The 226,694-nt window shown below is 47.8% G+C and overlaps 2 protein-coding genes and 1 long non-coding RNA gene across 5 annotated transcripts; all 3 read right to left on the bottom strand.

Annotated features, from left to right (window-relative positions):
• Nucleotides 1–12,935: 12,935 nt before the first annotated feature.
• On the bottom strand, nt 12,936–147,055 carry LOC122456776. The gene is made up of 13 exons (XR_006275832.1): nt 139,740–147,055; nt 137,615–137,711; nt 136,777–136,916; nt 119,919–120,135; nt 105,233–105,336; nt 89,702–89,790; nt 88,095–88,146; nt 87,532–87,774; nt 48,146–48,231; nt 25,356–25,416; nt 23,912–24,047; nt 21,041–21,164; nt 12,936–20,685 (listed from the first exon to the last, which is right to left on the bottom strand). It is a non-coding gene; the product is annotated as an uncharacterized LOC122456776 (long non-coding RNA).
• Nucleotides 147,056–149,316: 2,261 nt separating this feature from the next.
• GP1BB (glycoprotein Ib platelet subunit beta) lies at nt 149,317–153,105 on the bottom strand. Its single transcript, XM_038373321.2, has 2 exons — nt 151,882–153,105; nt 149,317–150,936 (listed from the first exon to the last, which is right to left on the bottom strand). Exons 1-2 carry the CDS (start codon nt 152,282–152,284, stop codon nt 150,314–150,316), a joined length of 1,026 nt encoding a protein of 341 aa, XP_038229249.1. The 5' UTR covers nt 152,285–153,105; the 3' UTR covers nt 149,317–150,313.
• Nucleotides 153,106–154,643: 1,538 nt separating this feature from the next.
• On the bottom strand, nt 154,644–225,297 carry SEPTIN5 (septin 5). Of its 3 annotated transcripts, XM_038373240.2 has the most exons (12): nt 225,095–225,297; nt 224,923–224,933; nt 174,411–174,507; nt 173,359–173,445; nt 171,800–171,923; nt 171,277–171,411; nt 170,103–170,220; nt 168,977–169,078; nt 168,122–168,218; nt 165,910–166,045; nt 160,059–160,161; nt 154,644–159,087 (listed from the first exon to the last, which is right to left on the bottom strand). In XM_038373240.2, the coding sequence occupies exons 1-12, from the start codon at nt 225,135–225,137 to the stop codon at nt 159,031–159,033; spliced, it is 1,110 nt and encodes a 369-aa protein (XP_038229168.1). In that variant the 5' UTR covers nt 225,138–225,297; the 3' UTR covers nt 154,644–159,030. The 3 variants fall into 3 exon arrangements, with proteins under 3 accessions (XP_038229168.1, XP_043354014.1, XP_038229167.1); XM_043498079.1 differs by lacking the exons at nt 224,923–224,933; nt 225,095–225,297 and adding an exon at nt 197,113–197,507; XM_038373239.2 differs by lacking the exons at nt 224,923–224,933; nt 225,095–225,297 and adding an exon at nt 182,014–182,326.
• Between the last annotated feature and the right edge of the window lie 1,397 nt (nt 225,298–226,694).

Raw genomic sequence — 226,694 nt, 5'->3', positions numbered from 1 at the left:
AAGATGAATTCAGATTGGAATAGGTGCAGAGAAGGGCCACTAGCATGATCAGAGGAATGGAGAACCTACCTTACAAGAGGAGACTTAAGGAGCCTGGCTTGTTTAGTTTAACCAAATGAAGGCTGAGGGGAGGTATGATTATTCTCTATAAATACATCAGAGGCATCAACACCAGCCAGGGAGAGGAGTTATTTAAGTTAAGGGGCAATGCTAGCACAAAGACAAATAGATATAAGCTGGTCATCAATAAGTTTAGGCTAGAGGAGTGAAGCTCTGGAACAGCCTTTCAAGGGGAGTTGGGTGGGGAGTGTAAAAAACCTAACTTGTTTCAAGACTGAGCTTGATAAATTTATGGAGGGGATGGTATGATGAGATTGCCTTCAATGGCATATGGCTCATCTGCGACTTCTATTAGCAAATATTTCCAATGGCCAGAGATGGGACACTAGATGTGGAAGGTTCTGGCTTACTACAGAGAATTCTTTCCCAGGTATTTGCATCTCACCCACATGCTCAAGGTCTAACCAATCACCATCTCTGATATGGAGAAGGAATTTTCCCCCATATCAGATTGGCAGAGACCCTGAGGGGTTTTCACCTTCCTCTGCAGCATGGGGCAGGGGTCACTTGATGGTTTGAACTAGAGTAAATGGTGGATTCTCTGTAACTTGAAGTCTTTTAATCAAGGTTCAAGGACTTCAGTAACTCAGCCAGAAGTTATGGGCCTATTACAGAAGTGGGTGAGTGAGATTCTGTGATTGCAATGTGCATGAGGTCAGACTAGATGATCATGATGGTCCCTTCTGACCTTAAAATCTATTAGATGTTATAGGCATGTTATATATCCGAGTAGCAGATGCTAGAACTAATTATAAGCTCATCAGTAGAAAGTGTAATAGATGGTTTTAAGTGACCTTATTGGATTCTATAACAATGTTACAATTGATTAACCATTTATTAAAACATCTATTAATAATTATTTTTTGTAAGCTATTTATAAACAGAGCCTTAATAAAAAGTGTGACTACAATTGCCTTTCAATAATAACTAAATTGAGGTCATTCTCCATTCTATTTTTCTAGAATCTCTTCAAAAAAACAACAGAGAATGTAAGTAAGAATAAGAAAGACTCTTTCCTGCTCACAACTCAAACCACAACCATGAAACAAATTAACTCCAATTTGCATGGAAACCTTAAAGCAAGAAGACCAGCAATGGGCATGTGACCCTCCAGCAAAGATATTCCTCAGCAATGGAATTCTTACTGGGGTGAGAATTCGAAAGCTCCTGAACTCATAGCCTTCCTCAGATGCCATATGCCCAGTTCAAATAAGGATGAGAGATCAATCTTAGGTGTACTATCAGCCACTGCTAACCTTCACCCAAACGCAAAATGAACTGGGATCTTTAGTTCAAATATGGTTCAGCAATCTTTAAAAAAAAAGAAAAAGAAAAAAGAATTGGCTCATTTATGCACTTCCTGGTTTCATGAGGCTCATCTAAAGAGAGATGCATAGTCAGAGCATAGTACTCACAGCCAAGAATGTCCAGGTTCTAATCTGGGCTCCAGCACCATCGTCTTCTGTGGCCTTGGGCTTAGCTTCACTGTGGTTTAATTTCTCCAGCAGTAAATGAGGGTAGCAATATTTATTTACCCTACTCACTGTGGTGCATTGTGAGGATTAATTAGTTCTAAACATGGCCCCTGGAGCACCAGGAATCCTTTCCTGTTGGACAGCCGAAACACTTTGAGAAAGAGGCAAGGGGTACCACATGTTGGAAAAGGAAGTGGCTACATAGAAAGATTGCAGGAGAATGGAACCATGAGAGATCCACCAAATCAGCCCATCTCAGTAAAGTGAAGATGAAACATGTTGTAAACATGCTAAGTATTATCGTTGTGTGGAAATACTTAGATACCATGGGCAAGGCTCTTCTTTTGGACCCAGGTAAACCCAGGAATCACTTTGAATCAGTTGCAGATTTATTTAGAAGCTTGAGGTGAGCTGTACAACATAACACACCATGGAGTTATTAAATGAACGGAAGGGCGATCTAGACAATTTTTAAATTTGGATTAAATTTAGCCACATTCCCTACCCAGACTACAGCCCTGGACATTTCCCAACTCTGCTCCGAAATGGAATACGGGGCCTGATTCTTCTCTTGCGCCAGTGCAAATGAAGTAAATGCAGTTATACCAGTTTAAATCTGGGATAGTGAGAAGAGAATAAAGCCCAGTGTTGAAATGCGGCCAAGCTTGAAGTAACTGGGTCTCCCCGCCACAGTTGTCATTATAGTGTAGACAGACCCTAATTGCTCTGCTCTTTAAAAAGCTTTGAACTTTATGCAGGATCCCTTGGCCAGCGGGAGTCACAATGTTCTACTTACAGAATTAGCACAATGGTAAGTAATCCTGGCTGAGCTCTCGTATCTCCGCCCCAATTGAATTTTATTAACTAATGGGCCAGTGGTGATGGCTCCATGATGAATGACTTACAGGTGCAATAAGCTGATGTGAATGGATGGGGATGATACATAGATGCCAGAGCCTAATGTATTCTGCAGTGGGCAAAGGATAAAGCTTGTGAAACATTTATTTTAAGTCTTAAAATATCAAATTTCTCATAACTACGGGCTTCCTAAAACTAGGGCTGGTAATTACAAGTTTAGAGCCATGAATAATTTCATGCTAGGAGGTGAATTAAATTTAACTGCCCCCCTAGCCCCTAAAAAAGCACATTACCAGTGAAGATAAGTTTATGATCTGATCCAGGACAAATGGTGCAATAATAATAAATGAAAACCGAGACAAAATTTCATTGTCCTATACATGGGGATCTTAGAAAAATTTCCTTTTATAGTCTGAGACCACGATGAGAACTCCAAAGGTGTAGGTGAGATTTATGGACCCTTTCCAGACACATGACTCTGACCCCTCTGGATCAGCAGGATTCCTGGCTCTAGGGAATGGGGAGGGCTTTCCGCATCTCCATCCATGGGATGGCTTATACTTGAAATCTTTAATCTTACCTTCACCAACAACCTCCGGAGACTAGGGGCCAGATGGATCCCTGATGTAACATGATTGGCTTCAAAAGAGTTGCACATTTGATCCCTGGAGTTTGCAGTCTTGGTGTAATTTATTTGGAGGGATTGGCAGAGATGGCAAGAATCCATTGTCACTGTCTGGCTTCCACACACATTTCTATTGTCTCAGAGTTCTGGCACCAGCTCCTGGGGCTCCACAGCTTGCATAGAAGTTGCATGCCAGTGCCATTCTGATCAGAGAAAATGACAGTCATCCCAAACTTCCATCAGGGGCATGGCAGCATCAATCATTCAGATTGTGTCCAGGACTGTATTACAAATGTCGTTTTCCAGTGACTCATATCACACAGCTATAAAAATACAACCCCGGCAAGCATCAAGCAACGTTCAATAATGTTAAGGCTGTGATACAAAAGGAAGGGCAGAATTTAGGACTGATTTTCCTTCCTCGGCTTTCCCTGATGTGCCCAGGGCTACAATCACTGAGCGATGTTATTGAATCATACTAAAGCGTGATAGGGAAGCAAAGAATAGAGAACTGACCTATCACAATGAACGTCTAAGTTTGTGTCCCACCTTAGTCGTCAGTGTGTTGTCAACTTCATTCTCAATAGCTTCTCTGTCCCTTTAAAACTACCAACCACCCGGGGCTAAATTCTGCCCGGATTTGTGCCACGTGCAACCACACTGATGTCAAGATTCAGAAATAATTGATGTCAACGGGCTGCACAAGGTAGAATTTAGCCCCAGCAGCTCATCTTTAGTCTTCTTGAGAAGTAAAATCTTCTGGGGCATTTCTGATTTCACTCTCATGGGCCTTTATACCTGTGTAACTCCATTAACGTCAGCTGGGAGAAAATGGGGGTTTCTTGTGATTTCCAGTGCTTGCTTCTGCCAGCCGTGCCAGCAGCACTGCAAGCACATCCCTTCCTGTGCTGTATTTTGCTTCCGATCCCAGCTTGGTTCTGCAGTTGCAGAGCCACTTGAAAATGAAAATAAAGGGGGGGAAGTCATTAATAATCATACATCTGCATCATGAAATTTGCTCCTGGAAATCAAAAACACAATGAAAATCTCCATTGGCTTCCCCTGTCACCTTTGGAAAGCTGTAGTAGCAGATGCTTTCAATTCTCTCTTGGATGAAGCAGGGAAGGTTGGGTTACTGAAAAAACAAGGCAGACTTCAGTCTGAGGAGGAGGCATTAGTAGCTGCTTAGGATTTCAGAACAGCAACACCTTGAACCCATCACCAGCCAGGACCATGATGGATGGGCGAGGATAAAGGGCAGCCTTGTTGACCCAGGATGCCTTCCAGTGCCCTCCAAAAGCCACGAAGAAAAGAGATTCTTATCGCCCCGTGAACGAACAGAGGGGAGAATTATCATTAAAATGCCACCCAAATAAAATGAACAAACACAGGCTTTTCCCCCTCCCCCCATGCTGTACAAGTATTGAGACAGGTCTGATGGCAAGTTCCACACACACAAAAGATGACCGTGACTCAAAGAATTTTTATTTTTGAATTAAATTTCCTGAGTCGCAGTAACATCCCTCCGGTTTGACTTTGGATTTCTTAGACATTCTTCTTTGAAGACTAAGTGGGATAAGTAATCAGCTAGTCTGGACATAAATTGTAGATTCATTAAAATGCATGGACTAAAACTTCTGTATCCACATTCTCTGCTTATCAAATGAGGCTTTGAAGCTGACAATGAGGCACTTACCAAACAGGTAAACTCAATCAGTCCAGGTCAAGAAACACCTCTGGAATAGTTAGAGCTAATTTAATATCCTATAGAAATCTATTGTGCAGTGGGGGCAGTGTGGCCTAGTGGACAGAGCACTGGACCTGGCTTCTAGTCCTGGATCTGCCACTGGTCTAATGGATAACCTTGGGCAAATCACTTCATTTCCTTGTGCCTCTCTTTCCTCACCTGTAAAATGGGAATAATGATTCTGACCTCCTTTGTAAAGCCCTTTGAGAAATACTGATGATGAAGAGCACTGTGTAAGAGCTATGTAAGAATACATCTTGGATGCAGTTGAATTTTGTTAATCAGGTGCCAGAGGTCTCAGTCTAGCTTAGCTGACAGCAATCTTATGTCCGAGTCTGAAGGCTGTGGACTCAAGTTCGGCCCATGTCTTGGTTTTATTCCTAAGGCTGTGTCGATGTCGAAGGGGTTCTGCTGGGAGTTAAAGTAAGGTCCCTCCAGCCTATGTTTTGCACCAGGGGATCTTGAAACTCCCATGTGCACTTTTTAAAAAGAGAAGGGTTACCCTTGCGGTCTGGACAGAAGTTCTGGGTCAAATTCAGCCCTGCACTAAGCAGGCTCAGCTCCTGCTCAAGTTCACAAGGGCTATGCTGGCTTACTTTGCTGCCCAAAATGGCCCTACCTCCCTACGTTAAACAGATTCCAGTCTCCAGGATTCTTTGTGAGGTATCGCTGAGCACCTAATGGTTGGCATGTTCACAGCCAACACTGCCAGCCACTAACCCATTACCGATAACGTACCTTGAGCTGCTGCGATGGATCTGTGGCAGCATAGGAATAAACAGACCTCATGATCACTAAACAGCAGCACAGAGAAGAGAACTCTGGATCTACCGCTCCCCACACACAGCTGTCTCATTTATTTGACCCTGGGATGAAGGCAAGTAGACATGTCCCTTTCACTCAGTTTACATCTTATGCTATGCAAATTGGAATCTATGATTATTATTGTCTTGCCTACAGGTCCACAGTGGGGCCCAGACCCTGTTGCCCTAGGTGCTGCACAGAAATAGAGACAGGTTATGGTCCCTTCCACAAAGAGTTTACAATCTAAGAGTCAAGTAACACACATGGGTTTCCCACAGCAACTCCCCCTGGGCTGCTCTGAGCCCCGAGGCTCATGGTCCAGCTTAATGTGTGCACATTTCTTAAAATATGTCTTCCTCTCTCTCTATCACTGCGTCTCCTTATGTTCCCAGCCCTTGTCTGCCTTTATCACTTCTCACTGTGTTCCCAGGGCCCCTCTCTCCCACTTGTGGTTCCCAGGGGTTAGTTTCTCTTTCTCTGTTCCCAGAACCCATCTTTCTTAATCTCTTTCTTTCTGCTCCCAGGGCATCATACCTCTCAATTTCCATGGAGAGGCTTTGAAATAAGTACAAATTAGTTGGAAAGCCAACAAGCAGGGATTTCTATTGACGTGTGCATGCGTGCGTGCGTTACAATCCGGTATCTGTGGTTGGGGAACATCTGGTACCATGTAATCCAATGTCTCATGAAGCCATCTGACTCAAATTCCACCTGTGCACCAGGTTGTTTATTAGCCAGACACCCTGACCCATTTGGAAAACAATAATAGTTCAAGGCACAAACCCCAGAGGGAGGGACTTTGCATCCAGCTGTGCTGGTATTTTGGCTGGGTATTAAACACTCCAAAACCAAGAGAGACTTTGGCTCTTTGAGACCAACCCCACTCCCCAGGTGTTGTTTTTAAAATGCTTGCATCATGCTGATCCCCAAGGACCTTTGGAATTTGCTCTGCAAGTCAACGATGACTTCAAAGGCTTCCAGGAGGCAGGGATAGGACTGGATATATTAATTCATAACAAAGGAAGTTCCCTCACTGATCTTTCTTCCAACGTGGCTGTCCTCCTACTTTCACCACATATCAAAGAGCCCCTTCCCTGTCCATGCCCACAGTCAAACTGATACAGGAATCGCCCCAGTCCTTCCCCTCCGGATTTACTCAAGCCAAGAGTATCCCAAACAGTGATACTGCCAAGCAGCCTCAGCAGCTAGACAATGGAGCCGAGGGTCACCGAATCAAACAGGTGGGGATGCTGGAACAAGTCACCGAGCGCTACAAGACAGAAGGCACAAATATTTCTTTGCTAAACACATTCAAGTCTAGTAACAGGTGTGAACCCTTCTCTATTTCATGCCGTCTCAAAACAGCCTGGGAGCTGACATGAAATTCTTTGGGTCCAGCAAATTCTGACCTGTATTTTTTTAAATCTCTCTCTTTCTCACACACAGACACAGACACAAACACAAACATGCGCACACACTCTATTCACTCCCTCCTGCCCAGATCTAACCCCCACACACATCCCACTCTCTTCTGCCCAGATCTACACCCCCACACACATCCCACTCTCTTCTGCCCAGATCTACACCCCCACACACATCCCACTAGTGCTCTTCTGCCCAGATCTACACCCCCACCCACACCCCACTCCCTCCTGCCCAGATCTAACCCCCCACATACATCCCACTCCCCCCTGCCCAGATTTAACCCCTCACCCCACACATCCCACTCTCTTCTGCCCAGATCTACACCCACATCCACACCCCCACTCCCTCCTGCCCAGATCTAACCCCCCCACACGCATCCCACTCCCTCCTGCCCAGATCTAACCCCCCACCCCACAAATCCCACTCTCTTCTGCCCAGATCTACACCCCCCACCCAGACACCGCCCCCCCCCACTCTCTTCTGCCCAGATCTAACCAAATGACCAATCTAGCCATCAGGGAACAACCTCACAATTCACCTACAAACAGTGGTACCACAAGAAGGACTGCTAGTCAAACACTATGCTGTTCTCCCGATGACACAGACATATTTTTGTCCCCTCCCAGACATGCATTATAATAGATTTACAAATACCATGCAAGTCCTTTAGGGGTAGATCCCCAACTGCATGGCTGCTTTCCTATCACCGCTGGGGGGATTGTGCCACAAATGTGGCTTCACATCACCTTTATGGTGTTTTGGCCAAAGGTGTAATTCAGAGCTGCTACAGTTTTCCTGGAAGTGGTGCCCAGCCACAATTGTTCCCAAAGAGCTGTTCTGACAGCTGGGGATCACATAAGTACAGTGGCACTCTAGCCATGTCCTGCTGACCACCCCCTCCAGCTTGCCCGCTGGCATGCCATATGTCGGGCTGTAATGGGGGAGTAGCCTAGGGCTGACTGTGCTAGTGGTCTGCCACCTGGTGTTTGCCCTAACACTCGATGAATCCCCAGGTGGCCAGTTACTCTGACTTCCAGCTGCTTTGTGCCACTCCAGTGCACTTTATGCAAATTGATCATCTCTCACTCACTATCGCAAAGTCAACTCCCACTTCCGATCTGCCCAGGAGGTCAGTCTCCATTGCCCACCTGTAACCTTTTCAAATATAGTTCCTCTGTGCTTTGTCCCATGCTGCTCCTCACCCCGGGGTGGTGCCCCCAGTAAGCACCCGCAAAACCAACTCGTTAGCCTCTGACAAGTCCTTCCTTACCACTCTCCTCTGCCATGACGCCTACACAAAACCTGAGAATAGTTCAGATCCGAACTCATCATGAGTTCTACTGCTCATCATGCTGACCAACACTGCCACGTCGTTTCCTTGTGTTCCCCTGTCTGTATCCATCTGTTGTCTCTTGTCTTATACTTACAACCACTGGCTCTTTGGGGCAGGGACTGTCTTTTTGTTCTGCCTTTGTACGGCACCTAGCCCAATGGGGTCCTGGGCCATGATTAGGGCTCCTGGATACGATGGTGATACAAATAAATATTATTTGTAAGTTCAAAGCAGCCAGGAATTGTGTCAAGTATCTGGCTCTATGCAAGTTCCCACTCGGACACATTGACTTGGTCTCAGGGCTACCTGCTCTCTTTGCTGATGCAGCTTCCCCACCTTGATAGACCCATACTCACGGACAGCTGCATTCCCACCGATGGAATCTCTGTCTCGGAGAGATTGCATGCTCACCTGCTGATTGGATTCATCATCCAAACTAGCAGCCATGTTAGTCTGTATTCGCAAAAACAAAAGGAGTACTTGTGGCACTTAGAGACTAACAAATTTATTTGAGCATAAGCTTTCGTGAGCTACAGCTCACTTCCGATGAGCTGTAGCTCACGAAAGCTTATGCTCAAATAAATTTGTTAGTCTCTAAGGTGCCACAAGTACTCCTTTTGTTTTTATCATCCAAACTGGCGCTAGAGGCATTCTTGCTACTGCCGCTTTGGGCTGGTGCTGGGTACTAGCCACCTCAACCGAATGCCTGTCAGAGAAAAATTATTGGAAAAAATTAGCCCACACTAGTGGGGTCATCTAAGGCCTGTCCCTATACCTGCCCACTCCATCTTTGGACTGGTACCCAACACACCCAAGAGATGCCCATTGAAGATCAGTAATCGCAGAGTTATGACTACGATCTGTGCTCAGGGACACAAACAGGCATGTGAAAACTATTTCTATTTCCATGGGCAGCCATAGGCTTGCCTAGAACTCTGCACTTTCAAACCCTACTATGCCTGCACACCTGAACTACCTCCTCAGAGGCACACAAATCACACCCCAGGCCAAATCTGGCTCACCTTACTCAGGAGTTATCCACTCGTGGTACTACTTGATTAAGCAAGCTGAGCAGGTATTGATCCCTGATTTGAGGCGCAATCCAATTGAACTGTCGGAATCAGCCCTGATAGAAAGTAGGTCTTGTGTCTATTCCCTTCTTTACCAGGCTTTCTGTACTGCTCTCTGATAAGGCTATTGCATCAGACCTCCAGTTACCCTTCACTCATATTATCCCCCCAGGGGTGACTCCTTTCCCTCCTGTGATTTGAAATACATTCTCTCTGTGCTGATGATTTACATAGCTCTCTCCTCCCCTCTGTTTAGTCTTACATCTTTGCCTCGCTAAAATCCTATTGTGGATGCATTAAAACACATCTCCCAAATGTTTCTTTCATAAACAGATATTGCCAACAAAGATTCATTTAATTCATTAAAGAATTACCAGTGATAAAAATCTCCTGCTTTATCCCTGTGGTGCATCTGGCTCTGCAGTCCAGTCATTTAGATTCCTGTTAATAGCTTCCACTGCTTGCAGCGATCGCAATCAGCAAATCATCTTTTACAATTAAACTGTTATATGCCAACACCAACCTGCCTACCCTTCAGCAGGCAGCTGTAGGATAAACTGCCCACCTGGAAAGTTTCTCCCCACCCCCCCCATTCACTAGAAGTTGGCTAGTCATATACTGTCCAATCCTTTTATGAAACCTGTTAGCCTCACTGTTACCTTGAAGCAATGAATTCCTCGCAGGTCAGAGCAGATGTACCGTATGCTGCCAGGGCAGTGTAAGAATCATAGAATCATAGAATATCAGGGTTGGAAGGGACCTCAGGAGGTCATCTAGTCCAACCCCCTGCTTAAAGCAGGACCAATCCCCAGTTTTTGCCCCAGATCCCTAAATGGCCCCCTCAAGGATTGAACTCACAACCCTGGGTTTAGTAGGCCAATGCTCAAACCACTGAGCAAGTCTGCACTGCTGCTCTCCATGCTGTATTTCTGCTGGGGACTGAGATTTTCTAAAGCAGCTTGTGATTTGGGAGGGCCTAAGGCCTGGTCTACACTGAAGTTTTGTCAGCACAGTTATGTCTGATAGGAGTGTGAAAAAATGAAGCATAGCTGTGCTGGCAAAAGTCCTAGTGTAGACACAGTTTTACCAGCCACCTTTTCTGCCCATGTAGCTTATTTCCAATGTAAGTTACACCAGCAAAAAACCTCACTTGCTGCTATCAGTGGCCCTAGGAGGGTTTCCTGGGAGAACTGTAACTGGCAGCCCCATGACACAGGTGTTCTTTGAGATACCTTTAAGGGGCTCGATTTTCAGAACACCTGCCCCCTCAGGAGACCAGGCCCTGTTAAGATGTTTCATGTTGGGCACCCACAAATTTAAACACCCAAAGTCACTTGAAAGTCTTGGCCCTTATTGCTCTGAGGCTGTCAATCTCTCTTCTTTCATGGGCACTGGACAAACGCGTGTGTGTGTGGGGGGGGGTGTTAAGCTCTTGACTAAGGGGTTTGTTCGAATCCAGTTAGTCCTTGTCCCATAATTTCACAGCTTGGAACCCCTCTCCCCCCTGCCCCCCCAAACCCATTCCAGCCAATCCTTCCCTTTGAGCCATACTAGGCACTGGACTTCCTTGGCAAACACAAGCACCATATTCCCAAACTGCTTCCCCAGTTGCCTGTCACCCACTCCTCAGGAACAGGCTCACTCCAGGGACCTATTTGCTCAAGGATGGGATGTTTTCATATCTTGGCAATTCTCCCACTTGCTTTCATCACACAGTTCCAATGCTGGAGAGCCATGGTTGGCTGAAAAACTCTTCTGTTGTTGGCGAATTACTGGGCACCTCACTTTGATGAACAGAGGCTTTGAAAACCTAGTCATCCCTTCCCCAGGCTGGAGCAGTAATGCATGATGGTCACGGGGTCATTTGGAGCACATTTTATATCAACTGTAGTAAAATACAGGACACCATCCTGCAAAAGTGCCATAAACTCCTATTAAATTCGGTGGAAGTGAAGGGGCTCAGCATCACCCAGGATCAGGCCCTGTTTATTCTACATTTGATCCATCAGCACTGGTGATGGCTGAAAACCCATTAGGTTCAATAAACAAAGTCTCTGTTAAAGGAATTTAGAAGGGTCTGATCCTGCAAGGTGCTGAGTGCCTCCTGGGAGGTGCCGAGCACTTGGAACCCTACTGATGTCAAGGGAAATCAGAGCCACTCAGAACCTCTCTGGCTCAGGCCCGCAGCCAGTAAGTCACGGCTTTGCAACCCGGAGGCCCTATCTCAGGAACTGCCAGGCAGAGAAAAATGAACCTTCCGATTTCCTTCGTATGCTGTGCCTGAAGAAGGCCTCGTCTCATGCCTACATGTGCTGGGCTCCATTCACCAGTGCCCTGCAGGGTTGTGTTGCCGTGTCCACCGGTGCACAGTGGGTGTAAAATACGGCCAGTCTGCCACCATGCCAGCGTTTTCTACCCGTTCGTCCCTCCAGGCCTGCAGAGATCCCCCAGAGCTGTGCCATCTTTTCTATGGATATGGGTCTCTGGGGCCCACAGAGCTGGGAGACTGCTGGGAGCCAGAGCTGGTGTACAGGCCTTGGGCCTCTACCGAGATTGCCCTGGTCTCCGTGGAATCCCGGAGGATCTGTCCTCACAGCCTTTCCAACAGAAAGAGATGCAAGCGCCTTTCTCTCCTCCGCAGACAGAATGATATGGGCGGGGGGAGGTGGAAGAGATCTAGTGAACATTCCCTCCCTCAGTTTTGGGTTTCTCTGTGGGAGGGGATGAACTGGGCCAACGTGTGGGCAGCAATTGAAGAATACACCCCTTCGGGCCTGTCTACGGTGTATTTACCAGCTAGTGAAGTGTGGATGTGGGTACAAGTCCAACACATGCTGTCAGGATGGTTATTAAACATTGTGAGTCAAGGTGCTGCTTTGATTCAAATTTCTCCCCAATTGCTGTTGGTTTGTTTTCACATTTCCCTTCACTCGCTCACATCTCTGGGGCTACCAGGAGGCTGTCAGCACCTACAGCCATTTCTTTACGGATTCCAGTTTACTTAAGGAAGACACAACCCTGGCTTCCCATGGCTGAGAGGCAGGAGATTACCGCCCACACACACAATAAAAGGGCTCCTCAGAGAGTCATCCAGCTCTGACCAATGGACCAATGTTTCTCTCCCCAAGAAAAATAAAAGCAGTTGGCAAGTTGTTCCTTGTTTTTACTGGTGTGCTGAGTGAACCCAAGATCCGGCTGTGATAAGTGGATGCAGACGGATGTGATTAAAACAGGTAAGTTCATGACAAGGCTTGAAGTTTACTGTTCGTGGTCAGGGAATCCAGTGATTTATTCCAGGCTCATAGCCCTGGCTTTCCAGGCACTCGATGGAGATCTAACATGAAGCCTGTCCACTTTTAAATACTCATCTCCATGCTGCTAATTAGTGGCTACATCTGAAGAAAGAAATGACAATACCAATTAACAACACTACAGTAGCTCACATTTATAGACCATCTTTTATCTCAAATTTAGCATTCTGTGGCCCATACTATGTTCTCCTTGTTCCTCTGAGGAGCCCTAGAGAGAGGGGTTTGTGGAGCTGTAGCCCCAGAGCAGTAGTGCAGACATAGCACAATGCCGAAGGGACATACGGAGGCATGCACCAAACAGTGCTATTGGTACTTGTAACAGTGTAGTGTGTACTTCCCCCAGGTCTGTGCTAGGGCACTAGCAGGAATGCAAGGAGCTTGGCCAGGCTCTGGTCACACCTTATGCTAGCTGGCCATGTTCTCATGCAGCACTGCAGAGGTCCCAGATTGTGCCACTTGTGATGTACGGAATTACAGTCCTTCTTCAAAGAAGGCATTTATTAAACAAAACAACTACAGCTACAAACTAACAAAACAGACTTCCACACAGCTTGAATTCCAGCTTTGGCCCCCGTGTTTACCAGATATCACACCCTGTCCAGAACTCTACAGCACGCAGAGACATCTAGTGGCTGAATAACATATTGTAAGTAAACACATCATTCATTACAGATTCCGATTGACTTCTGTGGACTTTAGATCAGGCTTTCAGAGTGCTAGTGGCAGTATTCTGCCTGGTGTATTGGGGATTGCTTACGAGTGCTGGACTGCATTTGCTGGCCAGTTATTGTGAGATTGCTCCCAAGCGCTGGGATGAACTTGCTGGTTTGTTATTGTAGGGTTGCTGGTAGTGATTTTTTAAAATAGAAAAATGTACATTGTAAATCTTGTTTCAGGTCCTTTGTCATGTTGTACTGGTTCACACGCCACCTAATTTATTTCCGTCAGAACTTGAATGCAATTAAGTAGGAAAATAATGTAAAAAGCACAGAGCAATTGTAAGAGTATCTCTACTGCGGAATGATTTGGGCAGCCACAGACAGACGGTGCACCATATCCTTTTCCTGGTGCAAACCCCTTGACCCCAAGCGCTTGTGTCAAAGCATAACTGAGAGGAATACTGGATCCATTATCTTAAAGTTTAAAAACCTGAGCATTTCTAATCTCAGTGCAAATGAGAAAAGGTACATGTGGCTAGAACACGTTTCTTCTCAGGCATACAAATACGCCGCAGCCTGTCCTCCAGAGCAGCTCTCGTAGGAGAGCAAGCTGGGGGGAAGGCCAAGGGGCATGCTGGAGTGTGGCAGGTCTGCTAGAGAAAAGGAGATGCTGCAGCACGGCTCTTTGAGAAGCGGACGAGGTCGCAAGGGGCCATAGCGTGGGTAGCCCTTGCCCAGTCCCCTGCTCTGCTCAGCTTCTCAGGATGTGTTGTAAAAATTGTTCTCCTTTTCAGGGCTTGGGATGAGAGACACCAAGGGACGTTCCATTACCCCTGAGAGGGGTTCCTTTTTCTAGCCAGTGTGTTAAAGGCCCAACCAGGCAACTGACTTAACTCTCAGCCTTTGCTGGCATGCTCCTGTTTGTGAAAGGGCCTCCAGGTCCTGTGAACACTGAAAATGCCATTTCCTTTCAAGACAGTGTTGGCAAATAACAGAGCATATGGCTACTAATGGAAAATATGTGGTATGCACCATCAGAGGTATAACTTTTTAGCAAAGTAAGCACAGTCTAGTGGTTAAAACAGGGATCTAGGAGTCAGGACTTCTGCTGCTGACTTATCTGTGAGTAAATCCCTTAACTGCTGTGTGCCTCAGTTTCCCCAAATTGCAAATGAGATAGTGGTATTTACATGACTCACTGGGGCATCATGGGGCCCAATTACTGTTTGTCCAATTTTGAGATCTCTGGGTGAGAGGTGCCCTAGAAGCACAGTGTATTTTTAAAACCTCAGTTCTCTCTTTGTCAATTCTAGTCAACTCTAAGGAGAAGCTGCTGTTGCAGTGACAGCAGGGGATGAGCTGGTTTGGACAAGTCCGAGAATGCAGATTTTGATGGAAGATTTCAATGAAACATGAAGACAATGAGAATGTGGGGATAGGGGCACAGACAAGGGAGCCAGTACCCTCCACTCCTAAGGAAACAAATAGGACAAGCTGAACATTGCACTAAACCGTCAAGAAACTCATTCTGTTTTTCAGCAACAAAACAAACAATTCCAAGAAAGTACAGCAGAATACGCTTGTTTGAGTAGATGCCACGGATCCTGCTCTCCCCTGGAAGGTAAAACCTTGCTGGGATGCAGCTGCCTGAAGCTGCTACAGCGAGAATAATCTGCGCCTCCCAATTCCCCACAGACCCTGGAATATCTAGGGCCAGCGTCTCAGTGGGTGCCGACGATCGTCGCTCTAATGAAGTCAGTGGATTTACATGAGCTCAGAATCTGCCCCCTACCTTCCAATTCCATTTGCGCATTGAAAACCTGGCTGGTTTTGCTTTTAACTTTAAATGCCGGGTTTGGATTTTCAGACGTACCGGGCTCCCATTTCCCCAACAAGGTAAGAGCCAGATTTTCAGAAGTACATTCGCAGCCAGGTCCTGAATATTCACAACACCAGGAGAAGGCAGACTCATATTGCAAGCAAGTGATCATCAGGCCCTTACCACGCGGAGCTCTTTTGAAAAATCGGGCCTCTAATTTTGGTGCCTGAATGGGAGCTGAGCTCTTTTGAGAGTCTAGAATGAAATCCTGGCCTCACTGAAATCAATTTCAATTTCAAAACTCCCATTGACTTTAACAGGGCCTCAAATGCTGATAGCCTTGGGGATGGAGGCCTCTGGTTGGGTCAAAGACCATGTCCAGCACGGGCAGCAGCAGTAAAACCAGCCTCACACTGCCTCGCCAATGAGCCATCACCCTCTTCCTGAGAGACCATGCACACTAATTCTCCATGAAAGTGCCTTTTTACTGAGATAGCCAACAAGGGCTTCTGTTGTGATGGAGGTCTTGCCATCCGTATCAAGGGAAAGGAACCAGGTTGACAGGTTACTGGTCCTACATTACTGTCTGTCTTAGTGCATTTTGTGAGGTGATTTCAAAAGCACTGGTAGGGCTAGGTGCTCAGCTAACGAGTGCTGACATGTCCCTCTGCTTGTTCATTCACACATGGGGGGGAGAAGTTTCAAAGAAACGTGCTTCCTGATTTTATAGTATCAACTGACAATTGGGGCCACAAACTGGTGTGGTCCAGTTAAGGCAGAGCAGAAATGAGATTTTGTCAATGACAACTTTAATGAAAGCTTAATGCCTTAATTAAAGCGAGGAGGGCTTAGTTAAGGTTTGAGCAAAAATTTAATACTTTAATGGGACTAAATACTTTAATTCATTGTTGGACTGCAAAAAACTAGCGCTCTTTTGCTGTGTCTGACACAGAGAGAGTGCGAGAGCCAATTATAAAAGAATCTGAAAGTATCAGGTTCTAAAAGCAAACCATACCATGTGCAAGAGGGAATGTGAGCATGTCACCTGCCCAAAGCTCCAAGACAGACCACTGGTGTTAGTGTAGCTTGAGATCTTCAGATTAAAAAGAAAAACTTCCCTTCTACAATAATCTCTTTCTAAAAAATGTCCTCTGTGTTACTAACACCACCTCGTTTATTACAACGGAAATAACGTTACAAATAATTTCCCCAGTATTTAGGGCCAGGTTTTCAAAGGAGCTCTGGACCCAGCACCTCCCATTTTCATCAGGCAGGATGTTTTCTTAGTTTTTTTGCATTGCACTCAGCTAGCGACTACAGAAACAGGCTAGTCAATTTCCCTTTCTGCTTCTATCGCAGTAGCATGATCATGTAAAATTTGGGTCACAAATATATGAGAGAAACACATTCCCATCCGCAATTTTGCTAAATAAACAAATAACCCCAAATTCACTGGTCTTTCAGGGAATTAGTATCCTAGTTTGTTAAAAAGGCAAACAGTGTGGATTATATCAGCACTTAGTTGAATAAACTGATCCCAACTCTTTCAGGCAAGTGAAACTGTTAATCAATACAAGATCATTTAATTTACCATTTTACAATAAAGTATCATTGCTCTTTACATTTACATTATAAAGCACTTTCACCTGTAGGTGTCAAAGATCTCTACAAAGGTGGATAAGTATTATTTCAATTTTGCCATTGGGGAAACTGAGGCACAGTGAAGTTAAACAACATGCTAAAGGTCACACAGTGACCTTGCACAATTTTTGACCATCCTGCCCTAAAAGGCTGAGTCCAGCTGCTCTCCTGTGAAAGGGATTGGAACTTAAAAAGAGCCTTCGATTTAGAAAAGACTGTCATTCTCTTGGGTGTAACCTGATACAATATACAGCTTGGTGATTTGATTCGACTGTCATCTCTTCAAACAGAAATCAGCCCAACCTATGCGGAAAGGACGCATATGTCTCCTATAATGAGACTGTATGTCATTTTTAATGTGTGTGTGGACTGTATTATATGAAAAGACTTACTCCTTCCTACCCCGTACCTATTAGTTTATCTCTATATAGATTCCTACAAGCCTAATATGTAAAATACATTACAGTTATATAGGGCCAGAGGCTCATGTATTTTCAAGGAGATGATAACACAAGCTCAGAGGAATGCATGCAAGGGTGTTATAAAGCTCGACACTGTGTTCCTCCGAACCTGGGGCTGCTGTTGGCAAAGGCAACCTCTTTGCATTAATTAGAGCAACTTCAGCAATGCTCTAACCCAGAGTAATTGCTAATAGCTCCAAGAGGCTGAATCCACAGTCGGGGATTAGGAGGGCATAGAGGAGGACCAGCCACATCCTCTTTCTTCAGAGGATCTCCGACACTGGGGTGATCCTGGTGCGGCTGGATGCACTGTTTTCATGGCCAGAATACGCTGGTAGCATGGTGCAAAGACTCCATGTTTGTATACTACACAGAATTTTGATCTGTGGGGGGAGCTTTTACGTGATTCAGAAAGTCAAGGTTCCTTTTAGCTGACCCCACTCCTCAATGCATCACATAGCTGTGCCAGGGAAAACCCTCCCCACCTATTCGCCTGTCACACCTACATGGCTCTTGTAGCTGATTGCAGGCCCCAGCAGTGGTAGCCTGTGGGGGTGGGGGGTTGTATCAGACACTAGCGGTAATTATTCTACTTTGATTCTTGCTTGTCTCTGGCCCATAAAATCAAGGCCACACTTTGGGTGAGGGGAGGGGGAAATGGGAGGGAGAATGCTCCCATCTTCAGGGATGGGAGCTGGGCCCAGACTGCCTTAACTGGTTCCACAGAGCTGTTGCTTTCTGAAGCAAGCATGCCAGAACAATGTCATCTCAATACCGCAGGCTAATCTGGGGGAAACTGAGCATGACGGACTTCATGCATGACAGACAGGAAGCCAAGCATGGGAGGTCAGCATTGGTGTCGGCTGTAGCTTTCCAGCAGCCGGCTTAGAGAAAGAAGGCAGGCAGGCTGCGTGAGCTACCCCAGAAAACCCAATCATCTTTGCCATCCACCTCCACAGAACCTTTGCATCTGCTTTGTGAACGCAGAGGGGACCTGATCCCTAACCCTGCTGGCCTGACAGCCCTTGGCTGGAGTTCTAGGATCCCATCTCCTGACCGAGGTGAACGGCCGCTGTTTTTTCAAACTTGCTGTCATTAACAAATGAGGCACGAGGCTTGATTAATTCCACAGGTTTCTTCCATTAGGAGCCACTATATCATTGCTGCACGAGAGCCTTCCTCCCCTCAGAGCTGACCTTCCTCCCACTGCGTGGCCATTTCCCTTGGCTGTGGAAGTTATTACAGACTGGTTATTTGAAAGACCTGGAAACCAGGGCAGCCGCTACTTCCTTTCATCTCCGGCTCTGCTGCTCCTCACTCCTTGGCAGTTTGGAAAGATGGTGGAAGTAATTAATGGTTGGGGAAGGGTGGAGGAGGCGCTCCTGAGAGGAGAGTCAAAAATTCCTCTTGACAATGACCACATGTCTGAGGCTTGGCTACCAGTTCACCTGACAGCAATAAGGGCTAATAGCCATTAGTCACCACCGCAGACACACTGCATGCATTTTTGTGATTTCTTTTTCTTTCCTTCTCCCTGTGTCAGCCATCCTGGCGCTTTCAGACAGCTTCTTTTGTCATGTTGCCGGGAGGAGAGAGGGGAGCTCATAGCTCAGAGAGCTTGGCCAGCGTCCTTAGTAGAAGAGGATAAAAATGATCTTCAAGGGGGAAAAATATACTTGTGATACAAACCCCACCCCCTCACATTAACCAGGGACTTATATAGCTAGGGACCAAGCAAGAGAACAGCAACAGTGACTGCTAGGGGGAGCTGGCAGACTCGTATCAACTGAGCCCACGTGACACTGCCCAGCTAATCAAAAAGGAGGAGCCAGATGATGATTATACAGGGAAAAGATTCCACTGGAACAAAAGATGGGCCCGAACTGGAATGTTCCGCTCCAGCTGTGTCCAAGTGTGAGGCTATTTGGATCCAGGGTTTCAGTTCAGGCCCATCTGGAATCGACACATGTGCCATGGCTTGGGGAAAAAAATGTCACTAATTCATATCCTACAATATCCTACAATCCTACTATTCCTACAATATTTAATAAGCGCATGGGAGCCAGGATGGTCAAGAGGGAAGTCCCAGGTAAGTATCATTGTCCCCAGGTTACAGCTGGGAAAATGTAGGCACAGACAGGTTATGACCAAAAGACCCACTAATTTGGGGTCCACTAACTTCTGGGTGCACAACTAGACACTGCTCAGGCCTGTTTGGCATTATTAAGTGCTGAGCACCCATGTTTCCCATTGACCTGTAACAGTAAGACTCTGGCTATTGCAAGCTGAGGAATCCAAAAACGGAGGCTCCAAAAATAAGGAGGAATTTCTGACCCAAAGTTTCTAGCCCAAGCAGGTCATTGCTAGAGCCAGGCCAGCAATCCAAGTCTCCTGATTCCTGCCCCATTGTCCTATCCTTTGGAGACAGGCCGAAGCAACAAAATGGGCGTGTTGCTCAGGACGCTGTCCCCCCATTCCCCCCCCCCACACACACACTCATACACCTCTAGATCTGGGCTTTCCGTTCAGGCCCATCTGGAATTAACAGTAAATTAGCTGCTTTCTAAGGTTAAAGCTGCCAACAGAAAATGGTTATGTACCGAAACAAACCGCTATAAAGAACCAGGATCTCTTTCGCATGAGACCCTTGTCCTGAGCAGGAGAGCTGTGCCGAGAGGGGCGATTCTGTTTCATGGAGAACTTTGATATTTCAAAATTTGGCTCCATTCCCATTTGGAATAAAACCCACAAATTTAGAAATTCTGTGAGAAATGGAGCCCTGGTTCTGGGGCAAATGGCCCCAGAGCGAAGGCTTCCTGCTCCCCATCAGCCTAACCAGAAGGCAACCGTCAAAGTCTTCTCCAGGCTGCCCTGTGTCTGTCTGAGGTACTTAGACAACCCCCATTAGCACAATGTCTGAGCATCTCACAATCATTAATGCACTTCTCCTCCCAAACTCCCTGTGAGGTGGGCACTGCTATTATCCCTATTTTACAGATGCGGTTCTGAGGCACACAGAGACCAAGTAACTGCCCAAGGTCACAAAGGAAATCTGTGGTAGAGCAGAGACTTGAACCCATGGCTCTCTCAACTAGCAGCTTGATCACTGTACCATCCATCCCTCTGTAGATGGCTGTTTAAAACAGAAGTCTATCAGTTCCGTTTCAGAGAAGACCGTGTAAGACTTTGTAAGATTGCCAGGCCTTCCTGTCCGATCCGTGATGGCCCCTGTGTGCTTTAGAAGACATAAGGCAGAGATCTCCATGCTAAAGCCATGCTTTATCTTCTCACAGGAGCAGTGCCATCTTGCATCTCCCAGCCACAGTACGTGATTTGGCTAGAAAGAAAAGGTTTGCTTTATTTCTAGAGGCATTTTCCGATGTGTCTGACTTAGACATCAGTTACTGTAAGTAATTGTTGTGTTACTGACAGAAGAGCCAATCCTTCCCTGGGCTGAGTGGCCATCCTGTTTTTAAAGGGAACTGCACTCTCTGAGGGAAGCAGCGACAGGCTTGATTGGCATTCAGTTGCCATGCAGAAGTTAAACCAGATGAGCTGTGTCAGCCAGTGGAAGGCAAATGCATGGTAGCAACTCTGAAAGCCTATCTTCCCCTAAATTTGTCACTGACTGCATTGTTATCTGCAAGGGGGCAGAATGTAATCAGAAACACATTTCTGAGTGAAGGACTGACCTTTGCAGAATCACCAGGAATGTCTGAAGTCATACAGCTGTGCAAGTGCCCTGCTCGCTCAGCCAGGCGGAGCTGCGCCCAGTGCTCTGAACGTGCACATGGTGCTGAGCAGCATTTCTGTGCCCTGTATTTGGAAATAAAGTTTCTGGGATCAGTGGGAGCTGCTGGGTCCTGAGCTGTTTGAAAGTCTGGCCGCTTCATAGATTCAGAGAGTTTCATAAGGCCAAAAGGGAGCATTAGATCAACTAGTCTGACCTCCTGTATAGCACAGACCATTACATTTTGCCTAGTTACCCCTGTATCAAGCCCAATAACTTGTGTTTGGCTAAAGCAGATCTTCCAGAAAGGCATCCTGTCTGGATATAAAGACATCAAGAGATGGAAAATCCACAGCTTCCCTTGGTAGTTTGCTCCAGTGATTAATCACCCTCACTGTTAAAAATGTTTGCCCAGTTTCTAATTTGAATTTGTCTGGCTTCAGCAGCCAGCTATTGGTTCTTGTTATGCCTTTCTCTGCTAGATTAAAGAACTCCTTAGTACCTGGTATTTTCTCCCCAGAAAGGTTCTTATCCACTGTAATCAAGTCACCTCTCAATCTGCTTTCTGATAAGCTAAAACAGATTGAGAGCTTTAAGTCTCTATTTTTGCAGCCCTCAAATCATTTTTGTGGCTCTTTTCTGCACCCTCTCCAATTTTTCAATTTCTTTTTAAAGTCTTGACACCAGAACTGGACACAATATTCCAGAATTGGTCTCACCAATGCTATATGCAGAGGTAAAAATCACCTCCCTACTCTTATTCACTGCTCTCCTGTTTAAACAGCCAAGGATTGCTTTAGCCCTTTTTGTCACAGCATCGCACTGGGAAGTCACGTTCAGTTGCTGGTCCACTGTGACCACTAAATCCTTTTCAGAGTCGCTGATTTTCAGGATACAGTCCTCCACTATTTAGGGATGGCCTCCATGCCTTGTTCCTAAATGTATAACACTGCATTTAATTGTAAGTGTCCAAGTGGGAGTTGAACTCCTTGGGAGATCTGGACCCAATGGTGGATGATGAGCACTACTGGAAGTCTGTCCCACAGCCCATAGACATCACATGCTGATGGACAAGCAGGCAAGACAGGCTATAATGCCAGTACCAATGGAGCAATATTGACTTGCAATATGGAGGAAAGTGTTCAGGTATGGGGAAGAACATTAGCAAGTGAGAAGTCTTTGAAAAAAAAGACCATCAGGATGGCTAGCCAACAGCCTACTGATGTTGTAGGTTCTTCCAAGATATTGTATGAATATTCACGAGGCAAGATTCTCAAAAGCGCTCAGTACCCAGCGTGTACCCAACTCTTTGAAGATCTGATCCTGGAGGGTACGAAGAATGCTTTGTAAGCATTGAATGCTCAGTGGTAGAGATGGGTGAAATTTTTCTGGAGAAACTTTTTTTGGCAAAAAAAATGCAGATTTGGTGACGCTGCAACATTTTGTGAATTGGAGTCGGTTTCACCGAATTGTTTCAGTCAAAAACAAAACCAAAAAAACCCAGAAATGTCTGAAAAACATCGAAATGTTTCATTTTGACATTTTTGAAATGAAACCTTTTGATTTTTTTGGTTTGAAACAACTTTTTGTTTAAAAAATATTCAAGGAAATTTTGAAACAAATAGTTTAAAATTGGTCAAAATCTAAACAAAACATTTTGTTTGGACCTAAAATGATTTTTTTCTGACTTTTTTGATTCATTGAAAATTTCTAAAAATGTTGTTTTTGGTTTGACCTGAAATGAAATCACCCCCCACCTTCCATGCCAGTTTTTCGGAGCTGCCGGAGAACTGAAAAGTCTGTTATTCACACAGCTCTTCTTGGCACATTGCATGACCACTGGTCAGTCAGAGTAAAAGTCACCACTGGTGTGATAAGCATGGGAAGGACTGGGCATTGAGAGGGCAGCTGAGTCTAGAAACCATTTAGTGGGACTCTTCCTTCCTGCTGGACTAATGGAATTAAAAAAAAACCCTCCATGCAACACATCCCTGATGCAGTCACAGCTACCTAACTATGGGAAGAAAGCTTCCTGCAGCTTCTTTAGACAAACCACCTCCAGAAATTAAGTCTCGTCTGCATGATTCAGATTTTGCCAGCATAACCATGTCAGTAATAAAATTACTGGCCAAGCTGACATTGCTATTCCTGTATCACTTTAAGTGCAGATCACCCTTTCTATGCTCTTCCGACCCAATGATTCTGTTGGCTACATACCAAAGTTAGGTGATAAAACCTTTGCACCAAATAAACAAGCAAACAAAAAGCCACAGAAGTCATTTTAATCACTGTCTTTTGTTTTCTTATTTTAATTTTCTTCTTTTAAAACCCAATACGATCAATCAGAACTGAGGAAATTCCTGAAATTGATGAAAAAAGAAAAAAAGAAAAAAAAAGAACTGATAGATTGCAAACAAAATGATCATTTTTAAGCAAAGCCAGTTTCTATTCCTAATACCCAGCTACAGTGCGAGAGAATAGGTGAGCCTAATGCTTGGCTGATCTTCTGGCTCTTCAGATAAGAATACATCTCCCAGATCTCTTGTGTACATAAATCTTATAGCTGCCAGTGCATCTCATGCACAGGATCAGAATCATTTCAAGGCTAGACGCAGGAGCCAGAATGCCTTAATGGGAAAGCTACATCTCCAAAAGGTGTTGTGGCAATTTGCAGACAAGTGTCTGCTTGGACAGCTGGGATTTTACTCCAGTGAGGCACAAACTGAATATATATAAGAGCAAGAGCTTTAAGGGCCAGAGTTTCAAAAGACTTCAGCCCCCTTTTAGGCATCTAAATAAGGGCCAAATTGCCAAAGTCCTCAGAACCAGTCACACCCGTTGAAATACTTACATGGTCGTGTTGAGCCTTTTTTGAAAACTTTAGCCACTTGTGCCTAAATGTAGTGCTCTTGGGTCTCGCAATTTTTTCATGAGCATATGATATTTGCTCTTTTTCTTAAAGCCCCACCCTGGAATGAAGAGATTGCATGAGAATCTCAGCTTTCATTCAAAAAAAAAAAAAGTACATTTCTAGCACTCTTGGTTGCTGGGAAAAGTTTGAAAACGTGAAGTGAGTGTATCCTACAGACACAGAAACCAGAAGGCAAATAAAAAGAGTTCCAAATGTATTACTGTTTGAAGCCAATCAGTATTTTTTGGCCCAAATCATGAATTTTGAACACTCGGGGTGTGCAATACTGTAGAAGGAAGCTGAGCAATTTTGAAAATTTGGCTTTGTTTAAGAGCATAAACCAAATTGTGTAGTAAACTCACAGCATTTGTAGGACTGGCACTTCAGTCAAAGTGCTCTTTCAAACATAAAAAGTAATATAGTGCTGCAATAAACTGAATTCTTTTCATTCCTTCACATTCATTTCATTTGGCGCAAGACCAAATCTTCTATGTTCCCCACCCACCCATCAAAGTTATTCTGCTAAATAACTTGTCCTCTTGCAGTTTTGGTGAAAAATAAAATATGCGCAAAAGAGACAGAATTATGCCTGCAAGGGTCTCATAAAATTCCCTGCAAACGATAAATCAAAACAAAATAATAATTACCACCAGCCAAAGGAGCACATCTACCCTTCAGATTTTTCTCCTACTTCTTCCTAGCTTATCAAGTCTACACTAGGGTGGAAATTCCGGATTCTCCTAAAGATATTGATATGCTGGTAATCTCAAACTCTGAAACTCTTTGGGAAGCCCAAACCCATCGTGTCTGCTTGGGGCTTCAGCACAGTGCTTCCAGATCTCGCTTGGAGTTAGAAGTGGTGCAATTCTAGAAGCAAGATGCTCTTTTTTTTTTTAATGGATATATGTATATTGCAAGCTCTTTGGGCCATATTCTAGTTTCATTGCATAAATAATAAGCACTTACAAAGCATTTTTCTTCTTAGGATCTCAAAGCAGTTGACAAAGCTGTGTGAAGCCCCTATAATCCCCAAAGGTGGAGAAACTGTGGCATAGACAGGGTAAAAGTTTTGCCCAAGGTCACAGCCAATGAATTGTGGCAGAACCAGAGAAAGACTCCAAGCCTGCACATATCTGCTAACCATTAGGCCACGACACCTGTCAATAGCTCTTTGATGGATAAATAAATGTATCAAAGTGTCATTTGGATTTGGGGCTAGTTTGTCTAGGGGTTCAAGAGAAAAATGGAAAGGGGGAATATGGAAAAACATATGGGAGGATTCAAGTTATATGAAATGCTAAAGTCAAGGTTAGAACCTTTCACAATTTCCTCCTGCTTGGCTTTAATTCACATGTTCCGGACTCACCTCAACTACTCCTCAGTGGTCCATGGAGCACCACTGGCCACATGAGAATTTCTCTTCCTGCCTGTAAGTGGAAGAAGAGATATAAGAGAAGAAGAGAGTGAAAAGTTGGGATGATATGGGCTGTACTCTGCCCTGATTTCCATTGACTTTCACTGAGCATCATGAGGAATAAATCAGGTTAGACTAGGCCCCACAGGAAGATGGTCAGGGAAGGAAGAGAGCAGGCCAAATTCTTCTCTGACCTATAGCCACTGCAACTTAATTGAACTCAGTCAGGTGAAATAAGGTGCAAACCAGAACACAATTTGGCCCCACTCCTTCCTGTGCAACAGCTGGCAGCCCAAGGCTGGCACTGAGGAGCCCTCCAAAAAGAGGTCAAGGAACCAATCCTAAGTGTGCTGCCCATGCAGTGCCACAGAAGAGGCCTCAGCATTTTGCAGACAGAGCGTCTCTGGCAATGTCCAAGCAGGCCATGCTGTTTCACACACCCCTTAATGTGACTTTGTCTTCAAAAGCTCAGTAGAGCTAAGTATGCAGATGAGCCTGATTCATCCTTGCCCTCTGCCCCCCTTGTGCAGGCTACAGCTGGCAAAAAGGGACTGTAACGTAGGTGTTGGGCCCTCCAGTGAGTAGCACTGTTGGAGGGGGCCCTCTACATCAAGTCCAGGGCTGACCCCACTACCTCAATGCTCTCCCTGCAGAAACACCAAGCACAGAGAGCATTTCAGGTGAGAGGAGGAGAAGGCATGGCTGGGACTTCACGATTCCTTAGCTGTGTAAGGCCCATAGTACTTGGAACACAACTCAGGGCTGCCTTAGCCAGCACTCAGAAGCCCTGCAGAATCAAAGAGGTGTAAAGCCACCTCCCTTGGTCCCCGAGCTGGGTTCAGAGCTTGGGCAGAGACTGGCCCAAAAGGCACTGCGTTCAAATAGAATGAAATTAATTTATGGGACTCTACCAAGCCGTGACGTTATCTGATTAAAATATGACCATATAGAACATTGTTGCAACCACTGTTATGTCTATGCAACAAATCTTATACAAAAGGTTGTCAGGGGAGGTGTCTATGAAAAGGTTACGATTTGCTGGTTATGATTTTGCTATCTGTATGCATGTATCATTTTTGTATTTGAAGTTATGAGTATTGGCTCTCTACCTGGATTTCAAATGTTTGCCCCTAGGGTACCGCCCACAAGGTAGCTAGACAGCACATCTTGGAGGGACCATTCAAATTGAGTGGCCCATCAAAAGAATATTTAACTGACAATGAACCTATTACACTTAATGGAATTTCATGCTGTGACTAGGCAAAATGCATGGACATGTGACTTGTCCATCTGAGTCCAACCACCATCTTGTTACTGTACTTTTCCACAGTAAGAACAATGGGATGCCCTCCACATGGCAGAAGATATAAAAGGCCCTGGAAACTCCTCCATTTTGCCTCTTTCCTGGCCAAACTGCTGGACTATACTAATGGGAGCATTCTATCTGGACCAGGGGTCTCGAACACGCGGGCCATGGGTCGCACGTGGCCCATGGAGTTATTTTCTGCGGCCTGCCATAGGAGCCAACTCCGTGGGTGCTCCGGGACTGGAGCACACATGGGGAAAAATTAGTGGATGCTCTGCACCCACCGGCAGCCAACCTCTCCTCCTCCACCCACCCCACGTCCTCCTCCTCCCCCTGGAGCACGCCGCATCCCCACTCCTCTGCCTACCTCCCAGCTCTTCCCGCCCAGCCACCACCAAACATGTTTGCATGCTCTGGGAGCGGGGGGAGAGCGGGAACGTGGCACACGCAGGGGAGGAGGCGGGGAAGAGGTGGGGATGGGGCGGGGCCTCATGGAACGGTTGGAGGTTTCAGTGATGCAGCCCTTGGGCCAATGTACTAGTCCTCATGTGGCCCTCGTGGTGATTTGAGTTTGAGATCCCTGAACTGGACTGAGGTCCTTCCAACGATTTGGAAGCAGCCAGAGACTTGACTCAAGTCAGCAGTTTATTCCATTGCTGCTACAAGCCTGAACCAAGAATTTTGCATTTATTGTATGTATTTGATTCCTTTAACCAATTTTAACTCTCACCTTTCTTTCTTTCTTTTTACAAATAAATCTTTAGATTTTAGATACTAAAGGATTGGCATCAGTGTGATTTTTGGGTAAGATCTGAGTTATATATTGACCTGGGTGTGTGGCTGATCCTTTGGGATCAGAAGAACCTTTCATTTGATGAGACTGTCTGTAAAGAACCACTCACCTCTGAATCCAGTGTTTTTGGTGGTGACATAGGAGCTAGAATACCTAAGGAAACTTCTTGTATGACTTCTTGTTAGCCAGTGTGTTGAAACAGAAGTTTACTTTTGTTGCTGGTTTGGTATATCTTATGGAAGAATAACCACCAGGTTTGGGTTGTGTTTGCCCTATTTCTCAGCAGTTTGTCCTAAATTTGGCATCCTCAGTTGTGACCCAAGAAGGCTTGATTACACAAGCGAAACATGGACAGGCCTTTTCTTGAAAGGTTAGCATAACTTCTCAGAGCTTTCTGGGGCAGGTAGTAGCATCCAATATTATGACAGGAGCTGTGGCTTTTTGCATTCTCATGAGAGCAATTAGGTTCATTAGTGGGCAATTAATTCCTTTATTTACCTGCCAAGTTCAGTTGATCCTTAGGGTTCGTTTTAAGATAAATCCCCCATAGGAAAAATTCTCATGAACCTGACAATATTAAGTCTGATGAGTAACATAACAGGCACTTAACTGCATCATTTACTGCGTGAGAAAAATAATACTCAAAATTGCTATTAAAGCCATTGAAAAGAGGTGCTACATTAACCAATTCATGATGAATCCTTGCTGTTTTTAAATGACAATTTATTAGGAAAGTTTAACAATTTTTTGCTTTTATTTCTTTAGTTGAAGATTCCTAATGTCAAGAAATATAATCCACACCCTCATGCAGTTTGGATAAAGACGACTTCTTAATCTATGATTTATTGGGCTGAAATTCACTCACATGCACGTGGCCAGCAAGATGACTATACACCATGTAGCATGGGCAACAGACCCAGATTCTCAAAAGGTGACTAACTCCCATTGAAACCAATGGGATTCAGGCACCTAAATACCTTTGAGGATCTTGGCCTAGCTAGTGATGCACAGGCCTCATGCAGACTCTCTGCACAGGGCTGAATTTCACCCTCAGTGCAGTCCAAAGTAACTAACATAACAATACATTTAGCAAACAATAATGAAAGCCACGAAAGTTAGACAAGTACATTCCCTGGCCAGAATCCTAGAGTCCGTACATTCTTATTCAGGCAAAACTCCTTCTGAAGAGAAGTAAGGACTGTGGAGCAGAACAAGCTTCCTCAAAGCAGGCAATGGGGCATGGGGAAAGTGTGGGAAATCACACACAAATGGGGTACACTGGTGTAAAAGGAGGGGTTGAGCCAACAAGGCAACATGCTGTTTGACTACATGGAAGCCTGTTCACTGATTAAGGACTGCCCGATTTTAGAGGGGGCATGGTCGTGTGGGGAGGGAATGGAGGTGGACATGTCAGCATTAGATGGTATGGAGTCCCCATCTGTGATGCGCCCCCTCCTCCTCCAAAGGAGAGTTTCCAGGACACTCCTGTCTTGCCGCCTCTTCCTTAGTCAGACAGCTGCAGGAGCACAGGAGCCAGCAAACAGAGCTGTAAACAGGGGAGTTTGAGTGGGAGTTCTGTGGGAGGAGAAGGTACTTGTAGGTATTTGTATTGGTATTTATAGAGCCTGGTAGGGGCAGTGTGCTGGGCGAGAAGCTGAGCCCTTTCTTGAAAGGTTAGCATAACTTCTTTGTAAGGGGAGTTTGGGGGGAAGACTAGGAGAACCAGGCCAAGGAACAGACAGACTAGTGAAGGGAGTGTGTGGTGGTCTGGCAATGTTGTGGGACTGGTTGGGGGTTTGTTTTGCTGTGGGGGTGGTGTTTTAGTTTGGTTTGTGTTTCCCAGACAACAGAACTTAGGTGAGAAGGCGATGACAGACACAGAGGCAGCAGCAGTAGTGACCCAAGCAGTGGAAGACACAATGAAGATGACTAGATGTGGAAGCTGCGGCATCTACATGATCCTGGAGGGGGGACCTGAAAAGAGTTTTGTCTGCGTGAACTGCCACCTGATAGAGCTGATGGAAGAGAAGATCCGAGGATTGGAGATGCAGGTGGAAACTCTGGTTGAGTTTAGAAGGGGGTTCGAGCGGATGATGGAGCAAAGACATGAGGAGGCTGAAGAGAAAGCTCAGACTTGCAAATGGAAGCAGGACCAAAGAACTCTGAGGGGAGTCTGCTGGGTGAGGAAAGTGGACAGTGGAAGCATATGACTAAGAGAACCAGGCAGAGAAAAAAAAGGGGCAGTGAAGGAGAAATAGAGCTCAGGAACAGGTTTGCGGAGTTGGAAAATGAAGAAGGGGCACAGCAGGTGGTCACTGAAGGTGAGAGGGCAAGGAAGAAGAGAAGAGCAGCTAGTCCTGTAGGAAGAGGGCAAGAGTCAATGGAGATAACACTAAATATGAGCCCCAGGAGGATATGGGATGGGTTGCAGAGGACTGCTAGGGACCATAGGAATCGAGAGGACTTGCAGCCAGAGGGAACAGGGGATAGACTGGAGAATCGCACCATCACCAGGAAAAGGCAGGTCTACGTGATTGGTGACTCCTTACTGAGACGAATAGACAGGCCTGTAACCAGAGCTGATCCAGAGAACCGAAGGGTGTGCTGTCTGCTGGGTGCTAAGATATGGGATGTGGACCTGAAGCTGAAGAGGATCCTAACGGGAGCAGAAAAGAATCCACTGATTGTCCTTCATGTGGGAACAAATGATACCGCTAGATTCTCGCTGGAACATATCAAGGGAGACTATGCCAGGCTGGGGAAGACGCTTAAGGAGATCAAGGCTCAGGTGATCTTCAGTGGGATTTTGCCTGTTCCTAGAGAAGGGCAACAAAGATGTGACAAGATTATGATGCTCAACAGATGGCTCAGGCACTGTTGCTATAAGGAGGGCTTTGGGATGTATGGACATTGGACTGTTCTCTCGGGATGGACTTCACCTGAGTAAGGAGGGAAATAGACTTCTAGGATGGAGGATGGCACAACTGATCAAGAGAGCTTTAAACTAGGAATCTGGGGGAGATGGTTGGGAGATGTCCAGGTAATCTCCACGCCGGATTTTAACATTGAGAGGGAAGAAAACAAAGTAAGAAAGGATACAGCCGTGGGTAGGAGAATGGACATAAGGAAGAAGGGTAGTGTACATACCAGTCTCATAGGTGATACTGGCGGTAGAATGTCTGTGCCTAATCGGGGAAAGAATGTGAGCAAGGCCAAACAGCAAAAATTAAGATGTTTGTACACTAATGTGAGGAGCCTAGGTAACAAAATGGAAGAACTAGAGTTACTAGTGCAGGAAGTGAAACTAGATATTATAGGGATAACAGTAACATGGTGGAATAGTAGTCATGACTGGACTACAGGTATTGAAGGGTATGTACTGTTTAGGAAAGACAGAAATAAAGGCAAAGGTGGAGGAGTAACATTGTACATCAGTGGTGAGGTAGACTGTAAAGAAATAAGTAGTGATGAAATGGATAAGACAGAGTCTGTCTGGGCAAAAATAACATTGGGGAAGAAAGCTACTAGAGCCTCCCCTGGGATAGTGCTTGGGGTGTGCTATAGTCCACCGGGATCTGATTTGGATATGGATAAAGACCTCTAATATCTTTAAATGAAGTAAATACTAATGGAAATTGTGTGATCATGGGAGACTTTAACGTCCCAGATATAGACTGGAGGACAAGTGCTAGTAATAATAATAGGGCTCAGATTGTCCTGGATACAATAGCTGATGGATTCCTTCACCAAGTAGTTGTTGAACCAACAAGAGGGGATGCCATTTTAGATTTGGTTTTAGTGAGCAGTGAGGACCTCGTAGAAGTAATGATTGGAGGGGACAACCTTGGCTCTAGTGATCATGAGATAATTCAGTTCAAACTAAATGGAAGGTTAAACAAAAATAGATCTGTGACTAGGGTTTTTGATTTCAAAAGGGCTAACTTAAAAAAATGAAGGAGATTAGTTAGGGAAGTGGGGGTTGGACTAGATGACCTTCTGGGGTCCCTTCCAACCCTGATATTCTATGATAAGTGGATTGGACTAAAGAACTTGTGGATCTAAAGGCAGAGGAGGCCTAGAATTACTTCAAGTCAAAGTTGCAGAAACTATCAGAAGCCTGTATCCCAAGAAAGGGGAAAAAATTCATAGGCAGGAGTTGTAGACCAAGCTGGATGAGCAAGCATCTCAGAGAGGTGATTAAGAAAAAGCAGAAAGCCTAAAAGGAGTGGAAGATGGGAGGGATCAGCAAGGAAAGCTACCTTATTGAGGTCAGAACATGTAGCGATAAAGTGAGAAAGGCCAAAAGCCATGTAGAGTTGGACCTTGCAAAGGGAATTAAAACCAATAGTAAAAGGTTCTATAGCCATATAAATAAGAAGAAAACAAAGAAAGAAGAAATAGGACTGCTAAACACTGAGGATGGAGTGGAGGTTAAGGATAATCTAGGCATGCCCAATATCTAAACAAATACTTTGCCTCAGTCTTTAATGAGGTTAATGAGGATTTTAGGATTAATGGTAGGATGACAAATGGGAATAAGGATATGGAGGTAGATATCACCACATCCGAGGTAGAAGCCAAACTTGAACAGCTTAATGGGACTAAATCGTGGGGCCCAGATAATCTTCATCCAAGAATATTAAGGGAACTGGCATATGAAATTGCAAGCCCATTAGCAAAAAATTTTAATGAATCTGTAAACTCAGGGGTTGTAGCATATGACTGGAGAATTGCTAACATAGTCCCTATTTTTAAGAAAGGAAAAAACGTGATCTGGGTAACTACAGGCCTGTTAGTTTGACATCTGTAGAATGTAAGGTCTTGGAAAAAATTTTGAAGGAGAAAGTAGTTAAGGACATTGAGGTCAATGATAAGTGGGACAGAATACAACATGGTTTTACAAAAGATAGATTGTATCAAACCAACCTGATCTCCTTCTTTGAGAAGGTAACAGATTTCTTAGACAAAGGAAATGCAGTGGATCTAATTTACTTCGATTTCAGTAAGGCATTTGATATGGTTCCACATGGGGAATTATTAGCTAAATTAGAAAAGATGGGGATCAATATGAAAATTGAAAGGTGGATAAGGAACTGGCTAAAGGGGAGACTACAACAGGTCACACTGAAAGGTGAACTGTCAGCTGGAAGGAGGTTACTAGTGGAGTTCCTCAGGAATCGGTTTTGGGACCAATCTTATTTAATTTTATTACTGACCTTGGCCCAAAAAGCGGGAATGTGCTAATAAAGTTTATGGATGACACATAGCTGGGAGGTATTGCCAATACAGAGAAGGACTGGGATATCATACAGGAAGATCTGGATGACCTTGTAAACTGGAGTAATAGTAATAGGATGAAATTTAATAGTGAAAAGTGCAAGATCATGCATTTAGGGATTAACAACAAGAATTTTTGTTATAAACTGGGGATGTATTACTTGGAAGTAACAGAGGAGGAGAAGGACCTCAGAGTATTGGTTGATCACGGGATGACTATGAGCTGCCAATGTGATATGGCCGTGAAAAAAGCTAATGCGGTCTTGGGATGAGCAGGCGAGGTACTTCCAGTAGAGATAAAGAGGTGTTAAGTACCATTATTCAAGGCCTTGGTGAGACCTCATCTGGAATATTGTGTGCAGTTCTGGTCTCCCATGTTTAAGAAAGATGAATTCAAACTGGAACAGGTACAGAGAAGTCTGCTAGGATGATCCGAGGAATGGAAAACCTGTGTTATGAAAGGAGACTCAAAGAGCTTGGCTTGTTTAGCCTAACTAAAAGAAGGCTGAGAGGGGATATGATTGCTCTCTATAAATATGTCAGAGGGATAAATACCACGGAGGGAGAAGAATTATTTAAGCTCAGTACCAATGTGGACACAAGAACAAATGGATATAAACTAGCCATCAGGAAGTTTAGACTTGAAATTAGATGAAGTTTCCTAACCATCAGAGGAGAGAAGTTCTGGAACAGCCTTCCAAGGGAAGCAGTGGGGGCAAAAGACATATCTGGCTTCAAGACTAAGCTTGATAAGTTTATGGAAGGGATGATATGATGGGATAGACTAATTTTGGCAATTAACTAATCTTCGACTATTAGCGGTAAATATGCCCAGTGGCCTGTGATGGGATGTTAGATGGGGTGGGATCTGAATTACTACAGAGAATTCTTTCCTGGGCATCAGGGTGGTGAGTCTTGCCCACATGCTCAGGGTTTAGTGGATCGCCATATTTGGAGTCGGGAAGGAATTTTCCTCCAGGGCAGATTGGCAGAGGCCCTGGGGGGTTTTCGCCTTCCTCTGCAGCATGCAGCACGAGTCACTTTCTGGAGGCTTCTCTGCACTTTGAAGTCTTTAAACCACCATTTGAAGACTTCAATAGCTCAGACATAGGGTAGGGGTTGTTACAGGAATGGGTGGGTGAGATTCTGTGGCCTGCATTGTGCAGGAGGTCAGACTAGACAATCATAATGGTCCCTTCTGACCTTAAAGTCTATGAATCTATTCTCTAGCTATCTCCACAAAGGACTTCTGAGCCCTCATCTCCTGCCTCTCGCTCTCTGTAGATTGAATCTTGATCCATGTGCAGATGACTCAGAGGAAACTTCATGAATCCAAACTCTGGAAGTTTCCTGGCCCAACACAGGCCTCTTTTCCAAGATCTGGCCCAGAATAAGGGCTGGATGAGTTGGCCTTAAATATTCAGAGCAAGGGATATGTGATGGGAGAAGCTTTCCAGGTTTCTTGCCCATAGAGTTAGAAATAAAGAACTACATGCACTGTGAGGTCATAGATTTAAGTAGCCACTAGAGAACTCCCTAACCAGAAAAATTTCCTACGTTTATTAACCTCCCTGCTGCAACACATCCTGGTCCTCTCTGGTAACTCTGGAGGACTACAAACTCCACATTTCTCTAAAGGATTAAAACATAAATTAAAAACTCATGTACACACACACACACACACACACACACACACACACACACCAATTCAAAATAAACTTCAAATTCCTGAAAACTATTTACGCTGCTATATCCCCTTATCAATTGCATGTAAATAATCCTGAGCAGTATTCTAAAGATCAATTCTTTGAGGGGGTCTGTTTAGTCTTCCCAACCATGTTCACTTCTGTTGAGTTTCCACATAGAGTCCCTTGTGGAGGGGGCTCACTTCCTGACAGAGTACCTGAAGGTCCAAGATCCTCTTTTTGTTGCCTTGGGAAATATTGATCGATGAATCCGATTCCTCCAGAGAAATCCTTTATGAGTCTCCACGAGGTAGGAGCTAGTAATTTCTGCAAGTTACAAGCACTTCTAAATGTCTGGGAGTTTTTGAGTCAAACTTTGTTCCCTGATCTCAGTTCAGGGAGACTTTTGTTCTGTGCCAAACACTGTTGCTGCCAAATTTTTATTTCAGCATCCCGTTTTCAAAATTGCTTCAGGTCAGGCCACTTAAGTTTAAGCTGTATGGGTTCCACAGGGAAAGGCGTCCTTAGTCATCTTCCCATCAGAAGTTCTGCTGGAGGTAGACCAGATGCAAGAGGTGTTGATCGATATGCCTGGAGTGCTTTATATGGGTTCACTATTTTTGCTGAAGCCTTTTTAAAGTCTGCATGGCTCTCTTCACCTCCCCGTTGCTCTGGAGGTAATGTGGACCACTAGTAAAAAGCTCAAAATTAAAGTCTTGCACAAATGCTAAGAATGTTTCTGAGGTAAATTGAGACCCATTATGAGATATAAGAACTTCAGGAACTCCATGTCTTGCAGATATTGACTTTAGTTTCTGGATGACCTGTGCCGATGAAGTCTGTGTAAGTATAGCCAAGTCAGTATATCTGGAGAAGTAATTAACTACACTAATGTAAATGCGTCCTTTCCAGTAAAAGCAAATCTGTGGCTACCCACTGCCAAGGTCTGTCAGGTAGCTTTGTAGAGAGTAATGATTCTGACAATTGTTTTTTCCCCCCCCATCGTTACATATCTGGCGGCCCACAACGTTCTGAATTTGCCTACTCAGACCTGGCCAGCATATGGATTATTGTGATTGTGCACAACACTTGTTTATACCTTAATGTCGCTCATGGATTTTGAAAAGCATCTCTCTCTAAAGTACCTTCGGTATAGGAATGTGCCGTCCTTCGGCCATGTGAATGTCACATCAGTCCTGCCAATATGGCAATAGGCCGGTTGGAAGCTGACTCAACTCCACCCTCTTTGAGTCAGTTTCTGGCAAGTCTCATCCTTTAGTTGTTCATCTCTAATTTGCTGAAGTTGGCTGGCAGGTTCTGCAACTGCTGCCAGAACAAGGTCAATGTAGATTGACATATATCTCTAAATCCTTTTCTTCTTCTGTTGGTGGCTGCTCAACTGGGGCTTCAGATAGTACTCACAGCAACTACACTCTTTCTCCAGTATGTGTTCAATGTTGAAAGAAAATTGCATTAACCGTAGTCAAAATCTTTGAATCCTAGGTGGAAGGTCATCCAGTCATTTTGAACTCAATCATGTCTCTAAGAGTCTGTTTCTATGTTTCAGAGTAGCAGCCGTGTTAGTCTGTATTCGCAAAAAAGAAAACGAGTACTTGTGGCACCTTAGAGACTAACAAATTTATTTGAGCATAAGCTTTACGAAGCTTATGCTCAAATAAATTTGTTAGTCTCTAAGGTGCCACAAGTACTCCTTTTCTTTGTTTCTATATTAAAATTCAAGTCAAAGACATATGCACTGAGCTGGTCACAGTGCCAAGTGCCTGCTAGAGCTTCTTTTTCCACTTAAGCATACTGCAGCTTGGTTTTTGTGAGGCTTCTTGATATGAATGCAACAGGTCTCTAGTCTTCTGGTTGTTTTTGTGAGCACTCCCCTAAAAAATGATGATGATGCATCCACTGCTATTGCTGTTGGATAGTTACCAAATATTGTGCCAAAGCAGGAAGATATGTCAATAGTTTTTATTTTATTAAAGGTATTTTGTTGTGTGCTCCCCAGATCCACAAATTGTGACCATTAAGACGATCTCTTAAGCATTTTGTTGGTTGAGCAAATTAGTTAAGAATTTCCAATAATTTTGCCATGTCCAGAAATCTTCTTACAGCAGAAACATCTTTGGGTTCAAGTAACACAAGCAATGCTTTCAGTTTCTCTGAATCCAACTGAATTCCCTGTTTGCTACAAATTTTATCTGCTTCTTTCCAAACTTCTATTTCTCATCTGCAGTGAGGCTGGCTTGTTATAAGTGTCTCTAAACTGCATGTAGTCTCTCATTGTGTTCATTTCTATCTCTACCATATACCGACACAATCTGCATGGCAAAGGATGCCAGGCAAACCTGCCATGATCTGAGAGATTCTCTTTTAGAAGCATTCTGGTTCTGAATATATGCTAAATGGGAGACAATAGAAACAGTACCTTCCAAACGGGGTGATAAATGTAGTCAATAGTATAGATTCTTTACTGAGGGGGACTTGCCAGAAGCCTGCTGTAGCATCTAATTTTGAAAAGACTTTGGCTTCTGATAACTGAGCTAATGTTTGGTCAATGGCAGGAAGCATGTGTCTTTCTCTGCACATGCTTTTATTGAATTGTGTAAAGTCCACACAAATCTGAATTTTGCCACTGGGTTTTGGTACTACAACCATCCCCCCATACCAATCAGAAGGTTCTTCTATCTGGGAAATAACCTCATTACTTCTCTTTTTAATCCTTCTTTCACTTTCCTTAGCAAGGGTATGGGGACATGGCATGGTGATGTAAGAGCAAAGAAAGTCTCTGAGGACACCAGTTTTATTTTGCACTCCTCTGACAGCTTTCCTAGCCCTGTGAAGACGTGCAGCTATATCTCCTGTACAGTTTACATTTTGCCATTAATGCATTCCAGTTTACTCTTGTAGGTGTAGTCCTTGTATTGCTACCAAACCTAGTAGGGGAGTTGTCAGTCCTTGGATTACATATATTATGTGTTGAAGAACTTTCCATCCTTTCTCCAATCTCCCCAAGAACTGGCTGCAAACATCCAGTGTAGTGTTACTAGCCCCATGTGTGATCTTTTCTGGAACTACCGTATTGTTGCCCCAGTTTCAAATTTAAATTTAAGGTATTGACCCTTTAGATTCATACTTGGATACCAAGGTGTTAGCTGTTCTATTGAGGCTATAGTCCCTAGAAGTGTGGACTTCTTGTCATCTGCTAACATCCCCTCTTGGATTGTTTCCACTGGTTTTGGTGACCAGATGCTAGTGCAAAATGTCCCATTTTGTGGCATCTCCTACATTCTGCCTCCTTCGCTGGACATTGCTACCTGCTGCGGGTTGGTGTCTTACCTCATTTTACAAGCTTCCCTTCTTTCAAGGTTCTTTGGTCTCTCACTCTCTAATTGTGCACTCTTCTTACGTTATAAATTATATTGTCTGACTGCTTTCACATTTGTGTCTTTTCTCTTTATTGTGCCACTAATGTCTGATGCAGTCTCCCCTGTGGGGCTCGCATGTAAGTCATGTTGCTGATTTCTTGCATTCTAACTTCTGCTCTAGCTTTGGCTGGTATGAGATCTGGGTCTAATTGAAGCTGTGAGGATAAACTGGTGTCTCGGTTACCAGCAAACATCTTGTTGCTTATTAGCTCTTCTTTTAACATTCCATATTCCATCAAAAGCCTTTTTCACTTTGAAGTATTCTTTTTTCCTCATTATTAAAGGGTAGGGCACATAGGATATCAGCAATAGCAGCATCACCCATGGCAAATATCAGGCCTTTTACCTAGTATTCTTCTGCTTTCTCTGTTCAACCAGGAATCACGCAAATCTACGGATCCAGCAAGGCTAGCTGCCTGAGTTGCCAAAAATCAAATTCCTCTAACAGAGCCATTTGGGCTTTGGGCCCCATTGCTGCGCTGAGACAGGGCTCTTCCTCCTTCCTGCTGCAGCTTTCACAGGTCTCCTCCCTGATTTTCCATTTTTCCCATTCCCTTACCCTTACCACTCCAGCAGTCGGGGGTGGGGAGGAGGTCTATTTCCACCCTCCCCCACCCGTTACTCCTTCTTTAGAGAGAGGATTCCCTCACTGCTGACACCATGTAGTGTGAGGATATAGATGTAAAGAGCCATGCTTTAAGCAGCAAATAGAGAATTCCCTAACCATGAAGTTCCTATACTTATTAAGCTCCCTGCTGCAACACATCCTGGTACTCTCTGGTAACTGTGGAGAACCATGAACTCTATAACTACTCCACACTATAGATAAGCAAGTCTCTCTTCCATCCAAAATATCAATGAGTTAAATGCTCCTCAGAAGGGCTGCGGGAAGAAATTGCTACATAAACGTGTGTATCTGGCCATGAGCCAACTACATCAGGGAATAGAGCAAACATCACATTAGCACAGCCAGTGGCCAATCCCCAGCATATCCACTGTGTAGCATTATGGAGAGCCACCACAGAGGCCTTTTCTGGGGCATGAAGCATTCATTGCCTGGTCCACTTAAGCAGCAGAAATATGTTTTCACTTGCACTTAAGCCTTAAGCAGCCACAGACTACTGTGACGGGGCAAGGCCAGATAGCTGTGGGAGATAGATATATTAGCTCCAGGCTAAACAAATCCCTGGTACCAGGATAAGTGAAATGGCAGCTGCTCCAGGTCAATTAAGACACCTGGGGCCAATTAAGAACTTTCCAGAAGGAAGGGAGAAGGCTATGTTGATTGGGCCACCTGAAGCCAATCAGGGGTTGGCTGAAATTAGTTAAAAGCCTCCTAGTCAGTCAGATGGGTGTGCATGTCAGGAGCTGTGGGAAGAAGTTGCGCGGTTGGAGAGGCTGAGTAGTACACACCACATCAGGCACAAGGAAGGAGGCCCTGAGGTAAGGGTGAAGTGAAGTTTGAGGAAGTGAGGGCTGCTGTGGGGGAAGTAGCCCAGGGAATTGTACATGTCATGTTTCTAAAAGGTCAGCTACCATTGCTGATACCATTAGGGTCCCTGGGATGGAGCCCGGAGTAGAGGGTGGGCCCGGGCTCCCCCGCCACACCTTTGCCCCCTGTTTAATTACTGAGACTGGGAGACAACAGAGACTGTGCAAGGAAGGATAACTTCTCCTCACCTCCCTCGCTGGCTTATGATGAAAATGGCTCAGTAGACTGTGACCCTTGTCTCTAGAGAAAGAAGGGTTATGTGGAGGGTCACAGTGAGCCTCTGAGGCTAGCAAAATCCACCAAGAAACGCGGGACCCACGGAGGCAAGGATAGAGCTTTGTCACACTACCTTGAGATTTTGTCCACTGACTGCATAGACTGCTGTTTTATAGAGGCCCTTAAAGTTGCTCTTCCCTATTAAGGAATATGTAAGCAAAGGATCCTGGAAGATCACTCACAATTCAGAGCTACGTAGATTCATAGATTCCAAGGCCAGAAGGGACCATTGTGATCATCTAGTCAGACCTCCTATATCACACAGACCAGAGAAGTGCCCCCAAATAATTCCTTTTGAACTAGGGCAGTTCTTCTAACAAAAAAATCCAACCTTTATTTAAAATTGCCAGTGATAAAGAATCCACCAGTGACCCCTGGTGAATTGTTCCAATGGTTAGTTACCCTCACAGTCAGGGTGCTGAAAAAAAAGACCGTCAAGGCGTTTTGTTAAAAGAGCATCCAAATGAGCCATGCAACATAGGACAACATGAACAGCGGTAAAAATATTATAATCTATCAAAACAAATGCACTCCATGTTGTGGAACAGCCTATTCCAGGAGTGCCCAGAAGGGGTGCTGCAGGGAATTAGTGCCCAATCCATTCATCACCGAAGATAATTTGATGCAATATAGCAGCGTTGGGAGTTTCTCCAAGGCAGAGGCCTGGAACGAGCAGGGTGTGCGGCAGATCACAAGATTGAGGAACAGCCATAGATTCATGTGTGGTAAGGCCAGAAGGGACCTCTATGATCATTTAGTCTGAACCTCACCCCAGTAATTTCCCCATCAAGCCCTTGCATGGCGGAGCTGAACGGGAGAAACTCACATAGCACCTGCCTTCACTAAACCAGTGGTTTTCATTTTATTTGCATAACTACTAAATTCTTCCACGTTTAAAAACCAAACAAAAATACACACCAAATTCCTGGCGCCATGAGACACAATCTTGGAAGCTAATTAAACTGCAGCGTGTAGAGTTAAGCTTCTAAATGTTCTCCGCCCTTCCCTGAGAAATGCAAGGTCAGAAGCTGTTTAATAATCCCTTTGTATTGGTAATTTAGTTACTGTTTGTACAGCACTTTGAACATGCAAAGTGCTGTGGCGTAGAAGTGCTAAGTGCTATAGTATTTAGCGGCAAATCCTGTTATAATCCCTCATTGTGTAATAATAATAATAAATCATCGTCATCTCGTTCAGAAAGTGCCCCACCTCCCAACCCCCCCATCAGGCACTATAGGAGCTGCACAAACTCTTTCTAATGCAGCACGCTTTGACAAGAGCTTGGCCCAAATGGCAACGTTCAGATCTGAACCGTCCCCATGTTCAGGGCTGTTCTGGTTCACCCTAGCCCAGGCACAGTGGTTTCTAATCTTTACCCAGGACTGTAAACTCTTTGGGGCAGGCACTGTCTGTTTCCTACATGTTTGCACAGCGCATAGCACAATGGTGCCCTGATCCCCAATTGCAGCAGTTCCTGGAGGCCCCCAACCTAATTAACAACAAATAGAGCAAGGGGAAAAGTTCTCATCTTTTTGGGGGTATTGGGAGCCAGGGTTCAGCCCCATAGCTATTAAACACAATGAACAATTCACAATATTAGACGGGGATAAAATGTTGACAGCTGCTGCAAGCAGAAAAGAAACCTGAAGCAAAGAACTTGAGAAATTAGTGTACACAAACTGTAACAACTCCGAAACATTAAACGGAGCTGCGGGGCCAGTAATAAGTGCCTGGCGCATTTACTGTTCCAACCTTGAGTAGAAATTGACACTGGAGCCCTTTTGTGATTATTATTTAAAATCTAGGTGCCCAAACACATCGTTACCCATCCAATAAATACAATGAGGCCCCAGCAGCACGAAAGTAATCATTTCTACAGGAACTCAGCCAGCCAGACACCGACAATGACTCCTTTCCACCCCTTCATCATTATGGGAAGCATACTGTCAGCCCTCTCCAAAACCCCAGCCAAATGGAGGTCTACAACTATTTCCCACTCCATCAATTCTTCTGTCGTAACCAGACTGACATGGACTACAACTGCCTTCTACTCTGCCAGGGCTCCACCAGAACTTCCCAGAGCCTGGAAAGAAAGAAGAGCGAAAGACTTGCAGAAAGTCCACATGGGAACTTACTATCCCAATCTATCAACCCGAGAGGTATTCAGCAATACAGTGATGGGTGCCAGTACAAAATCCTGGATTAGATTAGACTGAGAGACAGAATCCTCAGGGCTCAAAGCCATATACTTTGTCCCCTTCAGGCGCCAACACCACATATTAGACAATTACAGCACAATATCCATCACCTGTGCAGATTTACTGCAGAAGTTGCTTCATCTGGGTGAAATGCACTGATGCTATTTATATTCTCAGTGCTACTCCACTCAAAGGAAAGTACCAGAATACTGTAGTTTATTCAAGGTAATATTTTCTCCTAATCATTTCCTAAGGCATCTGTCCCAGCCCACTTCTGCATTCTGACTCTTGCACACATTTTGGTTATGTCAAAGGCAAAGAACTTATTGGCAAATCACACAACAGTCATGTAGTGGCTGTGCAGTAGACTGGCACATAATGCTTGGATGGGGACTTTTTTAAATTGTAGATTTCTTTTTCATTTGACACAGCTTCAATTTGCCTCGCTTTTCTGGTGCAAATATTTTCTGCCCAAACTACAATCCAGTTTTCACCAGTTCATTGCACCCAGTTTTGGCAACTACATGGCAAATTTTTATTTGTACATAATAGTTAGCATCTTTTTAGTTTTAGTCACAACAACTAATTAGCTGTCCTGGGGTGCAATCAGTAAAGAATTAAAACACAGTAACATAATTAAAGCCAACCAGCATGGTGTCACCAAAAATAAGTCTTGCCAAATAAATGAGATATTGTTTTGAGATGAGAGGACAAGTTTTGTTGATAAAGGTAACTGTTGGTATAATATACATAGACTTCTGTCAGGCACTTGACTGAGTCCTGTGCTGACCCTTGTACTGTTCTGAAAAAAAAAAAAAAAAGCACGATACAAAGTCAATGCATCCCATATTAAATGGATTAAAAACTAGTTAACTGATAAAAATGTAAAAAGTAATTGTAAATCAGGAATCACCATCTAAATAGGGTATTTTGAGTGATGGCCTGCAGGGATTGTTCTCAATCCAATGCTTTTTAATATCTTTATCAGTGATCTGGAAGAAAATATTTTAATAGTTGCCATCCAAACAGGGTAGCTCTTTAATCTAGCAGGAAAAAAAGGCATCAAGAGATCCAGTGCTGGGAAGCTGAAGATAGATACTTTCAAACTAGAAATAACATGTACATTTTTAACAGTGAGTGTAATTAACCATTACAACAACTTACCTAGGGACATAGACTCAGACTCCGAGGTCAGAAGGGACCATCATGATCATCTAGTCTGATCTCCATATTGCAGGCCACAGAACCTCACCCACCTGCTCCTGTAATACGCCCATAACCTCTGGCTGAGTTACTGAATTCCTTGAATCACATGGTGGCTCCTCCACCATGTGCAGTCCTTAAATCAAGACTGGAGATTTTTTTAAATGATATGCTAAAGCTCAAACAGAAGTTACGGTCTTGATGCAGAAATTACTGGGCAAGGTTCTTTGGCCCATGCTATACAGGAGGTCAGACTAGATGATGATAATGGTCTCATCTGGCTTTAATCTATGAACCTATGAAATTAGACCAAGGCCCAAATTTTGCTCACATCTAGACTGGGTGTCAATCCAGAGTAACTTCACAAAAGCTAATGGACGCATTGTGGATTTAGATGGGTGTAAGTGAGGTAAGAATATGGCTGAGTCTTGTAATTTTGCCTTCCCATGAGAGAACAGGCCAGATGCGACAGGGGGCAGTTAATCCCATGTGACATAGAAAGAGTTTAGTCCAAAAGGCTGGGTTGGTTTGGAAGTCTATGAAGCATGAGTGAGAAATTCATGGCGTACACACAGAGAAGTTAGATTAAAAAACGTTTTAAAAATCTTGTTGGAAGATTGCAATGTAACAAGGCTCTGTTTTAGAATTCAGAGCCCTAACACGAGAACTCCCAGAGAGAGAGAGACAAAGCAGGCTGCTCCCTAAGGCAGAGAGGCACAACTCAATCCACCTTGCTGTAGGCTGGTTCTTGGAAGAGCTGACCTTGAATGCATGCTTCCCTACAGAGCCCTTTTGCCTGCAAGCAGGACCAGGAACTCCCTTCCCGCTTCTGCCCCCACTCCCTCAAAGTGATAGCTTGCAATTCCAGCACAGTCCTCAATATACCACAATGAGGTTATGAAGTCTTTAGAGTTAACCCAGCGATATATTTGCCCTATCAATTGGAACCCTGCCTTCTTTGTTTCCTCACCAGCAGGTTTCCATTTGAGCCAGGTCAATAGCCTACAGTGCTAGTAATAGGTATTTTGAACTTTCAGACAGGTTGACATTTATGAAGAGTTTGGGTAGACAAGTCTGACTTTGTTCCTCTGCACCATGATAACCTGTCAGAGATCATCTAACACAGAGGGAAGACTTTCTCTGCGGAGCTGCATGGGGCCAGAAGCAGATTCTTTTCTTTATGTAGCTACACAGAGGTCAGGTGAACATGACACAGAGGGAGAGTGGCAACGGATTGCTTGAGCACAGAGCACTTCTTCCGCCAGGATTTCCAGCGAGTCCCTTGATGGAAACAAGCGGTCTTCTCAGAAACATCCTCCCACTCTGTGTCCCAGTTGGAAAGAAAGGAGGCAGGTTCCTAAACAAAGGAGTTCAGATTTTCTCTTCTAACAGCCATAGTAAAGCTGTCATCTAATGGCTAGGGAACAGGTACGGTATTAAGGAAACCTGGGTTTTATCCCTTGTTCCGATCTCTTGTGTGACTGCAAGCAAGTCACTTTAATCGCTCTGTGCCTAAGTTTCCCCATATTTAAAAGGGAGATAAAGATACTTCACTTCATTTGTAAAGATCTAGGAATTAATAGAGCAAGGCTGTAGTAACCAAAGACCCAGCCAGAGTGTGTTGAAAATGTCTTCTCTCCAAAATCCCTTCCAGTCCAACCACAGAGATGGCAACCCAGTGGGACAAGACACAATGAAACTATATCAAGCAATAGCAGGAGCTACAGCAAAACACAGTCAGAGGCCTGATGCTGCCCTCATTCGCAATGGTGTGAAATATCAATAACGTTGCTGGAGTCCATGCTGCTGGATTTTTTTATTTCAAAAAGCTTGTGGCCTTGGCATGCAGGGGTTGCTTGCAAAGCTCAGGCTCTCATAGAGCATAATGAAAGAATAGCAGCAGCAGCAATATTTTGCACTAACGCTCTCCTGGCAGCCCAGCTCCAAATCTGCTCGTTGGCGATTCTGTCACGGCATTGGCATTTATCCTTTTAATCTACTTGAGAAAATAAAATAAAAATCTGGCTACGAAGTGATTCCCCATCAGCAACCAGGTGGATCTTAAGCTGAAGAAAGAAAGAAAAAAATCCTCTAATGCCAGGTTGCATAGAATTAAAGGTCAACGGGTGATGTTGCTCCTGCCCCAACTTCCTGATCCTTTTCGACTGGAAATGCAGTGCCTGGGAGTGGCTGGACAAGGATGTGCCCGATCACAGTGCTGTCCAGTTCCCTTCGGATGGCTACAGGGAAAGGGAAGCTGCTACTATTCCCACAGACTCTTGTTTGTTTTTAATTGTAAATGAAACCTCCATTGCTCTATCCCATGCGCTCTGAAGAGGAGAGAGATCAGCAAAGCAGGAGAAACAATGAGGAAATGGGCCTTAGTGTGCTGTGGCTGCTGCAGTTTTGCATAGGCTGTACCTACAGCAGTGATCCAGGATCATTACATAGCACTGGATCTTCCCCATTGTTCCACGGAAGAAATCAAACATGAGCTAAGCTTGCTGAAGAAACTGAGCAGAGCCCAAAGCAGAGCTCCTGGTATCCAATCCACAGTGTCTCCATGTGTTTATTGCCCAGTGGGTTGTGGGAGCGGGGTCATGATTGCCTGGAGGGAGGCGGAGTTGGGCAGCATCAGCTCTATAAGGCATGGTCGCCGAGTGTCCTAGCAAACTGCAGAAGGTCTGCATGTTTTCCCCTTCAAAAATTAATACTATGATGGGGAGGAAAAGTAGCCTTGGACAGGGAACTAATGGCAGCACAATACGGTAGCAACTCCAGAAGAGATATGAGAAGTCCTCTCTCCTATTTGTCCAGCTTCTAATTTTATAGAGAATGTAGATGCTAATGAAAGCGAGGAGTTAAAAGGGCTGGATAAAACCAGGCACAATGAATGCACGTTCTGTGCAACCTTTCCCTACTGCTCTGCTATTTCACCTCAGTTCTGACCTGCAGCTATTTCAGGCCCCTTTCAGATATGAGCAGTGGTGCCTCTTTATACCAAATGTTATGCACAAATAGGGATAAAGATGAAATCACCAATCTCACTGAGTAGGGTAACCATTCGTCCCATTTGGACCGGGACAGTCCCTTTTTTAAGCCCTGTCCCTGCTGTTCTGACCTTTTTTTTTTTTTTCTCTCCCCAAAAGGAGGCATTGGTCCCGTTTGCAATGCCAGCTCCCTGCAGGAGGGGAGGCAGGGCTGGGGGTGGGAGGCAGCGTTCCAGTATGGGGGCGTGGGGGGCAGGGCAGCAGAGTTCCAGCAAGGGGCAACAGCCTCCTGAGGGGGCCCCCTGCAGGGTTCCAGCAACAGGCAACAGCTTCACGCAAGGGGCGGGGTGGGCTGCAGGGTTCCAGCAACCGGCAACAGCATCGAGCTGGGGGATGGGTCCTGTTTTCTCTTTGGGAAATATGGCCACCCTGTCACTATGGAATATTTGCATCCAGTCTCCAGAGGTGAAAGGTTCTTACTAACCCTAGAGAGCAAAGTTACAGATCTCACATTTTTGGAACAGCATCCTTTGTTCCTTCAAGGAAAATACATGGGTAAATAGGGAAGATCATGTTAGAAAGACTAGGAATCAAAACACATGGCTAATCAAAACAGCCACTGCTGAGGGGAAATCAGCATGTCTAAAATCATTATGGCCAACTGCAAATACTTAGAAATAATTTATTTGAGATTTACAAATAAATAAATAAATGTTGCATTCTTTTTATTTGCCTTCTGGATTTTGAGCCTTTAAGGCAGGGATCTCAAACTCAAATCACCACGAGGGCCACATGAGGACTAGTACATTGGCCTGAGGGCCGCATAAATGACACCCCTCTGCCCACTGCCCCCGGCTCTGTCCCCACTCCACCCCTTCCATGAGACCTCGCTCCTGCCCCGCCTCTTCCCACCCCTTCCCTGCCCCCATTCCAACCCCTTCCCCAAAGTCCCCAACCCAACTCCGCCCCCTCCTCTGAGCGCACAGGTCCCCGCTCCTCCTCCCTCCCTCCTGGAAAGCACTAAGTGCTGCCAAACAGCTGTTTGGTGGCAGGAAGCGCCTGGAGGTAGGGGAAGGAGTGGGGATGCGGCGTGCTCGGGGGAGGGGAGGCGGTGGGGGAGGAGAGCTTGGCAGCCACAGGAAATAACTTGGGGGGGGCGCGGGGAGCTTGGCAGACCACAGCAAATAACTCCGCATGTTTGAGACTCCTGCTTTAAGGTATACTTGGATCACATTTTCATGATTTCCTCTGCAACCATGTGGGCTAGAAGCTTAAGAAAGCAAGCTAGCTGAGATTCTCACAGAACCATGGGTTTCCAGGAACTGGAACTTTAAATAAAACCTCAAATATCGCAGGACTTCCAATCAAATCATGAGAATTAGCAAAGGTGTTAGAATCAGATACATTTCACAGAACTGGGGGTTTTTTTGTTTTGTTTTTTTAAAAACAGGCCAGTATCAGAAGAAGCTGATGGCACCAACTCACTATGGGCGGCACACACATTTGCTAGGCTTCACTTTTTTAGTATCTGGATCTGGTTTTTTATTTGAGTCCAAGGGCTGAAAATGTGGTTTGGTGGACTGTGCCAAACCACAAAACAGCTCCTCAATGTGTGAGTCATCTCAGAGCTGAAGCAGAGTCAGAGAAGAAAGAAAGAAATGGCGTAATGCAATATATGGGTTTTTTTTCCCCTTCTCTGTGTTCTTGCTTTCTTTGGTAAGGATAGATGAAATGTGCTGCAAACAACCCCCCTCTCTCCAACCCTTTCAGCTCTCTCAAACCAGTCACACCCAGCCTCCTGTTCGGGATTCTGGGTAATGTGGTCCACCACACATATCCTGCATTATGAAGTATTGTAACTGAGCGACCAGGGGAGGACAATCAAAGTATCATGTGCACATATGACTACACTGAAGAAAGGCATTGTGGGCTGGCAATTAAGGGAGCATATGGGAAGTCAGGACTTATGGCCTCTATTCCTGGCTCTTTTACTGACTTGCTCAGTGATTTTGGGCAAGTTGTTTTACCTCTCTCTACCTTGGTTTCCCGGCCCTCCCCCTTTTTTAAGGAGATAATATCACCTACCTCTGGGGTGACATGAAGCTTATTTAATGAATATCTGAAAATCATTTGGAGATCTTTGGATGAAAGAAGTTCAAAGTATCATTGCTCTAGAAAGAAAAAAATAATTGAATGTCAAATAAGCCATAAAAAAAAGACCATGTCAAGTACGTCTAGACAGGGCTGGAAGAGAAGAAAGGGTTAATGAATCATAGAATCTCAGGGTTGGAAGGGACCTCAGGAGGTCATCTAGCCCAACCCCCTGCTCAAAGCAGGACCAAGCCCCAATTTTTTCCCCAGATCCCTAAATGGCCCCCTCAAGGATTCTCACAACCCTGGGTTTAGCAGACCAATGCTCAAACCACTGAGCTATCCCTCCCCCCCGAGGGGTACTACCAAAGGAGCATGACTATTTCTCAGAATCATGGCAGAGCTCACACTCCTTTATAGAAGGGGAAACTCTTTGGAAGGGAAGGCTGGTTCTAATAAAAAATAAGCCCGTTGTAAGGTTCCAATTCCCGGTAGCATCCCTGTTCAAAAAGGAGGCTTAAGGGTTTGTCTAAAAAGCTAAGAATGTGCTTAAGCGCTTTCCAGAACCCTAGGCTAAGCTTTCACTATGGTCACATTTTCACTGCAGTGCTGGAGAGAGACGAGTCTCTAATTTACAGGACTATGGGCTAGGAAAAGACATTTGCAAAGTGAACACAATGCTAAACAGTTACCGGAGGGCTCCATTCATTCAGTGAGAACATTCCCCTTAATCCTCAGTAACTGGTAGGTCTTTCACCTTTGTCCTCAAGAACCCGATCACTGACTGCGTGTGCATTCCGCCTACAGAAGGCAACACTGGCTTTGCTGCGAGGGGCAGGGCAGCTGAAATCCCGTATTTTCTGACACTGCTACATTTTTGGCTCTGCCACAATGGCGGCCAGGTCCCAAGTGCTGCTTTCAAATCAATGCCGCTCACCAGCCAGTCCGAGAGGTTTGCATCCTCGCCTTCACAGACCTGACAGCCTGCAGAGTTCCAGCCAGGGGAAGAAACACATTTCATATTACACTGCAGGGCTGAGCAGGGAACTGATGTCCAGTGGGATACAGAGAAAGGGAGAACAAGAACTCATATCAAAGCACCTTGGAATGGGTGAACTTCTCCTTTCCAATTCAAGCTTTGTCCTCAAGGGTGTATGGATGTGCAGCAGCAAACAACTAAACTATTAATTTTTTGTATTGTACTAGTGCCTAATGGCCTGAGACTCTGGCCTCACTGTGCTAGGCACTGTACAGATATACAGCAAGAGACAGTCCCTTCCCTAAGGGTCTGACAGTCTAATTTGGACAGAGCTCCATTAGAAACATTTTTCTGGAAGCAACTGGAACCGCAGAAGAGCAGCCCTCGCTTCCAGAGCAACGTTTGTACTGGAGTGCAAGGGAGATGCTCGGCACCAGATCAGACTTGCCTTTCTCCCTTTAATCACTGGCTTAATCCAGCGGATAATTCGCACTGGACAAGGCAGCCAGCCCCCTGTAAGGCCTAAAGTGATTAGCAGCTGCAGAAAGCCAGGCTGCCTATGACAGTTCCTTGGGAGGCTGTGGGTTAAAAAGGGCCATGATGCACCATTTGAGCAGCGCAGTTTTCACTAGCTCTACAAACAGGCACTATTCTTTGCCTTGTCAAATCCATTTCTCACACTGCATTTGCACTGACGTGGCTATCGATTATACTGCAAATAATTCAGGCTGTCGTTTGCCCGTTAACTGCTCATCTTCACATGACCTAGCTCTAAAGCAGGGGATGGTCAAATTTAATGACTCAAGCTGTGCTGGGGTAGGGGGCTGAACCTTTAAATTGTCATCTCCCCCACAGCAGGCACTAGTCGTCTCTGGCAGAAGTCCCTAGCCCCACCCCCCCAGGGCAGAAGCCCCGAGCCTCCCCCAGTCTGGTAGGTGGAGAATGGGGGGCGGGGGGGACTCCGGGAGCCATGCTTTAACTGCAAAAGAGCCACACGCGGCTTGTGAGCCATTGTTTGGCCACCCCTGCTCTATAGCATAGGTCTGTGTGAGGGAGACTGCTCCACTCACCCACCGCTCAGTGGTGCCTCCTGGTGGCTCACCTGAGGAATGACTCTGTCACCTGGTGGGATGCCGCTTCCTCTGGTCACTCAGTCCCTCATTCCATTCACTCACTCCATGGCCTCTCATGCCCCTGGAGCTGCAGCACTCTCCTCTTCATAGCTTAACGCTCCGACCAATTCACATGAAAGTTCTCCCCCATCCTGGGGTACCGCAAGTCCTTTGAGGCAAACTATCCCAGGAGGCTCCCACCCCACTCCTTGGTCTGTGCCACTCCCCTGATGGCTGGTAAGAGAATCTGGGCCTGCCCCCTACACCAGGTTCCAGTCCAGGGACCCTCAACCCAGAAGCTCTGAGCTCTGACTCTCCCAACCCTCACTGCTCCTTCCCTGGCTTGCTTCCTACTCTGTCTTTGTGGCTTCCTGCTCTTCCCCCTGCATCAGCAAGTGTGGGTTTCCCCCACCCTGCCAACTTCTTCTCTTTACAGATCCTGCCCAGATCCTCCCCACAGCTGGACTTCATCTGTAATTAGGCCCTAACATGCCCTAGGGTTCCTCCAGGTGCAGCCTAAGGTTAATTGGCCTAATTTACCCCTTCAGACCTTGTGTAGGTGGACACTCCATCACAGTCTATAACAAAACAATCAATTGTCTCCTCTGGCATCTGGCTTCTTCGAAAGAAAAATGCATGCATGGATCACAATATTCTTACAATTTTTGAATAGTTTTGCCGTGCAGTTTGCAGTTTCCCGCCTCATTCTCCCAGTGGAATGTATTGTAGATTTCCAGTGTCTCTGAGCCTGCCATAGGTATCAGTAAAAAGAAAAGGAGGACTTGTGGCACCTTAGCGACTAACAAATTTATCTGAGCATAAGCTTTCGTGAGCTACAGCTCACTTCATTGGATGCATCAGTGTGGAGGATTTCACCCTCTCTGGTTTCTCTGCAATGCCACCTGCTTTCCGAAAAGAATTAGGAATGCTACAACCAGCCCTCCTAGTTTTACATCAGGCTCCCTTCCAGGTGGCTTCATTTACTCCATGTTTGACAAAAATCCAGTTGTCTCCTGACACCATATAATAAAGGCTAGACACACACAGGAGTGCTGGCAACTTTATTTTCTGGCCCCGTCACATAACATGGGTCACTGTTACAAAAGGTTTTACCTGTGTTACATGGCAGGGGCCGCTAGCCAGCGATTCCAATGGCTACAATTACATGCTTGATCCTAACTCTATCTGGTTAATGTATTATTGGGATTTAAGCTGTCAAGCGAAGAGTCCTCTAGATATTTTCTTTGCTCTCCCTCAGTGTCTGCTTTGTATAATGATGGAGGATCACACCAGTCTATCTGCATGTCAGGCAACTATTCCACTAAGTACTAACTGTATTGTTCTAAATCTCTCACATTTCTTGAGTAAAATTCAATTTACTTTTTGTTACGAGAATCGCTTTCCTGATTGTTCAGGACTCAACACTCACTCTCTCTCTCACTCTTCCCATCTTTTCAAAAGGAAAAGCTCACAGATCCCCCAGCTTTAACCATCTAATGCAGAGGGAGCCTGTTGTATTTAGGTTGCATATTTGTGTAAGAGAATTTTGGCAAGGCAACGTATTACAAGAGGGGGGGAAAGTGAGAGCACTCAAAATTGAAGGGGGCAGAGAGACAGTCTCTCCAGTTTTGATTTTGCATGCACATCAGCAAAGTAAAGCTAAGCATAGGCACAGTATATGAGGAATGCATATAATATCTATCTATATCTAGAGATATTACACACACACACAGATGCGCCAATATACCACCAACCTTCAATTGTGACTCTCCTCTGAAAAGTAACTTTGTAACGCTGGCATCTTCTTACTCAATAGCTCTGCTGCCTTGGGCTCTCTCATTTAAATAGCCTGCATTCTGTCGTATGCAACTCTTTGGGATGCCTCTGACTGGCAATGCTCCAGCCTTCAACCCATGAGAAATTTAGATGCAAAGGTACTCAAAGCACAGCAGAGAGGCTGCTGGGACCCTATGGTACAGGATCTTCAAAGGGAGAGGAAAGGCAGCAGAGAGAGAGGGATTCAAGGGCCAGTCTCTCAGCCCCACTTTAGAAGTAGCAGAAGCATGTCGGGGTTTGCCTAGGGACTTGGATGCCTGATCCCCATTATTTTTAATAGGAATTGGGCATCCAAATTAATAGGAATTTTCAAAATCTTAGGTGGCTTTAAAAATCTCAGCCAGGGGGCTTAAGTGACTTGACCAAGGTCAGAGAGGAAGCCTGTGGCAGAGCCAGGACTAGAATCCACATCTTCCAGCTCCCCAGCCCAGGGTTTGGCCACAATACCATACTGGGCCTACATACACAAGCGCATCAGGGAGAGACTGCAGTAGTCATAACTCTGATTTTCCCACTGGGATGCAGTTATAAAATGTAATGTTTGTTTAAATCAGTTTCAGTACATGTCCTAGTGCTGATGGACAGGTGCAGAGCACAGGGTTGGGGGCACATGCTCAGGAAAGGACAGAAGAGAGTTAATTAGAGGTTTCTGTGCCTTTCAGATGAGATGTGAGATTTACTAATGGAAGGAGATGTGTGGTAATGAGATCCCTAGTGGACTGCAGCTAGATCGAAAGCATTTGATGAAGCTTGACAGGCTTCATGTTTCTCAGTGAGACGTACACGGACTGGGTGTTGAGCGGTTTGCATGTTCGGGAGGATCTGTGAACCTTAGAGCCAAACACAGTACAGCCATGAACAGAGTAAGCAGACCTACCACCCTTCCCCAGGTCACAGGATCCACGCCTGTGGGGAACGGGGAAGTCATTCAAAACCAAAGCAGGAATGGCTCATTCCTGGAGTAGTGTGAGGAGGTACCAAACTCCACTGCTGCTGTATGGGAATTAGTGAGAGAATCCAAACACCAGTAGGGCTGGGACGACAGCACCATGGCCATGACTAGGACTCCCGCCGCCCCACTGGGGCTGCTTCATCTGTATGTTTCCAGATCCTCTTGAAAGGGAAGATTTTCCATCCCACTGGCTTCTCCATCCCCAGTCCTGTAGTAGCTGCATGAAGCAGATAGCTCTTTCAGGATCAGGAGGGGAGGGCAGTGCTAAGACGGATAAGAGGTGTGTTCAGTTTGGGGCCTGTCACCCTTAGCAGTGTCTCTTGAAAGCCAAAATCCCCAGCCTTCATGTGAACACCCTCTGGTGGGAGCTCTTGCGAAGAAGTAAATGGATGCTCCCTACCTATCCCAGGCTGAGCTTGTGCACTGAGCATCTTTGGTGTAGCTAACTTCTCTCTTCCTTATGTAAACAAATACATTATCCGGCTTCTTGATCCAAGCAGGCCTGCCCTTGGCTAGGGACCTGTTTGGAAGCAGTGGTGGTTTGCTTTAAACCTGCCCTCGCCATCAGTTGTCTCTCAGACAAGCCAGCCGGGAGGCTCCGACAGTACCATTCCCATGGGGCCCAAGGGGTCACTAAGCAAGGTGATTGGCTGGAAGGGCACAGAAGTGAAAACCCCACAAAGAAATGTGATTGCCATTAACAGCAGACGATCAAGTTGTGCTCAGGCGTTACACTGCGGGCTTTAACTGGCCTAATGCCGAGTCTGCATGCTCTCTGCAGACTGGACTTTCCTGACACAAAGGATGGTAGCTGTTTGGCATCAAGGGTAAATTGTACCTGCTTTTCCAGAAGCTCCCTCAGAAGTAAAAAATGTAGTGGTCAAAGTTTCATTGAGGTAAGAGATAGAACCACGATTCCTTCTGAGTCTCTGGAAGGCTGCCTCCATCCTCAGAAGGTCAATGTGTCTCAACACCAACACCTCCTCCCTTGCCAGCTAGCCTCCAGATCCCCCCATTCCGGGCAGCTGTTTTTATTCTAAGACTGTAGCATGTAGAATGGTATCAGCTCCTGCCCGGCTGATGGTCAGCTTTATCCACTGCTGATGCTGCTCCTGTTGGAGTCAGTGGCAAAACTCCCATTGACTGCAATGGCCTAGGAAGGAACATTAGCACCTCCACAGCGGTGTCCTCTCCTCAGAACAAAACAAGGGCATTTCGGATACACCCGGGGGGGGGGGCTCTCCATTCCATGTTAAAGAAAAGATGAAGGAATTGTAACAAACTCTCCCTTTCTCACACTTAGAGGGACCCTGAATGGCACACATGCTGTTGTGACAAGTGTACTGCAAAGAGACAAGCAAGAAAGCTCGCTTCTGTGGAAACTGGAGGGGGGCGAGCAAGCCACACCTCTCAGAAATGCCAGTGCGGCTGATTGTAATTCCTGAATCTATCTTTTGTAGTGGGACCCATCGCTGTAGTATCTGAATGGATGCACCATGGAGCAAGCCAAGGGAATCATTGTTTAAAGAGTGAGGGCCTGATCTATCTTACACTGGTTTTATACTGGTGTAGCTGGCATAGCTTGCAATGGACTTACTCCTGATTTACACCAATGCAAAAAACAGCAAAGTCAGATTCCAAGGCTTCACTTGGAGCAATGTCCACTGCAAGAACAGGCCCGGCTGACACAAATTTTACAAAGTGGTCCAGGGTGGGGCTGAACCACAGAAGATAATGGGGGGGGGGACGGGAAAGTGCAGCCAGAAGCACTGGCATAATCTTGCATAACATTAAGACTTCTTGGGCCACGAGGATTACTGCACAATGACTTTTTAGCGTCTCTAGTCATAATCTCACACATCAAGCTCTCTGTTGCAGGGATGCCTCTTGCTGCCCTGCGTTTGTTACAAGAGACGCGTTCTTGTTCTTTGCTCAATGTTTAATGGCTGGCCCAAGGGTGGACCCAGTGCTTTCCAAACATTTGCAGAGACCTTCTGGAGAATGGGCCTGATCAGAAACCTTAGGACACCTATCCGAGAGATTGTAACAGATAAATAAGGAATGGTTGGCCATGGACTGGTACTCACCAGCACCTGCAAAGCCTTTGCTGGTGCATCAGGACAGCACTAGGGGGGCTTGTGGGGGCTATAGACACCCCAAAACTTGCCTTAACCCCCAGTAGCCAACCCTTCCGATGCAAAGGTCAAACGCTATGTAGAAGGAAGGGTGGCATGCTATGGCATTGACACCCTTACTTCTCCGCTGCTACTGGCAGCAATGCTGCCAGAAGCTGGGCAGTGGGAGAGCAGCCGCTGCTGGCTGGGTGCCCAGCTCTAAAGGCAGCATCTCCGCCAGAAGCAGTGCAGAAGTAAGCCCGGGCGTGGGGCAGGGAGCACAAAAGCAGGTCCTGGCCCATATCCCCACTCACCAGGGCATGCTGCCAAGGGCAGGTGAAGGGTCTGGGCCTTCCCATAGCAGTCCAGACTGACCCACTCTGGTTCAGGTTTCTGGGCCCCACACCTGCATTCGCTGATTCCTGAAGGCTTTGCCAGCCCCTGAGATGGGTCCCCACACCCGGGCAGCTCTTACCGGCTGTGAGCAGCCAAAGAATGCCAGGGAGCTGAGGAGCAGCTTCAGGGCCCTGGGCACCAGAACACGAGGAAGAGACACTGAAGTGCTGCAGTTGCTCGCACCATGGCACCAGCCTGCGCAGCCCCTATTCCACACTGCCCAGACATAGTGCAGCTCTGCCCCTCCCCCAATTTTCTGTCTAGCCCATCTCAGCCCCCCCAAAGAGACTGGGTCCACCCCTGTGGGCATAGACACATTTCCTTCACCGTTGGGGAGATGTGCAGTTTGTGGAGCTAGATTTAACATGAAGGACCAAATGACAAACAGGGCTGTGTCTATGTGTTTCATAGAATCACAGATTATCAGGGTTGGAAGGGACCTCAGGAGGTCATCTAGTCCAACCCCCTGCTCAAAGCAGGACCAATCCCCAATTTTTGCCCAATATCCCTAAATGGCCCCCTCAAGGATTGAACTCACAACCCTGGGTTTAGCAGGCCAAAGCTCAAACCATTGCGCTATCCCTGCTTCCCCCCCATTTTTGGTTTGTTTTCCATTTTGTTCCTAGAAGAGTACAGTCCTTGGTAGCATCTTTGGAGTAAATGCCGACACTGGGTTGGGGCAGGGAAGTGGAGTTTGGAGACCTGCCCCCAGCCAACACGTTTGTTACTGTTTGTTGAGTAAAATGAAGAACAAGGAGATGAGAGGAGTCCAAGATGGGACACCATTGGGTCTCTGCAGATGTTCTTTTGTGAGATGAGACCAATGAGGCCCAAAATGCATGATGCTGGGAGGAGGGAGGAAGAGAGAGAGAACAACCTCTTACCCAGAAGTCTCTCATTTCAGCTCCCATCCCAAATTTAAGTGCATGTATAACTTGAAGCACATGGGACCTGATCCAAAGCCCAGTGGAGTCACTGGAAATCTTTCCATGGACTTCAGTGGGCTTTCAATCAGGACCACGTGTAGTCCAACTACTCACTTGGTTAAATTTACACACACGCTTAAGCAGTTTTCTGGGTTAGGCCTTTATTAAATCTCCCATCCAGCACTCTCCTGTCCTCTAGGAACTTGGGGACTAAAAGCTTTATGGTTTGAACTTAATCCCACACTTGTTTAAAGAACTTCCCCTCAGGACCCTTTCAGGGGCCCATCAGTTATTCTGATTGTTATGTATTACACTGGCAATGCCCTAACAGTGCATGAATTCAATCTGCTCAAGCTCCTTACGCAGCCCCTGCCATGCTCAGTCACCTTAAAAATATCTTCTGTTTGCAAACTGGAACTTTTTCAGTATTTTCTCTCGTGTCCGTTCTTGATTCTTAGGAGTAAGAATGCAACTCAAAGCTTTTGTCTTTGTAGTGAGCACTCTCCTTGAGCCCAGCGCACAATCCAGCAGATGAACTCATCATCACTATAGTAGAGTGCTTATGACTTTGCAGCACTATTCTGTCACCTTGCTTGCCCTAACATGGCAGGACAATTTGCCAAGCAAGGCCCAAGTCAATGGGTACAGAAGTTGCTGAATCTAGCCCTGAATCAGTGCCACTGCCAAAGCAGTACAAGCAACCTGCATTTAGTGGGGAGGGGTTGCTTATAAATTCCACTAGGAATGGGCGATCCCAAACCTTTATGGAATTTATGGCATGAATAGGAAAAATACATTCTGAGTTCTAGATTAGTCACACACATATATTTACATACGTGCACACTGGACGTGCTATACATAAATGACACAGATGGGGAACGCGCTGTGTGTTTGTCTGTGCGTCTGTCTAGAGCAGTAAAAACAATTTTGTAATGCTCTGAATGAAGGTCTAGCGTTAGCTAAAGCCCAATCTGTTTTAATACATTGTAAACCAACTGGTAAAACCTTTTGTCTAAGGTGTGAACCACCGGATCATGTGACATCACATGTTGCAAAATAAATATAGATTTATTCCTTTACTGGGAGATGAGACTGGCTCCTTTTGGCCCGCTCCACTCAGAGTTAACTTCAGAAAGGAAAGGGTTACTCTTCTTGCACAAACGTGTATACCGTGAGCCCCAATGGCCAAAGTATTCCATGAATTAGAAAACCCAGAGGTAAGAGCTCTCAATGCACTGATCCTGCCCAGAATCTGAGAACTTCAGAGCAACTGTTTGTGCTGAGCACTTGGATTCGAATCCACAATCCAAGCCTGGATAAACTCAGGGGAAGGAGAAAACTAATGGAGCCAGCATGCAGAATAAAAGAGTTTGTCAAATAATTGTTCTCCTTGCCAGCCCCGTGACTGTTTAAATCCACCCATTCATCTCCTCGCCCGCCACTACCCGACACGTACAGCCAGCCAGTGTTTGGGGTTTTTTTTTTTAAGATGAATCATCACCTCTCTCAGAACCAATTTCTCGGAGGGCACATTCTAAACCTGTTGCTGATGCAATGCTTTGAACCACAACAAACAAAAAAGCCCTACATTGGGTTGCCAAGCAGCTACAGAAAACAAAATGACAGGGCCTGTGTCAAGTTCTGAGGCATGGTTCAGCTATGCCTGGAGCAGCCTGGGCTGGCATTTCACACTCGCTTTGTGCCTTTCAGTGCCCGGAGCCCTACGGCAGAAGGGCGTGAAGTCCCTTCTCTAACCACGGCAGGCAGGGGCGGTGTGATTTTGACTGAAGCTCTTCCTGTCTGCTGAGGTTTGGGGAGCAAATGCCCTGTGGGGGGAAGTATGTTCTGAAATACGTCTGCGCAGTCACCTGAAGGATGATTATGGTGTGGCACAAAGGGACCGAGTGGTGGGGGCAAGGGGCATGAGCAGGAGCAAGGTATAATTGGGTGCCCAGGGTGGAGACATGGGCCTAGGCAGGGGCCCCTTAAACAGCACTCGGATCCCCCAGGAAGAGGCTGTTCTGGTATAACCCAGGGTCCCCCAGGATGGAGTTGGGGGGGGAGGGGGAAGGGTCACATCTCTGTGGCGCCACCCAAGCGGCCCATAGCCAACCCCACAATTCAAACCAGGGGAGGGGCAACCCACAATGGCAATATTGTGGGGCTGCTATGTTTCAGCCCCCACATGTCATGTCCTCTAAAATGTGCACGTGGGGGGGGGGAAGACACACTAGAGAGGGACCAGGAGGGGCTGGAGTGGCCACAACAATGCCCAGGTAGAAGCCCCCTCCTCCCCTGCCAAATCTCAGTAATTCCTTTGCAAGTCGCTCCCCATGCAGATCACCTCCGCCACTCCATTAGAAGCAAGCATCTAACTCCACACCTTGGGGTCCAACCTACCCTGGGACAGGTTCCACCTGTTATTACAATCATTGTAATAATAATCCACTGCATTTATATGGGATTTCATAGCCTGTAGGATCTCAAAACACGTCACATACTGGAGAAGGATCACTTTCTCCACCAGCTAACTGAAGCCACTTCTGGGGTGAAATGCAACAAGCCATTCTATCCCTACATCTAAGTGCCAGCAGCCTTAGCAGCTAGACACTGATTCTAGCATTGGTTGTTCCATTTTCCATTCTGGAACAGGGGAGATGAAGGAAAACTTGAATTTAGGCAGACGTAGGACACAATGCTCCCTTCGGCAACACACGGGGAAGTGAATACACAATTAGCACACTGAAAAGGGGCCACGTGGGTATGGCAAGAGAACAGCTATGTGACACACTAACCCCCTCAGCACAGAGGCTCCAGCAGGCCCAGGTAGAAACGATCTGCCTTTGGAGCTGTGAGTGAATTCAGGGCACAGCCAGCTGGACAGAGCACTGCCACGCATAGCTGTGTACTCCACATGGAGAACACTATATGCAAAATACATTAACTTCTGCTCTGTGGCCTGCACTTCTGGCAATCAGTTAGTGGTGGCTTGGCTTGTGAGCCAGGCCGCCAATGCTGAAGCAGGACTGGGAGGTAGCCAGAGCAGTAGTCACTCCATATGCTAGGCCAAGATCCATGGGATGTGCCCCAGAGTTTCCTGTGTTTCTGAACATCCTAAGCACCGTCAGTACAGCGGCAGGCCCTTTCCTTGGGGGGGGGAAATGGTGGGGTATTTTCTATAGTTGCTTGTCGATGACTACCCCATTCACTCAGAAGGGGGCGAGATGGTGCCCAGTGGAGTCCTAGAGACAGCTTTTGTTCGCTACAGCCATAACATATTGTTCCTTACAAAACACCTGTTCTCTATCCCTTCTAAAGTAACAGAACAGACGCTTTATTTATGGCGTGCCTTATGAGTTGGAGTTGCAACAAACTTATATATGGTTTTCTGCAAATTACAGCATGAATATTAAACCTGAATTCTGAGTCATGCTTTAGCAATACAGCTCTATACTTATTGAAAGCACTAAAAATGAAATGCAGTAACCCTGTAAATTCAGGCTCCAAAACATGCTTCCAATTTAGATTTAATAACATATGTATTGCATATTAATCAAATACAAACTGATTGTTAAAAACATTTTCAGGTTTAGCAGGTAGGTCACAGATAACGTGCTGACGTATTACAGAGTCAGAAATTATGCCTTTAATCATCTAAATCTTATAATCTAAATCTGGTTTAGAGAATCTGCTGGAATGCATTTAATTTTTGCATTATTAAATCTAAACTAAAGGCATGTTTGGGCTTCTTAATTTAAAGAGTTGGTTAAAATTCCCAGGCTGAAGCAGAAATCCCTCTGCCCAGCGAAGGCGGTTGGAGTTGAGGGCTTCTCTGGGAGGAGGCAAATGCTGGGCAGTCAGAGAGGCAGAAAACAGCCGGCGACAAGACCATGTGTGGAAAAGCGTTTGCGTTATTGGCATGAAGCGGATCATGTAAGAAATAAGCGGCTGAGGTCAGCCGCTCAAATGCTGCAGTGGGGTGAGAGTAAAGTGAGCCCCCACGCACCCTGTAATGTGACTCTCTTTGATGCTCGTTTCACTTAAGATTTTTTTTCTTAATGGTAAAACACGTGCTGTTTTCTAAGTGATGTCTGACAGGCCTCCAGAATTGTGTTGATCACTTGACTTGTTTAATTTCAATCAGCAGTCCCATTCCCTCCTCCCACCCCTTCTTTCTTTGGCCAAGTACAATGTGACACTCAGATGCCCTTTCCAAAATATCGGAGAGCTATTTGCACACGTGAAGTGGACACCTCTGTCTCCCCTACAGAACAGGCAGGCTGATTTTTTCCATTGACATTTAGAGCTTATCCTTAAAATAATACTGGAATGAACTAGCCAGTTTGTCCATACCTTCTGCTAGATGGAATCACAACTGTGTGTGGAATCCACTGTATGTCCCAAACCCCATAATTCTAACAGACCCCACAGATTCTCCTTTAGCTCAAGTGGTTAGTCTTTTGCTTTAGTAGCAGGAGGGTGAGTATTTTATTGCCAGTATTACTGCAAAATTCCTAGTGCCTGGGCCATGTAGTAGAAAGTAGGCCACTGATTTTATATAACACCTTTTATCAGAGGATCTTGAAGAACTTTACAAAGAATTAAGCCTCATTGGACGAGTAGGCAGAACATTTTAGAGAGACAAAGTGAGAACAGAGAGGAGTAACACTGGGTGGGAAATGGTCTCCCAACTCATACAAATCTGAGCTTTCTAAAAGCGTGACAGAACAGAGACCTTCCAAAAGTTTTCACAAAAAATGAGAGGAAGACTCCTCCCCAAAATTGTCCAGTGGTTAGGGTACTCATCGGGGATGTCAGAGACCCAGTTTCCACATCCCTGATCTCCTACGGGGATACCTGACCACCAGGCTCTTCGCCATCCTCTCTCTCTAACAAGAATAAGAAACCTTCCCCATTAAACGTTCACTGAAACAGAGATGTTCCCACAGAAAGTTTCAGTTCTGACAAAAGAACAATTGGGCAAAAAATTCCCGACCAGCTCTCCCCAGGAATGCAAGCTCCCAGGCTCTTGCTCTCATCACTACAGCAGACCCTCACTGCCATGTATTTGAAAAACTTCTTCAGTACATAGAAACATTGCTCGAGAGAGAGAGATTCTCAAAGAAGAGCTCAAGCTAAGGGGGCGGGGTTCATACTCTAGGCCAGATTCTCCAGTCCATGCAGTGCAAAGCGACCTTAAAGCATCCAGAGGAAGTGGGCGGGAAATTCCCCCTGCACAGGAGAACTCTCTGCCATGGGAAGCTGATACATGCAGTTCAGCTATCTCCTGCACCCGCTGCCCTGCCCCCAGCTCCAGGAAAATTGCATATGCCAGATAAGAGCCCTGGGTAAGATCTCCTTGAAAAAGTGGCTCTGTATATTTTAGGAATTAAAAGTAAACAGATTATTATATTTGCCAGGAACATTTAAAGAGAGTTTTACAAGATCCTGTCTCACCATATTAAATATATTTTCTAAGTTATCAATGAAAGTCTTTCCACTGGATCAGTTACAGCAGGTATAAAATAATAACAATATCTTGTCATACAGCACTTTCCAGCCATAGATCTCAACACACTTAACAGTGGAGAATCAATATCCCCATTTTACAGATGGGGAAAATGCAAAAGATAATGACATGCTGGGTTGCACTTTGGAGATAAGAACATAAGAATGGCCATGCTGGGTTAGACCAATGGTACAACTAGCCCAATATCCTATCTCCCAACAGTAGCCAATAGTAGATGCTTCAAAGAGAATAAACAGAAGGCGGCAATTATCAAGTCAATCATCCCTTGTCATTCAGTGCCAGCTTCTGGCAGTCAGAGCCTTAGGGACACCCAGAGCATGGGGTGGCATCCCTGACCATGTTGGCTAATAGCCATTGATGGACCTATCCTCCGTGAATTTATCTAGTTCTTTTTTGAACCCTGTTGTAGTCTTGGCCTTCACAACATACACTGATAAATTGGGTTGACTATGGGTTGTGTGAAGAAATACTTCCTTTTGTTTGTTTTAAACCTGCTGCCTATTAATTTCATTTGGTGACCCCTAGTTCTTGTGTTATGAGAAGAAATAAATAACACTTGATTATTCACTTTCTCCACACCAGTTGTCATTTTATAGACCTCTATCATATCTCCCACCCCCATCATCTCTTTTCCAAGCTGAAAAGTCCCAATCTTATTAATCTCATATGGAAGCTGTTCCATACCCTTCATCATTTTTTGTTTCCCTTTTCTGTACCTTTTCCATTTCTAATAGAGCTTTTCTGAGACGGAGCAACCATAACTGCACGCAGTATTCAAGGTGTGGGCTTACCATGGATTTCTGTAGTGGCATTATGATATTTACAGCCTTATTATCTATCCCTTTCCTATTGGTTCCTAACATTCTGTTAGATTTTTTGACTGCTGCTGCACACTAAGCAGATATTTTCAGAAAACTAGCCACAATGACCACAAGATTTCTCTCGAGTAGTAACAACTAACTTAGACCCCATCATTTTGTATGGTAGTTGCGCATAAAGTTTTCCATTACTTTAAATGTATCAAGATTGAATTTCATCTGCCATTTTGTTGCCCAGTCACCCAGTTTTGTGAGATCCCTCTGTAACTCTTTGCTTTGGACTTAACTATCTTGAGTAATTTTGTATCATCTGCAAACTTTGCCACCTCACTGTTTACCCTTTTTTCCAGATCATTTATGAATATGTTGAGCAGCACCAGTCTCAGTACAGATCCCTGGGGGAGATTGCTATTTACCGCTCTCCATTCTGAAAACTAACCATTTATTTCTACCCTTTGTTTCCTGTCTTTTATCCAGTTACTGATCCATGAGAGGGCATTCCCACTTATCCCATGACTGCTTACTTTGCTTAAGAGCCTTTGGTGTGGGACCTTGTCAAAGGCTTTCTGAAAGTCCAGGTACACTATAACCACTGGATCAGTCTTGTCCACATATTTGTTGACCGCCTCAGAGAATTCTAATAGATTGGTGAAGCATGATTTCCCTTTACAAAGGCCACATTGACTCTTCCCCAACAAAACTTGTTCATCTGTATGTCTGATAATTCTGTTCTTCACTATAGTTTCAACCAACATGCCTGGTACTGAAGTTAGATTTACCAGCCTGTAATTCCTAGGATTGCCTCTGAAGCCCTTTTTTAAAAATTGGGCCTGAGTGCACCGTTTGGATCCAGATCTCAGTCAGAATGCTCCCAAAGTTCAGTGGGAGGGATTGCTGGATCTAAGGTTCTGATACAAGCCCCTCTGTTGTTTTAATCCACCACGTCAAGGTTCTCCCCTTCTCCAGGCCAGGATACTATTTTGGAGGGAAGATGCCCTTTCTCTGGAAGCATCTCTCTTTTTAGCATGCTCTGCTGGCATCTGGGCCACAGGTGCTGGCGCTCACAAAGGAGGGGTGTCAAATCATAGTCACCAAATGGCAGCGAAACTAAGCAAGTAACAATATGCACACAGAGCATCAGGTGGCGTCCTGCTCCCAACTGAAGACTCAGAGTTGTCATCTACAAGCAACCTTCCCTGGGGCTGGGTGGGGAGTGGGAAATATCCACAGCTCTGCACAACCGCCAGTGGAAATTTGCCAGCCTTCTGTCTCACTGTAACTGAGAGGGGGGAAAGTACCACATATAAAATCATACCATCAGTCACATGGGAGGGGAAAGAAAAAAAGTGCAGTCAGCTCCTTGATTTACGAGCCCTCCTGAGCTGCAGTGCAGAAATAATCAACCCCCCCCCCACACACACACATATATATGCAATGGAGGGAAATGTGATCCCATTTGCAGCTTTCTTCCTTTATCACGTTCACTGTCCATCGAGGAGCCAGCTGCCTGAGGGGAGCGCTAGGCACAGTGAAGACACAGTCTCTTGGCTAGCACTAATACTTACTTAGTACCTTTATTTTTTCTTTCTCAGCACCTTAGAAATCTTTCCAGGTCAGGTTCCAGTTAAACCAGCATCAATCCAGAGTCACCCCAACCCAGCCAATGGAGTTACTCTTTTACATGCTTTAAACAGAGATCAGAATGTGTCCCCCAAGTGACTAAGCTATACCACTGACCACCTGACACTCCCTCCTTCCCCAGCACCCTTTCCTCCTTAGACCACACTTCTTCTGGGAGGGCCATGGGCCAAGATGTTCAAAAGGACCTATAAATCAGGTGGCTTGAAGGTCTTCTCAAGTTGGACACCCACTAACTGAGGCACCCCGAATTACTGGCACTTTTTAAAACCTTGGATATGGCATTGAGTCCCTTCTGCCCCCAGAGCTGGGGAGATAGGTGAACAATACCTTTGAAACAATTTCAATCATTGAAGGGACATGACCAGTGATAATAAGCTCTTGTCAATCAAACCGCTTTTGATCACACTCCCACCTGCTTCCTTACATTAATCTGATGTTTACTGAGATTATAAAATATTAACACCTCCTCCTGCCTGTCTGTAAAACACCAGACACCATGCTGGTATTTGTATTTGGTAGCACATTTGACAATTAGGGAAGCCGGGGCAGAGAGATTAAATGACTTGCCCAAGATTACACAACAAGACACTGAAGAGTGAGGGATGAAGCGTAGGTCTCCTGACACCCAGTCCTGTGCTCTAACCACAAGACCACACTTCCTCTCCGGGTTGGGCAGAATAGATTGGCCCTTTTCTAGAACCAAATCCAAAAGGAAACTTTTGGCAAGCTTGAAATCTACCTAAGGACTGGTACAGTCTCCCTTCATTGTATCTGAGGCCTCACAAGCATTAGTTAACACAACACCCCTGTGAACTAGGGACACATTAACCCCATTGCATGAACAAGAAACTGAGACTTGCCCAACATCATAAAGTCTAGTGCAAAGCCAAAAACTGAACTCAGATCTCCTGACTCCCATCCCAGTGCCTTAACCACAAGACTATTCTTCCTTTCTCAAATGCTAGAATAACTTTGTCTTTCCAATTTTCCCTGTTTCTGTGCATCTCTCCCCCAACCCTTCTTTGCAGCATTCTGGCCAGGATGAAAACTGGAGGAGCTAAACTCCCACAAGAAAGAATGTCTCTGAGGTAAATTCCATTGGCTGGGAGCATGATTGCTCAGCAATCTCTCCAGAAAACCTGTTCTCATGCAGTCTCCAGGCAGATTTTGCAGACTCAGGGAGATTAATATAAAGTGGAGATAAGCATCTAAAAATCAAATCCAGCTCAAAGAAACCCCCAGAATTCCAAAGTCTCTTAAAAATTCTCCTAGCACTAGTTCCTCTTTCCATTATGCCACTCGTCTAATACATTTCCACTGTGTCTCATATGTAACCTCTTTCCCATTAATTTCCATGGTGGGGGGGAGGGAGGGGGTTGACCTGCAACTTCATCTATTTAAAAGTTTTTCACTTGTAATGATTCCTTCTTCTTTCGGGCACATCATGTGACCAAGCTCAGCAAACATCTTTTGAACAGCGCTCTCATTCTTGAAGGGTTATGTGTTTAAGGGGATTACTTGGGTTGGTTCCAGTACAGATGGTTTTTCTGCAGTCCCTCTGTGCCTTTCACATAACTGACTCTGTTACAGTCTAAGGTAATTAAGTGGCCTCAGACACAGACATTCAGTAGCATTCCTTTAGGGAGTGTCATCTAGTGGTTACAGCAAGGCCCGAGCTATTAGGACTCTGGAGTTCTATTTTGCAGCTCTGCCACTAACTCACAGTGCTACCTTAAGCAAGTTACTTAGGGCAAAATTTTCAAAGAATAAGTGACTTAGGAACCTAAGTCCCATTTTTAAAAGTGATTTAGGCATATAGCTCCCTAAATACCTTTGAGGATCTGGGCCTAACTTCCACTGAAACCAATGGGAGTTAGGTACCTATATACCTTAGAGCAGTGTTTCCCAACCTTTTTGATACCAGGGACTGGCTTGCTGCCTTCCCAAACTGTGTCAGGGAGTTCTCAGGGACTGGCGCCAGTCCACAGAGCAGTCGTTGAGAAACACTGCCTTAGAGGATCTGGGCCTTAGGATTCTAAGTCCCATTGACTTTCAATGAGGCTTAGGGCAGATCTATACAGGGGAAAGGCCTGGAGTAGCTAGTGCAGAATAGCTACAAGCACAGTAGCTACTCCACACTAGCTTCCCACGTAAAGAAGCCCGTAGGCTCCTAAAGGGCAGATTTTCAGAGGTGTTTAGCCACCTAAAGATGCACATAGGCACCAAGAGGGACCTTCAGAAGTGCCTAGTTGCCTCGTTCCCATTGAGTTCGAGGCCATTTGAAACCCATCAGAGCAGCCAAGCTCAACACCTCTGAAAATCAGGCACAATGTGTCTCATCTTGGGCACAGAAAAACTGAAGCTCCCATAAGCAGAGGTCATTGGGGGAAATTTCAGCCATAGCTTCTTGTTGCCTCTGTCTACCCATCTGTGAAGGGGGCTCGGTGTTCTTCCCCTCCCTCCCAGAGACACTAGGAGAACGATTCAGTGTTTGTGAGGCAGCTGCAAACTCTGCGAGGGCTGGGGGAGGGGAAAGAGAACTAGCCTCAGTATCAAATGGCTCCTTTGCACTTGGAGGAGGTGGCTGGAGTTTCCCCACAGAGATGCAATTCCTCTTTAGTGACTGACTGCCGGGAGGATACACCAGCAATTGATCTGATCCATTATTTTCTGTACAGCCAATTAATTCTACTTTACATTTACATTCCATCCCTTACAGGATAAAACGCATAGCCCATGTGGCGAAACTGGGCTGTGTCTCTGCACGGGCATGGCTAAGTAAAGAGGCAGGAGGTCCATGTTTGGACAGGGCCGAACACTTCTAGTTTTGCTTTCTCTAAGGAACGTCTCTACAATAGGAGGAGTGTGTGCGAGCTGTGCACCAGCCCATGGAGCGCTGTCGCTCACTCTGTAATAGATACCGTACCATACAATGTTTCTGCAGGGGGCATAAACTGGAGTATGGCAGAGGAACAATGAACCAGGCCAGTGGCTGCAAGATGATGTATTTGTGCCTTTCCGTGACACCTGTTGTTATGAAGCTCAAATGCGCTTTAGAAAAAGAGTCCAAAGCTCACTCCAATTAGATCTCATGCAATCAAAACCCCCCACTCTCTACCTTCCAGAGCTTTTGTACTGCACTTTCAGTGCAATTACATGCTAAATATCTGTCTGTCAATAGGCTGGATCCCCTCAATTTGTATGACACGCTTTAACGCAGGCCCAGCCAAGCCTAATGGAATGACAGCTATGCCCTAAAACCAGGGACTGAGTGCTGCTGGGAAAGTTTTCGCTGGTTTGCTTGGGGGGAATTTGGAAGGGGGGGGGAGAGAGGAAAGCAAAACAAATGCAACCAATTAGCAGCCAAGCTGGGAGCTCAGATCTCTCAAAGAGCAGTGGCAGGAGGGGGTATTGTTGTTTTTGTTACTGAATCTCAGCTCTTTAAAGAAATTAAATGTGAGACATTAAATCATCCGTGTAACTTTATTTTGCTCTTATCACGCGAGACCTTTTCAGACATCAGATATATAGACGATATTAAATATCAAGACCCAGGGCCATACTCTCAGCGGGTGTAAATCAGCACAGCTCCCACTGAAGTTAATGGAGTGATGCTGGTTTATACCCGCTGGGGATCTGCCGTTGCAGTGCTTCCATTGATTCCAAGTCAAAGGATGGCCAGTTGGTTCTATATTATGGGTGTTTTAGTCATGCACACTAATGAAGAGCCAATTGTATTTGTTTGTTTTAAAAGAAGTCCCCAGATTAACCTCCCACATTATCAATGACTTTGTCTCCGAGCTCATTTTGTCTTCATGTCCAAAACAGCTGGGAAGGTCCTTAGATGTGACCAAATCTATGATTCTCCCTTAGGAAATGAAGAAAAAAGGGTTAGAGAGAATTGCTTAACAACGAGAGAAAAAATTCTATTTCTTCCCCAAAAAGGGGCTGGGAGAGGGGGAAGGCAAAACATAACCCAACTTCACATTGTCAGAAAAAGAACAAAAACCAACCAGCCTGACAGAGCGTTCAGAATAATGATTTTTCAGCCAGCAGTCAGCCAGCCGTCTAATCCCACATGAATAGAGACATCAGTTGGACAGCACTCGTCTATGTGCTCACTGATGCCGATCACAGCTGGATGGGTATCATGCAGTCCAATAAACAGACTCAGACCACTGCTTCATTTTAACTTATTTCATGGTGCACTTTGCCTCCCATCCCCCTCCCTCAATTTCTCAGATGTAATCTGACATTGGTAATAATGATGCAGAAAAGGCAGACATGTTCAATAAACATTTCTGTTTGGTATTTGGAAAGAAGTAAGATGATGTACTCATCACAGGAGGAGAAGGAAGCATGTTCCAATTCATTAGTAACTGAGGAGGATGTTATACAACATCTAGTAGGGATAAACATTTTTAAATCATCAGGCCTGGGTAATTTGCAACTAAGAGCCCTAAAGGAGTTGGTTGAGGAAGATTCTGGACTGTTGAGCTTAATTTTTTTATAAATCTTGGAATACCAGTGAAGTTCCAGAAGACGTGTTGTGCCAATTTTCAAAAGCGGCCAGCAGGATGACCCAGTTAATGATGGGCTGGTTAACCTGACATCAATCCAGGCAGCATAATGGGAAAACTGATACAGATTTCAACAGATAAAGAATTAAAGGCTAGAAAATATAAATTAATGCCAGTCAACATGGTGCTATGAGAAAATAGGTCTGGTCAGACAAACCTGATTTCATTCTTTGTTGAGATAATGAGTTTGGTTGATAAAGATAACTGTGTAGATGTAATATACTTAGACTTTTATAAGGCACTTCACATAGTACCACACAGCATTCTGATTAAAAACTAAGCAGTATAAAATATCAGTGTAGCACACATTCAGTGGATTAAGAACTAGCTAACTGACAGATCTCAAAAAGTAGTTGTCAATGGGGAACCATCATCGAAGGGGGGTGTTTCTAAGGGGGTTCTGGTACCAGGCCTGACGTCATTCAACGTTTGCATGAATAAAACATCACAGCTGGTAAAATTTGTGGCTGAAACAAAGATTGCTGGAGTAGTAATTAATGACGAGCACAGGGCAGTCACATAGAGCGAAATGCACCACTTGGCAATCTGGGCCCACTCAAACAAAGGGCATTTTTATACAGCCAAATGCCCAGTTATACCTCAAGGATACTCAGGACTCGAGGAACAAGGAACACAGGCTATGTCTACTGAATGGAGGACTGTACCCTGGAAAGCAGGATTTAGGAATCAGTGGACAAGCAACTGAACACGAGCTCCCAGTGTGATGTGGTGGCAAAAGGGCTGATGCGCTCCTTGAATGTATAACAGGGGACTCATGAGTAGGGTAGGGAAGTGATTTTCCCCTCTGTATATGGCACTGGTGAGACTGAAACTAGAATATTGTGTCCAGTTCTGGTGTCCACATTTTTTAAAAGGATTTTTAAAAGGATGTTAAAAACTTGGAAAGGGTGCAGAAAAAAGCCACAGAAATGACTCAAGGGCTTTAGAAAATGCCTTAACAGTAGGAGACAAAGAGCTCGATCTGTTTAGTGTATCCACAAGAAGACTGAAAGGTGACTCTATTCACAGGGAGAGAATACCAATAATGAAGAGCTTTTTAATCTAGTGGAGAAAGGCACAACAAGAACCAGTGTCTGGACGCTGAAGCCAGACAAATTCAAATGAGAAATTAGGCACACATTTTTGACAGTGAGGATGATTAACAATTGGAACAAACAAGCAACAGAAGCGGTGGATTTTCCCTCTGTTTATGTCTTCAAATCAAGATGAGACACCTTTCTAGGAGATCTTACTTAAGTCAAACACCAGTTATTGGACTCAGCATAGGATTAATGGGTGAAATGTAATGCCCTGTGCTATTTAGCAAGCCAGATTAGATGATCCACTGGGTCCCTTCTGGCCTTAAACTATGAATCTATGAAAAGGCCTCAGAATATTTGGCTGGCCAACAAATGTTCTGATGTCCTCTTCCCAGAAGGACCTTCTCACCATGGGAACCCCCCTGAAGGAGGGCGGGGAAGATACGACTTTTTTACACCTTTTAACAATTCCTAGATTTGTATTTTTGAAAAACAATTGCTAATTAAAGTTGGTATGGACCCAATTCCAGCTAATGACACACGCAGGTGCACATCAGAAACCAGCAGTTGGAGCTCTGTTCCCCAGCGAAATGGGGGCGTCTCCCCATTTCTGAAGAGAAGGTTGCTCTATGGACCTTCTGTAACAAAAGCAGAAGGGAGACCATTACAGGGTGTGGCCTAGGACTCTCAGACATGCTCCAAATATTTATGTAATCTCCCAGTCTCTCCATACGGACTCCTTGCAGATCAATAGTCCCTCTCAGTAGGACAGAGCCAAGAGAGGGCTGGTTTTACAGGCCAAAGTACAGGTGGACAATCAGCACTGATTTTACAGAACATATATGTACCTCTTTGGATAGACATTCTGCCTCTTTGCAGGCATGCGGTGGAATCTGGCCCCCTCATCCATTATGTGCCATGTGGCCAAGTTACAACTGCTGTGAGAATCATAACTTTGAGTTTCTTGATGATCATGCATGGAAAATCTCAACTTTCACATTGCATGCGGGTAGCTCTTTTGCAGTTATTTTCCTTTCGAGGTGGACATTAACATTTTTAAAACACTGTCAGTGCAGTTATATATTTAACATGAATGTGTTGTGTTATTAGAGATCACGTCCTCTTCCAGTCCCATGAACTCTGGGAACACGCTCTGTTTTGAACTGGTGGGGCTGTGGCCAAGCAGAAAGGATATCAGATGTGTGGGGCCCCTTGTAATTCCAATGTAAAGGCATCTTATCTTTAAAGGGGATTGTTGAGGTGGGGGGGGGTCTCCCTTTTGTATGAGATCTCTATCCAAGTTGCTGGACTTGTCCAGTCTTAACCAGCTCATGCTGCATTTCAGTAGCAGCATAACTAACCTCTGTGCGGTACTGGGTTGAGAATGGATGACACCAAGCAGCTAAAGTACAGAAGTACATAATAAAATGAAGAGAAAGTTAGGCTGTAACTAGGTTAGAGAAAAGGAAAGCGGGATCAAAGATATTGGTCTGGCTGCTGGAATCACATCTTAAAATTCCCTCGTCTGTGTAATGGAGAAAATATGACTAGCTGATCACAGTGGCCTTAAATTCTATAAGTCTATGACACGTGATGAGATCTGATCACTGAAGATGAACCCAGACCCAGATCTTGGGTCCAAAGCCCCCGAACTTTGAAGGTATTCAAAATCAGAACCCAAATCTGGATCAGAATTTTGCAAATGGCCTGACTCTCTATAGGGGGCTGGATGGAAAGCTTGGTTGCCAACATGCCAAACTCTGGAGTGTTCAAAATCCAGACCTGGACCAGAATTTTGCAGGTTAAGCACATCTCTAGTGAGAAATGAACCCCTTTTCTCCTAAGAGTCTAAGCAAATACACTCTGTTGAGAGTGACCCAATGTCAATAGCTGAGACAGGGTCAGCAGAACCAGATGTTTTACATATTTAAAAAAAAATCAACAGAAAATGCCTCAGTACAGCAGGCTGTTGCTAAATGCTTAGAAACTGAGTTAATATCACCCAAAATCTTCAAACATGTCAAAGACTAAGATCCTCAGTGAGGTCTAAGTTTATGGCAAGTTTGGAGTTCTTTCTTGTAAAGTAGTTTGTATTTTTCTGAAGGCCTATAAAATAATTCAAAGCCGATAAGAACAAAGTCAGTAACGTGGCTTCCAGAATCCTTTGGACCCACAGAAGCAGATCGGAGGTCTCCAGAGGAGGAAACTTCATCTGGCCAGTTTGCTGACAGGAGAAGGCTCAGTGTGATTAAAGAGGCTCTCCTGCTTGCTCAAGGAAATCTGCACTGATACATTGCTGCTCCAGCTGGTCCATTGCAATTTGACAGGGCAGCGGGACTACTGGCCACGCAGGAGATGGGTTATATTATGAGGGAGCAGCAGCATTTAACTTGTCTGATCCGACCTTTCTTGTGGTTGCTGTAGAAGCTGGAAAAAGAAAAGAACTAGTCAGGTACTGACTGCCTCCTACTGCCAAGGACAGTTCCTGCCCTCCCACAAATTTGCTATCATCTTCCCCATTACTTTCAGAATAAATGTCACTTTCATTGGGAAACATCATCTGTCATATCTCACTGTTCTGAGATTCTCCCTCTGTTCAGCCTACATTTTCCTTGTAATCTCCTTATTCCTCGTCACAGCCCACAGAATCACCCTAAATAATTCCTCTTCCTCCTTGGTATTCGCACCCTCCTGATATATGTACAGCCTAATGATTTGTTTCTTTAGATTTTCATTGTTGCTAGGCATAGGGTTTCAAATATTTCTACCCTGCAAATCAGTCCCTCCAGCCCCTTAATTATTACACAGACACTTTTTGTATTTTTTCTTTGAAGATCATTACAACACTTGCTCCTTTCTCCCCTCCAGAACTGTGTCCAGGTCTCTATGACTTTTCAGAATAATTGTCATTGGTTCTAATGTGTAACATAGGGTATGTCTATACTTCAAGCTGGAAGGTGTAGTTTCTAGCTCTATGAGACATATCTGCACTAGCTCTGATTGAGCTAGCACACTAAAAATAGAAGAGTAGCCATAGTGAAGCAAGCGGCAAGAGGGCTATCTGTCCTGAGTACGTACCTTGTGTCTCAGATGGATACCTAGCTAGCTTGAAGTGTAGACGTACCCTACAGATCAGAAGAACTGATCCATTGTTCTGTATGTACAATACTTCTATATCAATACACATTATACCTACACTCACAGTTATTGGCAGTATATGAACATTTACATGCTATAGAATTAATACAGCTTGTGTTGACACAATGTCACTTAGTGTGTCTAGAATTATTAGTAGATCTTTGAGAAAAACAACTTAGCAAAAGGCTAGTACTCAATGTTTGGCTGTTAGGTTTCTCAATGAGTATTTCTTACTTTGTGATGCTCTGGTGAGTCTCTCTGTTCATCACTGGAATGCTCAACTTAATGGATTGTACGTTATGGAAAGGATAACTTCACAAGTAATAGATATTGGGAATTTCTTTCCCTCTGAGGTATCGGAGTGCCTGGTCTCTCTTTTTCATTCAGGACATAATACATAAATATGCATCAGGTTTTGTTGTTGTTTCTCCCTCTTTACGGGTGCCACTCTGATGTGGGATGACTTGTGTAAACACTGGCCTGTTTGGTCCTTCTTCTAGTGAGAGGAGGGGGCTTCCTTTCTGAATCCAGCATCCTGGTCATTGAGGTATTGAAAAAAATCTAAGTCATGGCACATAAAGTCAGTTTGCAAGTGCACCTCAACCAGATTACTTCTGTAGATGTGTCCCCTATCTACTCAGTCAACCTTAAACCCTTTCAAAGGAACACACTTCGTTGGAGGTGTTTGGGCTGAAAGGTTTCAGGACACCAATCCTTTGAAGGCTAAAACCTTGCAGCAGCAATGACTTATGTGCCTTCTGTTTTCCTAAAGAAGGATCTTCTGCTTGGCCTGAAAACTAATGCTTTGCAATGGTTCCGTCAGTCCAATAGGTGGCATGGCATCTCTTCTCATTGAATGGAGCTCCAAACACCAAAATCTCCTCTGCCTTCTCTTTTCTTCTCAACCCTTTTCCAGCTTCACAAGCCCATCCCATCCCTTGGATTGGCACCTCTCCCCCCCCAGGATGAACCAAGAACAAAATCAGAAAAGATTACACACCATTACCATAAATTAACTCCCCTCCATCCCACAGACACACTTTGATGTTACTTCAAATAAGTGTTGCCAGCATGAAGAGTTTCCACTAAAGGGGAGGAAAAACTTAGAAATCACCCATCACCTATTTTGGCTGAATAATTGTGAATTGTTGCACATTCTGTCCCTCCAATCCTGTAGCTAAAGCCAGTTCATAAATTACACTCTGCCACTGCCGCATACCAATTCCGGATTTTGTACAGTACTTGCCAAAGCCATTGCAAAAGTTGGCTTGTCCTGAATTCTCTCATCCCCATAGCTCTCCTTCGCCTCCCAATCTCATGGCAATGCATTTTTCCACTCACCTCTTTTCTCTATCATGATTTTTGCACCCAGCCCGTCCCTTCTGCTTCAAATCACTATGACAGCACATTGGAGTTTTTCTTGGACTGCAGGCACACTGACTTACAAAGCAATCCATAATTCCCAGCGGCAGAGATAAGCACCAGCATGTTCCCCTTCTCTAAGAAAATGCAGTTTGGCTCTTACAATTCAGGTATAAGCAGCGCCACCCGCACGCTGTCATTCTGAGCGCCACTCCAAACACTGCACAGGCAGAGGGCTTTGGGATCAGAGTCAGGGATCCCTCACAGCCTTATACACTAACCCTGCTGGGACAAAAGGGAAATGCTGGGACAAGAGGGCTAAACTGAAGCAAGGCTGCTGCTTCAATGTAATAGGGCATCTGTCACCACCAGGTAGGCAGGGCTGAGAGAGGCCTGCCCTATGCTGCCTCTGATCTAACTGTGGTACTTCTATAGCCCCCCCGACTGTAGCACCTAAATCTCTCACCGTCTGTAATGTGTTTATCCTCATACCATCCCTGCAGCGTGGGCTAGCACTATTAGCCCTACGGGGCACAGACACGAAGCAACTTCCCCGAGGTGACATAGGAAGCTCGTGGCAGCAGGGAATCAACGGCAGGTCTCCTATGTCCCAGGCTAGCACCTTAACCACGGGGCCATCCTTCTTCTTCCACTCTGTGACACACTGGGGCCCATTTGCGATATGACACATTCACTTTGCCGCTGTTAGCAGGATGGGTTATTTTGCTAATTAAGGGCGAAAAGTCATCAGAAAAAATAGCAAAGCATCTCAATGATTTGGGCCTGATCCTGCAACCCCTTACCTTGAGTAGTCAATGGGACGAATCATGTGACTCGGGCGATTTCCACAAAGATGGGGCTGGGTCCCACAGTGTCCTGCTCTAAGTTAAGCCTTGTTGCTTGCCTTCACAGGAAAACGTGGTATATGCAAAGGCTCACCCACCTACCAGACATTTAATGCAGTTAAAAGGTCTTCCCATACTTTCCTCTTGGTTCCCTAGATAATCTCTCTCTGTTGCTCCCCCTTCCCTGCAGTGGCTCGTTTAGTTTATCACAGCCCCATTCTGAGATGTGTGTCACTACATGAAGACTGAACTTCTCTGGAAAACTCCAACGGGGGGAAGCCCTGGCTCCATTGAAATCAATGGCAGACTTCCCAGTCGATCCATGAGGCCAGGATTTCACCCAAACCTTTACATTTAGGAGGGGCTACAGCCTACCCACCTCCCTAGGGTCACAGTTTGGTACTTTCCATCTGTGCGTACGTGGGGGAAGGAAGGAATTTGATCTCTGGGGACTTTGGCCGAGCCCCAAACCTCAGACCCACCACACAGCCTGCTAAATAGATGGCACACTAAGGAGGACTGTGGCACCTCTGTGCTGAGGAGCTGCTCCATGGCTACTGCATCTGAAGGCCCAGCTCTGCAGAAACTCCCATGGCTGCTGCCCCTTCCCCTCCTCCCTGCACAATGATGAGCAGTTGGCCAGTGGAACCATGTAGCTGAGAAACTGAATCTACTGACTCTATTCCCCCCAGAACACCCCAGTCCTGATGTGCAGGATTCCCCCACAGCTTTGTATTCACCTGCATACAGGGGCTCAACTCCTCTTGCGCATGTTTCTCATTTCTTGCCCTTCGGAGCCATCTGCGCCCCCACACCCTGAAAGGGGACAGGATTTGGCCTAGAAAGCCAGTTTGTTTAGTTTTCTTGCTGTGCCCTTTGGCTCTCATTTTACCACCATCTATGTTATTTATAGCACTGCTTGCCTTGTGACGGCAGGAGGGGCCCTTCTGAATGGCTCCAGGCCCTCTGTGTGCATAGCCCAGGCCTCCTACAGAGCCCTCAGGATTCATGCACAACTTGGGGAATTTGCAGCTTCTGGGGATGGAGGGACAACTCCCCTCCTCTTCTCCTCTGGAAGGGATCCGGGGAGGACTCCATGAGGTTCCTATACTGAGTTTTCTGCTCAACCTCTTGAGCGGATTTTCCCACAGAGAAATTTTCCCCCTGCGATCTGGTCTCAGGTAAGGATGTCAGCGTTTGACTTCATCAACATCCAGCTAAATGGCCACCCCCATAACCATAACAGCTGCTGTGTTTATAGTAAACACACGCAATAACTGGGTGGCCTTTGAAGCCAAAGTGTCCATTGCAAGTAATTAAGGGTATGCTGGATGCAGATGTGACATTTCTCTCAAGTTCTTTGCCTTTCAAACATAATTATGGACGTACTTGAATTTCTGGCCCTGAGGCCCTCCTTGAGCAAAGGGGAGCGGGAAAATCATACCCTACAATGTCTTGGACAGAGCAGAAAGAGTGGGGGGGGGTTTCTGAGTAACTCATGCCTGGAAAAATTCCTCAGTGCCACCAGGTGCAATGAATGGAGAAGCCTTCACTCCATGCGAAGCCAGTGATGATGGAAGGCCCCTTGGGCATACCAGCCAAATAGATTCAACACCACGGCCTCCCACAGAGTTGTCCCAGCCCCCGCCCCTGGGGTCTGAGAGATGAGGTAGTTCAAAAACCAAATACAGGTCTTGGAAAGTCACGTCCTGAGTGAGCAGAGAGAATCAGCAGTAGCATTACTAATTGAAATTAGGTCTCGTTAGTTTGCTTCTCACAACCTTACACAAAATATTCAGTAAAAAGGGGTTGGGGAGTTGTGAGTTCTCCCCCTCCCATCCCGGCCAAAAAAACCCCACATCAGTACAGCACTATTATCCTCTTTAAAATATCTGTCCCATTGCAGGGTTAGAGACCTAGAACATGTAGGGTTAATTCAAACAATGTGTCCAGTATGAAGGCAAAACACAAGCCCTTTGAAATGTGGGATCAGAAACATAACTGAGGGGATAAAACAAAAAACTAGAGGACCTCTTGGAGGACAGATGGTTAATTTCTCTACTAGAGATCAAGCTTTACAAACCTGGGTGCCTAAATTTAGGCTCCTCAATTCATGTTTAAGGCCCATAAATAAAAGCATCCTGATTTTCAGAGGCTCTGAGCATCCACTAATACCACACAAGTCAATGGGAGCTGCCGGTGCTCAGCATCCTTGAAAAACAGGCCACATTTATACAGATTTAATTGCTTAGCTGTAGGTACCCAAGCATGAAGACGTTGGCCCTTATGTCTACATTGTGCATATTCAGATAAAAATAACCTCCCATAGATATTGTGGCCTCCTGCGTTCTGATCTCACTAAACTAGACATTTTTCACCTTTGGAGGGAAAAATAGTGAGAAGTGAATTGGGACTAATAACTAGGGTGACCAGACAGCAAATGTGAAAAATTGGGACGGGGGTGGGGGGTAATAGGAGCCTATATAAGAAAAAGACCCTTTTGCTTCAAGGAAAGGGGAAGAGTTTTTCAGATCTTGTCCTAGGGTTGTAAGGACAGGCCAGACTCCTCCACTAGACACAACTGAGTTACTAGTGGGAACTCCTCCACCTTTGCTCTGCTTCCACTTCCCTTCCTCGAGTTTCTAAGTGGAGTCAAGAAAGCAACTGACCAACAGGCCAGATCCTAAGCCTGTTAAAGTTAGTAGAGAGATTCCCACTGACAACAATGGACACTGGATCAGCTCCTCCATCTCAATTGGATATTCGACCCTCCATTCCTCATACTGCCCCCTCCAACCAGGATCGAGGGAGAAACAAACACCAGGTCATTCCATCGAGAGTTGCAGAAATGCATCACCTCTAACCAAGGGAGCCGCACATGCACTTGGGGCTTGATGCGATTCTCACCAATGTCAATGGGAGCCTTTCCATTGACTCAACAAGAGCTGGCTCCGACACACACAAACACACATGCTGAAGTGTTGAGTTTCTTTGACAAACAATCCTTGATGAAAGACCGCACTTCATAGGGTACTCCTCTGTATAGAAACTGTAATCATTTCTAGCACAATATTTACTTTCCTTAAACAACCGGTGGCTATCACCCCAACGGCACCTGGCCATGGCAGCAGCTTTACAAAGGCTAGGCAGGGTTGCCTTTTTTTTTTTTTAAAAAAAAGGAGAGGGGGATTCATTTTTACCCTTCCAGCTACATCACAGGAGAAATCAAACAATTGTTGAAAAGTTGGGGGAAAGGACTGTGTGTATTAACCCAACTCAATGATAAGCTCACCCCAGCCGCTATTCAGCCCTGGCTGTACAACCAGGGATGGCTGAATTCAGGTTTTATTATTAACAGTTCACCTGCTGCTGTCTTTCAGCACTTTTTATTCAGTTATTTTATTTATCTTAAAGGCCTGTTGTCATCACCTCGGTGCTTCTCAGGCAGGCTTCAGGTGCAAAGCAGCCAATGGGACTCTGGAGCTTCAGCCATGGCACCTTATTAAAAACCCTGGTGGTGGACGGGGCTTTATTTCCCCCACTGTTTGTTGAAATTGTTTCCACTTTTGATCGCAATAAAACCAGGCAAATAAACACCATTCACACTATTGACCTTGCCTGTCTCTGTAGGACTTGAATTGTGCCAAGGACAAATAGACCGAATTTCCAATAATTAAGCCGTAAGAGAAATCCGCCTGGCTCTGTGTATCATACGATGACAGCTTCTGTTGTGGGATTATTAGGCAAATATGGATCCTAAGCACAGATACAGTTTTCAAACATAGGTTGCAACAAGACTGTCCCCCAGCTCCCTGGTTTTGGATGGAAAAGTCCTATTGAATCGAATAGACGATACTTTTCTATAGGCTGTTTGAACTATTATACTGAATGTAATAGAAAATTACACACACACCCCGCTACAGAATTCTATAGTGTAGTACCAGGGCCGGCCCTAGACCAAATGGTGCCCCAGGCAAGAAGCGTCTTCGGCACCCCGCCCCCTTCCATTTGTTAAACTGTTGAATACCTTACAGCACCCCAAACCCAGTACCCCTCCCCACGCCCAGCACCCCAGGCAGCCACCTGGGTCACCTTCCCTTAGTGGTTCAAACAACAGAGATAATACCAATAAAAAATCATCATAGTGGCTGTCATTCTCTGACACTCTTGAAGAGTTTAATGTAATTTCTATAAAGTCTGTTTTCGTTTGCCCAGCCCTCATTTTGGGTCTGTGTGCCACATTTGAACGCTGCTGTGTAGCTGCTGAGGCTAGGAGTGACCTCTTTGCTTGGGAGTTCTGCTGTTGATTTTGGTGGGACCAGGGTTAGCCCCTTCATAGGTATCACTTTGCTTCACTGCTGATGGGGCTCAGTGTTGCAGTCCTTCATTCAACTCCAGGGGGAGTTTTGCCCCTCCGAGCACTGCAGGTGTGGTGGGCCTGTTCTCACTGCGATCACGATGAGCTGGTACAATTTACCATTTCTGAAAGTGACCAGAGCCAACACAAAAAGCTCGATCACAACTACTGTGACACCATACAGCCACATTCGTGTCATTACAACATGCTGCTTTTGTAAATCTGCCCTTTTAAGAATGTGGATTAAAATCAAAATACGTAGCTAGGAAAATTCTAATCTTCTATTATAAATAGTAGCAAATCCTTAACAATGAGACCCAAGGAAATCCATCTGGGTACTATTGCATTGCAACACTCAGTCTCCACACTCATCACACTCCAGGGAATTCAGGCCTTGAATTACACGGTCCTATACAATAAGAATAATAGATAAACACACTTGTCTCACAAGCTATTGGGTAATATATTTCTTTCAATGGGAACCATCAGTTATTCTTCCATCTTCTACTCGGCTCTGCATCACATTTAGAGGTTTTTACAAAGCGAGTCGGGGGAGAGGGGCAGGTTTATTTACTTACGGCTTTGCAGCAAGGCATTACACCTATTCATATCGGTTATAAATGACCTCAGGTCTGCCATTATGGACTAATGTCTGCAGCCCTTTGACCTCCGGAAGTGCTTAAGGAGGAGCTGTAGTAAATCAGGGCAGCACTTAGCTGCAGAGGAAGAAATTCCCTTCTTATCAATCTGCCAGCAGGATGGGAAGGATTCAGGCTCTGCTGCTGAAGACTGATGCACTTCCAGCCATTGCGAAACCCCTGAAGATAGAAGTGCCCTCTGTAATTGCACTTCACCTACCAGACAGCCATTAAGATAAACAAGGAGAGTGTTAAGTCGGTCTGGCTTCTCCCTTGTATTTCCAACAGAAGGAGTCACAGCCTGCCATCCCACATGGAGGCTCCTTTTCAAATCCAGGCTTGTGGCCACAGGGATCTCAGACACCAAGGGAGCCTGCATTAGCACAAACACGATTTACCTCAGGGAAGTGCAATCTGCACCAGGGCACTTTGCCCTGCTTGAAACCCAGGCAAACTGTACCAGCACAAACTACACACAGGTTTTGCATGTGTGCAGGCTACTCTAGTGACTGAAATCCCAGCCTGCAGCAGGGCTCAGGCTATTTTCTCTAACCTTTGCTGGCACACCACCTGAGAGCTAACACTTCTCATAGTGGAAGTTCTCATGATCACAGTGGTCTTACGCAGAGGGCCATTGGACATTTTCAGCAGCTGAAAACTGGGACACCCGTCAGAGTCAAAAATGAGGAACTGATACCTTGCAAGTCACTTAACCTAAGTCAGAGCGGGCAGCCATTGTCCAACACCTGATGTTTATTCAGGCCACTGGGGCAGTGGATGATTTTCCTGCTTTTATTTGAATGCCTGATGTCATACAGCTTACAATTCAATGATGTGTTTCAGAAGCTCACTTCCTAGCCTGCCAGAGATCCTTAGCAATTAGCTTTTTATTGGCATATGCTGCAATTTGCCAGGTTGATGCACTTGCTGCTCGCATGGGTTTAACCTCTGGAAGGAGTTGAGTACTTTACGGGCTGGTGTATCTGGGGCATAGGAGGATGAAATAATGCGCCTGCAGGCTCAGATGCAGAGGGGAGCATGGAGTCCTCGGAAACCACGGACCCAATCCTATAATCCTTGCCAAGTCATGACTCCCAACGACTGTATCCTAATGAACCTTTTCTCTCGAGTACCCATCACTACCACACCGCTACTGTAATCCACTTAAATCTTGCAGATAGATATATCCAGAGCTACAAATAAACCAAGTATGGATCAGCTAGGTTTGACTGAACCAGTATTCAACAACTATATTTAAAATAGTTTTGTGAAGGTGAAACCTGCGTGTCTGTGGGTCACTTGCCATATTTTCAGGCTAATGAGTTTGACATACACAGTTTCTTCCTGGGAATCAAGGCAAAAAGCCACAAACAGTGAACATTGGAAGTTCACTTGAACTGACTATCCTTTCCACAGCTATGTGTGCACAGTGCAATTACATTTCTTCTTGATCATCTCTCGTTTAAGAACAGGGAGACCCTGGAGCTCAGGAAGTGGAAGTTCCCTTTCCCAGAACACGGAAGGTTTTGTGCACCTGCACCTCATGTGGCACTAACTCATCTCTGGAATCCCTCTGATTTCACACGTGTCCAAGAAGATACTATCTGCTGTCTTCCGAGTGCTGTGCAAAAGGCTGTCAATTAGTTAGCTCTTTTCTGAGGAAAGGATGAGAACCAAATAACCCATTCCTAAATTTATTCTAATCCACTGAGCTAAAAAAGCAGCCAAGGTCAACAATGAGGGTGGGAAAGGGAATAGGTCAGAAAGGATTTTGAATGTAGTTACATGTATCCTGTCACCAAATGACTTTGTTTTACAGTACATACATCACTGACGATTTTGTAAATGTTTCGTACCTCAGCGTACCTCCAGAACAAACAAAGCAATTTTATTCTCCCGTAACCAGTTCTGGGCTCTTTCCATACATTCCAATCTAGCAGTATCACAGCTTCAGAGCAATGAGGGACAGAAAGGACCTGTTAGATCATCTAGTCCAGCTCCCTGCCAATGAAGGATTATTTCTTATCATCTACTGATTAGTACTTATATTAAAGAAAAAGAGCAACTTCCAGCAGGAGGAGATCACCCGCCTATTAGGACACAGGACCTGATAGAGGTCTCTACAAAGAAGGTTGGAGTCCACACATAAAAACACTGATGTAGCCATAATGTTGAGGGTTCTGCTCACTTTGACGCTTTTGTAGGTCCACTTGTAGAACTTTTATGTTTGTGTGAAAGTTGGAATGGAATTTTATAGTAGGGAGTTTTGTGGTTCTGATAAAGCCAGAGGCCAGCCCAAACCAAAACCACAGATCCAAAGCACCCTGAGCATTGGGAGCATTCACATCTGGATACAGCCGTTGCAGTTCAGGCCCATCTCTCTGCGATGTGCGGAGCAGGGGTTGTTCTTGTAACTTGAGGATTTGAAAAGGACAGACCAGTAAGAGAGGCATGTTTGAGACATACAATGTGAAAAGGATAAAAAATGCATTAACACCACATAAGGGAAAGAATGGACCACTGGATTCTTAATTTGGTTGAAGGAAGGCATTTGTAACATTACATTTCTCATACAATAGAAAATACAAGGCAGACACTTGAGAGACACTATTTAAGGACTTTAGACTTTTGAAAAACTGCTGGTTTGTTTCTTATTTGGAATCTTGGAAGTTCTAAACTATGAGATCCGTCCCTGCTAATTCTGTCACATTTTATTTAGCAAACTTTGTCCCCTTCCTGCATGCTGAGAAAGTGCTTCAAAATTAACACACCATTTCAATTTCCTTCCTGCTTCGCTCAACAGCTACACCACTGATGTCAACGCATGTATGAGAACAGTGTGTCAGTCACAGAGGAGCACAAAATGCTGAAGAACCTACGTCCACAGGCAACTACTAAGAAGAGGAGGAAACAAAACCAAGAATACTCACATATTTACACTGGGAACAAGGGAAACAGTTAGAATATTGCCATTTGGGGCATGGTCAATGCTATTTTCAGTTGCTGTACAGCTCTTAGATACTTCTGTGATAGGTGCCTTAGAAGCAGCTCAGCCAGATCTTATAACAAAAAGCCCAAATACTGTAGGCTGACTGGGTGTCTCTGGAAAAATAAGCAAAAAACCCAAAACTCTGGACCTACTCCACTCCCACCAAAATAAAAGGGAATTTTAGACTTCAGTGTGAAGCAGGAGCTCTGTGAGCAGCGGAACCAGGATCAATGCCTGTTTCATGTCATTGATACAAACATACACAGAATGTGGTGTTTACATTCCATGCCCACATTTCACACATGTGTATACTACACAAGCTGTGCATTATGATAGCTTATCTCTATGTTACAAGCATTTTCCAACTCATTAATCATGGAGTAGATCATAGCAAAATATCATGTTCCTAAAAGGGCTTGTCTTTTACTTCCTTCACCTTTATCTCTGTAGACACAGAAAAAGAAACTCTTGGATCTAATCAGAATTATTTTTTTTTTAACCCAAGTCCCTTTTTTGTTGTTGTTGTTGGTACAATCACCTGGAGAGAAACAACGTGTTTCTTTTATGTTCTAGTAGATCGAGCACTTGAATCAAAGTCCCAGGAGTAAGATAACCGGCTGACTAGTTTAAATGAAAGAATAAGGCTATGTCTACACAACAGCCTATGCCAACAAAACTTATGTCGCTCAGGAGTGTGACTATTCCACTTTCCTAGTAACGTAAGTTACATCGGCATAAGCTCTCGTGTGCACAGCGCTTTGTCAGCGGGACAGCTTCTCCCACCAACGGAGCTTCTGCCTTTTGTGGAGGTTGGGTTTTTTATGCCGACAGGAGAGCTCTCTCCCATCAACATAGAACATCTTCATCAGATGCACGGCAAAGCCACAGCTCCACTGCTGCATGTATGAGAGACAGGGCCTAATTCATGACAAGCCTGTGCACATGGAAACATGGCACCGCCAACCCCATCCTAAAAATGACACAGAGGGAGAGGAGAAGCAAGGCTGACGAAGAAGGAAGAAAACCCTTATTGGGCCTACAGAGTAAAAATCCTACCAAGGGATTTTTTTCCCTCAGGTCCCAGCCCTGCAAAACCTTACACACGTTAAACTTTAAGCTTTCAATAGGCCCCTGGACTTCAGTGGGACTGCTCCCTTGCTTAAAGTTAAGAACATGCGTAAGTGCTTTGCTGGATCTGGTACTAAACTGGTATAGCTTCCTTCTACCCCAAAGACTGCTATAAGCCCCCTTGAACATTTGAAAATTAAATCTTTCTTCTTAACTACAGATTTTCCTTTACTGACTACAGACATCAATTGGTCATTTTAGAGGTGGTCTTTAATTCTCTGCACAGTATTCTTTGGACCTGATTGTTTTTGGGACGACTGGGAAGTACTCCCAGTAGCGCAGCACTCCGTAATTTTTCTTTAAAAAAGGGGAGGGGGGATTTGTTTGAATTGCTTTTAAAATCACACACAAAGACTTACAGGGGCTCTTCAAACCCACTTTGCATCACTCTGGAAGTTAAAGAGGGCCATAAAGTAGGTGTCTATATTATACCCGAGTGGTTTAAAGGAGCCTTTATGTCCATGAAAATCAGGCCCAAAAAACAGGTCAAATCTGAGAGCTTCAAAAATTTGATAGTATCAGTTAAATCAGAGGTGGCAAACTACTGCCCACAGGCCACGTCTGGCCGGCGGGACCGTCCTGCCCGGCCCTTGAGCTCCTGGCCGGGGAAGCTAACACCCAGTCCCTCCCCCTGCTGTCCTCCCTTCCCCACAGCCACGCCACCACGCAGGCAGAGTGGCTGGCTCCGGCTGGGTGGCTTGGCTGCTAGTTCTGCCGCTCTGAGGGGCATGATCAGAGGGCAGGGAGTTTGGGTAAGGGGCAGGGAGTCCCGGGGAGTAGTCAGGGGACAGGGAGCAGGGGTCGGTTGGATGGGGCAGAGCTTCTGGGGGGGCGGTCAGGGGACGGGGGGTTGGATAGGTGTGGGAGTCCCAGGGGGCCGGGTGTGGATAGGGGACGGGGCAGTCAGGGGACGGGGGAGTTGGATTGGGGTGGGGTCCTGGGCAGGCGGTCAGGGAATGGGGTCCCGGGAGGGGGTGGTCAGGGGACAAGGAGCGGGGAGAGGGGTTGGATGGGTTGGGAGTTCTGAGCAGGGCAGTCAGGGGGCAGGAAGTGGGAGGGGGCCAGGCTGTTTGCGGAGGCACAGCCTTCCCTATCTGGCCCTCCATACAGTTTCGCACCCCCAATGTGGCCCTCAGGCCAAAAACTTTTCCATCCCTGAGTTAAATCCTGTTACCATGATGATTTCTGATCTTCACTACCTCCCATAATATATCATTTTAAAACCTGTTCACTGCCTGTTTTTACAGTTACTGTAAAAAGAGCAAAATTCCAAAGTCTTACTTCCCAAAGTATTATTTTCCTCTGCAATATTTATTATTATTATTATTATTATTACTTTTGCCATAGAGAATCTCATTCAATTAGTCTGGTTTTCAATGGAGAACAGATGAAAGGAGAAATTTAATCAAATCCTTAGCACATATCAAAAGCGTTTTCACACCACACATCCCAAGAAGGTTTCCCAAAAATAATAAAGTAAAATCAAGAGCTCAAATACTTCACGCAGCCCAACAAATGCAGATTATGCCTGAATTTAAAGGGGAAGTGAAATGATTTTTCCTTCTACTCACCTGCCAAGTCCTGAGAGCTCAGGGCTCTGTGTTTCTTTCAGCACTTGAGATCAGAAACACCCAAGGCTGAGCAGAGAGATTTCTCCTTACACTGGTCTTATTCATTATTTGTGAAGTGCTAACAAATGTATTCAATGCTCTACACTGCACATAAACAGTCCCTGCCCCAAGGAGTTTACAGTCTACAGCCCTGATCCTGCAAGTTGTGCTATGTGGGAGGATCATCACCGATTTCAACGAGCCCAGTTCAACTCTCAGTGGCAGTTTTTTATAGACAATCTTTCCTTTGCTTTTAATAAGAGATGGATCAGGCCCAGTCATATTAGAGGTGTGATTAATGATTGTCGGAGAAAAGCAGAGTCTTGGCACGTATGTTAAGGAGCAGAGGAAATGATTCTCTCGACTATTTTGTTTTTAAATACATTTTTTTTAATGTTTCCATATAGTATGATTTGGGATCTCAGACAGCTCCCTTCTTTTTCACTCTACCTTTCAGCCTCACAAGGTAGAGAGAAGTAGACAACTTCTGCTCCCGGGGGGATTGGCAGCTACTGTAAATGCGAAGGCCGGGGAAAGCGGGAGAAAGATTTTTTTTTTCTGGAATTTGGTGCTACGTTTTTCACCTGCTCCATCTTTCCATTTTCTGTGACATTCTGAGGGCCCAAAGCATTCCCACGCATAACTTGAGCAATTGACTTCTCATCCAAAATACTCCAATTTCCATACATTCCGTGTTTGCGCCAAGTTACTATGCCAGCCTCCTCTGCTGACTGCAGCTTGTGGAGCGGAGCGCATGAGAATTATAGCACAATGCACTGAGTCACACAGGTTATAATACATGAAGAACAGATATCCAGAGACGCAGGGGAGGACAGAAGGAGCCAGGGATATCATCACTCTGGTACCATCCCCAGATGAATCATGGAGCTGTGTCCCACGTCCTGCGCATGCCAACCAAAGCAGAGGGCTGGCTTTAAACCTTGGTAAGGGCTATGTGTTGCTATTACACCAGAATGTAGGGCCTCCAGACTAAGTCTGGGGTAAGGATATACTGGCTTTTGATATAGCTGGGCAGCAGATAAACCAGCATGTTTCCCACCAGGATCCCATGGCGTGCCCAAAGCCTGCCTGATTTATACACTATGGCTCCAAGGGGAACAGAATAAAAACACTCACAGCCCATTGGCATGTCCAAACAACACTGAACGGAAGCAACAAACCAGTCTCACCGTACAGTAGACAGATTAAGTGGAAAAAGTACATTCTAAACCCGTCTCAGTACAGCCAAGGACAATAGCTAATAACTGGGAAGTCTCCAAAGGTTCAGGGTTCAGATGCTTATCAAAGCTGCGCAGGATCCCACCGGGCCATGCCGCCCTTTGCTCACCCCCACAAATCTCCCCACCACCACCACTTCCGCCGCCCTACCTGGTGTTGTCTTCTTGCAGGGAAGGACCAATTGCCTCTTATCCACTTCTGGCATCTTTGGAGGCTGGTTTTCTCTCTCCTCTGGTGTCCTCGTGGGGAGTTTCCAAGTAGAGCCAATGTTGGTGTTCAGGTGGAATGGGTGCTAAGCCCTCTTCCATGCTCCAGCATAGAACTGCTTCCTGAAGCTGCCACTGGTAGTTTATCCAGCTGGCTCAGAGACCACACCTAAAATGCAGCCACTCCCTGCAAGAGAAGAAGTCAAAATGGCTCTGTTAACCCTCCTGACCACATGAAGTAGCCTCAGTCAACCAGGAAAGCAGAATCAATACCATGTGATTGTGACCAGTCACAGCCAATCAACCTTTTAGGAAATGTGAAAGCTGACCACCAAAATTTACTAGTGCCAATTTTCAGTCGCCCTAACACAACATTTTACATCCACGCTTCTGCTGAGAAAAAGCTAAAAAAAAAATGAATACAATTGTTTCTGTTCCACGAGCATTTTTAGGAGTCGCAAAACAAGCAAACTTTGACAAAAACAATTTTCACTGAAAATTACTCACCCAGCTCTCCTCAAAACCCTGCCTGGGTATTTAGTGGGGCTGCACCTCTGGCCTACAAGACAGAACAACAATATTGACTCCCTTTGCAGGGCCACATCTATATTATTTCAATAAAATGTAGGCCTGCTCTTAAATCAAAGCTAACAAAAAACCCCTATTTGCAGTTTATTAAAGACCAGTTTAAAGGGTATTTTAAAATCCTTTCATATCCCTCCACCAGCTACAATAACCACTCAGAAATTTGAAACTTAAATATCTTTCTTCCCCAAATTTTTAACCATCCATCACTCATACACACCCACGCCAGTTTGATCAGTGCTGGGCTATTGGTTGTATATTTGAATCCCCAATAAAAATGGGTGTTCTGAGGTATTTACTTTGAAAAAATAAATAAATATTTTTACAAACACAAAATGTGTGGCCTGCCAACTATGCCAACATCCCTTTAATATGCAGCACAGTCGTTTGGGAACCCTGGGTCTGTCTAGAAGGACATTACAACTTCTAATCTGTAAGCACCTCCATCTGCAGTTGTCGTCTCAGGACCCAGGGCTTGTCCACCTCAGGGATTTTTGAAGCGGTGCATCTCCACCAGAGCAATGGTTCAGTGTAGAGGCCATGTGTGAGGCTTGTAGCAGGATGATTTATCCCACTTTCAAATTGGGGAGAATCACCCTGGAAAAAGCCTGGCTTTGCATCAATGCACAGCATCTATGCTGAGGATTTGCACGAGTGTTGTCAGACCAGTACAAACATCCCTAATGCAAACTAGTACGCAGCCAGGGCTTTGTGCCCCAATTTTGTAAATGAGACAGAGGAACGCTTTTAGCCTCCCTCTCCACAGTCAGACCTCATTAACCAGGATCACTTTGTTATGCTCTACTTCTAGCTATCTTAGGTCAGATTTGTGGTCAGGAAGGAATTTTCCCCCAGGACAGAGCGGCAGAGACCCTGAGGGATTTTCACCTTCCTCTGCAGCATGGGGCATGGGTCTGAACTAAAGTAAATGGTGGAGTCTGTATATGGTGAACTCTTTCAATCAAGATTTGAGGACTTCAGTAACTCAGTCAGAGGTAACAGGCCTATTGCAGGAGAGAGATTCTGTGGCCTGCAATGTACAGGAAGTTAGACTAGATGATCATGATGGTCCCTTCTGGCTTTAAAAGTCTAATTCTACAGCCCCCATATTATAGATTCTGAGCATCTCACAATCGTTAATGTATTTACCCTCCCAACACCCCTGTGCAGTAGGGCAGTGCTGTTATCCCTATTTGACAGACTGTGAAGTGGAACAGGGAAAGAAAGCATTTGCCCAAGTTCACACAGGATGTGTGTGTCAGAGCAGGAAATTGAACCAGGGTCTCCCAAGTCGCAGGCTCATGCTCTAACCACTGGGCAATCCTTCCTCTCTACTTCAGCTCACGATTCTTAAAAAAACAGAGCTGGCTGAAAGAGATAAAAAATCCCAACAACACTTTTTGTTAACATATCAACAACAAAAAGGAGGGGGGAAAATTCACAAAAATTGTTTCCCCAGTTTTTCATCCAGCTGTTTAACAGTATGTGTCAAAAAGAAAATCTACAAACAAACAAACAAAGTGCTTTACCTAGTGTCCAGCTTCCTGGGACCAAAAGGCCTTCATGCTTACACCAGTGTAATTTCATTGACTTCAATAGATTTACTCCTGATTTTCCCCTATGTAAACGAGAGCTGTGTCAGACCCAAATTCTCTAATGTGTTGGTCAAAGAGTACATTGGGAAGGATCTCTTTTCTCCTGGACACTTTTCACCCACTTATCTGCTGTAACCCTCCGAGATACAAGTCCGGTATCAGACTGGTTATTAGCTAATTAGATAGACTCAAGTCATATATTTCCGATTTGATTTGAACACTATAACATTCACTGATTTTGGTTCATTTGATTTTTGGTTTATAAATACAGAGGCCTTTTGCAAAATGCAGATACAGATCTTGGACACTCCCAGGGTTTGAGAATGCTCAGATCCAGGATTTGATTCCAGGTCCATCCAAAATGTTGGCAATATTGTAAAGGAGAAAACTGGAAGAACCATGAGCTTGCTACCTTCCTTCATAAACCGTGCAAATTCTACAGGGAGACTTGCAGAGTCTAAATTTTTGCCATCTAGAAATAATCCCCTCCTTTTATATTTCTCTCCACTCTCTCATGCTCCCAAAAAAAGCCATTTCCAGGCACAACTGGTTTGAGAAACTGTGGATTATTCTGTTAAAATTGCTGACTTTGGGCTTGGGACCACAAGCCAGTTTGGGACAATCCCCTCTGGTCCTTTCTCCTGCTAATTTATAGCAACATTTGTTGAGACAAGGAGTTATGGTCTGTAAAAGGCCTGCTGTCAGCCTCTCATAAAACCCCAGCACCCTGTCAAAAAAGGGCCGGAGCCTGGGAAGAAAGTTTCAGCAATGATCAGCTGCTTTCCAGATGGGTGGCCTTCTACACAGCGTTCAGTCCCCAAGGTCCAATAAACTATCCCTGATTTTGCACTTTAAAAAAACAAAAGATACAAACCCTCCTCTACTTTCTGTTAGGGCTTTATAAACACACTCCCAAGCTCTGTGTCAAATTTATTAAGGAGAAAATAATTCTGTTGTCTCCTTCTCTCTCTCTCTGCACACTTATGTCCAGGCTTCTAGCTCCTAGAAGTGGAAAGGAGAACCATAACATGATTTATAGTCTTTTGAGTTGTTTTCCCATCAAAAACAAAAAGAGGGTGGCAAGCAAGTCACTGAGTTGAGGTATTGGCCCCCCAGGCATAAAACCACCCACAGGAGGCAATGTTTGTTCTCAGTCTGGTATAAATTCTGTGCCTGGTCCTACCTCTGCATCCCAACACACCACAAGGACATGGGATCAAATAAGAAAGAAGGCTACATTGACTGACTCAGGAACCAGAAAACACTACATTTTGCACCAGACAGGGTACAGTTGACTTTGAATCTAAAAAGGGGTGACACCTCCTCTGTAAAGCATTTTGAGATCAACAGATGAAAAGCACTGCATAAAAGTTAAGGGTTATTATTAGTGCATCTAGTCCAGCCCCCTGCCAGGCAGGATGCTTCTCTTCAGTACATTTAACAATTTTTCCTTCCGTCTAAATTTAACTATGGCAAGCAACGGGTCTTCTCCCTTGGCCTCTGGATAATTATTCCACCAGTTAACAGAGCTATCTATGTATCATAGAATATCCGGATTGGAAAGGACCTCAGGGGGTCATCTAGTCCAATCCTCTGCTCAAAGCAGGACTAATCCCCAGCTAGGTAGTTATATGTAGGTACTTTTAAACCTTGCCCATCACTGTGGTAGAGGAGTGCAACCCAATGTTTTCCCTCATAGTCAGCCTACATGATCCCATTATCCCTCTTTATTGTGCTGATTTCCTCTCCCATCCTTCAAATTAAATCCTGGCCCCATTGAAGTCACTGGCAAAACTCCCATTGATTTCAGCTGGGTCAGGCTTTCATCCATGGTGTCACCCTGTGGATAACTGGAGAGGACTGCTATGGCCCCTGCTCTTTAGCCAAGCTGTACATATTTAGCTCTCAGTCTTTTCTTATCAGCCAATGCCTCCAACCAGTTTTGTTTCTCTTCTCTGGACTCCCTTCAGCCTGCAATTAGGTTATTCTTTATAGAACACTATACATGTATCCAGAACTGAATATGCTATTCCAAGTGTGGCCAAACCAGAGCTTTGGCCAATCGCCTCCTTGTCCCGCTTTGCTTGATAAAAAGCATCACATTGAGCACCCAGATGTTCAATTCTGTCTGGTAGCAAGACATTGCTTCTAGCTTGATCCTTCAAGGTGCTGGGCACTCTGGCCTCCATCCGGCAAATAAATTAAACATGCGCTTAACTTCACACATTAGGCCTACTGGAGTCAATGGGGACTACTTGAGCGTTTAACATTAAACATGTGCTTAGGTGCGTTGCTGGATCAGGCCTAGAGGGCTCAGCTCTCCAGCTTTGCACAATCTATCCCTTAGACTGAAATGTTTTCGGGAACAAGAACTATCTTTTTGTTACATGTGTACAGCTCCTAGCACAATGGGGCCTCAATCCCTGATTGAGGCATTTAGGCAATATTGTAATACACATTCATAATAAATACATAACGCTGGCTAAAAACTGCTGAATGTTTTTCATTGAACTCTTGCCATTTTGAAATAATTTGACCAGCTGGTCAAAAAGCAGCAACATTTTCATCAGTTTTTCAAAAACTGGAACGGTTTTGACCAGCTGCAATAATAAATGCATGACTCAGCTACCAGAACAGCACAGAAGGGGAGAAGTGGCCTCTTAGACCAATATCACCAAAGCCTTTTATTTGTGTAGAATATCAGGGTGTCTTACAGAACACTAAAGAGAGGCAAGGGTAAAAAAAAGAAAGCATGGGTAATGACCTCTCTCTCTCTCAAGCAGACATTATTATATCAGGATTATGGCACCACATGAGCTGTCAGTGGAATATAAATATCCTAGGCACTGAATCTGCAAACTCTGATATGCATGCTTAACATTACGCACGTGAGTAATCCCACTGAAGTCAATCAGATTACTTATGTTCTGAAAGTTACACATGTGCTTGAGTGCTTTGCTTGATCAGGGTCAGAGTGCTCAGCACCTTGCAGGATTGAGCCTTTCCCCTTCCTCCCATTTCACTCAGCTTGGACAAGGGAAACAAATGATTGTTGTATATTCTGGTTCTCATGCATTAGCACAATGCTGCAAACACTATCTGAGAAAGTTTCCATCCATGTAAACAGTTTCATTTCAGCCAAAGCCATGAAAACATTTATATTCTAATATTTTGTAAAACCACTTATTTTAAAACTCGGTTTTTGACCTAAACTACCTAACAATATCCCTCTAATACCCTGAATCTGTGCATGCATCCAAATACAAAATAGGAGTAGAGGATTTTTTTCTGTATCATTCATTACATGTCAAAGCAGTTTACCAAATATTGGCCTGACCCTGCCAACAATACTGGGCATAGCACTTTCTACTATAAGCAGACCCATTGATTTCAATGCACTATGTCCAGTACTAATTGTTTGCTGGATTGGTCCCCAGAGAAACCAGTCCTGCAATTCTTATTCAGGCAAAACTCCCTTATAGTCAATGATACTTTTCATAGATTCATAGTGTTTAAGGCCAGAAGGGACCATTAGATCATTGAGTTTGACCTCCTATATAACACAGACCATTACATTTGACCATTATTCCTGTGTTGAGCCCAAAAACTTGTGTTTGGCTGAAGCTTATTTTCCAGAAAGGCATCCAATCTTGATCTGAAGACAATCCACCTCTTCCTTAGATTGTCTGTTCCAATGATGAATCACTCTCACTGTTAAAAAAAAGTCTGCCCTATTTCCAGTTTGAATTTGCCTGTCTTCAGCTTCCAGCCATCAGTTCTTGTCAACCCTTTCTTCACTAGATTAAAGATTTGATATTTTCTCCCCAGGAAGGTTCTTAGAACTGTAGTCAATTCACTTCTGAGTTTTCCTTTCAACAAGCTAACCGGATTGAGCTCTTTAAGTCTCTCACTGGTAAACAGGCATTTCCTCCAGCCCCTGAATCGTTTTCATAGCTCTTTTCTGCACCCTCTCCAATTTTTCACCATCCTTTATAAAACAGGGATACCAGAACTATATGAAGTATCCTACTATCAGTGTCACAAATGCAACATACAGGAGGTAAAATCACCACCCTACTGCTACTTGTTACTCCCATATTAATATATCCAAGGATCACATTAGCTCTTTTTGCCACAGCATCACACCGGGAGCTCATTTCAATTCCTTGTTCACTATGCTCCTCTAACTCCTTTTCCAAGTCCCTGCTTTCCAGGATACAGTCCCCTAGTCTGCAGCCATGGTCTGTGGTTCCATGTTCCTTGAAGTATAAATTTTGCATTTGGCTTCATTAAAGCACCTTTTGAATGAGCTCAGATGATTAAATTGTCCAGATCGCTCTGTCTGACTGCCTTGTAAGGATAGAATAAGGTCCTCAGGAATGGCTCTAAACGCATATAGTCAAGTGCTGAATGCCTTCACTTCCTGGGAGATGGGTGATAAACAGCCAGCAAAATAAATGCAAACTCACAAGACAGTGTAAATCTAAAACCAAAAACATCCCCAAGTTTTGCCCATCTCTAATACCACCCTATTCATTCCTCGCCTAGCATTTAGTCCTCCTATGAGCACATACACTTTTACAGGAGAGAGGTGATGCATCCCTTGTAGTTTCTCTTTAATATCTAATTTAAAAAATCCAGACACCTCAGAGTTACTCAGGGTGAAATTCTGGCCCCCTAAAGTCAAAGGCAAAACTCTGCTGGACTTCACCGGGGCTAGGATTTCACCCTCAAACTCCAGGATTTGGATTGATTTTTCTTTGAGAGCTCCACAGCAATTATCCCATTTTCCATCAACGCAATATCCATCAACATCAGCAACAGCAGCCGTGTTTGGTACAGCCGTGAATTCTCAGTGGAAGCCTATTGGAACTTAGCAGTGTTGGATCAGTGTTATTACTGCATTTTTTATAGGCATAACATTCCCTCATTAGATGTGTTGAGAACTAGAGCCCCTTTGCAAAGCATTAATGCCACACAGCCATCATTAATAAGCTGTTACCGCTGAGGTTCAGGCTTGCCACAAAACACTATTAGCAATTATTCCCATGCAGCTTTGCCCATCTACAGTATTTGGCATAGATATTAAGTACAGTAAATGGGAGATTTCCAATGAACCATCGTCAATCCTGTGTTCTATCTAGAGTGACTACTGGAAGCCAGAAGTGTTTAAGCAAAGCTAGATAAAATCTGCAGGGCCCAGTGTTGTTTCTTTCTGGCTTCCTGCAAGTAAACAGACGTGTTTACAAGGGGCTGTACATTAGCATCAATCATAAGGCCATTTTGTTTACAGTAGAGGAATTTCCTGCAGGCTCTTGCTCTCCTGGTTTCTTTCTTTTTGTATTTACTCTTGTTCAAATGCAATTTAAAGAAAGCCACAGGTTGTCCAGACTGAATGCAAAATGTTACACACTGAAATCTGAACTGGGCTATAATTCATGCCCACGTTTATCTGGGCTTTTTTCTTTGTTAATTAACACATATTTTACCTTTAAAAAAAATCCAGAAACCACTGCCCAACCCTAGCTGATGCCTCTGCACTTCACAATGAGAAACTGCAATTTTTTTTTTCTGAGCAATTGTCATCTTTGGGTCTATAGAATATCACAAGAGAGAAAAGGAGAAAGAAGATGAGGAAAGTCAGCGGATCTTCTGATAAGGGCTTAGGGTCTGATCCAAACACCATTGAAAGACACATGTTGACTTCAGTGGGGTTTAGATCAGATTCTACAAGTACTCCTTTTCTTTTTGCCGATACAGACTAACACGGCTGCTACTCTGAATATTGCAAAGTAGTAAACAGGAAGGCATTCTGCCTCAAGTCAGGACTGTGCTAGCCAATTGGATTGTAGCCTCAACAGACCAAAACTCCCTCTGACTTCAATGGAAATTTGGTTTGATCAGGATCACAGAACGTGGCTGTAACATATAGGAATTGGGTATTGTCTCTAAGTATCTTTGGAGCCCTCTAATGGGCTTCCCTGTCTTCTATCACAGGGTATGTCTACATTTTGAACTGCAGGGTGTAATTCCCAACTTGAGGAGGAGACATCACCGCACTAGCTAAACACAGAGCGCAGCCACTGCAACACGAGTGGAGAACGTGCCTAGCATCTCAGCTGGCACTTGGGCAGCTAGCCCCTCTTGCCACGAGTACCACTGCAGCTACCCTTCTATGGATAGCACATGAGCTCAAGCCGAACTCACGCGGGTATATCTCCGCGAGCGGGCATGACACCTCTGGTGCCACCATGCATTTGATGAACTATTCCTGGATGAGAAAGCAATAGATAAACCCTTAAAGAAAATCAAAAAGTCAACCAGCAAAAAGATAATGCCCCCAGGGCCACTTCTCACCCAGCAGAATGCAAAAAGGTTTAAACCTTCACCCACAGCAACCAATCCATTCTCCACCTGTCAAAGGGGCAAGCAATGTGCAAGGGTTTTTATTGACTAAGCTGTTTGCCGTCAGTACTGATGGGTAGTGTGACTGATCATGTTGGAGTGAGCCTCCTACTGTTTTATTACTCCTGGTTTGAGTGTAGATGGGTACAACAGCTCAGCCAGGTGCAGCTACTGGAGACCGGCAGTTATTTGCCAGCCCAGCAGAGAAGGGAGTGATGGTAGCTCCTCTCAAAAGGCTGATTAGTAGGTGTAACAGGATGTGCTGAGTTGGGGCTGACTCAGCATCCAGTCATTCCAGTTCTCACCAGTATACTTCAACTGGGAGCTGACTGAAAGGCAGACAGTTGGCTGAGGAGAGATACAGCTGAGGTGCCAGTTAGGTGAAAGTAACCCCCCCACACACAAACACGCAGCAACTGGCACAACATAAGCAGACAGGGAGGACATGGTAGGGAGCTCGAAAGAAGGTAGAAGTAGCTGTTGCTAATTCTGTGCTCCTTGGCCCAGACGCAAGTAAGGAAAACTGGCTAGTGACTGTAAATCACACGTAACTAACCCTCCAGGCTGTGGCCTGCTGAAGGGATAGAATAAAGCATGATGGTGACTAAGAACACCTGCCGTTGTGGTGGTCCGTTACCGAGGCTGGAAAAGACCTGCGGGGGACCATGATGATAGAGTTGTGATGGGGTATGCAGGCCCTGTGCAATGTGTGGAGAGGAGAAAGCTAGAGTCCAGGTACTCAATGGTATTTAGGTGCCAAACTGCCCTTGACAATCTGGGTCCAGAATGCTCTGCATGAACAGGGGAGGCACCCTCTGTGTCGGCCCTCACTGCAGGGGGCTCAGCCAGGAGGAACCGGAGCAGGGGCCAGCTGGGCACGGGTGCTTAGAAGGAAGGAGGATCATAAAGGTGAGGTTGGGGAGTTCTCATGGGGCCACTCTCCATGCTGATGCCAATGTATTGTGTGACCAGATGTCCCAATTTTATAGGGACAGTCCTGATTTTGGGGGCTTTTTCGTATATAGGCACCTATTACCGCCCACCCCATCCCGATTTTTTACACTGGCTATCTGGTCACCCTATCAATGCACAAGCTCTAGTTCACCAAAGAATCTGGCCCAGCGTGCCTCCCTTGTCAACATCCACTGTCCAAATGCCAGCTAGTCAATATACATCTATGGCCCAGTCAGGGCTGGGCTGGAAGAGGTGGGGATTCCCACGTGGGACATCTTTACTCATCTCCAATGATGAGTAACTGCATAAACGTACGAACCTCCAAACCCATTCAAAGCGTTACATCTACCCAGAGGCAGCGCACCCTCATCTCCCTTCCACTGCCTCAATGCTCTTCCAGTTCAGCGCCATCTGCTGGGTCTCGATTCGGCAACGCAAGCAGGCCAGCCAGCTGCCAGTTCCATCTTGCTGTATCCCCACTGAGCAGTTTCCCCCTCTAGGCAAGGGAGGAAAGGGTTGGGCTTTGGCAACGGAGAAGGAACAAAACTTCCTGGTTCCCTGATCCAGTTTACAGAGACACATCCTGCGGCACATCCGTGCGTTACAGGTGCATAGAGCCACAAGCCACGTCTGTTAGCAGCACCTTCAACGGGCACATCCTGCTACATGGATACTTGGCGCTGTGGGGGAAAATGTCAGACGTTGGCAAGTCCCAAGCTGTCTCCTGGCAGGTTCCCAGCCCCTGTTCATGCATTCAGCACTAGCTGGCCTGCTCCCCTAGGATAGAGTCTTTACATCCCCAGATCCCTGTGGGTTTTCCTCTCCCATGCACTGCCCTTTTCCTCATAAGGACCAAATGTCCCCCCTTGCTTCATGCTGTCAGAGGACTACCAGGTTCACATGCACATTGCCAAATATTAACCCAGGATTACTGGCTGGCAAGATAGTGAAGGCCAGCCAGGCTGATACATATTAACACCCTGGCTGCTTCACCATGCGAGCCAGTACTATTTATTGAGAGGCTATATGCTCAATGGGTAGGGGACTAGACAGTCTCAGGAGACGTGCATTGGATTCTAGGCTCTGCCACTGACCCGCCATGTGACTTTGGGAAAGTCATTTCACTTCTCCTGCCCCTTGTCTACTTAAGCTGTTTGAGGCAGCATGGTCCAGTTGTTAAGGTGCCACCCGGGTTCGATTCTCAGCACTGTCACCGACTTCCTGTGTGATGTTGGGCAAGTCACCTAATCTCTTTGAGCCTCAGTCCCGCCTCTGTTAATGGGAGCAACACTCCTTCCTGTTTGCCTTGTCCAGGGGGCCAGAAACTGGAGCCATTGGTCAGGCCAGAGTCAGGAACCAGAGCCAAGGGTCAGAGCTGGAATCAGGAACAGGGCTGGCACAGGACAGGAGCAAGAACAATCCCAGCTGTGGGCTAAAGCACTGATCAGGCAGTGACCTGCTGCTGAGCTTAAAAGCAGGCCTGGTGGCTCCCCTCAGCCAATCAGACAGGCTGGTCAATCCAGTGGTCCTACTGCAACTCAGCTGAGCTCATTAATTTGACTGGAGGCTGGGCTGGCTAGGCCAAAGGCTCAGTACTTGCTCCTGACAGCAGGAGGAATGGGAGTGACCATTTACCCATCATTCAGCAACCCCGAATCCATGCCTCTAAAATACACTCAACAGAATAAACATCAGGGTTGGCTGGTGTATTCAGTCTCATACCACGACTGAAGGGAATGCAGCTAAGGAAAAGCTAATCACATTCTCAATCAGCTGAATAATGCAATGCCCATTATGACAGGAGATACATAGCCGACACTGATCGCTACACTCAGTCAATGTCAGTATCACCAATGCCTTCTTGAAATACCATAATGAAGAGCACTAATTTGATTCTTAATACTGCCTCGCCTCAGGACCCATTGCTATTGGTCCTGGGACATACTGAAACGATCAAGGACCTTTATCACCCAACCCCTGCAAAAAATTTCTCTTAAGGCCTTTAAAGACTAGCTGTGTAAAGAGCACTTTGGGATGCGGCTCTGACACCTAGGCAGGGAGGTGGGTTTGGCCCCTGAGTTCCAGCCTGAGTCACACCTTCAAAGGGCTGTCTACACAGCTATTTTTGAGAGCGCTGGCCCGAGGCTGTCAACCCGGGCTGGGAGGCTCACTGCCACAGGCTGTGTAGACATATCCTTAAGAACCTTCCTCAGGGCTTGATCTTCCTCTCAGTAAAGGCAAATGACAAATCTCCCTTAAGCCTTTAGAAAAGATAACTTCTCAGAAGCATAAGAAATCAGAAGGATCCCTAAGTAGCTAGCTAGTGCATAGCAAGGTGACAGGTGCTTTAGAAATGCCATCAGTTAGCATGGATTACATCAGTTGGAAGAAGAATGAAGCTCTTTGAGGCAGGGACTGTCTTTTTGTTCTGTGTTTGTACAGCACCTACCAGAATGGCTTCTAATCCAGGTCTAGGGCCCGGAGGTAAAACAATACAAACAACCACCCACTATTCTGAAGGGCTGTCATTAACAAGGACACTCCAATATCCCAATGTTCAGTCTCTGTCTCACGTGGCTCATATTGGCCATGCATTGACTGGCACTTCCATGCTCAGTGGGCTTTCAGAAGGTTAATTTGTGTGGTTTTTTAATTGGAAAAGTGTTTTCCTGGTCATTTGCAAATTATAGCATTAAGAAAAAGAAGGCGACATTTCACACTTTTTAAGGGATGCTTTTCACCACTAAAGCACAGCCCCTTCTGGGGTGGAATGTGGCAGCTCTTTAACAATTCACAGGAACATTATGCAACAGTTTAGGACAGGAAGTGAAGGATACCTTGTAATTTGGAATGGACCTGGAGACGGCTTGTAAAATCTGTACCAGAACTAGCTCAGAACTAAGAACGGAGGAAGATGTAGCATGTTTTCAACAGAACTTTGCTATGTCCACACCGAGGACTTTTACATCATCATCATCTAGTCCTTGTGTTACAGTAGCACCTAGAGGCCTCAAAGGGTTGGCATGGAAGCAGAGGCACAGAAATCTGAAGTGACTTGCCCAGGGTCGCACACCAGGTCAGCAGCAGAGTTGGGTACACAGGAAGTACAGTGATATGGCCAGACTGTGTCTAAGGGAGGACAGCTCCTGGAGCTGCCCAGCTTGCACAGCGAATGCAGCCGCTACAGCACGCCTTGGGTATGTACAGCATGCATTGCCCTGTGTGGGGAACACGGGCATGAAACCAGGAGTGAGGCAGATGGCTGGAAGGCATGCCTGTACTCGGGCAAGAGGAGAGACTGCAATTGTGCCTGTCCCTATAGGAAGCCACAAAGACACACGGATATGGAGGAATGGCACAAGGAGCACCATCCTTTTCCCCCCTCGGACAGCTTGGGTTACTCGCATTGTGAGAAAAGACCCTGTCCTTGGCCAGAAAGATAAATGAGTTACAACTGGGGGGAGTTATTCACATTTAATGCTCAGTAGGAAGCAATTGGATAGCAAGAAGATATCAGACATCTTCATTCTTGTCTTCTCTTCATAAGAAAGTCCCCATAACAATGTAAAAAGGCTTGAATCCCAGGTGCTTTGGTCTCCCCTGCACATCAGCATCGTTTGCTGGGAATATTTATTTAGTAAATGCTCAGTACCAAGGTTCCTTTATTCCGTGTATATTAACCCTCAAACCTGACATCCTCTCTGCAGGGGCAGATTGGGCAGATGTTAGGGACCCAGGAGACAGCCCAGCTATGATGATATTACAAGGGATTCAGTCCATTTGGATTGCTAGCCAGTGTTGCAAATAAGTAAAAACAACATTTTAAATCCTCTTTCCCCCTTTACGATTGATTAGATTCTAAGCATGTTATAACATGCTTCCTGGTCCCCCACAGCTGGGTGGGTTTACATCATGCGCTTTAGAACCACACAGAATATCATAAGAGCTTCCACATTAGGCCCCGGTTAAGCAAAGCATTTAAATACACAGCTATGCCCCCCACTGAAGTCACTGTACAAGCTAAGCACACACTCACGTGCAGTGCTGAATAGGAGTAGATGGCTGCAAAGACAAGGCTTTGGGTCAGGCCCTGATTGCCACTTATCTAACTCCTATTCCCTCTGCCAAGGCACAGGGCACTTGGGACCCAGATCCATTAGCTCTGTCCTGACTGCCAGGACTCCACGGGTGGGGAGGGAAGAGGGATGCTCCGCTAATGCCCTGTCCACCAGCCCACAGGAGCAGGATGTCGTAGATTGGAAGATGAGGCACACATTTTTCAAAAGCGGCCTCTGATTTTGTCTCTCTCTTTTTAGGTGCCGAGTTTGGGACAGCTCAGGCCTGACTGTCAGAGGAGCTGAGCCACCTGCATCTCCCATTGACTTCACTGTCATATAGAAGGTGAGTGGAAGAAGCAAGATGAGAACCAGGATCTTCTACTGCCCAGTTCTCTGCTCTAACCAGTAGGCAATACCTCCCTTCTTCCCTCTTTCTCTGATACTCTAATGTAAAAAAAAAAAAAAAAAGTCACTGGGAGCAATTAGTAAAATAAAATCAACAGAACCAACACCGAGTTCATATAGGCTATTCTGTTCATTTATAAAAGGAAAAGGAACTTTCATTTAAGATGTCAGCCAATCTCCTTTTATCCTCCTATAGCAACTCAGTACTCCATGCTAATCCCCAATAGCCATTGCAGGGCTTGTTAAAAGACATTCAGAAGCATCTTGCAGCTGTCAGTCTCCATTAGGGAATCAGTTTGCGTCACCCCAGGTGCTCCTTGGGAGACAGTGAGATCCAAACAAGCTATGCCTGAATTTTACATCAAACCTACTCTCTATCTAAATTACTGAGTTTATCTTAGACATGCCTGAGAGCCTAATTAATAACATGTCAGCACCAGCCCCTGGCAGGAAAGCCTTAACTCCTTGGAACACAGACACCAGCTCCTTCTATAGCTTACGGCACCCTTCCTGTTTCATTGACTTGTCAATTGTCGTTACATCAACACAGTGTGACCTGATGTTATTGATGCTCAACATGCTGGCAGTGGTGAAAGAGCCTGTCCTTCTGTGAGGCTCCCGTTTCGGTTGGTGGCGCTTAGTGGTTACAACTGTTCTTTAGATAATTTTCAATTGCTAAAGAAGACATGACAGCAGCAGGCCTTTGAGTCTTTTAGGGAGGATGTCCAATTAGCCTGCTTTAAGGAGTCCCACAGGTATTGAAGAGAGAACTATTCCTTGGCCATGCAGTGGGCCAGCGACAGCACAAGCATGCAGGCAATCGGTGTTCATGCCCCATTCCCTTCTCCTCAGGCAGGCAGGAGCTGTGGAAGTGCAAGGCCAGCCATGCCAGGGGTTTGCACACCTGTGAAGCTACATCCAGCAGGACACGGGTGCAAAGACCAACCATCTAAGAACCTGCTGAGTTTCCTCCTGGAGCAAGGAGAAGGAATGCCTCATACAAGGAGGAAATTGCAGAGGTAAATGAGCAGAATTAGTCTATATCCATAGATGCCAAACTCTCACATCCCACCACCTTCCTCACCCCACCCCACCCCAGAACACCTCAAAGCTGTTCCTTGGTTTTGGTCACCCTCCCAGTGAGCTCCAGACTCTGGAGTCTTTGCTATTCTTTCTACCCCAATTGTCCTGGTAACGCGTGTACTTTGCTTGATCGCTGTCCGCTGGTCCCATATGAAGGACATCTGGATTGTGATCACCATCAGGAAGTGCCTGGGTTGCTGAAGGAGGAGTTGTACCATTACACAAGAAGGTCACTCACACTCAGTGCTGTCAGGCACCTACTGCTTTTGAGAGCCGCTCACAAAACTCCCCTGGAGTGGTCGGAGCCACCTTCTCCCTGGAATTTCTAATCTGCGTCTGCCTTGGGGAGTTAAGAGACCAAGTCTCAGATTCCAACCAAAGTTTTTCTCACATGGTGGCACACTTCAATTCCCTCTGTACCCAGGTGGCATGTCATGCACAGAGCATCTGTCATAATTAATTCTCAAGAGTGCAAACAAAACATGAAAGGGGGCCCCACCAATGCAAAGAAAAGGTCTTCTGGAGTTTAAGCTTACAACTGTTCCCAGGGGAGATTTTTAGTGCAAAGCAATGTGCCAGCCAAAACCAACCCAACTGTACTTGGTTTTGATCTTTACCAGGAATTACTAGCTCCCCTCTGGGAGAAAATCCACCAAGTGAATTTTGTTTCCAGTCAGCTCTGACTCACTCCACCCCACTAGGACATTCAGAACATTTCATAGAGCAGCCGTTTAAAGCGCAGCCATCTGTGACACCCACTATTGATACTAGAATACACTGGGGGGAAATAGCAGGGGGCAGGCCAGCTAAATGTTGAAAAGCAGCTTCTAAATTATGCCTGTGATTTTATGAGTGAGAGTCTTCAAATCTGCAAAGACTTGGCTGTGCACACATAAACCAGGTCATTGCTTAGAGTGCAAGGCCTCTAACTTCCCCCAATGTGTTCAAAATAACTTCAGCTGGAAAGGTCAGTGTGCAAAATCTGCACATACAAAGTCACTGGTGCATATTTAGACATTGCTTCAAGTGGACCAAAAAAAACCAATGGGCTGCTCCAGGTTTTCTATCTTCTATTGTTAAGCAGGTAGTAGTAAGAAGTGGCATAACCAATCATCTATCAAACTGGAATAATCTCCTTTTGCCAAGGGACGTGGTGGGTTCTCTGTCACCCAGAGTCTGTAGATCAAGACTAGATGTCTCTAGATATGCTCTAGGTCAGCCAGATGTTATGGGATCAATGGAGGAATCACTGGGTGAAATTCTATGGCCTGTGTTATACAGGAGGTCAGACTACATGATCATCTGGCCTCAAAAGCCATGAATTCTCTCCCCAGGCTCTTTGAAAAGAACGAATTCGAGTTGAATGATACCCAGAGTTGGGCCAAATAAGAACACAGATTCCAGCACCCCCAAACTTTGGAGAGATATAAAATCGGAACCAGGACCCATATTTTGCAAATGGCCCCCATAGGATTATGATAAAAATTTAGTAAATTAACCTACCAATACCTAAATCACAATACATCATCTTAAAATAGAGTGCTCTAATAGCCAGCCATAGATACCATGTACAGAGGCTTTTCCAGCACATGTTGAATTTTGGCACCATCATTTTGGCTTGACATATAACTCACCTGTCAGTCCATCTTGTCCCAACAGAAGCCACAATTCAAAAGTGAATGTATGGAACATTGCAATGGGTAATGGTTCTGGACAGCAGCTGAGCTGTAGCTCACGAAAGCTTATGCTCAAATAAATTTGTTAGTCTCTAAGGTGCCAAAAGTCCACCTTTCCTTTTTGCAGATACAGACTAATACAGCTGCTACTCTGATACTCTGAAACAGTTCATTCAGTATCTGCTAAGTGATCCTTTGTCACCTACTGCTGCAAGCACACCCCAAACCTGTTTGTTTTAACTGAGCAAACAGCACAGATAGTCTCCTGTCATTTAGGGGGAGGTGTGAAGATGCCTCTGGGATCAGATCTCTGAGATATCCTGGGGACACACAGATGTATTCAGGTTTGCAGTCCAGGTCACAGCAACCCTGGATCAAAACCCCATTTAGAATCCCATTTGATGGCATAGAATGGAAAGGGATGTTACCAAAATCCTCTGGCAAGCAATTAGGTGGGAGCTCTGTCTTTAGAAATCTCAGGCCTTGGCACAAGGATGCCTATGAGGCCTTGCGTCAGAGATGCCCTGTGATTATCAGACACATGCTGTGGATAATTAGAAGAACTGCCTGATTCAGGATTCAAGTAAGATGAACCTGACAATGTCTCACCACACTCTTTATCGGAGTAACAAGATGCAGTGACCTCAGAACACACATTTTCATGAATGTCCTGGGATCAGTTGCACCTTCATACTTTGTTGCACATCTATTGTGTGTGCAGAATGCATGTGCAACTGTAACCATTTTGGCAGGGCAAACATCTGTGCTTGCTAAATTTGTGGGCACGGTTAGCAGGTCAATTGAAAATTACTTCCTAGAAACTGCAGCTGTTTACAATCCAGCAAGCACCATTTACTAGAATGTACCATCTCCGAATCACTCACCTTGATTGAAAGGTCCCCGAGGGTTTTCACTAGAAAGTCCTTTCTTCCTGGGATTAATATCTCCACCACTTCAGTTCCCATTAGGCAGAAGCTTGGCCCACAGGCTGCCACCAATCAAAAACACAACAATCATTTAAAATCATCTCGCGATGTTTCACATTTAGAAGTCTGACTCAAACAGCACCAACTTCTGGGATGAATAGTCCTCTCCGACCTCCAGTCTATACCCCACTAATGTCTTCAATCATTAATTATTTTTATTAATAAATATACACACAAGTTAATGCCCAACAACTCCAGTGAGGACTGGTTCTCCATTGTGCTGGGTGCTGTACAAACACAGCTAACGAGACAGCCCTTGCCCCAGAGAGCTTTGGCAAACACAAAGTAACTTGTGAATTGGACTTAACTGCATTCAGGACCCAATCCAAGTTCCATTTCGATCAGTGGAAAGACTCCCCCATTGATTTCAGTGGGAGCTTGATTAGGGCCCTTGCATTTTATAAAAAACTACTGGTTTGCAACAGTCCAACCAAAATCTAGATTAGCAATGATTTACCTACCTTTATTTTCCTAAATACCATTGCTCAGTGACTGGCTTGAAAAGTACCCTGCACACTGTCTGACCTGAGTCAGCAAAGATATCCCTGCGGATTTGATTCACAAGTTAAACCTACAGAGATTCAACCACACTGCTGTCTCCTGCTGTATCTGTTCACAATGTACGAACAACTGCTCCAAGGCAGTATTTATATTCTGACATATTTATGCATTTCATATTTCTGCAGTAAGTGATTAGGCAAATCAGTCCTAACGCTGCAAAGAGCTCACCAGTTGAACCGGCCTTGTGTGGGACGGTCAGCTGCTGGCATGAATCTGCATGGATTTTGTTACCTGCTGCAATATAGACATCAGCATGAAGGATTACATGATTACTCAGTGAGAACATAAGCGGGGTTCAGCTTTCCCTAAGTGACCCAAGCACATGCCCAGCGTGTTTGGATGAGCAGATCAAATAAAAGGTCCATTAGATGGCAAAGAAGTCCAGTCCCACGTTCCTGGGGACTGAAATCAAGGACACATTTTTCAAGCTCTGAATAGGTTAAAGAAACCTGATGCCATCTGCAATGGCCCTCAGCCCGAGTGTGCCAACTGGACTAAACATTGTCATTAGCTGTCAGCCTGAAGTACAGCTTTGTGGGATGCTGGGTTTTCTGCAGTAACTCATCAGCAAAAAGCTCATAAACAGCAACTGAAGCTTCGTGGAACGTATGCTGCTTCTGCCGTAGATCATGTAGGTGCCTCTCCTCTCAAAGGCACTAATGGTATTAGCGTCTTGAAGAGTTGATCTGCTCCTGCTGCTTGTCCCTTGCCAGAGGTCATTGTAACCCCAGGTTTCATTTTGGCTTTTTACATCCTGATAAGTATTCAAGGCCTGACTCAAAGCTCGCTGAAATCAGTGGGAGTCCTTATTTGGCTACAGTCGTCCTTGGAACAGGCCCTTTGACAACAACAAACTCCAGTGACAAAAGCAAGGCATTAGATGGCTTCAAACGGGGATAAAAGCAGCAAAACCAGATGAACTCTTGAGAAACTAAGATCCCATCTGAGGGCAAGTGGGCGGAAGATGAACACCTTGTGCTTTGACAGACCTTTCTATCCAAGGAGTTCCAAAGTACTTTCAAAACCTGCACGAACCAAGCCTCACAATGTCCCAAGCATAGGCATCAATTCTGTGGGTGCTCAGCATCCGCAGGGCCGGATTTATCTTTTGTGAGCCCTGAGACCCAAACCGTGGCCCTGCCTGCCACTCCACCCCCAAAGCCCCACTCCCGCTCAACCTCTCCCCTCTCCTCCCCCCTGCACAGGCCCTGCCTGTGCTCCACTCTGAGGCCCCATCCCTACTTGGCATCTTCCCCGAGTCACTGCCCACATTTCATCCACTCCATCCCGAGGCCCTGCCCCACTCAGCGTCTTTCCGCCCCGCCCCCCGAGGCCCTGCCCATGCCCCACCCAGAGGCTCTGCCATGGTCTCTCTCTTCCCCCTGAGGTCCCACCTACCACTTGCACAGGGGTGGAGAGGAGCACCCACCAGCAAAAACAAAAGTTAGCGCCTGTGGTCCCATGGAAACAAGAAAGTATCTTTCATCTCATTTTACAGCTGGCATGTAGCGGTTCAGGGCCTGTTCCTGCTCCCTGGGAGTTCAATTGGAGTTTTGCTATAGACTCTGATCACTGCAGTGTAGCAAGAAGGTCTTTCAGGAAGTCTTTGGCAGAGCAAGAATAGAAGCCAATTCCCAGCTCATGCCTTAACCTCCAGACTGTTCTCCTTCCAAAAGAAAGGCAGAAAACAGATAACACCAGCAGATTTCAAAAACAGCCCAGACAAAATAGCTTGCAAAGATTCCCATCAGGCACTACTAAAAATATTTCCTGCGTATAGGCATCATTGCCAACCCCAAGCATCCAACATCACACGCCAGACCCGAAAAGCATGAGATTGGCTTAAAAATAATAGTTGGGGTGTTTTTAATTTGCCTTTGGGCTTTGAAGCCCCTGGAAGGTCTTGGTTTTCCAGCTTTTCTCTGCAACCATGAGGGCCAGAAATGTTCTTTTTTTAAATGAAAGCTGGGATTCTCACCTCTTTACATACATGATTATAGGAGTTGGGACATTAAGAAAAACACCAACTGTTGCGAAACTTGGCATCACCACGTTTCGTATCCTCAGCACTTTGCATACCTTAACTAATCATAGAATCATAGAAATGTCAGGCTGGAAGAGACCTTGAGTGCTCATGTGGGCCATGCCCCTATGCTGAGGCAGGATTAAGAACCATCCCTGACAGATGTTTGTCTAACCTGCTCTTAAAAACCTCCAGTGATAGGGATTCTACCACTTCCTTAGCTAACCTGTTCCAGTGCTTAACCACCCCCGAGTCAGAAAGTTTTTCTAATACCTAACCTAAATCTCTGTTGTTGCAACCTAAGCCAGTTACTTATTGTCCTACCCTCAGTGGACATAGAGAACAGTTGACCACCGTCCTCTTTATAACAACCTTTTACATATTTGAAGACTGTTATGTCCCCCCTCAGCCTTCTCTTCTCCATTCTAAACAGGCCCAATTCTTTCAACCTTTCCTCCAAACACTTCAATAAGGCAAGCAAGAATACACTTTACTTTATAGACAAGGAAAGAGATTAAGGCCCCTGTCCTGCAATGAGCTCTGTCCAGGGGGAACTCTGTGCATGCAGAGTCATTGCAGGATCAGGGCCTAAGTGAGATGGTTCAAGGTCACAAAGGGAGTCAGGGCTGGAATTAGAAGGAGTTCCTGGTCCTGTACTCAGATCACATGTCTCTCATTAAAGGGACTGGCCCAAACAATGGACCTGTCCACCAGAACTATCTGTTTGCAAAGATCATGTAATTTTGTTCAAGTGTGTTTATTTTTTTGCTGCCCGACCCTTGTGAGCAACCCTACACTAACAAAGCAGGGTGTGACAGAGATCAAGCCAAAGCATCGAAAGAGATGAGATTTCAGTTACAAACGTCCCGTTTTTAACCCCACCCCACACCCCCCCAAAAAAAAAGTTTTTTCAAAAGATGAAGATTCCATTGGTCACGTACTTTAAAGTGAAATAAACATCTTTGTAAGTCCCAGGGGGTACAGGAGCAGAAGATGGCAGCTCCAATTTCTACACCTGCTGCCCCCTACAGAAAAGTTTAACAAGAATGTTTATTTGGACAAAGAAAAATGAAAAGCTAATGGATAAGCAGACACACACTGGGGATTGAGAGAGATCCTGGCATGCGGGGGGAAGGTCTCATTAAACCTGGAGATCCTTTTTTCTCTTCAGCGCTAAATCCCACTGCTGGAGCTCTCCCCAGTGTCTTTCTGGGGCTTGGCAGTGTTTGGATTGCTTTGAAATGTAAGGTTCCCCCTTTTGTTTGTTTTCCAAATGGTTAGAGAGGGAGGAGCAGTCGTCCTGGGTGACCAAAGTTGAGCTTCCCCAAAAGACCAGCTCCTGCTCTTTGTTTCCTTCTGCTTCATTAGCTGTGTGTCTAATTAGCAACAGGCTCCCTTGGGCTCACCTGAAAGCAAAGCCACTCCATATCAATAGAAGGCCATGCAGGGACTTGTCAGAGCTCAGAAAGGATGCCAGCTGGTCACTGCACTCCAAGCACTCATGGTGCTAACACTGCCAGGAAGACAGGGGGATCTATTTATCCACCTGATTCCCTCTAGTCCAGCCAAGCAGGCTCCATCCTTATTTTAGAGAACAGCTCAAGCTGGACTAGAACCCAGGAGTCCTGCTCCAATCACTAGAAGATATCTCTGACCAGTATCCTGCGGTAACGGCCCAAAACACAACAGGCCAAATTCCCCTCTGTTAGTTACATCAGTGTGATCCTCCTCATGCCGATGGGTATCTGAGAGGGACACATGGCCCTTCGGCTCGCCAGAGCATTACTGGAGCACTAGGAGCTGCTGCCAGAGGAGGCTGTTGTCGCGGCTTCTTTCAGTCAATCTTGCAGCGCCTTTTCCTAGGAGCGAGCTGCGAGCTCAGCAGCTGGGGGCACTCACTGAGACAGAAAGCCCTTGAACATGCAATGCTGGTGTTAGGCCCCACTGGGTGAGAAAGGGGCAGAATACAGACTGAGCCCAGGGGGGCACTAAGGTTGTTTTCCTCCTTTCCGTCCTCCCACCAGCTTCCATCAGCAGGTCCCTAAAGAGTGGGAGTTTATTTAATTGCCTGCGGAGGCCAGATCCTGTAGCTGCCTCAATGACTGATGGGCAAGCCCAGGACTGACAGGAGGATGCTCTCCGTCTCTTTATCCTGGCCCCAATGCTGCCGCCGTCTCCAGCTCCTCCCACTGAGCCAGGGCACATGCTAGCACAGAGATCTCATCCAGGTAACGCTGGGCCCCTCGCTGTTATTATATTAGTGGCGCCTTTAACAGCAAACATGGCTTATGCTCAGCGATGCGAGGCTGAGCACACAGCTCCCTCAGCAGGGATGTAGCGCCAAGAAAGCCTTTACAGACAGACAGACAAACTTAAGGACCCACAGCACTACCCAAAACTGGAGACACTAGCAGTAGCATGGGGGGGGGTGGGAGGGGAGATTTGTAAAGGTCCCATAAGAGCCCAGTTATTTAAGAGTGTTCTCATGAAAGCCGCCATTCTTCCTATATGGGAGATGGGCCTGGCCATCCCCAAGCTTTGTGGCATAGGCCCATATCAGACACGCTCCTCCTCCCTCATCTCTAAGGCCCAGATTGAAATCAATGGCAATTAGGCCCCTAAGTATGTTTATGGCTCTGGGACCAATGTTGCTTAGCTCCCAGCTATTGGCCCATTTAAAGCCCCCAGTCTAATTATAATCCCCCCCCACCATGTCCCAGCCCCACTCTTCTTCATCCTTTTCCTCTGCTGGAATTCCTGATTCCAGCCAAAAACAGGAGCGTTAAAGAGCGAGGCCTCGGCTTATGGTGTTTCCACCTTGACCACACGCAGGAAGCAATGGCAACGCCAGGCAAAAGCCTGAGACATCTGCCCAAGTGAGCAGCCTCCAGAGGCTCTGCTAACTTGCAGATAAGCACCCAAATTGAACCATAACTTCAAACCCTTTGACCCTCAACTGAGACAGAAAGCATTATTGCTGCCTAGGAGCCAGGGCCAACTCCCTGCAACACTCTCTCTCTCAGCTCAGCCTAAGCCTCCATCACCTTTCAGCCACAGCACTCTCCCCATCCTCACTGGTTCCTGTGTGCTATTCTCATGCTCTTGCCACTGCTATCCTCTCCAGCAGCTGGGCTCCCTCTGCCTTCAGCTCCTGGCCCTGCTGCAGCTAGGAACCAGATGCACCAAGCTGATGGCATCAGCCTACATGCCCCCGCCCCCACTCCCCTGGCATTGGTAACAAGATTCCATGGGTGAGACAGAGGTGCGGTGCCCCCAATGAATCCCCAACAGGACTGGATGCAGGGGACAGTGGCTATCAGACACAGAGTGCCCTATGTCCAGTAGCTTTACCAGCTCTGGGGAGCAGTGTAGACCAAAGGGCAGGCATTGCTCTCGCCATCCCCTAAAAACTAGAGATGGGCCTGACCCACAAGTGCCAAAGTGTTCAAACCATTAGAGTGGGAGGGGCCTTATATAAAATTTGGATCTAGAATCTGGACTCTAAATCCCTCAAAATTGAAGGGTGTTTGGATGCCAGGTATAGTTTCAGGCTCATTTCTCTGAAAGGATTTTAAACAAAAATTAACAATACAGTTTAGTGAGCACATCCGGCCAACTAGCCAAACACCTAGACTGAAGCCAAACCAGCCACCTCTGTACATTTACACCTTCCAATAGAAAATATAATTAAACTGTCCTAACATGTGTGCAAGACAAGGAGTGTGCATGTTATACATATGAATGTAGATAGCTCTCTGCCTCAGTGTAAGGAATGCAAAACCATGTGAATAAGGAAACCAGTGAAAACATTCCTATCTGAAGCTGAACCTCCTTGGTGCCTATGACTTGAAAAACCTGGAGGGAGATGATACCAGACAGGGAATCCACTCAGACAAGAAGATACAGCTAGTCCTGCTAAAGATCCTCATCTCCATTATGGGGGCATAAAGATTCCAACATCCACTGTAAGATGGGGCTGTCCATGGAATTCTGGAGCTCTCTTGGGAAAACCATTGGGCGCACAGTGGCTTGGAATTTGCCCTTCTTGACTCAGTTTCTGCAAACCACTCAACAGCCAAATTCTTGCCTTCTCTCCCTTGCAGTGAATGGCCTAGCAGCGTGTTCAGTTGTGAAAACAGTACAGAATTGGGGCACCTACAAGAGTATTCTAACTGCATTCCCTTGGCATTCCTCTGAGCTCCCCAAGTTAAAGTGGTAACCACACTCCAAGTTTTTGCAACTGTAATGAGCTCAAGATAACCTTTTGGCATTTAAAATGATGGAGGTCAAATCAGAGCGCCCTTTGGCCTTTCCCTATGACCTTGAGTCAAAGTGTGTTTCCACAGAAGGTAAAGATCATTTGGCTTGATCCTGATGTAGGGGAAAGCTCAGAGCTTTAAGGTACATCTGCTGACACATTAGGGCTGTTCTATGATAGGTGTTTAAAAGACAATCGTCTTTGACAGCTCCATGTCTTTAGGGAGATACTTCTGTCCCAGGAGATATCCCCTAGTATTGTAGAGACCCATTTTAACATCATTTAAATAATTCAGGAACCTCACTGAGATAGGTCATTGATGTTCATGTCATCGGCTTCTCTGGGGAATGGGATCCACTTGAGAAAATACAGTTTCTTAGGACTCTTTTCTTACACAAAGATTTTCCTTGAAGAAGAAATAGAAAGATCTGAGCATTGATTCCTGCACAGGAGATGGAAACAGTTTCTCTCTGTAACAGTTCTAGCAACAGACCAGATGCAGATGAACAACAGGCGCTAAGAAAAGAAATCAGCTCTGAGCTCACCTGCTCTTCTCATAGCTAAATCCAAAGCACAGAACTTGAGCCATGTAATTTGTTACTTTCCCACCATACACAGGATGCTTTTAAGTACACTTTTGTGGAGTAACAGAGTAACAAACAGTAACAATCGAGGATCAAGGTTTATCTGGAACAATGAATCCCAGAAATCAAGAAAAAGGACTATCTGCTAAATAAAGAAAGGTGTGCTCAGAGCCGTCTCGGGTGCCCTGTTGAAGATCTGAGTATCTCTGCCAGCCTCTCCTGACCCAAAGAAAAGTATTTTGAGTAATATGTTCTGAATTTACCTATGGTTGGGTACATCTTACCAGAACCTAAATCACCCAGGGCTGGTTCCCAACCTCACTCCTGGTTTGATCGGCTTCCAGGAAGACAGTACTTACAGTATCAATAATGGCATTATAAAACTACAAATCCCAACTCACTGGCTCTTTAGTATTTCCAGAAACACTGCTGCTTTTGGAGACAGAAAAACCACTTGCTGGAGATGATCTTCCCAGAAATTACTTAAAATGTCCAGCATATATATTTAGGGTACATTTGGAAAACTATGAATTCAAAACCGTGCTACCATACTGGCTTGTGCAAAGCATTATGCAGATACTGAGATACCATACATTGATAATAGATTGTATCACACAACTCATTTACATTTGAAAACTGAACAATATTGTAACATCTTAAATACTGGTTCAAATTTGTCTTCTCTCTCCCATATCAAGCTACTTCCTGCTCATCTGACTCAGCCAAGTGGTCTCATTAAAGTCAACTATATTGCATTAGTACCACTTTGGGAGGTCCCAAATATCTGGATGGTGTAGACTGAAGAGAGATGGCAAAATTTAGCACCTAAACAGACCTCACTTCTCTACATTTCCAGGTTGGATCACAGAGACACACGACATGCCTCTTTTCCCACTACCTCTGTTTTTGCAATTAGGAAATGCCATTATGGACAGAACTGAAAAAAAACCCAACTAAAAATGAACACAGCAGCTTCGGTTCAGGTTGTGGGTGAAGGGTCCATGTGTGCATGCGCTAGCAAGGAAGAGTGTCTTATATCTGACTTACTTTGCTCATCCCTGACCAACTGGAGTTAGAAAAACAATAGGTGGAGTTAAAATGAGAGATAAAACACAAAGGAACAAAAGAGAAAACACCCATTAGGCCTGATCCTTAGCTCAGTTATCTAATGTGCACCTGGAATAACTGGTGAAATCAGTGGAGTTACTCCAGATTCACACTGATGAAACGGAGATGGGAATCTGGCCCTAACAGTACATCACTAGGTGCTTGATATAGTCACTAGTTGTATTCAAGCTGGTATATCCAAACACACTCATTAGAAATGGGCCCAAGGGACAAAAGGGTCCAGAACCACAAATTTAGGGCTGTTTGGACCCATCACTAATGCTGCTAATAGTACAGAACCACGTTATTTATACCACATCATTGGTGTGCTTGGTGTTTCACAGACAAAAAAGAAGGCAAGTTCCTTTCCGCAGGAGGTTATCATCTCAATGAAACCAAACCGCTAACCCAACAATTAGGGACAACAGGTCATGATGCAGGGGAAAGTACAGCTGGAGATGCAACAGGAAGAGTCCTCTTAGACAACACAAGTTTTCAGAGAAAGCGTAGCACACTATTTGTTTTGCTACCTGTTTTTATATAAAGCAGCAGAAGATGGCGCTGAGGCAGAAAAGAGTGGTGGGAAACTAGCTGCAGTAGGTGAGTTTGATGGTTGGAAATTGGAGGAGGTGAGTGAAGATGCATGCAGTGTTAGGTAGGAAACATTAATATGAAGATTGGATACTTAGAGTTAGACAACATAATATTAACTGATACTTTGTTTGTAGAGATAAATTCTCTCTTTATCTACAGCACAAGTACAACACAGCCAGCGGCTATGTAAGCTTCCCCAGTAATGCTCCTCCCATGCAACTCAACCAGGACTTAGCGGGACCACCTGCTTAAGTGGATCATTCAGTCTCTATGCATGTACTTTCCGTGTCCTGCACAGAGATTGCCAACAACCATCTGTAGTGGAGGAGTTTGTACAGGAATCTGTCTCCTGGGCAACAGACTGAGATTCCCAAACTTATTTCACACAGGAGTTACTGAACAGCCACTGGATTTGATCACCAAAACTTTGACTGGATTCAGGTGGGTGACCTTGAAGGGAAAGCTTCAGCAGCATGGAGAGGATCTGGTTTCAGGTGGTGAGGAAGGAGGTAGTCAGAGTAGAACATTTCCCCTCCCATGAAAATAGCAAAGAGGAGAAATGTTTTTCAAACTAATTCTTTTTAGGCTAATGGTGCCCTCTGCTGGCTAGTGGGAGGAGGCTTAACCAAGTGAAATTCCCAGCTGTGAGAATTACTGAGCTCTCTGACAGAGATGGGAGGGCACAAGCTACTCGTCCCAAAGTTCAAGGGTATTTGGGTCCCAGCTGTTCACTCAATATAGTCAGAGTCTGGGTCCAAAATGCCTGCAAGTTCCCAGGGTTTCAGATCCAGGCTTATGACTCAGTCCCATCTCTTGGGGGTAGGTAGGGTAGATCCAGGCAGGGCCTTGCCAGTACACAACATTAATGTCTCACATGTTAGACATGGCCATTATTTTAGTAAGCCAGTGGGAACTGGATCCACTTTCATCCAGTCTCTCTTGGGCATTTCCAAGGCACTTACCTCACTGGGACCTGTGGGGATTTGACACTGGTGTTTGGGAGTCATTGTTTATCAGGACATGACATTGACTTCCCAAGTTGTGTAGATCTGGGACCCAATGCTTCATGGAGGACTCTGCGAGCTGGTGGCAGGCTGCAGAGGGAAAGGCCCAGAGAGTGCTGGAAAAAGATGCAATGTCTGTCTAGTGCAGTGATTCTAAATCAGGGTTATGTACCCCTGGGGGTACGCAGAGGTCTTCCCTGGGGTACATCAACTGATCTAGATATTTGCCTAATTTAACAGGCTACATAAAAAGCACTAGCGAAGTCAGCGCAAACTAAAATTTCATATGACTTGTTTATACTACTCTATATACTATACACTGAAAAACAAGTAAAATATTTATATTTCAATTGATTTATGTTATAATTACAGGTGAGTCGCATCATACGTGCATTTAACTTGCACGAATTCAACTACACACTTGGCAAAGAAAATTAACAAGATACCTGTAAATAGTGCAGGCGATTCCACCCACCATTCCACTCAATGAGCATATGCCCCGGAGTGAGCGTGAGATGGGAGATGTGAATCTGCTGTTCCCGCAGTTGGTCTCAGTTCCCATGTGCCTCTCATAGTGTGAGCATCTTGCCATGCTGAGTGTGATTCTAGTGTTTAAAGATACTGTACATATTTTTCGTAGAACATGGCCCCTAAACACAAGCCAACTACTTCATATGGTGCTCAACTGAAGAAACAGCAATCTGTTCCAATGCTGGAGGAAAAACTGGCCGTGTTGGACTTATTGATAGACGGTATGTGGGTCTCCAACGCGGCGTGTAAATATGGCCGCACCGAATCTAGCATCCATGCCATCAAGATTCGAGAGAGAGAAATTCGCCAAGCTGTGGCATCAAGTGCTCCAGTAACTGCTAAAGTGACGAGCCAGGTGCGTGATAAGACTTTAGTGAAGACTGAAAGGGTGTTAAACTTATGGCTGGAAGACATGAACCGTAAACGTGTGCCTATCGATGGCAACATGTTGTGAGAAAAGGCTCTTCACCTTTACGCGCTGTTCAAACCTCCCGCCGAAGAGGGACAGCCTTCTGATGAGAAGGAATTCAAAGCTAGCCAAGGTTGGCTTAACAGTTTTAGGAACTGTTTCAACCTCAAAAACGTGCAGCCTTCTGGTGAAGCTGCATCTGCCAATGAAGAGGCAGTAAAAGTCTACCCCGAACAATGAAAGAATATTGTAGAAGAAAAGGGCTATCTTCCTGAACAAGTTTTTAATGCTGACGAGACTGGGCTCTTCTGGGAAAAAATGCCCAACTGCACTTACACTTCGAAATCAGAAAGACAAGCCCCTGGCTTCAAAGCAGCTAAAGACCATGTGACTGTGTTGTTTTGTGGCAATGCGGCTGGGCATTTAATAAAGCCGGGCTTGCTCTGCAGGGCTGCAAATCCCCATGCCCTAAAAGGCAAGAACAAAAATCTCCTGCCTGTGTTCTGGCAATCAAATAAAAGGGCTTGGGTGATGGCAGCATTATTTCCGGATTGGTTCCACAAGTGTTTCATTCCAGAGGTCAAGCGGTACCTCGAAGAGAAACAACTTGACTTTAAAGTGTTGCTGATTGTAGACAATGCTCCTGGCCATCCTGAGGCACTCTGGTTTGCGCATAACAACATTGAAGTCGTCTTTCTCCCTCACAATACCACCTCCATCCTCCAACCTCTCGACCAAGGTGTGATTCGCTGTTTCAAGGCCACGTACATGAGGCTTATGTTCTCATGGATGCTGATCCCAATCTTAATGTGATGGAGTCTTGGAAGGCCTTCAACATTGCTGATTGCATCACTTATATTAAACAGGCAATGAATGCAATCAAGCCTGAAACAGTCAATGCATGGTTGCGAAACCTATGGAAAGAATGTGTGAATGATTTTAAGGGTTTCCCGACCATTGACAAAGAAGTGAAACACATTGTTCAGGTGGCCAGGCAAGTGGGTGGTGATGGCTTCGTTGACATCCTTGAGGAAGAAATTGAAGAATTAATTGAGAGCCATAGAGAATCATTGACTAACAAAGAGTGAGAGGAACTGATAAAATCATCTACAGAAGACGAAGATGATGACAATGAACAGGAAGAGCCAGCAAGTTTGCTGAAGTGTTCCAAGCAGCGAAACACTTGAATGATTTCATTTCTGAATACAATCCCTCTATGGAACGAAGCCTCAAAATCACACGTAGTATTACCAACTATTTGAGACCATATCAAGAAATGTTTGAGCAGCTCAAGAGACAACAGCAACAGCTGCCGATCACCATGTTTTTCAAGGAAAAACAACCAGCAGCAGATGAGCCTACACAATCAACTTCTCGAGCTGAGCCAGAGCCAACCACTTTGTCTATGATTCGCTCTCTGTCACCCAAGCTCTCCGTCACCTCCGTCTCCTGGATCGACATCAAGCCCCGACAACCCCCTGTAATTACCTCTTGTAATTAAAAATACAGTACTGTAAAATTATATTTTGCATATGTACTCTTATATACTGTACATTACTGTATACATTATATATATATTACTGTACAGGGTTGTATACACAAAACCATGTACAGTATACTGTACTTTAGGGGCGATTTAAGGGATTTTCAAGGGTAATTTTGACTATATGCGATTTTCGCTTTACATGCTGACTTTAGAACCTAACCCCCACGTAAGATGCAACTCCACTGTATAGGGTAAAAAGGAGATAGTAAGCCATTTTTCAGTAATATGCTGAGACACTTTTGTATTTTCATGCCTAATTTTGTAAGCAAGTTGTTTTTAAGTGAGGTGAAGCTTGGGGGTACGCAAGACAAATCTGACTCCTGAAAGGGGTACAGTCGTCTAGAAAGGTTGAGAGCCCCTGATCTAGTGCCTCATACTCAGGAGGACCATACTCAGCACCACCACATACTGCACGTGAACCAAATGTGGGTCCCCCCAGCGCTGTCCCTCCCTGGCTCTGCCTGTTGCAAGGGGCTGGGGAGGACATCACAGAGCCCCACAGCCTCTCATTCTTCTCACTCGGATTTAGCCCAGACAGATTGAAAATTCTTGGAAGCCCTTGATACTTCCCATTCTGTATCTCAAGGCAGAACCCCCCCTGCCACCACAGCTCCCTCTAGTGACAGTGAAGGCACACTGCGAGCCCGAGGCTCCTAGCCAGCAATCAGCATCTGTGGGTTTGTGGTCAGTGAACAGGCCCGGTCAGTGCATGCTGAAGTGTATCCGCCTCCCTTTATTCGTGCTCTACAATGGGCTAGGGGCCTGAGGGGGAAAGCAGCACCACCTTTGATTTGTTCAGACAGGGAAGAGAAGGGATTATCTGATTAGGGGCCAAAGTAAATGTCCCAAAAGTTCAAGCAATGTTCAGGCCCAGGTGAAAACAAGCCACACAGTGGCCACGGAGATGTGGGGGAGATAAGGGCCCTGGGCTGATTAAAGAAAAAGGCTCATTGTACAAGAGAAATGAAGGGCAAATTGCTCTTTTATTTCCTGCTGGTGTCAGCTGGTGATGAATTAGGGCAGCCCCAGCAAGGAATACGTCTCCCAGCCAAAGGGCAACAGCCAGAAAGCATCTCTGGGGGGACGGTAATACAAATAATAAATAAATAATCACGTCTTTCCAATGAGTCCGTCAGTGAGGCAAAAATTTGGTAGGGCTCAGCTCCACCGGGAGCCCTCACGAAACCGCCATTGCTGACCTCGTTCTATTTTTAGCTCTCGGGTGGAAGAGGAAGCCACGGGGCTGGTGCCATCAGCCGCCAGACAGGGTGGGAAATGTCACCCGAACTGGCAGGGCTGCTTCCCTGCCCGCTGACAAACTGAATGGGGAGGAAGTGGAAGAAAGCTCTTTGCAAAAGATAAATTCTGCTTGCCCTTAACGGGCCTTTCCATGGAGGCGGGGAGAGGGCTGGGGGGGGGGGGGCAATTGCCAAGCTCAGTGCTTTGCACTTGTTGCTCTCCGACTGATCTGAATTTGCAGGGTCATCACTGCGTTCTGTCTCTAGAGCCTGATTCTCGTTTGTATTAAGGCCCCTTTCCATGACTCTCGCAGTGGCCTGGGTGGTGGGAAGGTAAGTTACAGCCCCTTTCTGCTGCCAGAGCCAGTCAGTGAATGCTGCCGGTTAGTGTAAAGGAGGCGGCAGCCCTAGGAATACGAAGTCAGGCTGGCTGCCTGAAATCAAGACTGATTATACTGGTGCTGAAAGGGACTCTGTCTGAACAGCTTAATACAGAGCCCAGATAGGACAAGGAAAGTAACACAGCCATTACTCCTAATGAAGATCCGCTGTAACACATCCTACCGGCTTAATAACCTCCCAGCTACTTTTCTTTGGAGAACAGGACACAGAGGGACAGAGATGGGGTTACCTAACCCACTGGGAGGGCAAATCCAATAGAAAAAGGCAGGACTGCACAAGTGTCTCAGTTTTCCTCAGTACAAAAGGGCCACCATTCAGACGGCTCACCTCCTCCGGCCTTCCCTTCCTAGAAGGTGTTGGGGCCATTGCCAGACTCAGCCGGACCCTGCAAGGTTCTTAGCATCCTCAGTCCACATCGTCTTCAGTGGGAGTGAAGGACGCTCAGCGTTGCATCCCTCCATGCCTGCTGGAGCACATTCTCACTAGGAAACAATCTGGCCCAGGTCTCATGTTTTCTGTATTTTTCTTGGCTCACGGCTTCAGACTACGCAGAGTTAAGAGAGGGAAGACAATTGTTAGCGCCTCCATTCCTTCCCCTGCAGGGGGAAGATTGCTCCCTACAGAACAAGTCCAGTTCTTCATCCTGCCAAGGCTGACCTACCTCAGCAATATCCTCGGCTCCCTTTGGTAGACTCTTCCCCAGTTAGTGACCTCAGTGCTAGGAAAGTTGCTCTGCTGCCTAGCTTTCTCTTCCTCACTTCCATCTTAGTGCAAGCGAGTCTGTTCTGAACCCTTCCACAATTCCTCTCCCTCCTCAGGCTGCCATGTCTGGGACTTTACAAGACTGATGCATAAGTGAAAGCCATGCCAGCCACAGATCACCAACCAACTCCCTCTTCCCACCACTCCCCCCCTTCTGCAAAGCACACAGCTGCTGTTGCCCCATTTTTTGGAAGCCACACAAAATGCCACTCCATCCCAGCTGGCTTTGTTGTGGCTACCGTGTCACTCATTAGCCCAAGCTAAACATACTAGAGCAAATTCTCTCCTGGTGTGAGGTGGTGCAGCTCCCATAGTGCTGTGCCAGTCGACACCAGCAGGGAATTTAGCCCGTTTTAGCTCTTCCCATGCCCCACTTCATTCAGCCCCTTCAAGCACCTGATCATTCTCTTGCTTTTATCTACTCCTTCCAATTTATTTTCAGTTGTACTGGCTGGGGGCACCACAGGAGTAACCCCATGCTGTGAACAAATGAAACCTGCCAGTCACACTTTGCAAGATTGGGAAGTTGGGGGCGTGGGGGGGAAGAGAAAGAGTCTTTGGGTTTATTTATCAAAGGTTTATATGCTCCCTTCCCCCATTCTGCCAGCAAGCTCAAAGGCCAGAGGGTCTCCAGAAGCCTGGCGGAGGGGAGAAGTGGCCACGTAGTGAAGATCTGTGGGGGATCAGGAGGAGGCAGGGCCTGCCAGAGCATGGGGAAGAGTCACGAACAGCCACTCTACATGACATTTCCCTGCCTGAGCCACAGTAACCTACAGCCAGGTGTGCATGAGTTACTGATCCTTCCCAGCAGCCAGGAACTGAGGAGCTCATGTACAAGGGGCGTCGTGAACCCTCATGACTGGGAGCAGCGTGTGCTCCCCACAGGCCTGGCACTGCAGGAGGAGGAGTGGCCACGGCCCTGCACCCCCTCCTTAGGTCCCCTAGAGCTGCTAGAACTTCCCCCACACCTCAGCTGTGCTCTGGGGACACAAAGTGTAGGCCTTTGGCTGCCAGCGAGGCAGGAGTGGAAGTGGGGAGAAGGGGAGGGCTTACTCCACCTGGTCATCTTGAGCAGCTGGGCAAGAGCAGCTCCCGCAGCAGCGAACTAAAGTAGCTCTGCTCCACCCCATCAGCTGGGTCAGGCCACGGGATCTTGCACCCCTGCCCCGTAACTCACAGGGAGGCACTGCTGCTGCAGGGCAGGGCTGGGGAAAGAGACCTGCTACCCTGCCTGCCTCCAAACAAAGCCCCTCTGGATGCAGATGAGCATTTCCCGATGTTTCCCAGGACTCCCAAGCACTGGAGATGTGATGAGCTGGGTTTTTTTTGCTTTGGAGAGCGGGCCCATACCCGTGCTGACAGGTGAGTTGTTTTTAGGCTCTGGGAGTGACTTTAGCAGACCTGCATTACAGAGGGTGATGACAGTAGCAGTTATACAGGTGACTAGGTTTCACCTGTAAGGGGGGGCGAAGGGGATGCTTTAATGTAGGGTATGCCAAGGAAAAGCACCTTCTCTTTATTAACCTCTGACCTCTGCTCATTCCCCCACACCGAGTGAGCTGCAGCCAGTCCTGTAGGTAGAACAGCTACCGCAAGCTGTCCATGCCCAGAGTCACCCTGAGCTCTCGCTTTGCTGTCGCTGACACTGCTAAGCAGGGGCTGGTGTTTGTAACTAATGGCCCTTCCTGAAAGCATGCTGCAGAGATGTGTTTTCTCTCTGGTGGCATTATCAGCAGCAGCTCTCCCCAGGTGCCCTCTTCTTGACTAGACCACAATTAACTCTTGGCCTCAGGCTATAAATCAAGTCAATAAAAGGGTCTGTAAAATAAACACAAACGGGCCTTCCCCTTTCCATTCAGATGTAGTGAAGTGGCAAAGTCCCTTCTTCTCTGCACAGCATAGAGCCCCCGTGCTTCACTGGCCTCCGGAGAGGAGCTCCAAGGTGCTCGGATATTAATACCGGTGACCAGGTCACCGGGATGCTGGTGGCATTCAGGGGAGCATGAGGTGGCTCAGAGGTCATTGCAAGGTCACTTCTGGAGTTTGCATGTAGCAGGCAGGTCGCGTTTCCAGCTCATGACATGGCTCAGGAAACTCCAGGACTGAGCCACAAAGAGGCTTGAAGAGGGGTTATAGAAGCAATGTTATTTTTGTATTCTGTGGCCTGGCCTACCAAAATATAAGACATAAATTTCATCCGAATGACCCAAGCGTGACCACATTGCTTCTCATATTAACAGAGTGAGGATAGCAGCTCTGTAGCTTCCAAGACAAATTCTGCTCTTCAGAGCCACGGGGGTTACAGCTCAGTCTGGTCCTTTGCACTTAGGAGAGTTGTGATTCTTTTTCAGACCTGGGGAGGAGAATGGCAGGTCTACACCCAGCATTATTATTTGTATTACAGTAGTGGCTAGAGACTCCAATGGAGATGAGGGCTCCATTGTGCTAGGTGCTGTATAAGCACCCAGTGAGCGAGTCACAGTCTAAACCAGGGGTTTTCAACCAGTGGTCCCTGAACTCCTGGGGGTCCGCAGACTATGTCTAAGATTTCCAAAGGGGTCTGCACCTCCATTTGAAATTTTTAGGGGTCTGCAAATGACAAAAGGTTGAAAACCCTTGATCTACATAGGTGAGACAAAAGGTGGAAGAGAAAACAGAGGCACAGAGCAGTGACGTGACCTGTCCAAGGCTTGTGGCAAAGGCAACTTTCAAATCCAGGTCTCCCGGCCCAGAGCCTTATCCATTTGGCCATGCAGTAGGCTACAGAGTTGCCAACTGGATCCACCTACCCGGCAGGCAATATCCATCCAGCTCCATCTCCCCCTAAAATAAAGTCACATACAGTGAAACATACACAGTACTCCCATGAGTTCTGCATGCACCCCTGTCTTAACAACCAATCGAATTAACAGCTAACCCAAACTGCACTGCTAAAGATCTTTCTTACCAGGTGACCAATTTTTGCTTGTCTGCTGCCTGGGTGCTTAGACATATGGCACAGCATGTTGCCAGACAAGTGATAAAACGTGAGGTAGGTATAGGGAAGGGATATTAGAACTACCCAGTGCCTCTGGCATGGTGTCCCTGAAGGAAGTTGCTGTCATTTATCTGAGGGCATGTTAAGTCCTCCTTGTCTTATGCTGGCTTTGCATTTATGTCTTTCCACTGACTTACTCCCACCTGAAACCTGGGTAAGCGAGAGGATAATCGGACTCCGTGAGACTCCCTGAATACAATGGAAGGGCACAAACAGTGAAACACCCACACCGAATCTCAGCTGCAGCACTGGCAGGTGGACACTTGTCTTCTCACTGCCTCATCACATGTGGGAGCTCTGTTGCTGCATTGGTGTTGGCCATGAAATTAAGCCAATGTGACTGACTGCATTATCACTGGTGTCTTGAGTCAATCTTAACCCAGCCCTGGCCAATGGTGCTTCTCAGCCCGTCTTCATTTGTTCAAAATGCCAAGGGTTTTCTTACTCTGCTATCACATGCAGGTTCCCTACTTCAAAGTGCTAGGAATTCACTGGTTTCTTTCATAATATAGTGAATGCTGTCTGCAACAATATCTCCAATGTATTTTACTTCATGCCAATCTATCATCTCTTATCGTTATGACTGGGTTATTCTTATTCCTTTCCTCTAGTCACTTCTGGTGTCCTCACTGATTTCATCCTTTCCACAAAGGACAACATTTTATGCCCCAGTTCTATTCCCCTCTTGCCTTGCCTCATTCTTTACCCCCAACATCACAGTCTCACCATCCACTGCTTCATCTCCAATTTTCCTTCTCCTAGAAAAAACTTGGAAAAGGGGGTTTCTTATCTCACTCTCAAAATCACCTCTTTGATCATTTCTAGTGTAGCTTCGGTCCCCTTTCACAACACTTCCTATCTCCATATGGCCATAGATCTCCTTTCATCTGATCAGGCCTCATCTTTGACCTCAGTACTGCTTATTTGCGACTATCCACCCTGACATCCTCCTGGGTTGCCCAGCACAGCTGTGAGGAGTCTCAGCTTGGATGTAGTGAAACTGGAAAAGCAAAATGCCTCCGTTTTGTTGACTAGAAATAGTGACTCTTCTGCCACTAGCCCCCATCATCACTATGGTGACTCCCCAGGTGCCATCTGTGGACCCCTTTTCTTTACATCTCAGTCACATTTGTGAACTCAGAGTTTCACTCCTGTGCAGGTGGTATTCAAATCTGTAGGCCCTTCGTTGGTTCACTTCTATCTCCACTCATAAAGGAACCTGTTCTTTTCCCGCTACATTCTCCTTAAATCCCATCTCTCCACACTTCAGACTGTGGTAAAGAATCTTCTCTCAGCACACCCAGAGGCAGGGAGACACCATCTTCATTCTCAGAAATCACTGCTGGCTCCCAGAAAACAGTACAAATCCTCCATCTTTAAGGGCACTATTAACCTCCCCTTACATTTCTGACATCGTCTCTTCCTGCTGTTCACCCCACTCCCTACACTCCTGGAATGGCAGATGCACTTTTCCCTCTCTCTGTCTCTCCACACTGGGGAATAGATCTTTCCTCCAGGTTCTGCCAACTAGGTGATATGGCATCCCTGCCTTTTTGGTCCTAACTCCTACCATAACTCTAGACACAGTACATATGATACCAAATACTGACACCTCCAGACCATTCTGAGGGCAGGAAGTTATTTTGTGATAACAAAGGACAATGTTAAAAAAATACATAGTGTTGTCTTAGATCTGCTGGTTACTAAATACCCCTTAGGTTCTGAGGAAATAAAGTATTTCCACCTGGAGCCTGAACAGATCCTGGAAGTAGAATACTGTGTTTCTGGCTAGGCTGTCAGCAGCAGGCACCACAGATATAACCTTTAGGTCTCACTTTGTGAATGTCTATTCCAAACTAAAGGGTGCAGATCTGCTAACCCAGGCTGGAGCAGGCTCACCAATCTCTCTTCATGGCCCAGCAACTAGTAAAGGGAGACAGAGTACAACACTGAGTCAATGTGGGTTACAGAAAGGCCCTGGGCCAAGGGGATCAAAATCTTAGAGGGTGAAAAAAAATGTTGCCCTCCTATTCCCCCAAAAATCACAACTCTCTCCGAGATCCTCAGCTGGTGTAAATCAGCATCACTCCGCTGCGGCCACTGGAGTTGCATCCATTTACATCAACCGAGGATCTGACACTTACAAAAAATCCCCAGGGGAAAACGTTTTAAGCGTATGCCTTCCAGCAAGTGGGGATGAGGGAGAGAGGGGTTAAAACCCTTTTCAGCAGCTCTCCCCTGGTGACTCTCCTTCTGTGTTGATTGCGGGTTTGCAAATGAATGCTCATTTCAGAGGCTCAGGCTCACTGGAGGCATTGAAAAATATAGAAAAAGGTTTTGTGGGGGGGGGGTGATCTTCCTCTGAGCCTTTGTCTGCCCTGTATAGAAGGGGCACTGTAACAATGCTCTTGTGTTTGTCCAGTTAATTACGGAACAATGCAAGGCCCAGCTGACTGTGATGGATTGTTGATTTACAAGATAGGCGTGTGATAGCCAAAGAATAGTAATTACATGAGTGCTTCCACGCTGCCTATACAGCCAACTGTTTGGTGAAGGAAAAGAAGCCTTCATATCTGCCTTCCCCTACTAGATAAGAGCAGAATGCCACACAGTCCTGGGTAAACAAGGCAGCTCAGCCTCACTCGTCTTGAGTGGATGCCAGCCCTTCTTCCCCCCCCCCCCCACCTGGCCTGCGTGCTGGGGGTTCTTCTCTGGAGCAGGTACAATAGGCTGGAGGTAATGGACTCTCAGCCAGTGGTCACCTTTGCTAAAGGGAGGGCATCTCCAGCGGGGAGATAAGGATCGCCAGAAGTGAGGGCCACAGGCCAAGTGGACAATGGCAGGGCTTAGGCCACAAAGCCATTCATCATGTGGGAACAAAGCAGTTGTCAGCTGGGACGGCTGCATCCTCCAGGCATGTCAGCCAGGGAGCGAGTTTGATGACAAGCCAGTCAAGGGCTGAGGAAGCCTCAAGGAAGATGCACTTTCAAGAGAAGAAGAAAGGAAAAGCCACAGCGGAGGCAATCCCCCCCCCCCCCACACACACACACAGAACAGCCAACCTGCCTCTCAAATGTCTTTCAGGTGAAGGAAACTTAAATGCCTCTTAATATGGGGGGGGGGGATTGGCCTAGGAGGTAGGCAGGAGTTTGGTTTAGCCCAACAGTCTTCCAATGCTCATGAATTGCCATTCAAATACTTGGCAGAGTTGGACTAAAAATTCAGGTTTCAGAGTTTCCTCCTTTCCCCCCCCTGCTGCTGGTGATGGCTTATCTTAAGTGATCACTCTCCTTACAGTGTGTATGATAAACCCATTGTTTCATGTTCTCTGTGTGTGTATATAAATCTCTCCTCTGTTTTTTTCCACCAAATGCATCCGATGAAGTGAGCTGTAGCTCACGAAAGCTTATGCTCTAATAAATTTGTTAGTCTCTAAGGTGCCACAAGTACTCTTTTTACTAAAAATTCAGGATCTGAAAATTTGAGGAAGAGCAAAGCTGGATTTATTTCTCTTAGTTTTAAAAGGAGTGATCCTTTCGCATAGCTGTAGCTTCATGGCTCTGCATGTTCGGACAACAAGCATCTGTAGGCAACCTGCCTCTCCATTCCCTGCTTCTCCACAGCTTCAGTTCCCACACTCTGATCATGGCACCTGGAAGAAATGGACCAGCCACTGATTGCACTCTGTTCCATGAATAAACAAGAGCAAGGGGGTACTTCATTCCACAGAACTACTTCAAAGCAAGGGGAGCAACTGGAAATTTGGTCAGACACATGGGCCAATCTTTACCCCTCCCTGGCCTGCCAGAATCTCCCCCTTTATCCGCAGTGCAATCACCCTACAAACTCTTACTCACATGTGTAGTCTTTACTCACAGGTTTAGCCCCATGGAAGTCAATCTTGCAGGAGCAGGGGCCTTTCTGGTGAATTCTGGATGAAAATGCTGCAGGAAGCATCTTTCTGATTCGAATACTGGCCAGAAAGCAGACATGAAAACCCACATACCTGAGCATTTCGAAATCTCCAAGAGCTGCTCGGTTGTGAGGAAGGACGACAGTTTGGGGAGTGGGGGGGGCAGTGCGTGTCCTGTTTGAAGTCTGGCTCAAGTCAAACAAGAGCTGACACCATCTCACCCATCCCTGCGTGCAAAAAGGCTGCATGCATTATGTTACATGGAGACAGGGGCTCAAGGTGCAAAATTTTGGATCAGGATTTTCTACACCCTATCATTTTGGGACTGGCTGGATCTGGGGTTTCTTCCTTAGGCACATTATGAAGGAAGCGGCCATTCACAGAATGGGAATGCAGATTCAAATCCAAATTTGTGAATCCCCCAGATCTCCAGGACATTTGGATCCAGGGCTCTCCTTAGGGCCCATCTCAAATTATAAAGAGCTCTCTCTTCATACTTCTCTTTACAGCACCTGGGACTTTCCTTCTCTGTGTCCTGTTTGGTGACCTTTTTGCTTATTTTTCTGCAGTCGGGAGAGATGCCACGAAGCTGGAGCTGGGCCCTTCCACCTATTAATCAAAAGCTACAAGCACTCTGCAGGGAGACAAAACCTTGGTGTGTTTTCTCCAATATTCCTGGAGCAAGGCAAGGAGGGTAGGGGTAGCTGGGCCAAGGAGCCCCGTTTAGATTAACATTTTATTCCGAGGCCTATTAATCAAAGTCAGAAGTAGCGTGAAGCGGCACCAGGGGAGAAAAACGGCTGGACAACCAAGGCTTTTTTTTTTTTTTTTTAAAAAGGAAAAAAAAAAGCTCAGCTTGTCCTGATTTATTGCAACTCAGTCACACCACTGGATAGATCGAGGCTGCTGAATCTCGCCCTCCCCCCAGCTTTGGCCATCCAGGTAAACTCTGGCTTTTCTCATGTCAAGCAAACCCTGGGGCAGGGAGGTGGAGGGCTGCAATCAAAAAGGTCCCTGTCTATTTCTCCGGAGCGTTTTGCATTTTCATGCAGGCCCATACTTTTTAATTATTAATGTGAGTAACTAGAGCTTCTGGATTCTTTCTTTGCATGAAGAGAGATACTCAGCTAACGGTACTGCCCCGGCCTTGCAAGAGTCTTTTGGAGAGGAGTGACCTGCCCCATGCAGGAGATAAATGGCCCTGTATAGATGAAGAGATCTGCATGGCACTGAAAGGAATCGGGGATGTACAGGTCTGGGCTGGAACAATCCAGTACTTGTTCCTTCCCAGACTTCAGTGCTCCAGCCCCAAACAGCCAGCAAAAGTCTGTGGCCATGACCCAAGCGCGGGGGCTCCAGTTTTACTAACCTGAGAATATGGGAATGCACCAGGCTGGGAGCAATTTAAGAGATCATTTTTTAAAGTCTTTAGACTAGACACGGTGAGGGGAGGAATCAGTCCCCCTCTCTCCATGAGTGGGGATATCTGGGCCAGGCCGAGAATTCAGCCATGGCCACACGGTATGAGATACTGAGTGAGAGTCTAGAACACGACATCCCTCAGCTGTTCCCCAGACAGGGAGTCCAGGTATGGTTTGTGAGGAGACCTCTGAAACCTGCAGGGACAGGAAGGGATTTGGGCCTCTGCTCTTGAAGAAGGGTAACGCCATGGAGAATATTGTCTCTGTGCTTCTGGCCAGCAGTGCTGTGAAAACCTAATTGAGCCAAGAGGAAAACCTCCTGCTCCTCAGTCTCCCACTGAAGGCCACTGTCTCAGCTGGAAGGCCAATGCTCTGACTGGTCACGTACGTCTGTTCCCTAAATGGCTACGGGAGGGGAGGGACTGCTGCCTTCACAAAGACACATGGCAAAGCCTTCCACTGCCAGGGTTCACATTGGGGCAGTGTCTTTATTTGTCCTAGAAGACCCCGACTGCAAGGAGTGAGGAGCTAAGCCCCCAGGAGCACCTGCCCCTTACAACACAAAGCAGGCTCAGTGAGTCAGGGTGGCAGGTCAGAAGCCAGAGAGGGAGTCAAGAAGGATCAAGCAAGTCAGCCGGCAGCATGAACCTTGCAGGTGGTAAATGCCCTCGCTAGAGGACATCGTGGCCTCTCCCCTGTTGTAACGTGAGACATGACCCTCAAAAATGGTCAATATGCCGAGATAATTATGGCATGTCCGTCTCCCCGGACCATCAGGTCTGAGGGCGGGAAGCCATGCTCCTGCAGAACAGATTGTGCGGTTCTCGCAAGGAGGCTCCCTTCTCGGCAGCATCGGGTTGACCAGCCCTCCAACTCTCAGTCCCCTTGGCTGTGCAGAGGCGAGGGCATTGGTGGAACTCAATCCTCCCCGTCCTCTCCGACCCCATCATACAAAGACCTGGGGGAAGAGCTGGGTTTGTCCTGTATGGATACATGAGGTGCCAGAAAAACAAAAAGTGGCCTGTGGAATGGATCTAGTTTACCATAACGAATGGCCTGGCCCTAGCAGGAGGTTAATTAAGTCTGGCAGCTGAAGGCAGGAGAAATCTCAGCTTCATCCATTGGACCACCTAGCCATGGTTGGGGAGGGGGGTGGGCAAACCGCAGGAGCAAAGGTCCTTCTGCAAACACATGTGAAAAGCTTGGCTGGACTTGTGTCACAGTCCCGCAGGAGGAACATGAGACCGAGTCAGCGGCACAGCGTCCCTCGGGGAGAGAGCAACACAGACACAGAGAAGCTAGAAAAATGCAGCCACAGCACGTCCCACAGCAGAATGGTGACGCTAGGCAAAAAGGGGCACCCCGATAAAGCCTGCTCTCCTGCCAGCACTGGGAGAGCCCTTCCTGTCCAGCCTCCAGGGTGGGGAGAGGGCAGGGAGAGGCAAGAGGCAAAAAGAAAGGGAGGGCCAAGGAACGAGCAGAGAAGGGCTGAGGGGTACGAGAACAGAAGGGAGCCAGGGACAGCAGAAAGGAACCAGAGGAGGAAAGATGGCTGAGGGGCCACGCCTGGGCCCCGAAGGCAGCACTCCTAGCAGGTTGCGAGGTGGAACAGAGCGCGTTGGGTTACGCCGCACTGGGGCCCCAGAAGCAGAACGCTGAGCAGGAGGATGGGCTCTTTGCTCTTTGATGGCATGAATGCAGCACACCTCAGCTTGGAGAACTTGGGACAGATTTTCCCCACTCTAGTTCTGCTGCCTGATGGGACTGCCAGCCTCCCGATCCTTGCTCCAGCACTGCTTTGGGACCGGGCAATGTTTGGGTCCTAGCCCCAGTGTCCAGTGCACCTGTACTTACTGCAACTACCACTGCATAGTGACCATTCTGGGGGCAGCATTTCAACAGGGACAAGGCCCTGACGCCCTTTGCAGGTTTGTTGTGGGCAGAGGAGACCAGGCGGAGAGTTACAGATGTCCACACCCCTGAACAATCCACAAGCCATTTCGTGCTCAATGACACCACAGCTAGAAAAGTCCCTCCCGGGGTCCAAGGCCATCTCAGCACTGCGCCACATAGTGTGCAGAGAGAAAGTCCATTTCTCTCCCCGCCCCCCTGACAACACTTGAATGTTTGCAGGTGGGGTGACTGATGGAAGGTGACATACAGCAGAATCCTTAGTCCCCAAAGCATCAGTGAGACAAACTCCGCCACGCTGCAAAGTTGCTACATGTCTCGGTGACCCAGCATGCTGCAGCCTTATCACACAGCCACCGAAGTCATGGTGTCGCCCCACGACAACAGCTCAGCAACGTGTCAGGTGACATTGACACCTCCAGCCAGCCCACCCCGCCACACAAACCGGGGGTGATCACAGGCACTGTCCCGCCCGCTACTGGGGAAAACCAAAGGCTGAACCTCTAATGCCCAGTTACCAGAGACTTGGTGAAGCACAGAGCCTGGCATCCCCTTTGTAAGCCAGCTCTTGTAAAGGCAGCAGAGAGAAGGAAAGTTCTATAGAAATAACCAAGTGCGGTGGTCTTCCACTATTTCCTTGTATTGCAGGGAGGGTGGACCAATGGGCAGAGCACTGCATTGTGACTCAGGAGACCTGAGTGCTATTCCTGGCTAAGCTACTGGCTGACCTGGGGCAAGTCACAACCCCTCTCTGTGCCTCAGTTTCTCCAATTGTAAAATGAGGATAACAATCCTGACTTCCTCTGTAAAGCACTGTAAGATCTATGTCCTCGGTGTTATATTATCCTGTGCCCTGCCTGGTTCCCTTAAACAGCAGGGTCATCACAGGCTAGGTAGACAATGTGCATGCTCACAGTGTCAGCTGATGGCACCTTCCTCATAACTGATGCCCCAGGTGCCTGTACTAAGCTGCAAAGTACAGGACCACTCAAGAGGTAAACTGGGCAAAAATACATCGAGCTCATGTTAGGAAATGATAAAAAAAAAAGCCGGCAGATGAAGGTGTGTGACTCTGATACAGGACCCCTCTGTGTAATGAAAGGAAAAGGAGACGGGAGCGAATGGAACGTGTAAATTATTCCTTGCCTCGTAGATTACAATAAATATCACAGTCTGTTAAATATGTGAGGAAGATATTAGAGTAAAACGATTTAAACACCGTGCACGGGGTTCAAATGGAACAGGCTGAATGGAGCAGGGAGGGCGAGGAGGAAGGAATAAAGGCCAGGCATCTGCAGCTGGGCCCCAGGAACACATTTTGAGAAAACCCTGCCATTCAAAGCAACCAGATACCTTTCAAAAGCCAAGAAATCACTCTTCAGCCATATCCTCAAGAGCCGAGATGTAAGCAGGTGGCATTTCCCCCCGGCTTTGAACAGTCTAAACACAATTGTCACCACACTGAGTTCTTCCACAATGCATTTCAACCATAGATCTCACAGCACTGAGTACAAACTTGGCCCATGGCTGGCTTTGTTGGCAACTCAGCTAACAACAAACAAACTTCAGCCTCAGCTTTCTCCTCAAGTTTAGTCATTCCTAGGCCTTCCCCGCAGGATCTGCTCTGCCCCCACCCATAATTCCCTCTGCCTCCAGATACCCTGATGTCTCTTATAACCAAGGCTGTACTGGTATCCTAATGCCATGGTATTTGACCCTTTCTCTCCCCATCTTTCATTGCTTCAAATTTTATTCCAGGAACTACGTTTTCATTTTAAAAGATTATGCTTCTAGCCCTAATGGGTGTGAAGATAACCTGGAAAATGTGACAAGCCAAACAAAAAGTGTTGGCTTCTTGAGTCCACAAACAGCTGAAGCCTGAAACAGCTCTGAGAAATCTGAATTGCCTCCATTGCCTCAACAATGGGGTTGTTAATTCTGAAACCTAATGATGACAGTGTACATGTCAGGTTTCAGAGTAGCAGCCGTGTTAGTCTGTATTCACAAAAAGAAAAGGAGTACTTGTGGCACCTTAGAGACTAACAAATTTATTAGAGCATAAGTTTTCGTGAGCTACAGCTCACTTCATTGGATGCATTTGGTGGAAAAAAAAAAAACACCAAATTTTTCCACCAAGTGCATACGATGAAGTGAGCTCTAGCTCACGAAAGCTTATGCTCTAATAAATTTGTTAGTCTCTAAGGTGCCACAAGTACTCCTTTTCTTTTAGTGTACATGTCGACATTGTTAGCTGTGTCACTTCTGGTCATGTAAGCGGGAACATCTTAGCTCATGTGCCGACCTCACAATCCTTCGCAGCCATCCATACTTCAGCAGATGCCCCCAGGCTACTTTCCTAAACCTCCAGCTGAGCCACTGACAACTTCATGTGTGTTGTCAGCACAAACCTCCCTGGCATACCAAAGCCCCATAATCTGGGGACAACATAAAAGAAATTGAATTTACCATCAGCTGCGACAACATGGGGCTAATGATCTGATTTCATTACCTGTTTTCTGATTTAATTGAAAACCATCATTTTAAAATTGAAATGAAGTTGCCTCTGAATTTCCAGCCTGCTGCACCAGAATCCAGGGCCCTTGCCTCAGAACTTTGGTCCCGTTTGTCACCAAGCCCAGGGTCCTGCTTAGGTTCTGATTGGAGCTAACAAGATTCACCTGTCAACAGTAATTATCCCACATCTTTACTTGGGCTCCCAGCATCTAGGGGCCGTATGACTATACAGAGGAGCCCTGCGTTGCTGTGCCGGGTTCCGAACCTGCCTCACAAGATCAAGAATCAGCCCTGGTTTAGCTTTATCCACAGAGGTGAATGAGCTCCAGCAGAGAGAGGAACATCCTGGCATTCCCCCTTCAAGCCAAGCTACGTCCTTTTACCCTTATCAGTCTGGCCACTCGCTTTCTCTCTATGGTTATTGCTCAGTGAATAGCAAACCCTTCCTCATGTGAACAATGTTCAGTACGGAGCTGGTCAAACTACTCATTGCCAATATGCAGGGGTGAAAGTAAGTCGAGTGACTTACCGGTACTCTGGGGCCAACTCTGGCCCCTGGAAGGGGCAGGGCCTAGGGCAGAAGGGGCAGGGTTGAGGGGGTCAGAGCCAGCCCCAGTCCACCCTGTAAGGTAAGTGCCCCCCCACCGGGGTAGCAGCAGCAGCCCAGGGCTCCGGGGGCTATTTAAAGGGCCCAGGGCTCCCCTCTTCTACCAGCCTGGCCCTTTAAATAGCCGCTACCCCAGGGCTCCAGGGGCTATTTAAAGGGCCCGCAGCTCCCCTGCTTCTACTGCCTCGGTCCTTTAAATAGCCGCGGCGGGACTCTAGCAGCTATTTAAAAGGCCCAGGCAATAGAAGCAGGGGAGTCCCAGGCCCTTTAAATTGCCCCTTTAAATTTAAAAAGCCGCTACCCCAGGGCTCCAGCAGCAGGGCTCTGGAGGCAATTTAAAGGGCCTGGGGCTCCAGCCACTGCTGGGAGCCCCAGGCCCTTTAAATTGCCCCCTGGGGAAGCCGGGCTGCCCCAGTACAGTGCACCGGCTCTTACCGGTACGCCGTACCGGGGCGTACCGGCTTACTTTCACCTCTGCCAATATGTCACCCATCACATTTGGCCCTCTTTTGGGCTCCCCACTGATGCCAATACCTGCAAAACCATAAAGGTTTGCCCAAAAGCCCACGTGAACACACGTCAGCCTAAGGGGTGTTGCACACTATGTGCTTTGACTATTGTGACTGGGGTGTCCAATTCCCCACCTCCATGGTATTGTTTCTGCTCTTCAATTGGGTGTTGGAACCTTTTCCAAACAGCAGAACAACTAGTAACAACTGCTGGACAGCAAACAGTGAATGCTCTTGTTCCGGAACCACGTGACTCTAGGTCTCTGTGCATTGTCGCCCTGCAAACATTCCTGCCAACTCAAAACTCCTATCCGAGAATAACAAACAGTTCTGAACATGATCGAACCCAGCCACAGTGCAGAATTCGAATCAGCATCTGTGACCGTTGTGTTTGCAGCATTCTGCTGGCTCTGGCTGCATCCAAACCCTTCCCACCCACCAGGAGAGGAGGAGGGAAAGGGCACAGAATGACTGAACCGCTTCCCTGCTTTAGAACAGCCAGTGGGTTTAACGAACTTGGGTTTCCCTGCCATTGTACCCCCCTTTGCTGGCCACATACAACTGTTATGCTACAGCAGCAGCCCAAACCCTGCAATAGCCCAGGGCAGGGCGAATGGAGTCCTTGAGTACTGGTCAATAAGGGGAACTTTGGTGAACAAAGTCTGGCACCCAGGGATTCAGCACAAGGGCAGCAGCAAGGAGAAACAGCTGGCGAGAGTGGACAGCGAGGATTGTGGGATTTCCCATTCTTCCTGGTACTTGCTAAGAAGAGGAAATAATGCAAATTCCCTGGGAAACGGACCCACTCCGGGTGGGCAGTGCCCAGCTTTTAACGGCACCCGCTGCATGGCTGTTAGCTCAGGCAAGTCTCCTGGCATCTCTTCTCCAAAGCAGGCCCCCAGGACAGCAGCAAGGGTGAGGCTGATCCCCGGCGACCATTCCACTTGACGTATGTGTTAGTCTGAGCAGTGATGTTCCCAATTGGAGCCGATTCCCATTCAGTGTCAGTAACAACCGTCCCCAGGCACTTTTACACCATGAGAGAGAGCACATTACCTCCAGCGGGGCTCAGCTCAGTCCCGCTAACACCCCCGCAACGTGGGGGTTCAATGAGAGTTCATCTTCCCACCCTTAGACTCACCCTGCAGGGCTCTCCCTGGGGTTGGCGGAACTGGGCCTTTAGCTCTGCCGCCAGATAGGGCTCTCCTCTTTATACACTGGGTTTGGCTCTTCCTATCCCAGACTGTCCTCTGCAGCGTGGGGGGGAATGAGGGGATTCTTAGTGCCCTCCCCCCCAATCCCAGAGGGACGCTCCTGTTTGATGTGCACTCAAGCTGTTTCCTGGCTAGGGAGATGCCCCCTCCCCAGCTGACGTTTCCTTTGAAAGGAGAGAGACGCAGCTGGGCTGCGGACACCCATGTCGACATGTGGAACTCAACACCTCCCAGAGCACTGAGAGTGCTTCCAAGGGAGCTCCTGCATACCCCTACGGTAAACAAGTCCCCAGTGGCTGAGTGACACAAGGCCTCTGCTTTCCAGGGGAGCAGCCCAGGCTGTAGCTGGTCCTGCTGTGGCCCAGGTGCACTTAATGCCACTCTTCCAAAGGAGAAGACAAAAATATAGCCCTGACTTAGGCCAGACAGAGCCCCTCTGGGGGATCTATTTGCAGCAGGAACATAGCTCCCATGTGGGACTGTAACTCCCCTCTGCCATAAGGCCTACACATGGCCAGGCAGCAGGGTGCTGGTGCTTCTGCTGATTCAGCTAATCAGGGTTATTTCATTGTTTGCCTTCTCCTTCCCCCTGTTTGTTCCAGCTACCTGCTGGCATCTCGTGGGTTCCCTGCTCTTTGGAGCAAGGACTGACTTTTTATTATACAGCATGTAGAGATGGTTGGAAGTTTTTTGACAAAACATTTATTCATCAGAAAATGCCAGTTCATCAAAACCAAGCCTGTTTATGGGAAGAGGTCGGTGTTGACAAATTTCCCATTTTGGAAATTTCGGGGGGGGAGGGGATGGGGGGGGGAGTCCTGCTTCCACATTTGCCAAACTAAAAAGTTTCATTTTTCCAGTTAAAGCAACCTTTTGTTTCAAAATTTAAGTTAATTGATCATTCTAAAATGTTTTTAAAAGGTCAAAATCAAAATGAAAAGTTTAAAAATGTTCAAAACCAAAACATTGCAATTGATCTGATCCCAAAAAAATGTTTGGATTTTTGGTTTGTGAAAATATTCAAGATTTCTACTTGTCATCCTGGGAAACTCGTTCCGAGTATTGAAAAGTCTCATGAGACAGAAAAACTATTTCTCACCCAGCTCTACCTGTATGATTGTACAGTGCCTAGCACACTGGGCCCCTGAAGATATCTGATCACAGACGGCTCTTTAATGCAGCAGACAAAGGCATAACAAGATCTAATTGCTGGCCACTGAAGCAACACAAATTTGGACTAGAAACAAGGCACAGGTTTTTCCTCATAGGGAAGGTAATGAACACTGGAACAACTTACCTACAGGTGTGGTGGACTCTCCATCACTTGAAGCCTTTACATCAAGACAGGATGCCTTTCTAGAAGAAATGCTCTAGCTCAACCAGAAGTTATGGATTTGATGAAGTAATCACGGGTGAAATTCTAAAGCCTGCGTTGCTCTGGAAATCAGATGAAGAAATCATCAGAAAGAATCAGAAAAAGATGACCACAATGGTCCCTGTAGGTGCTTCTGCGACACAAATAATAAAGGCTAAGAACAATAAGTAGTAACACATTCAAGCTCGATTTCTGACAAAACAATAGAGACTAGCAGAGTCTGGATCTGCATCCTTGTCTCCTCACAGTTTGGGTCCTTGGGTTTTGATTCAGGCCCATTGCTACTGAATGGGTTTTGGTGCTGTTTGAACCGAAGGGACTGGATGGCTCAAGGGCTTGGATTGCTCTAGACTAATTATTTGAATCCAGCTCAAGTGATAGCATCCAGAAAGTCTTACTAGGAGATTACAGCAGTCGAGTGGAATGAATTCAGTGGTCTCAGTTCAGTCTGTAATGGACAAAGACAGATTAAAAAAAAACCCAACATCCTCACAAACCAGGACACAGCTGGTGGTCTCAGCAAACTGGCCCAAGGGCTATACAGGCTGTGCACATTGAAATGGTCTCTTGGGTTGTCTCCAGGTTTCTTTGGAGTCATTAAGAAAAGTCATCAATGAGTGTAGGAGAGGGGAGGGACAACTGTTGTCCCATTCCCCAGAATAGATATCAGCCCCCAGACTGGCAACGCCCACCCCGTGGGCTGAGACAGGTGCAGACATTGAGTCAGAACATCCCCCCCCAGTGCATGACACACACTCACCCGTCTCTGTGTTCCTCTTCCCGGCACGGGCCTCAGGCAGAGCGCAGGCCTCGGTGCAGCTTGGTCTGTCGCCTTCAGTCAGCTTTCACATCTCTACCTAGAATGAAGATCCTTGCGGAGTTATTAAAACCCCCCACCCTTCCCTTTGGGACTGGAGCAAAGTGCAGGCCCCTGCTGTTGGGGTGTCGGGGTAGGGGGCATTGTTTGCAGCTCCAGATAATAAAATCTGCACCTGCCTGGGCTGGGTTCCCCTCCTGAGGCCCAGTCCTGCAATCCCTATGTAGGCAAAGTGAAGGGGCATTAAGCAGGACTGCAGGGGTGGGGGTTCCTCATGCCGCCTGCATAACCTGCCCACACTCCCATATCCACATTTCCTCTCCCCACCCCCTGCCAGGCAGCAGGGAACAAACTTCCAACATCAAACCTCAGTCCCTCCTGTGGAAAAACCAGTCTGTGCTTGTGGAATTGAAGCCTGTATCATAACGCACTGCACAAGGGGACCACGTTAAGGGCATACAGGAAACCTTAACTCTGCCATTTCCAAACTTTTGAACACTGGACTTTGCATTATTCTTTTCACCCAGGTTTTCGGGTGGAGTATATCAGAGGCTGCCCCGCCCCTCCACACACACACACCAATTTGCTCAGCGCACAATGACAAGGAGAAGCATTTCTCCCCCCCAAGGCCATGATATTTGACCCCTCTCTGAATCTGACCCTCTTCTCTGACCCAGCCCAGGCCACTCGCTAGTCACTAGCATTGAGAGCTCCTAGCTCTTCAGCCGGAGCAAGAAATAGCACCCAAAGCATGACCATTGCCATCAAGGTGGTTTTTTAGTTCAGATCAACAAATGCCGACAGCCCAGATATGAAGCCTCCACCAGAGAGGGCAAGAGAGCACAGGGACTCCCTCTGCACCTGAGCTGAAATACCAAATGGCAGCTACCCCTCCAGCTGGTAGAGAGATTCCCCTGCATTTAAAGGTGCAGTGCACAGCCAACAGAATGATGCCTTTTGCATGCTCTGTGCAAAGGGGGAACTGAAGATTAATGAAGGGTGTGTTTGACAAATGGGGACCGAGGAAGCAAACAGGGGCATCAGCGTTTTGCCTTTGAAGGCCTGCCTTCAAAGCTGGATTTTTGGTCCAAGGGTAATGAATTTGAAGGTCTCACTCTAGCTGGCTTGCTACAGGTCTCAGTTCAGGAGACGCCCAGGGATGCAATAACAGGGTATGTTTTAGGTAAGAATTGAGGAACACTGGAAGACCTTATGGGAGCAGGGACAGAAGGCTGCAGCCTAGGTGGTGCCGGGAACGAGTGAGGTCCATTAGCAGGGCTGGGAGGAGAGATCAGAATAGCGCGGAGTCAGGGTTGAAGTGCACTGGCAGACCTGTTTGGAGGGTCTAGGACTGGAACAGCAGGAGGGCTGTTGCAGGTCAGGAGAAGCATGCAAAGCTGTGTGGACGAGTTGTCCACATTAGGCCAGATTTCAATCAGGGCTGTCAGCATCTCACTGAAATGTTCGGGTTTTTAAAAAAACCATACAACTGTATCTAATGCCCCGATCCCTCTGACTGTCATTATCTCATGCATCAGTGGAATGTAAAGATTTTGTAATTTATCTCCTCTCTCTCTCGCGCGCTGCAGGAATCCAGACAGCTGATAAAATATAAAGATTGTCATGAGAAAGGTACAAAACGGCCTAGGGAAGTGCCCTCATTTCACTGGCGGGTTCGTACAAAGGGATCATGACATGGCACATAAGGGGGCCATTGTCTTCGGAATAAAATCTCCATTTCAGCTTTCTTCTCTGGCTATGATCAATAGGAGGAAATTAAAGTCCCATCCTGGGAAAAAAATTAGTTTGCTAACACAGTGTTGAAAGATCAGGTAATGGAGAAGCAGAGCTAAAACAGGGTTGCTGGCGCCATCTCTTGAACAGCGCGAGGAGCTGCACATATAAAGCCTCTGACTAACCCAGCTCACCCTGCCGAAGTTCAAATGGAGAGCACAGCATGGCAGACAAGCCCAGCACGCTGCACAGAAGGAAGCTAAGGACAGACTCCATCGCAGGAGGCTGGAGTAATTTCTTTCAGGCAAACAGCGGGTGGGGGGGGCAAACTCACCCTTGATGTAAATTCTTTGGCTTCAGCGCAGTCCCACCAGAGATGAACGTAACCCCTTGCCTTTAGCTTTTGCCCCCGATACTGCAGCCTGATGGAATTAAGGCCCAGTAACCAAAGTGAGAGCAAGCCCGACATGCGTGGGATAGGGTACGTGTGCGCTGCGAAGTGCAAAGTGATGCCTAGTGCAAGCTCTGGTGGGTGCTGCGGGCCAGGTGAGCAGCATGGCTCAGATCCTTCACCGCTCCGGATGGAAAAGAGAACAGACAAGCCACTCTGAAGTGGGCAAGACCAGCCTGTCCACCTCCTTAGTTAAACTGGCAGCCCCTGTTGTTGGTACAGTGCCAAACGAGGAGCCTGTTGCCTCTAGTAGGTGTGAACACAGCATCTCCCTGCTTGGCTGCTAGTCACTTCAGTCTTTGGCTCCCCCCGGAACAGCCAGGAAGATGCAGGATTGTACCCAGAAAGCCAGTCTTGATTTTTGCCATTGACTCTTCCCAGCACTGACCCTGCAGCGTCCTATTGCACCCATCCCTTATCGGCTTGATAATTGAACAGGGCCAATTTTAATAACATCAGTTTCCTCTAAACAGGCTTGGTCCTTTGGCTTGGCCATGAAGGTGGCAGAATATCTCAGGCTCAGGTGATCTCTACTGTTGTGGCATCAGATGGTCAGAGAGACAGCCTCTAACAAAGAGCAGCAATTCTTGCAGCTATGAAAAGGGGTTACAGGGCTCTCAGCTGTGAAATGAGATGGTCTGAGACCTTAGCGCTAGGTTCGTTTCAAGGGGCTCTGCGCTTCCCCAACAGTCCTCCACAAGTGCCAGGGGAAAAGGCCTGGCAATTTGTTCAGCAGCTGCCATGGGGCAGATTTTAGCCCTTTGAAATCGAGCCAGAATCAACACATACATAGAGAACTAGCAGCTTAGCTGAATTAGGCTCCATATCTATACAGAACTAATGGAGAGGAGTCCTGGTCCTGGCTCAGTTTGGTCCACTGCTCTGAGATACAGACAAGGTGCTATATATTTTTGTAATCAGGAAAAAAAAACTTCCATGTAGCAAATAAGTTTTGAGAGTTGGTGTCAGCGCATCTGCCCAGATCAACCTGGCTAGCTGTCAGGCCTCTTTTCCTGTGTCCACACCAAGCTCTATCTGTTTAGATGAGCGGTTCACCAGTAAGCTAGGGAAGAGAAGTATCCAGGAGCTTTGGCTCTCTGCTGAGCGCAGATTACATTTCAAGTAGGGACAAAAACTATTTTTTGAAACATGATGATTGTTTATTCAAAGATCATGGCCCCACTACAACGGCAAGTTGGTGCTTATAGAGCACCTTACAGCTGTTAAAGAGTGTGACAGAAACAATAACCAGATACACGGATGGAATCACTGCTATACAATACAAATTATTAGTTGTCTGCCAATGACATTCTAGGACTTACGTTTCATAACCCTGCATTTGACTTTTCTTCCATTTACAAATAAATATTTAAGCACATTCCATTTTCAGTGTCCCAACTAAACCCGTGTATATATCTGAGCAGCCTCACATCATAAAAGAGGTAAAGGGAAGAAAAACTGGCTCAGTATGTTTATGTAATTTGGCTAATACCAGTTTAAATCTGTGATGTCCTTTAACAGTGGCAGTATCCTGCCTTTGCAGGGATTGTAAGCCTAGATCCTCAAAGGTATTTAGGAACCTAACTTTCAGTGAAGTCAATGTGAGTTAGGCTCTCTCATATTTTATATATATACACACATACATACATATACACATGCACACACACCCTGCAAACCTTAACACTGCAACATGATGCATTCCAGAAGAGTTACGGCAGATAATATAACAGGTTTCTGGAAATAATTAGAATAAAAGTAGTTCTGAGCCGTGTACAATTGGGCTCACAGCCCTCAAGGATCCTGGCTTTGCAGGTGCAGACAGAAAACGGGACCAGGCAATGATTTTAAGCCACACTAAAACATTTCTAAAATAGTTCTGCTGTGACAAAGAGAATACCTTATGGCATAGGCTAAAGGCTTTGTTTTTCCTGGCACTCATGTAGGATGCCCTGCATAGCTCAGTCATGACTTTGCTGTTCACAAGCAACGCAGCAAGCCCAATGTTAGGCCAACAAAGCCATTACACTACAACAGTGGTTTTCAACCTGTTTTCATTTGTGGACCCCTAAAAATTTTTGAATGGAGGTATGGACCTTTTGGAAAGCTTAGACATAGTCTGCAAACCCCCAGAGGGCCACAGATCACAGGTTGAAAACCACTGCACTACATTAATAATACCTGGCCTGTACAGAGTGCTTTTCATCAGTTGCTCTCCAAGCACTTTACAGAGGAGCTCAGTATCAGTATCCCCATTTTACAGATGGGGAAACTGAGGCGCCGGGATGGCCCTGACTTTCCCAAGTCCAGCAGCGGCAGAGATGAGAGTATAAATAGGATGCAGGTGGCTCATCTGCAGATCAGAATGGTTTCCACAGGCCCCTCAGAGCCAGTCCTATGGTCAGTGGGGCTGTAATGGTGTGTCTACATTGCAGCTGGAGGGGTGCTTCCTGGAGTGGGTAGACACACTCATCAGCTCTGCTGGAGCTAGTGCACTAAACATAGCAGTGTGGATGCAGCACCCAGGTGGCAGCTCAGACTAGTCACCCGAGAACAAATCCACTTCCGGTACAGACTTGGCCAAGCAGCCTGAGCTGCCGCTTGTGCTGCCACAGCCACACGGCTATTTTTTTAGCATACTAGCTCACACAGAGCTAGCGTGCGTCTGTCTCCACCCCATGCTGGGAAGGACACTCCAGCTGCAGTGTAGACATCCCCTTAGCTGCTAGCCGAGGAGGAGCGTGTGGTGTGGAGAAGCATCAAGCCAGGGATTCCACACACACCCCCCCCCCCCCCCCGCTCCACATACACTGGGCCCTGCTTCCAGCAAGGGAAAGAGATCTGCTTCATGACTGGGCAGTTGCATGGGATGCAGCGGGGCCCCCATGTGGCCAACTGTTTTGCTTGTGTGTCCGGCCAATCATTTCACGTCGCTGCAGGCACATTGGGGTTAGGGTGACCAGCTAGCCAGTGTGAAAAACCAGGACGGGTGTGTGGGGGGGTAATAGGTGCCTATATAAGACAAAGCCCCAAATTCTGAGATTGTCCCTATAAAAATCAAGACATCTGGTCACCTTAACTGGGGCTTGGTTTCATGGGGTTTCTAAACCCAGCCAGCCAGCCCCCACGTTCAGTGACAGAGTCTGGCGAGAAAGAGCGACTCCGGAGCACTGTGAACTGCTGGCTGGGGGCGTCTATCAAGCAGACCCAGATGTCTGGCCATTACGGGTGCAGGTGTTTATCCTCTTATGGCCTTGACACTGGGAACTGATTTGCAGAGGAGCCCTGACCACTTGCCTATGCCTCTTTTCACAGCCTCCCTGCTTCCCAAGCCCCAACCACCAGCCTTCCCTCTCCCAGTTCACCATACAGCCCAGGCTAAATCCCTCCCACTAGCCTGAAGGCCCATTCTCACCACGGCAGCCCCCGACACAGGCCAAACAAACCACATAACCCAGCAGAAAAGCCTCTGTGATGGGAAGCCAGGGAGTGCAGGCTCTAGATTTATAGATGAGACGTGCTGTCACGGCCTCCACATTATTATGGGCTCAGCACAATTCAGCATCATGTCACTAGGGCTGGTTACGCTTGTCACAGGAGCAAAAGATGCCAAGAAGGTTTTTGTTTTTTGGTTTTTTTAACCACGAATGTGCCAAGTCTCAACGACACAGAGCGGGGACCCCTCCTGCCTCCCCAGAGAACTGAAACCGAAAGTCAGCAGTTGCCCTCTGTCTACCTGGGCATGCTAAATCCACAAGCTTTCTTGGCACACCAGGGCAGTGCTGACAGGCAGGCAGCCGAGCATGTGATCATAGGCCCGGAATCATGCCTTCAGAGCCACATGGCTGCTTCCTGACCAACCTCTGCCAGTGAGTGACCCTGTGTTTGCTGCCCTATTTGTGTATGTTCGGATGGATCAGTGACATCCTGAGCCCTTGAGCCCCCTCAAGGTGGCTTGTTGGTGCCTTGCAAAGTGAGGAAAAGTAAAAGTCTCCAGCTGACAAGGTTTTGTTAATTTTGCTGCATTATAGCGCGCTCTGCAACGGTGTTAGAAGGGGGAGCCTCTGCATACTTACCCTGGATCTGCAGCGCACAGAGAGACATCAGCAAGGCACAGACCAGCAGAGCACAATAGGAGGGAGACAACTAACAAAAATTAACCAGCCTTAAGAAAAAAACAGGGAAGGTTAAGGAGAAGCCTAGAAATCAGAAGAGAATGGTCTGCCTGCTCCTGTTCCCTGGATCTTAGGCACCCTGGTTCCTCAAGGTTAGACTGAAATAGGGGGAAATAAGGATTTTCTTCCATGGCAAATTTCAACTTTTCAGAAACAAAATCAAAATCCAAATATTCTGATTTGGAAATGCTGCCCTGGTGCCTCACAGGAGTTGTAGTTTGGGTGTCTCCTGCTCCTAATAAGGTTGTGCTCCCTGGTCAGACTACATCTCCCAGGATGCCCCATGTCTCCTCATGGTGGAGTTGTATCATGGAAGTCCCGGGTCATGGGATGTAGGAGCCCATGGACCTGGAGAATGGGGTCATGAGGAATATGAGGCACCGTGGTGGAATATCCAAATCGAAATATTTCAGATTTCGGGTATTTGGGTTTTTTGACCAAATAAATAAATAAATAAAAATCAAATTTTGCATCGAAAGCCGGCACTTTTCATGCAAAATGGCATTTAGTTGACAATCCAATTCCTATTAAAACACAATACTGCCCTTTTTGAGCCATGTGGCTAGCCAAAAACGTGAGGGGTAATAGGTTGTTCCAGTTAGGCGGAGGGATTGGTCAAGTATTTCTTGGATGCAGTTTTGTTTATTTACAAAGAATGTACAAAGTCCTGTGCCTCTGAACACAGAAGGAATCAATAGTAGGAAGCAGCTTCTTTTGCTCACAGCTCCAGGGGCACGCTTTGCAGCCTGCACCTTCGCCCCAAAACCCTCTCTCCATTCTTCTTCCAGAGTCAGAGACCATGATTTCAGCTACTCCTTCAGGCTGTCTGTGGCTTGCTGGTCCTCGGAGTTCACCCTTTTTCTCCCTTGCTCTCTCTCTCTCTCTCATCCAAAACAATATTCGGCAAAGCACTTCCACCCACACAATCCAAAACTCCTGGGGGGGTTCACGTTACCCTTTGGCTTTAGACGAAGGCTTGTGATTAATTTAGCCCTACATTATGTTAACTGAAGGGTGCATTCACACAAGCTTTTTAACACGACCAATAACAAGGTTTCACCCAGCTCAAAACAACAGTTTTGAGGGAAATTTTTCAACCAGCCCTTTTCCTGGGTTCATTTCTCTCCTCTCTCCCTGTGCCTTGAACAAACCAGTCTAGTTCCATGTCTTAATGCCACCATCTGTAAAACAACTACATACACACACACACACACTTGTGAGCGTGCTCCTTGCTCCTTGGGGGTGGGAGACCAGGGGTTCAGAGAATTATTTAGAGCTAATCAAAATATTATTTCAAGAACAATTCATCATGAATTTAGCCCCTTCCTTGGCTGAAGACCCATTTGCAATCTGACCTCAGTTGCTGAGAATGTCTTTGTTACAATATTCTTCAAATAATTTCCCTTACTAATAGCTCCGTAATTTAACGTCTCGCTGTCCCTAGTTGTGTTGCTGCTCTCTGATTGGCTGTCTGAAGCTAGTTAAAACAGGAGAACAGATCATGAAATTCCAGTTTGAATTGTCAGGTAAACATTTGCAACAAAATGAGGGGAAATGTTGGGATTTGCAAACCATTGGCTGAATCTCACTGAGGCTGTCCAGAGACAACAGAAACCCCCCTATGGGCCAGCAAACAGAATTCAGGCCTATTTTTCACTAACCTAGTTGTGACTCAGACTCTGACTATCTGGCCTCACCCTAGAATTCATGTGTGTAAAAATCTAGGCTGACCACAGGCCTCCCCCGCTTCCCCATCTCTCCCTGCCCCTTGCACACTGGGGTGGGTGAGACCCACTTTCACCAGCTCTCCCTACTGCAGCTGCATGAAGCCAGCTGCTTTCAGTCTCTGGAGCGTTTGCTGCCATCTAGCAGCCTGTGGCAGCATCACACCAGGCTCCCAGGAGACCGTCTGCCCTGGTTCAGTGCAGGCTTCATACAGGGAACATGCAGCCACAGCTGTTGGGGGGGGAATGGAAAAGGGGGGAACCGCCAGCCAGAATGAAGTGGAAAACATTGGACTTCTCCGCCTCCTTCCCCACATCCAGAGTCACTGGCACAGCTAAGAACAGCACTTCGGATTCCTGACTCCCAGCCCTGTGCTCTCACCACTTCCTCTGTGACAGCTGTTATTTCCGGTTCCACCCTTCTCCACAGCCTCTCTGCTGCCTGCTTTGGGCCAGGGCCCATCTGAGACACTACAACAGGGTGGTCTGGTGGCAGCAGTTCTCTGCAGTGACATGCAGCTGCCTCAAGGCTACCCCAGAGCTCGTAACCTTCTCTCCCTTACTCACAAGCTCCTATTTTTAGTGGCTTCCTGGGCCGTCTGCAGTGGGGAAGCATAAAATACAAATGATGGGGGTGGAGCAGCAGGCTGCACAGAGGAGAGAACCCTTCTCTGGCTAATGTTGATTCTGCTAGTGAGATCATTTCACTCACCAGCCTGTGCCACGCAGCTCTGTGCTTCCCCGAGGTGTGGCTGGCGGCCCCAGGCAGGCCTGCCTTTCACAAGAGCTGCATTGTGCTGGGCTGAATTTTACACCGGCAGGCTGAATGCAGGCGCCAACAGGCCCATCACTGTTCGGGACCTAGCAGCACTTGGTAATGTCTGTCAAGAAGGGCGGAGGAGTGGGGTGGCATTTCCACATTTTGCATGGATCCAAGGGCTTGAGAGAGACAGCATGACCTCCGCTCGCTGCTGACATCAGGTGTGGCAGTGGCTTGCCCAGTGATGACAAGGGTACACCCCTTCTCCATCACCCCAGTATGGCCAGGCTTTTAAACACCTCAGCTGAGTAAGGGAGAGGGACATTCTTGAACCAAGCACAAGCTGCAGCAAAGCCAGCTACCCCCACCCTGTGCCCAATGCCAAGGTGCCTCCGGTGTGCGGGATGGCCCACTTCTAGGCTGGAGAGCTGCCAAGGCCGTCAATCAATCCCTGGCTGCTCTGCTGATACAGCCAGCAAGGGGGTTGCAATTTATTTATACATATTACCACCCTGCAACCCAGCCAACCCCCGCCCCCCCCCACACAACCAACCAGCCTACACTTACAAATAAAACTCTCCTCCTGCCTCGCCCTCCAAGAAACCCTCCCGGGTAGTGAGAACTGGGGCCTAGCAGCCCACTCCACTTGGGAGCCGAACTCTGGGAAAGTGGGTTCAAATTTATAAAGTGTCACAATAATCCCTAGCAATAATGGGGAAAGGTGCGAAAGGGAGAGAGACAGACAGACTTAGTCCAAACCAAAAGGCCTCCTGACCTAATTCCAGGACTGGGTTAAGGTCGTGCCTGGTAAACAAGAGAAGTGTGGGCCCAGAAGCAACAAACCAAACCAGGTGTGTTGAGAATTAGGACCATCCGTGGACAAAATAATGAGGGGATAGGATCCGCCCTTTTGGGGTCCTAAAAAAAAGCGACTTTGGGAAGAAACTTGGCAAAGGCAGACGCTGGCTGACTGAGAGCCCGGAGAATGGGAAGGAGCGAGGTTCGCCATCATGGCCATCTCCTGAGACGCCCCCCGTCACACCTGCTTCATCCTACTCCCGTGAGCCGTCCTGACAGCCTGGGCCAGAGAGCTGCACCCAGATGACACCACCACCTCCAGCCGAATCCCAAACACCACCAGGCCAAGAGACTTTGTCGCTCCATGTGTCTTTTTCCTGCCCTACCTTATTTCTTCTCTTTCCCAGCCCTCTCCTTTTGCCTTCTGCCTAGTACAAGTGTCTGGCTTTGCCAGCCCAAGACTATAGTTTATAACACTGCTGTAAGCCTGTAAACACAAAAGGGCAGCTAAGAGCCGTGCCCCAATTAGACCAACCCTGTTACAAGTTTACCTGGCTTCAGAGTGGTTAAGACGACGGCGTGCTGGGCTTGTTTTTTTTCCAGCAGGGAGGTTGCAAGTGAGAGTCAGCACCAGAGACAGAAGTTGCATTGTCTAGTCTTTGCTGTTGTCTTCTTTCCCTCGTGTGTGTGTTTGTCTTGTTCTGTCTTTTAGGAAACAGGCCTTGACTTTAACTACAACAGTAATAACAACTGCAGCCTCTCCCATGGACCTTTTCTCTTCTCCCTCCCCACAGGAGGGGTTACTACTTTACATCTTTAACACCATCTACAACCCCCTGAAACAGGACTTCTAAGACTCTCCAGCTACAGGGAAAGAGAACAAGGGACATTGTTCAAATAAAAGCCTTATGTAATACTTTACATTTCAAATGCTTTAGCGGTCTTTCTTTCCGTTCCGTTTCCAATCCTTAAAAAGATTGAAGAGGGTTTTTTGTTGTTGTGTTTGGTTTGGTTTTTTGCCATGGGGCTAAGCAGGCTGAGGTCTCCGTAAACCAAACCCCGAAGCTTGTTTAATGTTGGACAGTGACATGCTCATGTTCACAAGTTTGACTCTTTGGGTCCATTTCTTCCATCCAGATTAATACAACACCCCTCCTATGCACTCAGCCCTCTCCCAGGGCCCACTGGAATCCACAGGTTCTTCCCACTGACTGCAAAGTGGGTTTTGGATCAGCCCCCTGCCCCCACAAGGCCCAAGACTTTGGCGTGTGCCCTGAAGGCCCAGCTGGTGGATTGAGTCAGCAAGAAAAACCACGGAAGGCCCAAGAGGCCTGTCCCCAAGGGATGAAGTTTGTAACTAGAAAGCAAATGATGCTGATCTAAACAGAAAAGGAAACAGCTGAACTCCCCAGCCTGGGATCCAGCCCAGGTCTAGGATGCCCCTGAACGTGGAGCCCAACGATCCCCAGAACCACTCTTTGCCATCCAGCCTCCAAAACAAATTTACAGGTCTTGTCCTCAGTGCCTCTGTTAAGGGAGCAGGATCGGGGAGTTGAGGTTAACCCCTTGTGTACTAAGGAACAGCCAGTGCCCTCAGCCCCTGCCACAGGGGTCTCTTGTGATGGAAACCAGTCACCTCAGCCTCCAGTCCCAATCCCCTGAGTTATTATGGGCCTGCGGGGCCATTGCTTCATCTTAAATGCTTGTTCCATCTTGCCAGTTCACCTACCTTCCTCCTCGCCCCACTGCTGGCAAATTACCAAACACAAGCCTCACCGTAAATAAAAATCAGAAACAACCCAAATCGTCCGTGTAAAACCTGATTTCAAAGAAACTCCACATTCAGAACCAGCAGCTGCAGAGTCCGGGGTGAATCTTTTCCCCCCAATTCCATTTCCAAGGAACAGCATTTTTAAAATAAGGTCCCACCCCAGCCCCTTTCCTGGGTGGTTCCCCTGTTTGCATGGTTTGCAAGGAGTTTAAACCAGATACATTTTTCAGAACCATTTGCATCATCATTTTTTAATACGGTTTTGTTACAGAAATGAAAGGACTGTTATAAATAGCTAAAGCTGCATTATGTATTTCTTGCTATCTCACTGACCCCTAGAGGCCCCCATTCCTCTGGGCAGCATGCAGACACATAGGAAGAAACAACCGCTGCCCTAAAGAGGCGAGGCTTTCAGAAGCGCTTGGCATTGGCCTAACTGGGCTCCCGCCTTCATTTAGCAGGGAACAGAATTGAGGCAACACTGTGGCTTTTGAACAGCCCCATCCTAAACAGACAAGGCAAAGTGTGGCCAGCAGGGAGCAACATTATCCCAATTTTACTGTGGCACAGTGAGACTGATTGACTTGCCCAGGGTGACACAGGAAATCCGAGGCAGAGCTGGGAAATCGAACCCATCTCTCCTGTGTCCTACTCCAGTTACTTAGCCCCGGGGCCAGCCTGCGGGATTCTGCCCACATTGCAACAAACCAGCAGAATCAGGGACTTTCTAAGCTCAGCCCCCAGTGTTTTAGTGTGAGGAGCCCTGGGGATCAAATGAGCATGAAGCACATAGCAGCAGCATTAGCTCAGACTGCCCTGGCTCTTGCCAGTTTTAAGTTAGTTCCTTATGGTTCTTGGAGCACGTGATTCTGCACAGAGCATCACTAAATCTCTAATGAGATCAGACCAGTAACAGTTTTCACTTCAGCAAAGCAACCAAGTTTGCACAGGTCTGATAAAAGAACAGATTGTCCCAATCCTGTTTCTATCCCTTTGGAAGAGTGAAGAATTATAACATCCCGGGATTAGCTGCACTGCAACAGAGCAATAGGCCAAGCCTATGTCCTGCTTTAGACAGTGGCCTATTCCTGATGCTTCAGAGAAAGGCTGGTTCTCAGCATAATGCACCAAATGGTCCACGCAACACTACAATCCCAGGAGGAAGGATGTCCTTCCTGGCCCCACTGATCAGCTTATGCCCTGAAGCATGAGGACTGAAAGCCCTGGTGACGTTAATCAATGTCATGAGCATTCTCTGAAAGGGGAGCCCAGGTATCTACATGCTGGTGTATCTCCTTGGTGGTCTGCCTGGCTACATTGGCGATCCTCTGGAATCTATGCAGGAACAAGATGATGAAGAGGAGCAGGACAGCCTGGAGGAAGATGAAGAGGAAGAGGCAGATCTGGGAGATGAGCGCGATGCTGCAGTACCAGTACTGGCAGGTAGAGATGAGCTCATCCTCTGACAGGTACGCGATGATCCTGCCCTGCAGGTGTTCCGGGGAGGCACACACCACGTTCCTATACAGGGTCCGATTCTGCTGCCACTGGAGCCACGAGCGCAGGTAAAGGATGTCACAGTCGCATTCCCAGGGGTTCCCCCACAGGTAGGCCACTTGGAGGCTCTGCAGGTTGTCCAGGAGCCCGTTGGGGATGCTGGTGAGCTGGTTGTTGTTGAGGAAGATGATCTGAGTTGAGGGGCTGAAGGACGCGGGGAGGCTACTTTCAGTCAGCTCTCTAGACATGCAGTTGATGATGTTGGCGCTGCACTGGCAGAACGAGGGGCAGGTGGGCGTCACAATGGGCAGAAAGCCCAGCAGGAAAAGGAAGAGGATCCAGCAGATCATCTTCAGCTCTGAAACACACACAAGCCACCTCTGACCCTGAACTCCTTGGGACATTGTGCGCAAATCTCAGGCACTCAGCATAAGAAGAGCAGCAGACACAGACACCTGACACCGTCAAACTGAACAGAACAAACCCAGGGCTTTTATTTCCTTTAAGGATTTAAAGTTTTGGGTTGAATTTGGTACCCAGGAAGATAGAGACCACCAGCTTTGACAAGGGCATAATTTCAGCATATGTTGGGCAAGAGCTCACTCTCTCGTAATACTAGACAGGTTCCTGCTATTTTAGCCCTGGGTTTGTGAAGGGCAGATGTGACCAGACATCCAGTAGGAACTGGCACGAGGCCAATAAATCTCATTTCCATTGGTGCCCAGGGTGGTGAAGAGAAGCTGGTATTTGCATGATTGCATTCCTGATGCACTATAATAGCTAAGGAAATTCACCAGCAGTCACGCGTTAGTGCACAAAACTGCTCATGCAGTCATAGGCTCCGAATGATCTTTCATTAACAGCAGCTTCAGGTTATTACAGAGGCAAAAAGGTTCAGAAGATTCAAAAAAGGATTAGACAGTTGCATGACTAAGAACAGCCAATGCAGTTTCCACGGCTAGAATAAAAAAGTGACAGACATGTGCAGCTCTCATGCATCAGAACATATAAAGATCAGGTGGGCTCGGGTAGAAATTCCCCACTCTGGGATTGTATTGCAGTAGTCGAGGGCTACCCTTGTTCTGAAGGATCTAAGCATTGGTAACTGCTGTAGACAGAGACAAGCCATTGGACTGTGCTCGTATTGAAATTCTTGCAAAAAATCCTAAGGGTCATCATGGACTCTGACTTGTACAGGGGGTAAGAAGAGAGTGGCTTAGTGCCTCACAATAAAGCAATGCTGTGCAGTGAAGTGACCGAGGAAGAAGGCAAAGTTAGCAAGAAGCGCAGTGTCTAGACTCACCTTTGCAGATTGCTGCCTGCTGGCCTCTGGCACAAGGGAAGAGTGTAGTAAGAGGGCAAGTGGTGCAGGAGCATTTGCAAGTACACAGCTGAGCTCTCTGCTGGTTCCCCACTTGGCTCTGCAAGATAAGGGGAAAGCTAATCCCCAGGACTCCTCCCTGCCACCGTCTTGCTGGAACAGCTGAGGTTTCACCAAGCAACTGTTCCAAGGGATGCAGGATGACACTGGTTGTGGTAACGCTCCAAATGTGGCAGGCCTGATGATGACGGGTGAGTGGCAGAGGGTCTTGGCCCAGAGGAAAGGAAAGGCAAAAGCATTTTGCTGTTATCTGTGAGTGGTTCAGCCCTGCCCTTTTCAAAACAGTGCCCTCTTTTACCCTGGCACCCTTTGGAAAGGAAGCCATCCTCGGAGGATAATAAGCCCAAACTATTTGCTTTGTTTTCTGTATTGCTCTGCTTAGCAGCAGCAAGAAAATATGCAAAGAACCTCATGTGAAATCCATGGGAGAGTCCTCAAAACCTTATCAGCCCCTGGGGAAGGGCCCATAATTTCCCATACTCAGCTCCACTTTGCATGTCTGGCTCTGTCTTGGCAATGGCAAATACCTCTCAGATTGTTCCCCCGCTCCCCAAACCTCTGTATAGCACGCAGCTCCGGCCCTCTCGAGGCTAGAAAGACTTAACAATGGCAACCAGGCAGGATCAGGCGGAGATCTTACTTGTCAGCTGAGAGGTTTGTAAGGAAGCTTGGGGAACCTAACATTGATCAGTGTCAGCTTCAGTATGACAATGCTCCAGGTAATTCCCATAATACCCTGTTACGCCTTTCATCCTCAAGCTCTTTATGAACTACATATGCACAAAACTATGAGTCACTTCACAGCTGCCTGCAGCTGTTTTAAGAGTGTGCAGCACTGGGACAGGAAGTGAAGGAGACAGGATAAGGAGTCTCAGTCAGGGACAGAAAGTGCCTATAATCAGTTGACCCTGGGGGATGGGATCTTCACTGGTTGTGGACAGGTCTCCCTTTAGTGAATCTGTCTAGTAAATGGGGACCAAATATGTTGGGGGCAGGAAGCAAAGGGAATACTGTAGCCAACTGAAGCTGCAGGTGGATTTAGGCAATTACTCAAGATTCAGTTGGACCAGAAAATTCAGGTTCACACAATTACCATTGTGAAAAGCACGTCTGTTAAATTGGTTTCACATCTCATCTGAAAGAGCGTTCCTGGCAGCACAATGTCCCCTAACATCCTGTTAGCGCTATGTACAGTATCAGCGTGCCTTGGAGGACCTTCATTAAAGCACTGACCCGATCCTAGCCCTTCTGAGCTAGTGACTTCTGATGAGGTGCTCTGGCTTTCACCTGTGGCCTGGGTCACTAGCTGCGTAGGGAGGGAGCAGGCGAGCTGCTCTTCTGAAAACTTGCATTCTCTCACATGCTTGAAGCCTGGGAGAGTCCGATACTTGCACACACAAAAAGGCAAGATCCAGGGGAAAGGAGAAAGCTGCAGGCTGGCTTGGCTGGCCAGTGCTGGGAAAGATAATGCTCATGGGAACATCGTGCTCTAGCAGGCTTGTCTTGATAGAGTCAGATGACTCAGCAGCTCGAAGCATGTGCAGTTCACAGTTAGCAAGGCAGGTTTACCACATCCTGCCGTCGGAATTTGTGGCACTGGGAGACGTTCCAGCCTGAGCAGCAGACCCAAAGGGATAAAAATAGACAGCTCTGGGGATGCTGAGATCACATCCCCATTGCATGCATTAAGGACCAAACCCTGCCCCCGGTATCTCCGTACAATACCTCTCGTATAAGCCCATTGGGCCAGATTCTCTCTGCACCCATTTACACATAAAATGCTACCAGATCAGAACAGGAAGGATTGACACCCAAGGACAGGGCCAGGGAAAATTGGGCCCATTGATTCAGTGGGGCTGTAGCTGAAGGCAGGACTGGGAATAAAGACTCATCTCATATGCTTTAAAACTATTACGCTTTAAGTTTCTAATAAATCAGATTTCAGAGTAGCAGCCGTGTTAGTCTGTATCCGCAAAAAGAAAAAGGAGGACTTGTGGCACCTTAGAGACTAACAAATTTATTTGAGCATAAGCTTTCGTGAGCTACAGCTCACTTCATCGGATGCTCAAATAAATGTTAGTCTCTAAGGTGCCACAAGTCCTCCTTTTCTTTTTAGTAAATCAGAGTCGCTCATTCCGGTTATTACAGTAGAGCAGAAGGCAGGCAGGGAATCTGGGCTCACATACTGCTCAGCTTTTGCTGTAGTGTTTTTCTTTCATTTGGGGGATGCTTCAAGACAACTGGGATGACCCAGGTAGATTTTTCCATAGGCCAGAAAGGACCATTATGATCATCTGACCCCCTGCATAACCCAGGCCAGAGAATTTCATCCAGGGGCTGTGGAGTGCCATTTAAAGTGGGAGGGGGCACAGATTTGCCCCCCATGCCTGACCCTCTCCTCTCCCCTTCTCAGTCCCCTGTACCCCACACCCCATCCTTCTGACTCCTCCGGCCCATGTTCCCCTCCGAATCTGAGTGAGTGGCATTGTGTCCTGGTGCACAGGATCTCTGGGCCACTCAGGTTTGACCCGGCCTATGCCTACGTCCAGCCTAATCTGATTGAACTAGAGAACTGGACAGATCACACCCAGGGGAATTTCCCAGGCATCTTGCATTTCTGTCCCCACTCCTAACAAGTCCCCCTTCCGCAGACAGAAAACAAATCAGGAAAAGGTCGTCTTGTGGGTTTTTTTTCATGTATTTATTTCACTGACCAGTTCAGGTAGTAAACATTATTAATAATAATAATAGCCATCATCATTTTAATAAAATGGACACGTTTCCAAAGGGTTTGTTTCTCTTCGTTCACAATGACAAAGTACTCAACAGTAATGTACAAAAAAACCCAACCAAACCGACAACAGGGAAAGGAAGCGCCTAGGAACAGAGCAAGGTGATGCGGAAATCACATGGTCACGAGCAAGCCAGGGTTACTGCGTGTGCAATGAAGGAGCGGGGAAAGCCACCGCACAACGTGAAAAATGGAATTCCCCCCACCCCAGAGGAACAGGATGCAGGACAAGGCATGCATGTGGTCAGCGTGTGCTGGCAGAGCCAGGACCGCTGCAGCAGTGGCACACAAACGGGTTCATCCCACAACCACCTCCCGAATCAGGCACATGGTTTGAGACGTGGCACCCATAACCCCCAGCCCAGTGACAGCTCACAAGAACTCGATGGAGCCAGACTCAGCGCCTGGAGTTGCTCAGAAGCGCAAGAAACTGGCAAAGACTCAGGATGCAGGGGCGTGAGTGTGCAGGGGTGTGTGTTGGGGGAAGGAGCATCCTAGCCATACTTTCTACTTCCTTCGCTGCCAGAGGAAGAACCGCCAGCCATGCTTACCCAGGAACGCCTCTACCAGTCAAAGGGCGGCTCGATTCAACAGGGGGAGACTCCACTCTGAGAACATGCAGACAGAGGGCAGATCTTGAGAGCATTCCAGGGGGTCACCTCCATTTCCAATGCCTTTCCAGGCAGCCAGCCCTCCCCACAGCCTCCCGAGAGGAAGAAAACCTGCTGTTTGTCTTTGCTGGTGGGTCTCTGTGGTCCTACTTCCCACTCTGGAGAAGTTGCAGCTCCAGCTGCCTTGGCAGAAGGTGCTTTTCCCTCTCTGATGCCACGCTACCCCTGCCCATGGCTGAGGAGATCAGCTCTGTGTGGAACGGGTCTGGGAAACGTTTCCTGATTTAGCAGAAGTTTGCACTGAGTTGATGGAGATGTCCTCGCCAGGAAAGGGGGCAGATGTCTTAGTCAGCAATTCTGGCTGCGGTGCCCTATCCTGCCAAATGCCTCAGACCCACAGCAGTGCCCTGCTTCAGTGCCTTGTTTGTGGAGTCAACCACCAGTACAGCTGCAGGCTGCACTCAACCAAGCTGTCATCTAATGCTAAAGGGAAGATGATAATCTCTACCTCTTCTTAGGCCAAAACGTGCTAGACACAGAGGCCCCCTTAGCTGGTCTGGAAATGTTACCACCTTACCTGCAACAGATTGTTAACTTGTGGAATTCACTGCCTCAGGATAATGCAGAAGCAAGGAACTTATCAAGCTTTACAAAAAGGGAACAGACGCTCCAATGAACAGGAACAGCAACTGCAGTTACACTAGCACTAACAAAACTGATACAAGTTAGCAATTCTCATGCGTCAGGATAGTAGCTGATCACCAGCCCAGGCCTGGAAGAAGCTGTCCCCTCGGGCTACAATACCACACAAGCGAGTGCATTATGGCGAGGCGGCTCACACTTTCCCTTTAAGCATCTGGCATTGGACAGTGCTGGAGACAGGAGTAAATGGCCCCTCAGTCTACCCTGGCATAGCATTGCCCATCTCTTACGTGCTTCGCACAGAGGGGATGGGACAGGACAAAGGAGCTGGGGAGATAGTGACATGGCTCTTCTGGCCTGAGTTTGGGCCCCAGACACACTGCACCGCTCTGCACTTCATTGGGGCAGCAAAAGAGACCTCTTAAATGAGCCAGCCTCTAAGCTCAGAGGTTCAGTTTGCCCTGGCCTAGCTTAGACATCTGTCCAAGAGGCATTGCCGCCCTTCATTAGCTTAGCCTCTCCTCATTATTTCCAAGGTCTGTCCTGTCTCTCCTACACCTACCCGAGACAAAAGAGGCTTGCCTGTGAGTAACAGACACCCGCCCCCAGCTACTCACCAACAGGACAAGAAATCAGGCCCAGGGTCCTGCTGAGAGAAGCCAGCATGACGCACTGCTAGCAGAAGCAGCCCTGGCACTTAACTGGACCCAGCCAACGCCATGTGTCACACCAAGAGCCAGCCATCGAGGAGTCAGAGCTGGACAACACAAAGCCACAGGGCATCCACAGGACTCAGAGCGGGAACCAGGGGCTGGGCAAGAAGGACCCACCATCATGTGCATCAGGCAATCAGCTCCTTGCCAGCACTCCAAGGAGTCTAAGGGAAGACCCAGTTAGCCTCCGGGCCCATTTTCCCTGGCTGGCCAGTGGCATTACTATCAGACAGGCCACACTTCTGGTTGCTCCTTTACTATGCTTGGTTAAAAATAACCTGCCAAATGACAGCAGCTGCTGCAGACAGCCCTCGTATCTATGCCACCAGATCCTGCCAGCTTGCCCTGAGCTGGGACTCAACCACGCAGGTCCCCATGGCTAGGACCAGGGGCGGGAAACGGGGGATGCCTAAAGCTACAGCCCAGAAAGGCTGCTGGGTGGAGTCCTGGGTGATAGGGAAGAGAGGGGGCAGTGCACAGCCAGCGGAGCTGGGCTGTGCTAACCCTCCTCCCAGGGACTCAAATGCTCCCTTGCTGCCCACAACCCATTCAGCACCAACCTGCTCCCTACACAGCCAGGGCCGGCCTTACGGGATGGAAACATGGGCGACTGCCCAAGGAGGCGCCATCCAAGTGCCACAAGATGGCAGGCCTGGGCTGCCAGAATGGGAGTGAATGCAGGCGAGCCCAGGGCTGAAGCCCTTGGCCAGCTGGGCTGGGGGTGGATGATGCCGCCTGGAGCTGCCAGCCAGGCGGGTAGGTGCAGGCAGCTGGGCTTGCCCCTGCGGAGCCAGCGGGCCAGCCCTTGGGTCTCCCCTTCCCATCCTGCTGCTAGGCGGTCAGGGGAGCCCCCAGGCTCAGAAACTCCTCCCTGTGCAGCCGTGAGTGGGGCGGGGAAGGGCAGCCAAGGGTGTCATTTTCCATAAGGCCAGCCCTGTACATAGCCTGTCTTGCCACCGCTGCCCCGATAGAAGCCTTTCAGCTCCCCGGTGTGCACAGCGAGAACGGTGCAAAGGAAAATGTCCTCCCTCCCCAGCAAGACGGACTCAGGGGCCAGCAAGGCTGCGAATGCTCAGGGATGAGGAAAGCTCCGTATTTAGGGTTTGTCTCCTGCCCCGAGGCTTCCACTGTTCAGGTACAAACTGGGATCCTGCCCTCAGCTCTTTGGTCCCTCTGGCTGGGTGTCACCTTTCCCAGTGAGCCCAAGGGCTATGCACAGGCTGGATGGCGGGGCTACACCAGGGATACCCCCTCCCTTACCCCAGAGGGAGCAGGAAGCGAAGGAAAAGCCACCAAGCTTCCTGCTAACTGCTCCCTAGTTCTGCTGGGGACTCAGAGCCACAGTCTGGTCTGGCCACAGCAGGAGCAGGGCTGGCTGGGAAAATGCTGGCACCTCATGGGCTGCTCCTGTATTCCTTGCGTCTGCAAGCTGGGATCTCCCAGCACCGAGTGCTGCATCCTCACCCCTATGCTCCAAACCAGAGTTTCTCAACCTTTTTGATTCCTGAGACCGGCTCCCTGCCTTCCTAAGCTGTGTCAAGGAGATCTGAGGGACCGGCAACAGGCCAGGGACTGGTCGTTAAGAAACACTGCTCCAAATGAGGGCAGGGGAAGCTGGTATCTTCTAACCTAGTGGGTGGGGCTGATCTCTCAGTGCAAAAGATCCTGGAGTTTCTCAACAAGAAAATCAGACAGGAATGTTCAGGCACCTTAAAAATACCCCCACAGGCCAGTGTCCCCTGATCAACTCCACCCCCCCTCCCAGCCCACTGCTCTCCCATGCAGAGCAGCGGGGTGGCCTGGAATCCCCCAGTGGGGGAGGGGTGACTGGCTGGGTCCAACTCATGAGCTCTTGGTGCAGAGGGAACATTTGTCCTACTAGGTGCCCGCCCTGGCCCAAGGGGGGTGGGGGGAAGGGTCCCAGCACGTTGGTTGGGAGTGAACATTTACGTGCATTTACACAGAGTCTTCAAGCTCACACGCCAAAGAAACTGTGACTTTGAACAGCGGCGCGTTCCCTAGCCAGGGCTGAGTACATCTGGAAGTTGGAACGGTTCTAAAAATGCCTTAGACACTTCCCAGGCTTAAAAAAAACAAAAGAAAAACACACCAGTAAATTGCTAAGCGAAGAGCCTCTTCCACACTCCAGCTGACAGGAAAGCCAGTGTCACTGCTAATAAATTAGGGGGTGGGGGGCACAGCTCTCGCCCACAAGTCTCTGCGCAACGGGGAACTTCTTCCTACAGCGGCCACTTCTCAAGCTGGGCCCCAGAAGGTCGCCAGGGATTCCCTTTGCCCTCCATCCTCTTGGCTCTCACTGCTCCTGCATCTGCTGCTGCATCTTCTGCAGCATCTCCTGCATCCTCCGCAACTGCAGGGGAGAGAGAGGGAAGGTCAGAGTGCACGGCTCCGCCCCGGCCAGTGCGATGCTCTCAGGGGCGGTGGGCTTGCCCTGTTACTGGGACGGCATGTTTGTGAGTGGGGTTCCAGGCCCCCATCTGCCCCACTCGGTGCGTGTCACTCTGCTGTCTGCATGGGCTAGCTAGTGACGGTTCAGGGTGCTCAGGATCACGCCGCCGGGGTTTGGAGGAGCCCCCACCATCGAGGGCAGGATGGGAGATGTTGCTTACCGCTGCGACGGGGAGATGGCGGATGGGGTGGCGCTCACCCTGACGCACCGCGCTGCCCGAGGCGCTGCCCTCCATCACCCCCTTTCTCATGATCTTGCCTTTGCCCCACGTCCTGCTCCTGCCGCTTTCCCCAATAATGGCTGGCACAGGGAGGAGCTTGTGCTACACCATGACCTGGCAGCTGCACAGCAGGCAGTGTGCACTGTGTGACCTGGCCGGGCTGTATAAGGGAACCATGCGTGGTCCCAGTCTGCACTTGGTGCACTCCTGGTCCTCGCACCCACTCGACTGACTCTGGGTGCTTCAGGTCACAGGGTGACCATGGCAGGGGTGGTCCCTGCTGGCTTTAAACCCTCTGACTCTGTAACCCAATGGTGCCCACCTTGGCAGAGCTGACTGGTGCTTTGCTCAGCTTTGGGAGGGATGAAGGGGCTTTCAGAGAGACACCCGCTAACTCCTCTCCGAACTTGATGGCTGCTGGCATTGAACAGGGCCTTGCTCTGCAGTTCACGGGATGGAATCGCTACTATCCGAAACGGACACAGCCTCCGGGCCCTGCCCTCCTGACTGGGAGCTCGGGAGCGCAGAGGGCAGCAGAAGGAAAAGCAGAGGAGGGAGCAGGGACGGGGGCACCAGTGAACCCCAGGACAGCCTCGCCTGGGGCAGCCCCTCTGCTCATCGCTGAGGAGGGCAAGGTGCAGTGGGTACTCACCTCTTCATCCTTCATTTTGATCAGCTTCTCTGTTTCAGCGTCAGGCGTTGGAAGAGGCAGGATAGGGATGGGGCTTTCTATCCGGTTGTCCTGAGTCAGCTTACTGTGGGGGGAAGAGAGTGGAGAAATTCAGTCTGTTCCTGTCCCAGGCAAGCTGGGGTTTGCGCAGCGGGGAACGAGGGCCTGTCACAAACACCCCAGGGCACAATCACAACCCCAAGCGCCTGGCCAGCCAGCTGGGGAGTGGCACAGACACCAGGCTGCTTGGATGCAGTTTGGGGGAGCATGGCAAGAATGTGTGGGATCCATTCACATGCAGGTACGTATCACACTTGAGATTTCAGAAGAGCGGGCTGCGGCAGCTATTATAGGGGAAAGCCACAGACCAACTGCGGAGAGTAAACCCAAGCCCTTAAAGAGTTGGCATCTCTGACCACCTTACGCTAAGGCCACATCAGCAAACCAATAAGCCACGAGCTGTGCTGATGACAAATTTATGGGAGGCATTTACAGATCATGGTCTTGAGGTCTCTCTCGCTGTTTGAGATAAATATACGCAAACATACACCCACACATAGACAGTGGTCGGCATGAAATAGCAACATTTGTCAAGCAACCGTACCATGTTCACAGGCCTTTTTCAGAAGGACCAAAACATGGAGCCAGTATAATTATACGAATCCTAGCAATAAAGCTGGGCCACTACATCCAAGTGGTGAAAAACCCTCGGGGAGCAACAGGCAGCCCTTAAAGAATTCCAAGGTGTCACTGCACCCTCTCACCACTTGGTGGCCCTGTTGACTCAATGCACATTTATCTTAGAGTTCAGCTCCATAGAAAACTATTGCATCCCAATTCCCTCGGACTTGAAGTGTAGAGAATCAGCAAAGACATGAGAATTGGAGGAAAACCACAGGGGTGTTGGATTTAGAACCAAAACAATGTAGGGAGGGAGGTAACTATTTTAGTTAAAAGAAAAGGAGGACTTGTGGCACCTTAGAGACTAACAAATTTATTTAAGCATAAGCTTTCATGAGCTACAGCATCCGATGAAGTGAGCTGTAGCTCACGAAAGCTTATGCTCAAATAAATTTGTTAGTCTCTAAGGTGCCACAAGTACTCCTTTTCTTTTTGCGGATACAGACTAACACGGCTGCTACTCTGAAACCTGTTTTAGTTAAGTTTCAGAGTAGCAGCCGTGTTAGTCTGTATCCGCAAAAGAAAAGGAGTACTTGTGGCACCTTAGAGACTAACAAATTTATTAGAGCATAAGCTTTCGTGAGCTACAGCTCACTTCATCGGATGCATTTGGTGGAAAAAACAGAGGAGAGATGTATATACACACACAGAGAACATGAAACAATGGGTTTATCATACACACTGTAAGGAGAGTGATCACTTCAGATAAGCCATCACCAGCAGCGGGGGGGGGGGGGTGGGGGGGGAGGAGGAGGAAAACCTTTCATGGTGACAAGCAAGGTAGGCTAATTCCAGCAGTTAACAAGAATATCAGAGGAACAGTGGGGGGTGGGGTGGGAGGGAGAAATACCATGGGGAAATAGTTTTACTTTGTGTAATGACTCATCCATTCCCAGTCTCTATTCAAGCCTAAGTTAATTGTATCCAGTTTGCAAATTAATTCCAATTCAGCAGTCTCTCGTTGGAGTCTGTTTTTGAAGCTTTTTTGTTGAAGTATAGCCACTCTTAGGTCTGTGATCGAGTGACCAGAGAGATTGAAGTGTTCTCCAACTGGTTTTTGAATGTTATAATTCTTGACGTCTGATTTGTGTCCATTCATTCTTTTGCATAGAGACTGTCCAGTTTGGCCAATGTACATGGCAGAGGGGCATTGCTGGCACATGATGGCATATATCACATTGGTAGATGCGCAGGTGAACGAGCCTCTGATTGTGTGGCTGATGTGATTAGGCCCTATGATGGTATCCCCTGAATAGATATGTGGACAGAGTTGGCAACGGGCTTTGTTGCAAGGATAGTTCCTGGGTTAGTGGTTCTGTTGTGTGGTGTGTGGTTGCTGGTGAGTATTTGCTTCAGATTGGGGGGCTGTCTGTAAGCAAGGACTGGTCTGTCTCCCAAGATCTGTGAGAGTGATGGGTCGTCCTTCAGGATAGGTTGTAGATCCTTGATGATGTGTTGGAGAGGTTTTAGTTGGGGGCTGAAGGTGATGGCTAGTGGCGTTCTGTTGTTTTCTTTGTTGGGCCTGTCCTGTAGTAGGTGACTTCTGGGTACTCTTCTGGCTCTGTCAATCTGTTTCTTCACTTCAGCAGGTGGGTATTGTAGTTGTAGGAATGCATGATAGAGATCTTGTAGGTGTTTGTCTCTGTCTGAGGGGTTGGAGCAAATGCGGTTATATCGTAGTGCTTGGCTGTAGACAATGGATCGAGTGGTATGATCTGGATGAAAGCTAGAGGCATGTAGGTAGGAATAGCGGTCAGTAGGTTTCCGATATAGGGTGATGTTTATGTGACCATCGCTTATTAGCACCGTAGTGTCCAGGAAGTGGATCTCTTGTGTGGACTGGTCCAGGCTGAGGTTGATGGTGGGATGGAAATTGTTGAAATCATGGTGGAATTCCTCAAGAGCTTCTTTTCCATGGGTCCAGATGATGAAGATGTCATCAATGTAGCGCAAGTAGAGTAGGGGCATTAGGGGACGAGAGCTGAGGAAGCGTTGTTCTAAGTCAGCCATAAAAATGTTGGCATACTGTGGGGCCATGCGGGTACCCATCGCAGTGCCGCTGATTTGAAGGTATACATTGTCACCAAATGTGAAATAGTTATGGGTCAGGACAAAGTCACAAAGTTCAGCCACCAGGTTAGCCGTGACAGTATCGGGGATACTGTTCCTGACGGCTTGTAGTCCATCTTTGTGTGGAATGTTGGTGTAGAGGGCTTCTACATCCATAGTGGCTACGATGGTGTTTTTAGGAAGATCACCAATGGACTGTAGTTTCCTCAGGAAGTCAGTGGTGTCTCGAAGATAGCTGGGAGTGCTGGTAACGAAGGGCCTGAGGAGGGAGTCTACATAGCCAGACAATCCTGCTGTCAGGGTGCCAATGCCTGAGATGATGGGGCGTCCAGGATTTCCAGGTTTATGGATCTTGGGTAGCAGATAGAATACCCCAGGTCGGGGCTCCAGGGGTGTGTCTGTGCGGATTTGTTCTTGTGCTTTTTCAGGGAGTTTCTTGAGCAAATGCTGTAGTTTCTTTTGGTAACTCTCAGTGGGATCAGAGGGTAATGGCTGGACCCATGGAAATCATCTGGACCCATGGAAAAGAAGCTCTTGAGGAATTCCACCATGATTTCAACAATTTCCATCCCACCATCAACCTCAGCCTGGACCAGTCCACACAAGAGATCCACTTCCTGGACACTACGGTGCTAATAAGCGATGGTCACATAAACACCACCCTATATCGGAAACCTACTGACCGCTATTCCTACCTACATGCCTCTAGCTTTCATCCAGATCATACCACTCGATCCATTGTCTACAGCCAAGCGCTACGATATAACCGCATTTGCTCCAACCCCTCAGACAGAGACAAACTCCTACAAGATCTCTATCATGCATTCCTACAACTACAATACCCACCTGCTGAAGTGAAGAAACAGATTGACAGAGCCAGAAGAGTACCCAGAAGTCACCTACTACAGGACAGGCCCAACAAAGAAAACAACAGAACGCCACTAGCCATCACCTTCAGCCCCCAACTAAAACCTCTCCAACGCATCATCAAGGATCTACAACCTATCCTGAAGGACGACCCATCACTCTCACAGATCTTGGGAGACAGACCAGTCCTTGCTTACAGACAGCCCCCCAATCTGAAGCAAATACTCACCAGCAACCACACACCACACAACAGAACCACTAACCCAGGAACTATCCTTGCAACAAAGCCCGTTGCCAACTCTGTCCACATATCTATTCAGGGGATACCATCATAGGGCCTAATCACATCAGCCACACAATCAGAGGCTCGTTCACCTGCGCATCTACCAATGTGATATATGCCATCATGTGCCAGCAATGCCCCTCTGCCATGTACATTGGCCAAACTGGACAGTCTCTACGCAAAAGAATGAATGGACACAAATCAGATGTCAAGAATTATAACATTCAAAAACCAGTTGGAGAACACTTCAATCTCTCTGGTCACTCGATCACAGACCTAAGAGTGGCTATACTTCAACAAAAAAGCTTCTAAAACAGACTCCAACGAGAGACTGCTGAATTGGAATTAATTTGCAAACTGGATACAATTAACTTAGGCTTGAATAGAGACTGGGAATGGATGAGTCATTACACAAAGTAAAACTATTTCCCCATGTTTCAGAGTAGCAGCCATGTTAGTCTGTATTTGCAAAAAGTTAGTCTCTAAGGTGCCACGGGTATTCCTTTTCTTATTTCCCCATGGTATTTCTCCCTCCCACCCCACCCCCCACTGTTCCTCTGATATTCTTGTTAACTGCTGGAATTAGCCTACCTTGCTTGTCACCATGAAAGGTTTTCCTCCTTCCCCCCCCCCCCCCCCCCCCCCCCCGCTGCTGGTGATGGCTTATCTTAAGTGATCACTCTCCTTACAGTGCGTATGATAAACCCATTGTTTCATGTTCTCTGTGTGTGTGTATATAAATCTCTCCTCTGTTTTTTCCACCAAATGCATCCGATGAAGTGAGCTGTAGCTCACGAAAGCTTATGCTCTAATAAATTTGTTAGTCTCTAAGGTGCCACAAGTACTCCTTTTCTTTTTGTTTTAGTTAAGTAATTTATTCATCTTCTTCTTTTAAATGGTTACTAAATTCTGTATCTAAACAGTATTTAGGCCAACACATCACTTCTCTCAGCTCTCTAGAGTTAATCATTCCATACCTAGCTCTCTTGGGATTCTGAAATGAAAATGAATAGGTTTGTCTGTCATAGAAATTTGATTCTATGCAGCTGTGCACACACATCACATGTATATATCCACATGCACACTTACAGGTATTTACACCCAGTGTACAAACATTATTTGCCCATCAGTGTAATACAGCCACTTCTGGGGTGGAATGCGAGAGCACACAGCAACACTAGGCAACAGCTGAGCATAGGAAGGGAAGGTCACAATCTACAACAGAAGTGTGCTAGAGATTTTTAAAATTTGACATTTCAAATTTGCAGGGATGGGGGGATTTTTAAGAGATTTCTGTGACCAGCTCTCCCTTCCAGTTGAAACTGCAGGGGAGCAGAATGCAGTGACCCATGAGAGGGCAGGGCAATCTTCGGTGACTCGTTAAGACTCAGTAATCGCTAATTGCTCCGACAGATGCATTGCCAGAGAAACAGCAGCATCTCAGGAGTGATGTCATGCCTAAGACACGGCCACAACTGCCGAGGACGTGAGAGCAGCCAACTTCCCCCCCCCCATTCCAGGCTGCTGCTCTGGCAACACGTGCTGTTCACAGACAAATCCCCAGGGGGACAGTTGATTCCGTTAATGTCACTAGACCAGCTCCATTTTTTCCTACCACTGAAAAGGGCTCCTGCACTAGGACCATCTCTCTCGGTGCTCACAACACTGCAGGGCTGAGGGTGGGCGCGTCCAGGCAGTGACCAGGCTTCACAAAGGTCTCCCCGTGGTGGTTCTCAGAGACACTGCAATCGGGGTACGTTGGCTAGCTGTTTCTCCTTTCAGTACACCTGGCTGCCATCTGCAACTTCTCTCTGCAGAGAGCATCCCCCCAGCACTGGAATACCCCGGAGCCCCGTCAACAAGAAGCAGATGAGAGCTCCCCACCCGAGGCACTGGACGCGCAGGAGAAGAGAGCCGCCCACGGGCACCCACCTGGTCATCTGCTGGATGCACTGAGCTCTATAGTTCTCATAGTGAACATCACAGGTGACGTCCTTCAGGTCGTGCATGTGTGTCCGGATCAGCATGTTCCGCAGCTTCACGAAATCACAGTGCGCCTGGTTTTCCACTGGGGGAGCAGCAAACAGCACTTGGCTTTCACCCCAACACCTGACCGGGGGCAAGGATGAGCAATGGCCCCTTCAGAGCCTCGCCACATCCAACCCCTGTCCCTGCAAGGTCCCTCCAGACCGCCCCACTAGCCCATCTCCTACCCTGCCCGGCACCCCCCTTTCATGCTGTTTGGGTACACATGCCCATGGGGCTGCCTCTCTGCTGGTGTGATATCAGGGCACTTGGACTCAAGCTAACAACGCCCTGTTTTCAATGGGAAGGGGCTGGAGGCAGAACATTTCCAACAACAGGGTCCTCTGCTCTAGAGCTTGCTTCTCCCCTTGGTCACAAGAGCCTGAATCTGCTGACCTGTAGGCCAGGTTGCTAAGCTCACCTGGCTCCAGGGCTTTGGGAAAGAAGACTGTGTGGGCAGAGGCTTGGGGCAGGCAGGTTCTGACTGGGGACACTGGTTCCAAGGGGTATGGATCGTATTCATCAAACCGGGCACAGTCTCTGGGACTGCAGCTAGCAATGGAAACTAATCAGAATCAAATCGAAGGGCTTTATGAGCCTGGTCTCTGGGTCTATCTTCATCCTAAATCTAGAGCCTGATCCAAAGTCCACTGAAGTCAATGGGCTTCTTTCCATTGATCCCAATGGATTTTGGATTAGGCCCAGACTCGCTTGCTTTTGAAGAGGAGGAACACACAACAGGGAGATGAAGTCACAGGGAGGCAGGCACACCAGGGCTGCATTGAGGTGTGGGCACACTCTGTGTGTATCTAACAAGTGTCACCCTGTATAGCCATGCAAACAGCAGCTTTACTCCTCTTCTGAAACAGCCATAAGTGGGCTTGGCTCAGGATTTTCCAGTTAATTGTTTCCCTGCGTATCTGCAGAGTTAAAAGGGCCAGTTCCAGGGGAGGTCAGGTCCCCAGTCTGACCTGCCTCCTTTCCTTTATTTTTTAGCTTGCAAAGTCAAGGGCAGCCAGACCACGTCACACCACACAAGCTGCTTTTCCTCCCAAACACAAATGATGCAATGCATCCGCCCCGTCCAAGCTGTCAGGGTGTTCCTGAGCAGCCCTAGCACAACACACTAGTGCCTGTACAACCCAATATCCGCACGCACCCTGTCGCGACAAGCCAGAGGAGAGTCAGATCAGTCACCATCCCCATTTCTGGGGCACTGGGCCCAGGGGATTTTATAATCAGGGAGAACAGAAAATTACAGGCAAAGTGAGGCAGCTCAGCCCTTGAAAGAAATGTTCACTGCATAGCACTCTTCTCCACTGGAACGTATCGCTGCTGGTAGGGCTCTCTGAGCACCACCAACTCCCCTGGTTGGAGCCAATGAGGCTTAGGGGTTGGGAGCTGCCTTTGCAGAATGCCAGCATCGCTCTCATTCAAAACCACGGTTTCCTCCCATCTAAGCAACAAACCCGCCCCACTGTGGGTGTATTGTGGCTACACAGCAGCTCACAGGCCACTGCCACCAACATCGGCCTGGCCAAAAGCAGACCAGTGGGGAGGTAACATGAGAGGACACCATCTAATCACCGCTGAAGTCCGTGCTGCTGCAGCGTCACTGCTACCAGGACCTGAGCTGGCAAGATTAACGCTAGCTCAGGTATGTGTACAGGAGCTGCAGTCACACCCGGTGAATACAGCACAGACGTGCCCTCAGCGTCCCGGACTGTGTGCTGCCAACACGCACTTACCACCAGGGCCATCCCTAGAGATTGTGGTGTCCTACGCAGCCCCACTGCAGGGGCTTTGGGATGCAGGAGCAGCCAGTGCAGGAAGGCAGCAGGGCATCCGTCCGGGGCATCAGGCTGGCCACTGGAGCTGGATGCAGCTGGAGCTGGGTGCCCCAAATTTCCTGGTGCCCTACGCAGCTGTGTAGTTTGGGTAGGGACGACCCTGTTTACCACTATGGGGCTCCAAAGCCACAGGCCTTCACAGAAAGCTCCCAGCAGCCCCAGCGCAGCACTGAGCTTGACTCTCCACCGGCCATAATTCTGCCTCAGAGCTGCCAGCCCTCATCCACTCCTCCTGGCTTCCCTGCCAGGCGCCCAGGAACACTGCCTACCTTCCACAATGCCCCAGGGGTACAGCCGCCCACGCACTCTCTGGCCTTTGGCCTCCACCACCGTGTTGCTGCCGATGACGGCGAAGGGAGCGCTCTCCTGAAACGAGAGCCGCCGAGGAATGAGGAAGCCCGGGCAGGGCTGGCAGGAGTCACGCATGGCCCAGATGGGAGCCCCAAGGGCTCAGGTTATGACGCCCACACAGGGTGACTGTGTTCTCAGTTCTCACTGTGGGCCCAGTGGTGGGGGTGCAGGCGGGAAAGTCATGCAGGAACCTCATCCTGTTCCAGCCACCGAACATGGAGCTTGTCCAGGGAGGGGCACACGCTGCCCCTTTCCGGAGCGGCTGTCAGCAGGACGCCAGCTCACATTGCCCCTAACCAGGTCAGGCTGCCCTGCGCATGCCACGCTCAGGGACTCTCTGCTAGCCCAGCCCCGAGCCAGCTCAGGAACAGAAAGGGGCCTGGCCCCCCCGGTGGCTCAAGGGCCATTGTCTGCCCCCCGCCAGTTGTGCGCAGTCACATTGTTTCACCCACACGCCCTGCCCTGCGATGCATTCCCGACAGCTCGTCGGGAGAGAATCGCTGCTCCATGGCGACAAGCGTCACTCAGAAACCGACGCTCAGTACTGGGATACGGAAGGAGCCGCACCGCCAAGTGGGATGTGAGAAGCTGCCAGCGGCATTGCTGGATCACACATGCAGATTGGCGGACACTGGGGTATCCTTCCTGGTGGGATGGGGGAAGGGCACCTGGCCACCCAGGAAACACCAGCCTTGGGGACTCTGCAACCACTGCTGGAGCAATTATTTGATGAGACTACTGAACTGGCAGAAGAGGTCCAGGGCCTTCCTCACCTTCAGCTCTCGGTCTTGCTGTTTGAATTCCTCATCTTCATCAGAGTCGCAGTCTGGGAACTGGTAAACTTTAATCCCAAACTTGTCGATCTCTTCCCGGATCTGCTCCCCCGCAGGGCAAGGCAAAAGGAATGACAGCACCAGAGAGCCCGTCAGCAGACCAGAGAGTGCAGCCGCCCTCGCTGCAGCCTCTCTGCTCTGGTCGCTGGCGAGGGAGGGCCTCCCCAGGCTGGGAACACCAGCGGGGAAAATACACAGCATTGTGGACTCTTCTCCAAACCCTGCAGAGCACTCTCTGGGGAACAGGCTCTCTCCTGAGATTGCCATGCTCCCGGGAAGGCCAAGGCAAGGAGGAAAAGCGATGAAAGCAGGGAAGCCAACCAACCAGGCCCCATCAGGGCTGGCTCCTGACTGGGGCATCTGGAGATGGGCAGGGAGGGCGGGGTTTGGACCCATTTCCCCTATCGCCAGCAACTGCTGTGGGATTCGACAAATGACCTACCTAAAGCTCCCTAGTTTGTTGTTGCCTGTGTTGAATTCAAAGGCAGGGACGCCTCTGCCCAGTGACGCATGGGAAGGAACCAAGGAGAGGAACTGTCTTCTAAACAAGACCAGCTTAGCCCTAGGGGATCTAGGCACACCTGTGTGTGGGAGGGGAATAAGGGGGGCACTGAAGCAGGTGACACCCACTGGCAGGAGCAGGAGCTACGGTTACGGCAGCTTGGCTCCCCGGGCCCTACGCCAGAGACACTAGAGGCGACAGAGCGTCACGCAGACGCGAGCGGTGACTCTGCAGCAGGAGCAGGGATCTCTGGTGGGCAGGGCACCAGGCAGGGTGGGGGACGGAGCTGGATGGGTCCCCACAGGGGTTATTTTGCATGGGCCCCATGAAACATGGGGAGCAATGGGACAGGGCTGTGGGTCGGGCCACTCCGCTCCAACCCTGACACAAAGCAGAGGTGCAGAGTCTGCTTGCTCCTGGCTGGCTGTCCCCACTGATTACCTCTCCAGCAGGAGGGGCTTTGTCAGCCTCCTTCGAGCAGGGCTCAGGCAGAACCTGGGACTGGGGGAGCCATGCGGCCCGAGCCCTGATAACATGTTATGGACAGACAGCAGCGTGTCTCACCCTCTCCTTTAGCTTCCGGATCTCACTGGGGATCAGGCAGTCGGCCTTGGCGATCAGGGGTACGATGTTCACCTTCTCATGCAGAGCCTTCATGAACTCGACATCCACCGGCCTGAGCCTGCAGCAGGGAGGGCAAGTGGCTGGGGTTACCTCACACTTCTGCTTTTCCTCTGGAGGGGGCACTCCAATTCACCACCAGGCCAGATGCCCTCTTAGCAGTAAGCGGGGGGCTAGAGAAACTCAGCCTCGGGGCCTGGGGCAATGGCGTTGCCAACGTTACAAGCCACAGGGAGAGTTCTCAGCTAGTGCAGTTAGGGCATGGGGGGTGGCTTGAACGTAACAGCTCAGCCTATCGAATCAGAAAGACACCAGATGGGTATATACTCCCCTACAGCATAAACCCTGCCTGGGGTCCCCACCCTGGGCCCACTTCAGTTACCTTGCACAGCATGAAGCTATCAGATCCGGCTCCCTTGGTACCCCCACTGGGCAAGGTCCCTGGGGCTGCCTTAATGTACGCCAGGGAACAGGCTGGCACCAGGACTGGGAGGTGTAAAGGCAGTTTAAAGCTCTTTCTGCCCCCACCATGTCCGGCACTGGGCACAGATCCACCAGACTGACGATCAGGGGCTGCATGTTGGTTTTCTCCTTCTGCTCCCCCAGGAGAGCAGCAGAGAGAACTGGGCTTTGGGCCTGCAGGGGATCAGTGCCTAGAGAACAGGCCTTGCTCTGAGCACCGTGGAGCCAAGATCATGTGATCAGAGTGTGTCACGTCAATGAGTAAACTCCCAAGATGGGGGTGACGGAGGGCTAGCCTGGGCAAGAGCAGATATCCTTCTGTTAGCGCCTCTAGCCCCAAATCCCACTCAGACTCATTACCTGCAATCCCCCACATTGCCACAAGAGGGTGACATTTGGGCACAGGCTCCTCCCACCAGCGTAAGAGGATGAATGGCTTAACAATGACACAGCACCCTCTGGGCAGTGCTGCTATGTAAGCGCTAAGTGCTACAAGCCCCCATAGTGGAGGGGGGAGGAAAGCAAAAGAGGCAGGGTTTTGCTCTCATGACTCCTGCTAACACCGGCAGGAGCCCACGCGCAAGATCCTTGCATGCACCACTCTGAGACGTGGCCCCAGGCAGGAGACTGGCTCCCAGCGAGCGCAGCACCTCACCCGTGTCCGAAGGGCGAGATGAAGTAGAGGCAGCAGTGCACTCGGTTGTCCTGGATGTTCTTCCGGTTCAGGCCGCTCTCGTCGCGGAAATACTGTTCGAACTGCTGATCGATGTAATCGGTGATGGGCTTCCAGCTGGGGGATCAATGAAAACATACACCACTACTTACCATACCGTGCTAAGGGCTGAATTTGGCCATTTCTCTGTAACGCGTGAGAGCAGCATCCCCCCGCCCTGCTCCCATCGCCCAGGAGGGAAGGAAATGGTAGCTGACGGAGCCTTAGGGTCAAGAGCAGAGCAAGTTCCCTAAAAGTGTGGGGGAGCCACCAGTGCCCGAACCATGGCCCCGCCCCTTTTCCCCAGGCCCCACACCACCCCGCCTCTTCCCCCCCCAAGATCCCGCCCCCTGCTCACTCCTCTCCATCTCCTCCCCCCAGTTGCTTGCCCTTACAGCCAGTAAAAAGTGATGGGGCCCTGGACCCCGGCCCCTCCGTTCCGGCGCCCCTGCCCAGCTGCCCTCACCACTCAGTGTTGTTTACAGCATCTCCAAAGCCTGGGGTGTCAACTATTGTCAGCTTCAGCTTGACGCCCTTCTCCTCAATGTCCACAGTGTGTTTCAGGATCTCCACCGTTTGGCTGATTCGCTCTTTAAACAGAAATAAATGAACTGAAACCAGTGGATAGCGCTGGGAGACCCCCTCCCCAGGCTGGGTCTGCACACGGACAGGTCCTCGGCATCAGGCCAACTCCCACAATACTACCCTGCACTGTCCCAGGCAGAATTGCTATGGGCAGGGGAGTGTTTCACTGAAAAGTGTCTTTTTAGGGACAAAAATGTAAGAAAACCAAAATATCTGATTCTGAAATGGGAAACGCAGTGCCTCATGGGAGTTGTAGTTTGGGTGCTTCCTGCTTTCATTTGCCTACAAAGGCCTGGTGCCCAGCATAGGCAACATTTCCCATCATGCATTAAGGGCTTGGTATGGGGAGGTGATGCATCATGGGTAATCAAGTGCAGCCAGGGAGCCTGGTCCATAAAAGAAAACAGGAGGATGAGGCACCTGAACCGAAACTCTCATGAGACACCATGGCAGCATTTCAGAATTGAAATATTTTGGTTTTCAGCTATTCACTTTTCCAGTGAATTTTCCAGCCCAAAGCAGACATTTTTTGGGGGAAATTTCATTTAATTGAAAATCCAATTTTCCATCCAAAACCAGTGTTAATGGAAAACTTTCACCCGGCTCTAAGCAGAGAGCCTTTGTGCACGTTTGCCTCCATTGCCCTGCTGGCTTTGCTGAAGTCCACATGACTATGAGCAGGCCAGAAAGGGGAGTGCATCGGAGGAAATTTGAACCCATGAGGAAGATCAGGTAAAATGAGCATAATACTGAACACAGAGCAATTATGTGACTTGCCCAAGGCCACACAGTGAGCTAGTGGCATTGTCCCAACTCCCAGCCCCTGATCTAACTAGCAGGAACACTGCCTCCCAATATTACAGGATGTTCCTAGAAACCTTTTTCATACGCAGTCTGTGTTGTTCTAGATGACATCATAGGAATTGCCACGTAACATCATATCATAGGCCAGCATCCTGCCACAGGCAGTGACCAACACCTGATACCTTAGGAGAAACCCCCATATGGCACTAGACCAACTGATCTAAATGGCCAGCCTCTGATACAAATCCTCTCAGAAGGAGATCCTTGTTAACGAAAAAAGCAGGCCCTCCTATGTGCCAGGGACTAAGGCTGCATCCCTGCTTCTGCCCAACTGTCCAGGAAGGAGAGACCAAGCTGAAGATCTAAACAAACAGGCCCCATGTAGCAGGTCACTTTTCTTTTCTTTGGAGAGAAAACCCTAGTGCTTGGAAATCCCTGCCCCAAACTTTTCTTGCTCTAATACTAGAGGCTGTGTGGTTCGCTGGGGAGAAAGGAGCAGCTAAGCGGCAGTGAGGAATGTGGGGTGCTTTGTGCTGTGGCTAATGTGAGGACTCCAAGTGCTGTATTTGAAAAGAGAACCAGTTTAGTCCCTGTGGAAACAACTGGCCCCACACATCCCCCTTGTGCTTCACTTACCCTCGGCATTGAGAAGCTTCCTGTCTTTGTAAAGATCGGTCAGGAACAGGCTATTCACCAAGGTGGATTTCCCCAGGCCCGACTCTCCTAATGGACACAAAGAAAAGCAACACAACCCAGCACCCGGATTACAAAGAAATCCTGGAGCAAGGCTTTCAATACTGCCTCCTGAGCCAAAGCAAGCGAGAGACAATCCTTTCGGGGGCAGCACACTGGCGGGCACATCCCCAGCAAGATCCCTCTGACTCTGTATAAATGGGAGAGCCCAGCTCCTCCCTGTTCTCTGCCTAGGCTCCTAGCCAGCCCTGTTTCTGCCACCTGCAGTCACACCTTCGGCTGGCGGAGGAACAGCACACTCAGCTCAGGGGGGCTAAAGGAGGAGCCGGAAGAGCCCTTCCTCCCAAGTAAGTGTCCGACTGGCAGACTGGGGCGGGGCAGGGCTGAGGAGTCAAAGAATGCTCGTCTGGGACACTGGAAAGCAGAACCTGGGAAGGATCCAGCCGATGCTGGAGTCTCTGGGGAAGAGGGCTGGTGTGCAGGTGTGGGCACACGCCTCCGCCCCACAGCCCCAGGGCCTGATCAGGCAATCACCAGAGAGCACCTGGCTCAGCCAGCTGTGGCTGTGCTCCTGGGTTTCTTTAGTGGGTGTCTGGGGATCGGTTCTGATTAAACAGAGAGTGAAAGGAGACATTTGGGCTCAACAGAGAAGATGAACCCCTGACCCATTGACATTATTAACAACACTCCCATGGACTTGGGCTTCACCCAGCGGTCTGGCAGGCCTGAAAACGGCTTCAGTACCTCCAGGGCAGGGCACTGGTTTGGGGCTTGAGCCAGCTCCCTGTTCGTGCTGAGCAGTTCCCCACTCCTTCAGTAGCCGTGGTCATTCCAGTGGGTGCTTGCGCCGTACAGCTCTGCACTGGGAGAGCACCAGCTCCTTGGGACACAAAGCATGTCCTCCCAACACTACGCCCAGCAGCAATGGAGCCTTATCCAGGGAGGCAGGCAGCAAGGCTCCCAGGGAACCCACTGGGGTGGCAGGGAAATCTCACCGGCTACCATCAAGGTGAAGTCGAAGCCCTTCTTCACGGATTTCCGGTGCACCTGGTTAGGCAGGGTGGCGAATCCCACATACTGCTTCTCGTGGTCCTGAGGAAGGAGGCAGACAGGGACAGGTCATGGGCTGCTTTGCCAGCCAACCAGGCCATTCTCACATGACTGCGAAAGGGCTGGGGCTCTGGCAGGCTCCTATCAGCATCCCCCATCCCCAACTGCAAGAGCAGAGGCGGGCGTTCCATCTTTCCATAAGCTTCCCAAGCCCTTCTCCTCCTCCTGACCGGCACAGCAACAGACAAACCTGCCAGCACCATCATAGATACCAAGTGTGAGATTTTCTCCAGGTCCCCTGCAGTCCAGGCCGCAGGGCTGATATTCCTTTGACTCTCCAAAGAAAGGGAAAAATGTACATTTTGCAATGGACAAGCCTGTGTAATTAACATGGCCAGTGCTGCCAAGACTCTAGTGCTGTGTAACAACAAGGGCATGAGGGACTGCCTTTGGCTGGCTCTCTCAGGGTTTTCTCTCTTGCATTCGGGCTGATTAGTGAGCAATCCGGCCTATCTCGAGCTGCTTATTTCAAAAGAGAGTCAAGTTTCAGGAGGCCGCAGAGTGAAATGGAGAAGGCAAAGTAGCAGAGAACATCTTTGGTGTTGCCCTGGTACAGGCACTTTCATTCAAGGGATAATAAAGCACTTTGGGCCTCCCTGTTCCTTTCCATCACTGGAGCTCAGCGCAAACCTGCGTTGACCTCTCCCATGCAGGAATACAAGCGTGCAGCATGCATCGGGCCTCTCTTACATGCATGCACTTCCCCCTTGTTGGAAGTGCACTCGCTGGACAATACTGCAGGCAGGTCATTCTAGCTGCATCTAAGAGCTGCAAAAAAGAAGCCATTGGCAGTGCAGAGCAAGAAGTTTTACTGGTCCTACAAAAGCCAGAACCAATACTGCACATTTGTGAGCACCTTACCTATTCACCAACTATTTACATTGATACAGACATCTCTCTTTTTTTTTTTTTTTTTTTACACAGCACTCTTGTAACCGCATGTAACCTGGGCGATCATACTGCAAGCATAGGGGACACCCTGCATGCACGCAACCCTGCTGCGTTCCTACACACGCACCGCACGAAAATACACAGCTGTATGCTACATACACACACACTTCACAAATGCATGCTGGAACAAAATGGTACAAATGCTGCATGGACGAAGTAAACACACACTACCTGCAAAACAGTCCTGCATGTGACATGCTGCGTGCATGAGACACCTACCGATACACGCCGCATGCCTCTGCACACACACGGTCCCATAAAGGGATAAAACCCAGGGCGGATTAAAGTAAAGTTTGTGGGATCTCATCAAGTGAGGCAGGCAGCTCTCCTTTAGCACAGGTGGATTATTTCCCGGAGCTATCACAGCAGGCATGACCCAAGAAGAGCTAACTCCAGCGGTCCCGTCCTCACCAGAGGTGTTAATGCTGGCTTCAAGATGTGACAGATAGCTTTCTCGGGCCTGGGGAAAGAGCCAATTTGGGTATCTATCATGCCACAAATTCTAGCTCAGCTCAGCAAAAGCCCATGAATACTGCAGTCATAGCTCATGTATCTTGGGAAGAACTGTTGGCTACACACTGCCTTTGCTACACAGAGGAGTCATTCTCTCAGCCAAGTCTGCTCAGTCATCATTCCCGGTTCCCTACAGCCCAGCTGCAAGATCTGCCCCACTGCTTGCTGCAACGCTGCATGCATATTCCTGTCCCCCACAACCCCTAGAGAGGGGGGGCAGGCAAGTGAGGCAGGTGAGCAAGGACCTGGCAAACATGCTCCCGTCTTACATACTGTCCAAATCTCAGCCATGTGACAATTCATCGATGGATGCATCCCAAATTCTGTGTTTCAAACCCGCCGTGGCTGGCTTAAAAACAAACCCGCCATCAGGATTCACGCCACCCACACAGACCAGCACAGCCAAGAGCCTTTTGCAGCTCTAACCCGGCACTGGCATCAATGCTTCCATCCCTGGGTTTGGAAACTGCCCCCTTCGTGGTTGCCTACTGCCAGGAGCCAGTTAACCCCTGCTGAGGATGTGCCCTCATCTTTCCTCTTCTTCACCCCCAGCTGCGCAGTGCCTGGAGAAGCTGCTTGCACCAAAGCAAATATTTGGGGCAACCCCCCCCAAATCATGTGTGTTGTGCTACTGGGGTGAGTCTCCCAATGGGGTTGCCAGACCCGTGACATTTTTATCGCTCTAACCCTGACAAGTGGCGTGGCCAGAGGCTCTAATCCCAGTCTCCTGGGCTTGACTCTACACTACATTTCAGCATGGATCCCCTCTGATTCCTTCCTTCCCATCCTTAGTTAATTTAGATGCGGTGGGGAGGGGGGCCATGAACACATGAAATCACAATCACAGAGCGAAGTCAGAAGTGGGATTAGAACCAGCACCCCAGTGTTCCTCCCAGGCAAGCGTTTAGCTGGCTGAGCTAAAAGGTTTCGACATCCTAAACCACAGGCCCTGGAAGCAGCAGCAGCGAAGAAAGAAACTCTCTCAATAAAAAGTGACAGAGGCTCCAGGTCTGTCACTGGGTTCCTCCGACTGGAAAGGAGGGCACGGATCTGAGGCTTGCGGGGCAATGTCAGGCTTCATTATTACAAGGGGAATTTTAACCTCTCCATGCACCGAACTCCCTTGGATGTTGCCGGGAGAGCTGCCTGGGAAACACGCTCCGGAGTGCTTTGCAAAGGGCAGATGAGAAGTGTGCTAAGAAGGGTAAGAAAAGGTCAGTGTCAGTTTGCAAGAAGGAATCGGGAGACTAAGAAAAGGGATCCCTCTATTGGATGTGTGTTATGTGCCAGAGCTCTTCTGCTTTCTGGCTGCTTGGCTTGCAATCAAAAATACAACGGTCAATAACACAGGAGGCCCTAGGTGTTGTTCAGTGGTAAATCAATATTGACTTAAACAGGCAGCACCCTTTGCTAGTCCCTTTTCACACAGACGCGCTTTGAGTTTGGTACAGGAGGGAGATGTGGGTCATTCTGAATGGTCTTTGGAAGCAGTTAATCACCAGCTCCTATCTTGGGGGATCTTAGGAACAGGAACGGTGCAATAATGCTCCTGTCCCATATCGTTTATTCTTTAAAAAAAAAAAAAAAAGCCACCAGATGAGGTAACTCCGCCTCTGACAATGGAGAGATGGGCCAAACTGAGTTCTGGCGTCACTCCGCTAACTTCAATGAAATCAAACCTGGGTGAGTTTGGCTTATTGAGTCTCCAGTAGCTACTCAGGCCAAACTGAAGAGATTAGACCTATTGTAATGCTGGTTACTTCCTTCTACGTACACCTTAGAGGAGACTGGCTGCTCCATTTCATACGGACAGATCCTACTGGGCCCAGGCTGATGCCTTAATCAATAGCTCACTCACCGACACAATGCCTTCCCTTCGGCATTTTGAAAATGATAGTTTCATCCCTAGTCAAGGGCTAGGGTGAGAGCTCCCCTCCCCCCAGCTGGGGCTGCTTGATGGATAAGGAGAGCTCCCCTTCCAGTTTCGTTGTATTTTAACCCTGGTCTAGAATGGCTAATGCAAAGGCAGCTCAGTCTCCGGGAAGGGGAAACCCTCCCATTGCTCCCCAGCGACTCCTCTGACCAATTCAGGGATAGCTTTGTCAAGTGCTAAAGGGAATCGCAGCTGGCCTTCTTGCACTGGGAGCCTGGCTGAGTGTACACGCTCCAAACTGTATGTGTGGGGAGGTGGGGTGCAGAAGCAGTTTCCCCCAGAGGAAAAGGGGGGGGGAGATCCTCATTGCTTTAATGGGGCTTCCTCCCTTCCCTTGAGGAACGCACTTTGGTCTTTTAAATACTTTGATCTATTTAGTGTTTTCATATTAACGTAGCTTGCCTACCCCACCCCACTGAGGTCCCAGACAGAGAAGTTCAGAGCGAACAAGGCCAGGTCGAAGCAGTCTATCATGGGACACATACCATGGATCAGCGTCTGCCCAGAGACATGTGTGCACATTTCCCACCCACTTCAGTGGGGGCTGCATATGCATATCTGAGGGCAGAATTTAGCCCAAAATATCTATCTCAGCATGGACCGACTAGCTGCACACAGGCCCACCAGATGCTGTGTTACAGGCACTGAATAACAGGTCAGATTCCTGCTGGGTGTAACACCACAGCCTCCTGTGGCGCATTGGGCTCAATGGAGGGCAAATATGGCTTCTAAGTCAGCTACCTGAGTCCTACATCCGCACCGCAGAGAGAGGATGATGTATTCAATCAAGAAAGCCCACGAGGCCTAGAGGTGGGTGGTGCCCTAGTCATACGATAAATCCAACATGTTTATTAGATTTGATTATTTGTTTGTGCCTTTTACGCTCAAAGTGATGCTGCGGTAATAGACATATTCCTTAATACCCAACAGTGACGCTCTCGGGTCATCCGCCTGGGGAGAGCAGGGAACACCGTGTTAGGGGGAATGGTGGGCTCCATGACGTCTGAGCACAGCTGGTGAAGGAGGGCAGGTGTCTTTCCCACCTGTGGATCGGGAGTAGAGGTAAAATCCCGCTGTCCAGTAGGCTGGGGGCTTGGACCTCAGGGAAGGGTAACGCTGCAAAAGCTCCCTCTCCCCCTGCACAGTCCTAATATGGAGCTTGGCCAAGCCTCACCTAACATAGCCCACGATACCCAGATGCCTAAAGGAGCCCCACTGGCCCCAAATAAAATAGCAGCAGCAGGCAGGAAGCCAGACTTGCACAGAGATAGGTCAGCCACAGCCACATCCTTCCAGGCAGAGCCCTGCTGTCTCCTTTGCGTGCATGTCCTTTAGGGTCAGCCTCACACCCGCACGAAGGCCTCGGGATGTCACACAACTCTGGAGGAGTGACCCTGACACTTGGAGGAAGGTGATCAGGACCAGTCTACATGGATTCACCAAGGGCAAGTCATGCCTGACCAACCTGATTGCCTTCTATGATGAGATAACAGGCTCTGTGGTTGAGGAGAAAGCAGTGGTCGTGATATATCTTTACTTTAGTGAAGCTTTTGATACGCTCTCCCACAGTATTCTTGCCAGCAAGTTTAAAAAGTATGGATTGGATTAATGGACTATACGATGAATAGAAAGCTGACTAGATCGTCGGGCTCAGCGGGTAGCGATCAATGGCTCGATGTCTAGTTGGCAGCCGGAATCAAGCAGCATGCCCCAGGGGTCAGTCCTGTGGCCAGTTTTGTTCAACATCTTCACTAATGATCTGGATGATGGGATGGATTGCAACCTCAGCAAATTTGTGGATGACACTACGCTGGGAGGAGAGGTAGATATGCTGGAGGATAGGGATAAGGTCCAGAGTGACCTAGACAAATTGGAGGATTGGGCCAAAAGAAATAAGATGAGGTTCAACAAGGACAAGTGCAGAGTCCTGCCCTTAGGACAGAAGAATCCTATGCACTGCTACAGGCTGGGGACCGACTGGCTAAGCAGCAGTTCTGCAGAAAAGGACCTGGGGATTACAGTGGATGAGAAGCTGGATATGAGTCAACAGTGTGCCCTTGTTGCCAAGAAGGCTAACGGCATATTGGGCTGCATTAGTAGGAGCGTTGCCAGCAGATTGAGGGAAGTGATTATTCCTCTCTATTCGGCACTGGCGAGGCCACATCTGGAGTATTGCGTCCAGGTTCGGGCCCCCCATTACAGAAAGAACGTGGACAAATTACAGAGAGTCCAAAGGAGGGCAACGAAAATTATTAGGGAGCTGGGGCACATGATGTATGAGGAGAGGCTGAGGGAACAGGGCTAATTTAGTCTGCACAAGAGAAGAGTGAGGAGGGATTTGATAGCAGCCTTCAACTACCTGAAGGGGGCTTCCAAAGAGGATGGAGCTCGGCTGTTCTCAGTGGTGGCAGACGACAGAACAAGGAGCAATGGTCTCAAGTTGCAGTGGGGGAGGTTTAGGTTGGATATTAGGAAAAACTTTTTCACTAGGAGGGTGGTGAAGCACTGGAATGGGTTACCTAGGGAGGTGGTGGAATCTCCATCCTTGGAGGTTTTTAAGACCCAGCTTGACAAAGCCCTGGCTGGGATGATTTAGTTGGGATTGGTCCTGCTTTGAGCAGGAGGTTGGACTAGATGACCTCCTGAGGTCCCTTCCAACCCTGATCTTCTATGATTCTATGCCCCACAGGCAACAGCTAAATCCAGCCAGAGTGAAAACGGAGGTGTCACCGACATTTGGGGCCCTGTTTATAAACCAAAAGGGGTCTAATCTCTAGTTTGGGACACACTGCCTGGTTTGCCGAAGGTCACGATGATACATTGTATCTTGGGGAGATCCCAGCATATTCCGCAGTCAGCCCTATCGAGTGCTTATGGTGCACAAAGGGTACAGATGGTAACAGCAGCCTGTAGGCTGAGATCTATTAAAATCACACCCTACCCCTCTGTTAGGAGCACTGGCACTTGGGTGTCGGGCAAAGGGAAGAAATCCTTCGTACTGCTATGGCACTCGGCCAGGGGCTGTCTACATATGTACACTGGAATTTAAGATGTGCGGCACAATGCACATTGCCTCCAGAGGGGCTGCATGAGCAGTTTGATATGCGCACACATACTGGCTTCTCCCCATCTCCTTTACAACTCCCCCACCCCCCACTGGCCAACCTGCCGTTTCACACAACCGGATCACTAACCCAGTGATTACCCTAGGGATCAATTTGACCCAGTGGGTTTAGTTAGACTTAGGGACTAGTTAAAGGCTGTGTGATGGTGAAAATCAGCCAGATGCCACGAGAACGGCAGATGGCAGGAAATGATCCATCCCAAGCCAGGATGTTGACGGTCCCCCTGCCTGCACCCCGGCTCGCAGCGGATGCTGCCCCGTACACATTGTCCTGGCCCCTGACTGGTGCAGAGAGTGCTCCAACCTCGTTGGTCAGTGCTCAGTTCCCAGCCAGCTCCCCAGTGCCCTTCCTGATGGCCAGATAAATGCAGGGCAGCCACTGTGCTCTGTACAGGGCATATGTGACACCGCATCTCTGCCAGGGCAGTGAGCGTACAGCGACGGACCTGTACTCCCCTTCCCTTTTCAGAAACCTGAGCAGACAAGAGGCAAAAGCAACTGCCTGGATCAAAAACCACAGCTCCCACCCCCTTCCTAGGCCAACCCTAGCAGGACAATGTGTGGGTGAACTTGAGAAATGGTCACCAGCCCGGACAGCAGTAAAAACAAACAAAACAAAACACACAACCCTGGTTAGTGAAATGCAGCGTTAACATGGTAACACAAACCAGGCAGTGTGTACATGTACACACCCACCCAGTGTCCCTCCCTTGCCCTACTCAGATGGGAGCCAAGGGGAGTCACTGCGTGAAACAACACTGCTCTGCCACGCGTCTCCCAGCTGTCCGACACCTCCCTGCAGCCCCTCACGCCCAACCCAGTCCTGCTGTCTGCTTCCTGGCTCTTCCCCTTCCCAGTGTCTTTCCGCTTCTCTGCCTTCAGAGGTCCCTTCCGCGGTTAAACCCTTCTCCTTGGGCAGCATTCCCCCCCCCGTCCAGCCACACTCTGCTATAAATACACCCTGTACCTTCAGCTTGACCGGCTGGCTTCTCTGAGCCTGCGTCCGGGGAGAAAGCAGCCGCTCCACTAATCGCTCCTGAATAATGATTGAATCCATAACCCCGGCAGGCGAGTCTGAAAGGCGCCCTGGGCCAAAGAAACCCAACAACAACAGCCACCCATGTGTTCACTCCCAGTCTTGAATAAATCCATAAGGCAGCCACCCCCCGCCTGCGCGCATACGCGCATACACACACACACACACACAGAGCTCAGCTCCTCTGCAAGGGCGAGCACTACCACGACAGCCAGCGGGTTGGAATTTCCCGTGTTGCTGAGGCTGCCTGGCTTGCGGGAGGGGCGTGCAAACAAGAATAGGACCAAAGTGACAGCAACCTGGGGGGGGGGCGGTTTGAACTCACAATAGCCCAGGCCAATTTCATTCACGGGACGAAAGTGCCCGCAGGGCACTTTAAGCAAACAGGACACGGCCCCAGCCTGGAAGCCGAATCCAGTTTTTCAACTGGACTCTTAATTTGGTGTATTCCTTAGATACACTGACTGGTGGAGCTGAGCAATGGTGAAACATGCCCTGAGCACCCCCTACGAGAGGCAATCCTGTGGCTGAATGCTTCAAGGATCCACAAAGCTTCCAGGAGATGTGGGTTCAGACCACACCCCAGATCCAAACGCCTCCGGATTTGCCTAGATGCAGTGCAGGCCCATCTCCTGTCAGGAGCACAGGTTTGTTTGACCTTTAGTTACAGACCCACCTCTATTGGGCAAATGACCTTTGCTGGATCCTAGGGAGGTCACTTAAGTTTGGATGGAGGTACAAAAAAGTGGGGGGACGGATGGGACAGGAAACAGTATTGCGAAACCCAATCACTCCAAAATCATGTGTGTTAGTCCCCTCCCCCAACATCAAGAAAAGTGGCTTAACAACAATGCAGGATTTTTGCTTGTTTTTCTTTTTTAAATAATCCACATGGGGGTGTTTTTATTTATGGTCTGGGTTGGAAACTTTCTGAGGGCAATCGGACCATGTTTTCAGGCTCTCCTCTGTAACCACAATGGGTAGAAACTTACTTTAAAAAAAAAAAAAAAAGAATGCTGAGATTCCCGTGGAATCACATGACTCTAGGAGCTGGGACTTTAAGAAATACATCAACCATCACGAGAGCTGAGATACAATCGCAAGAGATGCCAACACTGGTGGTGCGGGGGGGAACCTCTAACTTTTTGTACCATGCTCAAAGCCATGGGCTCCGAGTGTGTTCCAGGCTGGGCACAGAGAAGAAAGTTTCTTGTCACAGTCCCCCTTCTCCCAGGTCACACCCTTTAGCTGGGCCTGTTATGCCCCAGTTCTCGTGCTGTGGATCATCGATCGGTAAGGCTCACACTGAATATTCTCAGTGTACCCCACTGGGGACTGCATGTTACAAGTCCCCCTCGATGCCAATACACAGAGGGATACGAGTGGCTCCAAGGCCTTGACTCTTTAGCTCAAGCTTGTTTCAGCTCATGCTTTTAGCTGTGGAGGTCCCCAGTTCAAACTCCAGCGCGTCAGCCCAGATGGCAACTGTCACATAAGCACTTGCGATCCTGGGCCCCGCCCATGTGCTCTGTACACCGCTATTCGCGGGAGCCCGGGTGGCTGTAAGTTCCTCTGCGCTGTCTCTCTGAGGGTCCTCCACAGAGCAGCCAATGGCTTTACACCTCGGGGGGTAAACATCAGAGCAGGGAGGAGTTGGAGAATATGTTCTCAGAGGCCTGATATCATAAAGAAACACAGGCAGAGGAGGGAGCAAGAGGAACCAGGCTTGACACCCTGCAAGCCCTGGGAAAGCGAATGCGAGTCCTATCAACCTGACCCAGCCGGATACCTGGAAAAGGAGGGAAAAATGTGTCTAGGCAACATTGGTCTGAAACAGCCCAAATATTTCATGCCTGGTTTCCCATCCTTCCCTCTGATGGAGCCTTATTTCTGGAGATGAATTGGTAAGGCGACTCCCATCTTTTCATGTACTGTATAATACATCTTCCTACTGTATTTTCCACTTCATGCACCTGATGAAGTGGATTTTAGCCCACGAAAGCTTATGCTGAAATAAATTTGTTAGTCTTTAATGTGCCACAAGTACTCCTCGTTCTTTTTATTCAAAACACCGAGCGCCCAGGTGGCCTAGGGCTGGCTCATACAAAACATCTACAGGGTCGTGGGTGGATGGATGCCGCTTACATCTCATCCTCACCCAGGCCCGATTCCTGGAGGACCCATTTCCCAGACAGTTCCCTATTAGCTGGCACTGCCCTGCAGTTTCCACCTGGCCACTCTGTAAAGTGCTCCAAGCCCCTCAGATGGACCGGGCTGTACAGGTGCAAACCCTTGCTATGTTCACAGGCTACTGAGTGACTAGTGGTATGAAAAATACTCAACAAATATTGACTCCCAACACTGGATTGGCTCCCAACACTGGGGAACAATGTTACATATACGTACAATGCCGCCTTCAACTACAGATCCATCCCTGAGGCCTCTTGTGGCGGGCGGGAATCGGGGAGGCTGGCTGGCTGGATTTGCAACCTGGTGAAACGCAGCCCCTCTAACCATTGAGCTGTGACAGCCTCCCCGTCAGTAATGCGGGCACTCCCACCACACGCGACAGGCCCCTAGCAACAACAGCTGCATTCAAACTAAACACAGCTGAATCTGCCACAGGCATGTATGTTACAGTCCCTGAAGTTCAGAGCAAGGGCCAAGCGTCCAGGGCTTCATCTCAGCCTGAGCCCACACACTGGTGCTAAAAAAGGCCCCCGTCTGCTTCGCTTGTTTGTTCTTCAGGCTGGGGTGAGAAGGAAAAGGGAGTTTATCAAGACGTGAGTTAAGGCTGAGTTTGGATTTCTGACCCTTTGCTGCAGCTTGAGACCAGGCTCTGACTGTTATTTAAAGACACAGTGGGAGGATTCGGTCTGTGGCAAATTCCCCAAGTTTTGCTTCTTATTCCTTTTTCCAAAGATGATCATTATCTTTCCCATTAAATGCCCAGTGCTGTTGTTTTAAAAAACTCTCCCCCTGGTTGTTCTATCCTGATGAGCCAGCAAGGTAGGCGAGTGTAGGAAGGCAGGAGGTTTCAGCCTCCAGCTGCAAAGAAGCCATTGTAATGAACAAGGAGGAACAGAACTCCATTCCAGCTGCCGGGGAAAAGAATGTGTTATCGGCTCCGCTCCTCCTCTGCTCAGCTCCATCTCTCCAGGGCGTTTTCCTTATGTTTTCATTTCCGACCTCTCCTCTGGAATATTTGGCAGTAACTTTCCATAGCTGAAGTGCTTTAGCAGAGGCATTAAGGAGTCGTCGTCGAAGGTCATCTGATCTTGCTCTCTCCCCCATGTTCCCCTGCCTCTGAAGCTGCAACCCAGTGCCAGTCTCTCTCTCTCTCTCTCTCTCAGTCCTAACTGGTATTTCAGCCCTTCCCCTGCGGAAACAGCCTCAGCTGGCTCTCCTGGGCACAAGGAATACTACCTAGCACATGCATGGCACTTCCCACCCATAGAGCTCAAAGCACACAAGTGAACATCCTTATTCCCATTTCACAGATGGGGCAACTGAGGCACAGAGCAGGGACGCGACTGGCCCATGGGCACAGCAGGTCCGAGGATGGCTTCAGCCGATGGAACCCCCCAGAGAAGAAACTAAATTCACTGGATCTTTATTGTAGCGATAGGGAGAGATGGAGGGATGGACAATGGGGGGGAGGAGGAGGATACAGAATCACAGCAAACATGTCATTAAGGGAGTTACAAATAGACATTATGGTGGTTCAAAAGGGGGAGGGGAGGAGAGCTGGGAAACATTCCCAGAGCAGGAAAACTCCCTCCGTACAGCAGCTGTCATCACACACGAGTAACCCTCCCCTGAGCCTCCCAGCTTGTTCTAATTCCAGACGCTGCGTTTCGCTCCCTACCAGTGCTGAGCTCAGGCCACCAGACATCAAGGCCAGATCCTGAGATATGTTAAGCCACCACAACTGCCGTGTGGTGCTGTGGGGGCTCAGCCCCTCTCAGAATCAGGCCCACCGACTGTAATTCACTCACAGGATGCCACCGCTACATACTCCTTGCTAATCAGAAGGCCTGGTGCCGGGTGTGAATAGCCCGGGGGCATCCTTCCTGCTCAGTGGATAGTTGGACAGTGCTCACATGGCTGCGGCCTTCTCCTGAAGGCAAGATTTCTGCCCTCACCCACCACTGAATGGAGGATTCCACAGCTAGAACCTGGCGCTTATTTGTGGGTGAAGAGCAAGAACGTTCCCATGGCTTTCTGCACAAGAAACCCATGTGCTGAGCCCCTGAGGCACTGGCCCGGGACACAGGAGGAGCTGTTGCCTCAACATGTTCCCTCTAACCCAGGGGTTTCTCCAACTCTTCCATTCTGTCAACCACTTCATAAGTGAATCATCCCCTCTTGGACCACTCGCTGGTCCCTTCCGGCTTGGCAGACCATTGTCTGAAGATCGCCCCAACCACAGATCATCAACCAGGAGTGCCTGTCCTAGCAGGAACTGGAGTGGCAACCATAGATTGGAGCATTTTTCCTAGCTGGGAAGCAACACTGGTGGGTTGCAACTAAGCCATTTTGCTGCCAGTAAGCCCAAGGAGGAGTGCTGACAGTGCAGATAAAAACAAGGGGCTACTGCATCATTGAAGGGCATTAAATTGCACACAGCATCCAGAGTGCAATCCCAGCTAGGAGGACATGCCTTGGAATGCAAAGGAGAGCAGATAAGGTCTTGGCTACAATGTGCCTCTTAAAGCTACAGGGTTTGAGCTACAGTATTGAAAAATGCTTTAGGAAGAGTGGCTACCGGTCACAAACCCAGCCTCTTTCTGCAATTTTAGGGGAAGTCATCCTGGCTCCTGACCTGGCACAACCACCAAACCAAAAATTACAGGGCAAAGAAAGAAGCATGTTCTGTGCTTTTTTAACACGCCCGCCTACAGACCCACCCCATCAGCTCGAGATGGTTGTAGAGCTGGGTTCAGCCACACTAACTGGAATTCCCAGGGCTCCAGGTGGAAACTTGCAGAGGCCCATCAAAGCCCAGCCTTACCCTGCTAGTGCCCTTCGAAACACCTCACTCCGTCACCGTGGTAAAGCTCACTCACCCTGCCCCAAAAATTAGAAGTCAAATGCATGACGACTCTGACAAGGGGAGGACCAACACATTCTATCTCAGCTCTCTGAGGTCATTAGCTTTTAGACAGGAGCTCAGCAGGGACATAGGGTCATTTCAGGATCCAGGGCCCTCTTTTCTTCCAACAGCTCCTGGACTTCGTCTCTCTCTCTCTCCTCTCCTCCCCACTCTGTCCTCTCACCTTGCCTGCGCCTCTCCACTTCTTGATCTCTCGCTCCAATTTAACTCTCTTTATCACTGGGATTGAGCTGGACGAGGGCACAGAATACAACCGAGCTTGACAGATGCTGTACAAACACGGAGGGAGAGACAACCCCTGCCCTGAAGAGCTTACAGTCTGAATAGATAAAACAAAGAACAGGAAGGGAAGGGACTTGGCCAAGGTCAGGCCAGCGGTAAAGCTGGGACTGGACCCGAGGACTCTACCCACTGGGCCATGCAGCTTCTTGTCAAATGTTCTCGGAACAGAACATGACATTACACTGCATGGTATGAACTCCGGTGCCAAGTGGATTCCATCTCATGTGTCAGTTCTTCTTCTTCTTGTAATAAAGCCCTTTGCCATGGTCATAGAAACTAGCAGCAGCATCACCTGGCACAGTCTGGTCTTCCTGAACTCCAGTTCTCTTCCACGTGTGTACCCATTAATAAAGGAATAATATCAAGCCATCGTCCTCCCAGCTCCTCGTAATCAGTAATTCCTACCACCGCCCTCTCCTGCACTGCATCTCTAGCTCTTGGCCTGTCTTATTTAGATTGCAAGCTGCTTGGGGCGGGGCAGGGCACGCTGTGTGTGTGTGGGGGGGGGGTAATTGGTAATATTGGGGTGCTGAGTAATTGGTAATATATTGTTTTCTCCTTAGGAAGGTAAATGCCAGGCTGCAGAGCGAATGCTGGGACTACCTTAGGGGAGACAAACCATTGAAATAATTTGTTTTAGGTATAAACACAAAGAATGATGGGTCAAATTCCCCACTGGGCAGCAGACCAGAGTACAAGGGCCTTGCATTACGTAACCCCCCTAAATAGGTTGTAAGTGGCATATATATCTAGTGAGGGCTTCCTGGACAGAGGTGAATTTCCTTCTCTATGCACTTTGCAAGCACATATAGGACAAAGAGGAGACTCAGATTTGGCTGTATGGACCATGATGAGGTCCCTTTAATTAAAAACAGACATGGGCTATGCCGTCACACAGCCACCCAACCTAAAATTATACCCTGGAGAAAAAGGATGCACAGCTTTGGCTTGGGTTCGCTGGCAAAACTGAAGACCACAGCTCAGAAAAGCAGAACACGAATGCTCCAGTGAACAGCAAGGGTTAACAGGACAAATGGGGAAAGGAAACTGCAGCAGAACGAACGAAGACAAAATTACATAGATCAGCACACAAATCATGGTGGGACAGATTCTGTCCTTGGCTAAGACTGTGCAATCCAGGCCTGGTTTCAGTAGCCATGGGAAGAACCCAGCGTATCTCCCTCACTGCACACCAAAGCATGGAGCAGAGGCAACAGACAACCTTCTCCATCACGGTCAGCATAGGGTCCTCTCTCCAGGGTGTACAACTGAGCACAATTTATGGACCCGTGTAAAAGCCCCTTTGGGCGTGAGCCTGATATTGCAGCAAAGTCTCTACCCACAGCCAAACCAAAGTAAGTTGTGATGTCAGCCAAGTTTGCTGGTGACCAAGTGCCATAAGACGGAGAGAGAACAAAACAGCATGGCTTTCTTCAGCACTGCGGCTCTTCTGAAGGCAAGTGTCACCCTTTGTCAACTCCTTGAACTAGGCTTCTCGCCTGAGCCTTAGCTAATGAGAACAAGCCTCCCTGATCTGCCTAGTGGAAACACAGATGGGCTGCCAGTGCTGTCACTGCCTGGATGCCATTCTGAAAGCAGTAAAATGTGGGCATTCAGCCCTGACCACAGGCCTCTCGGCAGCAACAGGCGAGCAACACCAAGAGCGTTGTTTGAAAGAGCCCATGATTCTCGGCCGGCTGCAGGGCTGGGCTGCTCAGACCACTCGCTTTGATGCCAACAACACCGTCCAAGCATCAAGAGAGCTGAAGCTAGAGCACTTGGTATCTGTGCTCTCACCCCACCTCGACCAGAGTGCCAAGTGGAAAGAGAAGCTAAGGGAATAGCTAGTGGGACAGGCTCACAACAGGTTTTGAAGTGGCTGGAGGTTTGACTTCCATATGTGGTGAGATTAGAGAGGTGGGCTCAAACCATGTTCTCAAGCAGGGGGAACAGTCCAAATCCTCATGCCCAGTGTGCAGAAAAGCACTGATCAGAGTCTTGCAGCTCAGCTTCTTTACCCTTGTTCGCAGGATGGACCTGGATATAATTAATGCTGCAGAATAAGGAACTTTCACGCGTTGCCGGAGGATCATTAGCGTGCTGTTGATAAGAAGGACTCAGCATTAGATGCAAACAACAAGACAGAGAAATGCTGGCAACTCAAGAACAAGAGAGCCAAGCAATACAATAGCTCCCTCCCACTGGTTGCACCAGCTGGTTTCCTCTTCCTTACAACCCCCAGTGAGGCTTGCTTGAGGCACATCACACAGAGTGCAACTTAATGAAGAGCACAGAAAGCTGCACATCACCTAGTGCATTTCTGGGAACCAGAAACAAGGAGCATGCAAGGTCCTGGTTGCATAGAACAGTTCTGAAAATGGCAGCCTTGTTCACCCCTCAGGTAAAGAAGGTAAAGGCTGTGCCCTGTCTAGGCTACATGGGGTGTATTCAAGATGAAATCCTTGGCAAAGGCAACTCAACCTCGTGTATCACATGGACGCCAAGCAGGGAGGTTGTTTTGCTCTGGTTGGCACAAGTTAAGCCTCAGCTGGGGCACGGACTGCACTCAGTTTTGGGCGCCATGCTCGGAGAAAGGTGTAGATGAACTGGAGAGAGACCAGAATGGAAGAACCCAAAGGATGACAGGTTCGGAAGGTGAATTTAAGGGAAGTGCGATTTTCAGCCTACAGCAAAGGGAGGAGATTATCACTGTCCACAAAGCAGCAAAGGGACGTTACCAGGAAGAGCAGGTCTAGTTATTCACCGTCAATGAAGGCAGAATAAAGTAACAAGCTCAAGGTTTGGCAGAAAAAAAAAAACATTTCTAACTAGAAGAATTTGGGCAATGGAACGAGCTGCCAACCAAGGATGAGGAAGCCCCATCCTTGCAGATTTTCATTGGCACCTTCCCGTCAGGCAAACAGTTAGCAACCAACATGCTTGGGTTCTTTTACCCTTTCTCCTTCCTGGATCCCTTCAACCTGGCACCCCTCCTGCCTTTCCTGTCTCTCAGGGCTGGTGGGAACTCCACTCTCGCCTCGTTTGGGAGCACTGAGTTCTGCCACACTTGTAAACCTCCCGAGTCCTGTGCTGTTCAAGCCTCACCGGAGAGCATGGGAAGCAGAAGGCCAGCTCTCGGCCAGCTGTGCTGAAAACGTGCCCTTGGGTGAGCAATAGACAAGGAGGAGGGATGGTCTTGTGGCTAAAGCCCTGGACTGAGGGCAGGTCTACACTGCGATGAAAGGTGTAGCTGCAGCATACGTAAACATATCCGAGGGAGCTCTAAGCTAGCAAGCTTGAACAACAATAGCAGCAAAGCGGCAGCATTACACGCCCACCCAGCACTCTGGGTATGGAACTGGAGCAGCAGCCCGTTCTGCCACAGCTATTGCTATTCGGTCTAGCTCTTCCAAAGTTGGCTGGGGTCTGTTGTCTTCTGTCACCCTTCTGCCTACACTGCAGACATTGCGCTAGGCTCAGGAAAGCTGGGTTCAGGAACTCTGCCATAGACTCCCCTGTATGCCTCCGTTTTCTCTCTGTGAAACTGGATGCTAATATAGCCTCTCTCACACCCTTGTCCATCTTATACCCTGTGATCTCTTTGGGGCAGAGACGCTCTCTCACTAGAGGGACAGCCCTGAGCACAATTGGGATTGCTGAGAATTATCATAATTCAAATCTAGTCAGGAACTCTGCAGCTGCTAGGCCCCAGAGGGGAGAAATCAACTAAGAATCTGAATAAAATGTAAACTAACAGCTCCCAGCACCACCAGCTCTTCTTGCTCATTCGGCTGTGTGCCATTACTCATATCAAATCAGATGAGAACACACGGCCAGTGTATTCATGACTATGGCATAGTTTGTACGTACGCAGAAATGGATGGAAGCAGAGCTGGTCGGAACAGATTACGATTTTGAAATTTTTCAGCAAAACAGAACAAAAACAGACCTTTCTCGTGCACATTTTCATGCCAAATGTGCCTTTTTCCAACCAGCTCTCAATGGAGCATGGTAACAGGCAGGCTTTGACAGTAATAGATTGGCTCGGGAGGATTGAATTTTTATCGGTAAACGTCGATTTCATGGCACACACACAAATCCATTAAAAATATATTTCCACCAATAGCCATCAAAATGTACCGATAGGAAAAGTAAGAAAAATGCTGCTTGAAAACTTACCAGAATTTAATTTAAGGATATTTACTTTGTATATTTTGACGTGTGATAGTGACCATTTGTGTTTTGAATCTCAGCGTATACTATCAAATAACTATTGTCTGATCCTCCCATATTTTTCAGTTGCAGAAAATTAAGTTAAAAAAAATGCTCAAAAATAATCAATATTCCCCATTGACATTATTAAAAAAAAAATTGAATTCTGCCAAGCCTACCCCATCATCCTTAATGCAGTTTTATATTCCTCCACAAGAGGGAGACACTAGACTATTGAATGGGCAACTCCAGTTGCTACCTTGACCACAGAGATTAACTCCCAGGTGTTGTGAAGGGCTATAGACCATTTTTCATTGTTGACGCTCAATGTGACTGCAGAGGAAAGAGCAATCCACAGATATTGAGCCAAATCTTGCCATGCTCATTCCTTGGACCTCAATGGGAGTTTTTGCTCAATAAAGGACTGCAGGATTTGTACCGTATTCAAAATCTTAACCAAGGACAGGTCTTTCCAAACTTGGCTCAATTAGACTGAAAAATCCTGCCCCAACTATTATGGCCCAACTATTATGGCCCGTGAAAAGTCCCCAGAGGGCAGGTTTGCATTAAATATTATTGCTGACACTTTACATCGTTATTCAAGGGCTTTTTGTCTCTGCTTCAGGATGGTCTGAAGGAACATGCATGGGGGTGGAGAATCAGGAGGTCACAATTCCGAATTGCATCTGACACTGGTGTGCCGTGTGGCCATGGGCAAATTTATTTCTCTGCCCCAGTTTCCCCATTTGTGTAATGGGGCTAATACTATCTTACCCAGCATACATGGGTGTTGGGAGGACTCAATAATTGCTATCTGTAAAGTGCTTTGAAAAGATAAAGCGCTATTCTTTACAGGAGTGATCATGAGGCCTAATGCATAGAGCACTGGGCTGGTTCTCAGCAGACCTGGGTTCTATTCCTGGCTCAGTCACGAGCCTGCTGGGTGACCTTGGACAAATCCGTTCGTCTCTCTTGCTTCCCTATTTGCAATACTGGGCTAATGATACTGAGCTCCTTTATAAAGCACTTTGAGACACCCCGATGCAAAGAGTGATACACGCGCTTATAATAAGCTAAGGATGATGGCATGGGTTTGATCCTGCTCCACCGATTTCCATGGGAACAGGAGCCAGCCTTATTTTACCATGTAAAGTATGTCAAAGTCGTTCACAGAACAGCAACAGAGTAACAAATCACACGTTCCAGGCACATCGAAGGAACATGCTTCATTAATTAAATAAAGTCCCTTCAATCTCTTGCCCATTTCCATGCTTTACAATGGACGTGCATGCTGGCCGTAGGGCACCTCTCTGCAGGTTAGATACTACCCAGTGTCTCATTCACAGCTTGCCAGCTGGTCAGCTCAGAGCTGTTTCCGACACACCCTGTAATCCACACAGAGGCACTCGGACAGCAGGAACAGGCTCACGGCTAGAGTAAGTTACAAAGAGCAATAAGCAGAGAGAAAGGATGGTCTTGGGACTGAACTAGGATTCAGGAGATTTCCTGAGTGACTGCGGGCAAGTCACTTGATCCCTCAGAGACAGTGTGACAAAGTTCCTGCTCTACCTTGGTGGGTCTTACGCTTATTGGTGGATTTGCTCGCCTTGGAGCTTCACGGCAGCCCTCAGCTTGGCCGGTTTTCTGAACCCACAGCTCAGGTCGACTCCTCCTGTGTCTGACCAGGAGTTGGGAGGATTTGGGGGGAACCCGGGCCCGCCCTCTACTCCGGGTTCCAGCCCAGGGCCCTGTGGAATGCAGCTGTCTAGAGTGCCTCCTGGAACAGCTGTGCGACAGCTACAACTCCCTGGGCTACTTCCCCATGGCCTCCTCCCAACACCTTCTTTATCCTCACCATAGGATCTTCCTCCTGGTGTCTGATAATACTTGTACTCCACAGTCCTCCAACTGTCCACATTCTCACTCTCAGCTCCTAGTGCCTCTTGCTCCCAGCTCCTCACACGCACACCACAAACTGAAGTGAGCTCCTTTTTAAAACCCAGGTGCCCTGATTAGTCTGCCTTAATTGATTCTAGCAGCTTCTTGATTGGCTGCAGGTGTTCTAATCAGCCTGTCTTAATGGTCTCCAGAAGGTTCCTGATTGTTCTGGAACCTTCTCTGTTACCTTACCCAGGGAAAAGGGACCTACTTAGCCTGGGGCTAATATATCTGCCTTCTATTACTCTCCTATAGCCATCTGGCCCAACTCTGTCACAACAGTCACTCTGAAAGCTGGCTTTTCTCTAGCTGGACTGGCAGTAGAACCTGCAGACGCAGCTAAAGAGCTGGATTCTGGAGCCCTCACTGATGTTACCATTCCCACTGAGGTCAATAAGACTCCTTGCATGAGTGACAGGCTCGAGCGTTGGGCTCATAGTGAAGAGAGAGGTTCCAGATGTGATTGAATAGTGCACATCACCCTCCGGAGAGCAGAGAGACAAAGAGGCTGATGCATGGAGAGGAGACAGAGTGGGAACGGTTAGCAACCACTGCAGTATGCACTGCCAGACCTCTGACCACACTACTTGCCTTTCCCTGACCATGTTCCTATCTGCTCCACAGTGAGGATTCCTTTCTTCTAATCTCAAAGCCACAGCTGGAAAATGGAGAGGGACAGAGCACATACCTGCCAACTTTGGAGAGCTATAAATAGGGAAACTCAGGAGAAAGTTAGGGATGTACATTTCCACTGCACTGAAATACATTGGGCTGAGGGCTGTTTAGAAAGAGAGGGTGGAAATTCGTGAGGATTTTGCTTCATTAAAAAAGGAAACAAGCCCAGCTCCTCCTAAATGTTAAGTTTTCCATCCAAACCAGGGGATTTCTCCAAATAACGACAGCACCAGCAGTCGGTATCAAGGCAGCACACTACTGGTACAGAATAACCCAAAGGAACACTGCAGCACTGGGAAAGGATCCTAACGAAGGGCAGTTTTCAAGTTAGAGTCAGAGGGCCCGATCCTGCAATCCCTGCTTATGGAAGAGCCCCATTGAAGTGGGCAAGGCAGCGCACAGGAGTAAAAGATGCCAAGATTGGGCCCATACACCAAAGAGGGCTTGTTCCAAGCTGGAGATGGCATCACTGTCAAGATGTCCTCATGCCGGGGTAACTCAGTGAAAGCCACTGGAGTCAAGCTGCAGGAGGATACGCTTGCAAAAGGGGCACAAACTGGTGACCACTGAAAGTGGCCCAGGCCCAACGAAGAGCAGGCGGGGGAAGGCATTTCTGCCTATTGAGAGAAACACTAGCCTAACCCCAGGGGCCCCCTGTTTATTTCCACTCCTCCCACCACTAGGATGCTTCCGTCCCGGCAAAGAGGCATTTTCCATCCCGGCTGCGCTGCCGCCAGACTCCAGAAAACAACTCTGGAAGAATCAATGCTGACTGCGCTGGGACCCTTCCAAGCCTCTGTCTGGTGCCCAGAGCTATAATTAGCAGAACTTTGGGAATATCTGATGTCCACAAAAGAGGAAAACAAGTCCTCTCTTGGCTTGCCCCACAGTATTTAAATGCCATTAGCTCAGAAAAACGACTCTGCACTGAAGGTGGCAGCCGACTCACCACAGGGAGCTGGCAGGGCAGGTCCGTGCCAAGCCCAGCACGTTGCTGCAGCCCAGCTGTGACAACGCAGAGGCTGTTCCCACAGGCGTGGCTCTCACAACCGCCATTTTATAAGGCAATCCCCCTTGGCAGTCACTAGTCCTTTCCCTCCCCTGGCAGCTCCCCTTCCACTCCCTGCCCAGCTACCAGCCTGCTGCTGAAGATGCCTCCCCCAGGCTCTCTCCTGGGCCTGTCAGTTGCATCCATCAATGGGCCAAAAATAGGTCACAATTGGACAATGCAAGACTCTCCCCTTAGGGCAAAGCATGTTGTTTCCATCATCCGCCAGCAATCTACAGACAACAGGTTTGCACTCCTCAGTTCAAACACTCCAGGCCAGGCCCCCCCGGCACATAAATAGCCCTTGCTCACGTGAGCAGCCCACTGCCTCCTGCCTGAGCCAGGCAATCTATGCTTGGGGCAGGGGGCGTCTGTGATATGGGCCCAATCTTGGCATCTCACCCTCCAGGCCTGAGACTCTTGCTAACTTTCCCACCAGGGCACATCCCCTGATTTACCCCAAATCTACCAGCTTTCGGCAGGAGTCCAGGTGGCCCAGCACATGAAATCTCCCAGACTGGCCCTAAGAGAGGACTAACGCTGCCTTCACCAGAAGGGTAATTAGATTCCCTTTCCATGTAATGTTTCCTCCTGATCGTTTCTAGGCCTGGCAATTTGCTGGTAGCCCCAGGAAATCTGACGGCATCCGTCAGCAGGAGCATTCATTTCTCTCCATCTCCGGGATGCTGCTCTTGGTTCGAGGAGACCGGCTGAGTGAAGAGACTTTTCAGAGCATTTCAGCAGTTTGGGGTTACTGCAGAAGACATTCTTGTCCTTTCAGTCTGGCACACGGCCATTCTCCCTCCCTCTCTTCTGAGTGGTGGTGCCAGGAACAGGCCTGTATTCGGGTTTAGCAGCAGCGAGGGGGCTAACAGCTCACCAGGCCCAGACCTGTGTGGATGTAGCAGCACCACAGCTATGGTAGGTACACACTTCTTAGGTAACTGCTGAAGCAGGAGTCTGTTTATGTAGGGCCTACAAAAACAGAACCAGTTATCGGCAATGGAGCGATAGGTCTCCCCAAGACCAGACTGGGGAGACATCACACTCTCCCATAGAAAAACCTGAGATGGGGGCATGGGGCCAGGAAACTCTGAAGATCACTGTACAGTTTCCTCCTAGTGCTCCTCTCAGAGGAGGGAAGGGGCTTGGGGGGGGGGCAGGGAGATGTCTAGAGATGGGAGCCTTGAAATCCACACAGCACAGGTATCCGCAGAGAGCTCTGATCCCAGCCCTCTGGATGCAGGAGTTTCTGCGGTGGCCTTCTCCCATGCTAGCACAAGCAGCTCCCTTGGGAGCCTCCACCCATCCAGTGCTGATGCAAGCAGCCTTAACCCCTGCAAGGACACCCACAGGGTCTGGAGGGAAGCACACTGCAGAGGACCCCAGACATGCCTCCCCCGACCCTGGCCTAGGGCCAGTGGGGCCCTCGGGGGCTCAGTGGAGGAAAGAGCGTGCTGGGGAGTTACTGCTCCACCATTCCACACACCCCAGCCCAGTGATTCATCCAATCAAGCATAGGCCTCTAGGCATGCCTGAGTCCGAGTCTTTAAAAGACAGGCGCTCCCACCTCCAGCATGCTGACCCTTTCACCCTGCCACTCGCTCTCACGTACTGGGTTCTCCAGTACAGACACCAAGTCATCCCTGGCCAGGAGAGGGATGGTGTCCTGCTTCCCAGAGCCCCAGGCAGGACTGCAGATCCTATCCCACTGGAAGCTTTCATGCGGAGAGACTTTTAGCAGTTCCGTGTGACTCACTGGGTCGTGGCTGTATCTCCTCTTGCTACAAAAACATTGCTGGCTCCCTGAGGAAAGCTGGACTGAGAGGTCTTTTGAAGTCAGGGGGATGGTGGTGCCAGCTTCCTCCTCAGCGTTCAGTGCCAGAGTTGCTGGCCACCCTCCTGGGTGCTGCATCGGACAACAGCTACTGCACAGCTGGCGGCTGGCAACACGCAAATGAGAAGGGTTCAGACACTGCAGCTATTGACGGGCTGGTGCGGGTGCTACTGCCCATTCCAAAATTCACGGTGCTGGCTGGATTTTCCGGGGTCCAGCCCACATCTGCAAGGCTGACTTTGCATCATGCTTTGTGTGGCATCACAATGCGGGACCGCAACGTGACAACCCTGTAGCTTCACGCTGCGAGGATGCAATAGCATCTAAGGGGTGAAGCTCGGAGACATAAACATGGCAGCCCCGCAGTGCCACTATGTGATTTTTGGTCTGGCCCAGCTAATACATCGCGTGGTAGACACAAACAAGAGACACCCCCCCACAGCACCCTTCCCTCTAGGCCAGCAAACAGCACTAATGCAGAGCTAGTCACACACTTTAAAGACAAAGACCATTGCACATTTATCTCCCACTGATTTCATATGGCGGCACGGCTGTAACACCCTGACACACACAGGCTGGAGAGCAGCCAAGATCCATAACATTAGGCTTCCTGTTTTTTAGCTGGACTCCTTGGTGTATGCGCCAGACATACCTACTTCAGTATCTCTGCGTGTGGAGACTGACTGTATGTGACTAGGACGGATTCCATTTTAATAATCAAAGTGAAATGGGGAACTGAAGATGACCAGAGACGCTGCAATCCTGATTAGCTGGTGCCTCCTTTCCCCACATGTACACTTACCAAGAATGATCATTCTGCATCTCAGCTGCAGGAAACCCCACTTCTCCACACCTTGCCAGGGCTGTTGGCTTTTTAAATACTAAATTATATTATCTATCAAGATTCATTAAAAAAAACAAACCCTTCCAAGCCTGAGTGGGACCAACAACAATACGCAGCACTTACCTACTGCTCCTCATCGTCAAAGCCATCTACTAAAATTACCAATTCATCCTCGGGGGGAGTTAAGGAGTCTCACTACCATTTTGTAAATGCAGAAACCGAGGCAGAGCAGGACCTAAGGTAATAACTTGCTTAAGGTCACAGAGTGAGTAAGAATATGGACATTCCTGGCTCCCAGTCCTGTGCTCAGACCACACCTCTCTCCAAGGAAATCAGTGGCAGCCAATTCAGATTGCCAGCAGCCAAGCATTCTTATTTGGTCTGGCCCCAGTCACGCAGCTAAAATAATAATTCTGTAAGGAAAGGATGCTGTGTTATTGCTACAGCTTAATACAACTGTGCCAGGCAGCACGTTTGCCAAGGAGTGGCCATTCGTGAGCAAAGATAGCATCAGACAATCACCAACCACAGCCTCTCCTGTGGTACAGAAGGACAGGACAGGACTCAGATGTCATGAAGACCCTGGGAATTCTTTAGCAAGGCTAATGGACAGACCGACCGACCCCGTGGTTTTCACTGGCTCTCCAGCTCCCCAAGTAACACAACCGGTACTGCCTATCACCACCACATAGTATAGCCCCAAGGTGACAGGCAGCCGTGGAACAGACTGAGCACACTTCATGGGCCAGTCTATGGGAGACACAGCAAGTTCAACTGCCAGAGCGCTCCACTGCATGCAGCAAGAGGTCGTCTTGTCAGTCTGAGACTGATCTGTACAGAGGACACTACTAAGCCATTCAAGGTCAAGCCAGCTCAGATTACCACCTCCCTCCTCCTAACTTGATGTGTGTGACAATCCCCCCGCCTACAGCCTGCTGGACAGGCCAGGCTCTTTGCACCCCCCAGTTTACCAACCCTCACTCCCTTCTGAATTCACTCACCCCTGGCAAATTGCCCTGCACTCGACATCATGACATCAGATCCCCCTCCGGTTTGTGCCTCACACACCCCCGTACGTTCTTTCTTTACAAGGAACACTAACCACCACAGCTGTTAGACATATTGTGCCTTCCATACGTACGGCGCTTCCCTTAGCATTTTGGCTACTGGGAACGTACACCTAGCCTGACTCTGCCGGTCAGTCTTATCAGCCAGCAGACCCAAGACCCAGATCTTTAGTAGCCTCTCCGGCCCAGAGGCCATACAAAGAACACCTAGCATTCGTCATCACTAGTTCCATTGCCATCCCCCCTTCTTCACACACTATTGCTGGCACACTCTGCTTTCCTCCCTAACGTTTCCCACCACTGCTGAGACCAGTTCAGCTCCACTGATGGGAGCAACAGAGATGACTAATATAGTTAAGGGCCTGGGTGGCCATCTGTGCCCTATCTAGACTAGGGCTCCCACGGTTCCTCCACCAATGGAGCTGAGCTGGCGGCAGGAATGGCAGGAATTTTTAGCAGACAAAGCCTAATAGAGATAAAGGTCATATTCTGTAGTTGCTCCTTGTGTGAAGAATAGGGCCCAAGACAGTGGCTGGAAACCATGGCCAGGAGCGTCAACCAGCCCTGCTCCAGGGTAGGAGAATGGAGTTGTCTCTCTCAGTAGGTGCAGGGGATGGCCTCAGGGCTGGGAGAAGAGCAGGAAGGCTGGGGAGAAGGTGCAAACCCCAGATGTTTGGGGGGGCTCAGGTCTCGATCAAACACACACTCAGGCCCACAACTCAACTCTTCACGGAGGGGGAAGGGGAGCAGGAATTATTCTGGGGCTCCATTCAAGCCATGGAATCCCCAGACTAGTCAATCCCTAGCATCGTCATGGTTTAACATCTAAGGCAGTTGTCCCACAAACCATGGGGGCCCCCCCAGGGGTGATGCAGAGGAATGTTTCAGGTGGGGGGGAGGGGGACATACAAGCAGGCCTGGGCCAGCTCCCACGGGGATGGGGAGGGAGTGCCATGCCTCCAGCCCTGCTCCACCCCCAGCCCAGCTCTGCCCTCAACCATTCAGCTCCCAGTCCTGCTCCACCGCCAAGCCTGCTCCACCCCTAACCCCCACTCCACTCCACCCCCATCCCCTCTATGCCCCCAGCCCAGCTCTGCTGCTAGCCTCAGCTCCTCCCCCATCCCCAGTTCTGCCCCCAACTCCTCCTTCAGTCCAAGCTCCATGGCTGAGGAAGCCATGACTGTGTAGTAACAGGGGGTGGAGGGAGGGTGCAGACAGATTCCATTACTGGAAAAGTTTGTGCACCACTGCTCTAAAGGAACTGCTAATCCCCACGCTGATGTGGCCAAGGAATTCAATAGTTCCCTGACAAGAGCAGGGGGATGGGTGGCCTCTAGGACACAGCCTGTGCCAGGGAGGAGAAAGGTCTTCTGGGAGGCAGGGTAATTTGGGACTCAAAGGGTGGAGCAAGTCCTGACCCCCTGCTCCTCACCCAGCCTGCACAATCCGCTTCCCCTACATCCTGTTCTCGACTCCTCCCAGCGCAGGAGCCAGCAGTGAGGTCGGTCGTTCCAAGGGCTGAGGCCAGGAGCAGGGGGAAGTAACAGGCAGAGAATCTGAGGCCATCAACCCTTGGGGGAAGCAGGGGTGCCCCGTCACTCAGCAGGGATTGCCGTGGTAGATGAGGGAGATGGGAAGCATTTCAGAGTCGGGAGAGGAAGAGGAGTGGGGCGGGCAGGGGTTAATCTGCCATTGCAAGGCGGTAAGAGTCAAGAGCAAATGCACCCCATCAGCCCAGGGAACCTCAGCATGTTTCTGTCCTGTCACAGAACTTAATTAATGGTTTTAAGACTGTGAAGGACTCACACAAACCACTTCAGAGATGACGCCATCAGTTCCCACTGACCCGCCAGCTCACAGGAGCCGCTATAGAATGATTGATTCTGGAGAGCCGCTCTCTCTCTCAGCAAGCAGGGGCTGAACACACAGCCCCCCGGCTGAGCAGGCGACGTTTGAATTCGCTCTGCCCAAAGGTGTGGCCCGCCAGGACCAGGAGACAGTCTCCTACACACAGGAGAAAGACGTAGAAGGCATGATGTACTCAGACCAGGACTCTTGGATTTCTCCTCCGACAGCGCACTGCGGAGCACACCCCACCCTTCCCCATGGCTGGGATCACTGGTGGGGAGAAGATGAGCTCCCAACAAAGGTCGCAACTCCACACTGGACTGTGAAGTGAATCAACGACAGATCTGCCTAGCACTGTGTCGTATGGGATGACGCTACAGCCAGGCTACACACTGCGCTCAACACTCCCATATCCTCTGGAGCTAAGAAGGGGAAGCAAGAGAGTCCAGTGCCCACCACAAAGCGGAAAGATCTTCCGTTGCAGAGCTAGGACATCCCACCAGCAACATCTTTGAGAACCACTCCTCCTTTCCCTACCCCCAGCTACCACTCACTTTAAGGGCTACGTTTTGGAGAGTGCTCACAAACAAGGCTCTGAATTTGCTCATCCACCTTTTTTTGCACACGCAGCTTGGGGCACTGCAATCTTTGCATGCCCAACAGCGTGACAGTGCGTGTGCAAACGGTGCCAATGCAAGCACATTACCCAAAATAAATGAACAAAGCTGGCAGCTTGGGCACATATACAGTTATGCAATCTGGGGCATGCTGCTTCTGAAATCATAGCTAGAACTGCAGGAAGAATGGAAGAAATGGAAAACGCGTCGTGCGGAGAGAGGAAGACTAGCTGTGTTTGCCAAAAAGAACTGGGGGGTGACTTCACCTCCCCGTTTCACTGGCTGCACCTTCTAAAGGGAAACCAGTCATCTTGCTCAACAACAGGTCTCACAAGTCAAAATGAGTTGCTCAACTCTCTGCAGCTGAGTTCCAGCACCTATCCTTTTCCTGTGGTTGCTTATTCCTCTTTCAGCACAATCTTAGATTTCTGAGACCAGAAGTGACCGTTATGAACATCTAAGCCTGAACTCCTGGGCCCTCATATTTCCCCCAGGGACTGCTGCCAGTGGGGGAAATTATCCTTCATGGCCTGAAGCCTTCAAGGCCAGGAGTTCTATGAGGACAAGGCCTGTGGATCAATTCTTCCCTCCCTTTGTCTGCCAATCTGCCCTTCCCTCTTCCACTCAACTTCGGCAGCACTCTGGGCTACTCACGGGTGACCTACAGTGAATAAGGAAGTGCTAGATGGTTGAGAAAGATCTCAATTTAATGATAAATATTTAAAAATAGATAAATGGCCTGGGTCTTGACAAGTGGAAATCATGAAAGGCAGCTTAACGCAAAGGGGACAGGGTCACTTGGAAAATTTCCAGCCGCAGAGAGAGGGGAATCTAATTCAAGGAGGTGCTGAAGGCCTTTGGAGTCGCTCAGGCAGGGAAGTCCCTCAGGGGACAGCTCCCTCATTAAAAACAAACTACTGTCTGAAAAACAACAGGAGGAAGCAATGATGTGTGCCACAGAGCATGGTCCGGAGTGAGCTGGGATGGATGGTAGAGGGAGGTAGAACTGCATTCTGAGTCTCCCCCAGAAGCCCCCCAGTTTCGCTCTGAGCCAGCACAGGGGTTTGTTCTCCGCTGAACCCAATCTTCCCAGAAAAAAAACACAGTTCAGTTCAAGAAACTGGGAAACATGGCAACAGTACGCCATGAAACCGGGTGGGCAGTGGGCAGCTCGACACACCAGTCCTGAAACCAAACGCTCTGGAACATCCCACCCCACTCCAAGGAGGGGCAGCTCCCACCACCGTGCAATCCACAGCAAGGACCCTGGCCTCCGTATACCACCTCCCTGCTCACCTTCTCAGCAGGCAAGTCGCCCAGCCGACCCTCTAATCAAATGCAGTGCTCCTGACCAGCGCTGCTCATCCGCTGGTCACTAGATAACTCCCATCTGCAGACTACAGCCATGCTAGCCAGGAACAACAGTTCAGAGAAATTCTGACATGGGCTGGGGAGTTTTGTCAGCATATAGAACAGGATATGTGGTTTTATTATACCCTGCAAAGTCTGGGGGAGCAGCAAGAAGGGGAGCATACAGAACTATGGTGAGCTGGGGGGGACCAATGTCAGAAGGGGGCAACAGCCCCCTCTTGCCCTGTAACAAACAAAGCCCTGACGCCAACTACGAGTGGACGAGAATGCTTAGTTCTCTGCTCCAACATAGCAACGAGACACAGAAATGCCCTAGGAAGCCGTCTGTCTAGTCCATTCTTGAGAGCCATGCAAGACTGTTCCCTGTTGTACAACTGCCTGCACTCTGCTCGGTGTAATGCAAAATGTCTCACACAGGAGCTTCCACCATTACTCTCAGGGCACTATTCCACTATCCAGCATTTCTTCCCAATGCCAGGAAGTTTCCTAATATTTGTTCTTGAATGTACCTCATTCCTCCTAGTTATACCCCTTAACGCCTCACCCCATAAAACCTCCCCATCCTCAGTGACACACACAGATGGCTCCATCCCTGCTTCGCCGTCGCTTAGCCAAGCTATTCCCAGTTTAGCTCTTTGATTCTTTCTGCTCCTGCTGGGGAAGATCCAGGTCTCTCTTCCCCTAGGGAAGCTTTGGCAAAGCTAGCAAAATGGGCAGCACCACAGATGTGTGCTCAGGATTAATGCTGAGCCAGGTAGCCTCCCTCATTATCTTAGGTTAGTTTGGGAGTCCCTCCAAAGTGGCCTTGAAAACTTGTGCTGTGCTGCCCAAACCAGCCACAACAAGGGCTCGAGTGAGCAGTAAGCTGGTGGGAAGAGGAGCTGGAGAAACAGCCGTGAGCGCCTGGGCCAGAACGGTGCCATCCACCAACACAGGAGGCATTTGCTTTCAGAGACCTGTGTTCAAATCCTGACATAGGTCATGAGTGAAGGGGAGTATAGTGGGGTCATGCTTCTGCCAAGGGGACACCTGATTAGCAACGACCGAATGATTGACAGTCTCTGCTCCAGGAAGGCCCTGGATGCTGCAGGTCAGCAGGGCAATGCATTGGGAGGGCTGTGTCACACTTTGGGGTTGTACAGAGCACCAAATTTCACCCCTCTACTTTGTAAAGACAACCCTTAGCAGCAGCAGTGTCTGCACTTGGCTTCGGGAGCATTTCCAAGGCCGCAGCCCCACAGGGAGCTGATGAGAACAGCCCAACAGGTCCATTTCAGATCCTCGTTCCACCTGACATCTAGAACCGAATGGCTTTGTCTGCTTTGCCCAGTTCCAGGTTTTTCTGAATCGTGGGGGGGGCCCAGCGTGATGGGCACTGAGGAGCAACCACATGCTGTACACAGCCAGCTCCAAACTCTGGTCCTTGGGGGATGGTTTGGTGGGAGTCCATGAGAAAGGAAGGCCTACGGAGCGTGGCAGAGGTCATGCAGGACACATGTGGCTCAGGGGCGCTCTGCCTACCCACCACTGGAGCCCAGGTGCTTGGGCACTAGGGGCCTACATGCCCTGAGAAGTGCCCACTGATTTCAGTGGACGGGAATCAGGCCCTAAGTCAGCAGGGCGAGGTTGGTCTGAGCCCTCTGCAGAAGCCTCACTGAGGAGCTTCATGCTGACAGACCTAGTGACAGAGAGGCTGGTTTATTCCTGATATATGAGATCGTCCCAGGCTACAACCTGAACACACGTCCTTTGTTGGGCCTGACTGACACCAGCGACACGCAGGGGTGTGGGCTCAATGGCTCCATTCTGGGACCCTGGTGGAGCTACAAGATGCGTGGCCACGGATGGCATAGCACTGCTCAGAGGCCGATCCCTACAGACCTGGCAGCTCCAACCTCCCTTCAGCACAGACAGGAACCCGACTTCCCCCAGGTCCTCGCTGGCCCAACCCTCCTCTTTCTCCTGCAGGCAGGTGCATCTCCGCCCTCCCGCTCTGCTGCCTTCCCATGCCATTGCACTGAGTTTGGGCAGAGCCGTGGATGGGATGGGGGGGCGGAGTATATCTGAGTGGGTTTTCCTTGTCTGTCAATCCTTGTATCGAGATCTCCTCAGCCATGGACAAGGCCTCCCCATGCAGAGCAGGGAGTGCTCCATCCCCCAGCTGCATCCTCCCAACGCCAAGAGCACTTAGTCCCAGGGGAGGTGGTGTGGACAGGCTGTTGGACAGAAGAAGGTTTTCTTGCTGAATCCCACAAAGGGCGATTTCCACCCCCACTGCTGCTGGGTGTTTATTTCCAAAGAGGAAACCAGATACCACAGGAGATGGAGGCCAAAGAGGAAGACATACCACAGAAGCTGCTATCTCAGTACCTATTTGATCACCTACTGGGGACATTAGCTCCCGGAGCAGCAGCGCAGCCACCAGGCCTGGCTGCTTTATAAAAGACTCAGGTTTGAAGGGGTATTTTAAACACAATGGCCCAGCACAGCCTGATGCCTTCCAAGGCTGCATCCCTCTCAAGGCTCCAGGCAGCATGGGCAGAAAAGCAGCTGGTGTTAGGTGCCTGTGGTCTGCAAAGACAGCACTAGGATGCTGTTTAGATTGGAGCAAGGGGTTTGTTTTGTAAAACGACAGAGTCCCACGGACAGGGTGGGGCCTGGGCCCCGTGAGGCCCCAGCACATTCAATGCAATGCAGGCTGACACAGCAGGAGCAAAGTCATTGACTTTCCTAGGAAAAGATGCTGAGGGAGATGGAAGGAAGGACCCTTCACCATAACCATATGAAGTACAAGGAGATCAACCCAAGTCAGAAAATTTTGCATTTGCTCTGCTGGGAAGTGGAGAGCCAGAGCCCAGGGAGGGAGACCGGGTGGCGGGCGGCCCCAGGAGCCGGGCAGCTAGGGAAAGGTAGTAATGCCAGGCAGTGCATGGCACTGAAGGCTGGGCACACACTAATATCCCACTCCCCATGGCTGAGGAAGAAGTGCTTTGCAGTGTACGGGAGACACCCAGAACTCAGGGATAGACACCGCCCCGGACGTGGCTCTGGCAGACAGGGCCTGCTGCAGTAGGGAACAGACAGCTCTGCATTCACAGCCATAGCCTGCTGAGTTGGAAGAGCAGAGCTTGGAGTGACCATACCTCCAAACACGGCCCCATCTTGGAGCTGCAGACAGATGAAGTCACCTCTCGTCTGAACTCACTTCCTTTCTCAAACTGTTCAGAGACTTTGCCTCGGACCAAAAAGAGAGGGGGGAAAATGACCCAAAGCCAACAGAGGATGTTCCCCATTAAAAGCTCAACACTTCATTAATCCTGGCTCACACCCCAGGCCGCCAGCCTCAGCCCAGGACTCCCACCCTCGGGCAATCTGTGAGGACCAGTCCAGCAGCAGCTGCTTTGAGCTAACAGAGTACAACTGGCACCATGGATGCAAGTAGTGTGGGCCCTGCTTGTCCCTCCTCTCCCCAACTCCCAAGGCAGAGCAGGGAGCCGGACACACAGACCCTACGTCGGGCTATCATGAGAGTTTGATGTATGCAGCCCTTGCCCAGCTGGTACGGATGGCCCTACAGGCACGGCACAGAGTCACCTTTTCTCTCTTGCTCTGATTTTCTGTGGGTGTATTCAGTGACTAGTGCTGGGCTGGCCAGGCTGGAGCGTAAAGCCCCCTACCTATGCCTGAGCACCTACCCCCACGGGTGGCATCAGAAGCAGCACTAAGCGGACTGAGAAAATGGCTGCAGCCTGCAATGCTGTCACAGGGTGAAAGCCTCTCTGTATGTCAGGCATGCACCAGGGCTTTGACCAGCCAAGGCAGCTCCAGGGACAGTGGATACGTGGACAGCACAGCAATGGGTGCGGTGCAAAAGCCTGTGAGAGCAGAGAAACGAGATGCCCCATGCAGAAAGAGGCCTGTCTGTGCACGCAAGCAGTGCAGAAGGATGAAACGGGTTCTTATTTCCCTAGAACTTGTTTCAAGCCCATGTAAGTTTAGACTTCAGGATTGTCCGGCTCCCAGCCGGCGTTCAGCTTTCCATGCCACAGCCACAGCCCCCCTGGCACAGGAAGATTAACAGTGGGGAGGATTAAAGAGAAGCTGCACCGTGCGGCCAGCTTCTCCTCAGGAGCATTTCATTCTGTAGCCTCATTTCAATGCCCGAGACAGGGCGGTGGACGCTGCCAGCCACATAGAGAAGCAAATGAGTAACCCAGCCAGGAGCATTAGAACTGCCCTGAGCCCAACTCCCCCTACAACAGATAAGCCCCCGAGTCCTCTCCTCTCCACCACCTCTGCTCCAGGCAGAGGGAGCTGGTCTGTACAGGAGGTTTCTCTTCCTGACGGCCTAGGAACAAACACACTCTGCCGAGCGACACATTTCTGTGGAGGTGGCAGCGGGCTCTTTCCACCTGGTTAATTCCTGGCATCCTCTTCCTGTCCACTGTGGCATGGCCCCTTCAGTCACACAGTACAACACTGCCAGCAGAACCCATCGACAGAGAAGTCTCTGTGAGGGAGCAAACACCCAACTTACTGAAGATTTTGGTGGCAGAGATTAGGTCCAAACTCACCCCCACAGGGCTGCTGCTCATCGGTCACTCAGGAGAGTTACAGCAGGGATGAATTTTACACACGGTGCCTCGCATCTTAGCATGGCCACGAGAGAATGTGCACACAGGCCTGCTGGCTAAGGCTGAGCACGGGGAGGCGCTTAGACCCACGTTGTTGGTCTAGCATCTCAATGCTAGCGCTGAGCGCTCCTGTTTTGGGGGTGCTAAACTTGAGAGCCCTGGGGACTGACAGTCAGAGGTGCTGAGTACCTTCCAAGGGGACTGCAGCTGCTCAAGACTTCTAAAAATCATGGCCCAGGGGAGCGTGAGTTGGGCACACAAATGTGTGTGTGTTCCGTGCCTCAGTTTCTCCATCTATAAAGTGGCAATAGTAAGTGTGGCTTAATTTATCCTTGTTTGTGGAGTGTTTGGAGATCCTTGGATGGAAGGGGCTCTAAAAGCACAGGGTTTTTGATGAGAGAGAGAGAAAGAAGTATTCTCTGCTCTGTGGAGGTATCTAAGCTAGGGAACCAGGGATAGCTACCATGTTCTCCCCACATGCCATGACCAGCCCAGTGGAATTATTGTGTGTGCAGATGAAAGGCAGTCAGACCTCTTGCTTTGCATGATCTTCCCACCTTCAGCTTTCTCAGCACTCTCTCTGAGTGTAGGAATCAGCAGCCATTTTGTTCTCAGACCCGCTGCAGCACGCAACCAAGGAGAAACACACTGTTTGCTGATGAAGACTTTACTTATGTTCCTTTTTGTGCGGGTTTTCCTTAATAGAAAGTCACTCAGCCTGGAATTATGTGTTTAGCTCGTTGCCTATGGAAACTTACCACGAATCAGACTGTGTCATGTTACATGAACACACAGTAAAGATGTATGTTAAGACATGCTCAAATTTGCATCCCATCTCAACCAAGGCTAAAGACAGCAAGGTCCAACCAGCGATGTCCACTGCATTTTCTGAACAGCCGCCTCGGGGTGGGTGGGTGTGTGTGTGGGGGGGGGGGGGGGGGGGGACCTAGAATAGATGCTGTGAACTCATACTGTTCTGAACACAGCAGAAAGTCATCAACCTATTTCCAGAAAATCTCTCTCTTTTTCCAGGCACAAATGAGCTTGCAAACTCCACAGACACTTGAGGAATGGTGCTATTAGCCCCCTGGCAGAGATAGGGATGGCGAGGGATTTATTTTCCTTTCCCAGAGCTAGTCAGAACTGACTATTACAAATGTGTCTTGTGACAGATCATATTTCACCATTTACACAGAAGCCTGGGAGCCATGCTTAAAGGTGAAGCATCTACAGCATAGAAATGCAGGGGAAGCCATTCTGCACTCAGCATCCTCACCAATACAAACAGCTGCTAAGCTCTGTAGAGTAGTTGTATTTTCTGATGAACCTTTCCCTCATTATTCTTTGTATTTCAATCCTACATCCAGCTACCCCGCAGCAAACAATGAGATTAAACAAGCAACAACACCTTCAGATTATCCACGCAGCAAAAGGCAAGTGGGGGGAGGGGTTTAAATAAAGAGGTTTGCGCTGGCTTTGAAGTCTGTTGAATGCCTCAGGAGACAGGTACAAGGACAGAGAACCAGTTAGCCTCTGAGTTCCCAGGTTCAAACCCAGCCTAGGTCAGCAATGACCCCAAAGCATTCCAGTCTGACCGCTGTTGGTATTGCAGTAGCTCCTAGGGGCCCCAGTCAGAGACGAAGGCCCCACTGTGTTTGGCACAGACACAATCCCTGTCCCAGCAAGCTCATAATCTAAGTGTAAGACAAAAGCAAACCAAATAGAAATGAGAGGAACATGTGTGGGAACAATGAGACAGCGGGGATACGCAGCAGTGTCAGCATCCCAGCAGTCTAAACTGCTGTCAAGGCTTTGTAGGTGCAGAGGGCAGTTTTAAGGAGGACAATGATGCGGCCCTGGGGATTTTTACTGACTGCCTCGTCTACACATAAGGGGCTGCAGGAGAAGATACACAAAGGCGCTTGTCTGACACGCAACACGAAACCACTTTCCACCAAGCTCCCAGGGAAGAGAAGCCCAACTCACACAAACTACTGGTACAAGCAGGACTCTCACTGGAGTGGCCAAGAAGTGGACGCACGGGGAGACCCCAGTCTTTGAAGATGGCCCCTCTAGGTCACAGCTACAGCACTGGTGGTGTGTGAGAATACCCGGATACCCTCAGTGCTCAGTCCAGAATCTCCCACCAGCCCCAAATACAATTATTGGTTTAAACGTAAAGGAGATAAATAAGATCCTTACAACTGTTCTATTACTTCTGCTTAGACCAGCTAAGCACCATCTCCCCAAGACGTACGGCTGACCTGGTGCTAGCTCCCATACAAGCTCTGCTCACACACCCCTGCTCCAGCAAGGAAACTTCCTGTGCAAACATGAACAGGCTTAGAAAGTTTCCCGCAAACAGCCCAACAGAGCTGTGCCAAATAAATGTGTTTTTCCCTGCTCCAGAGGTACAAAAACTACTGGGGGAGCCAGAGCCCTTTGAAGCCGCTCACAGATCAACGTCTCTTACTGAGTTTTACAGCCTTGGGATGAAAAGGCCATTCAGAGCAGCTCTGGACCTCCTGCCCACAGCATTTTCCTAACTTAAATTCTCTTCCCCTTCTTAGATGCAGCCATGCCTAATCCATGGGCCACAGCACATAAAAGCCAACTATGCTCATGGCACCAGGTGTGTAAACTACTCAGCAGAGGCCCATTCGTGGGAGATGTCAGAAGTTTTGCAACAGACCCTTTTCCGCTGACTAGAACGAAGCTGAGTTACATGGTGGGGGGAGATAGGGAAGATGCATAGCCAATATTGCAATACGGCACATGAACCCAGTATTAGCTCAGGCCAGTGGCAGGGCTTGAATAAATGAGCTGGCCTAGAAAATGGCCACACTCTGCAGTGAGCATTTCCAGAATACTGAACTCTCAGAGTGGTGCTTTTCATCTCTAGGTCCCCACTTCCCCTGCCCAGCGTCAGCTCTCTGGGCAGTATGGAAGAAGTTGGTTCTCATTATTATTTGGTAACATGATGTAGATTATAAATTTCCAGGGCAGGTACTGTCTTTTCATTCTGTTTGGACCATGCCTAGCACAATGTGGTTCTGGGTCCACACCAGGGACACTGCCTCAAGATAGATAAATAATAATTAAAATCATCATATTGTTGCTGGAATGCCCAGAGGCCCCATTATGCTTGTGTTTAGGAATGGGATCAGTAGAGGCATTATGATCTTAACATAAAAACAGAGGGTTCAAAACCCAGTCCTGTAACATTGGTAAATTTCATCACTGATGCCATTACAGAATTTGGAGCCAATGATTAAAACCAAAACCGAGTCAAGAAAGATCATGCAGGGTACATCTACGCTGCAAAAAAAGACCCACCGAAACAACTCTCAGAGCTCGCATCAACTCACTCAGGCGCATGGGGCTCAAAATAGCAATGTAGACTTTCATACTCAGGCTGGAGCCTGGGCTCTGAAGCCCAGTGAGAAGGAAGGGTCTCGGAGCCTGGGCTCCAGCCCCAGTCTCAAGTCTACAAGGCTATTTTTAGCCCTGCAGTGTGAGCCAAAGTCAGCTGACCCAGGCTTTGAAACTGGCTGCCGCAGGTTCGGTTTTGTTTTTTCCACTGTCGATGTACCCGGAGGGTCAGATTCCCGCCTGAAGTAGTGATAAAACACCAGACAGCATCACTGCATGGTATGAGATAATGGCTCAGGCTCTTGGTACAGTCTCTGTTCTTTGCTGATATTTTTGTCTTTGGTCTTGATGCTGTTTCAGTCTTCTTTTCCATGATAATTTAAAGCTGTTTCAATCAAAATCATTGGTATAATCCCCATTTGTCCTGTGGCAAAATTGTTAACGATGGCTCAATGATAAAACGCTGCTTTGGAGGAATTGCAAAACCTTCCCACCATTGTGCATATCTTTCTGTATCATTGTTGATTTCATTGATTTTTTGTGTTGCCTCCAAAATGAACGCTTGTTAGAATTTACAAAAAGTGAACAGCATTAGATTCTAAGGAAGCAGGCACTGGCACAACAGGGTTCATGCAAGTGCCACCTCTGAAATGATTACAGAGGATTTTCAGAAGTCAAAAGAAATGGAGTAATAAAAAAAAAAAGATATTAAACAAGACAGGAAATCATTTGAGTGTAAACGCTGTGGCTGTTCGAAGCTCAAGGCATAACAGTACCTATTGTTACAGAGAATTTGGAAGAAATGCAGTGGAAAAATTGTATTCACTAAACTGTTTTGCTAAGAGGCAACCCAAAAATTAATGGAAATGGTCACACTGCTAAAAGGACAGCCTTATGATGCTTGTAGGATGGGTTAACTCAGAACAAGCTCCACATATACCTCACAGAGAGGGAAATGTGCACACACCCTGCCCAGAGATGGTACATGCAAGTGACAACAACAACAGACCACTGGTAAGCACAAGGGGCTAACCCACCACACATAGACTCGTGAATCAGAATCAGGTACAACAGCAGATTAGATCCCCTCCAATGACTTTTGGAGCCTGTGATGCAGACCAAAAAGTCAAAGCAGAATGTTTTGAAGGAACTTAGGGCTAAATGTCTCCAAGCAAACGCCAGGTGCAGGTATAGGACATAACGTGCCCAGAACTTTGTGCACGTCAGGGCTTGTTTTGTCCTTGATATACGACTCCTACGAAAGAGGATGGAAATTGTATTATTTCATTTGTAAAGGCTAGTCTACTCTAGATGCACAACAGCTCTCCCGTCGGCATAATAAACCCATCTCTGTGAGACGCACCGACATAGCGCTGTCCACACTGGCGCTTAGGTCAGCGTAATGTCACTCCGGTAGCAGCTTATTCACATCCCTGAGCAAAGTAAGTTTTACTGACACAAGTGATAGTGTGTACAAGCCCTAGACAGCTGCACCTCAAGACCCCAACCAAGAGGAGAGCCCCATGATGTGAGGCATTGTACAAACAGCCTAAATAGACAAGATACACAAAAGTGTGGAAGGGGAAACCGAGGCAGAGAGCTGAGACAGGACCTGCTCAAGGTCACGCAGCTCAGTCTGGAAGCCAGATCTCCTGAGTCCAAGTCCAGCATCCTAGCCATACTTTTGTCTACATTTGGATATATTTTTACACCACGAAAATTCTTCTAAAAGAGTATTTCCCATTAATCTTCCATTTTGCTCCACTGTCACCCCCTGGCCCTGTCAGAGATTCAGATCTCCCACACAGGTACACCCTGAATGACCCGTATCACAGACACAACCCCGGTGTCCAAGGAAGGTTTAATCAGAACACTTTACCATGCGCATCGACTCTGCACTGGAACTGGGGAAGTCCCTGGCCTCTGTTATGCAGGAGATCAGACTAGACTATCACAATGGTCCCTTCAGGCCTTGGAATCTAGGAATTGGCTACAAGGGTCCCTGAAACCTGGGACATTCCCCACCACATAGGGACTGAGAAAATTCTACAGTCCAGGGAGATGTCAGGCGGGAAGACTGGGTTAGAATATGACTTGAGTTGTAACACTGGTATTTCTGACTAACAGAGCAGAGAGAATGGGGAGGGGGGAAGAGGGCCCAGCCCAAGTCACTTGTTACTGTATGCACGCCCACGTGTGTCTAACAATGACAAGTGTCTTGTTCTGTATAGACACACAATAAAATATGAGAGAATATACAGATACACACATACACACACACAATCTGCTCCTGACTAGTATTTCAGTATCCAACCACTGTAACACGTCTCTCTTGCACTCTTTTCTTTGGCACGAGGTGTTCCCATGGTACATTATCAAATCAACAGGTCCAGGCTGACTTCATGGCCTGCATTTAGGGAACTTTTTTTGCAGGATACTCCATCAAGGTATTTTTGCCATAATTATAAAACTCATAAACGAGCACGAAGGGAGAAACAACGACCGCCCTGGGAGCGCAAAGCTGAAAGCTGAGATCTGTTTTTCTTCAAGGCGAACACACACTGGCTTATTATTGTAGGGTTGCTGATGGGGGCTGGGCTGCTGCTATGGTGAAAGAGAAAGAGAAAGAGAAAGAGAAAAAGAAAGAAAAAGAAAGAAAGATTTATTTTAAAGGGGGGGGAATGAAATCCCAAAGGACAGGGTTCTAAGCTGTAAGCATCAGGTTTAAAATACCAATAGATTCTACCAGATCCAATCCCCACAAGGTCAGCACTACCCTTCACCCTTCTGAGGCTGACAAACCAAGCGCCATGAAATGCACTGGGTGTTTCTCTTTCACATTAGGAACTGAAAACAGAGATCCTGCCTGCCAGTTCCACGCGGACACTGACATTTCTTTGATACCAGTTATAAGCGCACAGGTTTGGTGTCCTTGGCCCGAAACTTCCTCTCCCATCACTGCTGTACACAGGCTGCGTGTTACCCTCCAGCTCATCAGCTGCTGCACTCCAGCACCCCTGGATGGACACGGCACACGTCCGAGAAGCTCTTTGGCCTGAAAAGTTCCACATATGAAATACGACTACAAAAAGTCACATGCACTTTGTAAACAAGAAAACTAGATCAGATCCAATTTCAGCCAGCCAGCCTCGTGTACCATGCTGTGACAGGGACTGTGTGCTCCACATACAAGTTATCAGTCCTACCGGTCCATACAGCTCTCTATGCCTTCCACACACACCAATGTTTTTTTACCAAGAAAACAATTCCGCTATTGACAGACATCTGCCCATGACAGCATAACCACGGGGGACCAGAGGGATGCTCAGATGCGAGCAGCAATTCAAACTAGACAGCAAAGCTCCTGGCACTGGCTGGAGCCTAGGAGCAGCTGCCGAAGGCTGGTCCTACCACAACAAACAGGAAGGCTTTTCACAAGTGGTATAAGGGGCTGCTAAAAATAATTCAGTCACAGAGCAATCAGATGACATGCGGCCTTTCTATTCAAGTGCCAGAGATAGCGCCACAGAACAGAGGAGAGACAGAGGAAGCCTTGGGATCCTTTCCCAGTTTGTTTTGTTTATTAAAATCATTGTGAGGTGTCACTTCAGATCCTGCGAACATTGCAAGTGCAGAGAAAGCCTGGGAGCGCTTAGCCTGAGCTGCAACAGGCTGGTTACTTACGCTGGTCTGAAGAATTACTGAGGTGAAGTTAGGTGCGTTCAAATGCAGCCATTGGTACCAGAAAACAAAATAAATAAGCTGGGGAGCACAGTAACTGAGGATGTTCTGAGCCCGGGCTGTGACTCGGCTTTGACAGAACAGGGCGTCCCTGTGAACCCTGGACCTGCTGGTAAAGTAGCGTATGAACCAGCTGATACAGAGCGTCAGGCATCAAGCTGGAGCTATTCCCAAGCACGTGCCTGATTTTACCTCCCAGAACATAGTAGACTAACAAGCACCACGCATTTAATTACTGTTCTCCCTGAAAACCTGTCTCTCTCGTAATAAATATACACACTGCCAAGAGCTCCCTTGGAGGGCGGGGGAACCTCTTCAAATAAAGAATGAACGTATCAGCTCCTCATCAGCCCGTGGAATGAACTTAACTTGCTGTGTGAATTGGAGCTTAATTACGCTGGACCTCACATTGCCCCATTGCCTGTAAAATGGTGCAAACACTTCCCTCCACCAGCACTGTGAGGCTTAGGTCATTAGTGACTGATCCTATGGGGTGCTGAGCATCCTCCATTCCCATTGGCTTCGGCCGGAGCTGGAGGCACTTAGCCCTTTGTAGGACTGAACTCTTAACATGTGCAAAGAGCTCTGAGATCTTCCAGTGGAAGGAGTTAGAGGAATATTATTATTGGAACAGATGGGCTATTTCCAGAACTGCTCACTGGCACTTCCAGTACCTACTAACACCCCCAAAAGGGAAAGGCAGTAGACCTTTTGAAACTGTAACGGAGCACCACACTGTGACTAGCTAGGGACTAAGAAGAGTATTTATGAGAAAGGAAGGATGGTCCAGTGGGACTTGCGAGATCCAGGTACAATTCCCTGCTGTAACCAAGACTTCCTGTGTGAGCCTGAGCAAGTCACCTAGTCTCTCTGCGCCTCAGTTCTCCAGCTGTGAAAGGAGAGAATAGCACTGGCCTACCTCACAGGGGGGTTAGGAGACATTAGATGCTGTAAGCACTCGACTATTACAGGGATGCGGCCCACGTAAACACCATATAGATGATGTGATACAGCATGGCCAGAGGGCAGCAGGAGAATGTTAGAAGGGAACCTTATTCCCTGTAGAGGGAAGAAAGTTCGCTATCAATTAATTAAAGCACCTAAAGCCAATTAAAGCACCTGAAGCCAGTCACATGATAAAAAATACCATTTCAATCAGACAAGAGAAGGAGTTGAAGCAGAGTGGATTGGTGTTGGAGCAGAGAGCAGTTTGGAGGAGTTGAAGCAGAGTGGATTGGCACTGGCGCAAAGAGCAGTTTGGAGAAGTTGAAGCAGAGTGGATTGGTGTTGGAGCAGAGAGCAGTTTGGAGGGAAGCAGAGCAGAGTTTGGAGAAGTGCTGCAGTGGGCTAAGATGACCAAGACTCTAGGTAAAGGGACACCGGGTTTGTGCAGAGGGAGGGCAGGAAGCCCCACAAGCTGAAGGGCAGGAGAGGGAAGTAGCCCAGGAGAAGGAACCGCTAGTTCTAGTGGTTTACCGCTATCCCTAGGGCCCCTGGGCTGAGACCCGGAGTAGAGGGCAGGCCCGGGTCCCTCTCTCTCCACTCCCATCCTCTAGGGCACTAGTGAGGCACCCAGTTCAGAGGCAAGAAACGGTGCCCTGAAACCCCAATTCCCCCAAGAAGAGAAAGTGCGAGACCCATCATAGTAGTGCCAGCAATTTGTCACAGTGAACAGTATGTAGAGGAACCCAACTGAGCAGTGTCCTGGGTTGCACCTGGCTATCTAATTAATCCTAAAATAAGAGATCATCATCAGAGGCTGCAGTTGGAGTTGAATGGGAAAATATACTCTCCGTGTGCATCTATAGCACATGGGGTGAGAAACATGAGTAGAAAAGTTCCCCACACTAAGAAAATAGCTAATAGGCTACACAAACGTTTGAACAGTTGAAAGCAAAGTGACTTACATGGGAGTTGATTTTAAAAAGAGCTGTGAGCCACCATTCAATAGTCAAAATTATCAGCTTGTATTCTTGTGTTTGCACAACACACTGCTTCTGACTGGGACCTCGGATTGCTAGTGCAACAAACAAATGAAATGCAGCAACCAAAAGACTCTGGTGCCTAAACCATTCCTGTGCGAACATGGCTTTCCCCTTGCAGAAAGCAGGAGGGAGAGATTAAATCACAGAGCCTCTTGTCCCATAGTCCTGCTTTAGTGGATCATTTTTTCGCTCTTATTTACGAGCCAAGAATGTCCAGAGGCCAGTGGGATGGGTTCACTGTTTGTGTCTAGTCTCCCGCAGCTCCCACATGGGATTCTGTTGTTTATCTTCTCAAACTGTAGCTTTCCAGGGCTGATCCCGTGCCAGAAATCACTCTGGGAGAGCAGCACAAACTCCACCAGCTCAGGCAGGGCATTCCAACTCCACACCCACACAACCACATGTAGTCAATAAAAGCAAAAGCATAACAAGTCATTCCCAACATTTCACGAAACGGCACAAAAAGGAGCTGAGCAGTACAACTGGAGCCAGGAGGGACCCAGGTCGTCGGGCTTCTCAGTTTGGTGCAGCCAAGTGCTCAGCAGCCAGACAGGAAGGGAAGGGTGCAACCATCAATGCGCTTTTGCACCCCCTTGTGGCTAGCATAGGGTCAACACTACAGTGCCAGAGGAAGCCGCTCAAGCTTAGCCAGCAGCACCGGCTGTATGTAGATGATGCTTTGCGGATGGAAGGAGGAAAGAGATTACTGCATAGGGACAAAAGAACAGCTCATAATGAAAAGCAGAGTGAAAGCCCCAAGCTCGCTGAATCAGAAATTAGACATGGAAAGATCTTGGAGGTTCCCATAGCCTTTCCCTCTGCCAGTGTGGGATTGTTCCCTACAGAGTCCAGTCCAGCTGAGTTTTAAACATCCCAGCTCCCACCTATGTCTCTATGGACGCTGCTCCACAATCTAGGATTCCACCTTTGGAAAACATCTGATACTTCAGCTGCAATTTTTCTTTGTTTAATTTCATGCCTGGCAAGTTCGAACAAACCCATTCACCCCACAACTATTCTCCTCCCTCCTTGGTGGAGGGGGTCACTCCCTTTCAGTTACTTGTGCAGGGTTTCACTTCCTCTCCATATCCCCTGGCCAGCATTTGGCCACGCTTTCCTCATCAGTCAGTCAGTTCCTCCTCTCCCTTAATCATTGTCATTGCTCTTCTCTGAACTCCCTCCAATTTGTTGACATCATTCTGGCATGGAGGTATCCAGAAATGAACAGAGTCTCACAGGTTGGCTTTGGGAGTGAGAGGCCCTGATTATCCCTGAGAAGGGGCAAGATGGGATCTAGTTTTGAATGACAAAGTCAAACTAGAAGCAATTCAGAGGCTGCAGACACAATCTCACACACATTCCCAACAAGCTGGAACCTAGCAACCTGGACTTTGCACCCCAAAAGCACAGATCTTCCCCACTTGAGCAGTGGTAATAGTATGTCCTTTATTCTGTCTATAGCCTAGCTACTAGAGGGGGACATGACACACAAATGCAACTTGTCAGTATATGATACCATCGACTATTTTATTTTTTGTTTAATTTAAATGCGTGGGGTAGAGCAGCCTTGGAATAACAGTAATCCATGTACTAACAGGGTGAGTATGTAAGTTTTGGGACCCTATTCCCCACTGCAGCCATGCAGCATATGCTCGATCACAGATATGCAGCACTTTCTCCATGAAGACAAACGGTGTGAACAGTTCTACAGCCCAGGGACATTGAACAACTCACCATACAAGAGGAATGTGTGACGGAAAACAGACGTCTTTTTTCCTACGCTTCAAGGCTAACCACACTGCAGACACAAACACACACACACAAACCTGCTCACATGAGAATTATTCCATGTACTAAGAAACTTCCTGCCAACATGCACACAATACTTAGCAGATTTTCTCCACACAGTATGTATTCAAAACACCTCTTGTATTTGGTCTGTAAGTATTGAATAATTATTCGTTGTGGTTTTCCTGTACATCACCTTTTGCTGCTACAATAACTCAAACACCAGGCCTAGAGAAGCAATACAGTTCAAGAGGACACTGGCTTCTGCTCGTTAACCCTTTAGCACCAAGACCTAGGATTTCCCTTTCTCAAAGGGCTTGAGATAACATGATGTTACAGAAATCTCAGCTCCTGGGGCAGAATGTTTGCAAAGTACAGGTGTTGACTATGTGAGCGTCCCGCTACTTGCATACTGGAGCTCAGATAAGAGCAACACAAATGAATTAACTGGAGGGACTGACATACGAGGAAAGACAAGATTCCCCTGATATCATGCCAGGGCCTCAGTTTGACTTGGCTAAGTGGGATATATACTGGGAGACATGAAAACTGCCTACAAAATGTGGAAACATTAAGGACAGAGAGGAATTATCTAGGCTTTGAGTCAGCAAACCTCTAAGTACATGCTTAAATGTGTTGCTAAACTGGCATGGTACTCGTGGAATCACTAGGTGCAACAGAATTAAGGTAAGTAAAGGAGAATTTAATCTAATGAAAATTGTGAGCATGTCCCCAGGAAAGCAGCGGAAGCCCCGCTGCTTGGAATATTTAAAACGAAACTGGGCAAAGCAGTAAGAAATATATGGTAGGGTACAATCATGGCCTGTCGGAATATGCCTTTAGTCTGATTTATAGGATTTCCAAATATTTAAAAATACGATCCATCAGGTGCCTAAAAGAAAAGTTGGACTACAAAAACTATCCAGAACATGGTGAACTGATACACTTGCTTTTTTCTCTGCAACACTTTCTCAGCCTTTTCAGCTTGGCAATTCCTTGTTCAAAATAAAAAAAAAAAACTGTGTGATCCCTTTACATTTACCATAAGAGTACAGTAGAACGCCAGAGTTACAAGCACCTCGGAAATGGCGGTTGTTCGTAACTCCAATGTTTGTAACTCTGAACAAAATATTCTGGTTGTTCTTTCAAAAGTTTACAACTGAAAATTGACTTAGTACAGCTTTGAAACTTTACCAGGCAGAAGAAAAATGCAGCTTTCCCTTTATTTTTTATTTATTTATTTATTAGCAGTTTACGTTTAATACAGCACTGTACTTCGTTTGCGTTGTTGTTGAGTCTCTCCTCCTGCCTGATGGTGTACATCCAGTTCCAAATGAGGTGTGTGGTTAACTGGTCAGTCCGTAACTCTTGGTGTTCAGAACTCAGAGGTTCTTCTGTAACTAACAGGATCCATGCTAACCCTAGGTAATTTATTTGTGCATGCATTTCGAGAGGTTGACAGAGAATACTTGACTTGGAAGGACAACGCGGTGTGAAAAGCGAGGAGAGCAAGATTTGCTTTGCTTTAGATTGTAACGACACTTCCAATGTCTCGCAACCCCCCACTGCCTCTTGTGACCCACCCGTTCAAAAACGCTGCTCTAGACCATCTACAGTACCTAAACAAGGCTTGGATCCTGCTTTATTGACTTTGGTGAGGGCAGGATCAGGCCCTAAATATGCTCTTCAGCATCTAAAAGTCTGGATAATGTCCCTGTAATTCTCTTGCACAGCATCTACGAGCCCCAGCAGCATGCCCTGGAAGCCTCCTGCTAGGTATCTGACACATGCACAAGTGGCTGAGTGGTTTGTGGAAGTTGGGAGGAGAAAATCCACAGCCAGAAAATTCTTACTTCTCCGTCTCATAAACTGCTGGGCTGTACTTGTATGACTCAGCACGTGTCCCAATGGCTCAACCCGTTCTCTGCCCTCCCTGCAGGCAACTTTATCCATTTGTAGCATGAATAACTGACGAGCTGAAATAAGAACGGCAGCATCATTCCTTTCGCCAGGTTCTGTGCCCAGATTTCAAGCAGCTTGGACCAGTGTGATCAAGCCACCTGTACGCAGATCTCATTTTGCTACCCCTGCTTCAGAAGTCACGCAAGGAAACGTCAGATGCCACTACGGTAAGTCTTGCATGGGCCAGGCTTTCCCTGCCCAGAATAGACCATCTGTGCATGGCAAGGGGCCCCCGCAATAAAACTGTATGGACAGATGCATGACAGAAGGCAATCCAGGCAAGGGCTGAACCTCTTGACACACTGTAGCCCCCACCCCACCCCCACCCCTGACACAACCATGCTTAGCACTGAACTGTTGTCTGCTTTGGGAGGCTATGCAGCAAGCTGCCTTTTTAGTTGAACCAAAGAAAATCACAACATACACACCACAGCTGACAGAGACGTGAGGTGCAAATCTTCCATCCCTCTGCTACCTCCGGCCAAGCTACACAGACAATAGAAAACCAGTAAGCAAAGAGGTGCTGCTTTCAGACCATTTCCAGTGTTTACCTCAGGATTCTGTGATCAATTCATTGCTCCCATTCCAGCAGCTTGTTCTTGGAAGCCAAGGATGTGGAGCCAAGTGTGAGAATTAATAGGTTGGAACAGATGTCAATGGAGTCGGAATCTAAGTTAAGCAGCCGTGTATCAGGGACAAACTAACCCACACACTGATGAAAAACTGTACAACTCTGGCCAAAAAAAAAAATCCAAAAACCAAAAAACACCCCCATTTACGAAACTGCAAATAAAACTCCATCTTCAGAAAAAAAAAAATCTTTCAACATATTTGAAATGACAAACTGTAACACACCGTGTGTCTGAATACAACCCTGTACTGCCAACCATTCAAGAAATTATGAGTGAGGCCTTACATAATCATGAGATTATTTTTTTTAAATCTCTCCTGATTTTTTAAGCCAAAGAGATGTATGGTTCTGTTTACCTGACTTGTGGTTTCTGCACCTGGACTCGGGCCACATTTTGAAGCTTTCCTCTACTAACATTAGGGCTAGAAACTCTTTTTTTCTTAATGAAAGCTTAGAGTCTCACAAAATCATAGGTTTCAGAGTAGCAGCCATGTTAGGCTGTATTCGCAAAAAGAAAAGGAGTACTTGTGGGACCTTAGAGACTAACAAATTTATTTGAGCATAAGCTTCCGTGAGCTACAGCTCACTTCATGTGACCCCCAGGAGCTGGAGCTTTCAGAAAAACACCAAATTATCATGAGAGTTGGCAACACTAAAAGATGCATATGAAGAGGTCCCAATCCTGCAAGCTGTTCGGACATGGGTTTCAACAGGTCTCTACACAGGCAAGAATCTGCCCATGAGAAGCTGCTTGCAGGATCGGAGGCCTTAGCATTTATACTGCCCCTTTCACAAACATCAGCTAATCCATCTTCACAACACCATAGTGAAATGAATGGTTTTATCCCCATTTTACAGACAGGGACACTGTGATTTGCGCTTGATTGTGAGGGAGTCAGTGACAATGTCACCTACACTCCTGATATGAGGGTTTTCTTTACACCTTATTTCCATTTAAGTTTCCAGCCATCCTGATTTCAGATAATAGCTTGAAAATGTGAAACCTAAAAGTTCAAGAACCAGAAAGAAAATGAAAACCCAACCCAACAATGCATTATTTTTTTTCAAATCTCATGATTTTCAGGCTAATCATTTTGGGGAGAACTGATTCATTACACTGAATAAAACAATTCCTGATGCCCAGACTTATGTTCAAACCACACCCCTACACACATACAGGTGCTGTCTTTTGTACAGCATCCTTCATACACACTTTACCCAAATATATACTTTTAATGATCAGTACAGACCCATTTCCAAGAGTCACCCTTTGATTGCGGCAGTGGAAGGAAAGGGGCAGACGTGGATGTGAAGGCACAAACTGTACTTTCAATCACATTAAGAGAACTGGATCCACCAGCTAATCTGTACTTCCACTCCCAAACAACTCAGCAATTTCATGTGGGTGAGAGAGAAACTATAAGAACAGGTTCTCACCCTCCCAGTTTAAAAAGGACATTGTCCAAATTAATAGACTTTTAAACACACCACCACCACTTCAAAGAGCACTGGGCTACACAACAGCCTTGAGTCATCAGAAGCCAACCTCCAGGGACACAGCAAGGAACCACCCCAAACAAAGTCAGAGAGGCAGGTTCAGAGGGAGCCTGCCAATCCACTCCACTCAGTCAGGTGCTCAGTTTCATCTGCATTCCACCCACAGAGAGCGCTCAGGCTTTGGCAGAGAGTCTTCATCAGCTGCACTTGCCCTTCTTGGCTCACTGCTCAACACATTCTTTATACAAATTGCTTCATTTCCCGTGCAGGAATATTTACACCAGAGATCTTCCCTTCTGCACAAGGGCTTGTATCTCATTAGCTGTGTCACCACTTCTACCTGATCTCCCTCCCGTTGAGAAGGCAATACCTGCTATCTAGATACTTACAGGATAGCTCATCATCCAAGATTGCCCCCCCCCGCAAGTACTTATGGATTTACCTTCATAACATCCGCTGCAGGAAAGTAGTGGCATCTCCATTTCTCAGTGGGCAAAATGAGAGAGATTCAATGATTTAAATCAAGTTAACGTAGGAAAGTGCAGCAAGGCTGGAAACTGAACTCTGATCTCCTGAGTCCCAGTTCACTGCCGTAACCCACCATCCTTCCTCTCAAACGACTTGGTCCCATGCCCATCGAAGTTAATAGCTCCAGTGGCATAGGCTCAAACTTAGCAATTAACAGGAGGTTCCTTGGAAAGCACTCAGATCCTCTCCAAGACAGGAAGTCTACTGTGATTTATTAGCAGTATTATGGTAGTAGCTAGGGACTCCATTCATGGATCTAGGCCCCACTGTGCTAGGCACTGTACAACCACAGACTACTTCCCTGACCAGTGTCCTAAGAGAGCACGGGTCTAAACCAAATATAGTACAATATTCTCTGAAATCATTCTGTTTGATTTCTCAGACATAGATTAGATCAGTTGTATGATGCACCCGACAATGGCATTAAGATAACATTTTATGTAAGATTTTTATTGAATGATACCATACTCGTAATGTGATTTCAAAGCAAAAAAAAAAAAAAATCTACACACATTTTTATAATTGATCTCTCCAAACTAAGATTCACAATTCTCTTTCCAATTTACAGCTTGATCTAGCTTTACTATAATTGCAGAACTTGTATGTTTCAAGATAAGGGCGGGGGAGAGGGGGAGAACAAGCCTCAAAATAAAACAGAAGGGGAAAATGTTGGTGATAAACTTCAGGTTTGGAAAAAAAACCACATTTAGCAAGCTTCCATCACCACACTATCACTGTATTTATTTTATTTCCCCCCCGTTTCAAATGATCATCAGCTACAAGAAATGCACAAGAGCTTTTTAACAGTGTTTACCTGTGCTACATAAAATTGTTTTTTTTGCAATGAATAGGTAACTCCTGGGTTGCCGTCCAACAAGTTGCACTATTATGGAGCACAAGGCTGTACAGTTTTACAGGATCCTGCAACAGGCAGAAAGCTATAGGGTGTACGGGTCTGTCTAGTGAATTAGAATCCCGTTGGGACAGGAAGGACTAATCAAGAGGGAACATCCAAAATGCAACTGGCAGGAGGATGAAGGAGTGGGAATAGGGGCATTACTGCTGACAGAATCTGTAGTAGCATCCGCATGTGTTAACTGTCTCCTCCTACTGCCTACCCAGGTCCTCATGGAATACAGTTCAGCTCCATCCGCTGCAGACAGGCAGGCCCTGCCTCTATTTCCCATCAAAGGTTGTCCATGATGATGGGTGTTCAAGCACACACCGGAGGACCCTGCTGCTCGCTCCCTACCCAAGAAGTCAAGCTTAGAGGAGAGGAAATGCCTCTTCCTGTAAAACCACCCTAAATCCTCCCAAAGACCAACTAGAGAACCAAAAACCTGCTGATGTCATCTGATTACATCACCCTCCCGATCCCCGCACGTCTCCCAAGAGCAAATCGAAGCCGATGTCCCCAGCGTGCCCGTTTCTGCGGCTTGAGGCGAGGATCAACCGGAACAACAAAGGGGGGGGGGGGGAGGCTTGTGCATAGAGAGGGTGTGGGGAAGGGGTTTGGCAGGGGGGACGTGCTCCGAATACTGCAATGTCTGCTTCGGATCCCGAGCCCCCCGGTACCATCCCAGCCCGCTCCGCACGCCCAGGGGGACCAGCCCACGGGGCCAAAGGTCTATTGCAAGGGATGCAGCCAAAGGAAAAACAAACCCAGCGAGCCCTGGCTACACAGGTAGCGCCCCCACCCCCCGCTCGCTTCATGGGCGGGCCAGGGGACCCCACGGCCGATCGCCCACCCCCCACGGCAGGAATGCGGCCGGGCCGGGGGCGCTCCTGCCAGCCCCGGGGCAGGGTGTCTGGGGGCGGGAGGCAGGGGAGGACCAAGCCCCACCTACCTGTTTTTCTTCTGCAGGGCGATCCGTGTTCGCGCGCCCCAGCGGGGGAGGAGGCGGCGGCGCCCATCGGGGAACCCGGCGGCAGAGGGGGAGAAAGCGAGAAGAGACGACGTGAGCAAGGGAGGCTGAGCCCAGCCCCGGCGCCCTCCCAGCCCCGCAGCCCCCCGCTCACCTGGGTTGACCAGCTTGCTCTTGTACCTCAGGCCGGTGCTCATCCTGCGCTGCGGGCGGCGGCGGCGGCGGCTGCTCACGGCGCCGGCTTTGCAGAGACAGCGGCTCGCCAGGCGCCCCGCAGCCAAGAGCGCTCTCCGCGTGCGCGTGTCAGCTCGCGCCGCTGCATGACTGAGCGGGGCTGGCCCCGGGGAGCGCTCGTGCCGCCCGGCCCGGCCCAGCCCAGCCCGCAGCCAATCAGCGCCCGCGCTCGGCCCTTGCGCCGCCCGCCCCCTCCGCAGCCCGCTGCCCCCACCCACGCGTTAAAAACCCACCCAGCAGCCAACCTTCTCCCTCCGGGAGAGAGGCATCCCCCAGCCGCCCCCCCCCGTGCCCAACCGCAGCAGCAGGCCCTGGGGGTGGGTTTCTCCAGGCTGCACAATAGACGCTCTTTACAAACGAGATTTAAAGCATCACCCCCCATATCAAGGGGGAGATGCAAAGGGATTTTTTTTTTTTTTAAACTTAGACCCGACCTCTACTATTATTAGGACCATCCCCATAGTGTTCTATATGCAACCATTCCCTCTCCTCCTTCCCTCCCCCCACTCCCAAAACTGTGTCCTGATTTTTCACACTTGCTCTCTGGGCACCCTATTTCTGCTAGGCCTGTTAAAATGTCACACCACAAGGGTAGGTGAATTACACCCCACTTTCATGCAACCATACACACACCTTTTCCTGGACACATGACATTTGCTTCTTAGCACAGGGAAGGTTATTTTAGTTGAGTGCACTGCTTGAGTTACTCATTCCTTTAAAATAAAAAGATGGTTAGCTGAAATGATGGATGCTTGGCAGCTTATTAAAATTTAAGGGACATTGGAATTTTTGGTGAATTAACATACAAGGGAGATGACTATTTCCAACTTCTGTGAGTTTTCCAGGCTAGTTTAAAAAGCACCCAAAGACTGCATTTGGAACATTCAAGTCTCCACCGTAAGTCATCCTCACTGAGGACCTTTACTAGGTTTCTTCTAATTGCCAACAGTTAATACAGTTCGGTCATTTGAGAACTCTACTACCCTTGCAGATGTTACAATTTAACAGTGGTTTACTGTGCAAGGGATGCACATGGAAAAACACACTGGGTAAGGAAAAGAAGTAGACCCATTAATTTACAAGACAGTAACCTCTTTAAGGCAAACTATGATGATGGTCCCACTATAAGAACCACTTTAAAAAAGAAAAAGACTATTCTTTTACCACACAAGGGTTTCCTGGTTGCTTTATGACATACCTTTAACATAGCTTAACTTTTCCCACAGATTCTACAGCTGTGCAACCTTAGAGAAAGGGCTAACACGATCCAATGGCTGGAAGTGAAAGCTAGACAAATTCAGACTATAAATAAAGCATAACTTTTTAACCATGAGAATAATTAACTATTGAAACAACTTACCAAGGGTAACGGTGGATTCTCTATCACTGCCGAATTTTTAAATCTAGTGTGGATGTTTTTCTGAAAAACATGCTCTAAGAATTATTTTGGGTAAATTCTATGGCTCATATTACAGACTTGATCAGTGGTTCCCAACCTGCAGCCTGAGGGTTGCTTGCAG

Source organism: Dermochelys coriacea, chromosome 15 (genome assembly GCF_009764565.3).
Source record: "Dermochelys coriacea isolate rDerCor1 chromosome 15, rDerCor1.pri.v4, whole genome shotgun sequence".
Lineage (NCBI taxonomy): Eukaryota > Metazoa > Chordata > Testudines > Dermochelyidae > Dermochelys > Dermochelys coriacea.
Note: the sequence above shows the minus strand (reverse complement) of the source record. Positions and strands in the feature narration are given on the sequence as shown.

Coding starts and splice junctions, on each gene's coding strand:
- SEPTIN5 (XM_043498079.1), bottom strand. CDS start 197,268: ATGCAGCACCCAGGAGGGTGGCCAGCAACTCTGGCACTGAACGCTGAG. Junction 170,221..171,276: donor ATCTCGCCCTTCGGACACGG/GTGAGGTGCTGC, acceptor TCCCTGCTGCAG/GCTCAGGCCGGTGGATGTCG. Junction 168,219..168,976: donor AGCAAGACCGAGAGCTGAAG/GTGAGGAAGGCC, acceptor CTCTCGTTTCAG/GAGAGCGCTCCCTTCGCCGT.
- GP1BB (XM_038373321.2), bottom strand. CDS start 152,284: ATGGCTTCCTTTCCAAAGGGTGCCAGGGTAAAAGAGGGCACTGTTTTG. Junction 150,937..151,881: donor GCAGGCAGCAATCTGCAAAG/GTGAGTCTAGAC, acceptor TGTGTGTTTCAG/AGCTGAAGATGATCTGCTGG.